Source organism: Ahaetulla prasina, chromosome 4 (genome assembly GCF_028640845.1).
Source record: "Ahaetulla prasina isolate Xishuangbanna chromosome 4, ASM2864084v1, whole genome shotgun sequence".
NCBI lineage: Eukaryota > Metazoa > Chordata > Lepidosauria > Squamata > Colubridae > Ahaetulla > Ahaetulla prasina.
In genome coordinates this window covers 52,407,088-52,650,880 of record NC_080542.1, presented here as the reverse complement: position 1 = coordinate 52,650,880, position 243,793 = coordinate 52,407,088, and the positions used below count along the sequence as shown (strand labels likewise).

General features: G+C 38.7%; 5 protein-coding genes and 1 long non-coding RNA gene across 26 annotated transcripts; 3 read left to right on the top strand and 3 right to left on the bottom strand.

The window, feature by feature from the left end:
- Positions 1 to 345: 345 nt before the first annotated feature.
- IMMT (inner membrane mitochondrial protein) lies at positions 346 to 37,070 on the bottom strand. 6 transcript variants are annotated; one of them, XM_058183401.1, is made up of 15 exons: positions 36,692 to 37,068; positions 28,418 to 28,491; positions 27,385 to 27,574; positions 26,821 to 26,944; positions 23,599 to 23,718; positions 20,177 to 20,281; positions 19,456 to 19,592; positions 17,802 to 17,905; positions 16,019 to 16,154; positions 14,502 to 14,631; positions 9,727 to 9,741; positions 8,123 to 8,346; positions 4,556 to 4,687; positions 2,670 to 2,799; positions 346 to 1,511 (listed from the first exon to the last, which is right to left on the bottom strand). In XM_058183401.1, exons 1-15 carry the CDS (start codon positions 36,731 to 36,733, stop codon positions 904 to 906), a joined length of 2,271 nt encoding a protein of 756 aa, XP_058039384.1. In that variant the 5' UTR covers positions 36,734 to 37,068; the 3' UTR covers positions 346 to 903. The 6 variants fall into 6 exon arrangements, with proteins under 6 accessions (XP_058039384.1, XP_058039386.1, XP_058039385.1 ...); XM_058183403.1 differs by lacking the exon at positions 23,599 to 23,718 and having other exon boundaries at positions 36,692 to 37,070; XM_058183402.1 differs by lacking the exon at positions 9,727 to 9,741 and having other exon boundaries at positions 36,692 to 37,064.
- A 3,964-nt stretch (positions 37,071 to 41,034) lies between these two features.
- Positions 41,035 to 45,138, top strand: MRPL35 (mitochondrial ribosomal protein L35). The gene is made up of 4 exons (XM_058181649.1): positions 41,035 to 41,122; positions 42,798 to 42,981; positions 44,538 to 44,682; positions 44,867 to 45,138. Exons 1-4 carry the CDS (start codon positions 41,089 to 41,091, stop codon positions 45,053 to 45,055), a joined length of 552 nt encoding a protein of 183 aa, XP_058037632.1. The 5' UTR covers positions 41,035 to 41,088; the 3' UTR covers positions 45,056 to 45,138.
- Positions 45,139 to 45,410: 272 nt separating this feature from the next.
- REEP1 (receptor accessory protein 1) lies at positions 45,411 to 116,984 on the bottom strand. Of its 7 annotated transcripts, none has more exons than XM_058182910.1 (9): positions 116,711 to 116,982; positions 93,139 to 93,211; positions 92,150 to 92,226; positions 90,392 to 90,512; positions 88,865 to 88,978; positions 72,759 to 72,942; positions 56,449 to 56,484; positions 52,234 to 52,373; positions 45,411 to 50,797 (listed from the first exon to the last, which is right to left on the bottom strand). In XM_058182910.1, the coding sequence occupies exons 1-9, from the start codon at positions 116,740 to 116,742 to the stop codon at positions 50,720 to 50,722; spliced, it is 855 nt and encodes a 284-aa protein (XP_058038893.1). In that variant the 5' UTR covers positions 116,743 to 116,982; the 3' UTR covers positions 45,411 to 50,719. The 7 variants fall into 7 exon arrangements, 6 of the variants coding, with proteins under 6 accessions (XP_058038893.1, XP_058038894.1, XP_058038897.1 ...); XM_058182909.1 differs by having other exon boundaries at positions 45,412 to 50,797; positions 52,234 to 52,385; positions 116,711 to 116,980; XM_058182913.1 differs by lacking the exon at positions 116,711 to 116,982 and adding an exon at positions 92,872 to 92,963 and having other exon boundaries at positions 45,412 to 50,797; positions 52,234 to 52,385; positions 93,139 to 93,178.
- Positions 116,985 to 138,920: 21,936 nt separating this feature from the next.
- Positions 138,921 to 148,782, top strand: LOC131198687 (uncharacterized). Its single transcript, XR_009155138.1, has 6 exons — positions 138,921 to 139,057; positions 139,606 to 139,752; positions 146,037 to 146,117; positions 147,106 to 147,276; positions 147,804 to 147,950; positions 148,712 to 148,782. It is a non-coding gene; the product is annotated as an uncharacterized LOC131198687 (long non-coding RNA).
- A 14,086-nt stretch (positions 148,783 to 162,868) lies between these two features.
- On the bottom strand, positions 162,869 to 202,064 carry LOC131196612 (charged multivesicular body protein 3). Of its 8 annotated transcripts, XM_058179607.1 has the most exons (8): positions 201,883 to 202,064; positions 201,043 to 201,316; positions 190,460 to 190,599; positions 170,404 to 170,464; positions 169,352 to 169,531; positions 166,116 to 166,237; positions 165,688 to 165,802; positions 162,869 to 163,253 (listed from the first exon to the last, which is right to left on the bottom strand). In XM_058179607.1, the coding sequence occupies exons 2-8, from the start codon at positions 201,266 to 201,268 to the stop codon at positions 163,114 to 163,116; spliced, it is 984 nt and encodes a 327-aa protein (XP_058035590.1). In that variant the 5' UTR covers positions 201,269 to 201,316; positions 201,883 to 202,064; the 3' UTR covers positions 162,869 to 163,113. The 8 variants fall into 8 exon arrangements, with proteins under 8 accessions (XP_058035590.1, XP_058035585.1, XP_058035588.1 ...); XM_058179602.1 differs by lacking the exons at positions 190,460 to 190,599; positions 201,043 to 201,316; positions 201,883 to 202,064 and adding exons at positions 171,723 to 171,791; positions 171,979 to 172,058; XM_058179605.1 differs by lacking the exons at positions 190,460 to 190,599; positions 201,043 to 201,316; positions 201,883 to 202,064 and adding exons at positions 171,679 to 171,796; positions 171,979 to 172,052.
- A 118-nt stretch (positions 202,065 to 202,182) lies between these two features.
- RMND5A (required for meiotic nuclear division 5 homolog A) lies at positions 202,183 to 224,583 on the top strand. Of its 3 annotated transcripts, none has more exons than XM_058179609.1 (9): positions 202,183 to 202,310; positions 207,970 to 208,112; positions 210,626 to 210,760; positions 210,878 to 210,978; positions 213,734 to 213,900; positions 214,957 to 215,122; positions 217,468 to 217,570; positions 219,521 to 219,675; positions 222,850 to 224,583. In XM_058179609.1, exons 2-9 carry the CDS (start codon positions 208,008 to 208,010, stop codon positions 222,911 to 222,913), a joined length of 996 nt encoding a protein of 331 aa, XP_058035592.1. In that variant the 5' UTR covers positions 202,183 to 202,310; positions 207,970 to 208,007; the 3' UTR covers positions 222,914 to 224,583. The 3 variants fall into 3 exon arrangements, with proteins under 3 accessions (XP_058035592.1, XP_058035593.1, XP_058035591.1); XM_058179608.1 differs by lacking the exon at positions 202,183 to 202,310 and adding an exon at positions 205,757 to 206,098; XM_058179610.1 differs by lacking the exons at positions 202,183 to 202,310; positions 213,734 to 213,900; positions 214,957 to 215,122 and adding an exon at positions 205,691 to 206,098.
- Positions 224,584 to 243,793: the final 19,210 nt, after the last annotated feature.

The following is a 243,793-nucleotide window of genomic DNA, read 5'->3' as shown; positions in this document are numbered from 1 at the left end:
CACACATGTAAACAGAAATAGCAACATTTCTTCAGATCCATGGGATTCTCATGTGGTCTCAACTTATTTCAAAACAATGTAGTCTACCTTATAGATAGAACCACTTAGCTGATGACAGCATTTGTTCTCAATAGAAGGATATTATATATTTTTTCAACATAGGAATAAATGGAAAAACTTTCTCAATCAAAATTCATTCTGGAGAAAAAAAATTGATGTTGCCTTGAATGCTCAGGTAAATAGCTTTCAGGGCTTATGCAGAATTTGCTTGGGATAAATTTTTTGTACCAAAGTTTCTATAAAGAAAAATGTGTAAATGTACCATTGCTAAAAGCACGCCCTATGAAAATTTGATTTTGATTTTATTAGATTTTTATACCTTTTATATATATAAAATCTGTCAATACCAAATAGGAAATATTTATATTTCCACTTTGGAAACAGAAGGGAAACTAACAGATTGTTTGCACATAGTTTTATGCATTTTTCATCTGCTTCTTACACAATTTGTGTTTTTTTAAAAATCTACTTCATCCAAGCAGCAGTGAAAAATAAATCGTTTAAATATCATTTATTTAATTGAGCCAAATGGCAAATCAGTAAGAGGTTATAAATATTATTTTGGTGGGTTCACAAGCTCAATCAGTAATACCTGGAAACTGTGTTATGTGGATTAAAACAAAAACAAAAACACATTCCAGACATGATAAATGGCTGAAGGAAAAAAATGCAAATGCAACAGGTGCTAAGATTTATAAGAGTACTAGGAGATGGAACTTTTTTCCCCAATGACACTTGAGCTGCTTGCATGGTTTGGAACCACCAATTCCCAGTACTGTTGCAAATCTTGTATGTTGGTTGACTAATGTTAAAGATATAGGAGTCCTGCGTAGCTGGTTTATATTAGTCCACCTGAGTTGTTCCCATACCCACAGCACTAGCATAAGTGGTCAGGATATCCACCACTTGTTTTGTCTCCAAGGTCATCCGGGCTTCATTCAGCCAGTCCTGTGCCACCCTTCTGGGTTCTCCTTTCAGCTGATTGATGAATTTAGCTGCCAATTCTAAGTCTCCGTGTTCAATGCAGTAGGATGCATAAGAGAACAGCTTATATGTGTCCAGGTCTTCGGGGCCAAGCTCAGTCGGTGGCTTCAGCTGCTGAGGATAAAACAAGAGAAGGGACTGCAGATAAGACAGAAAATATTGATACAAACTGTTTCTTGTTTCATCTATCAATGCCACTCTTTTAGCCAGCTTCTGGACTGTGTGAAAGCGTGCCCTTAGTGCCTCTTGCGTGTATACCCCACGAGTGAGTGATTCTTGAGGAAGGGCAGCTGTTAAGGCCTGGGCGAATGCATCATCAGGACAGCTGAGTTGGATGGATTGTACTGCAACCTCCAAAGGTTCTGTGGGACTATCCCCAGCAGCAGTTTCCATGCTTTGCTTTAAAGCTTCAACTGAAAGCCACAACTGATGGGCTTTTCTGGCTTCTTCTGCAGCAACCACCTGGCCTGTAATATAAAACCCCATACATTTAGTGGAAGGAAAATCTAGATTGCATAAACATATTCATTTATAGCTTGAACACATTCTAAATCAACAGAAACAACCAAATTTATAATGCAGCTGATAGCACCTTACAGTAAAGCTAAGCCACTGACACGAAGAATGACATAAATAATTTATTTTCTTTTACTATCGCAAAATAGTGTTTTTGAGAGGCCAGGCTCCCTGAAAATTGCCTAGCGACTGGGCTGAAGCTACTCTGCCCCTTTAAGACCCCTCCCTAATCAGGCCAGCTGTCCAGCAAGGAGGAGCAGCAGGAAAGCAAGTGGTGGGAGTGAGTTGTTCTGGGAGTGAGAAAGGAGGTGGTTTCTTTTACTTGGTGGAAATGGAGCCACTGGAAGCAACCTAAGGCTAAGAAAATGAAAAAATCATCTTCAGCAGTAGGCCTTACCAACTTGTAAAATGCTCTTTAAAGTTAAAATAAAAATAAACAACTCAAGGTGGCCAACATAATATTACTTCCTCCTATTTTCCCCACAACACCCCTGTGAAGGGAATTGGGCTGAGGGAGTGACTGGTAGAAGATCACCTACCTGGCTTTCATGGTTAAAACAGCACTAGAAATTCCAAGTGCTCTGCTTTATAACCATATGTCTTAACATTAGGTGAGATGTTAAGTAACATCTGGCCTGATAGCAACAAGTATATTGGTGGGAGTGTCCTGCAGTCATGTGATTGCCATTTATGACTTTCAGCCAACTTCTGACAAGCAAGTTAAGCTGTATTTGCTTAACTGTGTGATTCACTTAATGTCAATGCAAAAGGAAAATCAGGTGTGAGTCACTTAATGACCATCTTGCTTAGCAAGAGAAATTACCAAATTGTAATTGTATGTTACAGATTACCTTTACTGATTTAGCATACAATTTTAATTCTTCGAGTTTGAACGCTTCCCATTAGAAATGAAAGAGCAATACAGAAATCCAGCCTGTTTATAAATACTGGATTATTTTACCTATTCTAACTCAGGATAAATTTTCTGGTACAGAACTAGATTGCTAGAATGGAATTACAATCTACAAAACAAGCAGATGAATAAATAAGCCACCAAAATTTTACTAAAGATAGCCCATTCCTGTTACAACTTAACATGCTGCACTCACTTTCAACTGCCTGTTCGATTCCCCTCAGCCTGGCATAGGCTGTATTGATATCCAGAGTGAAGTTGTCAATCTGTTCCTGATGAAGACGTTTATGTTGAAGTTCTTGTTCAGTGAGTTGTTCACATAAATTCTGAAAGAAAAACACATGGTGAAAATGTGTTCACATTATGAGGGGTGAAGTTGGTGCTCCCTGAGCTTGGTTATTTTCTTGCAGACATTTCATTACCCAGACTTGGTAACTTGAGTAGAGTTTACTCTCATTGTACATTCTAGTGGCTTGCCCTGTCAAGGACCCCTCATAAGATACAAGTATTTCCCTTACTGGGATTCTTATTGTATTATGTCCGTGTTTGCAAAACATCCTTAACCTTCATGCACTGAGTAGACAATCTTAAGGGAGAATCTTCTGACATTCAGCAGAATACATTTTCTATTCTCCATATATTCAAGAGCATTAAGAAGCTTAATGGCATGGAATTTCAACTTAAATTTCTATAAATACAATTCAGTATGGTCTTGCCATGTGGAGCAGAAGAGCAAATTAAGATAACAGACTGAAATTTTCATTTGAAAGTTGTCCACTTAGACCAATAATTTCAAAGTTCTGAGGCTGCAAAAGCAAGGTTACTACACCAAGATTTGCACAGAGATGATTTCCCCAATTTCCTAATTGTAAGTATTATTTTATAGCAATATTCATCTCAAATAACTATTCTCCAAAAGAAAAATAATGTTAAATTTATTATTCAATATTTTTGGGACTGTTTAAAAACAATTACAAAATATCATATTCTACCAAAAGATTTTTAAAAAGTTTACTCCATAGATTATCTGCCACTTTTCATTTTTTTCCTCATTTACCATCCATGAATATACCGGTACTCTGGATATTTAGAATTTCATCATGATAAAGGAAATTCCAAGAAATCCACAGATCTGAATAGAGGCATATATGAATCAGCAAATGTACACGAGTGGCATGGGAAACCTTTCCCTTCCCCACTTCGTCTCTCTCCACTTCCTCTGCATGGCAGTAGGCTGCACTACCCACTGAGTTTCCCAATGCTTTCCTTTCCTTTTAGTATCTTCTTAGCTGCTATGCTTGAATTCAAGCCCAGCGAGCCCAATTTATCTGTTTCTCTCCACTTCTTCCCAGCAGCTTGTTTTTCTTATCTCCTTTAGACACTGCCACTGTAGTATTCAAATCCAATAGAACCAAGTTTTCTCGTAATTTTCCTAGCCTCCTCCTTTCCCTTGTGCTCATTTTTCTGCTGCTATTGGTGTCTTTCCCCAGTCCTCAAAAGACCTCTACCTAGATTTAGGTACTTAAGATCCATGCCCAGACATGCTTCATGTCCATGACCAGGCAAAGCAGGTTTCTTTCATTATGGATACACACCATTCAAAACTTGTTATTCCACACAACTTGCTGTGTACCAAATGCATAGAATATTTTGCAATTCCTCAATTCTAAAGAATACTTGCACACAGGTGAGTTTACTTGGATTATGCAAAGCATTAAACAGTGGTACTTTACAATGAATTAGAAAGTATCTGAGAATCCTGGAAAAAGTGCTTTCATATTTTTCTTCTGTAAAAAAAAAAACCTGGAGAAAACATATTGCTGCATCTTTCAAAGACTCAGCATGGTTACTTCAGGGGTTTTCAAGATGTTCTTACAAACTGGTATTTCAGGATTTCTCCCTGAACTGCTACTAAACCAAAGCAGAGAAAGACCTAAAGGAAGCCATCCTTTCTTACAAAATATTCCTTCAAATGATTTCTGCAGCCCTAGTATTTTCTTATTTCATAACAAGAAAAATTTCTGAGTATGAGAAAAGCACTGCACTTAAAGGACCTTTCACTATAATAAAGCAAACTCCCACCTGGTCAAATTGTTGCTTCAATTCTTGTTCTTGAATTCTGATAACATCTTTTAGATGATCAGCATGTGCAGCAGCTTGTCGGCGTAACTGAGTTCGCATTTCACTTTCCATAATTGCTTGAGCTTCTTCAACCTGTTAGAAAAATCACTGGTATTTGCATCTTTAAAAATTACCTGTCCATCTGTAAACTACATCTTTAGTTTAATAATACTTTTATTAGGTAACTCAAAAGGGCACAAAACCATTCTCTATTTTACAGAATTCATCAAATTTGCAAAAAAACCAAAAAAGAAACCCAAAAAAACCAAACGAACAAACAAAAAACAAACAGAATAGTAAGAATCAACCCATTTAAAAACTAGATATGGTATTTCACAAGGTCTGAAATCATAATGTAAAACTTAGTCTCAGTGTTGAGAATGGAATACATAGTCCAAAGATACACATTTTTCACCGAGGCAATAGAAATTGAACAATAGAGTGGGGTACACTACAAATGGTCATTGTCAAATCTTCCATTCACACATCTGAAAACACACTAGTCTTCTATTTGGATGAAGCCAAAGTATAAAAATATTTCTTACATTTCTTGTTTGGAGGTACTTTTCAGAGTAACTCTGGACACATATTTATTCTTTAAACAAACTAGTACATAGAACAGCAGAGATGGAAGGGACCTTGGAGGTCTTGTAGTCCAACCCCCTGCTCAAGCTAGAAATCCAATACCATTTTAGACAAATGGCTGTTCAGTCTATTCTTAAAAAGTCTCAGTAATGGAGCACCCACAACTTCTGAAAGCAAGCTGTTCCACTAGTTGGTTGTTCCACTGTCAGGAAATTTCTTAGTTCTAGGTTGCTTCTCTCCTTAATTAGTTTCCATCTATTGCTTCTTGTCTTGCCTTCTGGTGCTTTGAAAAATAAGTTGACCCCCCCTCTTCTTTGTGGCATGAAATATTGAAACAGTGCTATCATGTCACCCCAGTCCTCCTTTTTACTAGACATACCCAATTCCTGCAACCATTCTACAGGGTTTAGCCTCCAGTCCCCTAATCTTCTTTGTTGCTTTTTTTCTGCACTCTTTCAGGAAGTCTCAACATCTTTTTCATATTGTGGTGACCAAAAATGGATGCAATATTCCAAATATGGCCTTACCAAGGCCTTGTAAAGTGGTACTAACACTTCATGTGAGCTTCTATCCTCTGTTAATGCAGCCTAGGATTGTATCAGCTTTTTTGGTGGCTGCAGCACACTGCTGGCTCATATTTAAGTGATCGTTCACTAGGAATCCAAGATCCCTCTCACAGTTACTGCTATTAAGCCAAGTTTCACATCATCTATACCTATCTTCGAGAGTGCTGGCTATTTCTGCCAGCTTGGTGGTTGTCTGAAAATTTGATGAGGTCCCTTCTATTCTCTCAATTAGATTGTTTATGAAGATACTGAAGAATACTGGGTCTAAAACAGATTCTTGGGGTAACTCACTGCTTATTTCTCTCTTGTAGTTCCAATAAGGCAGGGGTGTCAAACTCAAGGGCCAGCAGGATGCTTAGATCCGGTTTGCGGGGCAAGCCTGAAAATATCAAAGGACCTGCCCAAGTGCCTCTGGCAACCAAAATGGGATGGGGGGGCGGTGTGGCCAGCAAAAATGGGGCACAGGGGGGGCACGTGCGGTCACCACACCCTGTTTTGGCCAGCGGAGTGCTGCAAGAGGCCATCCAGGCCAAAAATGGAGTGCAGCAGAACCATGTGCAGCCTCCACGCACCCCACTTTGGCCAGCAGGTTGCTGCAGGAGACTGTCTGTACTGTCTCCCCCTCCCGGCCGGCCCGTGGAGAACGACAATGCTGACCCTGCCCTCGAAGAAATCCAGTTTGACACCCCTGCACTAAGGACTACATGCTTAGTGTGATTTGTCAACCAGTTACAAATCCATCTGGCGGTCATGCTATCTATTCCACATTTTTCTAGCTTACCAAGAAGCAGGTTGTGGTCTACTTTATCAAATGCCTTTCTGAAATCCAAATATACTACGTCTACAGCATTTTGTTGGTCCACTAATTTAGTCACTTTGTCAAAGAATGAAATAAGATTTGTTTGGCATGATCTGTATTGATATGTTAGCTTCTGGTTATAACTTTGCTTGCTTCTATGTGTTCACAGATCTGATTATCATCATCATCATCATCATCATCATCATCATCATCATCATCTTTTCCAGGAGCTGAAAAATGTCAGGCGACTGGTCTGTATTTTTCTGGATCTGTTTTTTCCCCTCCCCTATTTTGAAGATGGGAATCAGCTCTTTTCCAGTATTTTAGCAGTTCCCCATTGCTCAAGGATCTTTGAAAGAGATGTTTCAATGGTTCCAAGATAATGTCTGCCAGCTCCTCCAGAACTCTGGGATGTAAACCATCAAGTCCTGGTGATTTGAACTCGTCTAGAATGAACAGGTGTTCTCTTACCACTTTTTTTGCTTATTTTAATTCGTATTCCTAATCTGTCTTTTATAGTTCTGTTTTTGGTAGGTTGGACTAATTTTTCTTTTTACATGAAGACTGATGCAAAGAATGAACTAAGCTGCTCTGCTTTCTCTCTGCTGCCCATCACTTTCTTGCCATCATCTCCCATTAGTAATATTATATACATAAAAATATGAAAACTCAGTTGCCAGTTCTTTAGCTGGTATTGGCCTTCTTATGCAATGAGTTCTTCCCAAGAACCTAGGATGTAATGTTTTGATGTGCTATATGTACAGATTCAAGCAGTGTGGCCTTTGTAATTAACAGATGGAAAGTTTTGTCATTTTGTCAGGTGTGGCCGCATACGCTGCAGTTATTATTCTCTCTCCATGAAAATGTGAAATCATTAAAAATAATCTATGTAAGAAGGTAAGGTTTATGAAAACAAAATGATCACTTGAAATATAAAGCAAAGTTTTAACCAGATATATATAATCAAACTCTTCACATGTTTAGGAGAACAAGCCACTGTATTAAGAGCATAAAAGCTTTTAAGAGGAAATTAACTTTCCTGATTCTGTCAGTCTTGGTTTTAGGGGTTAATTCCTACAAGGTCTCCCAATTCTAAAAAGCCAAGCATCATGCAAAGAAAACTTCTATGGCTGCTGCTTTTGAATGTGTTTGTTAAATTGTGAAACGTACTTTTTTATTCTTGAGAAATCATCTAAATCTTTTCTTTCAAACAACTGCCTCATGAGAATGGAGGTGCACTTTTTTTTCCTGAGTGATCTGTAGCACAGTGCTTATTCTATCTCAGGTTTGTCAGACATTACTCCAGTTAATTCCACTAATTCACTGATTTGGCAATATATACTAGAAGCTGGACTTTGTGGTAAAGGTACATTCCAAATAGTGCAAACACTGTAGTCTGCTTGAAAATTTGTATTCAAAACTATCTTAACTAAATCACCACTGTCTAGAAGTCTACTTTAATGCAGTCTTAATAAGCAAATAAGCACTAAGTAACAATCCTTGCGCCAATTGCTCGCCAACATTGCACGGACAACTTAAAAGCATGGTATGTTAGAAAATTAAACACTCATTAGTTACCTTCTTCTCCTGTTCAATTTGGATTTCATTCTTATGATGTTCCAATGCCTTTGCTACTGCTGCCTCAAAAGCTTTTTTCTCTTCCAGTTTTTGTTTTTCCAGAGCTGTTTTAATATGTTGTTGCTCTCGGACTTTCATATCTACCAGCTCCTTATTCAGCTGGTCTATACGGCGGTGAGCATGAGCAATAAGAGAGTTCAAGTCATCTGTTGTCAGCCCGTCAGCTGGAGAAGACAGATGTTTAAACAGATAAAAATTGTTACATCTTCACATATTACTTAACTGCATAAACAAAGTGAGATTATTTCAATTTTTCTCAACCTAATGCCTCCAAACAATTTAGACTTTTCCCAATCCTTTTTAGCCAACTTGGCCACCATGTAACTGAGACCTGAAATTCAACATTACTAGGAAGAATCAAGAAAAGTCTGATTCAAAATTCTCTGTATTTCTTTTATTTATCAGAACCAAATAGTGTAAACTACTTGTAGCAAGAAGCAGTATAGAAATACAGAACAAAACAAAACAATTACTTTATGTTCTCATGTATTCTGGAAACAAAAGCATCAGTGAAATCTATTCATTCAAAAAGACTTTGGGTACAAAGAACAAGAGAAGTACAGTGATTTTGCAACAGTAAATAAAGTATTCATTAAATGAAGCTTTTCTCATCTGAGTGCCCCAATTAGAGGTAGGAAGAAGAACCGATTTATGCAATTTCTTAAACATTCAGGATCCTGAGAAATTATACATGAAATAAAAGAAAAAACACTAACTAGATTCTTTTACATAGTGATCTCTATAGTAGGGATAACTTAACAAATGCAGCACTATTACAAAAATAACACACTAAAATAAAAACATTAATATTTTAAAATATATTTAATTATATCATTGAGTAAGTTTATTGATTTAATTAACCCCCCCAAAAAACTTCAGTTATAATTATCTATATTCAATTAGTTTCGTGGCATCCTGTCTTTAAAGCAATTCAAGGAAGTTTTGTCTGTGTTCAGCTCCATAAAGGAACCTAATAGTTATTTTTAAATTTCAAGGCAACTTACTATCAAGAATTATATTTTAAATGTCATTAAGTCAAAAATCATTTGATGACTTAATAACAAATAAATTTCAAAAATGCATTTTACATTTTAACTTTAATATTTGGTTTTAATTTACTTATGTTTTAATGTATAGGTATATTTTTAACATTCTTAACATAAACAATGTAAAAAACAATATTTAAATGTAAAGAAAAAAAATGAACAGGTACAAAAGCAAAATGATTGCTTTCTTATAAATCCATACAAATTATTTATATGTACATAAACATACTAAACTTTATAAAATAATAATTTGTAAGCAACTCAAGAAAATGACTATTCATGTTGGAGCACAAATACATGTAACTTGGTTTAAGCTCGCAACTATGATTTGTAATATTGAACATTAGCACATTTTTTAAAAAAATATGTAAGTTTTAAGAAAGATAATTTTTTAAATGTAAATCAAATGTTTATGTATGTATGCCATTTTAGTCTCATGTTAAAATAAACAAGAGAACCGTGAAATTTATACAAAGCATAATTGTTTTAAGAACTCACCTACATCAGTTATTTCTGCAAGAGAAAATGAAGGTATGAAGAAGTTAAACAAGATTCACAGTAACAGATCAATGAGTTGTTATAAGTATTCCGAGCAAAGAATATAGATACATGTGCAAGGCTTGAGCATTAATAAAGAAGATAGTTAAAAATTCAAGGCTGATACTAGTATGCATTTAGAGCTGGATTTCATCCTTTCAAATATGCATATATAGGAAGGAATTCTCTGCCATACCAGAATGTTAGGTGCAATCATTGTTTATCAATTCATTCTTCCTACTAACTCAGATTAACTTTTGCTCTTTCTTTTAAAAATATTTCTGCTTCTCCCTTCAGTTTTAATTTTTGGATACTGCAGCATGATAAAGGGAAAGCCTGTATAATCTCCTTGACACTTTAGTTGCTCAGTCATGCCTTTTTCTTTCTACGGACTATATATTTATGTTTATTTGTCTAATATTTTACTTGATTCGTTTACTTGAGAATGGAGGAAAATAGTACACATCAAAGTAGAGAATGTATTATAATTGCTTTCTTAGAACATTAATCTGAAGTAATTATTTGATTATGTATCCTCAATACCTATCTGTATTTCCCAGTTAGATCACTTAGAAGGCAACTTTTCATTTCATATGTAGCTGCATGGTCTTAGTTGTGATTGAGTCATACAAGCTAAAATGTGCTGAAAATCACCAATGTTATATGCTTATCATAAACAGGTAATGCTACATATGTCATAGGTACCAAGCCTGGTAATTGAATGCACTCTACTCTGTCTTATTGAAAATCTCAATGGACAAAATCTATGAAAATATTTATGGGCGCTTCTGGGGATGCATTCTGGATATGGAAACTTGCAATTTGGAATATAAGGGGAGTAAATGATAAAGGAGACCTAGCTTGGTGTAGTGGTTAAGACATCAAGCTAGAAACCAAGAGACCCAGATTCCTAATCCCACCTTAGACACCGAACAAGCTAGATAACTTTGGGCCAATCATTTGTTCTAAGCTTTTTGTAAAGGGGCAATGGCCACTTCTGAAATCCTGCCAAGAAAAATGCAGGGAATAATTCAGGCAAACACTAGGAGTCAGCTTTGATTTGAAGGCACACATACATACACAAATGATGAAGAGCATGAACTAAAGAATGAAGAAAATTAGTAAATTGCTTATCTGTGAAAGTAAAGGGAATTGGAAGAAATAATAGATCTGAAAGAAGGTGGTCTGATCTTGTGGAAGATCAGAGATGAGATTGGGAGAAAAATGTGCAACATTACATTAATCCAATCCAGGAAAAAGTTAGATAGATAGGACAGGAGAGCAAAGAAAAAGTAACTGTGCAATGCAGAGACCTGAGGATAAATGAAAATGGTTATCATCTGAACAAATCTGCTTAGAAAAGTTTCATCTGTTTTAAATCATAATTTAATAAGTTGTATACACATAACAAATGAATAACTATAAAATTATAACACATTATGATGAAAGATTCAATTAGTGAGGTTCTGAATGTAGGAAAGATAATAGTTTTGGCAGCGAAAAAAGTGAATCCTGGGAACAGATATTGAAAAAAAAAAGAATAAAAGAAACTAGAGTGTAGTAAGTCAACTGCATGAAGAAAATGTATGATTCTTGTATGTGGAAACAAAGAACACAGATTAGTTCTCCAAAAAAATGAAGTTCTCAAGTAGATATAAAGAAGGTAGATGTGGAAACAGTTGGGAACATGGTGAAAATAATAACATTACAAGATACCACAGAAGTGTATGGAAATACACTAATATGACATATGAGAGGATTTGTTATGAAGTAAGAAAAAAGAAAGAAGGGCTTGCCTTCAGAAGTTATGGGTGCTCCATCACTGGAGGCTTTTAAGAAGAGATTGGACAGCTATTTGGTTAGAATGCCATAGAGTTTCCTGCTTTAGCAAGGGGCTGGACTAGAAGACCTCCAAGGTCCCTTCCAACTCTGTTATTCTGAACTAAGAATAAAAATGATTACATGATTTGGGTTGAAGCTGAGAGAATGCAGGACAGGGTCCTTTCAAGATTTGCATTCAAATGAGATTTGCATTCAAATGAACTGAAATGTGTAAGTGTAAAAATATGTAAGTAATAAACTCTATGAAAATACGAAAAAATGGTACCAGTAAATGATCTTGAAGGAAATAGGCAAGAACTATTACATAAGCATAGAGGGCTGAAATATTTCTTAAATCTGAGAAGCAAAATATTATTCAGAAGAGACACGGGCACACTCATCCATTATTTACTGAGTTATAAGAGAAGAGGGAAGTGAAGGCCAATCAGGGTTAGGTTGCAAGATTGTGTTATGCTAATCTATCTCTATAAAGTATATAGTTCTAATTTTACTAAGGAGTCAGTTTGCTGCTCTGGTCTATGCTGAAGTGCTGACAGGGGCTAATAACCGGAATGTAGTTCTCTTATACAAAAAGAAAAGTAACATTAAATGAATAGACATTTAAGTGGATAAACCTGTGAAATAGGAATAGGAAGGTATCTGGCAGAAATCTGATTGAAAGTGTATGAGAAATACAATGAAAAAGATTTGAGAACTGCAGTGTGGCTTTATGCTGGCAGGGAAGGTGCAGATAAGATTTTTGCTCTTTTGCAAATTTGTGAGAAATTATGGAAATTTCTTCATTTTGAGAAGGATACTATAAAGTGGAAGTTGCTTGAATTATGGAACATTTTGTGTGAATATGGAGTTGAAGGCTGGTTGCCAAATGCAATAATAATGGCATATGAAAAAAATAAAGCATGCACAAGATGAGTAAAATACTTGATATAATCTGATAAATATCTGATAATCTGATATCAAACAAGGAATAAGGAGAGTAGGATATGTATCAATGTATTGATAGAACAAATATTCAAGCAATTCTTGTGGGATATTCATATATGTTACTTGGGGTCCTGAATGAGTATATATAGTACTTTTGTGTTCAAGCAGTATGCCTGCCTGCCTGCCTGAGAACCCAAAGAAGTGCAGTAAATGTGAAATATACTGCATGATGCAACAAGGAGAACCAAAGTGAAAAATAAATACACTAAAAATCAAGCTAGCTGTATCTGTCAGGGAACTGGAGTGAATAATTTCAGATAGTATAGTATAGATAAGAAAAGACCAGACAAATGTTAAATGTGCAAATTTATATTCCATATCTGATTGGTTAGAAAAATGAGTATTTGTTGAAAGAACTGAAATGCTTTTGCCCACCTTGTTATATGGGAGAAAGAAAGGCATCTTAGAATGGGAAAAAAAATGAATGGAAAGAAAATGAGTTAAAAGTATACATCACAAAACAGGAAGAGCCAGATTAAGAATGAGCAAGGAAATTATAAGGATGCAATATAAAACCAACTAGTAGAAAAGAAGTAGACATAATTGGTCACCGAGACAGACTAGATGAAGAACGACATGCAAAGTAAGGATGGATAAGTTGAAAAAAGAGAAAAATGAGTAATAGGACATAGTTAAAAAAATCTTCAAAAAAAAAGAGAGAAGCTAGAAATTTAAATATTAAAAGGTATTTCATTAATCATTATATGGACATGATGGAAGAATATGGTATTTGTGCAAACTAGATGTATTTCCTTTTCTTTTATCTTTGATCTTTAATTTCTTTTGCTTACTGCTTTCTCTGGGTTTGAATAACAACGTTTACCTAAAAGACAATGTTATATATATGCATGGATGTACTGTATGTCAGCCATTTAGCACTGGAGGATTTGGTACCAGAGAACTTACAGCTAATTGCTGTTTTAGTGAACTACTTTGTTTATTTAATTTATATACTTCCTCATCCAAAGGGGAACAGCAACAAGTATATCTTTATTGATTTGTTTCAGTGAACTTTAATTTACTTATTGCTGAACTATTTACTTTACTGCTAATATTTGAGCATCATATTTTCTTTTAAAAATGTAATTTAATAGATGGTGAATAATATCTTCAACAACAATAGCTTGTTATTAGGAGTTTTTGTTGCTTAAAATAGCCCAGCCAATGGCTGAATTAAAAGACAGAAGAGTTAAACAGCAGAACAGTAGAAAATACACTATCGATCAGGGATGTTAAACTCACAGCCCACAGGCTGGATGCGTCACGCATTGGCCATGTCCTTAGTGAAGGGGGGAAAAGTCACGATGTCATGTGACGCCGCTATGACATGAATTTGACACCCATTATAGATGGTGTCAGGTTCAATCTCTGATATTCCTAGTAAGGTGGTTAAATAAGGTAAGGTAAATCAGAACTTTAAAAGAGGGATTAGTAAGAGGGATTACCTATGTTTAACTTTAGAACTGCTGTCTATCATAGGTGAAGATTTTCTATGCATCTAATTTTGTATAAATATCATTCTTAAAAGAGCCATGTGAAAGCAGGTAATTTCAATTTAATTGAGGAGCTTGCACATTGTTTAATTCTATATTTTAGTTCTCCAAATAAATTTTGGACGAATATGAGTTTGTTTGTTTGTTTATTAAGTGCAAGTGTGCACCTCAAATTTAAGATACATTTTATTTAGCTATGGGAGACTATTTTATTGCTGATGGAAAGGAAAATATACCCATATCAAGCCCAAAAGAAAGTATCCATAATTAAGAGTCCACAAAATTAAGAATGCATCAATTTAAGGAATTAACAAGGGGAAAGGGTTAATAAAGCTAAATCAGTCCCAAAAATCAAGCGTTCAAATGGAGATGTTGGCCATGACGTCAGCTATCTGTATTTTTTATGATCTTACTTACTCAGCCCCTTCCAACCAGTCTGAATGTCAGGAGTAACACTATCCAGCTCTCTCTGAAATTCTTCTCTTGCTTTGGTTACAAGCTCATGGTACTGTGTTACTATTTTAGCCTCTGACTGTGCTGCTTGTACCTACAGAATAAAAAGAAAAAGGCTTAAAATTTTAAGTAGGTGTTCGGTAATGCAGTATTACTATTAGAGGAAGCAGATATAAAATACTAAAAATGAAATAAAAGCAGAAGAGTCATATTTTAACATAAAACCTGTATTTGGACAGAAAATACTAATTGCTTTAAAAAAACACTCTATTGGGTATATAAGTATCTAAGGCGATAGTAACAATTTAATTACAAACCCCAGAAATTTAGAGAGGGAGGGAGAGAGGGAAGATAGATCAAATAGGGAGACAGATAGATGATGGAGATAGATAGAATAAATGAATGGATGGACAGACGAATAGATGGATACCAACTGTGTTACCACTGATCTCAACTTCTCAGACCTTGTCTGATCCCTACCACAGGTTCTACCAACTACAGCGTCATAGTCAAGCCTCTTCACCACTTTGATTTGATTTTCTAATCCCACATATAACAACCAATTTTCAGAAAAACATCATATGGGCAAATTGTCCATTTCAGAAGGTGAGCTACAGGATTCATTGAGAATGATGAAAATGATTCATTCTCAAATGATTTCTCTAATATTCCTATTGTCTGAATAGGACACCTGTCTCTACCCGAGGCATGGTAATTTAGCCCATTCCAGGACTACAGAGAATACGAAGAAAAAAGATTGACTATTTGTATCTATGGTTCTCAGAAGGGTAATGAACGCTTTCCCCCCACTGTTGTTATCTCTTAGCTTCCAACTGATGGTACTGAATGGAAGTTCCATAGAACAAATATGAAAGATTCAATCCCTCCCCAGGGAAGACATGAACATCCATTTTCTGTAGTTATGTGAACTTCTGAGGAGTTCTGTGTGCATAGAAACTACTATTCTGTGTGCATAGAAACTACTACTATAGAAACTTCTGAGGAGTTCTGTGTGCATAGAAACTACACAGGCAATCCTTCCAATAGTACCAGTTGTAGTTAAGGAATTTGACTTTTTAGCTTTTGAAGAAATAGCAATCTTTCATATGTTCCCAGCTCTTGTCTTAGGTTCTCTCTCTCTAACCTCTGACTATTTTAAAAGGATAATGTTAAAATCCCTTAGTTAGAAATATACAAAACAGAGATGAGATACTAATAGCATAGATAAATGCAAAGGCAACAGTAATTATCGAATCATTCATAAAAATGAAAGAAAATATTTCAAAAAAGGAAACTAACATTAGTTTCTGTTTCATGTACTTCTCAGCAAAATATTTATTAAATGTACTGTGGTTTATTATGGAAAAATATGTTAACATTTCTAAGATATTAAAAAATAAATTGATTTTCAGTATTGAAGTTCACTGAAATATCCATAACATCAATGAAAATCCATAAAACCCAATTTTGCATGAGTTTACCTTTTTGACCACATTGTCCAAATCAGTGATCATACGATGAAGGTTCTCTTCTGTGCCCTGTATGTGAGGTTTGACTCCAGGTATACGAGATTTCTTGGCATTATCAATCACACCTTTCATTTTTTCTATTTCTTCTCTAAATAAAACCAGAATCCATCAAATACACCATCATTCATTGTTTGTTCAAGAAATAACAACAACAACAAAAAAGATGGCAAGCAAATCTGTCACTCCTATGTGCATTATCTATAAAGCAGGAGTTATTAACTTTTTTAGGCAGCAGACACAAGTTCACACAATATCATAGATGCTAAAATGTAAAAATGCTTAATAAAATGAACATTATAACATTTACATATGTATATGCATTAGTTCCCCTGAAATGAGGTAAGCCTCATCTCTATCCACTTCTGGAAAGTCCTTAAAAATGTTTTTCCAGCAATCTTTGGGATCCCAAAAACACAGCCTGTGAGATAGCTATAATCCTCAGAATACTGCCAATTTCCCTGAAATCTTGGTTTTTATTTCTAATTGTTTTTTTTATAGTTATTTACATTTGTTTTTAATTGATTTTGCTGTATACTGCTCAGAATCACATGAAGGTGTGATAAGACGCCATATAAATTTGCTTCAATTAATATGTTTTTAGGCTGAATAAAATCTCTATAAATAAAATCTCCTATAGGAACAAAGATCTTGCCAAATAAGGTAGTTTGAACTTTAAAAAAATTAAATAATTTCTTTTTAATGAAATCATTGAGCATTATTGACAGGTAGTTCTCAGACCACTCTTTCAATGACCATTTGATGTTATGGTGGTTCTGAATGCATTTACTTACAACTGGTCTTTAAAGGACTAGTTGTCTATATACCTGCAGTCACATAATTATGATCTGGGTGCTTGCACAGTGACAGCTGCAGCATCCCACAGTTATGTGATTGCCATTTGTGACCCCCCCACCCGGGTGGCTTCTTATGAGTAAAGTCAAGGGGGAAGCCAACAGAAAAGGTAGTAAGTCGTTTCAGTAAATCTCCCCAACCCAGAAGCAGTCACACGTAACCTAGCCAATGCTTGTGTCATATGTCATCAGTCATTGTGCACCCTTCCCAGCCCAGCAGCAGTCATTCCCAGCCTGGCTATGCACTTGCAGCACATTGCCGGTCACTGGTCACACCTGATCCAAGAGCAGCCATTTACCTACCCATCAACCTATTTGAATTGCCTCAGATTTGCAACTTCCTGGTGGTTTCCCCATGGAATGTACTTTTTGGAAACCAGCAGCCAGGATGTCCTCCCCTAGTAACCTACAATCCTCACTTAATTATGGTAACAGATGGCTAATATTGCTGTCACTAAAGAATGCAACCAAGTGACATCTTGTCTTATAACTGCATTGTTTAGTGACAGAAATTCCAGTCCCAATAACTGTCATTAAGAGGTACTGCACTCCTAACCCTTATATAATTAAATTATATAATTTAAATGGAAAAAAAATAAACTATTGATTCTAGTTACTGATTAGAGTTACCTATAAGAGTTTGCTTACCCTTATTTTTTGTGGAAGCAAAAACTGTCTGGAGTAATCCTTTAAACTATAAATAGTTTAGAAACCAAAACAGCTGGAAAAGTAACACGCTAACTCCAATCCAAATAAACTATAGTACAGTTCATTGTATAAACTCGGTCACTGACTACTGAAACTAAAATCTAACACAAAAACTCTACAATTCTTATTTTTATAGTACAAATATTTTTAAAATCTTTTTTCATATAAAAACTCACTTGGCCTTTAACAGAATATCTGCAGCTTCATCCACAGCTTTTCTACGATCCTTCAATGCTTCCTCCAAAGTTCTCCACTGAACTGCCTTTTTCTCACTTGGAACCTAGCAGATATTCAAGATAGCCAATCATTTTCATTATTCATTATTGGACAAATTCCTTGTGTGTCCAATCATACTTGGCCAATAAACTATTCTATTCTATTCTGTTCTGTTCTGTTCTCCTAACTCTACTCTACTCTACCATATCAGTGGCACAGATTATCCAAACCTTTGTAGATGTTCTTCTCCTACCTTTTAGTAAGAGTATAAATGTGCTACCTAACTTTGAAAAAGTAGCTTTCATTCAGACGCATTCCCCCCTCCCCAAAGTGGGTGGAAATTCAGGGAACGTTGCCAAAGCCCTGCCCATCCTTCGGCTTCTGTCTCCCAGAAATTTGCGTCCTTGCAGCAAACAGCCTGGTCAGGTTCAGCACAGACTGATTTAACACAAGCAACTGATTGGCAGTTGGATCTGCTGCCTTGAATACCTCCAGTCAGATGTTCCAGGGGATTGGTGGGGATTGCCACCATCCATCACCACTACCACCTATTGCCATCTCTGCATGTCCCATTTTCTGCCTCCACGTGCCCCATTTTCTGCCTCCACACGCCCCATTTTAGGCCCGTTCCAGGTGGTAGGGATGCCCGCCGCCTGGAACAGCTGATCGGAGGTATTCTGGGAGGCAGATCCAAGCTGGGTCATTCCATGTCAAGTGGTCTAATTTCAGAAAAGTGCCGTGCTCGACCATCATGGATTTCGATGAAATTTTGTGTGAACATGTACACATGTTCCCAATTAACATTGGTAAAGTGTTACGTGTGCCGATGCAATACTTGTGGAGATATAGTCATTTGTGTGACCCCTTACCACAGCCTTCTACAGAATCCTAGAGCATGCTGATCCGATTCTTACAGTCCAATTAACTTGTAGTCCAAGTTAATTTTTTTCAATCAGAAGTTTGTGATGTTTTACATAAAAGATTCCCTTTTCCTTATTTAGTTATACACTTTGCGTTACTGTGAGCAATTATTGCAGTGCTACTGAATAGATTTTATTCATGTGTCTTTTTTTTTTAAACAAGGTTCCCCTAGTAATGTCATATATTCCAACAAAAAGCTATATCATCATCTAAGTTTGATAAGTGAATAATATTACAGGTAATCTTCATTTAATGTCCATGGATTCAGTCACCGTTCAAAGTTATAGTGGCGCTAAACAAGGGATACTTAAGACAGGTCACATCATTCCTGTATCTGTGATCACAATTTGGTTGCCTGGCAATCAGCTCGCAATTATAATGGTTGCAATGTCCAATGATCCTGTGATCACTATTGTGACATTCACTGCCAGCTTACAACCAATCAATAGCAAAGCCAACAGGAAGTCAAGTGATATTGTGTCTTACGACTGCACTGTTAGCAATGGAATTTCTGGTCCCAATTATTGTTAGTAAGTGAGGACTACTGTACTGTTGAATAACTTACATCCCACCTCTGTATTGGTTTTGGTCTCTAAAGATGTGTGACACATTTAGCAACTTTTCCTTAGTGATTAAAAACATCGAAAAAAACTTACAAAAATGTAACATATAATAAATATAAAACATGTGCACCTCACAGTTATCCATAGCTTCTTTCAGTTTTTGAGCATGAAGATTGACCGCCTGGACAGCAGCTTCCTGGAGAGTAACTGCTTGCAAAGTGATACGAGTAGTGCTATTCAAAGCACTTTCCAAGGATGCTGCAAGGGCTAGAAAGGGAAATGCGAAAATGATTGTATTGATCATTAACATTACATAATTAATTTAATCTTCCAGTTTAGTTTTTAATATATTTTTTCATGGTTCTCTTAAAATTAAAAAGAAAATCAAAGATCTGGCATTCGACTATATTTTTTTATGAAATGCAAAACCAGCAGTTTGGTTAAATATTTGCAGACAAGTCAAGACCAGAAACCAGATTTAAATATTTAAAATTGGCTGTCTATCCATTCTGACTTATGTTAAAGCACTAAAGTTCCAGATTCACTCATCATGGCTTTGTATTTATGGAGTACTTCTACATACTAGTCCATGGTCCCAAACTATATTTTGGAACACAACTTTGCCACTTCATAAGAAGCAATATGAATTAAACCAAATAAAATGTATATTAAAATAGTCCATGAATCTATTTTTAATCAGAATATTTTTAAATGTTGTAAAATGAATATGAACCACATAAACTAATTATCTTTTCAGGGGGTAAAGTAAATAAGGTTTACTTTAGAGCTACTGAAATTAAAACCATGTTTTTGAAATTGTATAAAAGTAGCCATAATATCTACCCACATACCCTTAATTTTCTCTTGTTCTTCTTTCTCTTGTTGTGCTAGACGAGCTGCAACCTCTTCAGGTGGCCTTTCTTTTACAACAGCATCACCATGACGATGTTCTTTACCTAGGTATAGATATTTTTAAGCACAATACTAAAAGGAAAACCAAGACTAAGCACACCTTATTTTTAAGAAAGTGACTTGTTAGATTTCTATAATGGCCTGTGTACTTAAAAAGGATTTTGCAGGTATATTAAATGTCCTCCTAATACCTTGTATTAAACCAATTAGGAATGAGTGTTTGATGACTGAATTATGTCTTCAGTCATTCTAATGGCATTAACGCACACATTAGACATATCCTTGAAATTACAGCGTGAACAACTGAGATCTACATTTCTGCTCACCCTCAAAATAGTATGAAGATACATTGCAGCTTTTAACACTACTCTGCATCTGGGAAGCCAGGGTAAAATCTATGTAGTGACACTGAGCTTTGGAGAATTTAGTACAAGTATGGAAATTTCCCATTTCTTGTAACGCCTGATTAAATAAAGAAACAGAAGTTTTTCTTTTGATGGTTTGCTAGTTCTAAAATAAAATTCAGGCCTGTGTTTTCATAGTGGGAATTTAAGTATCTTGATCAGTGCCAAAATGAACTCTGTTGGTACCTTCAACTCCAAAATTGAGAACACAGATGCACAATTTGAAAGTGGACATTAGTAGCAGCAACCACAAAAACCTTTATGAATACTACCATAATCTGTAAATGTATTCCTTTTTTGAACCTTGGACTAAAAAGTTGGTAAGGTTAGAGGAAATCAATGAAATAACTTCAGGTAAAGATCCTACCTACATACTATCTGCAATTGAACGATTGTTCATCTAGATAAAATAGTAAACAATATTCTTTCTAATTGGTATTGAAACTGATTTTCTTATCATCATCTTCTTTCAAAGAGGATGTTCGTTAAGTTAAAAAGTACACATCCAAGATGTAGGGGGAGAAATATACAAAAGTACATCTTAAATCTATTTTATTATGACATCTAAATACTGTGACAGATACCCTGAATTTTTACAAAATTACATAGAATTTCTTTCTCAATAAGATTTCACTAAAGAGGGATTTAAAAATAGTTACAAAAGTAGTGAGTAAGTAAAATTGTTTGTGTATGTGTGTGTATTTCAAGTCATATTCATGTTAAGTTCTTCTAAAGGAGAAAGCAAAAAGGATGAGGCAAACATTATCACGAAAAGTAAGCTATCAGAAATAAAAGAAAAAAGTTTATAAGAACAATATTTATAGTTTATATTTTCTGAACTTTGTATTTTATTGCTAAAGTTTAAAAAAAAAATCTAGGGTATTTTATTGAGAATTTTTTTAAAAATTTCAAGTTTAAACTGAACAATAAACCCAATAATGAGGTTCCTCTCCAAAATGGCTGCTGACCAGTAGACTGCAGTTCCCTGTAGTAGCAGCAGCCAGAAGATTACTAGTCTTTCAATTGTCTTTTCCTCTGAGTTCTTGTAAGCAAGCCTGGGTTTTAACTTTTAACTTTTGTATTTTGCTTTGATTTTTATCTTTAAAACTGGCCAGTTGAATGCTAATTTATTTCAACCCATGCTAGATTTTATCTGTTCTTTTTGCTTTTTTCCCTTGATTTATTCGGCTGTTTTCATTAATTTCTGATTTGTTTGTAGGAAAATCACAAGGTGTTCCTGGATAGTGAAAATGTTTTTACTTGATTTACATTTTTATTGGACATTCACTACAGGGATTGTGTATGTTACCAATTTGCATAATGTTTGAATTTATCTTTCTCAATCTTTCTTTTAATTTCAGATCAAAATATCCAGAAATTATCTTCCCAGCTCCTCTCTCTATTTCCTTATGAAGAACTCTCTTATCTACTACATAGAGCAACAACATATCATATTACAAACAAGGGAGTGACATCGACACTCGAAAAAAACAGTTTGATAACATGCAATTCCCAGCTAAAAGCTTTTTTAAAAGGTTTGATGAATCGGTAACGGTTTTGGAAAACATTCAGCGGCAAGTAAATGTAGATACATTAAACCCACCAAAGGAACGTGATTTGAAAGCGGTAGATTTGCTGGGAAGATATATGGACCCTACAATTTAGAACTAACTGAGTCAATTCCATATGCCGCCCTAAAGTTCAAGTCTGCATTCTTATACAACAGCACAAAACTGAGTGCATATGTGATAAATTGTTCTTTCTTAAGTGGACTGAAGGCGATTGGGGAATGGATTTATCACACTTAACTAGGAAACAATTTCATCTGGACTTTTTGGAGACAATATGCTGGTTTTGGAAATTGGACTAATTATATTTAATCAGACAATAATTGATAAAGAGATGGTTTTAAGAAGCAAACATGATATCTGATCCAGGACGAACCAGTGTTAATTTTTGGGACAATTTGGGATCATTAAGTAGCCAGGGTAAATTTTCTATGAGTTGATTACAAGATAGATTGTTAACAGAAGGTTTTGAAATTTTGATCTTGCCTTTTTTATTATTGTTGTTGTTCTTAACTATTTTGACATTAATATGCATATATTATATAGATGACAGGTTAATAGAATTACTAATTTAATAGTTTAAAATTCTTTGGGTCTGTTTTACAAGGGGTGGGAAACTAATATTGGTGTCATATATTAATCAGTATTCAACTGGTGTTTTGTATTTTAACTTATTTTGACTAATATAAAAATAGATTAAAAAACAATAAACCCAATAATGTATGAAGAATAGAAGATAATGTATGCCCATTTTTTGATTGATAGGTCCCAAAATCAAATATTACTGTAGAAATATGTAAAATTCCAACAAAGGAATATAGCAATAATAGAATTATAAAAATTCAGAAGGATGTTAGTTTTTGTTAACAAATAAAACATATCATTAATTGTTTCAGACTTTGAAATAAATTCGATTTGAACTAAAGAAAAAAGTTAACTTCATAACCAAAATAAATAAGTTTTTTATACCAAACTAATACTTTTATGACTTTTTTTGCCACATTGTAGCTGAAGATACATATATCTTCATATATGTCAACTGCTTTGGTTACTAAAAGCAGCAATTAGGCAGATGACAATGTGAAATTTTAAGTTACAGTCATAAAAATTAATCATTTTAAACCAATTGATATCTTGGATATAGGACAAAATTATTAATTTTCACATCACTAAGGATCCCAAAAAACTAAGCAAAATCAGTAACAAAATATTAGAAGTGGTTATACAAAACCTGCAGAATATTAAATAAGTCATATATTAATTAATTGAGGAATTCTTGCTCAAAGAGATGGCAAGAATCTTGATAGTTAACATCCATATATAATGGATCTAGCTCTGAATCTCCATAATTATATTTGTTTCAGAATTTTGCAGATAAACAAAAGATACCTAAATCAGGTTTTTGCTGAACGTGACTTTTGTTGCATTCCTCCTCCTGCTGCATTCCTGGAGCTGGTACTGACAATGCTTCCCCTGTTGCTGAGATTATGTGAGCGACTTCTGAGCCTGCTGTAAATATTGATGATACATAAACTTAAAGGGTTGGAAGCTGAATGACTAATCTATGTTCTCGGGGATGTGATCCAATAGTTAATAGCCAGATCACTATCTTTACAAATCTTTCTTTTCAATAGTACTGATTTTTATCTTAACTCTCTTTTCTTTTCTTCCTTCCTTCCTTCCTCTTCCTGTCTCTCTCTCTCTCTCTCTCTCTTTTGCCATCCATCCATTCATCCGTATCATTTTGTAAGTAACTCAAGGAGTTAAGTACCGTATATACTCGAATATAAGCCGATCCGAGTATAAGCCGAGGTCCCCAATTTTACCCCAAAAAACTGGGGTAAACTGGGGACTCGAGTATAAGCCGAGGGTGGGAAATGAGGCAGCTACCGGTCGGGGAAACCCTCCCTCCCTCAGCCGAGAAGGCTGGCGGCTCCCCCGCCCCGCCCTCTCACTGCACCGGCAGGGCTTCCCCGCGCTAATGCAAAAGCCCGCCAAGTTTGCGCCATCCGGTATAATGTGAAAAAAAGAAGAAAAAAAAAACTCGAGTATAAGCCGTATATACTCGAGTATAAGCCAAGGGGACGTTTTTCAGCACAAAAAACGTGCTGAAAAACTCGGCTTATACTCGAGTATATACGGTATACATAACACTCTTGCCTCTTCCTATTTTCTTGACAACAAAAATCCTATGAGGTGGTTCTCAAACTTAATTATTTTATACACTTGTGGGGGTTGTTGTTTTTTTTTCTTCTTATTTTTCTGATTTCATTTCTTTTGTATTCTATATCATGTTGTTACGACCTATGATCACAATTAACTAATTGAATGATTGATGCTGTAAATATGTACGCAAACTCCATTCATGCATTATTCTATGCCACTGCTACTGCCACTCCTCTCCTTCTTTGCTTTAAGAAAGACTTTTTGGAAGCTCTTCCAAAATCTTATTTGAGGCAGAGAAAAAGCTAACTTCTGTCAGTATGGAAAGCTTGAAACGAATTACTGAAATGCAAAGGCAGTATTTTTCTTAATATTCCAATTGCCATCTAAATAGTATATAAATAGAACAAACCAAGTGCTTTAAAGACCAATGTATGGTATTTCAGTCTTTTTTCCATATGGAACTAAAAAATAGACAAATCTTTACTTTGCGCATAAAGGATTCAAAAGTAATAATCAGATAGATATAGGTAGTACTTTTTTTCCAGCAGCAATTAAATTTTATAGAGGTATGATAATCTAATTGTACTCCATTCTGTGTTTATAAAAATATGATGGCCCATACTTATCAATTCATTTTTAATGTTTTATTTTAACTTAAACTAGAGATTCCTCTAATAACTGTTTTGTATGTGAAGCCACCACCTGAGATACTGACTGCAATTAAATTTTGGAAGCAGATCTCCAGTCCTACTTGTTCTTAGAGAAAAATTCAATTCTTCCTGTAAAAAGCCATAGGAAATTATATTTCCAATTATGGCCTACCAGCCTAATCACCAATGATAACTAGTTTAGAGAAAGCTATTTCTAAAATAAAGAAGCATGTTTTACATCTTGATTAAAAAATTGGCTGATCTAACGTTCCAAATTATCTTACAGAATTTTATCTCAATCCTTTTGCTATTCCTAATTATTTTAAGAAGCTTTCTGTCATGCTGAAAAGTATTCAGATTAGCAAGATTTAATGACCTTCTAACAAATATGCAGAAACGCCAGTTTAAAAATATTTCCCAATGAGATCATAACTGCTTATGCTCAGAGTTAGTTAAATCAGTAACTCATGTTCTCTTGTACTTTCCCTTATTTCAATATTGGAAACTGATTCTAATATATTCTCCCTTTCTTGGGGAGTATAAGGATTACTCCTAGTTTGAATGCCAAACTATACACTTTATATCAGCAGGTATCTCTATTGATATTTCTAAATTTTCATTTATGGCAGCTGCTGTAAGAATTGCCTAGATCTATGATGGTGAACCTATGGCCCAGGTGGCACTCATAGCCATTTCAGTGGGCATGTGAGCTCAGCTCTGGTGCACCTGCGTGCACTGGCCAGCTGATTTTCGGACCTTCTGGGCCCACCAGAAGTAGGGAAACAGGCTGTTTCCTGCCTCCAGAGGGCCTGGGTGGTGGTGGGGAAGGCCCGTTTTTCTCTCTTACCTAGCTCCAGAGCCTCTCTAGGAGTCTGGGGGGAGTGGAAACTGCCTTTCCCATCCCTCCCCAGGCCCTCCGGAGGCCAGAAACGACCCTTTACCAACTTCTGGTTGGACAGGAAGTGACTTTTTTTGCTGTCCCCAGCCCCCCCCAGAGCCTCTCTAGGAGTCTGGAGGCTGGGGAACAGCAAAAAATGTCACTTCCTTTCCAACCGGAAGTTGGTAAACGGGCTGTTTTTGGCCTCCGCAGGGCCTCCAGGGAAATGGGGAACGCCATTTTCCACCCTCCCAGACTCCTAGAGAGGCTCTGGAAACAAGTAAGAGAAAAAAATGGGCCTATCGGGCCATTGTGTGTCGGTGGGGGGGGGAGAGTCGCGTGCGCATGTGCAGGGGTGGGGCGCATAGAATTATGGGTGTGGGTACGCACACACGTGACTCCCCCCGCTCCCCCCTTTCTGGCACACGATGGCAAAAACGTTAGCCATCACTGGCCTAGATATTTGGGAATCCAAAAAGATTCCCAATGCTACTTTCTTTCTTACTCTTCATATATACATATAAAATACTTTATCTTATTTAATTAAATCTATTCAACCTATTACATATATTCCTTCTATTAATTTAATTAGTCTCAACAATTTCTAGATATTTTTCCTCTTAATTTGTTCTTTGATTATACATTCATCAATAATTTTCTGAACATTTGTGGTTTGTATATTTGTTACATAATACTGTTAACATTTTAATAATTTTATACGTAAAATATTTTAAAGTGTATTTCAACAACAGATGTTATCAGCAAGCACTTAATATAAAAGGACACGCAGGTGTTAATACTCTCAAAAGAAAAATAGATTAGAGCTAGTTTAAAATAACAGCTAGCTTCAAACATTGAATCTTTCATAAATACGACACTGCTGCCTATTGGGATTTTAGGGCAATAGTCTGTTTTTACCTTCTTTTTCTTCTGTAGTAGTTGAAATAGTGTCCGTTTTGCTCTTTGGAGATCTCACAACTGCTTGTTTAGATTCTTTCTTAATTTCTGCTACAGAAGATATATTTAGTGGCGCTGACTGTATCTGTGGAAAAAAATATTTAGTTCCATTAGTTAGGAGGTTTTCTTGCTATAATTTAATTTTTTTTATTTGTGCTTTATTCCCACTGAGAGAAAAAGAAAATTCTTATTGCTTTCTCAGTACTTAGTAACATGATATAACTTCATCATGAATTTCACCTTAGCTATGAAATAAATAAAGTTTACAAGAATTTCATTTTCAAAGATAAAAATATAGCCCTAAAGTTTAGACAAGCTAACATACTAAGAACAGTATCAGAACTTCAACCAGAACGTCATTGAAGGGGATTCTCAAAATCAAATAATCTTTTTGAGGTAACCTTTATACATTCTAGAAAAGAAATTATATCCTGAAGAAGCTTTTTGAATTACATATATATAATATATTCCAAATCCTAATTGGGGAAACAAAGCATATATCACTTCAGAAAAAAAAAACCTTACTGGTTTCTTTGGTGTTGAAATATTAGAAGGAAGAGGACCCAAAACTATTTCAAACAAATCTCTGGAATAAGGGATTGTCTTCTCTACATTTTCTCGGAAGCGTGGATCATAATTTGCATATAAAATAGTTCCACCTATTCCTCCACCAACAAACAAAACACTGGCACCAATTATTTTCCCTGCAGAGACACTGTTAAAACAAGGAAAAACCTTTTAGATATGTATTTTTTAAAAAATAACAAGAGAGAAGAGCATCAGATATATGTTAGAAATCTTTACTTTCTTCCTAGGCTAACTTATTGTTAACAATCAAAAAGCCTTAACTTTTTGTATGTAAGTATCAGCATCATATATCTTTGAATGCAAATGAGAGGAATTTCAAACTTCTGTAAATCATTATCATTACATAAACGCTATTCCCAATAACATATAAAATATAATCCAATGTATTATAACGAAGGCTGGATTTGAAGATAAAAAACTGCTTGGGAACATCTGTCAGAAACTTCTCAAAGCAGCTTCTTCTTCAGAACAGCACAATTGCTCTTTGCAACATTAATATAATTCAAGGTAAAGTGGGATTTTTCTCTTTCTCAACTTTAAACACATAACAGGCAAGCTATGAACAGAGTTTTCCCAAACATAATTTATGAGTACAACTGGCCCTTGATTTACGAACATTATCTTGCCATAGTAACTTCAAATGATTATAAAATGACCAGTTCTTAAGCAAAGACCATGTGTATATGAGATGTGAAGATTGCCTTTTCCAGAAGATATATAATAATGTCGGAAGCATGATAATATTTACTTTTAGTTAGTTTGGGATATCATTTGTTTTGTAACTGTTTTTATTTCTTGCATTCAATAAAGGAAGATTCAGAAAAATATGTATCCAAAGCATTGATCTATCAAGAAAAATACCTTAGATCTCCCAGTTAGCATAACAATTGTATACTATATTTAGAGGAAGGCTCCTTATATCATCTCTATTGATAATTAATTTAAAAAACTGTTTTACGAATCTACATACCCAGGTTCTCTAGATGAGGCATATCCACGAGACAGTCGTGAAGAACGGAGTGAACTTTTACTACAAAGACAATTCTAAAAAAAAATACAATACGTTATGAATAATGATTTAGTTCAAATTTATTTCATTTATCTCATGTTTTACTAATCTTTAATATTGTTATTACAGCAGCCTTGCAAATAACTATTTATTGGCTTCTGCCCACCTTAGTTTAACTTCAGTGATATTTTGATAGCATAAACCCACAAATAATACAGATTCCAACCTCCCTAGCCCCCCATGACCTTGAAAATATTTTTAGGATACCTAGGAACCATGGTAGCACAGCGATTATAATGCAGTACTGCAGGATATTTCTGCTGACTATCAGCTGCCTGCAATTTGGCAGTTCGAATCTCACCAGGCTCAAGTTGACTCATCCTTCTATAGAGATTGGTAAAATGAGGACCCAGATTATTGAAAGCAGTATGCTGATTCTGTAAACTGCTTAGAGAGGGCTGTAAAGCACTATGAAGTGGTATATAAATCTAAGTGCTATTGCTATTGCTATGAGAGCAAGAATTTAATCTGATTAATACATCAGATCAAGAACTGTAATTTCCATCCCAGATTCAGAAATCTCTTTGGGAGCTGGTTGTTATTAATTTATAATCTTTTTAATGCCTTGCTTACATTCAATTAAAGTACTACAACACAATCTATGTTAGGATATTCTAGTTTTCCCAAGCTTTTTCCAATGGTTCAAAATACAGCAACTAGGCTACTGTCAAGCATTATCATTTTTATAACATTATGATATTAAAAATCAAATTAGTTCTCAATTTTTAAGATCACTTTAAAGCAAAGTAATATAATTTAAATAACTGGGACCATTTTTTTTAATTTTCAAATTTAAGCACTTATCTTTTAAAAAATGAAAAAAGTTCATTCTTTTGTATAACAAAGCAAATTTATGTTAGGAAATTCTAGTCCAAGGGTGTCAGACTAACAGCCCGTGGGCCAGATGTGTCACACACAGGCCACACCCATCCCAACTACGCAAAGGGGGAAACTGTCGCAATACATCATGTGATGGCAACTTGACACTATGAATTTGACACCCATGCTCTAGTAGTATGATTAAATGTTCAGTCAACATTTTTATTTTTGAAGAAAATTAAATGCTAGGAAAGACTCTCACATGTATACATTGACAATGGCATTAGAAATCTGATAAATGTGAATATTCATTTCTAGAGTTCGAACAAAAATCTACTGATAGTACTTACAATGCTTTTAAGGTGGATAATGTTTATTTAATGAATCTCTTTCTAAAGCACTGAATTGTAACATTTCTTAATTGCAGCACCAACAATGAATTGGTTCTTAGCCACATTTTACTGGTAGCAATTGAAAAGAAAATAAAGAAAATATTCATTTAAGCTTTCAGATGGATCAAAAGATATTCTTTGATTGCTGCAGAAATTGCACCTGATATAGAAACTATATTTTTCTTGTAACTATGGCAAAGAAAAAAAATGAACTTTTTGCTAACATCAACTTTTTAATTCTTGATTTAACTTTTTATGAATTTAATTTTAGCACTGTTTACAGATAGTCTTCAACTTACAATCATTCATTTAGTGGTTACTTCAAGGTTACAACAGCATTGAAAGTAGTGACTTATGACCATTTTTGACATCAACAACCATTGCATCCCCGTGGTCACATTATCAAAATTTGGACATTTGGCAACTGATATGTATTTATGATGTTTGCAGTGTCCTAGAGTCCTGCGATCAACTTTCTGACAAGCAAAGTCAATAAGGAAGCCAGTTTCACTTAATAGCCATGTTACTAACTTAACATTTGCAGTGATTCACTTAATAACTTTGGCAATAAATGTAAAATAGAGCAAAATTCACTTAACAACTTAGCAACAAAAATTTGGACTTAATGCAGTCACAAGTTGAGGACTACCTGTACATTCAGATTTAACTCACTTAAAAGAAAAAAATTGCACTGCTTAAGTGAGTTATTTCTGTTAACTAGTCAAATGTTGTATTGGTATAAGTGACTCATGGATGAAAGGCTGGAGGTTTCACATTTTGAATGGCATAATGCATTATAATAGTATATAACAGGATAATATAACAATAGTATAATCACTGATAAGCTTACAATTTCTGACAATTACTCATTAGAAATTATTTTGATTGGACCTGTAAGAAGCCCCTCCTCCCCAGATTAAATATTATTTATTCTTAATATTAAGAGAGGCAGAATATTATGTTTCCCCAAAGGAAAAATGGAGAAACATGTTCTTAAAAGCAGAAAGCAGCCCCAGTCTTTCTTAATAGCCACCAGCAGATGCCTGAAGCCTTTAGAGATGGACATTTTGTGCCCATTAAGAAAGACTGGGCCAATCTATTCATAAGCAAATGCACAAAAGGTTGGAGTTGATTAAAATTTACATCCCCCATCCACATTCTAAGAACAGGACATGGCCTTTAGAACATAATACAATTTAACCACCACCATTAGAAAGCAGAAGACATAAGGCTCAATTGCACAATCCTCTAGAGCAGGGGTATCAAAATGGATTTCTTTGAGGACTGGATCAGCATTGTATTCTCCTCCACAATCTGGTTGGGGGAGTGACGGGATGGACGCCTCCTGCAGCACCCTGCCGACCAAAACAGGGTGTGGGGGACCCCTTGTGTCCACCCTGCATCCCATTTTTGTTGGCAGAGTGGTGCAGGCCGTCCAGGCTGAAAACGGGGTGCACGGGAGCTGCACGCAGCCCAACTGTGCCCTGCTTTTGCTAGCAGTGGCACCATGGGGGGGGGTCCTTTGCTATTTCCAGGTGCCCCCCCGGGCCAGATTTAAGCACCCCATGGGCCGGATTCTGCCTGAAGGCCTTGAGTTTGATACTCCTGCTCTAGAGCGTCTCAGAACCCTATAAAAATCCATCAATTCCTAAGCCAAGCTGTCCCAGAACTATATGCTGTTGTTGGTTCTGCTCATAAAGATACTTCTTTCTTTGCAGCCAGACAGCCTCCATTTTATTTCCAATGCCTTTCTTTCAGCTTGGAACCAGATCGGATTTTTCTTCTAACAGACCCTTCATAATCCTATCTAACAAATGCATCAAATGTGTTTGCTGTATCAGAACTTTCATCTACTTGTAATGAAAAAGATTATACTATTCTGCAAAAGGTGTCTAGAATAGTATTTAATCTCCCTGGCACTCTTAGACATATCTTCAGTTCTCAGCTAATTGAACTGTTGGATTAAAAACATTGTCCAATTTGATTATTTTCTTCCATAAAAGTAGAATGTAATAATGTTCAATGCAGAAAATAATCTGCATTACAAGTTATCAGACTGAAACTTCAGATTTATAACATTAACACACTTTTCACTGAAGAATACAGATGAAGTTTGCTTTTAAATTTTTTAAGAATATGAGGGACCAATATGCATATTCTGAATATCTGCATACAAAGTAGCATCTCAGTTGTGATGGTTACGTGTACTCGTTGGATAGATGAGTGCTACTGAGATGCTACTTGGTATGTAGATATCCAGAATATGTGTTATTGGTCCATTGATTTTTTTTCCTAAATAAAGAAAAACAAACTCATGTGAGGTTCATTCTGGTCCATTATAGCTTCTCAAGGGTAGCCCCATGTACAATATGTTCCATTAGTCCAAGCGCAAGATGACCAAGGCCTGAGTGACTGAACACAAAAATATGTAGCACACCTACTGTACATGATATTCCCAGAATATGCTATTCCATGGATCTTAAGAGATACTGTCCTACAGTTAACTGTAATTACTAAAATTAAACTGAAAGTCTAATGGCTGTATCACAAAACTAAAAATTGGGAAGCACTTAAACAAATGCCTATGTTCTATATATAATTTTTAACAAAAAGCCATGAAAATATTTCTAAACAGAATACTGGCACACTGAGGTGTCTGTCAATAAGGCACATGTAGAATCTTAGATGCAACTTCTGTTGGCCCAACTATTTTCACAGAACAGTGGTACAAAAATTGAAACTGGGAATAATATCTCTTAAGCTCCTTGAGAATGCCATACAGTATAATGAATAATAAACCAATATTAAATTTCAAAGGGTAGAGCGCTAAGGACAATAATGAACATGAATTAGAGGAAAAATGGATATGGCTACATTGATTACAGTTTTAAAACGGTTAACCTATTTAACTATAGTTATTTTATATTCTCCGCTTAGACAGAAACCATGCTGTCAAATTTCAGCAGCAATTAGATACTGTTTCAGAGATTAAAAAAAGAAAAGAAAATGAGAAGCAACAGATCTGCCTGTGGTCTAAGGAATAATTCTTTACATTTTGGATTGAGGATGTTGGTCTTTTTACTGACATTCAAGATTTATTAAATTTGAAAGATATTTAAATTATGTTAATATAGAAGTACAATATGTATCAAAAAGATTCTATGCCAACTACAATGTATGGAATCCATTTTAATTTTAGGTGAATTTTAAAATAATAGAACCACCCAATTCAATTGTACAAGCATTAAATAAAGACTGATATACAATAAATGTGCTAAAATATTGTAAATATTATGTTACAATTAGTATAATTATAAATAGTAAGCATCACTATGTTTAAAAAAATATCTATGGTACAAATAAATCTAGATGTAAACAAGGGTTTTTTTCAGTAATAATAGCCAAAGTCTTTTATTTGACCATGCTGTTGCTTACTTTTGAGGCGGAAGCTCAGGCTTCATTTCAAATAACTTTCTTCATGTTTAGCATTTCTTAAATGCTAAATACAACCTGATAACTGCCATTTTTTTAAAAAATGTACTGTTTAATATTTTTAACAGCATTACTGTAAACCAGCATTAACCATAGCATCTGTAACAAGCCATGATGTTAAAATGGCCACACATACAATGATTATGTAATGACATGTCACATAGTTTGTGCATCACATTTTTCACTTACCCCCTCATGAACTAAAAAACAGAATATAATTGTTAACAATTGAATTCCAAAGGAAAATCAAGATTATGGTTCATCCCAGTCAGTCAGATGTCTGGACTGGATTTGGCATTTTTATCCACCTATCCAATTCTTCCTTTGGATAGGCTATGTGAATGGTTGTAAACTGTTCTGAATTAAGCTGCTTTTTGCAATTGATTGAGGGTGATACCGATGGTGTTCAAGTGGTGCTCCAGTTGTTTTAGGATTGCACTCTAGATGACTATTACTATTGGGACTATCTCTGCTTACTTCTGCAACATTTTATTTCTATTTACAGGTTTGGTATTTTGTTATCGTCTCCAGTTGTTTCTCTTCTATTCCACTGTCTTCAGGTACTATCATGTCCACTACCCAGTCTTTTTTTACTTTCTTATTGACAATTGTTAAGTCTGGAATATCATGTAGCAAATGCCTGTCTGTTTGGATTCTAAAGTCCCAGAGCAATTTAGCTTCTTCGTTTTGTATGACCTTCTCTATTTTATGATCCCATCAGTTCTTGCTTGCAGGCAAATGATATTTCTTGCAGATTTTGAAATATCATTGTTGCTGCTTTGTCATGCCGTTGCTTGTAGTCAGTCAGTGTGATCTTGCAACAGCTCTTTCTTCACCTTTTTTGCAGAGGTGGCACTGCTATTTGTTGTTGTCTTCTCAAATCTGGCTTTGTATGCATTTGTCCTTTAAGGCTTGATTTTGTGTAGCCAGAATTAGCCCATTTCCTTTTCTTCCACTTTCTTGCTCTCAGGCATTGCCAGGTATTCTTATTATCTACTTCCTCTGCTATTTTTTTTTGTACTGCCATGTTTTGTCTTCCCATGCCTTCTTTCCGTTCTTCATTTGGTCCTTCCTGGAAGGCATTTTGATCTCTCCAGTATTCAGTAAGCCTTCCTGGTATAGTAGCTTCAGTGAATCATCTTCACTGTCCTTCAGATATTCTTCCAATGCCCTTTTTTTCTTTTCTTCAACTATCTGATTGCATTGCATGCCCACCCATATTCCTTGGTAAGTAAAGTCTATCAACATCACTGCATAGATCACTCAATTCATTGCCTTATTTTTCTGGTCTTCATATCCAGGACTCTTAGTTCTGCTTGAGTCAGTTGACTTTTCCAGAGGTGTATTTAATGACTGGAATTGCTCAGGTGTTGATTGCTTTGATGGTGTTTCTTCCACTGAACCCCTTGAGTTTTGATTTTAAGATCTTCTTCACTCTCTTGATGTATTCACTTTTAATCTTTTTTTTAACTTCAATGTGCTTGATATTGTCAACTTTTAAGGACGCTCAGGTATTTACAAGGCTGTCTTTATTCAGACTCTTAATAGCATTTCCATAGTGCTTTAGTTTTCACTATGTTTCCTCATTTGATGATAAGCATGGCACATTAATCCAGTTTAAACTCCATTGCAATATCTTAGCTATGTGGACAGTGTTGAACAGTGATTCTATTTGAGATGGTGTTTTTCCATAATAGCTTCAAATCATCCATGTAAATAGCCTGGCATATGTTTTTGTTTGCTGGCTATGGCCCGAGTTAGTATTGTTTACAGAGGAATCAGTGCAATGACAAACAAAAGTTAGTCTCCTTGGAAAATTCCTCTCTTGATATTAACCTCTCCCATTCTATCACCGACCAGCAACCATACCTTCCATTGTGTCATTGATCTTTGCACAAAACTTCTGAAGTTTCTACTGACTCCTGTTATTTCTAAGCACTTAATTATCCAAGCATGTGGGAAGGAGTCAAATGCCTATTTTCCGTCTCTGGTGCGATGGGGCTATTCTAGGGGGCTAGAGTATGTTCCATGTTTCCGCACTCCAAAGATACAATTGATTAGAATCCTAAGATACTTACGAGACCGCCTGCTGTTACCATATGCCTCCCATCGACTCGTACGCTCTCACAGAGAGGGCCTTCTCAGGGTGCCGTCCGCCAAACAATGTCGGCTGGCGGCTCCCAGGGGTAGGGCCTTCTCTGTGGGAGCACCGACGCTCTGGAACGAACTCCCCCCTGGCTTACGTCAAGTTCCTGATCTTCGGACCTTCCGTCGTGAGCTAAAAACATACTTATTTATTCAAGCAGGACTGGCATAAATTGTGATTTTAAATTGGGGTTTTAGAGATTTTAAACATTTGTAAATTTTTAAAATTTTTAAATTATCGGCCATTTATTAATAGTTTCTTTTAATTTCTTTTAATTGTTTATACTCTGTATTTTATTTTGGCTGTACACCGCCCTGAGTCCTTCGGGAGAAGGGCGGTATAAAAATTTAATAAAACTAAAACTAAACTAAAACTAAGATATCCTAATTTTAAAAAAAGTATGAAAAACAGTAATTCTATAAAGGCTTATTTTGCAACTAAACTTAATGGAATATTAGAATAAAGTAAACATACGCACTGGATGTTTTAAGTACTAGTAAGAAAGTTGTGGAATATGCTGAATCGAATTGTTTCTTCAAAAGTATGGGCTGAATCACCAAAATCACCTCTACCTGTTTCACACCTTTTCATGAGGGAACAGATCTTCCAGATTACATATTCTTTCTCTTCCTAAAAAGGAAATACTGAGAGCAATAGGTAATTTTAAGAAATTGCTTTCCAAGCAAGGTCATGTCTTTCTATGTTGTCACAAAGGCTGTGCCCACAAAGACTGTGACTAGCATGGATGGCTGGATGTCGCTCAGCTGCCTCTCACGACAACACGGTGGAGGAAGTCCTTGAAATACCAAGAGCTTCCAGAGTTACAGGCCCTGCTCCGCATTAGAGGTGACCCAAGGCGCCTGCCAACCCCAGAGGCCCTTCCCCACCACCTAGCAGGCAACGAGAGCGGCCATGCCCGGTCGGCATTTGAGGCTCTCATCTTTCTTATTAAGCCTGTCATAGAAGTAATAGTAACCGCAAGCCGAGGCGGCAAGAAATTTCGGAGCCGCCTCCCTTGGAAAAAGGGGCGCCAGCCCGCACTGCCTGATGGGAAAAGTAGGCTTAATTTAAACGCACGCCACGCGAGCGAGGGAGCCGTTTCCCACCGTATTTCCCCGCTCGCCCGATCTCCTGCAACTGGGAGGCGACTGAGTAGTTCCCGCATACTGCTTTTTCCTCACGGCTGCGGTTAAGCCGCGCTGGAATCAAGAGGCCTCTTCCATTTCTCCTGCCAATTCGTTACGGGGGAAGCGGGCGCCCGTGACAAAAAGGCTGCAACTGATATCGGAGCAGCGCCGGAGGCACCAGCTCTCTCGCGTTGCTCACCTGAGCCGCTGTGGTGGCCACGCGCTGACAGACCCGCAACATGATGATGCCGAGGACCGACCGCCGAAGCTTGGAAAAAAAAAAAAAAAGCTTCGCGAGCCACCGCCTGTCTGCCCCCGCAGTGACAAGAGCCCAGAGCACGTTAACGAGGAGGGAGGAGCTTGGGTTTACCAATCAAAATAGAGTAAACGGCGAATATGCAAATATGCCTCCCTCCATCATACAGAGACTGTCATGGCGGTCAATTGGAATACAAAACGTCATCAGCCACGCGTACTAAGAAGCGCAGAATGAATCGTTCTGAGGGCCTTGGGCTCGGAGAATAATTTTGGCGTCATGTCATATATATTTTTTTTGTCTGGAGAAAGATTTCCTGTGTTCTTTCAAATTAAAAAAAAGAATTATATAAATAAAACAGTTTTAATTTTTCATTTTTAAATCGTTCTAGTGAAAGTTATGATGTGTCGGTGTCAATAGCCTTGCAAAGTGTGCTGTTGGTAAAGGAGGGAAGGAAAAAATAAAACGTGAAACAATGTTGTATTGGAATGTTTATTTTAAACATATGCAGTACCACAGCGTTTTCGTGGAAGTTATAAAAAAGGATCAAATAATTAAAATGAATTATGTTCATGTTCAGACTTATCATAAAACACGAGCAGTATAATGTCAACCTCTTAATATTGTTAAAAGATATAAAAAGAAAGCACTGCATGTTTCAGACAGGAATGTGTTTTGTTCAATTTAAGCTGTCTGAACCCCATAAAATGCTATTGCTTACCCCCTCCCCTATTCATTTCCTGTATTTTATGTATATTTTTAAAAAAGCAGTATTAGGTGGCACTTGGATAACAATCTTCCTCTAAACTCCAGTCATTGCACCTCTATAACTGTCTGGTTCGGTTCTGCAGCCCAACAAGAAAGACACAGACTTCAGAGGATAATTAGAACTGCAGAAAAAATAACTGCTACCAACCTGCCTTCCATTGAGAACCTGTATACTGCAGGAATCAAGAAGACAGCCGTGAAAATATTTACGGATCCCTCACATCCAGGACATAAACTGTTTCAACTCCTACCCTCAAAACGACACTATAGAGCACTGCACACCAGAACAATTAGACACAAGAACAGTTTTTTCCTGAAGGCCATCACTCTGCTGAACAAATAATTCCCTCAACACTGTCAAACTATTTACTAAATCTGCACTACTATTAATCTTCTCATCGTTCCCATAACCAATCTCTTTCCACTTATGACTGTATGACTGTAACTTTGTTGCTGGCAATCCTTATGATATATATTGCTATATTGACCATCATTTGTGTTGTAAATGTTGTACCTTGATGAACGTATCTTTTCTTTTATGTACACTGAGAGCATATGCACCAAGACAAATTCCTTGTGTGTCCAATCACACTTGGCCAATAAAAATTCTATTCTATTCTATTCTATTCTATTCTATTCTATTCTATTCTATTCTATTCTATTCTATTCTATTCTATTCATTTACTCATTTTCCATATTTGTTGACACAGTGCTGCTAGCATTTCAACTATCCTGTGATTTTTAATTCTTCATAGAAAGAAGGATATAAATTAAAAAAGAATAGATTTGTTATCTGAAGTTTTCCTGTTTGTTTGATGTATGTTGTCTCTTGAATTTCGTTTTTAAGCATAGCTTATTCTTGGCTATAAATGCTTCCATCATTCAATAATCCCAATAATTTGTTAGGGTAGAAAAGCATGGCAAAGTACAGTAAATGACTTGGTGTAAACTATATTTATGGGTGGTTCACTCTTTTTCTTATAATTCCTTACTCCTTTTCTGCACTCTGCATAAATTTGCTTGTTTGAAAAAGGAATATGAGAGGGATATGAATGTACATATTGAATGCTGATATTTCAGTTTGAAATGATATAATAAGCCTGACCTGGATTAAGAACTTTGTATTGTAAAGTAGATGCCAGGGCATAAGGACTCACTAAATCAGAGCCAGTTTGGTCTAGTACAGTGGTAGTCAACCTGGTCCCTACCGCCCACTAGTGGGCATTCCAGCTTTCATGGTGGACGGTAGGGGTTTTGTCTGATACTGAAGCACTTTCCTTTTTAATTTAATTGACTTTTTGAAAAATTTTTATAGCATTATTTAAAAACATTTTCATTAGGTTTTCATAAAATTCCCCGTGACAATTCAAATTTCTGAAAATATACTATTTGTATCGCCCGCGCATAAGTTTAGTTCTTGTTACACAAGTGAAGCTAAATGGCGCTATTATGTGACCGCAAACAAAAAAGCCTTGTCCCAGAATAGCTAGCGCATCTCCCCCCACACCACCCAGCTGTAACAGACAAACAGAGCTGGTAGCCTGCACCCCCCCAAAACCCAATCCACGATGCGCAGACGACAATACACAGTGCATTACTGTGGAACCGGTGGGCTGTTAGAAAATTTTATTACTAACTGAGATACAAAAGTGGGCAGTAGGTATAAAAAGGTTGACTACCACTGGTCTAGTAGGTAAGGCACCAGACAAGAGGGAGACCATGAGTTCAAGTCCAGTCTTAGCCATGAAAGCCAGTTGGGTAACCTTGTGCCAATTATTGTCCCTCAGCCCAATCCTTCTTCTTGGTTGTTGGGGGAAAAGAAGCAAAATGTGTTTGGAATTGGATATGTTCGCTGTCTTGTTCACTATTTGTAAAGACAATAAAAGCAGGATACAAAATAAATAATAGAGACTATAATGTAGCAAATCGTGTTAATCAGTTGAATGATATTTAATGAGACTTTTTTTAAAAAAATGGCTGGGATTTCATTTCATATTGAGAAAACAGCATACTAAGTATGCATCAGATCTGGATGTGCAATAATTTTGAATGGAAGGCCAAGTAGAAATAGTCCAACGTGGTAAATAATTGCTTATACTATTGTTGGAAGAAATATCCATCTGGCTTCAGTTCCAAGTGGGAAGAAAGTCCCTGGAAATACAGAGACTTCTTGGAAAGATGGTTTAATGATGAACAGGACCACATGATTTGTGGTCCTGGCAAAAAGAGCACATGGGTAGGAGGGAGATTTAGAATAGAATAGAATTTTTTATTGGCCAAGTGTGATTGGACACACAAGGAATTTGTCTTGCTGCATATGCTCTCGGTGTACATAAAAGAAAAGATAAGTTCATCAAGAATCATAAAGTACAACACTTAAGGATAGTCATAGGGTACAAATAAGCAATCAGGAAACAATATCAATATAAACCGTAAGGATACAAGCAATAAAGTTACAGTCATACAGCCATAAGTAGAAGGAGATGGGTGATGGGAACAATGAGAAGATTAATAGTAGTGCAGATTTAGTAAATAGTTTGACAGTGTTGAGGAAATTATTTGTTTAGCAGAGTGATGGCGTTCGGGAAAAAACTCTTCTTGTGTCTAGCTGTTCTGATGTGCAGTTTTCTATAGCAGGGGTCACCAAACTTTCGGACCTCAGGGACCACTAAATTCCTAATTTTAAATTCCGCGGACCACTAATATGATTTTTTAAAAGATAAATAGCATTTAGTACAATATAAAAAATGCAAATAATTTTTCTGCAGACCACCAAAAAATTTTCACGGACCACTGTTGTTTTGAGGGTAGGAGTTGAATCCTGTTTATGTCCAGGATGTGAGGGTCTGTAAATATTTTCACAGCCCTCTTTTTGACTTGTGCAGTATTTATACCCTCTCTTGGGCCGTACCTTGGAGCGTCCTCTTCCTGTGTAAGAAATGTATTCTGATTGGTTGTCAGACTCCGATTGGGCCATGCAGAGGTAACTTTGTAGGTTGTCTGCTTGGTTGAATCTTGCTGAATGATAAAATCTCCCCAGGTGCCATGTGGTGAGTTCTATTGCTAGATGCATAAAGTGCTAATCCTATCATTTCATGAGAGCTATGTCTTAACCCTGGAGCTGAAGGGAAATATAATATTCTGCCTTTTTAATATTTCCTAAAATATTTCATTTTTCTAGGAGTGGGGTAGGTGTTAATTTTCTATAATACGTATTAAACCATGTTTTGCTTAATTGAGATTTAGTGAATAAGTCAGAATTAGCATTATATACAACATTTATACAACAACTCAGCCAAAATAAAAAAAAGTATTAGAGACTAGCATGATATCTGCAGCCCAATAAATCAGATAACTAAAACTAACAAGTAATATTCTTGGATTAATTTCCAAAAGAAATTTCCTGACACTTTTATAGGAAAAAGAATAGAAGAATAGAATTACACCCTCCTGATTTTTACAGGTAATGGATGAAAAGCTGCAGAATGTTGCGTAAATTCACTTTCGCTTTTGCTTAGTATTGACTCCCTACAGTTGCCGTAGCGAGGCAGAACGGAGAGGAGGGAAGAAAGATGGCTGCATTTGCTGCGGTGCGGCGATTTTCAGGTCAGTGAACAAGACGAGAATCCAAACGGAAATTTCTTGGGTCTGTTGGTTCATGACGAGTAGAGGAGCAAAAAAAGATAGCTTACTGCTGCGAAATCTTTGAGCTCATTATAAATGCCTCTAAATCTGGGTAATTGTATATTTGTATGCAGGGACGATACTACCTGGGATACTATATGGGGTGGAGAACTATGGCTCCACTATGACCTGTGGACTTCAACTCCCAGAATTCCTGAGCCCGCCATGCTTGCTCAGGAATTCTGGGAATTGAAGTCCACAGGTCATAAAGGGGCCATAGTATCCCATCTCTGCTGCACAGCTCAATTGTAATACTTACAGTTTTGGATTAATTGGGTTTAGTAGCAAAATGAAGATTTCAAGTGTATTTTTAAACATGAAAGAGTACCCTCTTCGCTTTTATAGTTGGGAATGCTGGTCAAAATAGTTGAGATGAGATGTGCATCTTAAAGGCGAAAGAAGATATTAATGAGAGATTGTGGTTGGATGGTGATGCAGATACAGCTTCTGACTAGCATTGCTGTCCAAATTGTGGTCAGCAAGTTGTTTCCCATCTCAGTTACTCTATTTTGTGCAAAAGAAAAGCTAGGCGAAGATGCTCCTCATAAGTTGATGTTGTAATGAAGGAGCGGAGATTTGCTGGTTTGCATACTTCCTGGTAAGTTACTGTTTTATTAGTCCATATTCATTTAGGGGGTATTTTATATTGCTATGAAATAACAGTATTGATTCATTTTATGAGCACTGCTGCTCTCTACACATCTTAATGTTTTGACACAATCTTGAAACTTATTGGATTTATTACTTAGGAGTTTATTGAATTTATTACTTAGGAGTAAAAAGTGCAAAGGAAATATGGGGAAATGAAATTATTGAAAATGGAGGGAGAGGAGAGAGAGAGGAAATCGAAGTCTTCGTATCTAGTCTATTCCCAACAATTAATATGCCAAAGCAGGTGAGAAACAAAGTGTGTATAAAGAAGCAATTTTATCGAAATGAAGTATAAACTCACAAGTGGCTTCACACAATGTTCTAGGATATAATTTGATCTCTTTGGTTTCGTTTATGGCGATGAAACCAGTCAAAATTAAGAAACTCATTGCTTAATATGATGTAAAAACATAAACAGATTATAGCTATAGAAAGCTATAGAATAAAATATTGCTGTTAAATATTTCAGAGTTTGGCTTAGTGTTAGGTAGTTCCAAATGGTATGTATTCTGATAAAATCGAAATTATATTTTGAATTATGATGTGAACCATCTTGATAATACTGTAGTTTTTTATTTTCCATGCATGGCCTTGCTAGCCATGAATACTAAAATGGCTAATTGCTTAATTTGGCTGTTTAAGCAGGGAATAAAAAACAAAAAAAATCCTGTCCTGAAGACTGAATGTGCATTATCATGACTATATATCTAATTGCTGTCTCTTGACAATCCACTCTTACTTCAAATCTGCTCCACTGTCAATAAAAAATTCTGCCACTGAATCCCATTCTGATTCCTAATCGAGATAGAATAATTTTTCCATGTCACCTCATAATTCCTAAATAGACAATAGTTATGAACGATAATCAGGAAGAAGTTTCTGCAACTTGTGCTGAGTTCTTTTACCATGTTACTCATATTCTGTTTTTTGTTTTGTTTTTTTGTAGGAATTTTACGATCTTTTTGCTCTTTGGTCCCTTCAGTCTACAGCAGCTCATGCACTGTAACTCCAATTTATCGACTGTCTTCATTTCATATTTCTCAGAGGCAAATATTCACAGATTCTATCAAAAAACCTTTTTCGTCTTTAGGCAGTACTTCATCTGGACTTTCCTTCTCTTTAACAAACAGGTAAGTGGTTTTTAACAGAGTTGAAATTTGGTAAATATGGATTTAGTTTCTTTCTTTATGATTATTTATTTATTTAAAAAGTATATAAGGTTTCTCATCTTGTGAACACAACTCTGGACAGCTAACAGCAATAATAAAAACACAGTGATAAAATAGTCCAACAAGCAAAAAGGAAAAGTGTAGCACCTAATCCAGCAACTTCCATCCAACTGTACAGTCCCCTAGGCTTTAACATTGCTTTCCCAATGCCACATTTCTGGAAAGCTAAGAGGGTAGAGACCTGCTGATCTTAAAAGAGACAGTGTTTTGTAATATCAGGGTTCGCAATATTACATATTCTACCATCTTTTTTCTTTTCACTATTTTCATAATTCAGTTTGTAAGATAATTTTTACCAGGAGATAATGATTTATCTATGGTTTAGCCACAAAATGTCTCTTTTAATTTCAAATGAGTAGATTTATAATAATGCCTACTCACCATGTCTTTTGTTTGGTTTTAGTTTATATGTTGAGCAAATCCAGCCAATTGTGGCTTATTCCATAAACAACAATTGCATAAAATATGGCTAATACAATGAATCAATACACTCTTTGTCTAATGAAGAAGTTCTTGATCACAAAAAAGAAAAGGGTACTCCAGTATTCTATTACAGGACTCCCCAGCTCCCTGGCCATGAACTGGTTCTTGGCCTCTTAGGAATTAGGCTGCATAGCTGGAGGTGAGCTGGGGGCAAGCGAGAAAAACCAAAAAAACCCACACAGCCCTGTTAGAGGAAAAATTGTCTTCCATGAAACCAGTCCCTAGTGCCAAAAAGGTTGGGGGCAGTGTTTTATTAGATATTTCATTATTGATACATTCCATACTATATTTAAGGATTGAAAATAGTTGTCCTTGGCAAAATATCAAGAACTCTTCTTAGATGGTTAAAGTAAATATCCCTATAGAGTAGTGATGGCCAACATTTTCCAGACCGCGTGCATGTCTGAACCCCCAAATGCAATGCATGTGTGTCCCCCGTGCATGCATCCTGTGCAAGTGCGTGCAGGACCCTGCATGTGCCCACCCCCCATGATGTGCGCATGGCCCCACGCTTGCGCCCTGCACATGCATATGCATATGTGGGCTTCCCACATATAGAACTTTCATGTAAGCCTTCCATCACTATAATGTATTATAGTGTTGACTCCATTTGTCAGGAAGTACTGCAGAAAGAATTTGAGGTACGCAGTCAGGTTCGATCATAAAAATTATTCCATTATGAAGAATTACTGTAAGAATCGGTAAAAGCAAACATAATTCTGAGATGCAAATGTGGGGGGATTGCTTTTTTATGGAATTCAGTTATATGCTTTGTCCAGTATAAACTAGATTGTTTTTCAGTAACATTTGTATGACAAAAGTAATTTTATAAATACATTTGAGAATAGAAGGCAATGTTTTGAAGAACTGATGGAATTGTTGATGTACATTTTCTGTGCTACTTGGGCAGGAATTAAATTTTATATTACATAATGAATTGGTTTTATATTTTCTTGATTTGATATAAATATTAGAGTGGCACCTCTGCTTCAGAATATCCTTCATCAGCAAGTAAGGACAGTCATCAGTTTCAGCTTGCGAAAAGGAAAAAGAAAAACTGTGAAACCAGTGGTTAAGAGATTCCTCCGATTGCACTGTGGCCTCTGGCTAAGAAGAAGGGTAAGAATGTTTTCTTCATTAAATACGGGATTTTCTTATGTGCATGAGTCACCTTTTCCCTGTTAATGAAGAAATACAAAATGATCAAAATGAAGTACATGCCTATAGTGATCTTAACAATTTGTCTTTTTATATATAGGCATCTGTTTTTTGAGATTTAAATCTTTTGCTCTTTGGTTGGTAGGCTGGCTACAAGAAAAAAGTGTGGAAAAAAAAGGCTAACCGGATGAAGCGCTTGCGGGAACATGTATTCTGCAACAAAACACAAAGTAAGATGCTTGATAAAATGACTACTTCCTTCTGGAAAAGAAGAACATGGTATGCCAATGATCCCTATCAGAAATATCATGATCGTACAAATCTTCACTTGTGAATTGTCAACCGCAATTAATCATTTTATCCTACTTTTTTAGCAACCATGTAGGAAACTTCTATTAAATTACTTATGCACAATAACAGATTGGTTTGTTTTATTTGCACAAACTGATTGATACACGGTAGTTTATATGACTTACCATGGTCTCAAGCATCACAATCCAAATATTGTGCATCTGAATGGTTTAGTATTAATTTAATTTAGTCCTTAAATCCTGCTTTTAAATAAGAATTGCAACTTTGTTCAGACATTATTTTTTTTATTTAGATAGTGATTTATGGGATTGTCCAACTCAAATTAGTAATTTTGGACCATTTTCCTACTTCTGACTAAGCATGTACAATTTAAAGAAGTGCTCTTGGAGAGTTATGCCTTCACTGTTTTTTTTAAATTATTAAAGAAAACAGATACATTTGTCAGGGTAAATATTGGGATAAATTTAACTTACTGCTATCTGAAAAAAATAAGGCACACTAATCTATTTTTTCAATTATTTATTATATGGAGTTCAGAAGGATATACTTCGATAATTATCTCCAAAAACAGGGTTTAGTTTTGAGTGAGAAAATAATTGATAGGTCACCAACTAAAGTTCAAACTGATGAGAAACTTGAATTTAACTTTTTATGGTCCTGGTTTGAAACTAACCAGAATGCCACTTTGATTCTCTAAGTAATTCTTTGGTATCTCTGAGAGCTCTTAAGAAGCCTTTCAATGACAACACAGAAAGTATTGAAGAGATAGAACATTTATAAGAAATAGAGCACTACAAAACCATACAATTAAGCATAATATTATTGAACAGAACAGCCATTTCTTTCAGAAAAGAAAAGTTTAAGACTTTATTTTCAGTGTTTATCAAGCATAATAAAACATTGACCTTTGGAATACTGTTGTAGTGTCTGATCACACAGTGCATTCTTTAGTGCTCTATGCAATTTGCTATAACTCAAAAGAGGAAAAACACCTTAGTTATCCAGATTAATCTGAGATGTTAGACATTAATGTAACTTTCCAAATACACATAGTGTGCCAAATATAAAATATGTTATTGCAAAAAAGAAAAATTACTTATGAAACATTTACCACAAATACACTTTCATACATTTAATACATATATCTTGCAGAGCACAGCTTGAAAGTAGTAGACCATGTACACTTGGCTAGGGACCATCCAATATTGTATTCAGGATTTGTCTTCTTTTTCTAAATAATATCTTATTTAATAAGAATTTTATTTCCTCTTTCCACATATATTCTTTTTAATTTTTGCTTGCAGATTTTGTCTTGAATATGGAGCAGTTTTTCTGCTTAACATTTATATTTATATTCCACCTTTATTATTTTTATAAATAACTCAAGATGGCTAACCTACCTAATATTCCTTCCTCCTATTTTCCCCATAACAACTATCTTGTGAGATGGATTGGGCTGAGAAAAGAGTGACTGATCTAGTCACCTAACTGGCTATCATATCTAAGTGGGATTAGAACTCACAGTCTCTTGGTTTCTAACATGATGCCTTAACCACTAATTGCATAAGAAGTTGCCTTTGAGTAGGTAAAAACTATTTCTCCATTTGCCCTCTTTAAGTTTTCTAATTGGTAGCAGCAATTCAAGTTCTTTGGTAGCCTTTTGAGCATCTGAATCTTCTAATTGGGGATGACAGCGTATCAATGATATCTATGCCTTTGGTAGGCAAAAAAGCAGACTCTCACTGAACATTGCTTCCTGTGTCTCAAGAGTAAAGGTTCAAAGACTAAGGCAAATATACCAACTTTAGGACCTAAACAACAGATACTGGTCTGATTATTAATTATCAAAAAAACAAAACTTAATGATCTATTCAAAAAGATCTGCTGAATATAAATATTCATGGCAAATTAATGGGAATGTTATAGAACAGGTTCAGTCTTTTCAATATTTCAGAACAGTTATTGGCAGGCACTTAAAGGCCTGAATTCAGTTTTTAAAAGAGAAGGTAAAAAGGAGTGCAGCAGCTATCTTAAGGCTTTTTTTTATGAAAGGAGGTAATCATATACTAGGCTGACTAAAAGTGTTTGTGATCAAAGCAATAATACAGCTAATTTACAGCTTTCAAATATGTGCCTAGAATATAGCGCTATTCAATTAGCTATTCTAAGAGCTACATTTTGGGTTTCATGATGCACTCCAGACATAGGCCAAGAATGAAATGGGTCAAGCATCTAGTTATTGGCTTAAATTAATTCTCAACCCAAGAGGTCTGGCAATTCTCTTAAAAAAATAAATTCTAGTCTTCTTGATGGAAATCATTTAAATTCCACCCCAAGGTACCGTGAACCTTCCCCTAATGCATTGATCTTAATAATTTTTAAAATGCCAATTAATTATTTAAGCAACATGCCAAAAAAAATTCCAGAATGATTTCATCCAGATCCACCTTACCTCATACCGATCAATCCCTAAAAACTATTGCACCTGCCTACTATGTTTATTATCATCTTTTGATATTAAAATGCCAAAAGAGGTTTTACACTGGTCTCTAAAATACCCTTCAATTTGCCTCTTGAAGGGAGATTTTGTAACCTAATATATATATTGTCATATATTATATATATGATATATCATCAAGTTACAAAGACTCCCTTCAAAAGGCAGGTGGAAGGGTGTGTGTGTATATATAATTTCCCATTATGACAATATTTAGCCAAGATTGAAGATGATTATGTCAACCTCCTATTAATTAATCAGGAGGCAAAGAATCTAGCATAGCCAGATTCAATATACTGGCTATGACAGAAATAAACAACTGCTTCAAAAAGGGTAAATCCAAATATACTATATATCATATTTAGTTGATATTGAGGTACTTATTTTTATGGTCTATGACCATAATAATAAACTAATTACAGATTATGGACCTAAACCACTGGCTTATTTCCTCATGAAAAAAAATCTGGATTGAGTATTTAGTAAATGCGAGGTATTGTAATACTGTGCTAGGTTTGCATTTACAAAGGGTGGCAGCAGGTAGCAAGCTTAGCTATTATGCAGCTAAAAAAGAGAGTCAGATCTATTTAGTACTTGGATGTACAATTCTAGGATGGTGGCTAGATTGAAAACTGGAAATACAGTTTGGCATGAAGACAAAGGCATTCCACTTTCACTATTATTTAAAAAGCAGCAGGGCAAAGGATCCTTTTTCCTTTATATATTGGAATTTTCTCTATAGTCTCAGTTCATTTTATCATACTAAAACTTCTGTAGCAGGAACACTGCTGATGGAACGCATTAGATATTCCTGATACGATCCATTGATGCCCCCACATCTGCAGTTCAACTCAGGCATTTCAGACTCAGTAATGTAGAAATTGGAGTTTTCTTGGATACACATTTCACTTCTGATATTGATCCAAAAAATATTGGAAAATGGAAACAACTATTCATTAAATGTGTACAGTAAAGCACATCATTATATGGAAATACAATAGTCCCAGTATTTTGGTAGAAAGTACGTGCCTTGAGTTTTCAAATCCCCAGCACTAATGGGTCTTGCTACATATATCTAACAGTTTACTATAGCAGCCAGGACCAATTTGTTTCCAACAATATTACAGATTAAAAATCCACCAGAATGTATTATTAAGTAGCCTTTCATGATTCTCACTGAGCTATATAGAGCATACAGTTCAGCTGCATTAGAACATTTGCTAGATAGAAATAATTTTACAATGAATTCATATAAGAGATAAGGCAATTTCAACAATGTCACTTCAGTATTTACAAAACGAAGCCCAGAACAGTCATATTTTTAGTAAACAACTGATCAAAAGGACATTGATTAGCTTTAAGTAAAATAAAGTGTCATAGAATTTGAGAAGAAACATATCTTTTTGGCATAAATGAATATAAATTTATCAACTTTTTTCTAAAAAATTCAATTACATATAATAACACAATGGCAAAACTCTTATGTCTTCTATTGTTTCATATAATAATGAAGTGGGTACATATGTATGAGCGAGACAGACAAAATATGCCTATAGAATCTTAATAAATATGCAAACTGATACATCAAAGATTTTGAGATACCTGTCCTTTAACTTAATATTTTCTAGCTGCCATTTAAATTGTTTATTTACTGATTGAAATGGCAACGGGTCCAAATTTGGTTTAAATTGGAGACAATTGTTTTATTATTTTTCATATACTGCTATTGATATGTTGCTGTTACAACAATAATTTTTTTTTGAATTTTAAGAGAGTTAGGAAGTCTCAATCTAATACCAAAGTATGCTAGGAAAAATCCTATATATTTACTTCAGATATCCACTTTATATTTGTGTGTCTAATTACACTTGGCCAATAAAGAATTCTATCTATCTATCTATACAGTAAGGTTGACCATGGAGACTGAAATACAGTCATTTCAAAATCTTGCCTGAAGGAGATTAGATTAGTGGTGTCATACACAATCTATTTATCCTCAGTGTCAACATGTTTATGTTCTACAGTACTTTTGTTTTTAATGAGATAGCTACAAAGGCAAACACAAATGTTTATACGTAGTTTAATCTTCAAGAGTTCATGCTTTACACGTATAGGAGACATCAATCCAAAGCTAAAATACATTAATCCTAATATGTTTTCCTTGTTTACAATTTTTCTATAATTACAACTGTACCATCTAACTACAGACTCTTGTAATCTATACCAGAAGCTATATTACTGCTGAAATCTGTGAACTTCTCTAAATTAAATGATAATGTGTGAGCTGGGAGAATGACAGGATTAAAATCATATGGGCAAAGGACTGATTTGCACCCAAAACTAATTACGATTTGCACTTTAGCATTCATTACTGCAACCGTAAACATGCCTCACACATGTCACACTATTGCCCATTAAAATGGTCAACATGTTAGATAATACTGTACCAATGTGTTTTTATACAGTGAATTTCTTAATAGCACAATTCTAGCTCTATTAGTGTGAATGCAATGTCTACCTGATTTCATAGTTAGTAACGACATCAGTCTTAAGAAAGTTATGGCATCAAACCAAAGATTCATCAGTGGTATAGTCCTATAAATATGTTTCTCATCTCTACATTTCTAAGACTCCAGTGGGTCCATTTTTTATACAGATTTAGAAACAGAATATACAATAATTAACCACATAAATGAATGCACAGAAGAAATAGTAACATATTTAGGTTTGTTTTTATATTTTCACTACTTTTACTGTCAAAACAATTAATCTTAATACATCATTCACAGTCTGAAAAAATCTGGCCCTTACTGATCCACAATATACTTATTAAGCCCCCAAATAAATACGATTTTGAAACATAAAAATTCATTTTCTAAGTTCAATAACAGAGGTAAAATCATGTAACTTAATGGTTACAAATACTGAACCCCATCACTGTAACGGGGGCAAAAAACCACTATTTTGCAAAGAAATCAAACGGGGGAGGAAGAAACATTACTTCTGCCAGTGAAAACTATAATGCAACACGAGTGGCAGCATAAGAAAAAGAGAACAAGAAAGTTCATTTCTAAAATGCTACAATATCATAAACACATCCCTCTCACCCCTCCCCCCCTCACATACAATAATGTAGATCTTTTAAGGCAGAAGAGAGGCATTCTGTGGATCTTGGTGCTGGATGGTTCATCACACACTCGTGGTTTTGGTGGTAGAAGATGAGGTACTTTTTTTCCTGAAACGAGGTCTAAGGCTCCTAGGCGGTGCCTGCCAAAAGCATAACACAAAAAATTATTATTCCATGCATACAATTTGAACAAAGCAACTTAATGTAAGTATTTAGCAAGTACGAATAAAAAGGTCTAAAAAGCAACCTTGATTTTCAGGAAAATAAACTAAGCAAATGTTACTCTTGGAACAATCCTCTGCTTTAATACAATGCAAAGCACCCAATAGGAATATAAGACCTATAAATCATTTTAGCCAATTTATTATTCTAACCAATATGGGCATTGGAAATTGCAATCCTGTGTGGTTGGCAAAAGCCTATGTTCAACATAACGTTGCATTGTTTTAATTTACCATGTATTTGTTGGTATGCGTTTTTATCCTGCATTTTCTCCAGGAGTTCTCAGAATCACAACCCTTTATTCCCACATAGCAACCTCAAAAAGTTTGAGTTGAGGGTAGGTGACTGGCCCAAACGTAGTTCTCATGGCTGATTTGAACCTGTGTCTCCCCAGGATTATGTTAGTTCCTTATCCATTATTCCACAATATTCCCATTGCAGTGCCTGTTTAGATTTTCAAAGATAGCTTGAAACAGTTTGGGATGAAACACACAATTCAAACTTAATAGGCTGGCAGTTTATAGCTACACAATGAAACATTTCAGTGGAAATAATGCAGCATGCTTTAGTACCAAACTGGATTTTGCCTCTGCCCAAATATTCTTTACAATCTGAATCAACATTCTTACATCTGGTCTGCTAGAGGACACAATCAATTGTAAGTCACATATTAAATATGCCTGTTGCTATGGTTCTGGTACAGTCAAAGCTGTGGAACAAATCTTTTTAGATCTCCACAACTCAACTATAGAATCTTCTCTCTCCATAAGTACATTCTTTTGGGACTTAAGCCTATTATGTTTCATTCAATATGTCAGGCTGATTATAGCCTCATCAAAGAGAAAAAAAATAGCCATCACTTCTTTCTAATGTTTAACATTATATTTTATTCTAACTAACACTGTAGTCTACAGTTTAAGGTATTGAAAAAGATTTGATTGTCAAGAGTTAAAAATATGGTATGTAAGAAAATAAGCTAACAAGTGCAGGACTGTCATAATGTCTGAATAGTATTGCTCATTTTAATTTTCAGCAGTATTAATAATTCACATGATTCAATGTGCTAGATTAAATATTAAATTAAAACAACATTTTCTGGCTTATAATGATGGTTTTCTAATTATACAGGTTTCATAAATAATATATACATAAATACACCTATTTTCTAATCCTTTCTCTTCCCTATCTAACTATGAGGACATGCTACTTTCATAACCAAAGGCAGACATTCCAGCTGTGGAGAGAATTGTCTGCCACTATCCAAAACTAAGAAACAAAGCACAGAAGTCCTACAAAAAGAACATGTTATTACAAGTAAGTGTGGCTTTAAAGCCTTTTTCCAATATGGAAGTACCTCAATGATTGGGTCCTTTGGGGGGGAACTTTTAGGCTTGGATGTGCTATCCAATGAGCCATTCTTTTCATCCTCTGACAACACAATGTCAGTTGGTTTAGAGTTTGCTCCAAGTGGCTTTTCATTCTTTGCCTCACCATCTAGTTGAACCACTTATAGCATCCATTTAACATCTAAATAATGAAGAGAAACAGGACATGGAAGATCACAGAAGGTGGTCAGCAAACTGACTTTCAGCAGCCATTGTCCAGGCCATGCTTTCTCCAGAGATAATATGGAGTAAAATTACATAACGTGATTTATCAATCATTTAAGCTGCCTGCTGTTTAGTGGTTAGTTGGTTTAGTTGTTAAAAGGATTTAACTTTCCTAAATTTTGTGTTTAACTCCAATTTACATAATCTCCAGAAAAAATTGTTTACTTATTGAATGGCAGGATTCTCCAACTTTTTTTGCCACTTGTTGGCACACTTGAAAATCAAATATCATGAGTTTAACTGCCACAATAAGCATGGCCAACAACAAAATATAAATTTAATAGAAAGCAAGTTGATGAGAATGTTCCCTCCTATCCTCTCTAGCCTTCCAGGCTATCTTTTTTTTCTGGAGAAGTGTGCATGTTTAAAAACAAAAAGTGGGCTGTAGCACTGAACCATTTCCAGACAATCTGTAGCAGCATGTTCCTTCCTTCCTTCCTTCCTCCCTCCCTCCCTCCCTCCCTCCCTCCCTCTCTCATTGAGCTCCTACCACTCTGCCTGAACTATGTTTGTTGAAGGCTGAAATCTGGAGATGGCCTGCAAGTCATCACTCTTCTCTCACTATTTGTACACTTCCTCAGGAACACACCAGAACACATAATGTCCTCTCTATTGATTAAATTTTGTTTTCCTTGCAACATATATGATAAACATGATTAAGAACGTTATAAAGAATTATGAACCACTTACAAAGCATTATAAAAAACATTGCTGTCTTCATAGCTATGCAAAGCAAGACCAATAAAAAGTCTCATACACTTTGTTATTTAATTAATTTACAATACATCTAGACAGATTTGGCACATCTCAATTAGTCAATAGTACGTATTAGATTTTATCAATGTTTTAATGCATGCCTTATAGAAACAGCATTGTAGACATCCTGATTAGAAGAAAAACTAAAGATGTGTATCTATCGTCATTTTACTGCTAATCAAATAAGACAACAAAGATTATTTATACCACACGCAATAATATATGTATGCATACAATATATTATGAGTTAGGAATAAGCATTTCTTAGTTATATAATGCATTCTTATGCATTCCTGTTTGAAAGTCACTCGTGCAATCAGTAGCACTTACATCGGAGTCCCAAAATAGGTATATAGAAAAGGAAAGAAAAACAATAAAAATAATGAACAAGAAAGCATTTGCTAGCATATATAGCCATATTCCTTGGCTGAGAAAGGTTTTTGAGCATAACATTTAACGTTTCAAAGGTATTATTTAGATACAGAAAATATATAGTGTGATAATTATCCTAAATAACTTTATATAAAATACCAAAGATTTATGAAGCAAATATTCAATGCAAGAATCATAGGAGCACAAAAATGTCACTTTTTAGAAAATAATAGAAAATAATTCTAAGTTGTAAAACCACCATAAGTATTCTGCTGATATTAAATACATAGATGCATAGTTGGATTTGTCCTTCTCAGACAACACAAGCAGATGCTGAAATGTTAAAGCAAAAAAAAAGCCTTAAGATATCAATAGATTCATGTTTGCTTTCCTACATACTATGTTGTAAAATAAAGTTCCCAAATATAAAGATATAAAATACAGATGCAGTACTTTTGGCGAGAGATACTTGGAACTATAATTCAACAACATTTTAAAGGCTGAAAATCCCCAATTTTCAGCCTCTATTTCTACCTCTAACATCCTACAACTCATTTTTGGCCCTCAATCTCCCTATATGATAACACCTATTGCTTGCATTGGGATAAGGATAAAAGTCTTACAAAGACTTACAACTCACTGCATTCCTTACAAAACTTGACCACCCCAAATCGAGCTGAATTTCTCCTAGGGAGGTTAAAGAGCAAATAGAAAGCTTCTGGCATTCTGATAATTAAAATCCCTTCCCCAGTTGCATGTCCCTTATTATACTGGACTAAAATGATACATCTTGCCTATTTTACTGATAACAAACAAAAGCACAAGGCTTTTATTCCAAAGGAAAATAAAACCACGGCACAAATTTGAAGCAAAGTCATTCAAAGAAGCAAACCAAACAGAGCAAAAAAAAAGATTTAATATTACTTGTGCTCTGTGGATGAGCTGAATATAGAAATAAATATAGAAACAGACTATGTATGGACAATTGCAATGAACTATCAGCCAGGGGGAAAATGGCAAAGATAGTTTCATGAAAAGCAGAGCCAAGGACAGCAGCAGAATGTAGAGCCAGTGAGGAGACCAGATGTTTGATAATTCCTGTCCAAAGAAGGAGAGAATTTGAGATTATCTGCAAGTGCTGCTTCTGACGAGGAATTGCAAGACAGTGGTATCTGGAGGGTTTAGAGCTCTGGAAGGTGAGGGAATAATTACTTTGCTGAAAATGCACTTAGCTACTTTGAAAGGACACAAGGTTCTTCCTGTTCTAAGGAAGTACTAAGCAAATACCGTATTTTTCAGAGTATAAGACACACTTCCCCCCCCCCAAGAGAGAAAATTTAGGTGCATCTTATACACTGAATGTAGCCCCACCCACCTACTGGCCCCCGCCCTTTGGCCTCTGCCTCCCAGCAATTTACCGCAAAAAACAAAAGCAACTGAAATTTGAACTCCATGCAAAGCAGAACTCCATAAAAAGAGCATAATCATTTTATAATAGGCATCATTTCCATTGAATTATACAAGTTACATTTATTATAAAAATAGAATAAGTGAATTACTTTGCAATTTTACATGTGTTACGTGTTACATATGTACCGGTGCGCGCGCACGCACATACACACACACACACGCACACACAGAAGCAAAGTTTCATTTGTTAGAATTGGTACAGCTCCCCACACCACAAGTTGGCATTGACCTCTGGCTGGTGTTTTTCTTCAATGCATTTGGAGAAGGGACCAAATGGAAGATATTATGGTATGAATATCAATGACAATATTTTATGACTAGAGAGTCATCTTTTTCATCTTTTTCCTCACTGAATAATTCTTCTAATCTTGAATGTCAACTTAAAAAAATGAACTGCTACCTAACAATAACTTTGGACATTCAGTTTTGCCCAGCGATTAGAAGGGGATACTCTTCCTTCATCAGAGTTTTCAGGAACCAATGCCATCCAGATCTGTTTATCTCATTTCCATCATATTCAGTTTGGGGCTGACATCATTCCTCCTATTATTTTCAACTGGAAAAGGTAAAAAAGGAGTCAACTGATTAAAGTGGTAGAGCCTTTGAGAAAGGGATTCATTCATACAATCTTATTTTGGTTCCACTGGCTGTCCTAATTTAGCCTATTAGCCAGTCAAGATTTTCCCATTCCTGTCCAAAATTATATTTCCTGAATATGAGTTCTTCAATATGCTGTTTCAGCAATGGCAGCACCTGGGTAAGATTGTCTGAGCTGATAAACTAAGTGGGGTCACTTATTTCTTGCTTTTGGCAAAATTTCACTCATAGCAAACAATGAGCTCAAATTTACGGCTGCCACATTCAACGATTACCACAAAAAATGTAAAATTGGGTTGATCATGTGACTGGACCCATTTTAAGAGCATTGCAAGTTTAGCCAGGCTCCCTTATGATCATAGCTCAAGGACTATCGGTATCAAGAGACAGCCTAGTAAGTCAGCTTGATTTAGGATTTCTTTGAAAAACATGCTATCGGATATTACATTTATTAACTAAAGTTACCCTTTCTTATTCAGTGAGAATCACATCAAAGCAAATCCTAAATTTCAATTTTAAATGTCTAAAGAACCTGACAGTGTTGTTCAAAACTTGTGTGCAAAAAGAACATTTCTCAGCCAGAATTGCAGACTGGTAGTGTAGCTCACAGGTACCTATCTAAATCACATCAACAACCATTTAAGACTGAATTGTGAATATTAGGATACAATATTACAAATATTGTAATTCAGATATAAATATAAACTGCAAGTATTAATGCTTATAAAAGTCATATAGATTGCATTAAAATAATCCACACTCACCTTGCACAATTTGACAAACTGAACAACATGTGTATTCTGGAAAAAAAAGCCACATATTTAAAAATGCTTTTTTAGAAAAAAAATTGTGGAGTCCTTGGTTCTTTCTGAGCTTTGATGTTTACTTGGAGACATTTCATTCTCCAACGGTTATACCATCAGTGCAAGTGAGTATGGGGTTTTCTTCCTATTTATATACAATAATTTGCCCTGCTAATTTTGGTGGGACTACAGTTTTATTCTTGGTAGTTTTTTGTTTTCTGCTTGATGTTTGTCTGATGTTGATTCCTATCTATCCACATATTGGCTACTACAGAAGATGTATTCTGGTCTTTTTTTTTCCTTTTTAGTTTTTTAATGTTTTTTGGTTTGTAAATATATGTAATGATATGTGGGAACGACGTTGAGAGACAGGGCAATGAGATACTGCCAAGAAAACAGTTACTTAACAGGCAATTTAGCGTGCAGCAAAAATATAGATGGGCAAGAGGTTCAGAAGAGACTCCCTCTAGTTTTGAGACTGTAAAGGGGATAGAAGGAGAGTGCTTTCAGACTTACAAGATTTTGGTAATGTAACTTTATGTTTTCTACTACATCTCCCAAGTAAGGTAAGTCTCAATCTTGTAAATCTCATAATGTCTTCTAAGGACAGGATTTTTTGGAATGTCCTCTGATCCCCAGGGGACTTTGCCATCCACCAAGACCTTGCAGCAGCATTGTTGCAACATCAGCAGCAGGTAAGTGCATGGGTGATCAATTTTCAAAATGTCACTATAAAAAATGTCGATAGCTTGGGCAGTATTTACTTCAAGCAGCAACAGCACATTGTATTGGTCATACAATTCATTGTGACAAAGTTCTAGAGTTGGACAATTACCAGGATTTCATGGACAAATTCAGAGGACACTTTGGAGATTCCATATAACACATCATTGCTTGAAAAATCCAAAAGCTGAAGTGGGGAGACAGAAGAGCAGAGCAGAGCAGGGCAGAGTAGAGTGGAGTGGGGGTAGGAGTGAGAAGAAGAGAAGAGAAGAGAAGAGAAGAGAAGAGTTAGAAGAGACCTTGAAGGACTTCTAATCCAATCCCGTTTAGGCAGGAAACCTTATACCATTTTAGAAAAAGATTGTTCAATCTTGTCTTTAAAATTTCCAGTATTGGAGCATTCACAACTTCTAGAGGCAAGTTGTTCCACTGATTAATTGTTCTATCTATCAGGAAATTTCTTCTTAGTTTTAGGTTGCTTCTCTCCTTGATTAGTTTCCATCCATTGCTTCTTTGTCCTGTCCTTAGGGGCTTTGACTCCCTCATTGTGGCAACCCTTGAGATATTGGAACACTACTATCATGTCACCCCTAGTCCTTCTTTTCATTTAATTAGACATACCCAATTTGAGTAACTGTTCTTTGTATGTTTTAGCCTCCAGTCCCCTAATCATCTCTGTTGCTCTTTTCTGCAGTTTTGCTAGAGTCTCAACATGTTTTTTATATCGTGGCGACCAAAACTGGATGCAGTATTCCAAGTGTGGCCTTACCAAGGCATTATAAAGTGGTATTAACACTTCATGTGATCTTGATTCTTGATTCTGTCCCTTAATGCAGCCTAGAATTGTGTTCGGTTGTTTTGGTAGCTGTAGTACATTGCTGGCTCACATTTAAGTGATTGTCCACTGGGACTCCAAGATCCCTTTTACAGTTACTACTGGCTCAGTAACGTCTACACTGTTTCTGTGCATTTGGTTTTTCTTGCCTAAAGGTAGAACCTTACTTTTTTCATCACTGAATTCCATTTTGTTAGATAAGCCTAGTGTTCAAATCTGTCAAGATCCTTCTGTATCTTAGGCCTATCTTGGCTATTCCTGCCAGCTTAGTGTCATCTGCAGATTTGATGAGTTCCCCATCTAACCCTTAATTCAAATCATTGATGAAGATGTTACAGAATAATGAGCTTAAAACAGAGCCTTAGGTACCCCACTGCATACTTCCCTCCATGTAGATGCAGTTCCATTGAGGACTACTGTTGAATGCAGATGGCCAGCCAGTTCTGAATCCATCTTATCAATTAGTAGGTTGTGGTCTACTTTATCAAATGCCTTACTGAAGTCCAAGTAAATTATATCCACAGCATTCCTCTGTACCACTAATTTTGTCACTTTGTCAAAGAATGCAGTAAGATTTGTCTGGCATGATCTGTTTTTGACAAACCTGCGTTGGCTTTTGATTATGACTTTGTTTGCCTCTAGGTATTCAATGATTCATTGCTTGATTATCTTTTCCAGTATCTTCCCTGGTATTGAGGTCAGGCTGATAGGTCTGTAACTTCCTGGATCTATTTTTTCCCCTTTTTTGAAGAAGGAAACTACATCAGCTCTTTACCAGTCCTCTGGTAGTTCCCTGGTGCTCCAGGATCTTCGAAAGATATATGTCTTTCCTACCTGGGCCTGGGTCACACCAATATAATTCAGTGATTCTGAGATCACGTCTACCAGTTCCTTCAGAACCTTGGAGTGTAATCCATCTGGTCCTGATGATCTGAACTTGTCTAGGATGGACATGTGCTCTCTTACCGTTTTCTTCCCTAATTTAACTAATTTAACTTGTGTTCCTAATCTGTGTTTTATGATACTGTTTTTGATAGATTGGACTGTTTTTTCCTTTTGTGTAAAGATGGATGCAAAAAACGAATTAAGTTCTGCTTTCTCCCAGTTGCTTGTCACTTTTTTGCCACCTTTTCCTTGACTGTTTTCTTTTTTTTTACATGTTGGAAGAAGCTTTGTTATTTTTGACTTTTATTGCAAGCCTTAGTTCATTATGAGTTTTAGCTTTCCTCACTTCATCTTTGCAGGCTCGGGCTATTTGCTGATATTCTGCCTTAGTTATGTGCCCCTCTTTCCACTTTTTATACTTATATATAATAGAAGTCTATATTTCAGACTTTTTTTTTCTAGTGCATAATGACTTGGCACTGACTGACCAGTGCAGAAAAGGGTTGCTGAAGAGCTGAGAGATGAGTTGGTGAGGCAAGGCACCCTAAATAACCTGAAAGAACTGTAATAATGTTGGGTAATAATAGATGCTTGATTGTGTAGGAAGTTAGCACCCACCCCTTTCCTAGAAGAATGAAATATTTTAGGAAATATTAAAAAGGCAGAATATATTTCCCTGGATGAGAAATGGAGAAACATGTTTTAAAGACAAAGCAGGTCTCACTTTTCTGCCTCCCCACCCCACCTTTGTCAATGCACCAGAGGCAGAAACCCACCCACCCACCCCTTTGTCAATGGATCATCATCTGCAACACAATAGGGCCCATCTAGCAACAGAAACTCCCCACATCGCACCTGGGAAGATTACATCAGCCAGCAAGGCTAGCTATGACCTCCAAAAGCAACCAATCAGGATACTTTTCATGTGCCCCAGGAAGTTCAAAGCCAGAGAAGATCTAAAACCCAGGGATTCTCAGGATCTCAGCCCTTTTTCTGCTCAGGAACTCAAACCATGTGATTCCATCCAGCATTAAACCATCTTTCCAAGCAGTCTCCGTGTTTCCAGTGTCTTTTTTCCCCACTTGGAACTGGACCCAGATGGACATTTCTTCCAACAATTGGAAAGGCATAGTTGCATAGTTGAAACCTTACAACCTGTCTTCTCCTATCCCCCCTTCTGAATATCTCCCTAGGCTCCAACAGAAGAGAACCCATGCAAATCAGAACAACTCAAAAATCAGCAAGTACCCAATTTGCATAGCAAACTCCATCCACACACACCTAGGAACTGTGAAGGAACGCTCTCAACCTAAAGGAGAAATCAGACAGCCAACTACAGACAAGTGTACCTAATTAATCCTGTAATTGTTATTCTATATGCCAGGCAGAATGTGGAACTCTCTGCTCTGGTAGGCTTGGGCACATTACTAGTTGCACAGGTACAGAAGCCATACAGAAATTAAAGTTGCCTCCTTGGGCTCTAGAAAGTCCAATGATAGTCACTGATGAACAAGCAGAGCTAATTTTGCAGCACATGCCTCCTTTGCAATTGATAATCAAAGATCACAGAGAGTTCAGAATGCTGTACATGACTGCTTCCTTCCAAGAGCCCATTATCTTGGAATAGAGTGGTTTCAACTACGATTCAAATGTAAGTTGGGCACAAGAGAAACTCTCATTCCCCTTTCCTAAATGCCAGCAGCATTGCTTATGCAGTGCAAACTTATTCCTCTCCCCCCCCAACACAAACAAAATGCAGAACAAGGGAGAATTGAAACTACCAAAAAATATTTAGACTTTGCAGCTGTGCTTGGAGAAAAAAAAGCAGACATATTATAACCTCCGCCACCTCCGAGAATGCAATGACATTATCAATTTAAAGCCAGGAGCCCAAATCTCAGCAAAGAGACAATACCCTATATCTATGTGCAAGTTAGACATCTTCAAGGAAAATTTGCATGTCAACATCAAAAAGGGTTCATCCATCCTTCCATTTCACCGGCATTGGCACCAACTTTTTTTTTTACCAAGGACATAACAATGCATGCAGCAGCTACACTGGAGGAAAAGAAGGGAGCCTCCTGCATTCTGCTCATGACTACAAAGACCTGAACAAAGGAACAATTAGGGATCATTATCCATTTAAAGTTATTTCAGATATAATAGAGCAACTGTAAAAGGTACTCATGTTTACAAAACTAAAATTTAGAAATGTTTGCAGCCTAATCAGAATGAAAGAGGGACATGAATATTTGTATAGCACTTAATACAAGATATGTTAGGTTTGAATACACAGTGATGCCCGTCAGCCAAGTTAACCATGAATGAAATATTTTCAGATGACTTAGACAAATACATTGTGGTATATTTAGGTGATACTTTGGTTTATTCTGAAGATCCTTCCTTGCATGTCAATCATGTCAGAAATATATTGCAAAAACTAAAAAATATTTGCCAAGTTAAAAAAAATGTGCATTTGACCTACCTCAATAAGACTATTTAGAATACATAATTTTAAGTAAAGGGATACAGATGGATCTGGCAAAAGCATAGAAACACCCAAAATGTGAAAGATGTGCAACAGTTTTGGTCTGTGCTAATTTCCACCAAAAATTCATCCCTAATTTTGTTGATCACGTAGAATTGCTGTTTCAGTTGTTAACAAAGAATCAGCAATCTCCTGGTCAACTTAAGAACAAATAGCATTTTAAGAATAAAAAGTAGTGTTTGCTTTTCTCTGCTATCCCAGCCCCTCTGTGGTACAGACAGAGGCTACAGAAGTGGTATTAGAAACAGTCCTGCTCTAAGTAGGAAAAGAAGGAGTGGCAGATTTATTGCCATGTATCTTTTAATCAAATCAGCAGAAATCAGCTGAAAATAACTATGATACTTTTTAATAAGGATTTGCTGGTGGTAAAAATTCCCTTTCAGCAATGTAGAAACTTGCTGGAAGGAATTGCCTACACAAATTCCCACAGATCATATGAATTTGATCAAACCTTGGCAAATCAGGCATATTTTTTTTCTTCCATTTGATTTTTACATCTTCTACATTACAGGCTCCCAAAACAAATGTCTAAACACCCTCTCAAATAAGTTGGAACTTAATGTGCCACAGTCACCTTCCTCACCAACAATGCCCCAGCCATGCAACTTTTAGCCAAACAATAAATCAGGCCAACCTGAAAAAGTGAATCAGGAAGAGAGATTGTTGATTTGGGATAAGTGCATAGCAATATTGAATATTGTTGGTTTGGGATAAGTGCATAGCAATATTGAATGCTTATGCCAGGGCCTTAATGGATTACCTCCAGGAACCAACAATTGTGTGCCTTTCATAGTAATAGGAGGGTAGCTGTTGCACAATGAAAACCACCAGAACTCGCTGAGATCTCTATGTTGGGTTTTAAACACCACCATCCCCGCAGTGTCCTGTTGTTTTGTTGTTATGGCGCAGCTGTAATACTACTCCCCTTAGGGGAAGAGGAATATACAGCAATAGCATTACTGCTTCACAGTCTTTACAACAGTAGTGGGTTCCTCTTACCTCTGCTACTGGTTCGGAACCAGGAGCACTCGCGCGCAGACCTTCTGCACATGTGCAGAACCTTCTGCGTATGTGCAGAGCATTCATGATGACATCCGGGTGGGTGGGCGGAGCCTCCTGCCACAGCCATTACTGGTTCGCCCAAACTGGGGAGAACCGGTAGAAACCTACCATTGCTTTACAGCCCTCTCAAAGTGGTTTGCAGAGTAAGCATATTGCCCCCAATTTGGTATATGAAGCAGTATATAAGTCTAAGTGTTATTGCTATACATTCCTCTTCCCCTAGGGGGAGCAGTATTACAGCTGCGCCATAACAACAAAACAACAGGATACTGCGGGGTGGGTGGGGTGTTTAAAACCCAATATAGAGATCTCAGTGAATTCTGGTGGTCTTGCCCCTGTGCAGACTTAATTAAGGATTGTACTTCCTCTTGTCATACCTGTCTTTCAGTAAATCAATTCTTGGTAAATGGGTTGGATTATTGCAGAAACTAGTGACTCTGTCACAGCCCTGGGACTATTTCTCCTAGATTTTATCACAAATCTTCCCCCAATGCAAAGATATATAAGCATACTGGTAGTAGTGGATTTATTTACCAAAGTAAGTCATTTTATGCCTTGAAAAGGATCTCCTAATGTCCTAGGAAATAGCTCGGCTTCTTTTGGACCACATGTTTGAAATTACATGATTGAAGATTTGACCAATCATATAATTTCAGACAAAGGAAGTCCACATTTCCAAATTTTGGAAGGCCCTCTTATACTTATTAAATATTTTTTTCTTGCAGACATTTCACTACCCAACTTGGTAACATCATCAGTGCTACTTCATTTCTTTTCCTTGTATCATTTGGCCACTAACAGAGAATCTGGGATGGTTAATCAGCTATGACAATATTTGAGATGTAATATTTCAAATCGACAAGGCAACTGAACTGATATTATAGCTTTTCCTTAACAACAATGCAGCACACACCACTACTGTTATGTCTTTGTTCCAAGCAACTTTCAGATTCCATTCTCAGGTCTTGCCAACAATGAGGCATAAAAGCACCATCCCTTATGTTTCACATTTTCTGCACAAGAGGCAAGCTGCCTAAAGCCTCTTAAAGAACAACTTGAACTAATAAAGGGCATATACAAAAAAGCAGCAGATGCATATAGACAAGAGAAGGCTAGAATTGCAGAAGGGGATTTGTCATGCCGTTCAACATTTTTTTTATTATTATTATTATTCCAAAAGGCCTTTCAAGAAATTGTATAAAAAATTTTTTGGTTCCTTCCCAGTAATTAAGCAAATAAACCCAGTTATACTCAAGTTGTAATTGCCAGCATCAATGAAAATTCACCCTGTATCATCACTCTTTATTGCTGAAAGAGGATTCCCCCTGAATTCTGCATGCACAAGTAGTACTCCCCTCTTATATGGTAAAAGAGGAGAAAAAATATAAATTGGAAGCAATTGTAGACACAGAGGAAAGTGGGTGGAATACTCCTGGACTCAGAACTGCTGCAGATGGTAGCCAAGACTAGAAGGGCTTTTGCCCAAATACATAATATGCTCTAATTGCACTAATTCCTAGATCAGGAGACACTGCTTATTGTCACTCAGTCACTTTCTGATTGCATTAGTGTATAAAGTACATAGATGCATTTTACATGGGGTTGTCCTTGAAGAGCATTTGGAAGTTTCAGCTTGTCAAGAATGTAGTGGCACTTGCAAAATACTGCTGCTTACGGGTGCAATTCAAATATTAGTTGTTCTGTTTAAAACCTATATGGCCTGTGGCCAAATTTCATGTAAGGAGAATGGACCTGCTCCAGGTCCCATTGGTGAAGCAGTGTCAAGTGCTGGACCTAGGCAGCATCAGTTCTTTCTCATGGCTCCTGTCTTGTGGAATAGCCTCCACCCTGAGATACAGACAAGCCCCTACCTTGCTGCCCTTCTAGAAGACTGTGAAGATCTGATTAGCAATAGCACTTAGACTTATATACCGCTTTACAGTGCTTTACAGCCCTCTCTAAGCAGTTTAAAGAGTCAGCATATTGCCCCCAACAATCTGGGTCCTCATTTTACCCACCTCGGAAGGATGGAAGGCTGAGTCAACCTTGAGCCTGGTGAGATTTTGAACTGCCAAACTGCAGGCAGCCGGCAGGCAGCAGAAGTAGCTTGAAGTACTGCACTCTAATCACTGTGACAATGCAGCTCATTGCTCGTTTATACTGTATCTCTGTTTGCCACCTAGAGATCCTTTAATAGAAGAGCAGCTTCATATATTTGTTTAATAAATCAATAAAAGAATATACATAACAATCTTTTTTTCTTTTGTTCATTAATTTATGCTTTTTACACGCCATCTTTAAATTTGAAACCATAGTAGCTTTTGTTAGATCATAATTACCTTCATATAGAGTATGGAAAAAGTATTCTCGTCTAGCACTTTCATGAAAGAAAATAAAAATTAGCTTTATTTAGGGAATAAAAAGTTACTTGAGTCTATCTACAGCTAACAGCCTGTGGAGTGATCTTTTCTAGCCTGAACTATCAGAAAGAAAACTGAACTGAATTGAGAGAGAAACTGACAGTCTCAGGAATATCCAACAAATGACATGTTATATAGAAATATATAACAGTAACAATAACAACAACAGAGTTGGAAGGGATCTTGGAGGCCTTCTAGTCCAACCCCCTGCCCAGGCAGGAAACCCTACACCATCTCAGACAGATGGTTATCCAACATTTTCTTAAAATTTCCAGTGTTGGAGCATTCACAACTTCTGCAGGCAAGTCGTTCCACTTATTAATTGTTCTAACTGTCAGGAAATTTCTCCTTAGTTCTAAGTTGCTTCTTTCTTTGATCAGTTTCCACCCATTGCTTCTTGTTCTACCCTCAGGTGCTTTGGAGAACAGCCCGACTCCCTCTTCTTTGTGGCAACGCCTGAGATATTGGAACACTGCTATCATGTCTCCCCTAGTCCTTCTTTTTATTAAACTAGACATACCCAGTTCCTGCAACCGTTCTTCATATGTTCTAGCCTCCAGTCCCCTAATCATCTTTGTTGCTCTTCTCTGCACTCCTTCTAGAGTCTCAGCATCTTTTTTACATCTTTTTTACATATGAAGTATATTTTGTCTTTTACACAAGGAAGAGAGAAAAAGTACAGAAATTCCCTATGCTAAATATTTTGGAACAATTTCCTTAACAATCAAGGGTGAAAAAACTTAGCCCATGCAAAGTTGAATTCCAGCAGCATTAACATATAATGTGACATTTTCATGCAGTTTTGTTTAACGTAAGTAACATTTCTTTTTTCCAAAGAAAGAAGAATTAATCTTATTACCATATTATCCTGGAAGGGAGTAATGGAGTTATGCAAAAGATGCTGCACAGGCAGTGGTGAAATCTAATTTTTTTTCCTACCGGTGCTGTGGGCGTGGCTTGGTGGGCATGGCCAAGTTGACGTCACTCACATCACTCACTGTTAGAGCCAGGAGCTGCACATTCTGAACCACATTCTGCCCTTCTGAAGCTGTCAATGCTTTGAATTTCGCTCTGGCTTGATTGCCCAAGCAAACCTCAGAGCCTTCTCTTGTCCTGCTCTCCATCCCAGAGGGCCGCGCATCCCACCCAATGCCATGGAGCGCTTTAAAGGTGGTCACCAAAACCTTGAAGCGCACCCGAAAGCCACAGGTAGCCAGTGCAGCCTGCGCAGGATGGGTGTTATACGGGAGCCACGAGGGCTCCATCTATCACCCGCAGCCGCATTCTGACTAACTGCAGCCTCCGGATGCCCTTCAAGGGAGCCCCATGTAGAGAGCATTGCAGTAATCCAGGCGAGACGTCACGAGTGCGTGAGTGACCGTGCATAGGGCATCCCGGTCCAGAAAGGCGCAACTGGCGTACCAGGCGAACCTGGTAGAACGCTCTCCTGGAGACGGCCGTCAAATGGTCTTCTAGAGACAGCCGCTCATCCAGGAGGCGCCTAAGTTGCGGACCCTTTCCATCGGGGCCAATGACTCGCCACCGATGGTCAGCCGCGGATTTAGCTGACTGTATCGGGATGCCGCATCCACAGCCACTCTGTCTTGGAGGATTGAGCTTGAGCCTATTTCTCCCCATCCAGACCCGTCGGCCTCCAGGCACCGGGACAGCACTTGATAACCGTTGGGGTGGTCCGTAGAAAAGTACAGCTGGGTGTCATCCGCATACAGCTGGTACTTCACACGAAACCACTGATGATCTCACCCAGCGGCTTCATGTAGATGTTAAACAGAAGGCGAGAGGATCGACCCTGCGGCACCCCACAAGTGAGGCGCCCGGGCCGACCTCTGCCCCCGTCAACACCGACTGCGACGGTCGGAGAGATAGGAGGAGAACCACCGATAAACGGTGCCTCCCACTCCCAATCCTCCAACCGCGCAGCAGGATACCATGGTCGATGGTATCGAAAGCCGCTGAGAGGTCTAATAGGACCAGGGCAGAGGAGCAACCCCTGTCCCTGGCCCTCCAGAGATCATCCACCAACGCGACCAAAGCCGTCTCCGTGCTGTAACCGGGCCGAAACCGGACTGGAACGGGTCTAGATAGACAGTTTCATCCAGGTGCAAGGGAAATTGATATGCCACCATACTCTCTACAACCTTCGCCGAAGGTTGGAGACCGGACGATAATTACCTAAAACAGCCGGGTCCAGGAAGGCTTTAAGGAGGGCCTCACCACCGCCTCTTTCAAGGCGGCCGGGAAGACACCCTCCACCAAAGAAGCAGTCGTAATCGCCTGGAGCCAGCCTCGTGTCACCTCTCGAGTGGCCAGCACCAGCCAAGAGGGGCACGGGTCCAGTAAACACGTGGTGGCATTCAACCTACCCAACAACCTGTCCATGTCCTCGGGAGCCACAGGGTCAAACTCATCCCACACAATGTCACCAAGACCACCCTCGTGCATCTCGCCCGTATCACTGCAATCTTGGTCCAGACCATCCCGAAGCTGAACGATTTTATCGTATAGATAACCGTTAAACTCCTCAGCACGTCCCTGCAACGGGTCATCCCGCTCCCCCTGGTGTAGGAGGGAGCGAGTCACCCGAAACAGGGCGGCTGGGCGGTTATCTGCCGATGCAATGAGGGAGGAGGCGTAGCTATTCCCTCAATGCCACTAGGTAAGTCCTAGTATAGGACTTCACTAGTGTCCGATCAGCTTCCGAACGGCTAGACCTCCAGAGACTCTCCAGGCGTCTTCTCCGGCGCTTCATCCCTCTCAGCTCCTCGGAGAACCAAGGAGCCGGTTGGGACCTGCGCCGGGTCAGAGGCCGCAAAGGCACGACACGGTCCAAGGCCCCCGCCGCGGCCTGTTCCCAGGCCGCAACAAGTTCCTCAGTCGAGCCGTGAGCCAGACCCTCAGGAAATGGCCCAAGCTCCGTCCGGAACCCATCCGGGTCCATCAGGCGCCTGGGACGGAACCAACGTGTCGGCTCCGTCTCCCTGCGGTGGTGAATGGCGGTCAGAAAGTCCAGGCGAAGAAGAGAGTGATCTGACCATGACAAAGGTTCAATGACTAATTCCTTTAAGTCCAGATCTCTCAACCACTGACCAGAGAGAAAAATCAGGTCCAGGGTGCCACCCCCAATGTGAGTAGGGCCATCAACTACTTGGGTCATGTCCAAGGCCGTCATGGAAGCCATGAACTCCCGAGCTGCCGTCGATGACGAGCCGGACGATGGCAAGTTAAAGTCCCCCATGACTAAAAGTCTGGGGGTCTCAACTGCCACCCCAGCCAGCACCTCCAGGAGCTCGGGCAGGGCAGCTGTCACGCAGCAAGGAGCCAGGTACGTGATCAGCATACCCATCTGACACCTATGACCCCATCTCACAAAGAGGGATTCGCACCCGCAATCTGAGGTACAGTGGTCTCCTCGGCTCTAGACTCTCTCTAATCACAACCGCCACCCCCACCCCTACCCTGGGCCTCGGCTGATGGAATGCACGGAAACCCGCGGGCACAACTCAACCAGGGCACGCCTTCAGTGCCCAACCAGGTCTCCGTAATGCCCATAAGGTCCGCGAACCCCCTGTATAAGGTCACAAACGAGGGGGGCTTTGTTCACCACGGACCGGGCATTGCACAACATCAGCCGGAGGCCCAAGCTCTGAGGATCCTGACCATCCGGGGAACGGGTGAAGTCCAAGGGGTCGGGGCGCGTGATCGCTTTCAAACATCGAGCACGCGCTCCCGAAACTTGGTATGACCCTCGCCCGCCATACCTGCCTCTCCCACTTACCGTGTCAATAGAACCACCCTCACAAATAGGAACACGCCCTCCCCCCATAACCTCTGGACCTAATAAAGAAAACCCGCCGCGAGCATGTGCAGGAACTGGCCCCCTACCCGACGGGTTACCCCCATTTCCCGCCCTTACCCTCCCACCCCTTAAAATTCCCTTTCTAAAAACCCCATAAACCCTTCTTTTAGCATGCCACCTCTGTGGGTCCCAAGACCCGTCATAGAGGCCGCCCTCGATAATGTGGTGGGCCATTCCTGCAGGCGGGGGCACTGCAGGCGCAAGAGTTCCTGTGGCGAATAACGCATAGAATCAACCATCAGCTGACTATGTCCCATTTGGCAGCCGAGATGTTATACTGGGATGTCATTCTGGAGTCCGGTAACGGATGGAAAAAAAGAGATGGAAAGAAGAGACAGGCAGTCCGTCCTAAAGAGATGTAAAATCCATTATATCCTGATGGATTAGCAGACAAAAGATCGTAAACCGTCTCAACCCATCCACCAGGTAGATGTTCCGCTGGACCGGAGTATGCCGTCTGCGGGAGAGATGTTCCAGCAGTCCAGGAAGGAGGTCCGGGGGTGGGGGTAAAGGGTAGCCACAGTGTCAGCTGGAGAATACACCTTCCTGCCCCACGCCTCAACATGGTCGTCATGTCCATCACTTGCCCCCACCCTCAGTGGGAGAGATGATCCAACAAGCTGGAAACCAGAAGCCCAAGGAGGCGTAGTCCAGGGGTGCAAACAAGGCGCAGCTGAATAAGCGCCATCTCAGCTGAAAAACATGCAGCCCCCTCCCCCCATCTCCACAAGGCCGCCTTCACCAGTCCGCCAAGCCTCCACCGCCGACGGAAAAGATGTTTTAAAGAAGCGAGGGTCGAAGTGCTGAGCCACACAACCCGGGCGTCGCGGCGAAGCTGGCATCCGCCGCCCCCCCCACACCTCCACATGGCCGTTCGTCTCCCACCGCTCACCCTGTAACCAACAGGGAGATGACAACAAGAGCGGGGGAGCCGAGTCCATGCGGCTTAGTCCAGGGTGGGTGTCGCCTGATGGAAGCGGTAGCGGCGCTAGAAACCCACGCCGCTTACCGCCAAACAGCTGAGAACAGCTGAGGGTCGGCCGGCCGCCCACGCACCTCCGCAGGGCCGCCATCTTCATCCGCCCCGTCTCCGGTTCCTCCGGCCTCCAGCGCAGCAACCGCGGGTTCAAGGAGGTCCAAAGACCCCACCCGCGATTGCTGAGATGTAATATTCACCGGGCCGAGGGGAGCCAGCGGCATAGGCAACAGCAAAACATCGCCATCAGCCAGGGATCCGCCAGCCGATGATCCGGCGTTTCAGTAAGCCGCCATCTTGCGCATGCGTAGAAAAGTCTCTAGACATACCCAGTTCCTGCAACTAGACATACCCAGTTCCTGCAACCGTTCTTCATATGTTCTAGCCTCCAGTCCCCTAATCATCTTTGTTGCTCTTCTCTGCACTCCTTCTAGAGTCTCAGCATCTTTTTTACATCTTTTTTACATATGAAGTATATTTTGTCTTTTACACAAGGAAGAGAGAAAAAGTACAGAAATTCCCTATGCTAAATATTTTGGAACAATTTCCTTAACAATCAAGGGTGAAAAAACTTAGCCCATGCAAAGTTGAATTCCAGTAGCATTAACATATAATGTGACATTTTCATGCAGTTTTGTTTAACGTAAGTAACATTTCTTTTTTCCAAAGAAAGAAGAATTAATCTTATTACCATATTATCCTGGAAGGGAGTAATGGAGTTATGCAAAAGATGCTGCACAGGCAGTGGTGAAATCTAATTTTTTTTCCTACCGGTGCTGTGGGCGTGGCTTGGTGGGCATGGCCAAGTTGACGCCACCACATCACTCACTGTTAGAGCCAGGAGCTGCACATTCTGAACCACATTCTGCCCTTCTGAAGCTGTCAATGCTTTGAATTTTGCTCTGGCTTGATTGCCCAAGCAAACCTCAGAGCCTTCTCTTGTCCTGCTCTCCATCCCAGAGGGCCGCGCATCCCACCCAATCCTCTGTACAAACTGCCTGCTGCATTTCTGCAAAGGCAGAGCCTCCCCCCTTGCAGGGATCCAAAGCGGGGAAAGGGATGCTGCAGAAAAAGCCACCTTCCACCCAAGCTTCCTCCTGCAGCCAAATGCGCCCAGCCATGCATGCCCTTTCCTCAAATGGTGTGCATGGGGCACTTGGAGAGCAAGCGAGCAAGAGAGTTCTCTAACCTCTGTTTTTTTCTGTGTGTGTGAGGGAGGGAGGGAGCGATATGAAGCCGAGGCACCCAAGCTTCTGGCAGCGGCTGGGGCAGCTTATGAGCAGTCCTGAGTCAGCCAGCTCCACCTGACCTACTCCCTGAGTCTCGCCGTTCTCCTCGCCACCTCACAAGCAGCAACAGGTTCTGCGGGACAACAGGGCCTCTCATTTTTCCCACGGCGTGGCTTATGCTTGCTATCTTTGCTTGCCTGCTTGCAAGCGGTGATCTTCTCTGCTTCTCTCGGGATGCTGGTTCAGGCACCAGTTGTCAGGGTTGAGCAGGGAAGCTGCTGTCATGCCACTCCCCCTCGCTTCCCCAAGCACAAAGCTGAGGCCATGCACTTCCTCACCGGGCTGGCTACCAGCAAAGAGTCACATGGCCACCAGCCATTCAATGACCCGTGCACAGCATCGCCCAGCCGCCAGTGGAGACGGAGCAGCCAGCCCAGGGACAGGAATGATTCCCGCGGACCCACCGCTGCTTGAGCAGGGAGGATGACACTGAGGACTAGGAGGAGAAAAATCACGAGGTTTTGTGCCAGGCGGCTAGCCCTGCAGTGGCAGCTTGAATGGCCCAAGTAAAGTTGTGCTTGCCGGTGAATGTTGGTGCGCGGGCCTCGGCTGCAGCGCTGCTCCAGCCAGCCAGCCAGCCCAAGCCCAACTTGGGCTGGCTGCTCCATTCCCACCGGCAACTGGGTGATGCTGCGCGCGGGTCATTGAACGGCTGTCGGTTGCATGGCTCTTTGCTGGTGGCCAGCCCTGTGAGGAAGTGCATAGCCTTGGCTCTGCGCTTGGGGAAGCAAGGGGAAGTGGTGTGAAAGCGTCTTCCCTATTTAACTGCTCAATGCCCCGCGCACAGCATCACACAGCCACTGGTGGGGATGGAGCAGGGCTGGCTGAGCGAGCGACCGGGGCCACCAGAGATGACTGCTACCAGTTTGGTGAACCAATGGCAACCATTGTTACCAGTTTGGCCGAAACGGTCCGAACCAGTAGCATTTTACCCCTGTGCACAGGTCAGGAAAGGTATGTGTTATGGTGCTGTACAGGTCAGGAAGGGTGCTTGGGGGTGTGCAAGAGCTGCCCCACAGATCAGAAAGGAGTAAGGGACTGTAACATACTGGAGGTCAGATATGGTGAGCAGACATGTGCAGTTTATTGGTAAGATGTAAGTGCAGGGGGTTTGGAGAGATAGCATGAATGGGGGAGATTTAACTGAGCAACTTGCAACCTTCCTTACTAACTTCCCTCCTACTGATGCTCCCTGCAAACCTGAAGCATGGGCAATCATGATCAAGTTTGTGCTTCTTGCCAGCTTCCTTACTGATTTGTAGGAAGCTATCAGGGTGCATTGGAAATGACAATCATATCACCCTGGCTGACCACAGCAGCATGGTAGTGCTGAATCTGCAGCAGCATAGCAGTGGCTCTAAAGTGGCCCCAAGTTTCCCAAATTTCATTCTGTAGGAGCAATGGGTCCCGGCATTGTGAAGGTTAATCTGTTTGAGGTACCTTACTTCAAAAATTGCTGCCTTGTGACTCACAATTTTGCCCAACTGAAGGTTACAAAATCATTCTAAAAATGTCCTTTTAAAGTATGTCTGAAATTGGAATTATATGGGCTTTGGGGGAATACAAAATTCAATGTTATTGTATCATATTGTGTTCATTTTTAATAATTGATGATAGGAAGAAATGTTATTAAGTCTGCAGGCAACTCCTACTAACCTGAACGTCCAATACTGTCTGATGCAATTTTGGAAGTTTTCGGCTGACTCTGCTTGCTACTTGCCCGTGCAGAAACTGATGGGGCGTGCGAAAGTGGAATTGCAGTGCTGCTGGTCTCTCCTCTAATTGTGGTAAGGTCTTGCATGCTAAAACTCCGGAGCCTCTCTGACAGCGCTCCTTGACCCTGTGAAAATCAATAGAGACACATAATAACTTTTTGATTCAGAATAATAGGTATTTGTGGGGGGGGGGGGAAGCATGCAAGCACATATTGAAAATCCATTATTTTAAGTGACAAATTGGACATTCTTCATCTCTCCTTCAATATTTTTTTTTAATTGTCATGTTTTTATGCATGTTAGTCAGTAGTGAGTTCCATTTACCTTTGCTACCGGTTCAAAACCGGGAACACGTGCGCGTGCTCGTTTGCTTTGCTCATGTGCAGTGCTTCTGCGTATGCACACAGTGTCCGTAATGACATCTGGGCAGGTGGGCGGAGCCTCCTGCCGCTGCCACTACTGGTTCGCCTGAACCGGGGCGAACTGGTAAAAACCCACTGCTGATATTAATATGTATGGACATTTTATTCATCTTCATACCCACATAAAATTCTTTCTAAAATCCCTTCTGAGAGGGAACTTGTATTGTAAAATTTTGAGAAATTTATAAATGTGAAAGAATACTCCCAGAAGAACTATTTTCTTGACAGAGAAAAAGCATTATCTCCCAAAGTTTCAACTCCCCTGTTTTGTAGCCACCAGGACTCTATTTTTTGAGCAATAATGCCATTTCTGGGATTCATCTTTCCTTACTAGCATTCTTGAGGACATCAAAAACAGGCTGCATTTTTACTCCCTTCTGATATATTATGACCCATAAACTAGTTGGGGGAGGAATTAAAAAAAGCTAATTAAATTATGGGTTCATTTTGTTCAGAACCTTCTATATCAGGGGTCTCCAACCTTGGCAACTTTAAGACTTGTGGACTTCAACTCCTCAATTCTGGGAGTTGAAGTACACAAGTCTTAAAGTTGCCAATGTTGGAGACCCCTGTTTATATAGTATTGATTCGTGATTTCAAACAGGAAACTGTCTCAATTCCTCTGGAGATGCTGGGGACTGATCAGTGATGAAATCTGAACCGGTTTTCTACTGGTTTGCTGGCTGTGAATGCACACTGCGTACCACGCACCAAATGTGAGGTGTGCATGCAGTGCATGCCAAAAGGAGGCATAGAGTAAGTAGAACTGCGTGCGGAGGGTGGGGTGATCAGCTATGGCGCATGATCTTTTTACATATGAAGTATATTTTGTCTTTTACACAAGGAAGAGAGAAAAAGTACAGAAATTCCCTATGCTAAATATTTTGGAACAATTTCCTTAACAATCAAGGGTGAAAAAACTTAGCCCATGCAAAGTTGAATTCCAGTAGCATTAACATATAATGTGACATTTTCATGCAGTTTTGTTTAACGTAAGTAACATTTCTTTTTTCCAAAGAAAGAAGAATTAATCTTATTACCATATTATCCTGGAAGGGAGTAATGGAGTTATGCAAAAGATGCTGCACAGGCAGTGGTGAAATCTAATTTTTTTCCTACCGGTGCTGTGGGCGTGGCTTGGTGGGCATGGCCAAGTTGACGTCACTCACATCACTCACTGTTAGAGCCAGGAGCTGCACATTCTGAACCACATTCTGCCCTTCTGAAGCTGTCAATGCTTTGAATTTCGCTCTGGCTTGATTGCCCAAGCAAACCTCAGAGCCTTCTCTTGTCCTGCTCTCCATCCCAGAGGGCCGCGCATCCCACCCAATCCTCTGTACAAACTGCCTGCTGCATTTCTGCAAAGGCAGAGCCTCCCCCCTTGCAGGGATCCAAAGCGGGGAGAGGGATGCTGCAGAAAAAGCCACCTTCCACCCAAGCTTCCTCCTGCAGCCAAATGCGCCCAGCCATGCATGCCCTTTCCTCAAATGGTGTGCATGGGGAACTTGGAGAGCAAGCGAGCAAGAGAGTTCTCTAACCTCTGTTTTTTTCTGTGTGTGTGAGGGAGGGAGGGAGCGATATGAAGCCGAGGCACCCAAGCTTCTGGCAGCGGCCGGGGCAGCTTATGAACAGTCCTGAGTCAGCCAGCTCCACCTGACCTACTCCCTGAGTCTCGCCGTTCTCCTCGCCACCTCACAAGCAGCAACAGGTTCTGCGGGACAACAGGGCCTCTCATTTTCCCACGCGTGGCTTATGCTTGCTATCTTTGCTTGTCTGCTTGCAAGCGGTGATCTTCTCTGCTTCTCTCGGGATGCTGGTTCAGGCACCAGTTGTCAGGGTTGAGCAGGGAAGCCGCTGTCATGCCACTCCCCCTCGCTTCCCCAAGCACAAAGCTGAGGCCATGCACTTCCTCACCGGGCTGGCCACCAGCAAAGAGTCACATGGCCACCAGCCATTCAATGACCCGTGCACAGCATCGCCCAGCCGCCAGTGGAGACGGAGCAGCCAGCCCAGGGACAGGAATGATTCCCGCGGACCCACCACTGCTTGACCAGGGAGGATGACACTGAGGACTAGGAGGAGAAAAATCACGAGGTTTTGTGCCAGGCGGCTAGCCCTGCAGTGGCAGCTTGAATGGCCCAAGTAAAGTTGTGCTTGCCGGTGAATGTTGGTGCGCAGGCCTCGGCTGCAGCGCTGCTCCAGCCAGCCAGCCAGCCCAAGCCCAACTTGGGCTGGCTGCTCCATTCCCACCGGCAGCTGGGTGATGCTGCGCGCGGGTCATTGAACGGCTGTCGGTTGCATGGCTCTTTGCTAGTGGCCAGCCCTGTGAGGAAGTGCACAGCCTTGGCTCTGCGCTTGGGGAAGCAAGGGGGAGTGGTGTGAAAGTGGCTTCCCTATTTAACTGCTCAATGCCCCGCGCACAGCATCACACAGCCACTGGTGGGGATGGAGCAGAGCTGGCTGAGCGAGCGACCGGGGCCACCAGAGATGACTGCTACCAGTTTGGTGAACCAATGGCAACCATTGTTACCAGTTTGGCTGAAACGGTCCGAACCAGTAGCATTTCACCCCTGTGCACAGGTCAGGAAAGGTATGTGTTATGGTGCTGTACAGGTCAGGAAGGGTGCTTGGGGGTGTGCAAGAGCTGCCCCACAGATCAGAAAGGAGTAAGGGATTGTAACATACTGGAGGTCAGATATGGTGAGCAGACATGTGCAGTTCTTTGGTAAGATGTAAGTGCAGGGGGTCTGGAGAGATAGCATGAATGGGGGAGATTTAACTGAGCAACTTGCAACCTTCCTTACTAACTTCCCTCCTACTGATGCTCCCTGCAAACCTGAAGCATGGGCAATCATGATCAAGTTTGTGCTTCCTGCCAGCTTCCTTACTGATTTGTAGGAAGCTATCAGGGTGCATTGGAAATGACAATCATATCATCCTGGCTGACCACAGCAGCATGGTAGTGCTGAATCTGCAGCAGCATAGCAGTGGCTCTAAAGTGGCCCCAAGTTTCCCAAATTTCATTCTGTAAGAGCAATGGGTCCCGGCATTGTGAAGGTTAATCTGTTTGAGGTACCTTATTTCAAAAATTGCTGCCTTGTGACTCACAATTTTGCCCAACTGAAGGTTACAAAATCATTCTAAAAATGTCCTTTTAAATTGTCTGAATGTCTGAAATTGGAATTATATGGGCTTTGGGGAAATACAAAATTCAATGTTATTGTATCATATTGTGTTCATTTTTAATAATTGATGATAGGAGGAAATGTTATTAAGTCTGCAGGCAACTCCTACTAACCTGAACGTCCAATACTGTCTGATGCAATTTTGGAAGTTTTCGGCTGACTCTGCTTGCTACTTGCCCGTGCAGAAACTGATGGGGCGCAAGGAAGTGGAATTGCAGTGCTGCTGGTCTCTCCTCTAATTGTGGTAAGGTCTTGCATGCTAAAACTCCGAGCCTCTCTGACAGCTCCTTGACCCTGTGAAAATCAATAGAGACACATAATAACTTTTTGATTCAGAATAATAGGTATTTGTGGGGGGGGGGGGAAGCATGCAAGCACATATTGAAAATCCATTATTTTAAGTGACAAATTGGACATTCTTCATCTCTCCTTCAATATTTTTTTTTAATTGTCATGTTTTTATGTATGTTAGTCAGTAGTGAGTTCCATTTACCTTTGCTACCGGTTCAAAACCGGGAACACATGCGCGTGCTCGTTTGCTTTGCTCATGTGCGGTGCTTCTGCGTATGCACAGAGTGTCCGTGATGACATCCGGGCAGGTGGGCGGAGCCTCCTGCCGCTGCCACTACTGGTTCGCCTGAACCGGGGCGAACTGGTAAAAACCCACCGCTGATATTAATATGTATGGACATTTTATTCATCTTCATACCCACATAAAATTCTTTCTAAAATCCCTTCTGAGAGGGAACTTGTAAAATTTTGAGAAATTTATAAATGTGAAAGAATACTCCCAGAAAAACTATTTTCTTGACAGAGAAAAAGCATTATCTCCCAAAGTTTCAACTCCCCTGTTTTGTAGCCACCAGGACTCTATTTTTTGAGCAATAATGCCATTTCTGGGATTCATCTTTCCTTACTAGCATTCTTGAGGACATCAAAAGCAGGCTGCATTTTTACTCCCTTCTGCTATATTATGACCCATAAACTAGTTGGGGGAGGAATTAAAAAAAGCTAATTAAATTATGGGTTCATTTTGTTCAGAACCTTCTGTATCAGGGGTCTCCAACCTTGGCAACTTTAAGACTTGTGGACTTCAACTCCTCAATTCTGGGAGTTGAATTACACAAGTCTTAAAGTTGCCAATGTTGGAGACCCCTGTTTATATAGTATTGATTCGTGATTTCAAACAGGAAACTGTCTCAATTCCTCTGGAGATGCTGGGGACTGATCAGTGATGAAATCTGAACCGGTTTTCTACTGGTTTGCTGGCTGTGAATGCACACTGCGTACCACGCACCAAATGTGAGGTGTGCATGCAGTGCATGCCAAAAGGAGGCATAGAGTAAGTAGAACTGCGTGCGGAGGGTGGGGTGATCAGCTATGGCGTATGATCTTTTTTTTTACTTTTAAAAGCATTTTTTACAACCTATTCAGCCGAATAGGTTGTAAAAAAATGCTTTTAAAAGTAAAAAAAGAAGGCTCTTACAATCAGGCAGCTCAGGTGGGATCATCAGAGCCTCTTTTTTACCTTTTAAAAGCATTTTTTACAACCTATTTGTCTGATACTTTAAACTTTACTTTAAAAGTAAAAAAAAAAGGCTCTGAAAATCCCAACTGAGCTGCCTGATTGGCAGAGCCTCTTTTTTTTATTATTTTTAAAAAAAATCAGTAGCTAATGATAAGGACAAGAGAAAAGATTTAAAAAATATAGTTTGTGCAGTAACAAAGCAGTGTGTTTGCTAATTAAAAGAGAATTTTATTTTCTTATTTATTTGACTGATCCCAGGGAGATCAAGACAGCATGCACAACATGACATAGACAATACAATGAACGATACTGAAAGCGAGTAGGGTTTCAGTTAAGTGAACTACAATCACAGCCCTTAGAATGATGTCCTTAAAACTATACAAATAACTATATATACCTATTTTTACATAATACAGAATAAAGCATGTGGAGGAGGCAGCAAGTTTTAGAACAGCCTTATTTTTTACCAGTTCCAAAACAGGAAGAAAAATGGCAGCTCCATGGGTATGGCCAAAGGTAATATCTGTAATTATTTAGCAATGAACAGAAATGGACTAATAATATTGATTAAGAATGTAAGCAGTGAGCAACTAGCTTTGGTGAAAAGTCTTACAAATGAGTTATTTTGCAAGGTAGTCCTTGATTTATAATCACAATTTTGAGTTCTGAATTTTGGTCATAGGTCACTGCAGTCATAAGTTGAAACAGCATGTGATTAGGCTCCATTTTATAGCTGTTTTTGCATCAATTGTTAAGCAAATCATATGGCCAAATCCAGCTAATCCAATGGGCATTTCTTGCCAGAAAATGGCAGCTCCATGGGTATGGCCAAAGGTAATATCTGTAATTATTTAGCAATGAACAGAAATGGACTAATAATATTGATTAAGAATGTAAGCAGTGAGCAACTAGCTTTGGTGAAAAGTCTTACAAATGAGTTATTTTGCAAGGTAGTCCTTGATTTATAATCACAATTTTGAGTTCTGAATTTTGGTCATAGGTCACTGCAGTCATAAGTTGAAACAGCATGTCATTAGGCTCCATTTTATAGCTGTTTTGCATCAATTGTTAAGCAAATCATATGGCCAAATCCAGCTAATCCAATGGGCATTTCTTGCCAGAAAATGGCAGCTCCATGGGTATGGCCAAAGGTAATATCTGTAATTATTTAGCAATGAACAGAAATGGACTAATAATATTGATTAAGAATGTAAGCAGTGAGCAACTAGCTTTGGTGAAAAGTCTTACAAATGAGTTATTTTGCAAGGTAGTCCTTGATTTATAATCACAATTTTGAGTTCTGAATTTTGGTCATAGGTCACTGCAGTCATAAGTTGAAACAGCATGTCATTAGGCTCCATTTTATAGCTGTTTTGCATCAATTGTTAAGCAAATCATATGGCCAAATCCAGCTAATCCAATGGGCATTTCTTGCCAGAAAATGGCAGCTCCATGGGTATGGCCAAAGGTAATATCTGTAATTATTTAGCAATGAACAGAAATGGACTAATAATATTGATTAAGAATGTAAGCAGTGAGCAACTAGCTTTGGTGAAAAGTCTTACAAATGAGTTATTTTGCAAGGTAGTCCTTGATTTATAATCACAATTTTGAGTTCTGAATTTTGGTCATAGGTCACTGCAGTCATAAGTTGAAACAGCATGTCATTAGGCTCCATTTTATAGCTGTTTTTGCATCAATTGTTAAGCAAATCATATGGCCAAATCCAGCTAATCCAATGGGCATTTCTTGCCAGAAAATGGCAAAGAAGTCACAAAACGCAATTCTAGAATGCTGCAACTGGTCATAAATGTGAGGCAGTTACCAAGCACCTGAAATGCATTCAAATGACTATGTGGTAGTGGCGTAGCAGTTATAAATTTGAGGATGGACTCTAAATCATGATTTTTGGACTCTTGTATCTGTAATCATTAGGCAACCAGTCCTAAGTTGAAGATTACCTATAGCTGAAACATTTGAACTGTCTCCCATCATAGCAGCTGCTGATATAATGCACTCCAGCCACTGAATAGGTTACCAATAGAAGGATAACCATGGCCTACTAAATATTTCAGTCTCAAAATTATCCTTTGCTCTGTTTATTTTACATAATACAGAATAAAGCATGTGGAGGAGGCAGCAAGTTTTAGAACAGCCTTATTTTTTACCAGTTCCAAAACAGGAAGAAAAATGGCAGCTCCATGGGTATGGCCAAAGGTAATATCTGTAATTATTTAGCAATGAACAGAAATGGACTAATAATATTGATTAAGAATGTAAGCAGTGAGCAACTAGCTTTGGTGAAAAGTCTTACAAATGAGTTATTTTGCAAGGTAGTCCTTGATTTATAATCACAATTTTGAGTTCTGAATTTTGGTCATAGGTCACTGCAGTCATAAGTTGAAACAGCATGTGATTAGGCTCCATTTTATAGCTGTTTTTGCATCAATTGTTAAGCAAATCATATGGCCAAATCCAGCTAATCCAATGGGCATTTCTTGCCAGAAAATGGCAAAGAAGTCACAAAACGCAATTCTAGAATGCTGCAACTGGTCATAAATGTGAGGCAGTTACCAAGCACCTGAAATGCATTCAAATGACTATGTGGTAGTGGCGTAGCAGTTATAAATTTGAGGATGGACTCTAAACCATGTTTTTTGGACTCTTGTATCTGTAATCATTAGGCAACCAGTCCTAAGTTGAAGATTACCTATAGCTGAAACATTTGAACTGTCTCCCATCATAGCAGCTGCTGATATAATGCACTCCAGCCACTGAATAGGTTACCAATAGAAGGATAACCATGGCCTACTAAATATTTCAGTCTCAAAATTATCCTTTGCTCTGTTTATTTTTACATCTTGAAACATCTTGAAACAAAGATATATGTATTTTTTGCATCCTGTGTTTCTTATTCACTATAAAATCTATAGTGAACTATGGAACAAAATACATGCAAATACACAAAAACATTATGGAAAGAATTAGCAAATGCTATCATCCCTGTTATTTTTAATGAGAAAGCAAAATGATGCCAGATATTATATGGAATTCTTAGGAGCCTATCAGTGGTGGGTTTCAAATTTTTTTACTATGGTTCTATGGGTGTGGCTTGGAGGGCATGGCATAGCTTGGTGGGCGTGGCATGGGAAGGATATTGTAAAATCTCCATTCCCACCCCACTCCAGGGAAGGATACTGTAAAATCTCCATTCCCACCTCACTCCAGGGAAGGACACTATAAAATCTCCATTCCCACCCCAATCCAGGGGAAGGTTACCGCAAAATCCCCATTTCCTCCAGATCAGCTGGAACTCAGGAGACAGATAAGAGATGGGATAGGCGCCAGTCAGAATTTTTACTACTGGTTCTCCGAACTACTCAAAATTTCTGCTACCGGTTCTCCAGAACTGGTCAGAACCTGCTGAAACCCACCTCTGGAGCCTATGTTTATCATGGTATCATCATGGTTGAATGCATTAGGGCTTGCATTTCAGTAAACATGCATAGGATTGTCATTTAAGTTGTTAAATATTACTTGGGAAAATATTACTTAAATGAAAAATATTTTCTTTTAAATCAAACACCAAACTGTTAGTATTATATTAGAAATAACTTTCAAGAAAATGTATTTTTCTTTGCTATATATAACCAAAAGTACATATTACATGAAATCAACTTAGTCTTTTTCTACAAGTATTTCATTAAATAAACACTTGAAATATCTCAAAATGTATTTATATTATCAGTCTGTATAAATATCTTGATATATTTTGGATGTATTTTGTCTTCATTTTTATAAATTTTTCAATAATGCCTCCTTTTTAAATGGCTAAATCAAAAGGTTTTTAAAACCTCTTTAAAGTGAACATATTTTAGAAGCTGTATTTTTAGATTTTTGTTTTAAATAGTAATATGAAGGATACTTATAAATAATTGGTTGCCACGATATAAAAAAGATGTTGAAACTCTAAAAAGAGCACAGAGAACAGCAACAAAGATGATTAGGGGAATGGAGGCTAAAACATATGAAGAATGGTTGCAGGAACTCGGTATGTCTAGTTTAATGAAAAGAAGGACTAGGGGAGACATGATAGCAGTGTTCCAATATCTCAAGAGTTGCCACAAAGAAGAGGGAGTCAAACTATTCTCCCAAGCACCTGAGGTTAGAACAAGAAGTAATGGGTGGAAACTAATCAAGGAAAGAAGCAATTTAGAACTAAGGAGAAATTTCCTGATAATTAGAACAATTAATCCAGAAATTGTGAATGTTGTGAATGCTCCAACACTGGAAGTTTTTAAGAAGAGATTAAATAATCATTTGTCTGAAGTTGTGTAGGGTTTCCTGCCTAAGCAGGGGGTCAGACTAGAAAACCTCCAAAACTTCCAACTCTGTTATTCTGTTCTGTTCTAAAAATACCAACAATATGTAAAATCTAAAGCTTAATAACGGAATTCACAGATTAAGCTTTATTATTTGATCTTAGTTTTATTTGAATTCAACAATTTTATTCAAATAAAAATAAAGCTTAATCAAAAGCTTAAAGCTTAATCTATGAATTCAGTTATTTACAGATTATTATAGTACCTGGTTTATAGGCTACTGAAAATTCACAGCATAGAACTTCAAAACCGCTTTGAAGTTCTTCAAGATTTACTACAAATGCTTAGACCTGAATAGTAAGCAATTTTTGGTGATATGATTTCCCCCCCATTTAGAAATAATATATAAACATAAATGCTTTTAACTTCTTCTATACCTAATGGACATATTTTGCTTTAACCCCAAAATGTTAAAACACTCTCCCAAGTGTATTGAACAATGCAAAACTGTTGCCTTGGGTGATGTCATCATATCATGTCACTGCTTGAGATTTTCAAAACCTGTGGGTCTGACCATGAAAAGGTCACCCACATTGGTTTAATGCATTGTTCAAGTCTAAACAGTTGTTATTTCTTCAAAAACTATGGTTAAATAAATTATAGCTTAGTGCAATGTGAAAACGAGGTCAAGAATAAACAATCTAGTTTACATATGTACATTTTCATCACAGTCTTTACACAGAAGACTCTTTAGAGATGTAGCTAAAATATTGTTTCAGGTGATTTTTTTTTAGTAGGAATTGATCACTAAGTTAAGTGGGCTGTAGTAGCACAAAGAAAAAACATCTTTTAGAGTGAATGGAGGCACATATATAACAACTTTAGAAGAGCATAGGACGGCCGTCGCCAGGGGAGCTTTTTATCAGGTTCACCTGATACGCCAGTTGCGTCCTTTACTAGACCGGGCTTCCCTCTGCACAGTCACTCATACCCTCGTCACGTCCCGCCTAGACTACTGCAATGCTCTCTACATGGGGCTCCCCTTGAAGGGCACCCGGAAGCTCCAACTGGTCCAGAATGCAGCTGCGCGGGTGATAGAGGGAGCACCTCGTGGCTCCCATGTGACACCTCTCCTGCGCGGTCTGCACTGGCTTCCGGTGGTCTTTCGGGTGCAATTCAAGCTGCTGGTTACAACCTTTAAAGCGCTCCATGGCATAGGACCAGGTTACTTACGGGACCGCTTACTGCCACCAGTAGCCTCCCATCAACCTGTGCGCTCCCACAGGGAGGGCCTCCTCAGGGTGCCGTCAGCCAAACAATGTCGGCTGGCGACCCCCAGGGGGAGGGCCTTCTCTGTGGGGGCTCCTGCCCTCTGGGATGAGCTGCCTCCGGGGCTGCGTCAACTCCCGAAACCTCCGGACCTTTCGCTGCGAGCTGAAGACTCTTCTGTTTCATCGCGCAGGGCTAGCTTAAAAGTAGTCTTTTAAACAGGGTTTTATTCTTATTTTAGTTTTTAGGCCATAAATTGAATCAGTTTTTTATATTGATCTTAACTTGTATGATATGTATTTTTTACTGGCTGTGAACCGCCCTGAGTCCTCTGGAGAAGGGCGGTATACAAATCAAATCAAATAAATAAATAAATAAATAAATAAATAAATAAATAAATAAACAAACAAACTTTCTACAACTTCATAAACCAGATGTAAATTTTCTTGGGAGTGCATAGCAGCTGCAAAAGGGGACATGATTCTGGAGAAAAAAAAAGCTGCTTTAAAGAATTGCAGATATGCTGTATTTGCACCGGCATGTGCTTCAAAGCATCTTAGCTGAAACTCTGCACAAGCTCTGTGTGTTAAAATCTACAGAAGTGAAATCATGTAGCCACTGAATGACTAAATAATCCTGTCATAACTAAGGTGAAACTGTAGCAGTAAAAGTTTACTAAAAATAGTAAACTACTCCTATGTTAAATGGCACCCCTGCAATTTTTGTTATTGCTGATAAAAGTCATAGTTTAAAGCTGAATGGATCAAAGAAAGCAGAATAACAATGTTCCACATTTTACTCTTGATAGTGCTTGTTTTAGTAAAAAAAAAGGCATTGGCAAGCATGCTGGTCTTGCTTGATAATATGTAGATTAGTTTAGAAGTTAATAGAAACCTTCACAAGGTTACCTGCCCATCTTTCAGATCCAAATGTAAGACAAAATTAAGGAGCTGGGTGATCTAGCAGGTAAAAAAAAATCCCACTGTGGCGACATATACAACAAACATTAAGATTGTTCTACAAGTATAAAGTCATAGGTGAACCTTGTTGCTGAAAAACTGTATATACCATATACTGTGCTATTCAAGGCCTTATTGTTGTCATCTATGTGTACATGTTGAGTACTGACCTCGCTTCTAGGATTTTTGTAGAATAATTAACAGCCAATTTCTCTATATCACGGGTGTCAAACTTGTTGCGTCATGTTGCCATCACATGACATTTTTCCCATTCATGGAGCTGGAGTGGGCATGGCCTGTGTGTGAAGTATACCAACCACAGGCCGTCATTTTGACACCCCTGCTCTATATGAAGTGAAATTATGCAATACAATGTATTGTAGATTCCACCACTTCTAAAGGCCATTCAAACACTAAATGGTATACAATTTAGACGTGAAATAGTCTTAGCTTCACAATAATAGGAAAACAAAAAGAATTTAAACAATATCCTAAAGGGTAAATTAGTTTTATATTTCATATCAATCTTATTTATCCTCTAATTCCAATTAATACTTTTCTTATAACTATTTATACAATTAACTTAATTAGGCAATTAAACCTCCTCTCCCTTTGAAAGCATAGTCTAGCAAACATATTCCTTTTGTCCAATGTTTAATGTTCAGGATCATCTGACATTTAATTGTGACAAGTTATTAAATCAATGCAATAAATCAACTGAAATAAACAAATAATATTGCTTTACTTGATTTCTTGATTTATCTTTGATTTATGACCATTCATTCAGCAACTGACTGAGTGGCTTTGGGTGCATGGAGCCTCAAGAATATTAGATTTTATCATCCCATTTTATTCAAACCCATTTCACATCTTAGGAGTTCTCTTGGATTCATGTCTGAGCATCACTAGGACAACTTTAGCAATCCATTTGATGGCTGACTCTACCTCCCATCCCTTTCTCTCTGATTTCCACCCATCCACTTTTTTGGTTTTCATATTGGTGTATTCTGATTGCTTTCTTCTTCGTTGTTTATTTTATTGTTCTATTATTTTACTTCAGTTTTGTTTACATTCTTATAATTTCTTCCTTTTTATTGTTATAAGAGGCCTTGAATAGTCCTGTGGTGAAATAGGTGGCAAATAAATGTAACAACAATCTGGCTGATTGTGCAACAAACCGGAACTATTCAAAATTACAACAGCACTAAACAAAGGGACATACAACTCCCTCCTGAAGTTCCAACTGTCAAAATCCTCCTGCTGTCATATGACAAAATTTGGGGCGCTTGGCAGTGTGCCTTCCCTCATGAACACAGGAGCACTGCAATTTCCCCCCATGGGCTGGGAAGCCTTGACCTGCTAGGCCCACCAGCACATCAGCCTTCCCCCTGCCCCACCACTTCCCAAGACCTAAATATTTTATTTATTTATTTTGTCACAACATCATACAAAAAGATTATATAGTATATACACATATTTTATTTTATTTATTTTATTATTTTATTTATCAAACTTATATACCGCACCATCTCCCGTAGGACTCAGGGCGGTTCACAGGCATATTAAAACAATATAAAACAATGTAATAAATAAACATTTAAAACCCAGATTAAAACTAAATATTATCAAAGCCTGATCACTAAAACAGTAAGAACCAATAAAACCCCCATTAAAATTTGGTTAAAACATTGTTCTTAGGCTAGTCCCGCACGCTGAAATAATAGAGTCTTCAGTTCACGTCTGAAGGTCCGGAGGTCAGGGAGTTGTAATCCTGGAGGAAGCTCATTCCACAGGGCTGGTGCCGCCACAGAGAAGGCCCTCCCCCTGGGGGTCGCCAACCTACATTGTTTGGTCGATGGCACCCTGAGGAGGGCCACTCTGTGGGAGCGCACCGGTCGTTGGGAGGCAATCGGTGGCAGAAGGCAGTCTCGAAGGTATCCCGGTCCTAAGCCATGGAGCGCTTTAAAGATGGTAACCAAAACCTTGAATTGCACCCGGAAGACTACCGGTAGCCAGTGCAGGCCGCGCAGGATAGGTGTTATATGGGAGCAACGCGGTGCTCCCTCTATCACCCGCGCGGCCGCATTCTGGACTAACTGAAGCCTCCGGGTGCTCTTCAAGGGGAGCTCCATGTAGAGAGCATTGCAATAGTCCAGGCGGGGAGTGACGAGGGCGTGAGTGACCGTGCGTAAGGCGTCCTGGTCAAGGAAGGGGCGCAACTGGCGAATCAGGTGGACCTGATAAAAAGCTCCCCTGGCGACGGCTGTCAAATGATCCTCTAAGGACAGCCGGTCGTCCAGGAGAACGCCTAAGTTGCGCACTCCCTCCCTGGGGGTCAGTACTTCCTCCCCCACAGTCAGCGATGGTGTAAGCTGACTGTACCGGGACGCCGGCACCCACAGCCACTCTGTCTTGGAAGGGTTGAGTCGAAGCCTGTTCCTCCCCATCCAGACCCGTACGGCCTCAAGACACCGGCCCATCACCTCAACGGCTTCATTGGGGTGGTTCGGGGTGGAAATGTACAGCTGGGTGTCATCAGCGTACAGATGATAGTCCACCCCGAAACCACGGATAACCTCACCCAGCGGCTTCATATAGATGTTGAACAGGAGAGGCGAGAGGACAGACCCCTGAGGCAACCCACAAGTGAGGCGCCTTGGGGTCGACCTCTGCCCCCCTGCCAACACCGTCTGCGAATGGTCAGAGAGATAGGAGGAGAACCACCGATACACGGTGCCTCCTACTCCCAATCCCCCCAACCGTCACAGCAGGATACCATGGTCGATGGTATCAAAAGCCGCCGAGAGATCTAATAGAACCAGGACAGAGGAACAACCCCTGTCCCGGGCTCTCCAGAGGTCATCCACCAACGCGACCAAAGCCGTCTCGGTGCTGTAATATAAACATATAGAGGAAGAAGAAAAGAAAAACAATAGGACAGGAACGGTAGGCACGTTTGTGCGCTTATGCACGCCCCTTATGGTCCTCTTAGGAATGGGGTGAGGTCGATAGTAGAAAGTTTTTGGTTAAAGCTTTTAGGATTATGGGAAGAGACCACAGAGTCAGGTAAAGTATTCCAAGCACTGATGATTCTGTTGCAGAAGTCATATTTTCTGCAATCTAGATTAAAGCGGTTTACATTAAGTTTAAATCTATTGGTTGCCCTTGTATTATTGCAATTAATTAAATTAAATTAAATTAAATTAAATTAAATTAAATTAAATTTTCTCTGCCCAGCTTCTTGCTCCACTTATCTTTGCTTTCTGTACAAGTGCACTCTGCCAATACAAGGTACAGTGACTGCAGAAAGCTAGCCAACATAATGTTTTCAGAGATAGAGGCTCAGAATATTGCAAGGGCTGGTGTTGGCTAGCTTTCTGCAGTAAATGCGCATTTCATTGGCTGGGCATGCTTGTCAGCAGCTACCTGAAAAGGGAAGGGAAGAGGACCTGCACAACTGGATGTTGAGAAGTCCTGATGTGCTGGTGAGATTGCTAACCAAGGGCTCCTAACCCACAGTAAACCTCCCTGTATCAGAAGGCATAGCCTCCTGGCCTGTGGCACGTTTCCGCATACTGGTGGATCTAGTTGGCTGAGGTCTTCTGGTCTGCAGCAGGTTTCTGCATGTGGCATGGGGGGTACTGGTCTCCCAGAGCCTTTCTCACCTCAGGGCACTCTGTGCAGTTGTTTAACAACTGCAGTAGGGGAAACTAGGACTGCTGTTGTTGAATGAGATGGTCACATGAGCACCCAGTTTAACAATTGGAATGTCTTATGACCCAAATTGTGGGCACAATTGTTCTTGTAAGTCTGTCTGTATCAGTTCATTCTCAATTATCATACAGAGATTGTAAATGTATATACAATTATTCTTACCTCTTTAAACAACCTTCATTTTTAGCACAAAATGTTCTGTTCAGTTTGTCGTATTATTTGGAATTTTGTATAAAATCAATTTAGAGTTTCTTTACTTTAATTCAATAAAAAAGAAATAGGCAAAGTGAAGATTCTACTTTTTTGAACTAGAAATCCCTGAAAAAGAAACTGTAATGATTCCAAAAACTGTTAGGTTTATACCTCACATCACTACATTTATGGATACATTTTGTTATTCGTGGAACTAGCTATAAGTTTTCTTATAGCTAATTTTTCTGTCAATCATCACCTTGGAAAGAATGTAATTCTTAGGACCTTGTGTCTATGTGAACTGAGACATTTATGGCCTTCCGCTATTAATGGCAAATGGCTTTTGAGCGTCTGATACTAAGTATTGCTCATAAGCCATTGTTTGAATGCTCTCACAGCCAAAGAAAATTGTAATATTAAAGTAATTCTCATATCCTGAATTGTCCTACTGGTTACCTTGGAAGCTGCCATTACAGCAGCTGTGGCAGCAACATTTAGCCCCCGTTTCCCAAAATGCACCAGGGCATCATAGCTGCGATCTTTTGCTTGGACTAAGCAATCATCTATTTCCTGTCAAAAAGAAAAAAAATCCACAATCAAACTCAAAAGAGTTCAAATAAATTTGTCTTTTTCTTACTTATCAAAAGGAAGATGTTTCCATGCCTGCCCTGTATTTCCATGCCTGCCCTGTATATAGATCAAAACAGTTTAAACTGGGCATGATTTACATAATTATCCACTTTTCTCATTGATATAACAATTATGAGAGGAGTTGTGATAATTTTATAATAAAAGAAATATGGAAATTTGGGAAACTGTAGTTTCTTCCACTCCACTTTCAGGATGATCTCTAAGTTATAATTTGTTAGGTTTGGGCTTAATATGTTAGATGATCCAAACCACTGTAATTTGGTGATCATACTTTACTGCTTAATATAATATATCTATCTACTTGGAGAAATAAAATTAATAAGTATTCAACTCTCCCTATTCACATGATCTTTTTAATAGAAAAGTAGGGATATAACCTTACAGTATAGATCCTAAGTAGAATGGTAATACGAGTAAAAACACCCTAAAACTATTTTAGGTCCTTAGGGAACATTTGACTCCAATATAGATACTCAGGAGATTGCTTAAAAGTCATTCTGAGGACGAATAATCCATAAATTATATCCCAGAGACAAGCACTGTATAGAAGTGCTGCTAGGTAAATTACTTTCCAAAAGGGTGGTTATATAAATCATGGCAAGTCACCACTTGTTTAATTATTGTCTGATAACTAAATCTAATTAGCTGAATTCACACAATACACTAAGCCAAAACAAAACCAGCAATTTATTTACCATCAACTTGCTAACTTTTGCAACCTCTATTTGCTGGTGACAAATGGGGAAAGACTATCATTGCTCTGTCAATGTGCAGATTGCTGAATTAAAAGGAATGAAGGATAATGAAGTGGTACATGAGCTCTTGGTAGTCTTTTCTATTTTGGTGTCATAGTGTATTGGATTGTAACTCCCATTATTCCCACCTTGATAGGAATTAAAGAAGCTGTAGCCCAATGTAATATAATTGAAAAATACCAGTTTGGAAAAATTTGCATTAAAAATCTATTTCTCATATGAGCTGTTCTTCAAGATTTCTAATGTGACTGCTCCAATCGCCTTTGAAACAATTGTAGTTTTTTTCTATAGAGCCAATAGCTTAAATCATTTATTACACTGACAGTCATCCCAGTGGGGAAATGCATTTTTTTAGTTCTTATCTGTAAAAACAAGTCAATAAGAAAAAAAGAGTAACACCTACTGAATTGAAACCCCTTTTCCTGAAAGGAATGCAAAAAGTGTAAGTAATATTATACAATCAGTAGTGCTATCCTACAACTGATTCAATAGTTGTTACTCAGTTTAATGGTGCCACAGGCTAAGGATATTCTTATTCATAAGCTCACCTTCCTTTATGAGAAATAATGCCACTGACCTTTTCTTTTGAAGATAAAGTTGGGTGTACGAATTTCCTATACAGAAGGCTGGAGCCCTTTGTGTATGGAGACAATAACCAAGCTACAAAGGCTATTTTGAGTTCATAATAAAATGGGAACCTACAGGAAAAAAAATATTTTGGTGTTCTTTTCAAATCAAATTCCTTGAGAATTTACCAAGAAAGTAAATTTATAAAAGTCTGAATGTGTGCATTGATGTTGGCATCTAAAAATATTTCCCCTTGCATTTTGGCTTTTGCTAATGTCTTTAAGCGCATCTTCATGAATAACAAAGTCACTCACAAACCCCTGTCCAATCCCTCCACCAATACAATGAAGAAGACCATAGCAGGTATCTATCCTCCCTTCTATTTGAGAATTCCATGTGAAGTTTCACTGCTCAATCATTCCTAAGTACAGTAGAACGATTTCCTATCAATGGTTGTTTCCATCCTATTTTATCCCTTGACAACTTGCACAAATATTCAGTCCAGACTAATACACTCAGCCTCTTTTACGGTAGCAATATTCAGTTCCACATTTCTTACAGGAAAAAAATTCTAGGAGAGCAAAAGCAAACAACAGAGTATCTCATATATCCTGATGTTCAGTTAAGCAAAGGCAATTGTGCAAGATTACAATGAGCTGAATCCTTGGCCCTCAAATGACACCTGAGTACTGATAACAAATGAGCAAGAAATTATAGGTTTGGTTTATTTAGTAGGCAGCTCGATGATACACCTTTCCCACAGTTCCACCAGTAAATGTACTGTTGTAGTTCTCATAAAGTTTGTTTGTTTGTTTGTTTATAATGTTTATTGGCCATCCATCTTACCATAGGGTAACTCTGTGGCTTAAATATGCAGATTAAAAAATGACATGCAAGATATTCATGCCTGAGAATTTCTTTTGCTATTTTCTCTAAGATTCCTGTCCTTATCTTTCTTCCTATAACCCCATTCTCGTCTTCATATTCTTCCTGTATTTTCTTTTATGCATCTATTTAGGACTTTCCCTGGCTCAATTTTAATATAGGAAATTAGCAGCCATTTTTAAATTCCTGGGAATTTAGAAACATTCTCTGTGCTCTAGTTATGTTTTAGTGTATCTGCATTCAAAGATATACGTCTATGTTGTGTTTATCAGCAGGAAAATTCAAGATTCAGCCATTTTGCAAACCCAGACATGCTTAATTTGAACAATGAGCCTACATCTACCATTTTCTTCCTTTGGGTCCTTCTCAGCCTCTCTCATCTACCTGCCCTTTTAAATTATGGAAGGATTTTTACTATCTCATATGCTTTTTACTATTGCATATGCTTTCATCCTTGAGAAGATATTTCTTCTTTCTTTGCTTTCCTATTGTAACACAAGTATCATTGTTGTCCAACCCCAAAAGATTTAATCTTTTCATAAAATCTTCATAACTTACATCCTCCCAAGACTTGTAATTTTTCCCAATAAATGAACTTTGGTTCACAAACTGTGGCAGTAGTTCTGTATAAACCACAAGTTTCTCAAGGATGCTAATGATTGTTACATTTACAATATTCCCCTTCAAAATGGGATTTTAAAGAGCAGCAATCAAAAAGACTAACATTCACACTTGGCATTCCTGAAAGAAAATGCCAAGCTTCTAGGACACGTATTCCACCCACCTAATATCATTGAGTGCCTAATACTAGGGTATGCCTGTTTGTTTCCATGCTCTGTTCTACTTTTCTTCTGAATAAGAATATATTTCAAAGGATACCAACCAGCATAGAAAAATGTCTGTGAATGTCTCTGCTGTTGTGAAGAGTGCAAATATGATCCAGTACATCATCCATTTCACCTGAAAAGAAAGTATAATTAAAAATTTACCTCAGATTTCCAAATTATACAGGTGCTATTTTCTTCCTTCCTAGTACTAAGGCCAGACTTACTGATAGACACAGTGAGATAGTACTACTTCAAATAATAGATTCGTACTCAATAGTAAAAGCAGAACCAAATTTATTTATTTATTAATTTTTCAACCGATGTTTGTGTGGAAGATAAAAATGACTTGGAAATTTTCTATTCAGGAAACAAATGGCTTATTTAAGGATCATGCAGCAGAAGTAATTCTGATACGGCATAAAAACAGTTATAAAAGTTATTCTGAATCTACTTTCTAACAGTTCTCACTATTTAAAATTACATTTTCCATTACAAGCTATCTTCTTATTTCATAAAAAACTACAAGTGTTATCAAGTTTGGTAAATCCCAAGTTACTTTAGGCTATTTCTCTGGCTTCATGATGAAAACAAATCTGGGATATTATTACAAAATAGTAATCACTACAATTATGGATGGAGATCTGTACAATTTCAAATAAAATGGGGCCCCATGCTTTGCTCCAGGTATAGTTGTATCTGCTATATGTGCTTCAGTGGCCCAACATTGTGTCCTTAAATTAATCAGTAATACATACTTTTAATTAGCCAGAATGCTTACTTTAGAAATAGGAAATATCAACCAAATACCAATCTTGTTTCTCCTGGCGTTGCGGCTAAAGTGGAAGATAAGGTTAAATCGTCTGCACCAAGCTAAAAAATGAAATTACCAATTAAAATGGAGGGGGGAACATAGTAATGATTTGGCAAACTGTAAGTACACAGAAAAAAAAATCACATCTGAAGTATGTAAGTTTGTTCTTCCTTCTAAAGAGCAGAGTAACAATTGCTAAAAGGGATGCAAGGTACTCCCAAAAATGCTACTTACATATTCTTTAATATCCTTTGATTTTACAGCTTTGTAAGAGTAATAGGCAGGATAAAGAGTGCCAAATATTAGCCTGAAAGAAAAAAAAAAAAGTCACAGAAAATACTATGGAGCCAGAGTATGATGATTACATTTGATTCTATAAAATTGGTAGCATTTATGATTAAAAAAACCTTGTTCTCTTGATTTTAATAGGATCTAATTCAAATAACTTTGAGTGATTTCTTCATTATTTGTTTATTTATTTTTTTAATGAAATTTCTTAGTTGCTCACCCATGAAAATTATAAATTTAAATAACACTTTTATTTAACATTTAAATAACCTTTAAAATCTGCCTTCCCAGTTAAAATAAAGATTTACAACAAGATCATGTCTCCCATCTGCCTGAAACCAACAGGGAATTTATTTCTTTTTTTTTTCATTTTTTAAATTTTATTTTTATAATTTAAATTTTATTTTTTAACATTTACCAAAAATTTACAAAAAAATGCAAAATAGAAAAACAGAAAAAGAAATATACGAAAAACAATAAAAATACAATAAAAATTGTTATCAATTTAGCGATAACAACAAAAGAAAAACAGATATGGTTGGACTCTTAGAATGACTTCTCACAACTGAAAAGATAAATTAAGAGCTTCAATACTCAATGAATTGAAATCTGATGTTGTACCCAACATAGGAATGAGTTACTTATGGATAAAGATCATATATTGATGGCTACAATAAAATATTGTAGAAAATTTTGGTGGTCTTCTAATCAATCCCCTGCTTAAGTAGGAAACCCTACACTATTTCGGACAAGCGGCTATCCAGTCTCTTCTTAAAAACCTCCAGTGTTGGAGTACCCACAAAGGCAAGTTGTTTCAATTGATTAATTGTTATGTCAGGAAATTTCTCCTTAGTTCTAGGTTGTTTCTCTCCTTGATTAGTTTCCATCCATTCCTTCTTGCCCTGACTTCTAATGCTTTGGAGAATAGAAAAACTCCCTCCCCTCTTCTTTGTGGTAGCCCTCAAATATTGGAACACTACTATCATGTCACCACCGTCCTTCTTTTCATTAAAATACCCAGTTCCTGCAACTATACTTGATATGTTTTAGCATTCAGTTCCCTAGCAATAATCCTTTACCTACAAACCTTTATATGTATGTAATACAATGGTGGGATTCAATCAGTTCATGCCACTTTGGATGAACTGCTTGTTAAATTGCCCCGCCCCTCACTCCTTATCTCACCCTGCCCACCTTGACCAATGCCTACAATCAAGCCTGTGGCATAGCTGCTGCTGCTACTCTCTGGTTCCTTCACTTGCCTTGACCGTGGCCCCCACAGCCCAGCTGATCTCTGCCTGGTGAGTCTTCCCCCCTTAGTTGCCTCCCACAAAGTGGTGGCTATGAGATCCAGCTGGTTCGGACCTTGTTAACTTTTTGCCTAGTTTGGCGATCCAGTGGATAGCACCACTGGCTGGCCCTGCCCTCACCCCACCTGGCCCCTCCCAGCCACTTCTTATCTTGCCTTGGCTGCTTGCCTAGAGTGATGCCTGCGGCCCAGCTGCTTTCTGGTTCCTTGCCCAGGCCCAGCCTTAGATCTGCAGTGCCACCTTGGCCCTGCCTCACCCCACCTGGCCCCTCCCAGCCACTTCTTATCTTGCCTTGGCTGCTTGCCTAGAGTGATGCCTGCGGCCCAGCTGCTTTCTGGTTCCTTGCCCAGGCTGCCTTCTTGGAGCCTGCTATGCACATGCCCAGGGGTCAGGGCCGAAGTGGCAGCATGGATCTAAGGCTGGCTGCGGGTGGCACTGGCGCCTCCTGTCCCTGCTTCCTGGCCTTTCCCTGGGATCACCCCACCCCCCACGTGGGAAAACCACATTCCTACCTGTGCATGGAGGAAGAAAGAGGTGGAAAGGAGAGGGCATGGGACCCAGGGCAGGGGCTTCTGCCTGCCAGCCACCATGGGTGGTAGGAGATCACAGGTGCTCTGGGGGCACGTGGTGGCGAAGGGAGCTGGCATGCAACTTCTGGCATTGGGGGGTGGTGGTGGAAGCACAGCTTTCCTTTTGGCATCAGGCATGGAGGCAACGGAGGGGAGAGTGGACAAAAAGGAAAGTTCTGTAGTTTTTTTTTTTAATTGGGCAGAGGCTTCCCAGTTTGATCCTCTTCCCTGTTGTTGCCTCTGTGCCTGTCGTGTCCCACTCCTCCGCTGACGACCGGGTCAGGGAAATCCGAATCAGGCGTGCCTCTGCAGCTCTGCCAAAGTCCTAGCAAAGTTCTCAAGGCAGGCAGGAGACCAGAAAGTGATTTCAGCAAGATAAAGTAGACTTTGCCTGACTCAGAGAATGCCAGAAAGCAGATCCTTTATATAGGCCATGGGGTGTGGCTCCATGACTCAGCACTTATCCCGGCCTGCCCCTCCCTTCCTTCTGTTGATGCCGCTTATCAATTCTCCTGAAGCGAGGGTCACTCCAGTCTGCTGCTGTTGGTAATTGACCTTCCTCAGGCTCACATGCTGTGGGGGAGGGGGAGGGGTCTAGTTGCTCCGTTTGCCTGGGCATGGAGCCAGGGCTGGGGGCTGGAGGCACTTCTTCTTCCTCAGCCTGTCTGGGCATGGAGCCAGGGCTGGGGCTGGGAGGCATGCTAGGACATTCCTCAGCGTTTGGAAGCAGATAAGAAGGCTCCGGCTGCGGGGAAAGCGGACGAGTCACAACAGTGCCTGACGGACCTCTGTGTAACTCTCAGCTCACCTCTCCAACCTGTGCACTTGTGTATGTGTGCATGTGCGTGCACACGGGCATGCACCTAAGGTCTCCCCCCTTGCAGCCTGCCATTGTGACAACGGGGAGGCAAACATCAGGAGAGGCTGGGGGAGGGGAGCTTTGAAAAAAAAGAGCTTTCCTTAGTTCGCACTTTGCAGCCTAGCATCACAGACATGTGTGTGTGTGTGTGTGTGTGTGTGTGTGTGTCATGCGGCTTCTGGCTTTGTGGGGGGAGGGGGCGGAAGCTGAGTCACATGGCCACCAAGCCACGCCCACCAAGCCACACCCACAGAACCAGTTGTTAAAAAATTTGAATCCCACCACTGATACATATGTGAGAAGAGTATATTATTTTTTGTTGTTTTTCTTTAAAAACTGTTTATTGATAGTTTTATTTTACAATTCCTTGGTTGGGATATTATTTGCTTCTTGATTATTGGTCTGATGTTAATCCTGGTGTTGATCTATGCTCATCAGTTTTGATTGCTGGTGGAGAGGTGTTTTGGACTTTTGTTCCTTTTTTGGCTTGTTGATTATCTCTTTTGAACAGTATGTAGACGTAGTTTATCTCTATATATCTATTGATGGGCAATTTATCAGAATGCCAAGCTTCCAGGAATTCTCTAGTGTTTTTGGACTTGCCTTGGTCAAGAATGGTCACACTTTCCCAGTTGAAACGATGGTTAAGTTTGTCCATATGTTGTGGAATTAAAGAGTCTATATCCTCTGACTGCTACTTGGTGTTCATTGATATGTTCTGCTCTCTTCTGCCAGTTTGTCCTACATAGTGGCTTTTCATTCTTTAAGTATGAGGACTCGGACTTTAAGAAACTACACCTCATGTCAGAGAAAAATGTTCATTGTCAGATCAATGAGACATTTCTTCATCATAACCATAGTGGGAAAAGAAATTAAGCTTTTATCCAAAAAATTTCTTTCCTCTATTCTCTTTCCCCTAGAGGCACACATTCAGAATTATTTAAGGCAAATTAATTATTTGTGTAGCCTCCTCCATTTGCAGCTTTCCTTTTCCATCTTTCATTTTTTAAGTTACTACAAAGATTTACAGCTATTCTCCCCCTTATCTTTCTCTGAGTTGCTTTAATGGAGTCGGGGAGATGGGAAGAGATTTCTGAAAATGTTAAATCAGAGTGCTGGGCAATAGGACTATAGATTCCAGCAGCTCAGAGAATGGGAGAGGCAGCCTCATGAAAGGAGATTGGAGGGGGGGTGTTTAAGTGACTGAAAGGAGATAAAAGGGACAATTCTGCTATAGGGAATGAGGCTTCAGAAAGAGAGATAGATTGCCATCCCAAGGAAGAGGGATCTCTGTATTTTGGGCTGATGACTCTCCTAGCTGCTATGAAAGTGTGACCATCTTATCCCAAGACAGGGTTCCAAAGTGGCTGTATCCTTGGTGCGGCAGAGCTTCTGGATCATTAGTTCCTGGCTAGAAAAGTAGTCCTCTCACTGAGTCTGCAGAGGATTGGTGAGGGGTCATTTGAACAAATGACAGTTTTTGATACCTATGTGCATGATTTACATGAAAGCTCCAATGGAAGCATGGACCTTTTATGTTGACCATTGTTGAACTGAGCCATGTGGGAGGTATTGGAACAATGTTTCTAGTTGAGCAATGTTGTTCACAATAAGGCTTAATGTTTTATGCTATTGTGGTATTTAATCTGATTTTATCTTTTTGTTGTTATTAGTTGAGAAGTTGTGTCCGATCCATTGTGATCCCATGGACAACATTCCTCCAGGTCTTCCTGTCCTCTACCATCCTCTGGAGTCCATTTAAGTTCACGCCTACTGCTTCAATAACTCCATCCAGCCACATCATTCTCTGTCATCCCTTCTTCTTTTGCTCTCAATCTTTCCCAGCATTAGGCACTTCTCCAGTGAGTCCTTCTCATTAGGTGGCCAAAGTATTTCAGTTTCATCTTCAGGATCTGGCCTTCTAAAGAGCAATCAGGGTTGATCTTCTCTAGGACTGACTGGTTTGATCGCCTTGCAGTCCAAGGGACTCGCAGGAGTCTTCTGCAGCACCAGAGTTCAAAGGCCCCAATTCTTCAGTGCTCAGCTTTTCTTATGGTCCAACTTTCACAGCCATACATTGCAACTGGGAAAACCATAGCCTTGACTATACGCACTTAAGGGCCACCATTTTAATGTTTTTCTTATGTTGTTGTTTGTAGTTGTGGTTTAATTTTATTTTATTTTAAGGACTATTTTACTGTGCACACTATATTACAGTCTAAATGTTTACTGCATTGATGCTTATTGCCATTATCTGTAGTTGTTGCTGGATTTTATTTTAAGAACCACCATTTATATCTGTGATGGCTAACCTTCGCATGCCAGGAAGGGGAGCGGGGTCACGCGCATGCGTGCCCACACCCATAATTCTATGCGCCCCAACCCTGCGCATACGCATGCGACTCTTCCTCCCCCAACATGCAATGGCCCAGTAGGCCCGTTTTTCTCTCTTACCTGTCTCCAGAGCCTGAGTCTGGGAGGGTGGAAAATGGCCTTCCCCATTTCCCTGGAGGCCCTCCAGACGCCAGAAACGGCCCGTTTACCAACTTCTGGTTGGACAGCAAGTGACCTTTTTTGCTGTTCCCAGCCTCCAGAGAGGCTCTGGGGGCTGGAGACAGCAAAAAACATCACTTCCTGTCCAACCAGAAGTTGGTAAACAGGCAATTTCTGGCCTCCGGAGGGCCTGGGGAGGGGTGGGAAAGGCAGTTTTCTACCACCCCCCGGACTCCTAGAGCGGCTCTGGAGCCAGGTAAGAGAGAAAAACGGGCCTTCCCCACCACCACCCAGGCCCTCTGGAGGCAAGAAACAGCCTGTTTCCCTATTTCTGGTGGGCCCAGAAGGCCCGAAAATCAGCTGGCCAGCATGCGCATATGCACCAGAACTGAGCTTGCGTGCCCACTAATATGGCTATGCATGCCACCTGTGGCACGCGTGCCATAGGTTCGCCATTTCAGGTCTATATGTTATTGTTTATATGTTTATTGCACTGGTGCGTGTTTTTACCTGTAATTGCTGTTTAATTTGATTTTGTCTTAACAGACATTATTTCAATTAAAGTCTTTGACTGCCTCTGAGATGTGTTGGAGTACCTAGGCCAGGGAGGCCGGTCATCTGGAGAAAGAGATAGAAGGGCTCAATTGCTAATAGCCCTTTCAGGGAAGCATTAAATTTGTTGCCATATTTTCAAACTACCCCTATTTTACAATTAATGAGGTACAAGTATGGAAAACAGATGGCAGTATATTATGCTAAGTATTGAGAAGACAGATGTTAATAAATATATAAAACAAAGGATATTTTTTCTTAAAATGATGCAGAAGATTTATGGTATGGTAGTAAACTATTAAATTCCAACTAAACTGAAAAATCAATTTAAAACATTTGTTTAAAATAAAAGACTTTTTATGTCAATCAGAATAGAGCTGGAAGGGACCTTGGAGGTCTTCTAGTCCAATCCCCTACTCAAGCAGTAGACCCTATACCAGTGATGGCTAAACTTTTTCTCCTTGTGTGCCAAAAGCACGTGTGTATGTGACCACACCCATAATACAATGTGTACAACATGACCCCCCACTGCATACGCATGCACCACCCCTGCGAGTGCTTACCCCACCCCACCCCACGCATGCGCATGCAAGCCCCCTGCCACCCCGTTTTGGGCCTAGCAGGCCTCCATGAAGCCTTCTGGGACCAAAAAAGGGGTGCAGGGGGCACGGGAGGGGGCGCATCACACACACCCATGCTCCTCTCCCCATGCATGCCTACGTTGTTATAGGTGTTATTTATGCCTTGTATGCTACTTTATTCCTCTCTAGCATTCATCTCCATTGTTCAGTGATGCATTTCCTGCTTCTCTAGGATGTACTTCTATCTGCTCCTGTGAGGCACTTCCTGTTTCTGTTGGATGTATATAATTATATTCTCGATGGCTTGTATAGTGTTTTAACTGCATTTTGATTAAACAATAGTGCTGCAGAGACCCGAAAATCAGGTGGCCAGCAGGAAGTGCATGCAGAGCTCAGCTGGGGCTTACGTATGCCACTTGTGACACGCGTGCCATAGGTTTGCCATCACGGCCCTATATCATTCCAGGCAAATAATTGTCCAGTCTCTTTTTAAAAACCTCTAGTGATGAAGCACCTACAACTTCTGAAGACAAACTGTTCCACTGGTTAATTGTTCTCACTGCTAGGAAGTCTCTCCTTAATTCCAGGTTTCTTCTCTCCTTGATTAGTTTCCATCCATTGTTTCTTGTCCTGCCCTCTGGTGCTTTGGAAAATAAGTTGATGCCCTCTTCTTTGTGGCAGCCCCTCAGAAATTGGAATACTGCTATCATGTCACTCTTTCTTTTCTCTAGACAAGCTATTCCCAATTCCTGCAATCGTTCTTCATGTGTTTTTGTCTCCAGGCCTTTAATTATCTTAGTTGCTTTTTCCAAAGCTTTAACATCTTTTTTGTAATGTGGTAATCAAAACTGGATGCAGTATTCTAGGTGTGGTCTTAGTAAGGATTTATAAAGCAGTACTAATACTTCATGTGATTTTGATTCTGTACCTCTGTTTATACAACCAAGGATTGTATTAGCTTTTTTGGCTAAAAGGTAAAAAAAGGCTCTGACGATCACAGCTGAGCCACGTGATCCTCAGAGCCTTTTTTTTTACTTTTAAAAGCATTTTTTTTATGTCAGAGCCTTTTTTAAGTTAAAAAAAGGCTCTGACGATCACAGCTGAGCCACATGATCATCAGAGCCATTTTTTTTACTTTTAAAAGCATTTTTTACAACAGGTTGTTAAAAATGCTTTTAAAAGTTAAAAAAAAAGATAGCGTGCCACAGCTGATAACCCCCCTGAGTGCCTTTCTACTTACCCCATGCCTCCTTTTGGCGTGCACACACTTTGCAATTAGTGTGTTGTGCTCAGTCTGCATATGCGCGCACAGCGCACATTCGGAGTGAGCAAACTGGTAGTAAACCAGTTCAGATTTCCCCACTGTTGCCTTCCCACTCTAGTGGGTCAGGTAGATGTGACTGGGAAGAGACAATCCCTCAGATAACCTGGTCCCATGAAGAGCTTTAAAGTTGACAGCTAGAACCTTGAATTGCACCCGGAAGCAAATTGGCAATGAATGCAGTTCCTGCAGGAGAGATGAAACATGTGCATACAGAAGTCTGCACAAAACTGTTGCATTTTCCACCAAATGAATCTTCCAGATGCTCTTGAGGGGCAGCCCCATGTAGAGCACATTGCAATAGTCACCATGAAAAGGGATTGTTGGTCCAGAAAGGACATAACTGGCACACAACCCATTGTTGCACAAAGGCCCTCCTGGTCACCACTGCCACTGCTCTTTAAGGAGGAGTTGTGAGTCCAGGAGAACCCCTAGATTACCCACAGGGTCTGTTTGGGGCAGTGCCACCCCATCCAAAGGTGGCAATTCCCCATGGGCCAAAAAACCCCAAACCCAGAGTCACTTGGTCTTTCCAGGATTCAGTTTCAACCTGTTGCTCCCAATTCAATCCTTAATAGCCTCCAGGCACTGTGAGAGGGAGGTCATGGTATCACTTAACTCACCACAGATTGAAATATACAGTTTAGTATCATCAGTATATTGGCCATAAATGGTTACATATGGCAATACCTTGAATTGTTTCACACTGGAGAAGCAGGAATAATATTTTCAATGTGTGTGCCTGACTACCAGGGCCTTGTGTATGTAGATGATTATTGCCTGGGAGAAATGCCCCAAGTTTATTTTGTACCATCAAAAAATATAAAACCAGACAAACTGCTATAGCATCTCACAGAAGGAAATGCTGTTTTAAAGATGTACAGATAAAATGAATCTGGCCTAAATGTAGTTGAGATGTAGAACAGTTTTTTTTTATTTCTGTCATTTGTGATCATTACAGCAAATGAGAACCTCAGACCAGGGGTTAAATCCAGCAGGTTCTGACAGGTTCTGGAGAACCGGTAGCAGAAATTTTGAGTAGTTCAGAGAATCCACAAAAACCATCTCTCGCTGGTCCCAGAGTGGGGTGGGAATGGAGATTTTGCAATATCCTTCCCCTGCAATGCCTACCAAGCAATGCCCACCATACCCACTAAGCCACGCCCACAGAATCAGTAGAAAAAAAATTGAATTTCACCACTGCCTCAGACATACTTTGGTGCATAATAGTATCAAGTATCATTGGAGAGAATGAGCATTTTTATGAATATAAATATTAATTCAAACTGCATGTTATAATACAAGTAATCAAGACATAAAAGCTTCAGAGGATTTTAAGATTTTTTGAGGTTATTTTCTCAGCTTTGCTTGGAACTATCCTGAGAATAAAATTCTAGTGACCAATTTTAGCCAGCAATCTTTCTCAGAATATTATAAATGAAAATTATTTAACTACTAATGCTGACCCCTTGGGGGGACTGGAAAAAAGAAAATCAAGTAAGTAGTTTAGCTTTATTTTTCCAATCTAAAGCATTATCACCTATCACTATCAGCCATAGTAAGTGCTTGAAGATCCTCCAGGTCTTCCAGTCAAAGACATGCAAAGATAACCTGAATGAAAAATTCTGTCCTATTTGAGGGAAAAGAGCAGATCATACACAGAAACAGAATACATGGCCAGTCCAAACAGGAAACAGGGACCAGAAAACAAAAGTAATCACAGAAAAATAATTCAGGACCATGGACAGATCACAATAAGACAAATGGAATGAAACCTATGCCTACTTGATCTAACTACACAATATATTCTCTGTAAAAAAAAAATATTCAGGTTTTTCTTTCTTATTGAGGAATGGAACATCTTAAGCATATACAGTAATCTAATGGCTTGTAGTTTATATGCACATAAATATAACTTCTTTCATTCCTCTGAAACACGCACACAGAATTTCAGCAGTATCCAACATTATTTTTCACATAAGCTTAATAAAAAGAAAGCAAGGCTATTATAATGCTGACAAAAGAGGGAGAGATGGCTTACAGTAGATAGTTGGAAACTCCAAACACTGTGCCATAAGAGGTCCATGTTTTTAATTTAGGTCTACACAGTTATAGTAATTAAAATATAAATTGATTTATTCATTTGAAATTTAACCTCATGTAATGATTATCCGAAACCATCTGAGTTTAAGTCCTGTGATTACTGCAAGTTAGAGTTAAAGTTAATTATTTTGTGCTTCTGTGAGTATTTGTACATTTGAAAAGTGCAGAATCATAGCACTAATGATATTATTAAGAATCTCTTACCGGGGAAAAAAGTTAAGGACATTACAGCAGAATCATTATGAAGAACCATGATTAGACATTCTTTTATTAAACAATTAGAAATACTGCTAGAGTTTTACCATTTCAATTTATGTTATACCACGATATTTCCCATTATTATTATTACCATATTAATGTGCATTTTCTCTTTCCTCGTATTATTTGCATTATTATAAATACAGCTTGCATTCTGGAGGCATAGTGTAACAAAACAACAATAGCTTATCAAATCCTTATCCAACCCAATCATTTTTATGGTTCTAAATGGGAATTAAAAACAGTCTTTTCCCTGCACATACATAATGTTCCTTGCTGCTACTAAATCAAAGCCATTTTCCTCCTCACTTTAGTGACTAGTTTGTCATCTGCAACTAGTCTGTTATATATACTGTAGTAGTATCATTTTGCTATTGGCTGCATTGTAAAAATGATTCAGTCTTAACCTGTTTATAGTTAAGTTTATAGTTTTCAAGGCAGTATCAACTAAAAATCACCTGAAAATAGATAAGAACAGTGGAAAAAGCATATGAGAAGCAAGATGCCATTTCAATGCAAATTAACTGATATCTCAAAGCAAATTCTGTGCACGATATTCTTTTTTAATGTATATATTTATTGTTATATCAACAGGAATAAAATACAAAACAGAAAAACAAAACAGAAAAAGTAAGAACAACAACAAAAAGAAAAAAGTGTACATAAAAGGAAAAAAAGGAAAAAAAATGATCCAAACATCCAATATTAAATATATATTAAAAAGTCCACCTCGCCTGGATGCTCAAAGAAAAGTCTGATAAATTCTCCTGTAAGGGTCTGTAAATAGTTATAATCTTTCTCATCCTTATTTTACCAGAAAAATATATAAACAAATATTGTCCCAACATCTAATATTAAAAAAATAAAAATAACAGTCAACAGGTTAGCCCAAATATTACCCTAGTCTTCAAAGCCCTTTGTTCTCTATTATTGTATTTAACACATAGAAAGTCCAGAAATGGCTTCCAGTCTCTTATAAAGCTGTCTAGTCCATTATCTCTAATCAAGCCATTAACTTCACCATCTCTGCTAATTCAGTTTTAAAATTCATTCTTCCATAGTCGACATTTCCTTTCCTTTGCAGTGCTTAACAAGTACAATACTCGCAAAAAATAGTGTCCCAAATTGTTTTTCGATCGATTATCCATAATACCTAAAAGAAAAGCTTCAGGTTTTATTAATATTTGCATTTTAAGTATTTTCCACATCATCATTATAATGTTTATCCAGAACATTTTCATCACTTGCAAAACTACAACATATGATAAAATGTACCTGGATTTTGATTTCAAACACTTGTTACAAGTCCCTCTATACATTTTTACTAATCTATTGATATTTGGGTCAAATACCAATGATACATCATTTTATTAAAAAATTCTTTCAAACTATAATTCAAAGTAAATTTTAGTCAATTAGTCCATACATTCTCCCATTTATTTAGCGTTCTACACACACACACAAAAGCCCATTTTACCCTGGAGTCTTTTACATATGCATCTTCCAGGTTCATGTTGAATAATATTTTATATACTTTAGCAATCAAGTAGTCATCTCCAGTACATAAACTGATATCCAATTCAGTTTTAACTTCTATGAAAACAAAACTTTTTTATCAAGTCTAAGTCTTTCAGCAATGCTATAATAATTAAATCAGTTCCAAACAAAACCTTCACTTAATAATTGTTCCCTTTTCTTTTTTGTAAGTCCTTCTTTTTCAAATGTCATAAGTCCTGATATATCATCTATTTACCTTCCAATAGGATCTCTGACTGTCCTATGTAGTGCTTCATGAGGTGATAAACAAAGTGGCACTTTTTCAGCCAGTCTTATATTTCCACCATACATGCCCAATTGATTGCCTAACAATGATTCTTAAATCTAGGGTTAGTTTTTACTTTATCCTACCACAAATGCGCATCCCACCCAAATCTCAAATCAGAACCTATGCACAACATACTGTATGTTTGGGTAATGCTACAAATTGTTCAAGAAATTGCCTTTCCATTAGCACCACAAAGTGCTGTGATCTGAACATGTTATAAGCAACATTCCTGACAGTACAAACCAAAAGAGTTCAAACAAAAGTCTGTTTCTAATTTAAGCAAACTTGACCCAATTAAGTCAAGGTCAAGAAGATACCAGTTATCAGACCTTGTAGAAAATGGAGAACAGGTGAAAGGATTGGCCATTGGGAGGTGATAGATGGTGATGAGACCTTAGATAACCCTGCCTTCTCAGTACATTTGAGAACTAGGGACTCATCTTAACATTTATCCAGTTTCTTCTTTCTATAATGACCACAGAATTGAATTACACTTACTAAAATTCAACCTAATTAAAATTGAGCTGATTAAGATTTTTTTTGACATTTATGACCAAAGTCCTCAGCACTACAAAAATAACCAATATGTTTAAAGACTGTACAAAGATAAGTTAAATATTTGAGAAACCTGTCAAAACAAAATAACAATACATGCAGACTTTCCTTTTTGATTTTTAAAATGCAGAATGTCTGTGAGAATTGAATAAATGGTATAGATTAGAATTATATTCATCCATGTATCCTAATGAGAAATTTGGAATAATTATTACTAACATGACATAGTTCTGCTGGACTCATATTCATCCTGATAAAAGCTAGGATTAGTAGCAGTTAGCATGGAATTTTGAGATGAAATCAAATTAAGTTCAGACATTTTAACATACACATTCTATTTCTTAAACTCTTGCTGCAGTAAAAGTCAGATATATTATTTAATCACTTCAAAAGAGAAAAATATAAATTTAAAAAGTAAGATTATACTATTTTTCTCCTATTTAAGTGGCAAGCAGTAGTTTGGTGAAAATAAAAGCTAATATATAAAAGAATCTGGAAAAGTGGACAAATGAGTGCAATGTCTTGGAAGAACCCTAATATTCTTCCAGATTCTGGTTCTTGATTGGCAGGAGAACTACACTGCTGATCCAGCCCTCAAAGAAATCCAGTTTGACACCCCTGATCTAATCTGTGTCCTTCTCAGAACACTGATATCATCACTGACATAATTTATTTTATTTATTTATTTATTTATCACATTTATATACCACCCTATCTCCCTAGGGACTCAGGGCGGTTCATAATAGTCACCCCCAAAAACAATGCATTGTTTTGGAGCCGCATTTTGAATGAAAATGGTGAGGTTATCAATGTTTGGCTGGCCTAAGCAAATGAATTTATCATAACTTATTTGGGGGAATTCTATTTAATATAGTAGGGGGACAGATGCTCTTATTCTCCCTTGGTAGAGCTTCTTTCTTGACTTCTTAATAAAAGAAAAATTTCTTATAAAGCAGATTGAGGAAGACTCTGGAACAATAAATGCCTCTGGAGAGTTTTCAAGCCAGGATTAAGATAATACTTCACTTAAGAATCAGTATTGTGCTAAATGCAAAGCGGATAAAATGCTATAATGAATGATCTTGTGAAGCAACCTGGTTTAAACACTGTCTAGCTATAAATTGGAGGGTTATTATTTAATTTAATAGCTGGATTAGTGAAAGGTTGGACAATGAGTAAGAACATAGGTATAGCTAATTGGCTGAAGACAGCTGACCACTGCATGACGCAATCTAAGCTGTGATTGGTTGCTGTGAGTGGAAAGGGGGAGTTTCCTTGTTTCCCGCCTTTATCCCCGTGTGATTTACCTCATGATGTTCTTGCTGTGTTGATATATCTGATGAGGCTCCTGTTTGCCTGGCTATTTAGTTTGCTATATATATAGTTGTAAAAATACACTTATTTACATAAAACTACAAGTACGTGTCAGCATCTATGGCTCCATTTGGACACCGGTGATAAGTTATGGGCTCAAAAGCACCCTGAAGCACCATTAGTAAGTTTCTCTGAGGTAAAAGTTTCTTCATGAGCCTGAGGAAGGTTGAGACTACCGGCCTGTAAAGACAGCACAATATTGTTTGTTACAGGAATGGGAGAAGGATTTCCTGTAGCTCCTCTTAATAAGTCGAATTATCTCTCATGGAGCTTAAGAATGGGGATGTTTCTGCAGAGGAAAGATTTGTGGAAGTTGTAAGCAATCCTCCAGCAGATCTCAATGAAGAACAGAAAAGACAAAATGAAAATGCAGTAGCCAGCAAAATTTTGTGCTTGGAAGATAGATTGGGCTTACATCTGACAACTATTTGGATTGTGCTAGTTGCAAAGAGGCCAAATCAAAAGTATACCCTGTCAGCAAAAGAAGTGAAAGAAAATCTGAAATAATTTTTCAGTTACCTGCATACTTCTATCATCATCAATGGGAAGAGCCAAATTTGCTTTGATAATTGTTGATGATTACGCAAGATATGGTTTTTGTTACTTATTAAAAAACGTAACAAGTGTTTAAACAATTTAAGTACTGGATAATGTTTGTAGAGAGGAGGAATAATCAAAGCGTATATCAGCTACAAATCGACAAAGGAATAGAGTTCATGTCCAATGTGCTTCAGTAGTTTTTTCAGTATGAAAAAGAAAGACATAAACTATAGAAAAGCAAATCCCTACACTCCAGTAGAGAATTGAGTTGTTGAACGCAGGAATGGAGTATTTCAAAATATGAAAGATGCATTACTAGTAGACTAGCAGGAATGAGTAAACTGTATTGAAATGAGGAAATTTTAACTGCCAATTAATTGGTCAATAGCAGTGGTGAAATCTAAATTTATTTCCTACTGGTTCTGTGGGCGTGGCTTGGTGGGTGTGGTTTGGTTTGGTGGGGGGTCATGTGATTGGGTGGGTGTGGCTATGTGACTGGGGGAATCAAAAGACAGAACCTCACTAACAATGTCCTGCTGGAGCAGGTTTGGACTAGATGACCTCCTGGTCCCTTCCAGCCCTGGATTATCCTCGGAAGCTGCGTCTAGTGCCACGTTTACAGTCCTTCCTTCCTCTCCTTTTTCGTCCCTCCCTCCCTCCCTCCTTTCTTTCTTTCTTTCTTTTTCTTCCTTTCTTTCTTCCTTCCTTCCTTTCTTTCCTTCCTTCCTCCCTCCCTCCCTCTCTCTCTCTCAAACAAACCTCCCACCCCCTCATTTTTTGCTTACACCCTCCATTTTTTGCCTAGCAGGCTTCAGCATTTTTACCTTTTATAAATGTTTTTAAAAGTAAAAAAAAAGCCTCTGACGATCAGGCATCTCAACAGAGCCTTGTTTTAACCCTTTAAAAGCATTTTTACAACCTCTTTGGCTGAAGAGGTTGTTAAAAATGCTTTTAAAAGTAAAAAAAAAGCCTCTGACGATCAGGCATCTCAACAGAGCCTTGTTTTAACCCTTTAAAAGCATTTTTACAACCTCTTTGGCTGAAGAGGTTGTTAAAAATGCTTTTAAAAGTAAAAAAGAAGCCTCTGACGATCACGTGGCTCAGCTGGGCATGGGGAGGGCAGGGATTTTTGCTATCGGTTCTCTGAACCACCTGCCACCATTGCTACCGGATCAGCTGATCCAGTCCAAACTGGGAGCATTTAATCCCTGGTCAATATACTATACAATTCAGCAATTACTCAAACTCCATATTGCATGTTGTATAAAAAACAACAATCTTTGACATATTTAGGTATCTTTGGTAGCAGTGCAGCCTGTGCAGAGCATCAGGATCACCTGTCTTCCCCTCATGCCTCTACCTCTGTTTGCTCTGTTTGCCTCCCACAGCCACTTGTCTGCTCTGGATCACCAACACTCAGCTTTTCCATGGCCCGCATGGCATGTCTGGATTGCCTGCCTCCACCCTCGCCTGATCTCTGCCTGATGCTTGGACAGGTAATGAACTCACCTATGCTATAAAGGCTGCGGCTGCTGTCAGGCTGATGATTATCACTTGGCTTATTTTGGGGGTTGGGCTTATATTAGGCACATGCTTAAAAATCAGGCTATGGCTTATTTTGGGGTAGGTCTTATTTTCAGGGAAATATAGTAAAGTGGTTGAAAAGAGCTGGCTACTGCATGAAGCAATCTAAGCTGTGATTGGTTGCTGTGAGTGGAAAGGGGAGTTTCCTTGTTTCCCACTTTTTTCCCTCTGTGTGATGGGTGTGCTCTGTCATTTACCTTATGATGTTCCTGCTATGTTGATTTATCTGATGATGCTCCTGTTTGCCTGACTGTTTATAGTTTGCTGTATGTATAGTTGTAAAATATATTTATTTAAATATAAAACTACAAGTACGTGTCAGCATCTATGGCTCCATTTGGACACCGGTGATAAGTTATGGGCTCAAAAGCACCCTGAAGCACCATTAGTAAGTTTCTCTGAGGTAAAAGTTTCTTCATCTGCCTGAGGAAGGTTGAACTGCCAATTAATTGGTCAATAGCAGTGGTGAAATCTAAATTTATTTCCTACTGGTTCTGTGGGCGTGGCTTGGTGGGTGTGGTTTGGTTTGGTGGGGGGGTCATGTGACTGGGTGGGTGTGGCTATGTGACTGGGGGATCAAAAGACAGAAACTCACTAACAATGTCCTGCTGGAGCAGGTTTGGACTAGATGACCTCCCGGTCCCTTCCAGCCTGGATTATCCTCTGAAGCTGCGTCTAGTGCCACGTTTACAGTCCTTCCTTCCTCTCCTTTTTCGTCCCTCCTCCTTCCTCCTCCTCCTTTCTTTCTTTCTTTCTTTCTTCCTTTCTTCCTTCCTTCCTTCCTCTTTCTTTCTTTCTTTCTTCCTTTCTTTCCTTCCTTCCTTCCTCCCTCCCTCCCTCTCTCTCTCTCAAACAAACCTCCCACCCCCTCATTTTTTGCTTACACCCCCCATTTTTTGCCTAGCAGGCTTCAGCATTTTTACCTTTTATAAATGTTTTTAAAAGTAAAAAAAAAAGCCTCTGACGATCAGGCATCTCAACAGAGCCTTGTTTTAACCCTTTAAAAGCATTTTTTACAACCTCTTTGGCTGAAGAGGTTGTTAAAAATGTTTTTAAAAGTAAAAAAGAAGCCTCTGACGATCAGGCATCTCAACAGAGCCTTGTTTTAACCCTTTAAAAGCATTTTTTACAACCTCTTTGGCTGAAGAGGTTGTTAAAAATGTTTTTAAAAGTAAAAAAGAAGCCTCTGACGATCACGTGGCTCAGCTGGGCATGGGGAGGGCAGGGATTTTTGCTATCGGTTCTCTGAACCACCTGCCACCATTGCTACCGGATCAGCTGATCCAGTCCAAACTGGGAGCATTTAATCCCTGGTCAATATACTATACAATTCAGCAATTACTCAAACTCCATATTGCATGTTGTATAAAAAACAACAATCTTTGACACATTTAGGTATCTTTGGTAGCAGTGCAGCCTGTGCAGAGCATCAGGATCACCTGTCTTCCCCTCATGCCTCTACCTCTGTTTGCTCTGTTTGCCTCCCACAGCCACCTGTCTGCTCTGGATCACCAACACTCAGCTTTTCCATGGCCCGCATGGCATGTCTGGATTGCCTGCCTCCACCCTCGCCTCTGTCTCTGCCTGATGCTTGGACAGGTAATGAACTCACCTATGCTATAAAGGCTGCGGCTGCTGTGAGAAATTGTTGGCCCCCAATCACCTCCGGTGCTGGCCACGCCCACCCCTATCCCCAGGCTGATGATTATCACTTGGCTTATTTTGGGGGTTGGGCTTATATTAGGCACATGCTTAAAAATCAGGCTATGGCTTATTTTGGGGTAGGTCTTATTTTCAGGGAAATATAGTAAAGTGGTTGAAAAGAGCTGGCTCCTGCATGAAGCAATCTAAGCTGTGATTGGTTGCTGTAACGGAGAAGTTTCCTTGTTTCCCACTTTTTTTCCTCTGTGTGATGGGTGTGCTCTGTCATTTACCTTATGATGTTCCTGCTATGTTGATTTATCTGATGATGCTCCTGTTTGCCTGACTGTTTATAGTTTGCTGTATGTATAGTTGTAAAATATATTTATTTAAATATAAAACTACATGTCAGCATCTCTGACTCCATTGGACACCAGCTGTGCAAATCTCTGACATACTTTATCTAAGAAGCAGTACATCCAAAGAGGATAAAATGCCATAAGAATTAATCTATTTATTTATTTACAAGGAGTAGAATCTGTATCGAACTAAGCAGTTTCAACAGGCACCATTTATACAATTGATAAGAGAATTTAAGTTTACTACCAACATCCTTAAAAAGAAATATATCTGCCTCATTTCTGCAGGTTTGAGCACAAGGAAATGATGAGATCAATCATCTTACTCTCAACCATTGGCAGACTTTTAGAGGACACTAAATTCACAAGCCTCACATTCTAACCACTTTCATAGCCTATTAACTATTCTAATGCTATTAGAAATCTCTAGAATGACAGGTTTGAAAAGTATTGCGTGAATTCAGTCTTCAACTGAACAAAAGAAAAATTAACTACAAGCTTAAGAGCGTAAAAATTTTGTAATAAACAGCAAAAAGATGTTGATTAAATACATTTTACAGTATACATTATTAAATAAGTTTTAAGCTAAAAATGTTATAAACACATAAGGGTCCAAGTAAGTTTGGAATATTATTTTTTACCATAAGATTTTGGGATTAAACAACTTCTCCTGGGAAACAGGGTTATTTTGGTTATAATGGCAATTGCAATACATAACAAAAAACAAGTGATGATTGTAGAAACTGGACTCTAGAGGGGAATAAAAATTATAAGCATAACAAAAGAAATACAAGTCTGATGTCAATTAATAAAGAGACAAAATGATACAAAAATGAGAAATATTAGAGGAAATATTTGAGGAATGGAGCCTGAAGAGATCAACAACACCGTCAGTAAGTATTTACTTCTATGGATAAACTGCATTTAAAAGATATTAATGAAGGAATGACAAATGTCAAATAAATTTTATCTGATGATTAAGAAGGTTTTTCTTTTCTTTTTTCCTGCACTTTTTATTCTTTCTCTTCCTCTATTTCTCTAAGTTTAGAAAAACCTAGAGAACTTCTCTAAGTTCATATTAATTTTAAGTATTGTAATTAAAATTCTTAATAAAAATTACATTTTAAAAAGATGAGAGCATCTGGCAATATTGTTCCTCTGCATAAAAACAAGGGCTTATGAATTTTAATTACCTCGAATTGATAAAATTTCATATATGTTCTTGTCTTAAAGCACATATACAGTATTTATTTGAACTGCTTTCTTTCAATTTTCCTAATAGCATAGGGGATTTTCCCTTTTCTTTTCCTATACTGCTTATGATATCTCAAAGTTGGGAGAAATTCAGAAAAACTTACTGTGGAATACTGTCCTCATCCATGTCTACTTAGAATCACCAAGAATAGAACCTGGGAGCTTTTACATACAAAGCTGAGGCTCTTTCATTGAAGCTAAATCAGGGGTAAAATGTAAAATTTGTTACTACCAGTTCTGTGGGCGTGGCTTTGGCCTCTTTGGCTGTAGAAAAAAATGCTTCTAAAGGGTTCTGACGATCCCAGCGGAGCCGCGCGATCATCAGAGGTTTTTGTTGTAAAACTTTTAAAAGCATTTTTTCAGTGGAAGAAAAAATGTTTTTAAAAGTAAAAAAAAAAACTTCTGCTGATCGCACGGCTCAACTGGGCATGGGCAGGGAGGGGGGGCATGCAGGGATTTTTGCTACCAGTTCTCCAAACCACCTGCTGTCATCGCTATCAGATTGGGCATTTCACCCCGAGCTAAATGTCTGTGGACATTCTCAGTCATCCAGATCATAGTTGTCGCAAAGGTGCTTTTTTCTACAAAAGGCAGCTGGACTGTTTTTTCCTTGAGGAAGAAGAAGAAAATGTTTTGCTTCTCATCCAAGAAATTTCATAAGTTCTCATGGCAAGGGAATGGAACTGAGAAATGAAACATTTTCTTTTTCTTCCTCAAGGAAAAAAAAGTCCAGTTGCCTTTTGTAGAAAAAGCTTCTTTGATATATTAATGAAGCTATTGTCTTTTCCCCAAATATAAAGTTTCTTTCAGAAAGAAGGTAATTGTCTGGACTGACATATTATCTTTATTTTTCCCACTCATTTCTGTAGCATAGCTCTGTTAAATAGGAGATACACTGTACATTCAAATGTTTCAGTCAGATAGTATATTTGAAATGGGCCTGCCCAATCCTGATGTTGTGAAGGCAACTATTTCAAAACAAATAATACCCCCTTTCCGTCTTTCACCCCCAAATTTAGAGTATTAGTTGAGAGAAAAATATTTGTACTACATTTTGAATGCAAAAGAAAGCTTCAACTCACTTCTTTCTCTTCCCACTATTTTAACCTCCATCTATCACTGAATGATACTGCAGGCAACTATGACACTAAAATGCATGGCCTGAACACACACATATCAACATTTAAAAAAAGAGACATAGAGAAAACATCTTTTAAATGTAGAAATACTAGCTAAATAGAGAATATTCTCTAAATAAAAATATTTTCTAAATAGAGAGCCAATTTGATCTAGCGGTTAAGGCACCAGGCTAAAAAGCAAGAGACTGTGAGTTCAAGTCCTGCCTTTAGCCAGCCAGGTGGGTGACTATGGGCCAGTCACTCTTTCTCAGCCCAACCCACCTCACAGGTTTGTTGCTGTGGGGAAAATAGGAGGAGGAAGATATGTCAGCTACAGTTACTGCCTTACAGCCATTCATTTTTTTTTAATTTTATTTTGTCACAACAGTATATGCAAACATCAACATAAAACAACAACATATCATATAAACATATATATAGGCAAAAGTATGCAACAGCTATATTAATTTGATATAATGAAAGGGAACAATAGGACAGGAATGGTAGGCACTTTTGTGCTCTTATGCACGCCCCTTACTCTTAGGAATGGGGTGAGGTCAATAGTAGACAGTTTTTGATTGAAGTTTTTGGGATTTTGAGAAGAGACCATAAAGTCAGGTAGTGCTTTCCAAGCGTTAACAACTCTGTTACAGAAGTCATATTTTCTGCAATCAAGATTGAAGCAGTTAACATTAAGTTTGAATCTATTGTTTGCTCTTGTATTATTGCGATAGAAGCTGAAGTAGTCTTTAACAGGAAGGACATTGTAATATATAATTCTGTATGTTAAACACAGGTCTTGTCGGAGTCGGCAAAGTTCTAAGTTTTCTAATCCCAGGATTTCAAGTCTGGTGGTATAAGGTATTTTGCTGTTTTCAGAGGAGCGGAGAACTCTTCTTGTAAAATATTTGTGGACGCGTTCAATTGTATTAATGTCAGAGATGTGGTATGGGTTCCAGACAGGTGAGCTGTATTCAAGAATAGGTCTAGCAAATGTTTTGTATGCTCTGGTTAGTATAGAGTTTTTGGAAAAGAAGCTGTGTAAAATTAGGTTTATAACTCTTAGAGCCTTTTTTGCTATGTGGTTTCAGTGGGCTTTGGCACTTAGATCATTTGATATGAAAATATTATCAACATTTGGGGAGTTGATGTCCACATAATGTGTAAGATGCTCAGGAGGAGGAAAGTAAATTTATGCAGTCGCACATTTAAGCAATGCTATATGCTCCTCCCGATTTGCAGGAACCTGATGAAAGACCTTTGAAGTAAAAAACAACTGATCTAGATTCCCCTGCGTTGTCCTTATACATTCGAGCTATTTTGCATAATCAAGAGAATGCCTCACATTTTTATTCTTTTAAGTCCTGATTTAACATCTCAAAACAAAGATACATTTTCTTTCAGTCAATTGTATCTAACAAAGAATGATAATGCACTTATAATACTCCTTCCCCCGTACACATAGAATTTGCAGAAAAGCTCTCATGATAACAATATTTCTTTGGTTTGCCTTTTTTTTTCTCAAAACTCCATTATCAACTTACAAGTTTTCAAACAATCTTCTTGTAAGGGGAAAAACAGCCTCACTAATGTACATCTTCCAGATGTTGTAAAGTGAGCCTGGGGTTTTTAAAAAAAATCAAACCAGAAAGTATATTAAACTATTAAAAAGATGTGTGAATAAATTTGTAATGTTAAGCAGCAGTACTATGCAAAATTTGGGGGAAAGGGAGGGAAACAGGGAAAAAACAACTTTGCAGCAACAACTGAAATGTCATCACATTGTTTAAATTAAAGATCAGCAAAACACTCCTATTGTTTAAAAACAGCTATATTTTTTAATATGGTTTACTCTAATAAAATGCACATTCAACCACAGAAAGTAGTAGCTGCAGATATATCAGTAGAACTTGCCAGCTTCCTTCCTGCAGCCTTTGGAATGCTTTGTCACTAAAATGAATGATCTGTCATTGAAAGGCTCTTGACTTTTTCAGAGAGGAAGTAAAAAATCAAACTCATCATCCTATTGCCTTTGAAACTGCTGGGCAGTGACTGGGTCTTATTGAAGAGAGCTAATTCCACTAATCTTCCCCAGGCCCTTTGGGTGAACTGGACTCCAACTCCCATCACCCTAGCTAGCTTTATGGCCCAGACACATTGGAAGGATATCAGGTTGAGGGAAGTGCTTAATCTATCTATTCCAAACAAGCAAACAAATAAAGGCATTGGACCTCCAGCATCAAAGAGTCCTCAGAATTTCAGGAAGCCCTCAAGAAGCCTTCCATTCCAAAAGAATGGAAAATTGGTGGGTGGGGGTTTTCTGTGTGCCTGTGTATGTTGTTGTTTTTTCTTTTCCTTTGTGGTGGGTCATTTTTTTTCCTGCTACCTGTCTCTCCTAAGAAAGCCTTAATTTTAGATGGAAATGGTTTCTATTGTTTGTGTTTCCCAGAGAGAATGCCCAAAATTCCTGTATCAGCAAATCTCCCACCTTCCGTGAAATAACAGCCCCCCCTCTCCAAACCAAAAGTCAACGCCCTTCAACTTTTCCTAGACTTAGGCGTCCTCGAGATCGGGTTGTTTTTGTTTTTTTGTTTTTGTTAAGAGAGAAAACCTCAAGCATTTTGTAAAGTGAGCACTAATTTACAAGAGAAAAATGCAGACTTTTCCCCCACTCCCATCGCTCAAGGACCGTTCCAGATAGCGCCCTCTGGCAGGTGAGACAGCAATAGTTAATGCTAATAACAAAGCGGCGATTTTCCCTGCCCTTTTTCATGAATCGCTTTTTTCTTCTTTCTCGTCTCCCTAGACCCGGTTGCATTTCCCAAAGGAAATACAAAAAGCCGCATTCTTCTGTTGCAGCTTCAAACGGGCCCCCTCTACCTCTTTCTGCGCATATAGCTAAATTTAAGGTAAGAACAGCCAGTCTCTATTTCAAACCATTATAGTACACATTTCGCTCGAATTAAAAAATCTGCTTTAAGTCGTACGCTGGTCTCGACTACTGCTCAACATACGAAAACCAGAGACGGGCGACAGCCCACGAACTGCTAAATTTAGATAGCTGGTGTGCCTGAGCAGATATTATTAGCCGTCGCATTCGATGAAAGCTACATGCGCAAACAAATGGGCAGACCCCAACGGCACCACCAAAGCTGTTTCACTGAGCAAAGACTGCTATTGGGGAAACCCAGAGGGCGAAGGCCACCCAAAGTTGGTACTCACACTACTAGCCTAGAGATGATCCAGGAAACCATAGCGCTGCAGGACTCCGGTGACAGCAAGATGAGGAAAGGATTTTCTCCGGGTTCGAGTCGGTCCGCCCGCAGTCCCTATAATGAGCAGAGCAGGCGTCTCAGCCATTCGGCATCCAGCGCGCAGCCTCACTAGGGAGCGGCCGGAAACAGTAGCAGGCATTCGCTGAGATGTGGGATCCTAACCTCGCCTGTAAGGCTGGGACAGCTTTAGCACCTGTTCTCGGGATCTCTGTCTGTCCCCCTGCTATGCCTCTTCCTTTGAGAAAAGGCGCGTCGCTCAAGTGGTCAGTCCTCAGATTACCAGCCTTTGCCCGAAATGGAGATGGGCAAGGAAAACAAGCAGCCCCTTCGCTTTCATGACTGCAGCACGTGGCCATTCCGAAGCAATTGATATGCTTGGCTGAGACACCCATCAACATTATACAAAGCTATACATTGTTTTAAGTTTGGTTTGTTGAACGAACTTTACCTTTTACCACCTAGACATTTTTCAGCTATACATGGAGGTTGCTATTACATGCTTCTTAGAGATAACTCCAGTACTACAATCTATAAGGGCACATGTTGGATTTTTATGCTAGGTCATAGTTTACCAAGCCATTGTAAAGTATGAGGGGCAAATAACATGGGTTTTGTTATTTGTTAACTAACATAGATATATATTTATTTTTATTTATTTATTTTTGTCACACTATATATAAGTGTAAGTATGAAATAATTATACAGTATATAAGCATATATATGAGTATGTAATAACTATATTAATTGGATATAGCAAAAGGAAACAATAGGACAGGAACGGTAGATTGTGCTCTTATCCACGCCTTGTATAAAAATACTTTGTATTTTAATTTGATTTATTTTCTCTTTTTTAAAACGATGTTCAGATTTATTAGCTTTTAACATTCCTAAATTGATAGACAAGCTGCATATATTAACCGTGGCAAGTTTAGCATTTGCTCAAAAATGGAAGTGTAAAGAAATATCCTCAGAAGAAGTAATAAGCAAAACTTCCAACTGTACAGAGATGGACAGACTTACTTTAGAACTCAGACAAAATCAAAAAAAGGCACTATGAGGTCTGGAGTAAATTCTATGACTGGCTTATAGGAGAAAGAATGCCAAAAACAAGAGATAATGAATGTCTGGAAATATATACATACATACATACATATATATATATATACAAATTGCAGCTGCGGTCTGGCTTCTGGTCCTTGGTCATGCTTCATGATCAGTGTGGGTTTGGGTCTGCTGCAACATTAGCCATTTCAAACCCCTCCAATCCATACATGCAGCAGACTGACACCCACTATGAAGATGTAGCACCACCACAAAGCCAAACAACAGCTATGCAGCTCACCAGCTCAAATCCCCCTGCAACACAGACTAAATTGAGCACAACCAAGCCCCCACCCAAACAGGACACATCCCCAGCCAATCAGAGCACAAAAAAACCCCCATCCAATCAGAGCACAGCCAAGCTCCCACCCAATCAGTTCAAACCCCCACTAGCAGTTAAAAGGAAGAAACAGCTGCGATCACACATTGCTCCCAGAAGCACGAAGCTGAAGCCTGAAGATGATGAATGAGATTTCGTCGAAACGTCGCCAAGACACTTCCAATTTTACACGGGAGAAAACCCGAACAACCAAAGACCTATATATATATATATATATATATATATATATGTATATGTATATGTATATGTATATGTATATGTATATGTATATGTATATGTATATGTATATGTATGTATATCAATGTATACTGTACTTGTGAGGACATAATAGATTTATTAAATATGTATATAGTTGTAGGGGTAGTAGTAAATAGTATATACTTGATATATAAGGAATTAGGAAATATGTAAATTTATATACAGACTGAGGAATATATGATATAGTAACTTGAACTTGACATAAATGTTAGAAACCAGAGACGTAGAGCAATGTCTATTGTTTATGTTTGTTTTTAAACCAATCATTTTTTTCTATTAAAAAAACATGTGGTGTTCTGGGATACAAATATGTGACATATTTGACTACATGTAACTGATTTCCTATGCAAAGGGGAGGTTACTTTTATTCTGTCCAATCAGCTTTCCTCTTGCATTTTCTTTTGTGTTAACTATGAAAAAAAAGGAACATGGGGCTCAAGGAGCTCTCCCCCTTTTTTCATAGGGAGATCCATTTTATCCGAGGGTACCCTAATAAAATGCTTTTAAATGATCTTCCGACTGTTGCTTATTGGAAAGGTAAATTGAGGCAGAACCTAGAGCCAGATTTGGCTTTCAAATGGCTACCCAAGTCATCTCTGTCAGTTCTTTCGTGGGCTACATCATTATCAAGGGAAAAGCGTGCTTCAAAAGAATTTCTTTTGACATTGATTTTTTTCTGAGGTATAGAGGACTGCTGTCAGAGATGCAAAAGATGTTTTTAAGGAAGATCCTGAATTATAAAGAAGCACTAAAAAATCGAGCAGGCATCCATCCAGATGAAGTTTATTCAAAAGAAGTTTGGTGAGTTGTTAACTTTTCTTTCAGTTTCTAGTGTGTGACACTAGTTGACTCTGAAGTTGACTCTGGTGGTTCAGACTGCTAAGACAGTCTGTTATTAACACAGCTGCTTGCAATTACTGCAGGTTCAAGTCCCACCAGGCCCAAGGTTGACTCAGCCTTCCATCCTTTATAAGGTAGGTAAAATGAGGACCCAGATTGTTGGGGGCAATAAGTGACTTTGTATATAATATACAAATGGATGAAGACTATTGCTTAACATAGTGTAAGCCGCCCTGAGTCTTCGGAGAAGGGCGGGATATAAATGCAAATTAAAAAAAAAAGAGAGAGAGGTAAATTTTCTGAGTTGTAAAACTAATTGAAGATCTAATGAACAAAGTAAGTTCATTAGTTGATCCTGGTGAGATAGAAATCTCTTGGATATAAAACAATTTGGGGTCCACGTGCCATGAGGAAAGAAAAGTGTTTTTTGTCCTTCCCATTAATGGTTCAGCAGGTAAGTGTCCTGTCTGAATGGGAAGTTGGAATAGTGAATACTCCAAATATTCATTGAACATTGAATAATTTGGATATGACTTCTGTTGATGGATCTCTATTTTCTTGAAGGTAGCAGGATTGGAATTGAATTAAATTGAATAGAAAAGAGACAGGACTTGTTAAAATTGTGTGCATATGTATGGGCATCCGAAGGTACCTTTTAATATGTTTTAAAGGGGGGGCTTCTCAACTTGGCTTAAAGCAGTGAGGAAAGATAGACAGTGGTTAGGTCCCTCGATAACATTTTTTATCGGAACCGCTTTCTGAATTTTCCTTACCGCCTAGAGAACAAACACGAGTTGCCTCATGAAAAAAATGTGGAAATTTAAAGGGACAAAAACCTCCACTGGTCTGGAAATGATGTTTAATGGTGTGTGTGTGTGTGTGATTTCTAAGACCTGGTGGGGGGTGGGGGTGATGAAGAAGGCTAGTTAGCATTTCCTTAGTACCGTATATACTCGAGTATAAGCCGACCCAAATATAAGCCGAGGTACCTAATTTTACCACAAAAAACTGGGAAAAACTATTGACTCGAGTATAAGCCTAGGGTGGGAAATGAGGCAGCTACTGGTCAATGTAAAAAATAAAGATAGAGCCAAGTAAAATAACATGAATATTTATTTGAATATTTATTTTTATACTTGATACTTAAATCTTGTTTGTTTGGATAATGCTTGCAGCTGCCTTCCAAAAGTAGGAAGAGGCTTCTATTAATTAAATACAGTTAATATACTCACCTGCTGTATTATAAATAGATTTCACCTTTTGTCATAGTAAAATAGAGTTTGGTGGCAACTTCTTCAGTAGTTTTTGAAAGCTTTCAGATACAAACAAATGTCTCCCAATGCAATGTACTTTATGTCTTGTAAGTAATTTAGACTTTGTACCTACCTACCAGGCATAATTCCTACGAGATATAATAAAAATAGTCGGTTTGGTCTAAAGGGTACCATGCTAGAAAGCCAGAGACCATGAGTTCTGACCTTGGGCTAATCATACTCCTTCAGCCATATTCGCCTCAGAGTGTGGTGGTTGTAAGGAGGAAAATGTCTGCTGGATACGTTTGCCATCATGAGTTATTTGTATAAGTAATTCAGATGGCAAAGCACAGGCATATTTTTTAACTTCTATTATTTGAGCAAATCAATTAGATGGCTCTATAAGTTGAATGTTATCTAATGTAAATTCAGAAGAAAACTGATATTAGGCTATTCCAGTAGGGAATAGTAATATTCAGGTCTTCAACCATTCACTTGTATCTTTTTTTCTAATTGGATGGCTCCTACTATCATCAATCTTGGTATCTTTCTGGCTTGCCCTCAAGGGTTGGGAGTGGGGAGCATTATATATTGTAGAGTTCTCCTTCTGCATCATGGCCTTGCTCCCCTCGGACGCCGCCTTCTTGAAAGCCTCCTGGCGTGGTGGTTGCTCCGCCGCTGCTACCGAGCATCTTCTTCCCGCCTGCCGCGAGGAAACCATTTAAAGCCCAGCTTCTGAAGCACGGAGGAGAAGAAAGAAAGCCCTGGCGGTGCAGTGAGAGGCGGGCGGGAGCCGCCAGCCTTCTCGGCCGACGCTTTCACCGCTCGGCTGGACTGGGACCGGCTTGGCTCGGGTCCGCAGTAACTCCGCCAGGCTGTGCAGCGAAACCATTTAAAGCCCAGCTTCTGAAGCACGGAGGAGAAGAAAGCCCTGGCGGTGCAGTGAGAGGCGGGCGGGAGCCGCCAGCCTTCTCGGCCGACGCCGGCATGTCGGGAAACCTCCTCCTCCTCAGCCGAGAAGGCTGGCGGCTCCCCGCCCGCGCGGACCGAGCCAAGCTGGTCCCAGTCCAGCCGAGCGGTGAAAGCGTCGGCCGAGAAGGCTGGCGGCTCCCCGCCCGCCTCTCACTGCACCGCCAGGCTTTCTTTCTTCTCCTCCGTGCTTCAGAAGCTGGGCTTTTAAATGGTTTCCTCGCGGCACAGCCTGGCGGAGTTACTGCGGACCCGAGCCAAGCGGTCCCAGTCCAGCCGAGCGGTGAAAGCGGAGCGGCGCTCGGCATGTCGGGAAACCCTCCTCCCTCAGCCGAAGGCTGGCGGCTCCCCGCCCAAGCGGTCCCAGTCCAGCCGAGCGGTGAAAGCGGAGCGGCGCTCGGCATGTCGCTTTCACCGCTCGGCTGGACTGGGACCGGCTTGGCTCGGTCCGCGCGCGGGCGGGAGCCGCCAGCCTTCTCGGCTGAGGGAGGGAGGGTTTCCCCGACATGCCGAGCGCCGCTCTGCTTTCACCGTTCGGCTGGACTGGAACCGGCTTGGCTCGGGTCCGCGCGGCGAACTGCTCAGCCTTGGGCAAATCCCGCCGGACGATCTCGCCGCCTCTTTGGCGTCTCCTGTGCGGGGTTCCCGAAGTACATCGAGACGTAGACTCGAGTATAAGCCGAGGGGGCGCTTTTCAGCACAAAAAACGTGCTGAAAAACTCGGCTTATACTCGAGTATATACGGTAATTAGAAGAACAATGGAATGTGTCAAGTTTCTTGAGTTACATTTTTCCACTTAACATGGCATCTAATCAGGGTGAAAGTGGGGAGGAGAAAGTAGCATTTCACAATCTTTGATAGAGCCTCCATGGATAAGTATAATCTATCTAACAAAGGACAAATGTTTTGTTTTTCTTTTGTCAATCTTTAGCTGTGGAAGCAATCCAGAAATGATGAATACATTCTCATTTAGCTTCCCAACTTTGTAGGACCTTATTCTGGGTATTATCAAGAATTTGGAAAGTATTAAATGTTTTTCCTTAATATTTAATATTTTAAATATTAAGTAATGGTGGGTCCCAGTCTTGCCTTTGGCTATAGGTGACTGCATATAGTCCTATCACAGTATGGGAGCATGCTCTGTAGTTATGCTGATATTCTGATCTCTCCTGATTTGTTTTTTTAAGAAGAGAGGACACGTCTGCCTAGCAGCTTTTTCTTACATTGCATGGTTATATACTTACAGCTATCAAGATTCAAGAGTTAACCATGGCTATTTAAGTTCAACTAAGTTTAGGTTTTCCCCCCATCCCTAACATTGTGAATTAATCTGTTTGGACTTTGACATTGAACTATTTAAAGGTATTTTATCAACAAGATCATAGGAGCATCAGGTTTGGTGAGCTGTGGTTTGCACTCACTGTGCCTTTGATTTCTCTGGCACCTGTGGCAAAAGGCTGATGTCTAGGTATCTTATCAGATTCCAAGGCTGAAAACAGCCTAAGTCAGTTATGACATTTATGACTTTTTGAAAGTTTTTTTTAACAGCTAATTTGTCTCCTGTTTGACCACGGGTCATTCAAGCAAGGGAAGCTGTATATCTCACCTAGTCTATCCAAGTGAACCCTCAGTGGAGAAAGTTTGCATATCCCAAGTGTGGAAGGAAGAACCATTTTTCCTGCTGGTGGATGTAACAGAGAGCTATAGCAACAGAATAGTAAATGCTCAATGACATTAATATGGGACTGAGTGGAAATATTACTAGATGAGTGGTAAATGCTAATAGAACCCTGGCTTCCTAAAACAAATGACTAGAGATAGTCTTTTGATTAATAGATTTTGATAGGCACCTTTGCAGAGAAACTACAGCCACTCTGGGAAGAATTCTTCACATTACTGAAAACTCTACAACAATGAACTTGGTTACACTTTTCCTGCTGATCACTAGATGCTGCACAAACTGATCACCATTTCAGTTACAACAAGATTGGCATTCCTGGGTTGCCATATGACTGATTGACTTTGTCCTAGGACTGATGCTATATTAGCTTAACAGAACATTGGGATGGTGTATTGGTTTGTATGTATGTAATTATTTGTATGCTTTCATTTATTATGTGTATTTCTTGTCCATGTTCTATATATTTGAAATGTATTTATAGGCTAACTACACCTTAGAGAAACCCATCTGGTGAATCTCAAGGGAATATTTGCAGAAGACTGGGTGTAGCAGATTGTAACTTATGGGGATAACTGACTTTGTATTTATATTTTCTTTCTACAAAAGAATTTCTTGCTCTATAGTGCAGAGAGACTGTATAGCTGTATAGCATGGAATATACCAAATAAGATGGTCAATATTACAACTAGATCACGTATTGAATTTGATGGCTATATTTTCTCTCTCTTCAAATGTCCTCTACCTTGCTGTATGTTTAGAGCTAGCAGATTTCTTGGAATGTATACCACCTATGGAGGGCATTCCTTTTTGTTGGGAGTTCTTTAATTCTTCATGGACCATTTTTTTCTAGATGCATCTTATTTCTTAGTCTCTAGGATGATACAGGATGATCTATATTTCCTCCATATATCGCACATCCCTCCAAACAATGGTCATTTTTGTTGGGAATATGATATACTGAATTTGGATTTTTAATGTCTCTATGGCATTGAAACACCACAATACCGCCAAAGGATGGTTAATTTTGGATATTTGGGCCTACTGTTTATACTGTGTTATCTTACACATGGTATTTGCCTGGTTTGGGGCTCTTTAATTGGGATTGCTCTCCTCCTTATTTCTGCATTACTTGTACTCTATGCCCGTATTAGTGTCAATGCCATTAAGATACTACCTACTGCACTGGAGTCTTCCCTGTGTCTCTGAGGCCTCTGTTTGGCCTCACACGGCCCTAACTTTTAATCAGCAAACATACAAGGTGTATGTGCATTCACTACTTCTGATTGTTATGCCTATTGTTCTGCACAGGGTTAGTTTTTTATGTATTTTAACTTTGGCTATGTTTTCTATTGTAGTATGTGTTGATGCCTAATTTTTTCTTCATTTTTTTCCAGAAATTTACTCCTTCCTGGCTATCTGTCTTGACATAATTTTTTGGTGTTTGTTATTGTGATTGATATATTACGGATTTTGCTTGCTTTCTTTTTCCTCAGGGTGCCTACCCAGTACAACGTGATTTCTGTGCTCTGGTTTCTACCAGGTTTCTATTCTCCCCACCCCCCGCCCCCATCCCCGGTTTTTGTTCTTCTGTGCATTTGGTGCCTGATCCTGTTGGTCAAAATTTCCTTCTTTTTAGTGATACTGAAAGGGCATCCTTTAATTGCCCTTTAGCATCGAAGTGGAGATTATGAAGGGCAAATAACATGGGTTTTGTTATTTGTTAACTTGTATTCTAATTTGATTTATTTTCTCTGTTTCAAAATGATATTCAGATTTATTAGCTTTTAACATTCCTAAAAAAAGCCTCTTTTTTTGGCAGGGCTACCTTTGGACTATAAGATGCACCCAGATTTTCACCCTCTTTTTGGGGGTATCTCATACTCCAAAAAATAGATATATAATGTAATGTCATGTCATATCATATATCATATATCTCATATCTCATCATATATCATATATCATATATCTCATATCTCATATCATATCATAGTAAAACAAAAAACCCAAGCTCAGTGGCAGACTTGGCCAATCAAAGAATAAAGTTGATCAGCCTTAATCTTGGTTAGGTTCTTTTGAGATCTAGCAAGTTGAAGGACACCATCCAATTGGGTCATTCTGTAGGAGACCTCTGGCTTTGCTCCCCATGATATCACAAATGTTATCAAGGGGATTATCAAAGGGCCCCTCCATATCCCATTCACATTATCTTGGGAAGTAAGAGGCCCCTTGGGTCATGACATCAGCTGTCCCCCATGAGAACATAAACAATGCTGTGATGTCATGGCCCCTGGGGGCAGAGATATAAAGGCAAAATGGAGAGGATGATAGCTGTAGAGAGTTGAAAGGAGAGTGGAGGAGAGGAGAGTTGAGTTGAGTGGAGCAGAGCAGGGTGGAGGAGATAAGAGCAAAGCCGACCAGAGAGGAGTGGAGTGGAGGAAATAAGAGTGGAGCGGAGTGGAGTGGAGAAGATAAGAGTGGAGCAGATTCGAGAGACGACTTCCGGTATCCAGCGGCAACGGACGTCTGGAAGGCTTCTCCTGCCTCCAGCGCCCGAATCCGGCCGCCGCCGAGGCCCCCAGGGGCCAGGTGTTCCGAAAAGGACACCTGCCGCACGGACGGCTCGCCAGGGGTCTCCCAGCCGACATACAGGACTGTGGGGACCGATGCTGGCGCGTCCTAGGCTCGGCGGGGTTCGGAGGCCACAGGCCGCGGCCATTATTTTGGTCGTCGCCTGGGCCGCTGTGCCCGGTGACACCGGGGCATTGGATTTATAACTGCAGCAGCCTGGTGGTGAACAGGGAACGGAGAAGAATTGAGGAGGAGAAGGAAGGGAATATCGGTGGCGTGGTGGACTGCTCCGGAGTGCGGGGGTTTTCTCCCCTGCGGTTGGAAGGAGCACGAGTTATTCTGGAGAGGAGAACTTAAAATAAGAAGATTACGGTTTTGTGGAGCTCTGGAGAGAGGAGAACTTAAAATAAGAAGATTACCGGTTTTGTGGAGCTCTGGAGAGAAGAGGTGATGGAGAAATTTAGGAGGGAAGGTTTGAGGCCCCCCCTCCTTCTGGGGAACAGTGGTGGCGTCCAGCTTCCGCCTTCACTATGAGAATTTTGATGGCATCACCTCCCCTTGACTTCCTGGTTGACTAACTGTACTCTGGACTCGTTGCTCCTGTGAGTGCCCCTGGTGGATCCGGAGGAAATTACAAGGATACTGTGCTTGCCTGAGGATTTTGATTCTTTTTTTCAAATGGCAAAAGGTCAGAAACCAACTGCTGGAGAGATGGAGAGAATTCTGGAAAAGTTATCCAACATGGACAAGAAACTGGATGATTTGCAAAGAGGCCAAACGGAAATAAGAGCAGAAATTGTGACTATCCAAAAGGATTTAAAGGATACTCAACAAGTCTCAGCAGAAAACAAGCAGAAAGTGGAAGGTCTGGAGGGAGAGATGCGGGCAGTGCAGAAAAGAGAGGAGACGACAGGCAATGCTGTGCTTGGACTACAGATGGATAAAATGTCTTATTTCCTTAGGTTTCAAAATTTGGAAGAAGTGGACCAAGAAGACTTGAGAGATGTTGTGACTAAATTGTTGGGAGAATTTCTTGGGAGAGGTGTTGATTTCATGAATTGGGATGTGGATCGAGTTTATAGAGTTAATTGCAATATGCACGCACGCATGCAGTTCCCAGAGAGGTTCATGTCAAATTTGTGAGAAGAGAGACGAGATGAAATTCTTAGAAAACATAGGAGTGGGGCACTGATTTACAGGGGCAGGAGATAGCCATTCTGAGGCAGATTCCCAGACAGGTACGTGAAAAAGAAAGAAATATTATTTTTGTCAAGCAAATTGTACCAGAAGGAGTGGGCTTCAGATGGCTGATGCCAGAGGATTGATGATTTTCCGGGAGGGCATTACGAAAAAATCAGTACAATTGGAGGCTACGGCCTATGTGGAGGAACACAAAGCCTTCCTGGAATCAGATGACCCAGGAATTGAAGAAGGGGAGGTTATAGATCATGGGGCTGAAGCGGCTGCCGCTGTTGCGGCCCTGGAGTTGGGTCAGGCTGAACCCAGAGTTCTGAGATCCAAAACTAGGAAGTGATAAAGATATTTGGGATTATGTTGGTTTTCCTTATTCTCTTTTGTACGATATTCTGTTTATTCTTGACTCTTCTTTATTACGTATTTAAAATTTGCAAACTTTGCTACTTCGTGTCACCTGCTTGCCTTATGGCTGTTGTATGTGTTAAAAAATTTGAGTAAAATTCTTATTTTAGATAAGAAAAATGAAAATTTACCATACCTGATATGTATTTGTATAAACCTTTTTTGACTAATAAAAACTTTTTGAACAGAAAAGAGTGGAGCAGATTCAAGGAGATAAGAGCGGAGCAGAGTGGAGTGGACAAGTAAGAGTGGAGTGGAGTGGAGGAGATCAGAAAGGAGCAGAGTGGAGTGGAGGAGATAAGAGCAAAGCAGAGTGAAGAGAAGTGGAGGAGATAAGAGCGGAGCAGAGCTGAGTGGAGGTGAAAGGAGTGAAGCAGAGCGAAGCAGAGGAGAGGAGAGGAATGGATCAGTGCAAATCAGAGTGGAGGAGATAAGAGCGGAGCTGAGTGGAGGAGATAAGAGCAGAGCGGAGTGGAGCAGAGAGGAGTGGAGCAAAGCAGAGTGGAATGGAGGAGATAAGAGCGGAGTAGGGCAGATTAGAGGAGATAAGAGCAGAGCAGAGTGGAGAAGATAAGAGCAGAGCAGAGCTGAGTGGAGGAGATAAGAGTGGAGCAGAGTGGAGTGGAGGAAAAGAGAGGAGGATCTTTTTTATGAGTTTGGAAATCCAACAAGCGAAGAGTAGACGCTTGCAAAATTTGAAATATTAGAATATTAGGTAAGACGGCATCTTGATTTTACAGTTTGGGATGGTATGGTATGAGATCGGGTGAAATGCTACTGGTTTGGACCATTTCGGGAAAACCAGTAATAAAAAATGCTACCAGTTTGGGCAAACTGGTATTTCCACCGATCAACTGGGCAACGATCATCTGTGACACGCGACTTATATTATCTAGAAGGATTTCCTGCTAATCCAAATCACATGGCACAGCAGATTTCCCACCCACCCTCGCTGTTCTACTTATCTTTGCAGACTAGGAAGGCCTCAAAATGTTCCTTTTTTAGTACTGTGTGCAAAGCACGTGCTCAGTAGCAGACTCATAGAACCGGTAGCAGACTTCAGATGATTTCACCGCTGGATGTGGTGGGTGGGGAGTGGAGTGGAGTGGAATGGAATGGAATTCTTTATTGGCCAAATGTGATTGGACACAGAAGGAATTTGTCTCCAGTGCATAAGCTTACAGTGTACATGCAAACAACAAGGTGATAGGTCGTAGTTCATAAATCATAGTTACAATCATTAATCATAAGATACAAACAATTGATAAATCATAAGATACCTAGGGTGTTGGCTATTCCTGCTAGCTTAGTATCAGCTGCAAATTAGATAAGTTACTCTTCTATTCCCTCATTGAAGTCATTTATGAAGAATAGTGGGCCTAAGATGGGAACCTTGTAGTACCTCACTGCTTACTTCCCCTCCATGTAGGTGTAGACCAGCTAAAGACTACTCATTGAGTACTGTTTATTAGCCAGTTACAAATTCAGCTGGTGTGATGCTATCTATCCCACTTGTTTCTAGCTTACCAAGAAGTAGGGTGTGGTCTACTTTGTCAAATGCCTTGCTGAAGTCTTAAGTATATTATGTCCACAGCATTTTGCTGGTCTACTAATTTAGTCACTTTATCGAAGAATGAAATAAGATTGCTTTGGCTTGATCTGTTTTTAACAAACCCTTGCTGGCTTCTAACTATAACTTTATTTATTTCTAGATGTTGGCACAACTGTTTTTTTTATTATCTTTTCCAGTACCTTCCCAGGTGCTGATATTAGGCTGATTGGTCTGTAGCTTCCTGGGTCTGATTCCCCCACCTGGTTTGTGTGTGTGTGTGTGTGTGTGTGTGTTTTGGAGATGGGAACCACATCAGCTCTTTTCCAATCTTCTGGTAGTTCCCTGGTCTCCAATATTTTTTTTAATTTATTTGTCAAACACAACATTATATATAAGCATGAAATAACCATACAAGTTGGGTACAATTAAAGGAACATTAGGACAGGAAGGGTAGGCACGCTGGTGCTCTTATGCACACCCTTACAGACCTCTCAGGAATGGGGTGAGGTCAATAGTAGATAGTCTTTGGTTAAAGCTTTGGGGATTTTGGGAAGAGACCACAGAGTCAGGTAGTGCATTCCAGGCATTAACAACTCTATTACTGAAGTCATATTTTCTACAATCAAGATTGGAGCGATTCACATTAGTTTAAATCTATTGTGTGCTCGTGTATTGTTGTGATTGAAGCTGAAATAGTCTTCGACAGGAAGGACATTGTAACAGATGATTCTATGAGTTATACTCAGGTCATGCTGAAGGCGGCGGAGTTCTAAATTTTCTAAACCCAGGATTTCAAGTCTGGTGGCATAAGGTATTTTGTTGTGATCAGAGGAGTGGAGAACTCTTCTTGTAAAATATTTCTGGACACGCTCAATTGTATTAATGTCTAAAATGAAGTATGTGTTCCAGACAGGCGAGCTGTATTCAAGAATTGATCTAGGAAATGTTTTGTATGCTCTGGTTAGTAGTGTAATCTTTCTGGAGAAGAAGCTACGCAAGATTAAGTTTACAACTCTTAAAGCCTTTTCAGCAATGTAGTTGCAGTGGTACAATGGTTCTGAGATAACAACTGCCAGCTCCTTCAAAACTCTGGGGCATAATCCATCAGGTCCTGGTGGTTTATATTTCTCAACATCAGACAGGCATTTTCTCTTTTTTTATTTTTTTGCTTATTTTAACTTTTATTTCTAGTCTGTCTTTTGCATTTATGTTTTTTGTAGATTGAGCTATAGCTCTGCTTTCTCTCTGCTGCTTGTTACTTCCTTACCATCTTCTCTCTTTAGTGGACTTTTAGTTTGGTTGCTATGCCAAACCAGACAGTTGTAAAGGTACAAATGGCAGACTCAATAATTCCTCTGTAGAACTGAATCAGCAGCTCCTTGGGCAGTCTCAGCTTTCTGAGTTGACGCAAAAAGAACATGTGATAAATAGATAGGTAGATAGATAGATGATAGATAGATAGATAGATAGATAGATAGATAGATAGATAGATAGATAGATAGATAGATGATAGACAGACAGACAGAGACAGACAGTCTAATAGACAGACAGACAGATGGGAGCACCAAGGACCCCTCATTTCAACCTGGAGTTACAAACCACCTCCTTTATTCATAGGATCACCTTCCAGTTCTAACACTCACTTTTCATGGCAGGATGTCTTGTATGCTGAAAAAGTTGCCCTTCATGAAGAACAGCAAGGAGTCAAAAGGACCCAAGGCAGTGGGACAACCAGGAAGTCCACTTCTCTGGCTCCCACCTGTCCAGTTCCTCAGCCTCTCAGCGAACCACGCAGGTTTTGCCTCTGCTTGTGAAGTCTTCCCCAGCTCCAGTGGAAGTCAGGAAAAAGACTCAGCCTCCAGCAGTGGTGCTGCCTGGCACAAGAACAACTATCAGGACCCTTCCGAGGGCTCCTCAGATGGAGATCAAGCATGGCCTGAACCAGCCCCCTCCCTTGCCAAGAGGACACAAGAGGGAAAGGTCTCAGGGGAGAAAACACTCTCCAGACATCGTCCTGCCTCTGTATCCAGGTATATATGTTCCAGGATTGGATTACCTATGGAACGAACCTTGTCCTATCACATCAGCCCATCCCACACAATCAATCAATCAATCAATCAATCAGAACCCAGCGGAAGGGATCTTGAAGGTCTTCTAGTCTAACCTCCTACTTAAGCAGGAGATGCCATACAATCCCAGACAAATGGCTATCCAGTCTCTTCTTAAAAGCCTCCAGTGATGAAACACCCACAACTTCTGGTGGCAAATCATTCCAATGGTTGATTGTCCTCACTGTTAAGAAGTTTCTCCTTAATTCCAGGCTGCTTTTCTCCTTGAGTAGCTTCTATCTGTTGTTTCTCTTCCGGCCTTCTGGTGGAAAATAAGCTGACCCCCTGCTCTTCATGGCAGCTCCTCAAATACTGGAACACTGCACTCATGTCACACACATACCCTTCCTTCTGTTGTCTAGACTAGCCAAACCCAAATCCTGCAACCGTCCATCAGGCAAGGGACAGTCAAAGAATTTTGACTGGTAGGGTCTAGGAAGAGGGTCTTCTCTACCACTGCCACTATGTTAGGGAACATCTTGCCCTCAGAGATGAGGAAAGAACCTTCTCTTTTAGCCTTTTTTAAAGGCTATATATAAATTATAAGATTACCACATTGTGAAATTTCTAAGCAATAAAAAAATCCAATTCCATATATACAGAGAGAAGAGAGAGGGAGAGAGAGGGAGAGAGAAAAGGGGGAGGGAGAGAGGAGAGGGAGAGAGAAGAGAGAGGGAGAGAGAGAGAGAGGAGAGAGGGAGAGAAGAGAGACAGGAGAGGGGGAGAGGGAGGGAGGCAGAGAGGCAGAGAGGACAGAAAGAGAGAAGACAGAGAGGCAGGGAGGGAGAGAGGAGAGTGATAGGGAGAGATGAATGAGGAGAGAAGAGGCGAGAGAAAGAGAAAAAGAGGGAGAGAGAAGATAGGGGGCAGAAAAGGGAGAGAAAGAGGGAGGCAGGGAGGGAAAGAGGAGAGAGGAGAGAGGGAGAAACGATTGAGAGAAAAGAGAAGAAAAAAGAGGAGAGAGAGAGGGGCAGGGAGGGAGAGAGAGGAGAGGGATAGGGAGAGATGAATGAGAGAGGAGAGAACGAGAAAAGATAGGAGAAAGGAAGAGAGAAGATGGGGGCAGAAGAGGGAGAGAGAAGAGAAGAGAGAGGGAGAGGGAAAGAGAGAGAGAAAAGGTGGGGGAGAGGGAGAGAGAAACCTTGCCAGGTTTAGCATTTTGTTTTGCAAATGTTTCTTTAGCAAAGCCATCAGAACACGCTAGGCAACACACACACACACACACACACACACACACACACACACACACAGAGGGCCTAATGATGGTGCCAGGTAATGCGAGTTGGGTGAGGTTCTTAGTGGTCTCTCTGAGCTTGGTTGATTGCTTGCAGATGTTTCATTACCTAGCTAGGTAACGTCATCAGTGTTAGGAACGAGTGGGGTTTTTTTTTTTATTTACATTTATATCCCGCCCTTCTCCGAAGACTCAGGGCGGCTTACAGTGTATAAGGCAATAGTCTCATTCTATTTGTATATTTTTTACAAAGTCAACTTATTGCCCCCTCAACAATCTGGGTCCTCATTTTACCTACCTTATAAAGGATGGAAGGCTGAGTCAACCTTGGGCCGGGCTTGAACCTGCAGTAATTGCAGGCTGCTGTGTTTTAATAACAGGCTTCTACAGCCTGAGCTACCACGGCCCCTACCACGGGTTTGCAGATAGGAGAGGAAGAGGAGGAAAGAGAGTGGGAGAGAGAAAGAGAGAGGGAGAGAGAGAGGAGAGAGAGGAGAGAGGAGAGAGGGAGAGAGAGAGGAGAGGAGAGAAGAGAGAGAAAGGTGGGGAGAGAGAGGGGGAGAGAGGGATGGAGAGGGAGGAGAAGGCGGGAGAGAAATAGGGAGGGAGAGAGGGAGCGACTGAGAATGAGGAGGAGGACTGTGGAATCTTTGGTGCTCTCTGAGCTTGGTGGTTTTCTTGTGAACGTTTCATGACCCAACTAGGTAATGTCATCAGTACTAGAAGAATAGCATAGCATAGCATAGCATAGCATAGCATAGCATAGCATAGCATAGCATAGCATAGCATAGCATAGCATAGCATAGCATAGCATAGCATGATTGGACACACAAGGAATTGTCTCAGTGCGTATGCTCTCAGTGTACATAAAAGAAAAGATACGTTCATCAAGAAACATAAGTTACAACACAATGATAGCCATAGGGCACAAGTAAGCAATCAGTATCAATATAAATCGTAAAGATACAGGCAACAAAGTTACAATCATAAGTCATAAGTGGAAGGAGATGGGTGATGGGAATGATAAGAAGATTAATAGTAGTGCAAACTTAGTAAATAGAAGGGAGGGAATATTTCTCTGTGTTTCTATACAAATAGAGAATAAATAGAAAATAAACAAATAAAGAACTATCTGACAAATTGAAAGACAAAAAGGACAAATATAAAAAGTGGAAAGAGGGGCAAATAACTAAGGCAGAATATCAGCAAATAGCCCGAGCCTGTAAAGATGAAGTGAGGAAAGCTAAGGCTCACAATGAACAAAGGCTAGCGACAAAAGTAAAAAATAATAAAAAAAGCTTCTTCCAACATGTTAAAAACAAGAAAAAAGTCAAGGAAACAATTGGCCCATTGCTGGGAGAAAGTGGCAAGAAGATGACAAGCAACAGGGAGAAAGCAGATCTACTTAACTCATATTTTGCATCTGTCTTTACACAAAAGGAAAAAACAATCCAACCTATCAAAAACAGCACTACAAAAACAGATTAGAAACACAAGTTAAAATAGGGAAGAAAATGGTAAGTGAACACCTGTCTACCCTAGACGAGTTCAAATCACCAGGACCGGATGGATTACACCCCAAGGTTCTGAAGGAACTGGCAGACGTGATCTCAGAACCACTGAACTATATCTTTCAAAGATCCTGGAGCACAGGGAGCTGCCAGAGGACTGGAAAAGAGCTGATGTAGTTCCCATCTTCAAAAAGGAAAAAACAGATCCAGGAAACTACAGACCTATCAGTCTGACCTCAATACCGGGAAGATTCTGGAAAAGATAATCAAGCAACGAATCACCGAACACCTAGAAGCAAACAAAGTAATAACCAAAAGCCAACATGGGTTTGTCAAAACAGATCATGCCAGACTAATCTTATCGCATTCTTTGACAAAATGACAAAATTAGTAGACCAGAGGAATGCTGTCGATATAATTTACTTGGACTTCAGTAAAGCATTTGATAAAGTAGACCATAACCTACTACTAGATAAAGTAGAAAATGTGGGTTAGACAGCACCACCACCAGATGGATTCGTAACTGGCTGACCAACCGCACTCAACGTGTAGTCCTCAACGGAACTACATCCACATGGAGGAAGTATGCAGTGAGTACCCCAAGGCTCTGTTTTAGGCCCAGTACTCTTCAACATCTTCATCAATGACTTGGACGAGGGATAGATGGGGAACTCATCAAATTTGCAGATGACACCAAGCTGGCAGGAATAGCCAACACTCCAGAAGATAGGCTCAAGTTACAGAAAGATCTTGACAGACTTGAACATTGGGCGCTATCTAACAAAATGAAATTCAACAGTGAAAAAGTAAGGTTCTACATTTAGGCCAAAAACAAAATGCACCAGTACCGTATATGTGGTACCTTGCTCAATAGTAGTACCTGTGAGAGGGATCTTGGAGTCCTAGTGGATAACCATCTAGATATGAGCCAGCAGTGTGCAGCAGCTGTTAAAAAAGCCAACACAGTTCTGGGCTGCATAAACAGAGGGATAGAATCAAGATCACGTGAAGTGCTAGTACCACTTTATAATGCCTTGGTAAGGCCACACTTGGAATATTGCATCCAGTTTTGGTCGCCACGATGTAAAAAAGATGTTGAGACTCTAGAAAGAGTGCAGAGAAGAGCAACAAAGATGATTAGGGACTGGAGGATAAAACATATGAAGAACGGTTGCAGGAACTGGGTATGTCTAGTTTAACAAAAAGAAGGACTAGGGGAGACATGATAGCAGTGTTCCAATATCTCAGGGGCTGCCACAGAGAAGTGGGAGTTGGGCTGTTCTCCAGAGCACCTGAGGGTAGAACAAGAAGCAATGGGTGGAAACTGATCAAGGAAAGAAGCAACTTAGAACTAAGGAGAAATTTCCTGACAGTTAGAACAATTAATAAGTGGAACGACTTGCCTTCAGAAGTTGTGAATGCTCCAACACTGGAAATTTTTAAGAAAATGTTGGATAACCATCTGACTGAGATGGTGTAGGGTTTCCTGCCTGGGCAGGGGGTTGGACTAGAAGGCCTCCAAGGTCCCTTCCAACTCTGATGTTATGTTATGTTATGTTATGTTATGTTAAATGCCCTGTCAGGTGTTTTTTTTTATTTCTTTTTGTCACAACAGTATACACAGTATACACAAGCCGCGGTGTGGCTCAGGCTGTAAGAAGCCGGTTATTAAAACACAGCTGCCTGCAATTACTGCAGGTTCTAGTCCCACCAGGTCCAAGGTTGACTCAGCCTTCCATCCTTTATAAGGTAGGTAAAATGAGGACCCAGATTGTTGGGGGGGCAATAAGTTGACTTTGTAAATATACAAATAGAATGAGACTATTGCCTTACACACTGTAAGCCGCCCTGAGTCTTCGGAGAAGGGCGGGATATAAATGTAAAACAAAAAAAACAAAAAACAAAAACAATTGTCATAGATAAAACAACATATTTTGAAGAAAATATACTTATATGTATAAAAATATGCATCAACTATATCAATTTGATATGATGAAGGGAACAATAGGATAGGAACGGTAGGCACTTTTGTGCTCTTATGCACGCCCCTTATAGCCCTCTTAGAAATACGCAGGGTTGCTATCACGTAGCAAGGAGCCAGGTACGTAATCAGCAGACCCACCTGCATCCCCAGACCCCACTTCATGAGGAGAGATTCACATCCGGCTATCTGCGGCACAGTGACCTCCCTCATTTGCTGTCTCCAAATCTGGATCAAAGTGTCTAGCTTGTCGAAAAAAAGGAGTCAAAACCCTGATGCATTTCTTCATGGTATCCTTTTCTTGTCTCTGATAGGCTTTTTTTTTTTAAATTGAAAAAGTTTTTACAAAAATTTTTACCCCCCTTTCCCCCCCTCCATCCCTCCCCTCTAAAACCACCCTCCTCCCTCCCCCTCCGACTTCCCAGAGCAAACACAAGGTATAGTTCAAAAAGAAAACAATCATACGCTAAATTTTCCTGAACACAAATTATAGTCCTCCCCTTCTTTTCAAATCCTAACTTCCCCCATACAAATCAGAGATAAATACATCCTATCATTCAAAGGCAGTCTGATATCTCTTAATCTGATATCTATTTTGCGTATATTCAATCCATTTTTTCCATTCAGTTAAATATTTTTCTTGCATAGTGTCTTTCAAAAAGGCTGAGATTTTGGCCATCTCAGCCAAATTAGTAACTTTCAATATCCATTCTTCTATAGTAGGTAACTCTTTTTTCTTCCAGTATTGTCCTATCAATAGTCTTGCCGCTGTTATTAAGTTTAAAATCAGCTTAGTCTCAGTTACTTACAGTCCGTAATAATTCCCAATAAGAAAAATTGCTGTAGGAACTTTATCTTCTTTTTCATCTCTGATAGGCTTTTGATGAGCATCTCAGCCCGTCACAAATAACAGACCTGATCTTGAAATCCCTCGAGGCTTTGACAACATGGACAAGAACTTTTCACAGGCTGCGGTATTGCTGCTCAATTCGTTCTTGTAGGAATGTGGGATGGATACAGAGGAGATAAGAAAATTGCAGGGTTTGGAGTAAAAGGGATATAGGAGATTTTGTAGAAAACGAAGACAAGAATAGGTGAGACCTATAGTAAGCAAGATCATAAAATGGATCAAAACTCACTGAAAGGCCGTCTCACTTAATAACAGCAATTTTGCATACAACTGTGGTCATAAGTCAAGGACTAATGGTATATGTTGGATAGTTCATTTTTGGGACCTGCAGTAAAAATTTGATGATGATATTTTGCCCCATTTATAGAGGGTGTCTGCATATCTACTATGACCACTGCAAATTCGGTTCGGTGTTGTGCATATCACACGGGCTGGACAAGTCAGATGTTTTTCAAAAATGTATGGCAGACTTTGACATTGTGAGAGTCAATTTCCCCCCCAAATGGGTGGGAGTTATCATCTCTACTGCATCTCTAATGGAGACCAACGCTGGATCTCATACCTCTGATCTCTCTTTTGCCATAGCTGCCATGATCCTCAAGGAGATCTACCAGCGTCTCCTGAATATCTTGGACCCTGCCACCAAACAACAAACTCTAAAGGCAGTGTGTCACCTGGCAAGTGAACAGATTCATGGACATTTTCCTCGAGTGCTCAGTGGCCTGCGATGGGTAAGAAGAACCTCAAGGAGATGTGCTTCCTGTTTTCTTATATTCTACAGAGATTTTCAATCTTTTGTAATAGGGGTGAATATCTGTAGCTTGGGTGGAGGATGAGGGTGGAGGTTGGTCTTCGAACTTGTGGGTTGGTTTCTTAATGTTTCATTAGTAGGTTAGGTAAATCTTAACAGCGGAGTTTAGGGAATACCAGTGTTGGTGTTCTTCTGCTTGTAAGGGCTTTGTGTGGTCAGTAAGTCTTGTGATGGAGAAGTCATGTCAGATGAGGGTCATGTCAGTTGAGGGTCTTGTGATGGGGAGGTCACATAAGGTGAGAGTTGCATCAGGGGAGAATCTCATGATAGGTCATCTGACGGATCAGGTGTGGGTTACATCAGGTGAGGGTCTTGTGGTGGGGAGGTCATACCAGATGAGGGTTGCATCAGGTGAGGGTCTTCTGATGGGTCTTTTGATGGATCTTCTGATGGGTCAGGTGTGTGTCATAGATGAAGATCTTGTGGTGGGTCTTGTGATGGGGAGGTAATGTGCTGATTAGGGGGAAGGTTCTGGTGGGTTGGTTGAGAGCCAGTGGTTGGCTGTGCAGTTAGTTTGAATTCTGAGGGGTTCCTAGGCTGGTTGGGTCATGATTGTCCCAAAGGTGCTTTCCCAAAAGGCAAATGGACTTCCTTTTTTTTTTTAACTTTCTTGGTCGCCACACTGTAGAAACAATATAGAGACTCTGAAAGAGTGCAGAGAAGAGCAACGAAGATGATTAGGGGACTGGAAGCTAAAATATATGAAGAAGAGTTGCGGGAATTGGGGCTCTCTACTTTAATGAAAGGAAGGATTGAGGAGGGACATGATAGCAGTTCTGATATCTGAGGGGCTGCCACAAAGAAGTGGGAGTCAACTTATTTTCCAAACCACCTGAAGGCAGGGCAAGAAGCAAAGGATGGAAACAAATCAAAAACTAGTTTTTGATTTTTTAACCAAAAACTATCTACTATTGATCTTACCCCATTCCTAAGAGGACTGTAACGGGCGTGCATAAGAGCACAAAAGTGTCTACCGTTCCCGTCCTATTGTTTCTTTTCATTATATCCAATTAATATAGTTATTACATACTTATGCTCATATATATGCTTATATATTATATAGTTATTTCATTTCATGTTAGTGCCTATATATACTGATATGACAAAAAAAAATTAAAAAAAAAATCAAAGAGAGAAGCAACCTACAACTAAGCAGAACTTTCCTAACTGTGTGAACAATTAACCAGTGGAATAACTTGTCTCCAGAAGTTGTGGGGTGCACCATCACTGTAGGTTTTCAAGAAGAGATTGGAACAACCATTTGTCTGAAATGGGATAGGATTTCCTACCTGAGAAATGGTTTGGACTAGAAGACATCCAAGGTCCCTTCCAACTCGGTTATTCTGTGAAAAGCAGCAACTCCAGTGATCATGTTTAACTGCCTGTTTCTTTTCCTGCTTCCTCCAGAAGAACATTTTAGAGCCAATGCCTGTGATAAACTGTGCTGGTCACCCAGACAAGAGTGTAGCTAAAAAAGCTCTCAGGACCTTCAGTTCCTCTTCCAACACCTCGATGTTGACACCTATGGATGCAAGGCTGTCAGTCTTATTCCGCTCCTGTTGAAATATTTTTCTGACGTAAGACAACCAAATCATGACAAACTGGTTTCCCCCATCTCTCTCCCTTCCTCCCACCCCTCTCTCTCTCTTTTCTCCCTCTCTCTTTCTCCCTCTCTCTCCCCCCTCCTCCCCTCTCTCCCTCCCTCCCTCCATCTCTCTCTCTCTCAATTGGACTTTGTTTTACCCTGAGGAGGTTTCACTTCTCATCCAATAAGCTTCCTCAGTTCTGATTAGATGACTTCAAGGAATGTAAATCTTTCCATCCTCCACCATTCAGCCAGAACTGAAGAAGCTTCTTGGATGAGAAGTGAAAGGTCTGGAAGGTAAAACAAAGTCCAGTTGCATTTTTCAAAAGTGAGTTTGTGGCAACCATGACCTGGATGATTGAACATCTCCATGGACATTGAACTGGGAATAGGTGTGCTCTGAACTTGTATGTTCTCCTGCAAACTTAAAGAAACTTCTGCATGGCAGCCACCAACCACCCCAAGGATCCAACAGTTCAGCATCGAGCTACATCGATTTTCTGCTATTGGAGGGATAAACCTGTTTCTCTTCCTTCGTAGGAAGACACTGAACTGTGAAATACCTCCATCACTATTTTTGGCAAGCTCTTGAAAGGGGTGAAGGAGACACGCAATAATGTGACCGAAAACATCCTGCACAGCCTTGTTCCCCTCATCCTACAGCTGGCAAATGGCCAGATCAAAGAGGTGAGTTGAAGGGCTGAGTAACCTGAGCTCCTGGTCTGTTCATGCTCCCTTCTCAATGACACCATTCTGTATCCCCATCTTCACTCTGAGCAACAGTGGTTGTATCATGTGGAGACACTGGAGAATGCAAAGAGATTCTGGACAATTCTGAAGTTGTGGGGTCCTTGGTGATCTCTGAACTTGGTTGTTTTCTTGCAGACCTTTAATGACTCAACAGGGTGACACCATCAGTAGGTGGGAGGGCAGGGTTTTATCTCTGCTTAATGCCCTATCGTTTTGTTGTAGGTGTAGGTTTTCTGCTTGGTCATTCTTTGATTAGGGTATTGTTTCTGCTTGATGGTTTGCCTAGTACCAATAGAAGAGAATCAGGGTTGAATTGTGGGGTACTTGGTGCTCTGAGCTTGGTTGTTTTCTTGCAGGTGTTTCCTTATTCAACTAGACAAGATCTTCAGTGCTAGAAGGAAGTTGGGTTTGTGATGATGAGGAGGAGGAGGAGGAGGAGGACTGTGGGGTCCTTTATTATCTCTGAGCTTGATTATTTTTCTTGCAGATGTTTCCTTATCCAACTAGGAAACCTTATCAATGGTAGAATGGAGTGGGGTTTATGTAGAGGAGGAGGGGGGGAGGGGGAGTTCCCTTGCTTGGAGGGACGACTTTTGCTATTCTAAAGGTGGTGGGTAAATCCTCTTAGGTCCTAAAGGTCCTGCCCTGTCCTTAGAATTTGAGTGGGAGGATGTAAATTCTTTTTTTTTTATAAATAATTTTTATTTCCATTTTCCAACATCATATTTATGTGCAAACTATTATCCATCATTAATCATTAATTTTCATTTATTACTGATTCAGGCCTGCCCGATTGCCACTTCCTTTCTTCACAACCTCCCTCTCTACCCTCTACTACTTTCACATCCTTCATCTCCTTCGCTTTACTACTTCCTCTCCTCCTTCTCCACTCCTCCCTTCTTACCCTATCTAACCTTCTTATTCCCCTCCTCCTTCTCTACTCTTTCCTACCTACTTTCTTCCCTCCTTCTACTTCTCTCTCCTTTTCTTTCTGAAATGGCAGTCGAGCATCCCCATTATCATTTTAAATTTTATTTTCATATCTTCAAAAATTACTGTACATTAATAATCAATCCATGTATCATTTCCCCCCCTTTCCCCCCCTCCTCCCCCTTCTCCCCCCCCAGACTTCCCAGAGCAAATACTGGGTATTATGACCAACAATCACAAGCTAAAATATACAAAATATACATAACCTCCCACCTTTAAAAATTTTAAACTTTAGATCCCCTCACAATAAAAATAGAGAGATAGGAAAGAATAATAAAAAGAAAAAAAGAAAAGAAGCAATACCAACTTCACATATTACTTCTTCTTACAGTCCATTTTTAAAATTAATCCATCTTCTCAAATTCAATTTTTTTCCCACTTGTATATTCCTTCAAATTTCATAAGTCCATTTCTCAAATTACAGTCCATCTTCTCGAACTCAAATTTTCATCACTTATATATTTCTTCCGTTGCCATAACATTTAATGTCCGTTCTTCTTAGAGTCCATTTTAAAAATTAGTCCATCTTCTAAAATTCAAATTTTTTTTCACCCACTTGTATATTCCTTCAAATTTCATAAGTCCATTTCTTAAATTACAATCCAACTTCTCAAATTCAAATTTTCATCACTTATATATTTCTTCAATTGTCATAACATTTAATATCCAATCTTCCAATACTACTCAATTAAAACAAATAATCATTTAAACTACATCCACAATATAACAGTAAACAGTTAAAATCATTACATCCACATTATCTAAATTCATAAATTTCACTTTCCATCCGTCACAATTAAATAATATCATCCCATAGATTTATACCATACAAATAGCAAATAATAAAAATCCTATAATTTATATCCTGAACAAATCAATTCCAAAAATTAACCATAATCATCATATTCACATCTTAAACATTCCTCCCCTCTCCCATTCTATTTTCCATCATTTCCAAACCAATTAACTTAGCTTCTAACAACAAAGGATTCCCACTCTTTAAAACATTAATATAAAAATGTCTCGCTTTCATAACTGAATTAAGAAAATACTTTCTGCCTCTAAAATTCACTGACAAACCCATTGGAACTTCCCATCTAAAATATATCTGATGTTTCTTAAACTCATCCACTAAAAAAGCAAATTCTCTTCTCTTTCTTAACATTTTAGGAGGAATTTCCTTCATCATTTTTATATCTTGTCCCAATCTTGTCCCAAGGCTTGCAAAATTTCATACCTAACCTTTTTAGTTGTAAAATAAATAACCACATCCCTCGGTACTCTATTTTGTCTTGCCCACCAAGAATTAACACGATAAATTCTTTCAATATTAATCTCAAAATCTTCCGGCTCCACACCCTTTATCTGAGCAAAGGCTTGCGTAAAAATCTTTTAAATTTTCCTTCCTATTTTGCTTCAAACCCCTCACCCTTATAGCATATTCCATTAATCTATATTGTAATATTACTCTTTCTTCATCTGCCCTATCTACCTTTGCCTGTTTATCTTCCATCTTATTATCTAAATTCCAATTGTTTTGATTTTTTTGAATTTCCTCTATTTTCCTTTGCAACTCTAAATTAGCTTTATTAATTTCTGCAAGATCATCCTCCATCTGAATACAAGAGCTTAATATTTGCGCAATTGCATCCTTTACCATTTTCATTTCCCTCTTCTGCTCTTCCACCACTTCCTTAAAATCCAACATCTCTTTCTCTACTTCATCAAATTTTTGATCTATTTCTAAAAAATGACTCTCCAAAAACTCCTGTGAAGAATTTCTTAATTCCTTTTTGATTTCTTCTTTTAATTTTTGAATCTGAACTGAAGAAATTTCAAAGTTTTTAATGACTTTTGGCACTATTTGCTTAAAATCCATTTTAAAATTAGTCCATCTTCTAAAATTCAAATTTTTTCACCCACTTGTATATTCCTTCAAATTTCATAAGTCCATTTCTTAAATTACAATCCAGCTTCTCAAATTCAAATTTTCATCACTTATATATTTCTTCAATTGTCATAACATTAATATCCAATCTTCCAATACTACTCAATTAAAACAAATAATCATTTAAACTACATCCACAATATAACAGTAAACAGTTAAAATCATTACATCCACATTATCTAAATTCATAAATTTCACTTTCCATCCTTCACAATTAAATAATATCATCCCATAGATTTATACCATACAAATAGCAAATAACAAAATCCTATAATTTATATCCTAAACAAATCAATTCCAAAATTAACCATAATCATCATATTCACATCTTAAACATTCCTCCCTCTCCCATTCTATTTTCCATCATTTCCAAACCAATTAACTTAGCTTCTAACAACAAAGGATTCCCACTCTTTAAAACATTAATATAAAAATGTCTCGCTTTCATAACTGAATTAAGAAAATACTTTCTGCCTCTAAAAGTCACTGACAAACCCATTGGAACTTCCCATCTAAAATATATCTAATGTTTCTTAAACTCATCCACTAAAAAAGCAAATTCTCTTCTCTTTCTTAACATTTTAGGAGGAATTTCCTTCATCATTTTTATATCTTGTCCCAATCTTGTCCCAAGGCTTGCAAAATTTCATACCTAACCTTTTTAGTTGTAAAATAAATAACCACATCTCTCAGTACTCTATTTTGTCTTGCCCACCAAGAATTAACACGATAAATTCTTTTAATATTAATCTCAAAATCTTCTGGCTTTACACCCTTTATCTGAGCAAAGGCTTGCGTAAAAATCTTTTAAATTTTCCTTCCTATTCTGCTTCAAACCCCTCACCCTTATAGCATATTCCATTAATCTATATTGTAATATTACTCTTTCTTCATCTGCCCTATCTACCTTTGCCTGTATATCTTCCATCTTATTATCTAAGTTCCAATTGTTTTGATTTTTTTGAATTTCCTCTATTTTCCTTTGCAACTCTAAATTAGCTTTATTAATTTCTGCAAGATCATCCTCCATCTGAATACAAGAGCTTAATATTTGCGCAATTGCATCCTTTACCATTTTCATTTCCCTCTTCTGCTCTTCCACCACTTCCTTAAAATCCAACATCTCTTTCTCTACTTCATCAAATTTTTGATCTATTTCTAAAAAATGACTCTCCAAAAACTCCTGTGAAGAATTTCTTAATTCCTTTTTGATTTCTTCTTTTAATTTTTGAATCTGAACTGAAGAAATTTCAAAGTTTTTAATGACTTTTGGCACTATTTGCTTAAAAGCCATTTTTTAAAAAAAAATATAACTTAATAACGGACCAAGAAAAAAAAATTAGAAAAGAAAAATTCAAAAAACTTTTCTTCTAAATCACTATAATCCCAAAGAAGAAGAAAAAATATAATTCATAAAATTCTCGTTTCTTCCATTTAGTCAGTATCTTCCTATATATCTTCTATTTCGACACTAGCTGTTAGTAAGCATTTCTTTAACTTTCGTTTTCAGTACACACATTCCACAAAACCGCCATTTGCTTTCTTCTCTCCTATCTTCGCAGCAAATATATCCTCAGGGGCTTGCAGTCTTCTTACAAACAAGTGCTAGAACTCCAGTTTCTGCTCCGTCCACTCCATCATAAATCAATTCCTGCCGTGGAAATTGGACACTTTGTTTGTCTGCCATAAAGGCAGATGCCTCCCCCAGCCAGGAGCTTATCAGGCTATGGAAGGAGAACTCCCCGCAAGCCTCAGAAGCTTCTGTGGCTAAATTTGGGTGTCTCAACTTCAGCCTGAATGCTCATCTCTCCCTCTTTGCCCAAGGGAGAGAATTCCAAGCTGTCGGACCAAGATTTACGATGTCCTGACAGCTCTACAGACTAGGGAGTTAGCAGCCTAATCAGAGCTGCTTCTCCATGAAGCAGAGCCATACCGGAAGTCCGGAGGATGTAAATTCTTAATCCCATCAGGTCGCATCCTGGGGGAGCTGTGGCTGAAGGCCAGGCTTTCTGTGAAAGGATACTGAATGAAATGCTCCAGTTTTCTCCATAGATGCAAAAGTATCTCATTCATAAAATTTAACTGTTGGAGGGACCACCTGGAGTGTTTTCCTGGTAGTGTAGAGAAGGGAATGAATTTATCCTAGGAAAGCCTCATTTACTCTCTGTCTCTGTCTCTCTCTCTCTCTCTCTGTGTGTGTGTGTGTGTGTGTCTGTGTGTGCTGACTTCCTACAAATTCTAAATTATGCTTCTTGATGATGCAGACCAAGGAAACTTGGAATTAACAAATCATCCTGAGCTCTAATAATCAATTCTTTTATTTAAGGGGGAAGAAAAAACGGGAGGCCAATTTGTTGTGGTGGTGGTTTGTTTTGCATTGTGTTTTGTGGTTGCTGCACAAGCCGCAAAGTGCTATCCTGAACAGCAGTGGGAGGCCGATTGGCGTCAGCACAAGCCTGGGCTTTGCAGGGGGGTATCGGCTGAATAATTGACACTAATTCTTGTTCCTTTGTTTGATTTAGCACCACACTGCAAGCAGTCAAAAACTTGATCATGTATACCGACTATCAGGAGGAATACAATGATTTGGGGATACTAGGATGCTGGGAGATGCTGCTGACCCCTGACAGTGTGTTTGAAGCCATTTCCCACCTGATCTGATAATTAAAAGTCAGAAGGGCTTGGCTACAAGTGACAGTGGATGAGAGAGGGAAGGGATGGGAGAGGGAGAGGAAGAAGAACAGGCAGAGAGAGAGAAAGAGAGGGAGAGGGGAAAGAATGAAGGAAGGGGAGAGGGAGAGAGAAAGTGGAAGGGTTAGAGAGTGGAAGAGAGAGGGAGGGAAAGAGAGAGAAGGAGAGAGGAAGGGAGAGAGGGAGAGGGAGAGAAAAAAGAAGAGGCAGAGAGTGAAAGAGAAAGGGAGAGGAAGGGTGAGGGGGAAGAGGGAGGAAAGGGGAGAGGGAGAGAGGGAGAGGGAGGGTGAGCGGGAGAGGGAGGGGGAAGGTGAGATAGAGGAGAGGAGAGAGAAAAGGGGAGACAGGGAGAAAAAGAGAGGGAGAGGGAGAGAGAGAGATGGAAAGGGAAAGAGAAGGAGAGAGAGAAAGAAGGGGAGAGGAAGGGGAGAGGGATGGAGGGAGAGAAAGTAAGAGAAAGAGAAAGAGAGGGAGGGTGAGAAATTCTCTAAATGGAGTAATTCATTGAATAATTCATTTATCGGTAATTCAGATAATGATTTCTCTAGTTTGGTGGTGTCTCTTCTACAAATTTCTGTTTTCTGTTCTCCAGGAATGGATGACACAACCATATCCTCTCATTCAAATATTCAGTGTTCGAGATCTGGGGTACCTTCTTCAGCACTCCTTCAAGGTAAGAGATGGGATGTAGGAAGTGAGTGGCTTTCAAGGTAGTAGCAGGCCTGACCTCCCTCTCTGGGAAGTCTACAAGGCTGGGAAGAATAGAAAAAGAAGAAGACAACCCCCAGAAAGAAGATGGACTTAGCTAGAGTGGTGTCTCTTCTACAAAGATGGGTGCACCCTGGAAGATCTGAAGGATCAAGTAGATCCTCTTGGAGGACATCTGAAAGCAGAATGAGAAGCAAAGGATGGAAACTAATCAAGGACAGAACCAACCTACACCTAAGGAGAAATTTCCTGATTGTGAGAACAATTAATATTGGAACGACTTGCCTCCAGAAGTTGCGGGTGTTCCATCACTGGAGGTTTTCAAGAAGAGAAACCTAAACATCCATTTGTCCAGAATAATCTAGGGCAGTGATGGCGAACCTTTTCGGTACTGAGTGCCCAAACTGGAACATGCATGCATGTCAGCGCACCGGAGCACTGGAAACCCAAAGACCAGCTGGCTGGCGTGCACATAATGGCCATTTTTGGGGCCATTTGCAGGCCATTTTGGGGCTGTTTTCAGGCTGTTTTTGGCCCGGAAAATTGTCCCAAAAACGGCCAGAAAATGGCCCGAAAAAGGCCTGAAGATGGTCCAAAAAATGGCCTAGTTTTTGGGCATTTTCCAGGGTGTTTTCCAGAGCTCTGGGGCCCACAAATACCAGCTGGCCGGCGCACATGTGCGAGCCAGAAACCATAAGAGCAGCTGGCGATGGCATGCATGCCCATAGAGAGGGCTCTGCGTGCCACCTCTGGCACGCGTGCCATAGGTTTGCCATCACAGGTCTAGGGTCTCCTGCTTGAGCAGAGGGCTGGACTAGAAGACCTCCAAGTTCCTTTTCAACCTTGTTATTCTATGTTCTGTGGGTTTCTATGTGTTTGTCATTATCACTACTAGACTCGGAGAACTCCAGTGATCATGTTTAACTGCCTGTTTCTTTTCCTGCTTCCTCCAGAAGAACATTTTAGAGCCAATGCCTGTGATAAACTGTGCTGGTCACCCAGACAAGAGTGTAGCTAAAAAAGCTCTCAGGACCCTTCAGTTCCTCTTCCAACACCTCGATGTTGACACCTATGGATGCAAGGCTGTCAATCTTATTCCGCTCCTGTTGAAATATTTTCCTGACGTAAGACAACCAAATCATGACAAACTGGTTTCCCCCATCTTTCTCCCTCCCTCCCCCTCCTCTCTCTCTTCTCCCTCTCTCTTTCTCCCTCTCTCTCTCCCTCCCTCCCTCCATCTCTCTCTCTCTCGATTGGACTTTGTTTTTCCCTGAGGAGGTTTCACTTCTCATCCAATAAGCTTCCTCAGTTCTGATTAGATGACTTCAAGGAATGTAAATCTTTCCATCCTCCACCATTCAGCCAGAACTGAAGAAGCTTCTTGGATGAGAAGTGATAGGTCTGGAAGGTAAAACAAAGTCCAGTTGCATTTTTCAAAAGTGAGTTTGTGGCAACCATGACCTGGATGATTGAACATCTCCATGGACATTGAACTGGGAATAGGTGTGCTCTGAACTTGTATGTTCTCCTGCAAACTTAAAGAAACTTCTGCATGGCAGCTACCAACCACCCCAAGGATCCAACAGTTCAGCATCGAGCTACATCGATTTTCTGCTATTGGAGGGACTAACCTGTTTCTCTTCCTTCGTAGGAAGACACTGAACTGTGAAATACCTCCATCACTATTTTTGGCAAGCTCTTGAAAGGGGTGAAGGAGACACGCAATAATGTGACCGAAAACATCCTGCACAGCCTTGTTCCCCTCATCCTACAGCTGGCAAATGGCCAGATCAAAGAGGTGAGTTGAAGGGCTGAGTAACCTGAGCTCCTGGTCTGTTCATGCTCCCTTCTCAATGACACCATTCTGTATCCCCATCTTCACTCCGAGCAACAGTGGTTGTATCATGTGGAGACACTGGAGAATGCAAAGAGATTCTGGACAATTCTGAAGTTGTGGGGTCCTTGGTGATCTCTGAACTTGGTTGTTTTCTTGCAGACCTTTAATGACTCAACAGGGTGACACCATCAGTAGGTGGGAGGGCAGGGTTTTATCTCTGCTTAATGCCCTATCGTTTTGTTGTAGGTGTAGGTTTTCTGCTTGGTCATTCTTTGATTAGGGTATTGTTTCTGCTTGATGGTTTGCCTAGTACCAATAGAAGAGAATCAGGGTTGAATTGTGGGGTACTTGGTGCTCTGAGCTTGGTTGTTTTCTTGCAGATGTTTCCTTATTCAACTAGACAAGATCTTCAGTGCTAGAAGGAAGTTGGGTTTGTGATGATGATGATGAGGAGGAGGAGGAGGAGGACTTTGGGGTCCTTTATTATCTCTGAGCTTGATTATTTTTCTTGCAGATGTTTCCTTATCCAACTAGGAAACCTTATCAATGGTAGAATGGAGTGGGATTTATGTGGAGGAGGAGGAGGAGGAGAAGGAGGAGGAGGGGGCGGGGAGTAGTAGTTCCCTTGCTCGGAGTGAGGACTTTTTCTCCAGAAGCTCTGTCACTGACCTTGGTTCTCAAGGTTGATCCCGGAAATCATTTGTTTACTGAATTTGTTTCAGGTCTCCAGGATCTGCAAAGCGATTGCAAAGCCTTGGTGGCTCAAGTTGCAGCCGACTCAATAGAAGAAATCTTTCGGCAGTGTGCCCAATGGATCAACCCGGATCTTATTAGTACTCAACTCCTCTCCAAGTCATTAGGTGCATCTCTGGGACCAAGCAATAATAGTTTAATAGTTTACTTTATTGTGATGGCACCTTGTAAAACGAAATTAAATGTATATTATACATTAAAAAAACTATAGAAATAAAAAAAATGCACCACATTCTGTACAATTAAATTGAAAACCCCTGATATTTCATTAGTGTTGCATTTCACAGTAGAATTCAATATAGTTACTGCTCTGGGATAGAAGCTGTTTTTCAGCCTATTTTTCCTGACAGTCTGCCAGATGGTAATAGTTAAAAAAAAAGGAGCCCCAGGATGAGTTGTGTCTTTAAGGATGTTTTGAACTTTCTTAAGGCAGCGGGAGCTATAAAGCACTTCCAAAGAGGGGAGAGGGCAACCAATGATCCTCTGGGCACCTCCCTTCCAGTTGGTCTTTGGGGAAAGCCAGCAAGTGTGAAGATAATTCTTACATCATGAAGGATACAAAGGAATGTCATGGAAGAAGGACCTGGCAGGGAGATTGTGGAAACAGGCCCTGGAGAAAGCCAGGGCAATTTAATTTCAGAGAGGAAGCCACGAGGAGGTCACAGAGCCACAGGTGCCAATGGAGAAGGGTGGTAGCAACCATCAACCATTCAATGATGTCTGGAACAACTCTGTGCTTGGTTGTCTTCCAGCAGAAATAGGAACACGTAGAGTAGGGCAGATGCAGAGAGCTGAACACTCCCCTGGGGGGAGATCTAATGCCCTCCAAAAAAGATGCTCATTATTATCCATATAGATAGAGCATTGAATAAAAGCCTTCATGAAAACTTCTGGATCCCAAATGCATCTACCCATGGGCCCTGATTGCGTTTGGAAAGCATGCGACGTTTGTCAACTTAGTTTATTAAGCCAGAAGGGGGCTGAGTACTGGTCCCCTCCTAATATCTGTTACAGGTAGTCGTTTCAACTTTCAGCCATGAATGAGCCTGGTGTTATAGGTTGTAAGTTGTGCCAGTCATAAACCAGATCACCATGGGTCCGTGATCGATGTTATGACCTTTCAATAGATTAAGGGAGTCGTTCAAAAATACAGATATTGTAAAAATCATATATTCATGTGCCACTCCTAGGGAAAATTGTTTTTAAGAATAGAAGATTAGAATAGAGCTGGAAGGGACCTTGGAGGCAGGGGTGAAATGCTACTGGATTGGACCGGATCGCACGATTCGGTAGTGATCATGGCCGGTAGTTTGGTGATCTGGTAGCGATGGCAGAACAAAGCTCCACCCACCCCCCTGGGTGTCATTACTTTCTGGTTTTAACCAAGAAATAATGTATTTTGTTTGTTTGTTTGTTTGTTTTATAAAAAAAGTTTTATTTCCATTTTCCATCAACATATTCAATGTACAGTCTCTTATTCAACATTAATCATTAACTTTCATTTGTTACTTATTCGGGCCTGCTCAGCTACCACTTCCTTCCTTAACACAACCTTTCCTCTTCCCTTCTCTACCCTCTTCTACTTTCTCCATCCTTCCTCTCTTTCACTTTTCTACTTCCTCTCCTCCTTCCCCACTCCTCTCTTCCCCCCTTTCTAACCCTCTCTCTTTCCCCTTCTTCCTCTCCTTTCCCCCTCTTCTACCTCTCTCTTTTCCTACCTACTTTCTTCCTTCACTGTCTTTACTCCTCTCTCCCTTTCCATTCTCTTCTGAAATGGCAGCTGAGCAGCCCCAATTTCATTTCAAATTGTTCAAATTATTTCTATTTTTTAATTACATATCTTCAATCATTCCTGTACATTAATAATCCTTCATCTTCCCCCCCCTCTCCCCCTCCCCCCCCCTCCCCCCCCCGAGACTTCCCAGAACCAAGTACAGGGTGTAAAGTTAACAATCATAAATTAAAATACAACATCAATCATAATCCATAGTCACTCCTCACCCTTTGTTTTCTCAACTCCTCTCCCAATTAAACATATAAACTAGTATAATACAATTCCTAAATTCACTCGTAAGCTATTTGATACTTTTTAGTCTGATACTTATTTTGAATATAATCAATCCACATTCTCCATTCCGATACATATTTCTCTTGTGTATAGTCTTTCAAGTACGCAGAGATTTTAGCCATCTCTGCCAAATTTGATACTTTAAATGTCCATTCTTCAATTGTAGGCAAATCTTCTTTCTTCCAATATTGTGCAATCAAAAGTCTTGCGGCTGTTACTAAATTTAAAATCAGTTTAGTCTCTATCACTGTACAGCCCATGATTATTCCCAGTAGAAACAACTGTGGAGTAAATTGAATCTTCTTTTTCAAAATATTCTGCATAACCCACCATACTTTAATCCAAAATGCTTTAACTTTTTTACAAGTCCACCATATATGATAATAAATTGCGTCGTCACAATCACATCTCCAACATTTAGCTTGCATATTCAAATACATACATGCCAACTTTTTAGGATCCAAATGCCATCTATAAAACATCTTATAAAAATTTTCTCTCAAGCTTTGTGCTTGTGTAAATTTAACATTCCTCACCCAAATTTTTCCCATGTTTTCAACATTATAGGTTGTTGTATATTTTGTGCCCATTTTATCATACAATCCTTAACTAATTCCGTTTCTGAATCTATTTCTACCAGTACATTATACAACCTCTTAATATGCTGTTGTCCTTGATCTCTGATTTGTTTTACCAAACTATCCTCATTTTGCCTAATACCCATTTTCTGGTCTATTTTCCATCTAGTTTGCAACTGCCCACACTGAAGCCATGTATAGTTTATCCCTTCTTTCCCCATTTTATCTCTAGATTTAATTGTAATTTCCCTTTTCCATAGAAAGAAGTTCTTTATAAATAATCACCTCCATTTTTTGATATATATTTATATTCTCTATCATATGTCTAGGGATTGCCCATATTGGTATTTTACCATCTAACTTATATTGATATTTCTTCCATACGCTCAACAATGCATTTCTGACTATATTACTTTTAAAAGTCTTATCAGCTTTCTTATCATATAATAAATAAGAATGCCATCCATATAACAACTCATAACCTTCTATATTCAGAATTCTTTCTTCTGTTAAGTTAAACCAATCACTAATTAATGAAAGAACAACAATTTCAAATTAGGCATTTTTAAACCCCCTCTTTTACCTATATCTTTCATTATTTTTAACTTTATTCTCGGTTTTTTACCCATCCAAATAAAATTACTAATCCCTTTTTGCCATTCTTACAAATTTGCATCCTTTTTAAGTATTGGTATCATTTGAAACAAAAATAAAAACCTCGGCAAAACATTCATCTTTATGGCTGCTATTCTTCCCAACAAAGACAATTGTATCTTTTTCCAGTTCTCCATTTCTTTCCGTACTTTCTACCACATTACCTCATCTTCGGGAGTGCACATGCACTCCCAAATCTGTAAGGAAGGTAAGTAGATTTCACCCCTGCTTAGAGGTCTTCTAGTCCAGGCCCCTGCTAAAGCGGAATAACGTATACCAGTGATGGCAAACCTATGGCATGTGTGCCGGATATGGCACGCAGAGCCATCTCTCCGACTACACGAGCCATCACCTGTTGCTCTTCTGGGTTCTGGCATAGGCGTGCACGCTGGCCAGCTGGTCTCCGCGCGTGCGGGAGTGCCGGAAACAGGAAAAGTAGCTCCCTGGCGTGTATGTGCATGCTGGGAAACTGAGCTTCTGTGCTTGCAGGCCAGCTGGTCTTTGTGCATGCATGCGTGCCAGAAACCAGGCGACCAGGTGACTGGCGCACATTCACATGCTGGAAACTGGAAGCTCAGCCTCCTGGTGCTGCCCCGATTTTTCTTCTTCGCATTGGTGCCAGGATGACCCCATGTGCCAGTTCCGACTACATCGCAGGCCACATCCATCCCAGGGGCCTTGAGCTTGATACCCCTGCTGTAGAGCATGCATTGAGTTAGCAGGTGAGCCCCACGATTTGGAAGGGTGAAGAATTTGCATGTTGGCAGTCTGGGCAGTGCAGATCTGGGAAACTAGGTGAGCATGCTTCTTTAGATGTGAGGGATCCTTTGTTTTCTCTCAGCATGGTGGTTTTCTTGCAGACATTTCATGACCCAACTAGGTAACATCATCAGGGCTAGAAGGAAGTGTGGTTTGCTCTCAATTTAAATTCAAATGGCTTGCCTTGCCATGTTGGTGGGAGTATTTCTGATGGTCTGGTCTAGTAGATTAGATAGATGAGAGATGAGAGAGAGAAATGGATGGATGGATTGGATAGATAGAGGGAGAGAGAGAGGGAGAGAGAGAGATGGATGGATAGATGAATGGATGGATAGAGTAGGAATAGATAAATAGATAGATAGATAGATAGATAGATAGATAGATAGATAGATAATGGGAGGGAGGGAGGGAGAAATGGATGGATGGAAACAATAGATAGATAAAGTTGGAGATAGATAGATAGATAGATAGATAGATAGATAGATAGATAGATAGATAGATAGATAGATAGATAAATAATGGGAAGGAGAGAGGGGGAGAGAGATACAGAGAGATTTCCTTTATCCAGTTTTGGTCACCACAATATAAAAAAGATGTTGAGACTCTAGAAAGAGTGCAGAGAAGAGCAACAAGATTGATTAGGTGACTAGAGGCTAAAACATATGAGGAACAGTTGCTGGAATTGGATAAGTCTAGTTTAATGAAAAGGACAACTAGGGGGGACATAATAGCAGAGTTCTGATATTTGAGGGGCTCTCACAAAGAGGAGGGGGGTCAAACTACTCTCCAAAGTACCTGAGAGCAAGATAAGAAGCAATGTATGGAAGCTTATCAAAGAGAGATCCAGGAGAAATTTCCTGCCACCGAGAACAATCAATCAGTGGAAAAGTTTGCCTCCAGAAGTTGCGGGGTGGGCCATCACGCGAGGTTTTCAAGAAAAGAGTGGACAATCATATGACTGGGATGGTTTAAGAACCATAAAGCAAGGGTTGGAGTAGAAGACCTCCAAAGTCTCTTTTATCCCATGAGTCTGTGATCTTCTCACCTCACCCCTCCTCTTTTCTTGTCTTTCATTAGCCTTATGAAGCCCCCCTTGAACTCCAAGGTGAGGTCTAAAGTGATGAGCAAAGCATCCAGAAGGTGTTTTCTTTGCCGGCTTTCAAGATGATCACACTGAAAGCAGATAGCCCACCCCAATCAAGTCCAACTGAGGTGAGCAGTCCAGATGGAGCAAAACAATATGAGATCCACCTGGACACAAGGGTGTGGTAAACATGATTCAAAATCTCCTCAAAAACTCTTGATCCATCCATCGAGCCCAATTTCACCTTGGCCTTTCCTTCATCTTAGTCCTGAAAGTATGCTTCCACTTCTCATTATACGTTTCTGGATCATAGGATTACTTATTTTTAAATCGTAAACATCTCCATATGGTTTTCCTCACCCTCTTTTCTCTCTTCCTCCACTTCTCTTTTTTTTATTCTGGTTGAAGTGCCCCCAAACAAAAGAAGGGCCATGGTGGGGCAGAACAATGTTCTGCATGCATTAGCTATGATTCCTAGATAGTCTCAGATAACCCTCAAAATTCAGAATTCAGATGCTTATCAACCAGTTCAGATTTACGATGGTCACAGCGTCCTGGGGTCACGTGACCCCTCCTTTTGTGATCTTCTAACCAGTCAATGGGGAAGCCAGATCCACTTAAGAACCATGTGACTAACTTAACAACTGCAGTGATTCACTTAATCGCGGTGGCAAGAAAGGTCGAAAAATGAGGGAAAAATTCACTTCACTAATGTCTCACTTAGCGATGGAAATTTTGGGCTCAATTGTGGTTATAAGTTGAGAACTGCCCGTATTTGAATATCCCAGAACTGTTAAGGAAGACATTCAACCTTTTAGTTATTTTCTGAATGATAACAGGAAGGAAGTCCTTTTGTTCCTCATGTTCAGCTGAAAAAGCATTTCCTCCAACTCTTGAAGAAAAATCAGCCCTGCTAGGTGGGCCACTTCCTTTACTGCAGACTTGTGGACTTCAACTCCCAGAACTCCATGGCTGGCTCAGGAATGTTGGGTGTTGCTATCCATTAGCATTATCCCTTTATCCAAAAGGGCCTTATGCTCCCTGCCCCTGGTTTTCTTCCTCTTTTAGGTGCTGTTCCTTCCTTTACGCTACTTCTTCCTTTGGATATTCTTTTTCTTCTTTTAGGATTTTTATCACCAGACAGCAACCGCCTGCAACACCATGCTCACTGGCTTGCTGTCTGAGGCTCCCAATTTGGATTCCCTGCAAGATATCATGATGGTAAAGAGTGATTTTTTCTTGGGGTTGGTCACACGATCAGCCAGATGTTTTGACTGGATTTGGTGATTCTGTCCACGTGTCCAAGTCCCTCCCAAGGACCTGTGTTAGGCAAAAGTGGCTGTTTGATGGGAAAGATATTGTCGCAGTTGCTGAATGCAACAACTCATCACAGCCACTGGAGAAGTTACCATCGGAGAATTCAACAACTCAATTTAATTAATTTAAATAGTTAAAAAATGATTTTAATTTTGTCATTTACATTTTGTTTTGTCCCTCCTCTGGCATTTTTTCATTAATGATTCTATTCCACTGATATTAGTGTAACTCTTTTCCCATGGTGAGGAGGAAGGAAGGAAGAAACAGAGGGAGGGAGGGAGGGAGGAAGTCCAGTTGCCTTTTGGAAAAAGTATCTTTGGGATTTGACCAGGATGATACAAGGAATCCTGCATGAGCAGGGGGTTGGAGGAGAAAACCTCCACAGTCTCTTCTAGCAACTGTGAGTCTGTGATTCTAATGTTCTGTGATTCAAAGATTCTCTGATTCAGAGATTCAAAGATTCTACAATTCAAAGAATTGAAGATCCTAAGATTATGATTCTAAGATTCTGTGATGCTATGATTCTATGATTTGAAGAATCAAAGATTCAAATATTCTGTTATTCAAAGATTCTATGATTATGATTCTATTATTCTAAGATGATTATCCGCTTCATGGATTACTGCCTTGTCATGGCAAAGGGGCTTGCGTAGCTCAATGAAGCTATGAGCTATGCCGTCCAAGGACACCCAAGATGGACAGGTCATAGCAGAGAGTTCTGACAAAACGTGATCCACTGGAGAAGGAAATGGCAACCCACTCCAATATCTTTGCCATGAAAACCCCATTGACAGTACAAAAAGGAAAAAAGATATGACGCCGGAAGATGAACCCCTCAGGATGGAAAGTGTCCAATATGCTACTGGGGAAGAGCGGAGGGCTAGTACTAGTAGCGCCAGAAAGGACGCTCAACTGTGGATGTATTTGGTGGTGAAAGGAAAGTCCGATGCTGTAAAGATTTTTTCTCCATAGGAAACTGGAATGTAAGATCCATGAATCAAGGTAAACTGGACGTGGTCAAACAAGAGATGACAAGACTGAACATCGACATCTTAGGAATCAGTGAACTAAAATGGACAGGAATGAGTGAATTTAATTCAGATGATCATCAGATATACTACTGCGGGCAAGAATCCCTCAGAGGAAGGAGTAGATTAGAATAGAATAGAATAGAATAGAATAGAATAGAATAGAATAGAATAGAATAGAATAGAATAGAATTTTTTATTGGCCAAGTGTGATTGGACACACAAGGAATTTGTCTTGGTGCCTATGCTCTCAGTGTACATAGAAGAAAAGATACGTTCATCAAGGTACAACATTTATAACACAAATGATGGTCAATATATCAATATAAATCATAAGGATTGCCAGCAACAAAGTCACAGTCATACAGTCATAAGTGGAAAGAGATTGGTGATGGGAATGATGAGAAGATTAATAGTAATGCAGATTTAGTAAATAGTTTGACAGTGTTGAGGGAATTATTTGTTTAGCAGAGTGATGGCCTCCGGGAAAAAACTGTTCTTGTGTCTAGTTGTTCTGGTGTGCAGTGCTCTATAGCGTCGTTTTGATGGAAGGAGTTGAAACAGTTTATGTCCTGGATGTGAGGGATCTGTAAATATTTTCACGGCCCTCTTCTTGATTTGTGCAGTATACAGGTCCTCAATGGAAGGCAGGTTGGTAGCAATTATTTTTTCTGCAGTTCTAATTATCCTCTGAAGTCTGTGTCTTTCTTGTTGGGTTGCGTTCATAATCGATAAAAGAATAGGAAAAGCAATACTGGGATACAATGAACTGTTCATAATCGATAAAAGAATAGGTAAAGCAATACTGGGATACAATCCCCAAAATGACAGAATGATCTCAGTTCAAATCCAAGGCAAACCGTTCAATATCACAGTAATCCAAGTCTATGCCCCAACCACTGGTGCTGAAGAGGATGAAATTGACTGGTTCTATGAAGCCCTACAGCACCTTATAGAATTAACACCAAAAAATGATGTCCTTATCATCATGGGGATTGGAATGCTAAAGTAGGAAGCCAAAAGATAACCGGAATAACAGGCAAGTTTGTCCTTGGAGCACAAAATGAAGCAGGGCACAAGCTGATAGAATTCTGTCAAGATAATATGATGGTCATAGCAAACACTCTTTTCCAACAACCCAAGAGACAACTCTACACACGGACATCACCAGATGGTCAACACAGAAATCAGATTGACTATGTGCTCTGCAGCCAAAGATGGAGAAGCTCTATACTGTCAGTAAAAACAAGACCAGGAGCTGACTATGGCTCAGATCATGAGCTTCTCCTTGCAAAATTTAGGCTTAAATTGAAGAAAGCAGGGAAAAGCTCCAGGCCACTCAGGTACGAACTAAATCATATCCCTGATGAATATACGGTAGAGGTGACAAATAGATTTAAGGAATTAGATCTGATAGACAGAGTGCCTGAAGAACTATGGACAGAGATTTGCAACATTGTACAAGAGGTAGCAACTAAAACCATCCCAAAGAAAAAGAAAGGCAAGAAAGCAAAATGGCTATCTGAAGAAGCTTTGCCAATAGCTGAGGAAAGAAGGGAAGCAAAAGGCAAGGGAGAAAGAGAAAAATACACCCAGTTGAATGCAGAATTCCAGAGAATAGCTAGAAGAGATAAGAATACCTTCTTAAATGAACAGTGCAAAGAACTAGAAGAAAAGAATAGGGAGGGCCAGAGATCTCTTCAAGAAAATTGGAGATATGAAGGGAATGTTTCATGCAAAGATGGACATAATAAAGGACCAAAGTGGCAGGGACCTAACAGAGGCAGAAGAGATTAAGAAGAGGTGGCAAAATTACACAGAAGAACTATATAAGAACGAGCTTAACATCCCTGGTAACCACGATGGGGTGGTCACTGACCTTGAGCCAGACATCCTAGAATCCTAGAATCCAAGCACATTCAAATGGGCCTTAGGAAATCTGAGCAACAACAAAGCTAGTGGAGGAGACAGTATTTCAGCTGAGCTATTCAAAATCTTAAAAGACGATGCAGTAAAAGTGCTACACTCAATTTGTCAGCAAATTTGGAAAACTCAGCAGTGGCCACAGGATTGGAAAAGGTCAGTTTATATTCCAATTCCAAAGAAAGGCAATGCCAAAGAATGTTCACATTATCATACCACTGCACTCATTTCAATGCTAGTAAGATTATGCTTAAAATCCTAAAAGCTAGGCTTCAGCAATATGTGGATCGAGAACTACCAGAAGTACAGGCAGGATTTTGAAGAGGCAGAGGAAATTGCCAACATACGCTGGATCATGGAGAAAGCTAGGGAGTTCCAGAAAAATTTCTGCTTCTACTTCATTGACTATGCTAAAGCCTTTGATTGTGTGGATCACAACAAATTGTGGCAAGTTCTTAAAGAGATGGGAGTACCAGACCATCTTATTTGTCTCTTGAGAAACATGTATGAGGGTTAAGAAGTAACAGTGAGAACTGGACATGGAACCACTGATTGGTTCAAAATTGGGAAAGGAGTCCAGCAAGGCTGTATACTATCGCCCTGCCTATTTTAACTTATATGCAGAGCACATCATGAGAAAGGCGGGACTGGATGAATCAAAAGTTGGGATTAAGATTGTTGATATTAAGATCAATATCAACAACCTCAGATACATAGATGATACCACTCTAATGGCAGAAAGCAAAGAGGAATTAAAAAGCCTTTTGATGCGGGTGAAGGATGAGAGTGCAAAAGTTGGCTTGAAACTCAACATTAAGAAAACTAATATCATGGCATCTGGGCCTCTCAATTCCTGGCAGATAGATGGGGAAGAAATGGAGGTAGTGACAGATTTTATTTTCCTGGGCTCCAAGATCACCGCAGATGGGGACTGCAGCCAAGAAATTAAAAGACGCTTGCTCCTGGGTAGGAAAGCTATGGCAAATCTAGATAGTGTACTAAAAAGCAGAGACATCACCCTGCCAACAAAAATATAGTTAAGGCTATGGTTTTCCCAGTTGCAATGTGAAAATTGGACCATAAGAAAGGCTGAGCGTCAAAGAATTGAGGCCTTTGAACTCTGGTGCTGGAGAAGACTCCTGCGAGTCCCTTGGACTGCAAGGCAAAGAAACAAGTCAGTCCTAGAAGAGATCAACCCTGACTGCTCTTCAGAAGGCCAGATCCTGAAGATGAAACCGAAATACTTTGGCCACCTAATGAGAAGGAAGAGCCTAATGCTGGGAAAGATTGAGGGCAAAAGAAGAAAGGGACGACAGAGAATGAGGTGGCTGGATGGAGTCACTGAAGCAGTAGGCGTGAGCTTAAATGGACTCCAGAGGATGGTAGAGGATAGGAAGACCTGGAGGAACATTGTCCATGGGGTCCCGATGGGTCGGAAATGACTTCGCAACTAACAACAAGATGATTCTATGATGCTATGGTTCTGAGATTCTATGATTCGAAGATTTTAGGATTCTAAGACTCAAATATAATTATACGATTCTAAAATTTTAAGATTCTTTTTCTAAGATGCAGTGATTCTATGATTCTAAAATGTACGATTCTAGGATTCTGTGGTGTTATAGTTCATATTCTCTGATTTCAGCTGGCTGAAAGCTTCATGAGCCCCCCTTCTCATCTTTCCCCTTCTTTTTTCTTCCTTTCATTAGACCACAGCTGACTTTTTTTTTGCTGGGACAGCTGGTGGCTTTGCTGGCCCTGCACATTGGTGACACCAGCAAAGAAGTTGGCTAGATGTCTGCAGAGGCTGCTTACTACCTCTACCACCTCATCATGAACAAGATGGGTGAGAAAGTTGGACTCCAGGGTTGCAAGGAGTCCAGGGATGTGCATTGCCCAGGAGAACACTTGGTGGCACAGCCTGTGGTGTGACCAAGACCCTGGTCATTGGGCTGGGCAGAGATACCTGAAACCCAGTGGCAACTTTAACATGTGTCTGCGGCAGAGGCAAGTATACTGGCAGGTATGTTGGCCAGCCCAGGGCTTTTTGCACTGGTTGCGGCTGAGTTAGCTAGGCAAGATCCCTTGCACTAGCTAGCTGGGCCGTGCATGCCATGTGCTCTGCGGCAGCAGCAGGTATGCATGCCGGCCCGGGGCTTTTTGTAGCAGTCGCAGTTGAGCTAGCTAGGTGCGACTGGGGATAGAGGGGGGCACTAGCAAGCTAGGCCGCACACGCCACATGCTCCACAGCATTGGCAGGTATGCCAGCCGGCCCAGGAGTCTCTTGACCGGGACTTTTCACAGCAGTGGTGGCTCAGCTACCTACACATGGCCGGGGACGTGGGGTGGAGGGGTAGCACAGTGGTGGTGGCCTAGGTCGGCCCAGAGTCAAATTGACCAAGTCTTGCAGGCTCACCTGGAGATCAGGGCCACAGGGCAAGGCAGGAAGCAATGGCAGGCGAAGTCACTCGATATCAGGCAGCAATGTTATGGCGGGTGAAATCAGGTTAGCAATGGCACAGTGGCGGGTGAGCTGGTGAGATGAGGACTGGGCGGGAAGGGCAGAGTCAGCCGGTGGTGCAATTTCTTATGAAGGCAGGCAGGCAGCAATGGCAGGCGAGATGAGGAGTGACTGGGCAGGAAGGGGCAGAGCCAGCCAATGGTGCGATTTCTCGCTAAGGCCATGTCTCGCTAAGGCAGGCAGGCAGCAATGGAGGGCATGCAGGCAAGCGGGAAGGGGTGGGGCCAGGCAGTAACCTGTTTTACCAGTTCAGTGAACTGCTCAGAATCGTAACAGTAGGTTCTCCTGAACTGGCTGAATCCCACCCCTGTACGTATCTCATGGGCTGCACAAATCACGAAGAAGTCCTAGACTGAATCTCAAAAAAATATCGGTAGAAGCCAAGATCGCCAAATGTTATTATTTAATTTGGCCATGTTATGCAAACTGTCAATCATGCTGGGAGTGATCAGAGGAAAAAGGAGAAGGGGCTGCCTAGTACCTGCTGGAATCCTGGATGGATGCTATAAAGATGACTCCAAGATGATCTGGGCAAATCTGAAGGAGGTGGTATGAGACAGAGGGGAATGGAGAATGCTGATTCATAGAATGATTGAAGGTTGGACAGAACTGAATGGCTGATGGCAATGAATCCATGCTATGCTTAATGCATTTATTTTCCACTGCACACTTTGGGAAGTTTTACATCAAAATATATAAAAAAAATATATAAAAAAATAAAAAATAAAAAATATTCTTTGTACTGTTTCCATCTTCCCTTAAAATATTAACAGAATCCACAATGGTCTGAGAATCAATGTCTCTTTTAGATAATTGTCAGTCAAGCTGAAACTAAGCTAATCAAGTAAAAATAGCAAACGAGGGAAAATCTTTTACTGAAACTTCCTCAAATAAGTGACCACAATCCACATATCAAAGGTTAAGGTCTGTAAATACAAATAAGAATTAATTAAAAACTCCCAGCAGAACTGCTTACAAGAATAATCATCATACACACACACACACACACACACACACACACACACATCACCCTAGAATCAGCATGTAGACATTTCCACCCCCAGGACAAGCTCCCCTATAAAAATTGTTGCTGTACCCCATTTTTCTGCAGCTGCCTCTAAAGGCAAACACTTTGCTTTTAGGAACAAATTATTTTCTTTCCTCACAGCTGTCTGGATCTTATTTTTATTTATTCTTGCACAACCCTGGCTCAAGTTGGAACCCCAAATTGTTTTTCTGACAACATCCTTCCTGGAATCATTCAATACTACACTGCCAGAAATGTGCCTCTCGCTCAACAGCAACTTTCTTACCCCACTGACTACTCTCCTATACATCAAAGGCCATTTTTAAAGGTGATCTGTAGTTTTTGGATATAAAACAGGCCCTTCCCTACTGAGTAAATTCATATAATATGCACAATTAAATCTAAACAGAACATGGCAAAAGGCAATGCGATAACTCAGTTAACAAATCCTTTCCCATTGACCTGCTCCAGGTTTCGGTTACTAGTGGAAATTGGGCACATGATTTTGCCACCTTTGCAAGATGGCTGCCTATAAGTTAAATGTTGCCTCTGCTAGTTTTTTTATAAATATTGGAAGGCTGATGAATAATCTGAAACTTTATGAAGGGGCTGATATGCTGGAGAGTCTGGGGACGCCTGTCATGCAAGATACTCCCAGGAGTCACCCATTTTTGTTTAGTAGTAAATATTGCCAATAACCAGGAAAGCCATCATTTTTATTTCTAGGAAAGCTTAAGGATCCACAGGTATGTTTGGAAATACAGATAATTAAAGTCTGAACCTTGCACTGTGCTTGCCTACTTTTAAAAATTAGAACCAAAATATTGATTCCATTCTAATGGCCTGATATAAAAATATAAAATGTTAATTGGGCCAAGAAAGTCGGCAGATGCAAAGAAAAATATCAATGGGATATTGGCCCTCCTAAGCACCATATTGGGGACTGTAAGCCTAGGCGGTTTCCTCTTTTTAGTTCTTTTTAGAAAGGTAATTTTTTCCTTGAAATGCAACCTTTGCACTGTTTATTTGGAATGAACTACTACCACTTTTCTTACTCTCATCTTAGATTGTAATAAAGTATTAAAAGCTATTAAAATCCAGTTAGTGCTTTTAAAATCTGTATCATGCTATTGTGATATGTGCAATGCAAAAATGTATTTGAGGAAATCATAGGTAAATCATACATATTTTATTTTGTTTGACAATATACTAGATTCTCTTTATTATGCCAGAGATGTTTTGACCTGACATACATTGATGTGGCAAAAAGGGTTAAAAAAAATATTTCTGAACATAAGCGCACAAAAAAATAGAATATATACAGGAAAAACTTCTTCAGGAAGATTTACATTATAAAGGCATGACAGAATTTCCTATGGCGAGATGAATCCAGCTGTGCAACTGCTTTCCTTTTAGCTACGAAGTGTAGCTAATCTTGACTGCATAGCTTCAATATCTTCCTCTTCATCATCTACAACAGCTGCTGTGGCTCCTTCAGGCTCCTGCTCTGGGAGGGCATCTGTAACCTTACTAGGTGCTTTGCCCAAGGCTCCTGCAGAAATAAATCAAAGCAAGCAACTGAGCAACAAAAAGAAACATTGAAATATACAAAAATAATCTTAAAACCAGTTTGGTCTAAAGGTTAAGTCACCAGGTTACAAATCAGAAGACAGTGATTTCCAGTCCTGCCTTTAGACATGGAAAACTGACTGGATGTATTTGGGGCAGTCATTCACTTTCAGTCCAACCCACCTCACAAGATTGTTGTGGGGAAAGGAGGAAGAAGTATGAGAGATATGTCCATTACTTTGTGTTATTTATAAAAACAATAAAGGTGGGATAAAAAATCTGGAAAAAACCCTTTCCAGTATAGTTCTTGTTTAATATTGTTCAAGGGGTAACATCAACCTCATTCTGTTAATGGACTAATTTCAATTAAGTGTTGCTCTCCGCTGCAGAAGATACATTTGGGAGTTATAAGCAACTCAAAGAAAGTAGGGGCCTTAGATGTCCAGGTAAAACAACCTAAGGACTTTAGGAGCTATAATAGTTAAAATTAAGCATGCAATGCTTGTAAAACTGTCAGAACTGTTTTATTGGAAGCTGTCATTCTCACACACACACCCGCCATTAATATAATTTGTTCTGAGTACAACTCAGTTCATCAATTTTTATCTTTAGAACTATAGCCTGCCATTATCAACATCTTAAAGCTTTGGAAGTTGAGAATAAATTTCAAATAAATTAATATATATATGTGGATACGATTCAGTGGAAGAAGCTTGCTGCCCAATGTGCTTCGTTTGAAAGGAACCAATAATTATGATGAATTCATTCTAAAAACACTGTCTATGAGTCTTCAAAATTAAAATTTAAAGGTATCTTGGGATGAATCCAACTATCCAAATAACCAAATGGCATAAAGAGGGCATGAGTATTTGAGCAAAGAAGCTTGAAAAAATTTAGTAGAAAAACATGTCCACGGGTTCCCTAAATAGGCACCTTATATCCCAACAACTGGAAAGGACTTATTATGTGTGAATCAAATATTATCAAGACAAAGAACATTATGAAGCCAGAAAAGAACATCTGAAAACCAGGACAAATAGAAGAGAATATATGTATGTAGCTGAGAGTAAATTCAATGGTCCTCTCTGAGCTTAGTTGTTTTCTTGCCTGATTGTTGTTCTGATAGTTGATTGCGATCATCCCGATGAGTTAACATCAGGGTTAATAGTAGACTAACAATCATACAATAAACAATAGCCTAATCAAAGAACTACCAAGAAGAAAACAGCACTCCTATCAACGTAAACAAAACAAGCCATCGCATATAAACCAAGAGCAAACCCCATTCCTTTCTACCACTGAAGACGTTACGTTGTTGAGTAATGAAATGTCTACAAGAAAACAACCAAACACAGAGAGCAACAAGGATTCCACAACCAGGACAGAGCTAGACCATGACTGAATTAAGAAACCAAGAATTTTCACAAGGAAAATGCTTCATTGGCAAAAAAAATCTAGAAAAATAACTTTGTTTGCTTAAAAATATTTAGCAACATTAAAAGCATATATTCATACAACTCAGCTATCAAGATGAGTGAACATTATTTTCTATGTATTTTGCTTGTATAAATTATATAAACTTTTATGATTATGTTATAAAATACTTCTCATAACCCATTGTTTAAAGAAACTTCTAGATCAGTGTTTCTCAACCATGACTATCTTAAGATATGCAAACTTCAGTTCCCAAAATTTTCCAACAAACACAGGAGTTCTTAAAAGAGGACTTGAGAAATACTAGGAAAAGTATGATTCTTATTAAAATGACTCGATTAATTTAAACAGTTGTTTTTGCCTATTATTATTTGTTACATAAACATAGACATGTTACATAGACATTTTACAATAAAAATGTCTTGTTTGGCATATATTTTCCTATCCTTTGTTTTTTTACTATTAAATATACTACAGCCTATCAAAAAGAATGCAAAACGTCTGTAGGGGATAAATTCATATTAGAACGTAATATTATGTCAAAATGAAATTGGAATTGGATATGTACTTTAAAGGAATTGGATATGCAATTTTAAAATCTCAATATTATGAAATTTTGACAATTTCACCACCTCTGTTAGAAAAAACACAGCATGATAATTGATAATTGGAGACAGTGAACAACTTCTTCCCTCACAAAACAGTTTCTGATATTCATAAAATCACAATTGTAAGAAATCGTGATTTTATGATTGTAAGAATGTAAATGCTGAGAGAATGATTAAAATCAATACAAGCAGAGGATGTTTTAAATCATATATGTATATTAGTATTTAATTTAAATTTAGAATTTAGTTCAGCTAACAAACAATGAAATTTTAAATTAATCAAAGTATTGGTATAACAAAGAAAAAAGAGCTATATATCCAATAATAAAATGTGATTCATAGTAAAGCTGTATGGACATTTATGTCCCAACTCACCAGCAGTAATTTCAAACAAAATTTTGTCAATTTCTAGTTCTGCTTCCTCTTCCATTTCTTCTTGGTCTTCCATACTTTCAAAAGTGTCCTCTAGCATTTCTTCTATGATACCTGCCTAAAGGGTATGCAGAAATTAGATCATAAAGTTATTTGTATGTACACAACAATAAGAAACCAATCCTCCCAATCACACCTTTAAAAGATCTAACTATATCAAACTAACTTCACCAATTCAATGGACTGGAATGTATGGCAAGCATTTGCTCTGAGCTGATCTTAAATCTACAAAGGAAAAGGGCAGGTGAGAGACCATGAAATCAGGAGACACAAAAGAGAATCTATATTCTAAATCTATTTGCATCTCTCATATAGTTTGTTACATTTTAAATGTGTAAACCTATTATATTTTAATAAATTTTTAATCTCACCTTCATCATTTCTTTGGACAGCTCTCTCATTGTAGCCTGAATTTCAGGGATTTTTACTAGGTTTTGCATAGCTTTCATGACTTCTGTGCTCTTTTGCAGGGAACCAGCTACTCTCAGGACAGCTGCCAAGAGAAAGCATGGAAGGTTTTAAATCAAACTGAGATCAATGGAAGAGCACCTTTGGCATCAAGATTGTCATGGCCACCCATATAAAGCTTCCTATTTAATTCAGAGGGGAGTGAGGATACTCAAGATTACAAAATAGTAATATTTTTCCTCATAGCTTAACTTTATAAAGATCCAAAAGAATGAATACATCTCCAAAATTCCAGCCTTTTTCCAATTGTTCTATAATACTTTAAATTGTACAATCAAGGAAAAAGAATATTCCATAAATACAATAATGCAAAACAACTATAAAGTGCTAAACGTGGTTTATTTTGCCCTTCCAGTAATGTTTTCAACAACTAAGATAGTTAATAAATGAGCAATGTTAACATTATTTATTATATCAGTATAATCCTTAACAAGGATTGTTAAGCAAGAAGTAGAATTTGTAATTTCCAGAAATACTACATGCTATTTGGCAACCTAGAATTACCATTTTTGACAGAAAATACTATTTTTCAGAATTCAATTGAATCTATTTTTTGACACCAACTTGCCTGAGGTATTAATTGGGCTGCTCCTGAAACTTTCCCCCCTCTTGAACCTTTCCCCCCTCCCCTCACCTGTGGAGTGTATTAAAGTTTCTAGTACACATTTCAGCTAAGCACATTGTAAGAAAGAATGCAGGTGGAAGAAAATTATGAGTCCTTAGTGTTCTCTGAGCTTGGTTGTTTTTATGCAGATGTTTCATTAATCAAACTAACTGACAGGAAATCTCACTCCTTGCTAGCATTGATGGTGTTACCTAGTTTGGATAACAAAATGTCTGCATAAAAACAACCAAGCTCAGAGAGTACCAAGGATTAATTTCAATTCTGAGCTACAAATATTCTTTATCGGAGGAAAATCATCTCATAATAGAATACCAGTACAAGTTCATTATTGAGCCTACTCTGTGTAGATAAGAAAATTTTCTTTTCCTTTACCACCACATTCTCTCTGTTTCACTCAAAAGAATTTCTCCAAGGGATCTGGAGTCTTCTAGGTGTGGTCAAAGTAGAAATGATACCAAACAGCTCACAAATAACCAAATTCACATTACTAAGACTTTCTTAATTGGACAGCAATAATCTACAAGTAGCCCTTGACTTACCATCAAAATTGATACTGGAATTTCAGTTGTTGAGCAAAACAGCAGTCAGTGGTCATTACCTGATCATTTCATTCAATGTCTGCAATCCCACTTCTCTCACTTGTGGTTGCTAAGTGTCTGGATAGGTAATTCAGCAGATGGAACAAAAGACCTGCCTACCAAAGGAGAGTAGTAGACAGATACTCTCTTATAAAGTTAGGGAGTAGGCCTTTTCAGTGATAATCCTGTACAGTGATGAAATCTAAATTTCTTTCCTACCAGTTCTGTGGGGGTAGCTTGGTGCCAAGTTTGTAGTCCTTCCTTCCTCTCCTTTTTCCTCCCTCCCTCCCTCCCTCTTTCTTTCCTCTCTCTCTCTCTCAAATTCCCCCCCCCCATTTTTTGCCTACACCCCTCATTTTTTGCCTAGCAGGCTTCAGCTTTTTTACCTTTTAAAAAATGCTTTTAAAAGTTGAAAAAAACCCCTGATGATCAGGCATCTCAACTGGGATCATCATAGCCTTGTTTTAACCCTTTAAAAGCAACCTCTTCAGCTGAAGAGGTTGTTAAAAAATGCTTTTAAAAGCAAAAAAAAAAAAAAAGATTAAATTTAATAAATTTAATAAATAAATAAATAAATATCAGAAAATAAACAAAATGTAAACCAAGCCATTAAGTTAAAAGTAACAACAAGATGAACATACTCTTGAAACAGATGGGAGAATGAAAATGTCTTTAGTATTGAAAAGACAGTAAAGGTGGTACTAAATTTAAATTTATTAAATTTAATCTTGCTGATTAAATTTTATCTTGCTGATTTTATTTTGCATTTTCCAACTGTAGTATAAAATGTTGTGTTAAATTTTTAACTTATTCTCTTGAATTGTAAAGCTGATTTTTAATTTTTTTAAATGGGAAATTTTTAATGGAAGGTGATATAAGTGTATTAAATTAAAAAAACACGTCACATTATGAACTAGAAGTTCTGTCTTTCTGATTGGTGCTAATCTAATTTACTTTACTTTCCAAATTGTAAAATCTATGACGACAAAAATGTACAGCCCAATTTAGTAGAAAACAAACCCCTTCTGAATTCCAGTATGACAAATTAACATTAAAACTTTTGGAAAAACATCTTTTAAAAAGAGAACATGGATAACTTGCAAATGGAAAAAATGAACTTCCATTTGAATAATTTTTAAAATGCTATTCAACTTCCTTCCTGCCCAACCAAAAGAAAAATCATTGCTCTGAGTTTATTAATCCCTAGAGTTTAACAAATTTTATTTTTTTCACATTGTAATCCACAATCTTTATTCTTTGCTGCTTAATTAAGGTCAAAGGCTTCTTTCAGAAGCGTTATTCTGATTATATAAACAAAGAACTAATACGCAGATCATACCACTGCATTCCAGCATAGATAACTTGAAACTGATTAGTACCTCTAAATGTGTGTCCCTTTTCAAATATCCAGTTAATAATGTGAAACCTGGATCTCTATATTTATTTATTAAATTTATATGCTGCCCATCACTCCAATAAGGCAACTTTGATAAAGGATAGCACATGTGCACATAATTTAGAAGGACTATTTTTTATTCAAAACACTATTATTGGTTTTGTGATTATTTTTTTATTTATTTACATTTATATCCCGCCCTTCTCCGAAGACTCAGGGCAGCTTACAGTGTATAAAGCAATAGTCTCATTCTATTTGTATATTTTACAAAGTCAACTTATTGCCCCCCCCAACAATCTGGGTCCTCATTTTACCTACCTTATAAAGGATGGAAGACTGAGTCAACCTTGGGCCGGGCTTGAACCTGCAGTAATTGCAGGCTGCTGTGTTCTAATAACAGGCTTCTTACCAGCCTGAGCTACCACGGCCCAGTGTATTTAGTGTATTAACCTTATTACATTTTAATGAATGTATTTTATTAATAATTATATTAATATCTATATCCGAGGGCCTGGTTTTTGACCTCAAAAATAACCTTACCTAGTTGGTTCTTCATCCCCATCAGGACTGAATTCATGTGGGCCCTGGAAGCATAGAGTTTACTCACAGCCTTACGTGAACGGATCATTTCCTTGGCCAGGACAATACACACATCTTTTTGGCCTTTTTTTGCAGCATCTTTAATTGATCTTTTTACCTTTTCTTCTTCTCTCTGAATATCTGAATTCAAGAAAAATGTAAGTAGAGTTTAAAAGACTTTATTTCAGGATTTTAAAGAGGAATATTTCCTGACATCACATTAACATGGGAAAAACAAGTGATATTTTCTTGTCACCAAGCTGTACTCCAGCAACAAGATTTACCATTAATACTGAACTTCCTTATATTCTTTCACCTCATCGAAAATGCCCTTTAATCTTTTTAAGAATATAAAGTGGGATTTAGAAGCAATGTTTTCTGGCTTGTTAAGAGATATATTCTATCTTTTTCCAGAAGTTCAAGATAGCTTACATGGGGATTTCTCTTTATTTCATCCTCTTAATAATGAATCAGTTAAGTACTTAGGCTTAAATAAAATGACTTTATATGGCTAAAGTAGGCTTGAAACTGGGTCTCCCAAGTCCTAATCCAATCTTAACCATCATTTCTCATGGCCTCTTAGATCTTAATATACAACTGTGAAGTCTAATCCGAATTTTTCAAAAAATATTTTCCAAGAATATATTGGCACATATATTTTAGCTTATTTTGGAAGAACTTAATGGCCACCAATAACTACCATAAGTCTTGAAGAATTTAACAATTTAACACCTGAGTGCAAGTTGTGCTTAGTTCCAGTTACCCTTTAATCAGGGAAGTATATAAAAAAAGGCAGCTACGTGAAATAATCTAACTACTCTAGGATAAAACATATGGAAGCTAAAATCACAACAGATAAACCTAAAATTAATTACTTATGGCAGAAATGTGAGTCTAAAATTAATTACTTATGGCAGAAATGTGAGCAACAATTTTATACCACTAACCAAATTAGAAGGAGGTTATTAACATGTTACCACTTTCATTCTGAGAAAAAGTGTGTCAATACAGACCTCTAATTTGTCTATCAATCACCCTCATTTCTTTCCGTATTTTCAGTGACCAATCATTGACCTGAAGATATAAATATTAGAAATAAGTTTAAGAGATTAGCTCAAAATTAATGAAATTTTGTTATTCAGGGAACTTTCTCCACTCAGGGTAGCCTTCTCCAAACCTGGTCCTTCCCCATGTTTTTATTACAATCATTTGAGGAATAAGGGGAATTATAGGCTAAATGTCTGGAGAGACAGATATAACTTTATAGAAAGCAGCAATAAAGCTCTATGAGGCTTCTAGATGAAATCCAACAACTCTCTAAGGCAGGGGTAGTCAACCTTTTTATACCTACCACCCACTTTTGTATCTCTGTTAGTAGTAAAATTTTCTAACTGCCTACTGGTTCCACAGTAATGCGCCATGTATCGTCGTCTGCGCATGCCTCTCGCGCATTGTGGATTGGGTTTGGGGGGGGGCGCTGGCTACCAGCTCTGCTTGTCTGTTACAGCTGGGTGGTGTGGGGGGAGGTGCGCGAGCTATTTTGGGATGAGGCTTTTTTGTTTGCAGTCGCACTATAGCGCCATTTACTTTCACTTACATAATTTGAACTAATCTTACGTGCGGGCGATACAAATAGTATATTTTCAGAAATTTAAATTGTCATGAGGAATTTTATGAAAACCTAATGATGTTTTTAAATAATGCTATGAAATTTTTTTAAAAAGTCAATTAAATTTAAAAAAAAGAAAGTGCTTCAGTATCAGACAAAATCCTACCGCTCACCATGAAAGCTGGAATGACCACTAGTGGGCGGTAGGGACCAGGTTGACTACCACTGCTCTAAGGGACCAATTTTTGACTCTGAGGTCATAAAACACTGAGAGGCTATTCTTTGAGGCATAATCACATAAATAACAATGCCACTTTATTACGGAATTCTCTCTCAGTATAGCTTACACATTTGCATTTGTTTATCAAATGAGAAGGATTATTTTTTAGACGTATCTTCCAAGTATATATATATATATATATGCGAGGTAGAATAATCACTTGGGGCTTTGCTTTACAAATTTTGACGCCGAGTCAGGATTTGTTGGATTCCATGAACTCAATACACCAAAAATAACCATAATAAAAGCATTCAGTGTTGCACGAGCCTAGCCAATTGCTTGGTTTGCACGTAGTCACTTACCAAAGAGAGGATATGAAGGAAGCACACGGAAACGAGAAGGTTTCCCCCCCCCGCCCCCGCCCAGTAAACAATGCAAGCAATCCGGGTTCCAAATTACCTTTCAACAAACGTACAAGAACTACGCTGTGTGGGAGGATGTACCTGGGCAGTCGCCCCTTCCTGTCCAACTTCACTAAGGCTCACACGGGGAAATGTGGGGAAATGACTCCGCTGCTCTTAATAGAGAAGTGGATTAAAAACAGGCGACAGGTTTGCCCGGCAGCGGCAATCACAGCCAGACACCTTCCTTCGCCAGGTCCGGCTGCCTGCCCTCCAGACCTTCCCGCTGTTCATCCTCCACCTTCGGCCCATCCAGTCCCACCTTTGGTCCCCTGAACTTCTCTCCCACGACCATTACCAGTTCTTTGGGCGGCTTTTCTGGCGTCTTCCCAAACAAGCCCATCTCCAACAGTTCTAACTCGATTTTTCCGGCTTCCGGTCCCGGCAGCCTCTTTCTCCGGAACAAACAGGAAGTGGGGTAAACTATAGAGAGAGAAAAGGGTAGAGCGATGGTCCTCGATAGCGAGGCTTCTTTCTTCCAATAGAATAGAACAGAACAGAATTTTTTATTGGGCAAGTGTGATTGGACACACAAGTAATTCCTCTTGGTGCATATGCTCGCAGTGTACATAAAAGAAAAGATACGTTCATCAAGCGTCATTAGGTACAACACTTAATGATAGTCATAGGCTACAAATAAGCAATTAGGAAACAATATCAGTATAAATCGTAAGGATACAAGCAACAAATGATTCATATTGATGTATTTAAATCATAAATACTTTTAATCATTTAATATTTAATATATAAATATTATAAATTAATAAATTAAATATATTTAATCATAAACTTATGATTTATATTGATATATTGACCATCATTTGTGTTGTAAATGTTGTACCTTGATGAACGTATCTTTTCTTTTATGTACACTTAGGCACCAAGACAAATTCTTTGTGTGTCCAATCAGACTTGGCCAATAAAAAATTCCATTCTATTCTATTCTATTCAAAGTTACAGTCATAAGTGGAAGGGGATGGGTGATGGGAAAGATGAGAAGATTAACAGTAGTGCAGACTTAGTAAACAGTTTGACAGTGTTGAGGGAATTATTTCTTTAGCAGAGTGAAGGCATTCGGTGTGGGGGGAACTGTTCTTGTGTCTAGCTGTTCTGATGTGCAATGCTCTATAAGCATCGTTTTGAGGTTAGGAGCTGAAACAATATATGTCCAGGATGTGAGGGGTATGTAAATATTTTCACAGCCCTCTTTTTGATTCATGCAGTATACAGGTCCTCAGTGGAAACAGAAGATCTCAGGGATGGAGGCGTCTTTTAATGTTATCAACAGCAGGGTACCCCTCCCTCCCTTTTTTCCCTGGGAGAAAAGCGGAAGACAAATGTTTTATTGAGGAAAAAACTTGTTTGTGTTAATCTTCCAAACTGTAGGCGGTTCAGGATGTTGTAGTCAACGAGACGAGTTAATACAGCAATTTAGTGGTGGGAAGGGCTCGCCTGGCAGGGTTTTCAGTCCCTATGAAATGCTAAATTTATTTATTTATTTATTTATTTATTCCCTATGAAATGCTAAATTGGACACACAAATTCCTTGTGTGTCCAATCACACTTGGCCAATAAAAATTCTATTCTATTCTATTCTATTTTAATCGCAACAATCGATAGACGACAGCAAAAAAAGTTTCCGCAGCTCTGAGGTAGAAGAAATGGAAGAGTATTGCCTCTGAAAAACCTGTATAATGGCGTGTAAACAGGAGGCTCTGTGTAATGAAGCACATAGCCAGAGAAAGTTTGTAAGACTTTCCAGAAGATACGATTTCAGCAACAGAGTTCCCTTCCCAAACTTTGGTCACTAGCCACAGTCATCCCAATCTTCAAAAAAGGAGACCCCAGCTTAGTCGAAAATTACAGATCAATCTCTCTGTGCTGCGTCACCTGCAAAGTCATGGAATCAATCATCAACCAATCCATTACCTCATACTTAGAAACAACCAACCTACTCTCTAATAAACAATTTGGTTTCAGGAAAAAATTATCATGCAACCTACAACTTCTCCACTGTAAAAACATATGGACTACAAATCTTGATCAAGGCAAATCAATAGATGCAATCTACATAGACTTCTACAAAGCTTTTGACTCAGTAGTACTCCTAAAACTAAAATCCTATAGCATTTCAGGACCCCTTCACAAATGGATATCTGCTTTTCTGTCTAACAGACAACAAGTGGTCAAAATTGGCAATGCTCTATCAAATCCTGTTCCTGTCAAGAGTGGCGTTCCTTAAGGCAGCATTCTTGGACCAACACTTCATACTATACATTAATGATCTTTGTGACCATATCTCAAGTAATTGTGTTCTCTTTGCAGACGATGTCAAACTATTTGACACCACAGACAATACATCTACCATTCAAAAAGACCTTGATCATCTAACCGCTTGGTCTAAAACTTGGCAACTCCAAATCTCAACCAGCAAATGCTCAGTCTTACATATTGGAAAAAAGAATCCAAACACTAAGTACATACTTGATGGACATTACCTTACAGATGACCCCCACCCTGTTAAAGACCTTGGAGTTTTCATATCAAATGATCTAAGTGCCAAAGCCCGCTGCAACTACATAGCAAAAAATAAAATAACAAATAATTTTATTTGACAAATAAAATAAAAGTCTTTGCTGAATAGGCATGGGGCAGCTATGGGCCAAATAAGACATTGTGAGATTTGCGGACTACAGAGAATGGAATTAGCAAAGCCTCTCCCCTCTACCTCAGAAGGTAATTAATTATTTTACTTTCTACCTCAAGGTGGGGTGTGGTGGCTTAGTGGGTAAGACGTTGAGCTTGTTGATCGAAAGGTTGGCAATTCAGCGGTTCGAATCCCTAGTGCTGCGTAATGGGGTGAACTCCTGTTACTTGTCCCAGCTTCTGCCAACCTAGCAGTTCGAAAGCACATAAAAAATGCAAGTAGAAAAATAGGGACCACCTTTGGTGGGAAGATAACAGTGTTCTGTGCACCTTTGGCATTGAGTCATGCTGGCCACATGACCACGGAGATGTCTTCTGACAGCGCTGGCTCTTCAGTTTTGAAATGGAGATGAGCACTGCCCCCTAGAATCAGGATGACTGACTAGCACGTATGTGCGAGGAGAACCTTTACCTTTACCCTACCTCAAGGTGCAGTTGATCAGTGCCTTGTTGGAGATTCCTCTATTGGGAAGGGCAACCCTTTGCTGTTGTGCAACAATAAAGGTGCCCAAGTGAAGGAGATTTCTCCCGTCCAATGATATATACACATACATACATACATACATATAAATTGGTATCCAAGTTCACTCGGTAAGACTCCAGCATTTAGTTCTTTAGCTTTATGCTTCCATAACCTATATGGATTTTTTTAAAAAAAAATTAAAACCAAATATATTTACAAGGAATAAAAGCTGAATGAGCAGTCAGCAGTGTAGTGATGAAGATGCTGGCCTCCCACTCAGAAAGTTGAGAGTTCGATTCAGATATCAGAGGATGTTTCATAGGGCCCAGAGGAAAAAATATGCTGTGAACTCCACATAGGCGTTAGGAAGGGTATCTGGCCATAAATGCTCAGCTCCATCCAATCATCCTGATTCTACCCAAAGCAAGGGGTTACAGGGTTTTAAAATAAGGGGCGGGGGAAGGAATCTGAATGGCCAATGTAAATTTAAAATAAAATTGATGAGAAAAGAACCATACGATATCTTAGCTGTATTCAAAAATGGTGTTTTTATTCTTTAAGTAATTTTATTAAAGATAATTACAGTAGTAAAAACCAATACAAACTAAAAGAAAGAAAATATAGAAAAGTCAAAGATGCAAAGGGGAAAAAAATAGGAAAGAATAAAATAAATAAATAAATAAAAATATATAAAGAAGTGACTTCCAGACTTCATCACAATATAAACAATTTTAGTGATTTTTCACCTCCTTTTAAATTATAACAAATGATCTCTTCTTCCTGTATTCCATCTCTTCTCTATAAATAAATTTAAAAGCATCATTATTTCAGTCCTAGTTTAACCATCAGATAAACTAATCTTATATTCATTCCTTTTACTTCTAGGAATCTTAATGTTTAATATTTTGAAATAATGTCATTTCTTTTTTGCCTTCTCATAAGATTCTTCAATGCTTTAATAATTCCCCTTTGTAAACCCAGTATATAAAAATTATTTGGGTTATTCTCTTGGTTTATTGTCTGTATATCCCTTTTAATTATTAAAATATCCGACAGTTTCTTTATTATGTCCAGTATATATTTTTTTTCATTTTTGTATCCTGTCATTGTTAAATCTATTTTCCAGTAAGTGTTTCTTATTCATCTTCCATAACATCATTTAGACAGTCTATCTATAAAGGCAATATCACTGTTGACATTATTGATGTCAATTTCTGTTTTTTCTAAAGTATCCTTCAATATTGAATGTTATACTAATATATACTATATACTAAAATATACTAATCAATGTTAGTATATTTTGTGCCATTTATGTAGCTGTTAATCAAGATTGCGTGTTTTGTTTTAATCAAAATCTTTGGTTTCTTCTAGTGTCCAGTTTTTAAAATCTTATTTATTAATTCAAAACCACAGCATTTTCCATCAGAAAGGATTCTTTATAATTGTAAAAACTTATTTCTTAGTTTGACACTTTCTAAAATCAAAATTTTAATCAATCTTTTGCTTTCCCCCCCCAAGTTCTTAAGCTTGTAGTTTTTTTTTTTCATTAGGAATTGAAAGCAACTCACCTGGTGTTTTCAGATTTCTTGTTCCAAAGGTTCCTTAATAGCTGAAAAGTAGTAATAAGCAATTTTTGAATTACTAGAAAAAGCAATATGTGACCATAGTGGGTGGGTCACCTTTAAAGGGTGTTGATCAGAGTTTGAGGAAGATGACTATTCCCTCATCTCCCAGTGCCGAAAACTTTCCAGAGACTTCTGTTTTGCAAGGAGCGGCTATCTGGAGCATTTGCAGCAGATCTCTGGTGCTCTGCTTTATCTGGAAAGCCAATTGACTCACTGGTTCTTCATTCTTCATGGCAGTTGTCAGGTCTACCTTTTGCAGAGCCCTCTTCAGTTCCATTGCTTCCTCTGGAAATCTGTATTTTTATTAATTTTTTTATCACCCAGAAGCCATATGGAATAGGGCAGGACTGTCTGGATCATCAAATTCCCATTCAATCAAATCAACCACATTCCACTATATAGTATCAGAAGACATTGATCTAAAACATCCTAAAATGTCTGGTAGAATAGATAAATACAGTGGTGAATTTCTCTTTAGATGACACAATAAATCATATAAATCTTGGTTAAAATTCATATCATGAAAGTGCAGTTTTTCAGCTTAGCTTGTTCTTCAACTGCAGCCAGTATTTCAGTTCTCTTTGATTTCCAACATTTTATATTCAAAATAACTGAACACTTTCTTCTAGCCCAGGGGTCTCCAACCTTGGTCCCTTTTAAGACTTGTGGACTTCAACTCCCAGAGTTCCTCAGCCAGCAAAGCTCTGGGAATTGAAGTCCACAAGTCTTAAAGGGACCAAGGTTGGAGACCCCTGTTCTAGCCGGTGGACCTTGGAGGGTGAGGTTTGGGGATAATAGATTGAATTTGTACTAACTGGAAGATTTTGCAAGAGTTTAGCAGCTTTAAATTATTGCAAACTGACAATAGCAGCAATATTTGTTTCTTTTGTTGTCCTGTACCTCTGCATAACTTCAGGGTGGTTCGTTTCTCTACTGGAGGAAAATCTTGTATTACTCTACCTCTGTTTCTCTACTTTCCTTTTATTGCCTATTATTTCACAAGACTTTCAAAAGAAAAGGTGACTTGTTGGTTTTGCAGATTCTGCTCATAGCAACAACTAACAATCAGATATATTAAGAACATGGATTTTGAGGCATGACACTAGCACTTTGTTTTCTCTTTTTCATTTTGGAGAAGAGAGACTTTTGTTCTACCATATCCAGAATAGTTTAGAGCTTGATCACCACAAAATGACATTTTTTCATTCTCCTTCAGCTGTTCCCGGTCAAGGATAAAGGGGTTCCCGGTAAAGGGGTTGAAGAATGGAAATCATGGTACAATGAAAGTTCTTTTCATCAAAAACAAGAGATTTTTCAGGAATCTGCGTTACAGACTATCCTCCAATCCTTGAGTAAACAGAAAAATATGCTGGCATAAATTATGCAATCCCCTTTGTCAATTCTTACTCTGCCATAATAAAAAGCTACTGTTCTTATGGATTTGAGGGTTTTGTTTTGTTATTTGTCAATGAGGAAAACAAGTACAATTCTCACTGTGGGATAGGTTGGATAATAGTGGGAAAGTTTAAGGAATGGTGGGCTTAAGTACCTGCAAGTGACTGAATTTACAGGTAACTACTAACTAAGCAGGGGAATATGAAGCGAAGCAGGAGCTATCTTGATGTTTGTACTAGTAGCCCCTGCTCTGCACCTGTGATTTCTTAGGCAATTCTGAACACATATTTAACATTCTTCCAAATGAAAACTACACCTGCTTTCAAAATAGTTTGATAGATCATTAACATTTGTATAGGGAAGAACCAAATTTGGTAGATGTTTTGAGAGATTTGGGGCTGTCTAGGTCCAACAGTTTTGAAGGCCACAAACATCTGTGCAGCTTTACTTTGTATACCTGCAGCTTAGCCTACCAAGCCATCCTATTTGTGATTTATTCAGGAATGTTGATCAAAGATTATAATAAAATATCAATTTATTCAGCAAACCATGCTTAAGCCCTAATACCTTTAAATGGTCTGTGAACTCAGTACTTCTTTCCATGATAAAAGCCTCTTGTACATAATATCTATACTTTAAATGTACACCACCTTTAAAGACATGTTTTGTTCATTTTCAGCTATAATGGAGAAGAAAAAGAATACAACCTGCCAGCTATTAACAATAAAATACAAACATATAGAAGTCAGCTTTTATCTGGCCAATAACATGTTAAATTTGATGCTTGATGATAATGCTGGGGAAGAAAATGCTAGAAATGAGACATAAGAAATAGGTGACTTCTGAATAACAATTTCTATCAATTACGGCAAGAGATTTGCTCATCTGACTTCCCGTTTTTCAGGAGTCAACTTCAGATAAAACATTTAAATAAAAATGGTGGAATAAGCTTTATTTGGTATACATGAGATGAACATGACAGTTTAAAGAATAATAAGAGACAGATTGGAAATGTCTAGGAGACTGAAGGTTTGTCTGAGAAGTGGAGTTTGATTTTTTTTTTTGCAGAAAGATTAGCATATAAAGATAGAGAATTAACACAAAAATGTTAAAATGATTAATATTGCAAATTATTGCTCTTTCAAAATAATTTATTTTTGTGAATTTGTTTTTAAATGTATGCTCACAAATAATACATTATTCAACAGAGGTATGCTGAAAAAACCCCCAAAAGAAACATACATAAAACAATTATTTTTTGTGGAAATTTCTGTGTTCCCCCAAATCTTATTATGTTAAACATTTGCAGAAGTATACTTTTGTTGACAAACATCTGGTTTTTGTGCTTGCAATGAATGCAAACAAAAAATATTAATTTAAATGTTCAAATGTTGTAAGAAAGCTATAACTTTACTAACACGTATTCATTATTTCAACATACAAGGCAACCAAATGATTCTGTCATCAACATTAGCATCATGTTTATTTTACTTCACTGCACTAACATTTAAACTAAATTTCAAACCACACCGTCTGTTTGTGACTAACATTTAAATGGCAAGCAGTAATACATAAGAAGTTACAAAGGAACATTATTAGTATACAGTTAAGACAGGCTGTGATTCGATATAAGCTGATGATGTACATATGGCTTCTTTTTCTTGTAAGATACCCATCTGCAGACAGGGCAGCAATGTCGCCCCCCTACTAGCCACACCACAATGCAATTCTGGTGAAAGACATGGCCACATGGTAAGCCCATTAACAGACACCCATTTATGAAATTCTCTAGACATACAACACATTCGGTACAGTGCAACATGCCAACTGGCCAATCTGACCAGTCAGGCTCCAAATCATCTCTAGTACTGTATGATTCATACGATTTGGCTTTGGCACATGAACAGGTCTCAGCATTGCAAAAAATTTCTCCTTCACAAGGATTTAGAAGGGTTCTTCTCTCATCCTCAAATAGCTTTTTATCATTGTTTGGAACATCTTTGCATTCACTATCTGAGTCATTTTCACTTTGGGAGAGTTCCATCATTTCCTCTTCTGAATGTCCATCAAAACATTTAAATCGCCATATAGGTAAATTTTTGATATAATCAGTTGGTATCAGAGGATGAAGCCACAAATCAGGGAAAGCTAAGCGATCAAGAAAGAGATCTGGGTCTTCATCCCAGTCAGATTCAAAGGGGAAATGCTGAAAAGATGTGATTGGATGGAATAGATAATTGGTGTACCAGTCCCAAAGGCTTGACAGCCACTCTAAGTTATTGGCATTTATTTCATCACTGTTATTATGTCGTCTTTTTTTCTCAAAATAATCAATTAATAAACCATGTCCCAGATATGTGCTGAGGAACAAGGCAGGGTGTGATGAGTAGAACATCCAGTCAGCTCTTACCCAGGAAGCGAGAGTTGTTGTATTAGAGTAACGGAACAGTTTTAAACTATATTCATAGAAACTATCTAAATAAGGTAATTGCAAAAACCCCAGAACTGGTAGCCAGGAAATGATTAAAAGAGAATTGTAAGTCCCTAGAGTGCTTATAAGAACAACAAAGCGCTTTATAGTAGCACCTTGGGTGATAAATAAGTCCATCCATGCCATCAAATTAACTAAAACTAAACTTAACACAAATAAATCATTAACTTCAGGTTGCAAAGATCGCAAGAAGGAGTCCATAGCATAAAGAGATATAAATTCACCAGTGTTGTTTCCATACCTGTAAATACCTTCAGGAGTTCTAAGAATATAAGATGGTGTCTTATAGATGCCCATTTCCGTAATGTGACTTTTGTTGTCCCAGTTTTCTACATTCACAAAAATAAACTCAACTCTGCCAGTAAATTTCACACTTAGTGCAGAAAAGAAAGCTGGAGGTTGATCTAATTTAGCAAACAAATATATTTTCACTCTATACTGGTAACTTTTATTCCATTCTTCTTTCAAGTGTTCTGATTTGAATATTGTTTTGATTCGAGAAGCAGCATGGGCTGTTATCCATTTGAAAATATGTTCCGTTTCAATTTTACGTCCACTATATTCTTTAAGCATTACCTTCCCTTTGGATGTACTTGTTTGTGGAACTGACATAATTAACGTAGACCTTATCCAACCTCTTCTTCTGCAATATCTACAAAGAAAACATTCAGTTAAACTAAATAGTAGTTTAAAAATACTTTTTATAGATTAATGGTAGATTAATCTGTATTAATCTGGAGATTTCACATTTCTAATATATGTAGGCCCCCATTGATAGTCATTTCAACAGAACTGGAAAAAATGGGAAGGAGTAGAACTATTGTCCATGACAACTTGACAAATGCCTATTTTCAAAAACAAAATTACCTTATTAGAGCTGTTTTAAAAAGTGAAATAAGTATAGAGACATGGCAACAAGGATTCAGAACAAAGCATTAAGGAGGAGTTGACAAAGACAACAGGAAGAAGAGAAGAGAAGAGAGGAGAAGAGAAGAGAAGAGAAGAGAAGGGAAGGGAAGGGAAGGGAAGGGAAGGAGAAATGAAAGGTGCACAGCAAAAAATAGGAATACTGGAAGAAATGTTACAGTGAAGTACAGCAAAGTGAGTACAGTAATGGAGGAAGGGAAGGCAGCAGCAGGCATCAAAACCAAGAGGTCTGAATGAAAAAGGATATTTTGGTAGGTAGATTCCTGAAAAGAAATTGAAGATGAATATAATTGCTGGACTCGCTTAAATTTTATATTATCAAATTGATTTATAGGTTTTAAATTTTTTGTGAATTTTAGAGGGTAATATTTTATCTATAAATAGCCATATCAAATAGGTTTTTTAAGGATTGGTTTTAGTTTTGTATTGTTGTTTTCTTTCTGTATTTTATTCGTGGCTGTACACCGCCCTGAGTCCTTTGGAAGAAGGGCGGTCTATAAATAAAAATATTCTATTCTATTCTATTCTATTCTATTTTATTCTATTCTATTCTATTCTATTCTATAATCAACCAACCCCAAACATACCCAGCTATAGAAGTGTATGAATAGAGACACTGAAGAAATGATGTGAGCCATAATTGGGATGAGAGCAACATTTTGGAAGAGCAGAGAAAATACATTATGGGACTTGAATTGGGTAAAAAACTGTTGTACATTCAAAGTTTTTCAAGGGAAAATGAATTGGAGAAAGTGGATTAACTGATCAAAGAAGGCTGAATGAGGGAACAATGGTCCATGAGCTATGAAGTAATTTTATTTTCTTCTAAGAGTTGATTAATGCTGAACTAAATTAGTGGCATGCTGATAGATAAACACTGCTTTTTTTACAATTCAGAATTGCAATTGATAATATCCCATAATTATAAATAACTCTTCCCCTCTAGTATTCCAAAATCTAATAACACTGCATGTTTCCATCCAAAACATAAAAAATAGCAAGGATCTCTTCATCCGTTCTTGCTATTTTGGATTTCTTCCACCATCTCTTAGAACAGTGATGGGTAACCTTTTTGCCGTTGTGTGCCAAAAGCAGGGGGAGTGTGGGGGGGTCATGTGCATGCATGCCCACACCCATATATCAATGTGCCCCGTCCCCCGCCCATGTGCGCGTAACCCCCCACGCTTTCCCTGCTTTTGGCACGCAATGGCACAATGGGCCTGGTAGGCCTGTTTTTCGCTCTCCCCAGGCTCCAGAGGCTTTCTTGGAGCCTGAGGAGGGTGAAAACGGCTTTCCCAAACCCCCAGAGGCCCTCTGGAGGCCTGAAAGGGCCCATTTCCTGACTTCCGGTGGGCCAGGAAGGCCCGAAATTTAGCTGGTTGGCACATGCGTGGACCTGAGCTAGGGCAACGCTCACGTGCCCACTGATATGGCTCCGCATGCCACCTGTGGCGCCATGTCACCATCAGGGTCTTAGATGATCATACTTTTAATCCTGGCACATCTTCATGTCTGGAATAATGATGTAATACGCAGATAAAGGACAATATGCCAAATAATCCTTATTGTATTTCGCTTTGGAAAGAATTAGAATCTTGTTGAAAGCCACGTTACATAGTCAATATTTTGAAGCACAGAATATTTCAAAGATAAATGGTAGTTTGCTTAATTCATAATAAAAATTAATATTGCAACCTAGAGAAATTTAATTTCCAAAATCTGATACCGGTAAAGTGTAGATACCTATTAATCATCAACAATCTCTTCCCCATTAATTTTTCTTCTAGTTGGCTACAATATTTCAGAGAACATACCTGGGGTCACTGGAACAATTAAAAGTGCCCGTACGTATACCAAACCTTGATACTTTCTTCACCATTTTCTCCCAGTGGACTTTTCCCATTAAAGGACTCCTGTCATTTGCTATGACCTATATTAAAAAAAAGAAAACTTAAATATATAAATGTCAAAGATTCTACATATTTTGTAATAGTCTCTCTTAAAAAAGCATTTTTATCTATTTAGTTTCACCTTTCAACTAATCTGTTTACCAAATACAAAGTTTATGTTAATCAGAAATCTGAATTATATCAGTGTTTTCCACTGCATACAGTTATATAGATAATATATAATTGAATTCTGATGGTGAATAGAAAGCTTTTAAAAATATAGTGAAATACCAAAAAAAGTTATACATCCACTAAAAAAATGAAGATTTATATGCCAATGGGGGGAAAAAACCTGTTAAGAATACCATAGTGATTAAGGTAAGCATAATAACCATCCAATTAACAGGAAAAAAATCCATATAACTATAAGAATATGTACAAAATGATTTAAAATTATGTTTGTCATTAAATCTATAGAAGAACATACTGTCATCTTCTCATTTTTAGAACATGAAGCTTTAAAAAAATGATAAACTCATATCCAGGTTCCAATCCTAAAAATTAAGAGAATAACTTTCTTCTAATTATGTAAAATTATCTTCTATGGCCTATGCCATATCCCAAGCTTTACGGATCCAGAGCTCTTTATGAGATGACAATTCCATATTTTTAGGAATATAGTTCAATATCATACTGATGTTCTATAATTGTATTCCTCCTAAAATTATATTATATATAGTCAAAGCTAAACTATAACAGAAAAGGATCATAACAGATAAGTTAAAGAATTTTTAATTTCTTACTACACTCACATTAAAAAAACTAAGTCAATGAATTTTTAAACAAACTTTGAAATATCCAATAAACAAAAATATTTGGATGAACTTATTTCATATTTAAAATACTAGTATACTTCACATATTTCAATATCTGGACCCTATTGCTCCATTGAATTTGAATATGGCAATATTTAATTCCACATTTGGAATATATAATTAGTACTTTCATATTTTAATACCATAGAGAATTGAATTATTGATTTTTGTTACATTGCTGCATCACTTTAAGAAGTTAAATTAGCATGCATCTTAGAGATTGCTAAAGCATCCATGCTTTACTCCCTAGTTAAAGTTTCAATTTTACAAACTGTTAAGTGGTAAATAAAGCTCAAAATAAGATGTCTCAAAATTGTTAAAACAACCATTAGAAATCAATTGATATAAAGTATATAAAGTATAAAGTTTAGCCCAAATATCCTGACAGAGTAAGAATACAAATTTCAAAATTTGAAGTATCCGACAAAACCAATTTTGCATGTGATTCAGAATCAAAATCTCACCTATTAATAATCAAATACATTAGCACTTTTAAAACAAGAAATGAAGATTCCTTTATTGGTTTATTTTAAAAAAAATGAAAGAAAAAAGGAAGATCCATAGAAATTGCAAAATGCAAATAATTTAAGAAAAATTAAAATGAAGTAGATATTTAGGTTGTGAAATAGGGCAAAATTCAGTTAACTGTCTTGCTTAGCAAAAAAAATTTGGGCTCAGTTGTAGTCATAGGCTGAGAACTACATGTATGTGAAAGCTGATATATTTGACTATTATTAAAATCAAATTTTAGATTAGTTGTGATAACTATATAACAAAAATAATTACAGTTAAAAACTTTAGGTCCTTTTTTTTTATGATAACCCAAACCTCGAGTGTGGAAATACCGTAAGTTATGCACTAACTTCATGTATGAAGTTATTTTACGTATTGGCATATATTATCATAGTTAATCTGTCATTCCTGCAATGAAAGAATTAAATTTGAATCCCAGTACAATCTATAAAGTGCTATAAAGATTATATAAAATGCCATCTTAGTGTATTTGGGAAGTTTGTCAGATTTAGTAATGTTTAATGGAAAAAAAATCACAATTTAGCATATCTGCCTCTAAAATTCGCCAAGATATTGAAAATTTTATGCATTTTTGTTTTCTAAAAATATTATGCACAACCAATTAACAAAATAATCTAAACAAAAACCTTTAAAACATTAGAAAATACAGATAATCCTCGAGGTACAATAAATCATTTAGTGACCATTCAAAGTTACAACAGATTTTCCAAAAGCCATGTATGACTATGATTCAAAGATAAGAATTGTACAAAAGTTATCCGGTCATTTGCACTTCAAATGACTGAGCAGCTCCATAACTTGCAGAGTTATGCAAAGTTATGCAGTAACTGCAGTAATGCAAAAACGCTGAAGCATGCCAACCTATCTATTCCCCCCCTCCGATCCTTGCCTTGCCAGGTCCCTGGGAGTCAGAGCCTGCTCCCCCCCCATTCCCCCCCCCCCAAATGATTTGTTTGCCTTCTGGGGATCTGCAGTATTATAGGCCACTAATGAGCCACATGAAGTAGCTGTTTGCAAACTGACCTCGGCAAAGCAACATTCCCCCCATCTTCTGCCTTTCTACATGGCCTGTGTACCTCAAAACAGGATAAAGAGCCACAGTTTGTGCTTTGCAGTTTCTATATTTCCTCATGAAAAAAGTTTTAAAAGGAAGGGGGAGAAACGAGTAGTGAGATGGAGAACAGACAACGAAAGGTTAAATATTAAAAGCATATATTTTACAGAAGTCCAGATAATGAGTCTAGGACTCCCACTATAATCAGGCTGTAAAGAAGCCTGTTATTAAAACACAGCAGCCTGCAATTACTGCAGGTTCAAGCCCCACAGCCCAAGGTTGACTCAGCCTTCCATCCTTTATAAGGTAGGTAAAATGAGGACCCAGATTGTTGGTGGGGGGGCAATAAGTTGACTTTGTAAATATACAAATAGAATGAGACTATTGCCTTACACACTGTAAGCCGCCCTGAGTCTTCGGAGAAGGGCAGGATATAAATGTAAATTAAAAAAAAATCAAATTATATAACAGATCCTAAAAGCAACAAGTTAACAATATAACCAAAGTATTTTCTTTGAAAACTCTAATTAAGATGGATCAGAGGTTATGACTATGCTTCAAATATTTTGGCGCATCTGGATTTATGTTTCCATTTTTTATCCAATTTTAAATAAATATTTATCAAGATAGTTTTCTCTCTCTCTCTCACACACACACACACGCACACACGGGGGGGGGGGGAGAGGAAGAGAGAGAGAAAGAGAGAGCTAAACACACATCAGGGTATACCTATGTGGAGAGTATTGGGTTTGGGTAATGCAAGGAAGAGTTCCAAACACCTAATTTGTATATATAAAATGACTGCTGCAGTGAATACTGAAGCATGCAAATAAGCATCTTAACAGAAACGAAAACTCAAGTTTCCTTAAAAGTGGTGATGCAGGTTTTCATAAGAAAACAAGAGATCAGCTGGATCAGAACACAGGCGCACCTAGACCAGCACCAAGTCAGAAAGTGGTCAAATATGTATATCTGGAAAGCTCACTAGCTTGGATAGTTGGTTCTCAGTAGTCCACTAAGGAAGCAGGAAACAGCCATCAAATTTACTGGCCACTTAAAACATAATCCTGCTGTTGTGTTTCATAGCACTTAGTGGAGGCCCCATCAATCCATCTGCGCTCCATAAGACGGGCCTGTGGCCCTTGCACGCTCTGTTCCACCTGCCTACAATATCCTCTGCATTCCATCCTGCTGTCTGCAATACCCGCATACTTCTCTCCACTCCTTGTGTGGGACTCCTGTCTCTTCCTACTTAATGATCCATATAATCTTGGGGTTATGACTGTAGTAGGACTGCTGTCGCTACATGATGTGGTCACATGACATTATGTTTTATGACTTTAGCAATGGAAATCCAGTCCTAATTGCCACTGTAACCTGAGGACTACCTTTACCACCTGGAGCAGCAAATTCCACAATATGCTATATTCAGAAGTATTCCTTTCATCAGCCCTGAATTTTCCTGCATTTGGTTACAATGGATGACCCTGTATTCTCTGTATGAGATAAAACCTGCCCTCTCTTTCTATCTTACACTCAAGTACATAGAAACTTTCTTCATTTTATTTAATTTTCAAATTTATAGAGGTGCCCATCTCATCAAACAAGTGACTCTGATCTGCATGCTTTATAACAATATAGCCAGACTGCAGTTCAAGCAGCCCCTTTAAATACCAAAAACGCCTCAAGTTTATATCTCTGAAATCTGACATTCTGATTGTTAAGTTTCAGTTATACCATTTTTTATTTCTTTAAAAGCATACATATGGCAAGACTGCAAAATCATCCCCGCCTTAAAATCACTGAAGTCCAATTCAAGGAGGGCAAATCAAGGAGAACTTGGCCAAACAAAAATGAAGAATATGTATTACTATAGGATACAACCAAACAGATGGTCAAAAACTGCAACATTCACATTTTCGGAAGAAAGTTGCATGGCTTGTACGAGAATACTACACAATTTTTAAATAAAAAACTAAATATTTGTCTTTTTCTACCTCCATTCTAATGGATACTTAAGGGTACCAATTGACAGTCCAACTGATTGCCATTATCTGAATGAAGCATAACACTTCACTTTGACCATTTGCACTGAGTGAAATTTTCCAAAAGAAACCTATTATTTATTAAATGGCAAGAGCACTTTGCTACTTTAAAGCATGAGCTCTTTGGTTACAGTATTCCTGTTATATATGTTAAAAAGTGAAGCTCTTCTGGACTTTCACCTAAATTACTTGTAGCCCGAAGATTTAGAAAAAATTGTTGGCTTTAAGATGTTGATAATCAGTAATAGTTTAATTTCTAAAATATTCTATTGACAATATCTTACAAAAATTATAAACTGTTAGTCATTTGTCTGGCCTTTTTTAACTTCTACAATTACTTTTTAAAGATATAGTTACTGGAATTGCATAGTTTTTTTGTACCCTGTCACTGATGTTTTTCCTGAACCATCGATTATAACCACAATATCCTATTTTCCTGGTCAGGACATTTTTGTCCTAGACAAAACATGCTATGAATCCCTAGGACTTTTAAAATTCTATTTATAAAATATTAAATTACTTTTCATGTCAATACTATTATTTTAAAATATAACTATCCATAAATATCACTATGGTATAGTTTGTAAAAATTATATGGGATCATACAGGATTATATGAATGATAAGACAAGATTAGTTTTATAGATTCATTTTCATATATGTAAAGGCAGCTAGATTTTAGTTTTGAATATTGCAAAAAATGATCAGCTTTAATATTTTTAAGAGAAATGTTAATTCATCTTAATTTTTCACATGCTTTATACAGTCTTAATATATATAATTTAGTTAAAGAATGAACAATTACAATACAGTATTTTCAAATTAAAGGCAAAACATGTTTTCTTTTATATGAAAACTGATTGCCAGTCATAAAGAATGCCATTATAATTAACAGTATCAGGACATGTAACCTATTTTGGAATTTTGATGGGGAACATCAGATTTCATCTCAATTCTGGCAAGACAGAATGATTTTGGGTCCATTTAGGATTTGGAAATATATTTCCTTCAGTTCTGGATATGCTGCCACTGCCTCAGACGGACCCTATCACTTGATGAAGGTGTTGAAGGGCTTCTGGAATGTCAAAAGGGATGGAGCTAATTTAGTTTAATGGGAAATGAATATTCTGTAAGGCGGGCACCATCGTAGAAAAAGCACATCTCTTAGGACCCACCAAATATAGATCCACTGTTGAGGGTACCTGCAAACATGCCTTCTCTGCCCTATTGCTCAAATTAATACTGTGTTTCCCTAAAAATAAGACCTGGTCTTATTTTCTTTGGGTTCCCAAAATAAGCACTAGGGCTTATTTTCAGGGAAACATGATTTCTGGGTGATCAGCCTGGCTGGGCTCCTTGCCCTCCGGCATGCACATGGGGATTGACATTATCCGGCAGCAGCTGCAAGTCTGCCAGTCCCTTGGTTGGTGTACTCTGGAGCTGCGCAGAATGGAAGGTTCAGAGCAGAAGGCAGGCGATCCTGACACGTGTAGTGGAAGACAGGCGATCCCAGTGTGTAGCACAGGCTGTAGGCAAGCCAAGAGATGTGAAGATGAGCCTTCGGCTGCCGGCCGCTGATCCAGCCCACTGCCACTCAGCTATCCCATGACCTGCGTGTTCGGATTGCCTGCCTCCACCCACACCTCTACCTGTTGCTGTGTGAAGACGAGCCTCCCATGGATGGCCATCACTCTGGGCCACTGCCATCAGCTTTCCTGTGGCCCACGCGGTGCATCTGGATCACCTGCCCATCCCCTGCACCTCTGCCTCTGTCTGCTGGTGGTGTCACTATGTAAAGACGAGTCTCCTGCTGCTGGCTGCCACTCCAACCCACTGCCGCTTGGCTTTCCTGCAGCCCATGCAGCACATCCGGATAGCCCGCCTTCCCCCCACACCTCTGCCTCTGTCTGCTTCTTGCACAGATACTCAACTCACCTGTGCTGCGTAGGCTGTGGCTGCTACTAGACACCGTCAGCCTCGCCACCTCCTATGCTTGCCATACCCACCCCCCCTTCACCAGGGCTTACTTTTGGTGGAGGGCTTATATTAGGTGCACACATAAAAACAGGTTGGGGCTTATTTTCAGGGTGGGTGGTAGTTTCGAGGAAACACGGTAAGCTAAAAACTATAGATTCCAATTCAAATATTTTGGAAAAGCTCTTGTTTTTTTAAGCAGAATAATCTGGGTGTCAACATTGGGAAGGATTAACTGTCAACTGGAATCTTTTATGAATACCATACCACTGCTTGTAGTAGAGTAAGTTTTTTTCTAAGAAAGTTTAAAACACTTTAAATTTTTCTGACTAGAACCTGGGCTATTGCTGTATCTTCTCTCCATACTTAAAATTTTCTATTAATCTCGCTTTTAAAATCAAGCTTAAGTCCTAGTGATTAAATGAACATGTCACTGTTGCTCCGTTGGCAATAATTTATAACTGATTTCTCATTCTTACATAATTCTTTTTTCAACTTCATAGTCTAGCCAAGAGGGTTGGGATTTTCTGGCTTGCCACTGCTTTTTTCCCCCAACACCAGTAAAGAATTAGTAAGTAGTTTTATGGAATCCAATTGGGTTCACATTCTTCATAACTTGAATGTTTTTAATACTGTCAACATTTGTGCAAACTAACATCTTTACAAAAAAGACTCGACTTAAATGGAATAATGGGAAACATTATCTCAATACCTTGAATCAGTATCAATTTACAAAACATTGAGATATAATCGACCATTTTCAGAGCACTATAAACTTACTCAAAATGAACCTATGTAATACCTGTACTAGCCAGATGCCATCTTTTGTGTCCTCTACCAACTCATAAAAGTGCATTTCACCACTAAAGTTTGTACTGGAAACAGATTCAGAGGCTTCCTCTTCCTTGAGAGCAGAATAAAGTTCACCTTCCATAAGATCTCCTGAAAAATGAAACAAAAAGAAACACCAATAAAGTAACTCTAAAGGTCATATTAGTCAAAAGGCCAATGTCACAAAAGTAGACCAAGATATTTTTAAAAGAGCTGGGGAAAAGCTAACCAATGTATTTGTACACATCTTATTTGGTAATTATAGTGGATCTAATGATCTGCAGATACCCGATGACTCTTATTTTATTACTCTATAAAATTAATTATAAGGAATGTGGTGGCTCAGTGGCTAAGATGCTGAGCTTGTCGATTGAAAGTTTGACAGTTCAGCAGTTTGAATACCTAGTGCCGTGTAATGACAAGCTTGTCCCAGCTTCTGCCAACCTAGCAGTTCGAAAGTACATAAAAAATTCAAGTAGAAAAATAGGGACTACCTTTGGTGGGAAGCTAACAGCATTCCGTGCATCTTTGGCATTTAGTCATGCCGGCCACATGACCATGGAGACGTCTTTGGACAGCACTGGCTCTTTGGCTTTGAAACAGAAATGAGCACTGCCCCCTAGATTCAGGAACAACTAGCACATTTGTGCAAGGGGAACCTTTATCTTTTATAAAATTAATGTCTTCCAACATAAGGCAGGGCAATGAGATTCAGGTTGGGAGAGGGACTTATACATGTCTTTCCCCCTAAGCTGGGTAGGTTGCATTTATTGATTTAGTAAATTTATATAATTTCATCCTGGGGAAAGGGATAGTTCTGTTTCATTCATTCAGATTGCAAATTATTATTATTATTATTATTAATTATATTTGTATACCGCCCATCTCCTGAAGGAGGTTCAGGGCGGTTCACAGCCAATAAAACAACAGAAAACATATAATACATATAAAACAGCAAAAAAGAATAGAAAATTAAATTCAATTGATGCCCTAAAACTTTTAAATACAAATTTAAAACCCCATTTAAAACCCCTGATTTAAAAACCCCAATTTAAAACTACGTTCAGCTCGCGGTGGAAGGACCTGAGATCGGGGAGTTGACGAAGCCCCAGAGGGAGCTCGTTCCAGAGGGTAGAGGCCCCTACAGAGAAGGCCCTCCCCCTGGAGGTCGCCAGCCGACATTGTTTAGCTGACGGTATCCGGAGGAGGCCCTCTCTGTGAGAGCGCACTGGTTGGTGAGAGGCTAATGGTGGCAGTAGGCGGTCCCGTAAATATCCCGGCCCTAAGCCATGGAGCGTTTTAAAGGTGATAACAAGTACCTTGAAGTCAACCCGGAAGACCACCGGGAGCCAGTGCAGATTATGCAGGAGGGGTGTTACACGGGAGCCACAAGGTGCTCCCTCTATCACCCGCGCAGCCGCATTCTGGACCAGTTGGAGTCTCCGGGTACCCTTCAAGGGGAGCCCCATGTAGAGAGCATTACAGTAGTCCAGGCAGGATGTAACAAGGGCATGAGCGACCGTGCATAAGGAAGCCCGATCCAGAAAGGGGCGTAACTGGCGTATCAGGCGAACCTGATGAAAAGCTCCCCTGGCGAGGGCAAATGAAGTGAGCATACCTATAGTTTAAAGAACACTGGTCTTAACGTATCTATCTAATCCAGATAGAACCTTACCCCTCAAAGCAATTACACCTAGATACCTTGAACCTTAGGTGGAAAGGATGGACATTTCAGGAAGGGATTGAGAAAGTTATGGGTTTGTGAGAAACACCTGAAGGAGAAAATAAATAATGAAACAGCTTGGCCTAACAAAATGGCTTAGAGATGCTTAAATGTTTAGCCAAATGTTTGAAGCTATAAAAATTCAAGTAGCTTAACTAAGGGCTGAAACTGCAAACTCCAGGAACCAAGTATTACTGGAAGGGAGTACTGGCTTCCTCTATAGGGAAAGGGAATGAGTGCTACTGACTCCCTCAATAGTACTGGCTAGGCATCAAGCTTGCTGACAAAATAAATCAAAGACTAAAAATATAAGTTTGCTATGAGTATGGGTTTGGGTAAATCTGTTGCTAAGGAATGCTATCTTTTTCCTGTAAAACAAGATCACTATATAAACTTTGCCTAATCCTTCTCTTAGTGGGCAGAACTTTGTATTATCTCCCATATACAGCTGAAAAAACTTGGCTCAAGAAGATTGTGTGTCTCCACTGGTCAATTGGGTAGGGGGATACCACCCATAACATCTTGCTACAATAAGGGAATTCTAGTGAATGAAATTAGTACCTTTTAATATGCTACTTCTTTTTATGTTTCCCAGATGATAATTACTTCAAACATCAACAATAATTTATATTAATCTGTAAAGTAGAATTTTAATAAACAAAAATCCAAAACTTTATGGGCAGTAAGGCTAAAATCAATATTTCAGAAAATATTAATCTATGTTTAGCCCTTCACAGAAGCAGAGGCCAAGTCTCAGGAATATCATTTTTAATAATACATGGTTTAGTTCTTTCTATCCTGAGTCCTTTTCTGTGAACTTTTCCTCACTGAACAATGCTGGAGATGAAACAGGATATGATCTGGAGGCAGAGATTTCTGTGATGAACCCCACTGTTAAAACAGTCTTTCCCCAAAGACTATGGTACCATTATATGTAATTGCTGCCTATATTTTTACAGTATTACATTTAAAAAGTTTTATTGTATTGTAATTCTTGATTCTATTCCATCGTAAATTGTACCAAGATGTTTAAATTTGGCAATATATAAGCTAAATAATAAATAAATAAATAAACTTTCATTTTATTTTCCATGAAATAATCCAAAATTTTAGGTGGTAGCATGGCACAGTAGCAAAATATGAGAATTCCATATTCAAATGTCAATCTAGACATGAATTTTGTGGGTAGATTAAGCTACCTTCTCTTGGCCTTAATCCCACCCATCTCTAGTACAGTATAAAATGAAAATATTTTACTGTTATCTATTAATTTGATTTCAATTTACAGAGATTCAAAATATTCATATATAACAAAAATGCTAAAGCAAGTATGCCAAGGAAGAAAACATTTAAAACACCAATACTCCAGTGGATTTTTAAAGCCTTCCTAAAGACAGCACAAATGACGTAGATGAACTGCATTAGGTAACAGATCACGTGACTATAAATATTAAATTTCAAGTAAGAAAAAGCCTCACAGCAGCTCTTTGCTCATTAAGAAGATTGTCATGCCTTGTCATTCCCCTATTTGTTAAATGAACATGTCAGTTACATGATCATTTGACCTATGAGTTTTTCCAGATAGAGGGCTTCTAATTTCATCTATCATAATGCATTATGCAGCTATTCCATCTTTCTCTGGACAAGAGGTTTATAGAGGACAGCATCTGGAGAAACAGTCCCCAGTTTGTAGTCTATGGACTACTGGTGATCCATGAGAGTACTGCAGATGATCCATGGCTTGGCAGTACAAGTAATGTATTGTTATCATTTCTACTGGGAGGCCTACAATAGATAAGTGTATTGCATCTCTGAGTAAGCAGATTACAAATGTAATTTCTACTAATTTAAATAAATTTTAAATGTACATTAAACTCCTATTAGATAGGCTATATTAAGAATTTTGCTTACTTGATGGTCTGCAAAAGCTTTAGATGATAATACAGTGGTGATGGTGGTGGTGGTGAGAACAGATTATGAATTACATATCTTGACCTTTTTTAATTATTTAAAGAAATTTAAAATTAAATAAGGCATGGTAATTTTATAGTAAAGCTCTCATCTAGAAGTAATCTATATTCTCTCAGAGTGTGCAAAGTAATAAAATTATTAAACAAGCCCAAGAATTTTAACATTCTGCATCATTGAAGCATCCCTTAAAATCTGCATTCCTGTTTCACCGTGTGAAAAATCATATATTAGCTTGAACTTTATATTGATGGAAGGGACAAAATAAAGCAATCTACATGGAATTTCTTGGGAGTAATGCTGTGGAGCAGGGGTGTCAAACTGGATTTCTTTGAGGGCCAGATCAGTATTGTAGTTCTCCTCTGCAGGCCGGTGGGGAAGGGGGCGGTGGGCCCCCGAGACAGATGCCTCCTGCAGCAACCTGCTTGTTTTCGCTTCCATGGCCTCCTGCAGCACTCTGCCAGCTGAAAACGGACTGCACGGCCTGTTTTCAGCCCATTTTTTAGCCGTTTTCGGTTAGCAGAGTGCTGCAGGTGGCCATGGAGGGTGAAAATGGGGCTCAGGGGGTGAGGTGGAGTGGCCACATGCATTCTGTTTTAGCTGCCCAAGGCACCAGTGGGCCAGTCCTTTGATATTTCCAGGCTGGCTCCATGGGCCGGATTTAAGTACCCACAGACCGGATCCAGCCCGCGGGCCTTGAGTTTGACACCCCTGCTATAGAGCAAGAAAACAGTAAACTGAGCTTTAACACTATGTATTATTTCATGAACGCGAATGTCTACAAACATACTTTCCTTCCTCATTTAAATATAAACAAGGAATTATCCAATACAGGGGTATCAAACTGAAGTCCTGGGGGCCAGATCTGGCCACAGGGCTGCTCTGGAAACCACAAAGTCCACAGTGCCTCTGCCAGCAAAAACGGAGCTCAGGAAGGCCATGCACGACCTCGCAAGTTCTGTGTGCAACCCTCCATTTTCGTTGGGAGAGGGTTGCAGGAGGCCATTGCAGCCAAAAACAGAGCTCAGGAGCCTGTTTTCACTGGCACTGGTGTCCCTAACACAAGTGATATTGAGCTGGCCCTGTCCACCTCCACCCCGGTCCCCTGAGTTAAACACAATCATTATGTGCCCTTCAGTGAAATCAAGTTTGACACCCCTGATCTAATAAATTAAATATTAGATAAATTATACTTGGTAAATTTGTGGATAAGGCAGTAATTATAGTAAATTATAGTAAATATGTTATCTGTAATAATTACACCAGCAGCTCACCTTTTAAAAGTGCCACCTGGATATTTTAGAAAAGAGGAAACCTCCCATATGTATCTCAGAAATATTCAAAGGAAATCATTAGATTTAAGGCTATTCTAGTGCCAGGGAAGAGTTATACTTTCCTTCTGTGTAATTAAAAGGTTGAGTAACATGCTTGTATTTTCTACAATTTAAGACTTTTTAATATTCTTTATAATAGTAAATAGAAACAAAGGACACTGGAAATCAAAATTTAGTCTGTGAACAAAAGAAGTGTTCTAAATTCTATCCACTCTGTCCTCTCTCATAAGTGCCTCTCAGCCATTCAGCATTCCACAGCCTCTGATAATGCTGAGTGTCCATTAGATTGTTTTGGGATTTTCTATTGGGATTTTTTCCCCAATCCTTTGTAGAATTTTGTTCTTCTGATCACTTCTTCATCTGGATATATACTAAATCAGGGGTCACCAACCTTCTGGACCACAGGGACCACTAAATTAATAATTTTAAATCACACGGACCACAAATACAAATCCAGTGCGCCACTCGTTGAAGTGCCTGGATTCCCAGCGATGGGATGGGGTCCTTCAGGAACTTAGTTTGGCCGCCTGTTTCTGCAACCTTAAACATTCAAAGAGCCATTTGGACCTGTTTCCCACAGAAAACAAAACACTGGAATCGCTCATCTCTCTTTCTCCCCTCCCGCTCTTTGTTTGTCTGTCTGTCTGTCTGTCTCTCTCTCTCATTCTGAACCTCCAGTGCTCTCTGGGTCTCACGGGCGCTTCTTTGGCCTTTGTTGGTACTGGACGTACCTCAGTCACTTGGGGAGACGCATGACCTGCTTTCCACCTCGAGATACTTGCTTGATCTGGCTGCAACTAATGCTCTGCATTGTAATGGGCTCCAGGAGGAGAACGGGACGCCGTCTCCCCCATTGTGAAATATAATTAAAAATCTTGGTTGAAATATCTGATCTGGCCTATTTCATTATTTTTATTTATTCATTCATATCATATTTATAAGGCCATCTGACTCCAGATGAATCTGGGTATAATCAACAATAAAAATTAAATATTAGTTTTTATTATTAGGCTATTAGTCATAGGAAACATAATGATTAAGATGGAACAATCCATTTCTAACTTTACATATACAGAATTATCCAATCTTATTGTTAATTGGACGCGAGACATCTACTAGTCTTATTTGTATATTAGGAAATATATTTAAGGTGGATAGCATATTATGGCAATATAAGAATATCTGGTCATAGAGTCTACTTGTATCTGCTTTCAAATACTAATGTTAATTCTCTCTCTAGGATACCACTTTTCACACCTAAAAGTTATTTAAAGTATCTATTTTTTATTACTGTCCTAACCAATATCTTAACAATTCCAGCAAAGGTGTTTTAATTTTCAAATTATAAACTCGATTCAATTTCCAAATTTCTCTATAAACTTTGATCAGTTTCATGCAGCTGTGCATTTATTTTACTATTGCTTTTCATTTTCAAGCAAATAAATACATTACTATCATGTTGCATTCAAAAGTCCCACTAAATTCAAGAAATCTTATTTTAAAGTAAATGTGTTATGAGTTGCAGCCCAACTTTTTGCTAATCTTAGAATATCTATACAATAGTTTAATTCTCTTCAAAAAATTCTATCTTTGCATGTTCAGAGATCAGAATGGAGAGAATGGTGGCAAGGCACTACTCGTATTTTTTCGAGTATAAGACGCACCTTTTCCCCCCAAAAAAGAGGGTGAAAATCTGGGTGCATCTTATACTCCGAATTTAGCCCCACTCAGCTTCTCAAACAGAGGTTTGAGAGGCTAAAAAAAGCATCAGAAATGGAGCTTAGAAAAAAAGCCCAAAGGGAACTTCAAGGAGCTTAGGAAAAAAGCTCCAAACGCAGCTTCAGAAAAGAAGCCCCAAACAGAGCTTCAGAAAAAAAGGCCCCCAAACAGAGCTTCAGAGGCTTTTTTTCTAAAGTTCTGTTTTTGAGGCTTTCAGAGGCAGAAAAAAGTTTTTTCTGAAATGGAGTTTCAGAGGCAGGAAAAAAAAAAGCCAAAAAAAGCAAGGCACAGAGCTCACAACCAAGGAACCTGTTGCTAAAATTTACCTCTGGGAACAGCTGATTGGGAGTATTTTGGGAGGCCAATCTACCTGCCAATCAGCTTTTTTATTTTCCTCCCCAAAAACTAAGGTGCGTTTTATACTCCAGTAAATATGGTATTTTACAGAGAAATACAGACAGCATGGAAGTAGTGAGCCAACGAATAAAGATGAGACATTAGATTTTCTTTATTCTTAATTCCTTTTTCAAAGAAGCATAACTATAGTCTTAATAAGAACCCTTGAGTATTGCTTCTAAATTAGAAGCCGCTAAATATGAAGTCTAATTGTGTATCACAGAAATCTGAATGAACAAAGGAAATGGACTTTGTACACCAAGTATGATATGCTACAATCTATTGGGACTTTATTTCACTTTTCAATGGTTCTTCAATTTGAAGCTATGTATCAGATCACTGACTCTTGAAATAACAGAATATACATGGTAAATAACAGAACTTTTAGTCTGTAGTCTATGCAAATTTTCTTGCTGATTTGGGGCCTAGGTTCCAAAATGCTACTGTCCTAGAAAGGAGTCACTATCTGTGCCAGATTGTTTTTATGTTTTCATGACAACCATCAAAGACAATGATATCTAGACTTTCACATTAGATAGTGATGATTTTATGCAGCGTAAGAATATGGTAAAGAGTGGATGGGTGTGCATTTAGGCCAATTTTATTTTCATGTATACATAATTATCAAATGGATTACAATTATAGAAAATCTAGATTCAATTTCTCCTTTTAGCAGATTTAGGTGAAAAACTGAACAGAATGAACTTCACTATAGTCAAGCTGGAGATACTGGTACTCAATTGACAGGAAAATGGTCTCTGACTTGTGATCAGTGGTGCATTATCGCATTTTCAAGTGTTTCTCTTTAGACTTCCACTATACTATCCATGTACCATTACTTAAAATGTCCTTTTATCTGCTTTGCCTGTTTTAGCCCACAAGGTCATAGTCATATAAAATACATTTGAGAATAATTAGGCTGATTATAAGGCTTTTTGTTCCTTAATAATATATATCTAACCTGAATTCCAATTATAGCTGAAAAGCATATAATACATGTACATATAATAAACAAAAATATTTCATGCACAAAATTGCATAAACATGTGTTGCCATTAAAATACCATGCTAGAAAATATATGTTTACATAAAGTACTGGTTACGTAGTCTTGACATATTTACAAATATGAACTCTTTAGAAGTATGAGATATGACAGATATAACCAAAATTATTAATATATATTAAAATAATAATTAAGAGCTATGGTGGTGCAGTGGTTAGAATGCAGTATTGTAGGCTAATTCTACTGATTGCCAGACGTTTGGCAGCTCAATTCTCACCCGCTCAAAGTTGACTCAGCCTTCCATCTGTCCAAGATTGGTAAAATGAGGACACAGATTGTTGGAGGCAATATAACTGACTCTGTAAACTGCTTAGAGAGGGCTGTGAAACACTGTGAAGTGGTATATAACTCTAAGTGCTATTGCTATAATCAGAATTAAAATATAAAACATGGATTGAAAACATATCTCAATAAGTGATAGAATACATAGATATAAGAGGGCCAAAGTTCAACCATGCATATTTTCAAGTAAGAATATGACAGAAATCTCTTCCCTCAGTGTGTTATTATTTCATCACTGACAACTCACTGTAGCTCTTAATTACATGCCAAAATGTACAGTAATAAAAATATGGTCAGATATAAATAATTGCTCAACTCTGAGCTAGATGGGACAAAGGCTGTTCCTCATAATTGTGTTCTTGTAAATTATTTTTTTCTAGTTCTGAGGAAATAAATCTTATTCTTAGTTAGGGAGTGGTACTAGCTTTAATGTAAACAAGTTAAAAAAAGCGACTGAAGGATTTCCCTGAAAGATTCATATGCCCTGCTATCACACATCTTGAGAAAAATATGCACTAGTCAAGTTCTTTAACAAGGAATGAAACTGGGGAAGAAATGGTTAGGGGCAGATGGCTGAGTGACCATCCATCAAAGCTTAGTCTGCTTTTGTAGAAACATTTTTGCACAAGTTTATTCACAGATAATTTTGACTTTTTGTGTGCCTCTCCAGTAGCTCAAATCAAAGGAGACATGAAACAACCAGAGGGAAATGATGTACCTGCTACAGCCTAAATGATCAGTGTGTGAACTGGGAAGATGCTATCCCCAACTGTATCATCTCCAGCATCATGAATGAAGTGTTGCACACCATTTATACAGCAAGACTTGTAAGGAGAGGACCAAAAACACTGCTTTAGATCTAGAACTAAAGATAAATTTGGCTGCCTCCAGAGAAGACTGGGTATAAAATCAATGCAATTACCTTTAACAACAGTTATTAACCACTTTGTGTTGCTGTTGGTGGGGCATGAAGAGCTTTATTATAAGGAGGAAGCTTCTAATATTGTTGAATGAAGCACTAAATACCAGGCAGTCAAAACAGTAATCTATGCAGCTCAAAGAGATATATATGTAACTTCTGTGAAAACCTCTTATAAGATTTCCTGATCTATTGAAATGATACATAAGGTTATGTTACCCACAAAATATTAACTAATTTATGCTATCATATTTACAGCTGCATAACAAATGTGAAGTTTGAAAATATGCTTGGAAGGAAAAGGTATTTGTTTTAAAGTGTTTACTGGCAGTTCTCAACCTAATGACCACAACTGAGTCCAAAATTTTGGTTGCTAAGTCAGATAGCTTTAAGTGAATTTTGCCCCATTTATGACATTTTTTTGCCACAGTTGTTAAATGAATCATGGTAGTTGTTACGTTAGTCACATGCTCGTTAAGTGAATCTGGCTTCCGCAATGACTTTGCTTGGCAGAAGGTTGCAAAAGGTGATCACATAACCCTGGGACACCCTGTCATAAATATGAGTCAGTTGCTAAGCGTCTGAATTTTGATCATGTGATCATGGGGATGCTGCAATGGTCATAAGTCACTTTTTTCAGTGCCGCTGTAACTTTGAACGGTCACTAAATGAACTGTTGTAAGTCAAGAACTATCTGTACATTATAATAGTTTGGTTTTTTGAGAAAAGCCTTGTAATTTAATTAATTGCAGAACTTAGTAATACATTTAAACACATTTTCTGAATATCAGTTAACTTAAATTTGAACAGTTTGTTTGCAATGAGAACTTGAGTATTTATTTGCAAGGGATTGTAGCAGTTTCTATTGGGTATTTTCACCTACATTCAGAAAGCATTTCTGTCCTTTATACTTCTGGCAGTATGTGTTTTCCCATCCTGCTTCTCTCTTGCACTCAGAGACACACTTAAATAATTCCTATTGAGTGACAATGCATTTCAACCCTGAAGTTATTACTAATTTTATTGAATATCTTCCATTCACATCATAAAATGTCTGTAAATATATTCAATGATGGAAAAAATGTTTGGGAGGGGGAGAAGAGACAGCAATATTGAAAAGTAAACCTTCATGGAAGATACTCTCCTTACCTGATTTCTCAACCAGCTCTCTGACATCTTTTTTTTCCAGGAGCCCCGAGTACCCAAGTCCCCTGCATTCCAAAATGGTCTTCAGCTTTTTAAAGCTCAGTGCCACTGGGTCGACCAACTGAGTGGCAAAGAAGCCAGTTTCATACCATACAACGGCTTCAAAAAACCGGGCCAGAATAAACAAGACCAAAAAATAAAGAAGCAGGAAAAACAGTTTCAGCCACATCTTTCCTGTGTGTGGATTTTCGACTCTCAGAAGAGAGTCCCTCAAGTCCTACAAGAGAGAGAGAAAGAGGAATGTCCTGATGGAGGAAGCAAAGGGAGCCAGGCATTCTGTGAACACTTTGGGGCTTGTCCCTAATGTCAGGGTCTTTCCCTTTTTCTCCCCCTTTGGAACTATATAAACCGGTTGGATGGATAGTGAACTGAAGACCTTGTCTGGAGGCACCTGGGAGGAAACACTGGCACTGGCTTAAGGCAGCCAGGGAGTCACCTCTCCTTTCAGACCAGCTGATGATAAAGCAGAAATACAAACGGGTGGTGGTGCAATAGAACTTTACCGTGAAAAGGTGCTTGAGGAGCGGCGCCCGTAGGAAGAGGAGGGCTGGAGCTTTTCAGGGATGAGAAAGGACGGCCGCTTGAAGGGGGAGGGAATTCTGGACGGCGGCAGCGAAGGGGGTGATTTTGCGTCAACTGGGTTATGGGGGGGACGGGGGGTCCGCTCGAAAGGGAAGAGAAGACCCGAAAGTGGGATGGGGGGCACTCCTCGGTGGGGGTAGGGGGCAGAGCGGAGGAAAAGGGCACCGGGACTGGGCAGGGCGAGGCGCCTCGTTTTATTACCCCTTCACGGGCAGACGGCGGTCCTACTTCTGCGGGGACCGCTGGCGGTGACTTGGCTGGGCTTCCGCGTGCCCTGTCGTCGTCGTCGCCTCCCCGCGGCGGAGCAGAGCCCGAGCCGGAGGAGACATAACAAGTGACGTCTACAGCCGCGGACGGCCGCAAAGGGAGGGGGAATGGGAGGGATGTGGATCCGGAAAGCCGGAAAGGAAGAAGAGAGCTAATGCCAGCCAAGCAGTTCTTCCTTCCTGGGCGACCAATTACGGCGCTCACCCCCGTGACTAACCTGGGCGTTGCTCCCCACGGGTTTGTTTACCTAGGAAATCTGCCGCTCGGTCAAGTTGAGATGCCTTATCCGTCGTGCGTTTAGTGCAGGTCAGGAAGTTGGCTATTTGCCTCTTAATCTGGCCGCGGCGATTGCTACAGACAAGGTATTATCATTTTAACACCCACTTTTTCTACCGGTAGAGAAAACAGCGGGAGCAAAAAGGGCCGATGGAGCAGTCAGCCCTCTCTTTCGGTTCTGCAGTCCCCACTGGAAAGTCGGTTTAGTCGGAAGTGGTACTCTACTAAATGCGTTTACATTCCGAGCTCTAGTTCATTCTCAAACGAAAATCTGCAAGACAATTTCGGGGCTAATGTTAATTAACATTAAAATCATGTTTCCTAAGAAGAAGTGTATATTATACCGATCCTTTTCTCCCCTCCCCGGAGATCTAAAGAAATATTCTTGTAAGTCAGAATTCACCAAAGTATCCATTATTTAAATTCTATATCACAACCTCATTGAACTATTTTAAACATATAGTTCAATGTCTTACTGGGACATTGCTCCAGTGCAGCTTCAAGATATATAAAATCTGTTAGTTATTGTCAACTATTACTTAAGAGGAAAGCCAGATGATAGGCAACTGAACTGGTGATGGTACTAAATGAATAATATTTACAACTGGTTCTCAGAGTTCTGACCATTGCAGCACCCTGTAATCGCAATTTGGACATCTAGCCCAGGTTTCCAATTATTGAAACATCTGTGGTTATGTAACCGAGTCAGAATTTTCTCTGCTAGCTTCCCACAAAGTCAGTGATATGTGAGGTCCTTGTTTAACAACCCACACGGTTAATTAAATATAGACTGCTGAGTAGATATTTGGATAAGATCATATTATAAAGTTGCAAAAACCTTATGCTGAAGTAAACAAGACCTTAGAAAAATGAGTTTTAGAATTGTAGTCCTAAACTAATAGCAACCTAGTAAGTCATAATAACCTTTATATAAAAAAGGTAGGATACAAATAAATATATCGGTTTGCCTTCAGAAATTGTGGGTGCTTCATCACTGGAGGTTTTTAAAAGACTGGACAGTTACTTGTCTGAAATGTTATAGGGAGCTGAACTAGAAGATCTCCAAGGTCCATTCAGCTCTATTTTGATTGATTGAATAATGAATCATTGCACAATCACTTCAACTTTGCAGCCATGGTGTGCTCCCAGTTCATTTTATTAAATAATATAGTATATCTTCAGCTGTGATGGTGAACCTATGGTGGCACGCAGCGCCCTCTCTGTGGGCATATGAGCCATCACTCCAGTTCAGTTCTGTCACACATGTGCGTGCCTCCCGCCGGCCAGCTGGTTGTCAGGTCTCTGCTGTACATGCGTGGGGGGCAGGGCACGTGGGGGGCCATGCACACATGCATGGGGGAGTGGGGCATGTGCAGGGGCCGCACATGCATGCTTGGGAGAGAGGGGCGTGTGCAAGGGGCTGCATGTGCATGCTTGGGGGTGGGGCGCAGGGGCCAGGCGCACACTGCATTTTGAGGGTTCGGGTGCACTTTGGGCACTCAATCCAGAAAAGGTTAGCCATCACTGATCTGGGGAGTCCCTTTTCAGTAGTAGCACCTGCCTTTTAAAACCTGGATGGTTCCCACTCTGCTATTATTCAGAAGGGCAATGAAAACCTGGCTCTTCACTCCATACTGGAACGTGACCCATACTTTCTCTGCTCTGTTGTGCTTCCCATCTTCTATCAATTTTATACTAATTTGATTGTTGTGAGCCACCTGGTATTGTTGGCAGTTGAGCAACATACAAATTTAATAAATTATACTACAGGCCAAGGTCACATATTGCAATAAGGCACACTGCAGTTGACTAGTAGTATCCAATAACTCAGCCATTGGTGGTTTACACTCAGCATGTAAACCTGACCAGCTGGGAGTTAAAGACATGGTTAAAAGCAAAAATTTATTTCAATGCACACTTATCTAGTTTATTTTATTTATTTATTTAGTCGAGTATATATTAGATAATATATATGTATAAACATGGATTGGATACATAAAATAGATTCAAATCGAGGAAAGATTAGGACAGGGACAGTAGGCACGTTGGTGCTCTTATGCATGCCTGTTACAGACCTCTTAGGAATAGGGCGAGGTCAACAGTAGACAGTCTTAGGTTAAAATTTTTGGGGTTTGGGGATGAAACCTCAGTCCGGTAATGCATTCCAGGCATTAACAACTCTGTTACTGAAGTTGTATTTTCTGCAATTGAGTTTGGAGCGGTTCACTTTAAGTTTGTATCTGTTGTGTGCTTGTATATTATTGTGGTTGAAGTCCCTACTGAGGACTCTTATTTTCTCATTTTGTAAAACTGCAGCATATGGCCTACACCAGGGGTCTCCAACCTTAGCAACTTTAAGACTTGTGGACTTCAGTTCCCAGAGTTCCTTAGCCAGCTTTGCTGGGAGTTGAAGTCCACAAGCCTTAAAGTTGCTAAGGTTGGAGACCCCTGGTGTACACTTGTGGATTTCAACTCCCAGAGTCCCTCAGCCAGCAAAGCTGGCTGAGGAACTCTGGGAGTTGAAGTCCACAAGTCTTAAAGGGACCAAGGTTGGAAACCCCTGCACTAAAGTATGGTCAAAGAATTTTTTTACAAAAATGAATTAAGTAACAGCCATTACAACCACTAATGCTTGGCGGGAAAGCAAAGATAAGATAACCAAATACAGTTAAGAAAAATGCAACGATGAGGATGAGAAGAACATGATTTCCTGAATCCACGCTATGAAACGATTAGATTAGATTTTATTTTATTTTTAAAAAGGAGGCTCCCAACAATAGCTCAGTTCGACGAATCCACTATCGAAGGTTTCATATACCCAGCTCAGGAGAAAAACAAACACAGTCCCACCGTGTGGCCGGGAGATAATAATCAGTTCGCGACGGAAGTTTAAAAGGGGGGAGAAAGACCTTAAAAAAAATTCGCTTCCGTTTTGTTAGGGGCATCTCGTAAACGGATCCAACTCCGTTAAAGAGCCATATTGAGGGGAAACCCCCTTTCTTGAGGAAACCCTTCAGAAACAGCCCGTCAAAACCACGAGATCCTGTAGGAGCAGCCGTTTCTTCAGGAGTCTCGGAGAGACCATCGAGCGCTCTCCTTGAGCGAGATCAGTCTTAGCTGTCTAAACTGTTGCCTGGCTTGAATGTGGAACAGCTGCGTGAAAAATAGAGACGGCATCCTAGATAGACACAAGAACTTCACTTAATTTGAAATTTAATTTAAAAAAAAAAATTAAATTCAAATATCACTTGGTGAGGGAAAAAATCCTGTCATTTTATTGGTACTAGGACTGCTTTGACTTTGTTGGTAGCTATTATTTACGCAGACCGGCAGCATTTCTTGTAAGATTTTTCAAGTATCTCGTGAGCAAGACGTCTTAGGGGTGGGCGGGACACCATGAATATCTAAAGGTCCCGCAACGGTCATCTCACAGCCTCTTCAAGGGTGCTGAAGAGTTGTTCGGATCATTTTCTATTTTTAGTCCTAAACTCCCAGGTTCCCCTTGAAGGACCTCCAGGCTGTTTACAGCACTGCCTGTGACGCATCTCCAATATTTAGCCGGTGGACCTCAGCTGTCCTCCGCGCTGCCTGCAAAAACAACAACTCGCCAACCTGCTCCGCTTTGCTCCTTCGTTCTCTTTCGCGGAGGTCCTCCGTTGAGTGTCCTCTAGCCGAGCCGTACTGTCTTGCTTGGTCGGCGGGAGGACAAGCCGGGCGCCGGAGGGAAAGACAATGGACCAATGCGTGACGGTGGAGCGCGAGCTAGAGAAGGTGCTTCAGAAGTTCTCCGGCTACGGGCAGCTGTGCGAGCGGAGTTTAGAGGAGCTGATCCAGTACGTGGCGGGGCTGCGCCGAGAGATCCTCCAGAGCGAAAGTATGTGCTGCTCGCTCCCTTTTTCTCTTCAGAACCAGGGTTCCGAAGTGCTCTTTCTCCCGGGAGTTGTGCGGTAGAAATTCAGCCCGACCAGCTTGCTTTGAAAAGTCGGCTGTTTCACAAACCGCACACCGGCGTTATCTACTAGAATTGCCACTGAGCCTGTGCTGGGCAGGGAACTGTAACTAATCCCAGCTTTTTAATAAACGTGTCCATATTATATATAAAGTGTTCGTAAGATATTGGTGTGTCGGGGTGTATACCTTATTGGAAGTACTCTGAAAAAGCTTGTGGACGAAAGAGAAACCCTTATCACCAATGTTTCCATAATTTTTTCTTTATCGGGACTGCTGTAAAAGAAATAGGATCAGGGTTCATTAGGCAAGATGGCAAGTCCCTATACAAGTCCTATTAGGGCTGCTTTTAATTGTTTTGTCCCACTGGTCTAGTATGTATTGTTGTATTTCCTCATCTTCTCAAGCTTTATGAATGTGTCATCTCTTCCTTTAAATTTGCTTTTAGTCATATGATCTGTGCTTTCAGTGTAACAATTCCGTCCATTTCTTTTTCATTTTGTTTGATCAGGTTCATTCTCAGAACATTTTATATGTAAAAATAAACCCTCTTTTGCTTTAGTTATACTTCCTTATAGTTGGCTTTAATTTTGTATAAGATCCCTCTTTCAAGTCCACTGCAGTCTGCCCCTCCCAATGTTGTTGCTTTACTTTTCCATTAGTTTAGAACTGTCTGAAATATGTTAGAAACATTTAGTACTAAAAGAATACAATTGTATCTTCCATTTCTGCCTACCCACAAAAAGCAGGAAAAAATTCTCAAAATATATATGACTGATGATGTAAAATTAATTGGGCAGGATATGATTCATATATCTTCTGACAAATTCCACATCCCTACACAAATTTTCCTGAAAGGCCATTTTGAGAATAAGGAAGATGGTAGCGGGGTCATCATTTATTCATAACATTGTTGGTTAATAAATAGAGTTTGTTACTCCTTCAAGTGTGTGTGATGGTGTGTGGCCTTTAAACTATCAGAGGGTTACTTCATATTTCTCACTAGCAGGATTGGGTCCTGGAGCACTTAATTGCTAATTACCAGGTCTACTCCATAAATCTATTGATTAGGATAAATTTGGAACAGTTTTAAGACGGCTTTTTTTCTCAGGCCACTAGTCCATTTAAAGAGACAGTATAGAGAAAACAAAAACTCAACTTGTGTATTTGTGGATATGAAGCATTGGCATACAATGTTGAATACTTTCTGGCAAAGCAGATAGATATGCCTTATGTATTTGAGGTTATTGAACTAACTAACAAACTAAACCAAAATTGCAAGTGTTTAGAAAAAATATCTCTGCATTGATTATAAGAACACATAGAGAAAACTAAAATAACATGGTTTTTGTTTCCCTAACTGCTGTTCTAATAGAACTAAGATGAATTGTTTACAGGATTGATCCACACCACCCATTCTAGTTGATAATTCTGATTAATGATTTGAAGTGCATTTAGGAAAACTGAGATCTGCTTAAACAAAGCTTGTTGTTTATTAACACTAAGATAGTTTGTAAATATTTGTAGTACTAATGGCTAATATACTTAATATATTAGATACAGTACATTTAATCTCAGATTATAGGTTTGACCTGATTTTTCTCTGTAATAAGTAATTTTATCTGTAAGCTTCAAAAACTAACTACATTACCTCTATAGCAATAAAATGTCTTTGTATTCATATTCTGTAATCCATTGTTCTATTGTATTGGTCTTTGAAATTAAGGTATGAAGCCTGGGCTTTTGAGAAGGTTCTCATAATGCAATTAATTTTTAGTTTTTCTTTCTTCTATTTAGATCCAGATGAAGATCTATCAGGTACAATATCACTTGTTATGACCCAATGTTGTAAACGAATAAAGGACACAGTTCAAAAATTGGCTTCGGATCATAAGGATATCCACAGTAGTGTTTCTCGTGTTGGGAAAGCAATTGATAAGGTATTAGTATTAATTTTAAGCATCAATTTCAATTTATTGCAGTCCTAAACCAGTACAGATAATAAAATAAAATATAAGACAGAATTAAAGTATATATTTAAAACAACCTAACATCTATAAGTGAGATCCAGAATATAACTTATATAAAATTATAATATGAATACTAAAATTATATTAAATATGATAAATAATAAAAGTATCATGTTAATAATATCCACAAAGTAATATTTAAAGTTTAAATGAATTATAGTTACAAAAATGCATTTCAAGATATTGACCTATCAGGGTTCAACAGATCTTCTGTGTTGCTGCATAAAACCTAGGTATATGTGCGGCAGCCAGGGGTACTTTGTCTATGAGCAACATCAGGGCGTAGACCAAATATGGGCTATCAGAATATGTACTAATCAAAGGTAGTATGAATCTGGTTCAGATGTCTCCATAAAAGAGGCAATGAAGGAGAACATAGAATATTTGTAGCTCAAGTTGAACTATGAGGCCCTTGATGCTCTCTCAGCTTGATTGTTTCCTTGCAGAAGTTTCATTACCCAACTATGTGATATCATCATTGCTAATGTGAGTGGGGTTTGCTCTGTGTTTATATCAAAGTGGCTTGTATGTTAGTGTTGGTGGGAATGATCTTGGTGGTTCCTGGGCTAGACTTTGTTTATTGGTACTGTAATGCTGTGATCCTTCATTGCTTGCTTGTTGGTCTAGTATTAAGCTTGGGGTTAATTTCTGCTTATCTGAGTGTTGATTACTGGCAAGGAGGTGTTTTGGTCTTTTAGCTTTTTGATTGTCCTTTTTGAATAGTATGTAGATGTTTATCTCTACATGTCTGTTGATGGCTGATTGGTCTGAATGCCAGGCTTCTAGGAATTCACTAATATTTTTGAACTTTGCTTGGTCTCAGATGCTCAGTTTCCCAAATGAAACTATAGTGGAAGTCTGTCCATGTATTGTGAAATTAAGGAATTTTCATCATATTTTCTGATTGCTATTTGATGTTCATGGATGCTAGTCTTCTGCTTGTTTGTTCTATATGGTGGTTAGTACAGTCCTTACACTGTATGCTATAAATCAGGTGTCAAACCCACAGTCCAGATTCATCACATGCTGGCCACACCCACACTTGGTTTGGCGAAGGGGGAAAAAGTTACAATACATCACATGACAACAATGTGATACTGTGAGTCTGACACCCCTGCTATAAATGATTCCTATTTTTTTTCTTTTGGTGCTACTGGGTCTTTTGGTTTACTTAAGATGTTTTAAATTGCTTAAGTTGGTTTGTGTGTAAGGTTGATGCCATTTAGTTGTAACTGTTAATTGTTTCTGAAATGTTTTTGATGTATGGCAATGTTATCCTTTCAACAACTTGTTTTGGTTGTGGTGTAGTGGATTGAACGATCAGGCACTTTTTTATAAAGTTGTGTGGATATCCATTTCCCTTCCAATAATTTAATTCTTATATTTTACGGTTTGATTGAAACTAATCAGAATATTAAAAATACCATATCAGCCACAGCTCACATAACCTCTGCCCCCATTCCAAATCTTAAATGATTTAGTTTCGTTTCTGTTTTATTTAATATTGTCAGACTGTAACAGATTTTAACAAATTCCAACTGAAAAATTGAAGAAAATTATGCACAGATCTACTATTATTCAAGCTCATCATGGTAAATTATTATTTGTCTCAGTGTGATATTTGAACATGGATGCAGTAGCTGGACTGGTGCTCTCCATATTGGTTCACCCTCACAATGGAATTAGCAACCCTAAATAAGGTGCAACCATGCTTACTAATACAGTAAGCAAGCTAACAATGTTTTGCCTCTCTTACTGCCATTGTTACTTTAAATCAAGGATAGATGTCCTTGATAACAGTAGTTGTTTGGAAGTAATTTCATCAAGAGCCCATCTTACCTTTCATTGCCTATGGCCATCAAGGATTTATTTAGATGAGTTTACCTACTAAAGTTTTGGAAAACTCTTCAACTCATCTCAGAAACTATTTGATCCATAATATGCTGGAGGGCAGAGCAATTGAATAATATAATCTCATTTGTGATCTGACCAAGTCAAAGGAGTGGTAGAAATTCCTTGTATAACCAGATCACATGTTGTGAGATAAATAGCACTAATATTTTCCTACAAGATCAAGTTAAAAAAAGTACAAAGATCCAAAAAGCATTTTTATATAAAAGAGAATATTTGGAAGCAAGTTCAGTTGTGTCCTGTGATGAAAACTAGTATCTCCTGCTGCAGTTCGACCTCTTCCACAATGCCTTACATAAATTAAATGTGAATATAGGAGTTCTTCAACTCCTATATTTATATGGATAGGGAAAATGAGTTGGAATCTCTGCAGCTTTAAAATATGGTTTGAATATAGAAGATACAGTAGTTTAGTAATGGATGAAGTAGTTTTAAAGTTCTGATATTGGCATCTGAATAAAATGAGAAAAAGTATTTTCTTCAAGACTTAATTATCATTTTTTAATTCACAGAATTTTGACTCTGACATTAGCAGTGTTGGAATAGATGGATGTTGGCAGGCTGATAGCCAGAGGATTCTGAATGAAGTTATGGTTGAACACTTTTTCCGGCAAGGAATGTTAGATGTAGCTGAGGAGCTTTGTCAGGTAATTGCAGCCAGAATGTGGAGGCAAAAAATAAATTATTTATTTAATAATCATAGATGATATTAATGTGAAAAATACTCTGATAACTAATAGATATGGACTATAACTTTTTTTCAGGAGTCTGGACTTTCTATAGACCAAAGTCAAAAGCAACCATTTGTGGAGCTGAACCGAATATTGGAAGCACTTAAAGTTAGAGTTTTGAGACCTGCATTGGAGTGAGTTATTCAGCTCTTTGGAAACTCTTTAGTTAATATCTAAGAGATACTGAAATCTTTTCCTTTAATAAATGTGTGTTTGTTGGGGTTTAGAGCTAAATAAATGTGTACAAAATCTCATATATCCTGCCTCAACTAAAAGACACAGCTTGGATAATTCTAATAAGTAGCAGGAACTGTCTTTCTTCCATAGAATATGGCATTTTCTGAGTAAGTAATCAGTATCAGCCAAATAGTACAGCACGCTCATGCAGTATTAAGCTGAAGCCTGCAACTGAGAACTGACTAACTAAAGATAAAATGATAGCATGCCCTTTTAGTATTTAGTGCTCTTTTAGTATTCCGAGTGCCATATATGGTTTCAGTATTTGCCCATTGACTTTGCTTGTTGGAAGCCAGCAGGAAATTATGAGGAGGTCCATGCTTAAGGACTCACAGTCTTTGCTTAAAAACAGCAAGGGGGACTGTCAGGATTGCTGGGAAGCAGCCACATGATGTATTGCTTAGCAATGAAAATTCTGGTCTCAATTACCATCATTAGTCAAGGACCACCTGTATAAACGAAGGTCTCTAAAAGGTTATAGAATCTGTTACATCTGTTCTTAAATTTTTAAAAAAGTTGGTCCGCATGGAAGCCTGATATTAGGCTACTCTTTACTGCAAATTATTACTTTTCATATTATTCCCTAAATTATGAATTATGCCATTCCAAATTACTTTTTGTATGGTGGGGTATAATAAGCAGATACATAGAGAAAGAAAAGAGAAGTGTTTTTGTCTTTTTCTGTTTTTCAATTTTTCTCTGCTTTGGCAGACTTATAACCACAATTGAGCCCCAAATTTCTGTTGTTATATGAGACATTTGTTAAGTGAATTTTGCCCCATTTTATGACCTTTAGTGCCTCAGTTGTTAAGTGAATCACTGCAGTTGATAAGTTAAGTAACCTGGTTGTTAAGTGAATCTGATTTCCTCATTGACGTTGCTTGTCAGAAGATCATAAAAGGGGATCACAACGGTCATAAATATGAACCCACTTGCCAAGCATCTGAATTTTGATCACATCATGGGAATGCTGAAAGGACGAAACTGTGAAAAATGGCCATGTCACTTTTTTCAATCCTGTGGTAACTTTGAACAGTCACTAAATGAATTGTTGAGGACTACCTTTAAATGCCATCACTTTACAAATAACTGTATTTTCTAAGAAAACATACTCACATTTTTTTTTAATTTACATTTATATCCCGCCCTTCTCCGAAGACTCAGGGCGGCTTACAGTGTATAAGGCAATTACAGTGTATAAGGCAATATAATTACTATATCCTTATGATATAGTAATTATTTAGCATCTCCACTATATTTCATGTGCCTGAGAGAGTAAAAAAAATCACACTTGAGCAAATGTTTAAGAAAACATGAGAATTATACAGCTTCTTCTCTGTTTATTTGATATTGTTAGAAATACATTTGGAACCTTATAGGTTGTATTCCTACAATATTTGTGCTACTCTCAGTTTTTTACAATGCTCCTTAGTAACTTCAAGGATTCCAAGGATTTCTTAAGTTCTACTATACTACATAAACTCTTCTGCTCTGGAATGGCAAGAATCGTGCAAATGTTGCTTAGAATTAAATAAATAATTGGCATGGGCAGAGAAATCCATGTTCCTCTCAGCCTTGGAGAAAGAGTTGTGCTTGTTATTCTGCTTCTGAATTGCTAGTACAATTCTTCCATAGGGACAGGATGAAGCAATTCCCTGATCTCCAAATTTGTTTTTAATACATTTTCCAGACTTTCCCAGAGAGAGGGTTTCAACATATGTGGAAAAGAAACTTTTGTTTTGATATTCTTGGGACACTCCTATTAGAAGATATCCAGTAGAACTTCAGCAACTTTCATTTAAGCTGAGATGTATCAAACCACAACTGATCCTTGTTTTAATTACAGTTTTGGAATTGATGAGCAAGGCTGTAATGAGATTAGGACAACAGATTAATAGAAATTAAGGTCTCTGAAATTTATAATGATTACCATTCCAAATCTGTATTGGAATCAGTCCTGCAGGACTCCTGCATTTAAGCATTGCTCCAAATAACAGTGTTTTTTGGAAGTCTGCTGTAGAAGCTTAATGTTTATTATACATTATCTAAGCCAAGATACTAATTGTTTGTTATTGCGTAGTTTTTATAAATAAAAGTGATAAAGGGCCTTTTAGCAGCCTTGCAGATAAAACAGCTATTTGTTTAGAAAACATTTGTCAACTCCTTCGGTCATGGGGAGGTCAGCCTGGCACAGTATGACCCAGTGGGGGAAATGTCAGCTTCTTGCTGTTAATAAAATACCTCTATCTAGTTTCCTAGAGACCATTCATATTTGGCAGAGGACTGTAAGTAAATAGTTGTGTTTTTTTTACAAAACAAAGACATTTTTCTGGAACTGTGACCTGGCTCTAACTGGATGGCAGCTACTGGGAACTGTTAATCACAGTTTCTATGAAATGCTTTTTGAATTGCAAGCTGCATTGCAAAATATTGGACATTAATTTTGAAATTTCATTTTACAGTCTAACTCCAAGATACCTACATTTGTAAAAAGCAGTATTACTTACTGCTAGTGACATAAAAAACACAGTAAATAACATTATTTTAGTTTTTAGTGACCTCAGGCAAATGTCAAATAGGTAAACCATTTTCCTAACTACTAATTTTCCTGTTTTTTCTTTTCTTAAAATTAATTATCCCATTATTTCTTAGGTGGGCTGTTTCGAACAGAGAAATGCTTATGACACAGAATAGTTCCTTAGAGTTTAAGCTACATAGATTATATTTTATTAGTTTATTAATGGGTGGAACTGCAAATCAGAGAGAAGCATTGCAGTATGCAAAAAACTTTCAACCATTTGCTCTCAATCATCAGAAAGGTAAGCAATATGAAATACTATATGCTAGCTACCAAACATTATTTCAAGTTAAAAGCTGCATGTATTGAATTCTCTACAAATATTGTACTGCCCTAAATAGATTTTTTGCCTGTTTACAGTTTTTTTAATTTATTAAAATTAATAAATGACAAATATTAGTACTTTTGTATAAAACTTTAGAGACAGAACACATCTAATTATGAAAGCTTTTTTTAGAATGCTTTCTCCCAAGGATATTTTTTTTTTGGTTTCTGAATCTGAGAGCTGGTTTAGCCAACCAAGGGTTCAAACAGTGGTGGTTTTACTGGCTCATTCATTTTCTTTTTGGAATAAATCTTTTCTTGCTGCCAAATTATAATACTATTTTTTGATTCCTGCCTATTCTTGAAAATATTTTGTTTTCCAGCAAAAAAAGAGGGGCTGCTCTTGATGAAACAAATGCAAAACCCCACTTGTGCATCACTTAGGTTCATTTAAGAATTAAACAACTGTTCATATATATCACTAAATAGAACTGCTTGTTTTTAAAATGACTTTTTTATGTAACTAAAAACCTCTGTTCCCAGCGTTTTTGAACAGCCAGACCCTGTCTGAGAAATATTGTTGCACTTGTTCACTTTCAGATTGTGCATCAGAACTAAAAAATAATAGTGTTAAAAAAAATAACAGAGCTTCTCGAAATGTTTTAATTGTCTGCCTAATGCCTGATATAGGTATAAGTGAAAATAGAGTCCAATAACATTTTATTTGGGTTACCTAGAGAGTTCTAAAGGTACAAAACTTGATTGTAATTATAAAGATAATTAAGCTACATAAAAGCACACTTTTATGTTTTTTCTTTCTAAAGTGCCATGTGGGGGAGATTAAAAAAATAACTCAAGAACTTTGAGTGCAAATTAAAAAGAATACACATTCAAAAATTCATTATCAATGAATTTGCTAGTGAAGTTTCCATTTTTATGTGTTCAATATATATTAAAAATTTTAGAATAAAGACAATATAATTGTATGTGTCCATTACAAAAAAATTAAATTACATTTTTTAACCTTTTTCAGATATTCAAATTTTGATGGGAAGTCTTGTATACCTGAGGCAAGGAATTGAAAATTCTCCATATGTCCATTTACTAGATGCAAATCAATGGGCAGACATCTGTGACATTTTTACAAGGGATGCTTGTGCATTATTGGGACTCTCAATTGAATCACCTCTTAGTGTTAGGTATGGCTTTTCATGTTACATGTATCTACTTATTTTACTTTTTAGCAAAATTCTATGACATCCAATTCCAAATATATTACCAAAAATAAAATCCAATCCTCTACTACAAATCAGCATAAACAGAATAACAATCTTAAAGTCCTAACTAAAAAAAAAAACTATTTTGAACCCTTTCTAAATTAAATAAAAGGTAGGATTAATCTCATCTTCAAGTACAGATAATTCCATAAAAGAATTAAAGCTAGTAGGCAATTGTATTTTTGACAGAATCAGAAAAAAATATTTCTTGCTATGTGGATGCTGAGTATAAAAATCCTTCAAAGTTTATTTGATTCTAGTTAACCGCACCATTTCTAACAATATGGAATATGTGGCTTTCTAACAGGTAAATGCTAGGTTGATCAAAAATTGTGAAATCAGTTGATATATGTATTTTTTTTAATCAAGTGGTTGCTTTTCTGCCTGCTGCTTTAGAGAGCTGTTTATGGTTTGAAATAGTTGCAAGCTGTTTGTTCCAGAAACTGCCTGGAAAAGACTACATTTTGCTTGGATTTGTGAGGTTTCATAAACAGGCTGCATTTTGTGAAACTGAAAGAGTCAAAGAGTTGGGTACTGTTGCCATCAAGTGTTGTTTTGATACTCTTCTGTCCCATCCTAGAGAACTGTGGTATGATGTGCCTTAAGCAAGTTTTGTAATGTGAAAAAGTTGTGACTATTAGGCTGTATTCTAAGTTATACTTTGCCATTTTATTTTCAGTTTTGACTTAATTTGGCCGATCATGAAAATGAAGTTGTATATTATTTAGACCAGCTATTTGTACATTTTCCAAAGCTATTTCTATAAAATGCATTCTGCTTTTAAAACAAATTTGATTTTGCACCACATTTGAGTATTGTTGTTCTACAATGGTAATTTATAGAAAAACGATAGCATGATGAATGCATATTATTTTCATTCTGTTTTAAATGAGTATCTGAAAAATAACCTTTGTTATAGTAAGGTTCTTATATTATTTGGTAATGCTGATAACATTCTTAATATAATCTAGAATATATTATCACACTTACTCAAAAAGAAGGTTATTGCAAATATAGGATTGTTCTTACCAAAAAAAAGAAAAGTACATTGAAAAAAAAAAAGTATAGGTAATCCTCAACTTACAACAGTTTGTTTTGTGACTGTTCAAAGTTACAATGGCATTGAAAAAAAAATGACCATTTTTCGCACTTATGACCATTGTAGCATCCCCATGGTCCGGTGATTTACATTTGGATGCTTGACAACTGACTCACATTTTTTATGGTTGCAATATCCCGAGATCATGTGATCCTCTTTTGCGACTTCTGACAAGCAAAGTCAATGGGGAAACCAGCTTCACTTAACAACCATGTAATAATTTAACAACTGCTGTTGTTTACTTAACAAATGTGCAAAAAAAGTTGTAAAATGGGGCAAAACTAACTTAACAAATTTTTCACTTAACAACATAAACGTTGGGCTCAATTATGGTCATAAGTTGAGGACTACCTGTACAGGCAACGGTGTACTGATAAACAATTCTATTCTATTGTTATTAAGTCAGACTTGCCAAATCCTGATGAAAATAAGCTTGAAGATTATCTTTCCCCAAGCAATAAATGCATGCGTATCATATATTTGTTTTAACAATTATCAGTAGTCACACTCCTGAAGCAAGGAAGGGGCCAAATAGTGATGATAAACAACAATAATAGAATTAAATTTACCTGCCTATATACAAAGATACACCAGTTATAAAACTCATCAAACCACAACCATTTTATACCAACGATCGCCTCCCACACAGACTGTTTTTTCACATTGTACTCACAAATACATAAGCACAGATTCCCTTCCCTCCTTTTATAGAAATAAAAAACAAAACTTTGGAAAAGAGATAAGAGGAAAGAATAGTTGCCCTAATAGGAGAAGAAGGAAAAAGAGGGGAGGCAAACTGAATGGAACTGAGGTAAAGGAAAGAAGAACCTGTACAGAAAAGAAAGAAAAATAAAATAAAAATGCATGTTATAAAATAATTACATTCATCTTGCAAACCACCCCTTTCAAGCAACTGCTGATCCTCAGCTTATTCTCAAACTCATTCAAACTCCTTAACACTAATGTCTGCATAATTTATTCTTCCATTCATTATTGTCAGCATCTTTCTCAGCAAATGTAAGATAACACGCAATTCATGGCTAATAATGGGGGACAGGGTGGGGTGGGGAGAAGGGAATATTTCTTTTGGGTAAATACATGCTTTAGTAAATGTACTATTGCAAGGGAAGTTTCACAATATTAAACTTCAATATTTTGCTTTCTTCAGCTTTTCGGCAGGTTGTGTAGCATTGCCAGCTCTGATTAATATAAAAGCTGTGATAGAACAAAGACAGTGCACTGGTGTTTGGAATCAAAAAGATGAATTACCAGTGAGTAATTTTTTGTATCCCAATAGATAATTTTTTATCTGGAGTAGGAGTTATTTCCATAATGTAAATATTTGGATTAGAGTTTTGCACAAATCATGTTGTAACTTGAATTTTATTTCTCTTAAGAATGCACCCAAATCGGGATATTTTAGCAAAATATACTTTAGAATAATGAATGTTTTATTTTATTTTTATTATGTAATGTGATCAATTTAATTTACAGGCAAACAACATCTGTAGTTGTTTGATGCTAGTGATAAGTGGTTCTAATATATTGGTTCTGTTGGAAGAAATGTCCATCTGGTTCAGTTCCAAGTGGGGAGAAAGACACTGGAAACATGAAAGCTGATTTGAAAGATGGTTTAATGAAGCAGAACCATCAAGCACCTGGTCATGGTGCAGCTGACCACATGGAGTGGAGAGTGAGGGTTATTTATATCCTCTCTGGCCTTTGAACTTGAGCTTGCTGTTCCTGTGGCAAAAGCATGTATTCTATTGGTTGCTGTCAGAGTCCCATGGGGCTATGCTGGAGTCATAGCTGAGGTTGTCTGAGTTAAGTTTGGTTGAAACTTGGAGGGTGATGATGTAATGAAGAGGCTTGTGTTCTGTGGGCAATTTCTATTGTGTCTTAAAGGCTTTGTCCTGGTTTCGATCTTGAGTGAGCCCTAATCCCATCACCCTGTGGCTGAAGATAGATTGTAGATAGATTGGCCCAGTCCTCTTTAATGAGCATCAAATATCTGCTGGGGGCAGGGAGCTGGGGCTGAGTTTCTGTCTCCCTTAAGATTTCCATTTCTCTTTTAGGGGAAATATAATATTCTATCTTTTTAAATATTTCTCAAAATATTTCGTTCTTCTAGAAGGGGTAGCTGCTAACTTTCTACAGTACAATTATACTTATAAGAAAACACACATGGGAGAAGATCACAGATGTTAGTCATTTACTAGGAAAACCCATATTGCTGGAACACCTTGTTCAAAAGGCATCTTGATTAGTTATTTTAGATTTATTTGTAAATTACTTAAAGAAGTTCAGTGATTAAGAATTAAATGTTTTATAGCCCAGAAATTATGTTTGATATTTATTTTATGGATATTAAAATAAATGAAGGTATTTGTTTGGTTAGTATTTGTTTAGATTTTGTTTTATTATTTAGCTCTATTAATAAATCTTGTGAATGGCAGTTTAGTGTACAGTTAAAGACACCAGGCTGGAACAAGAAGATTATGAATTCTACTCCTACATTAGATATGAAACCAGTTAGGTGACTTTGAACCGATCACTTTCTCTCAACCCTGAGAAGAAGGAAATGGCAAACCATGTCCCAAAAATTTTGGCCAATAAAAAAGGTTTGCACTTACTCATGTAGTCATCAGGGATCAAGTCTGACTCAAAAGTGCATAAATACATACAAAAGAACACAAGGTGGCATCCTAAATTGTAAGCAATAGTTTAAATTTCTGGTGATTTTAAATAATAGAGGAAAGACAAAAAGAGGAATCCGGGTAAACCAAATAGATATATGCAGTTGCTTCCATTATTGAATGGTAGTCTCTGTTTAGAGCCATTGAGGTATTAGGTTATAGAAGTGAGGTGATAGAAAGTTAAAGTGTCTTTCCTTATATTAATCTTGTGAAGAGATAACGAATACAGTCATTGCCTTTTTTCAAACAGTTATATATGTATCTTTACTCTACATTACTTGGAAAATGCCATTTTGTGGCAAGGAGAAAACAAGGGATGCTATCCATGTCAATCATCATGAGGCCTTTTAACTTTCCTATGAATTGCCTGAAACACCTATGGGAAGTGGAAAGCACTTGAGGCATTTCCAGTCAATTATGATCCTTTCCAATCAGTTATGATGCTTTCCAATCAATATGCCTGGGGGGATATGATATAAATCATTGATCTGAAACAGTTAGTGATTGCATCTTTGTTTTGCACAGATTGAAGTGGACCTTGGCAAAAAATGCTGGTATCATTCAATATTTGCTTGCCCCATTCTTCGTCAACAAACAACAGATAACAACCCACCCATGAAGCTAGTTTGTGGTCATATTATATCAAGAGATGCTCTGAATAAAATGTTTAATGGCAGCAAGTAAGTCAAAATTCAATTCACAGAGAAAATTAAATTAGTTTTTAATTTAACATATATTTGGAAATGAATGTGAATTATAACAAATATTGGCAAGAAGAATTTTTTTGGAAACCATCTATCTATTATACCAGCATGTCAGAAGATTGAATTGCTATTTGATTTTATAGGAACTTGTCTAGTGTTCTGTAAATACCTGGTGTTTTAAATCAATCTTCCCTAATCTAGTCTTCTCCTTCATATTAATTATAGCATCTGATAATGTACATCTCTGATACTGTACACCTAACATTTCAACATCTGAAAAATTCCTAGTTGGAAATGATGTTACAAGTGACATAAAATAAAGTACAAAGTATCCAAGTGAATTATGATTTCTGTCCTTAAATGTAGGAAGAACATGTGACACAGCAGAAGTGGAATTGCTTGCAGCACATTCTCAGAGTGCAAAGAAGCAGTAAATAAAATCTATTTTTCTTGGAGGGATTCAGCCATCTAGATACTCTTTACTAAATAGTTGGCTTGGAAATATTAATGACAAGGATGGAATAGCAACTGTGGTAAATGAAGAGAGAAATGGAGGACCTTCTCTTTTGGACTCCTGTTTCTTTTTTAAGTCACATCATCTTTATATTGTAGTGCAGAAAAAGTAGCTGGAATATTCTTTTTTTTAAGTTGAAATTTTTGAAAAAGTATATTTCCTTTTAAGGAACCAGATCATTTGCCCATTGAGCTTAGTATTATCTACAGTATATCACAGATGTCAAACTCGTAATGTTATGTGGTGTATCATGACAACTGGGGGTGGGCGTGGCCAGTGTAGGACACATCCGGCCCACACAGCGCAAGTTTGACACCCCTGATCTATATTGACTGATAAGTATGTAATGGTTTAGGATAGTTATATAATATAACAGGGCACATTATGTTTTATAAGCTCTTAAGGCAACCCAATATAAAAATCTCACTTCCACATCCTTCTTTCACATAATGAAGCTGTATCTAGACCCATTCCAGTCCGGCTTCCGACCCGGATACAGTACGGAGACAGCTTTGGTCGCGTTGGTGGATGATCTCTGGAGGGCCAGGGCCAGGGGTTATTCCTCTGCCCTGGTCCTATTAGACCTCTCAGCGGCTTTTGATACCATCGACCATGGTATCTTGCTGCGCCGGTTGGGGGGATTGGGAGTGGGAGGCACCATTTATCGGTGGTTCTCCTCCTATCTTTCCGACCGGTCGCAGACGGTGTTGACAGGGGGGTAGAGGTTGGCCGCGAGGTGCCTCACTTGTGGGGTGCCACAGGGGTCGATCCTCTCACCCCTTCTGTTCAACATCTATATGAAGCCGTTGGGTGAGATCATTAGTGGCTTTGGGGTGAGATACCAGCTGTACGCTGATGACACTCAGCTGTACTTTTCCACCCCAGACCACCCCAACGAAGCTGTTGAAGTGCTGTCCTGGTGTTTGGAAGCCGTACGGGTCTGGATGGGGAGAAACAGGCTCAAGCTTAATCCCTCCAGGACGGAGTGGCTGTGGATGCCGGCACCCCGATTCAGTCAGCTGCAGCCGCAGCTGACTGTTGGAGGCGAGTTATTGGCCCCAAAGGATAGGGTGCGCAACTTAGGTGTGCTCCTGGATGAACGGCTGTCGTTTGAAGATCATTTGACGGCCGTCTCCAGAAGGGTCTTCCACCAGGTTCGCCTGGTTCGGCAGTTGCGCCCCTTCCTTGATCGGGATGCCTTGTGCACAGTCACTCATGCGCTCGTTACCTCCCGCTTGGATTATTGTAATGCTCTCTACATGGGGCTCCCCTTGAGGTGCACCCGGAGGCTTCAATTAGTCCAGAATGCAGCTGCGCGGGTGATAGAGGGAGCTTCGCGTTGCTCCCGCGTAACACCGCTCCTGCGCAGACTGCACTGGCTATCTGTGGCCTTTCGGGTGCACTTTAAGGTTTTGGTCACTACCTTTAAAGTGCTCCATGGCTTAGGGCCTGGGTACTTACGGGACCGCCTGCTGTTACCTCATGCCTCCCACCGACCCGTACGCTCTCACAGAGAGGGACTTCTCACGGTGCCGTCCGCCAAGCAATGTCGGCTGGCGGCCCCCAGGGGAAGATCCTTCTCTGTGGGGGCTCCCACCCTCTGGAACGAACTTTCCCCGGGTTTACGCCAAATACCTGACCTTCGGACCTTCTGCGGCGAATTGAAAACACATTTATTTATTCGCGCGGGGCTGGCTTAAATTTTATTGGTTTTAAATTTTCTATTATTAATTTTAAGGGTTTTTTTAGTTTTATATATTTTAAAGTTTTTAGGCCAACTATATAATAAGTTTTTTAATCTGTATTTTAACTGTATATTGTACCGTTTGTTTTACCTTGGCTGTACACCGCCCTGAGTCCTTCGGGAGAAGGGCGGTATAAAAATCGAATAAATAATAATAATAATAATAATAATGAGTTAAATAGCTTTCTCATCACTGCAGCAGGAAAGGAAAGCAAAATCATTTTTTAAATTATTTTGATAATTTCTAGGGCATAATTGTTTTCACAGAGGACTTGAGAGTGGCTTAGTCTTAGTCATTTCTTACAATAGTACAGACTATTAGTATCATGGAACTGATTTAAAGGGAGAGTAACTCTTCCCTACAAAAAAAAATCAGGAGCCCGAAGTTTAAAAGTCTTTTAGAATGTGCTAAAGTTGATAGCTTGTATTTGTAATGGTCTAGGAAATGTACCAATAGGTGTCACATGATCCTGACAGTTGATTCTAATCAAGATTTTAGTGCTACTTTTTGGCCAGAAGATGTCTCTGTATACTTCTCAAAGTCTCATTTTGTCATTTTTACAGCAATCCTAAATTCTTCATTCTACCTAATTATTGGTTTGGGTATATGGTTTTCCATCCACTTCAGAGATCTACTTAAAATATCTTAAACAGTCATGGTAGAAGTTGTATTTGATGGTTTTCTTCTTTCTCGGTTTTAACCTTGATTTTATATTGTAAATCTTGGTCTCTAGTTGTTCTTTGACTATTTGTTTCAGTATTGTTGAATCACAAACCAAATATTGAAGTGAGATAAGAAATGTCAAGTATTAGTTATTTAAATGTTTTATCTTCAAATGTAGCTATTTACATGCATTTTTTGGGCTAACTTTAATATTTTCTTTATTCTTAGATTAAAATGTCCTTATTGTCCTATGGAGCAGAGTCCTGGAGATGCCAAACAGATATTCTTCTGAGGACACAAATTATTATATGTGTGTGATCTGGAAAACTAAAACAGGCAAATGTTCCATTTTGTGCTGTACATACAAAGGAGAATTCTTGTGTTTTATATGAGTCTGATGCTCCAGAAATTTTTGCCAACATTTATTGCAGATGTACAGATTGGAAAAGCTCCAGATGTAATATCTGTTATAGGGCTTTTACTGTAATCTTGGTCATCATATCTGATCAAGATACTACACCAGCAGTCATTCAATGCAGATTTTTTTGTACTTAATTCTATGGCAACTTTGCTTTATAAAGTATACCAGTCACCATATAATTCTAATATTTGTCCTGCTGTTATCATTCTGATTGATTATTGTCACCATAAAGAATGTGAAGGAATTTTTTTCATTAGCATGTAAATAATTAAGAGAGGATTTCAGGAAAAAAGTTTAAACATTGGAATAGTGGATATACTTGTATTTCTCTTATTATTTTTCTAAGTCAGAACTCTGACATTTTCAGAGAGTTTTTTCCTCCTGTTGGAACATTTTTTTCTCAGCTTTTAAATTCCACCTAAATTCTACCTAAATGTGCTTATATATAAATTGCATAATATTTACATAAGCATAACAGATTTCCAAACATTTCTGATTTAGAAAAATAGCAAGTGAATAAGGTTTCCTACACTTATGAATTTGTTTCAGTTATTTTCATAACCAAGAGTTCTTTGGGTAGCTGAGAGAATTCAATACCGCAGAGCTCTAGAATGGAAAGTTTTTCCAGGTAATATTTGTTTTTCAGGGTTTTTTTTAGTTTATACTTTAATTTAAGGTTTGATTTCAAGATCAGTGTCTTGTTGCTGTACAGTTTACTAGACATGATTGTTACATTATTTATAAAGTTATCAGAACCAAATACACTGTTGCTAATGTTCATTGTTAAGAAGAGGAATAGAAGGTGTTTCACTAGTCTTTTTATCCCAGGCTTGGACCTCCATCTTAATAGAAATAAATATATCTTCTCTTGTTAAGAGCGTTGTGCCAGTGACCATGTCCCCTTAAATATCATGATAATATCATTTTATTCTTAAATTTATTATACTGGTTTAACATTATTATGAATATTAATATTATACTGGTGACAAAGCAGATATCTAGATTAGAAACTTTAAACTGGATTTGATCACCATTCTCCTTACCTGGAGAATCTTGAGTATCATAGGAAGAAGAAACATTAGTAGATTTTAATATCCAAAGTCTTGCCAATTTCTAGTGGCCTGGATTCTCTGGGAAAAGCTAGGATAGGTAAAGGATTATGCATTTGTACTATAAATAATATCCAAAGTGAATATATACTTATAAATTTGATGCGCGTTATAGCAAATGTCATGTGAGCATTCATTGCATTGTCCTACAATAAAGCAGGGGAGCTATTTGATATTTATTGCTACCAAGATTCCATGTTTGTAAGGCTGGATACTAAAATAATTAAATCCACTGGCCCAGCGCATTACACAGAAAAATGTTCATAAAAGTTTTACATGTTCTGATAATTTGTCATAGTCCCAAAGAATATACCAATGCAACCTGGCACTATTGTTCACATAGGAAAAAAGAAGTAAAACTGTACACTGTATTCTCTGAGTTACTTCTATAACGTGCTTCTATAGAAATTTAATAAAGATAATGAGAAACAAGTAGAAGTGTTTTCTGTTCAGGTTCAAATCTCAGTGAAGTTGCTTTTATAGTAATAAGGGAACTGCACATATGTGAGTTAAATATATTCTATTCAGCGACTTAAGAAAATGTTGAAAATGTAGCAGTATAATACACAACTATATTCAAGGGGAACATTTATATTGCAAGGATATTTTGCAGACATATAAATCAGTCTCAATAAGTATTGGAGTTTTGTAAATGTTTGACAGAAAACTCTGTTTTCTTTTTTAATCCAAGAAACTATGCTAGTTTGCTTATTTTATACATAAGGATTGATATCTTCATACTGAAATATAAGGACTGATATCATTTTAGTGAACTCTAAAACAAAAGTGGAGTTTATCATTCCTCAGACCACTGGGGAATGTTCGTTCCTAGGCATTTCATTCTGGGAGGGATGGCTGCACTGTTTTTAAATCCAGAGATTGGAGTTATACCCCATCAGTTGTATGATGGAATGGCATGGTAAATATGAACTATGATGTTCTACATTTTTTTAGAATTCATGGTTATGTATGAATTATTTTTGAGCCTTTTCATTAATCTTACAGTTTGAAAATGTTTGGCTTTTGCTTTTCTTGAAAACAATACACTATAAACAGATATAGTTTATTTTAGCAAACATTTCCCAATTACTTTGATCCAAAGCACAGCCCATTTTGCCCTTGAGACCGTCATTGATATGACTGACATGTGAGGAAATCACTGTCACTCTGGGAGAGTGACAATAAAAACAAGGCATACAAGCATATTTCAATATTTCTCTATCTCAGCAAGTTGTGTGGACTTCAACTTCCAGAATTCTGTAGCTAGTATATTAGTTGGGGAATTTAGTAGTTGATGTCCATACATCTTAATGTTGTTGAGGTTGAGAAACACTGTGCTAATTATCATATTGCAAATACATTTATTCTCTTTGCAGTACATATGAGCTGAGGCTCGGTTTTGATAGCTTTCTGCTGGTACAAAAAAGATACAATGCACACTTGAATCCATGAATATGGATGGTCAATAGGTAGAGCTCTACTGGGCTTATTATGCTGACAAATAATGTATTATGTTACATGGTTACTGTAATGAGTATAAAATGTTTACTAAATGTATTTTGCTTGATTTTATTGCCTCAATAAAAATTTCTATGAAAATAACAGTAGATGCTTGGAACTGATAGCATCTGATTTGGAAAGTCATTACAGACCTTATATTTAGGTATCAAACAATTTCATGTGAACTATTGAAGTTGACTAGCAAAATGAGCTCTCAATATGAAAATTGTCCTGATACCTTGCTTCTGTCTGTGTGCCTGCTTTTCATTTCTGGCTTATTCTTTCAGGTAATCAAGCATACAAATATCAGTTTTTTGTTTTTTTTAATTCTACATGTACCTACTTTCATAGGTTCCTTCCACACTATTTAGTCTGGAATTACTTTGCTATTTTCACTTTTCTGAGAGTATTATCTAAACCAGTGTTTTTTAACCTTGCCAACATTAAGATGTGTGTATTTCATATACTGGCTGGGGAATTCTGAGAGTTGAAATCCACACATCTTAAACTTGCCAAGGTTGAGAAACATTGATTTAAACTATATTCTCATCCAGTGATATACATGTATATCCTTCATTTTCCTTGTGGTTCTGTGGTTTTATTTGTTTTGGGGGTTGTTTTTTTTGGTAGATTACAATAAATTTATTTGTTGGATCACTGCAGGGTGGCAGTGGCATTGGCAACATGAGCTCGTGTCAATCAAGCAAATCTGTAACAGCTCAATGCACATTCTGTAAATCCTTGCAGAATTTTTTCATTCCCATATTTTTTAATTAGTGATTTGATTTTTTGATTCTATTGTTCATGGAATGGCATAGTGTTATAATATTAAGATTAATAAAATATACTTTTAACACCAACATTGCATAATGTTAATTTAAAAATAGTATTTAACAACATTTTTAAAAAAACATTCATTACTGAACAGGTTTTTCTGTTGGTTTCCAGAATTTTTCATTTGCATGTGGGAATGAATGTTCAACTGTTTTAAAAGCTTTTTTCATATATAGACCTATTTGCACAAATAGCAGGAATGTTATGTTTCTCCTCCAGTTATCTGCAACATTTCTTGCATACAGGAAAATAATGTGCTGTGGAGGAAAATGGATGCCATTCTCAAAAGATGGAAGAGACAGTTATTTGTGATGGAGACCATAACCATAGCAATCTTCCCCTCTATGATTTGGAACTTCTAGTTGTGCTAAAGAAATTATCATTTCAAAGCCTTCCACCAGGGGTGAAATCCAGCAGGTTCTGACAGATTCTGGAGAACTGGTAATGGAAATTTTGAGTAGTTGAGAGAACTGGCAAATACCACGTCTGGCTGTCCCCAGAGTGGTGTGGGAATGGAGATTTTGCAGTATCCTTCCCCTGGAGTGGGGTGGGAATAGAGATTTTGCAGTATCCTTCTCCTGCCACACCCACCAAGCCATGCTCACCAAGTCACGGCCACAGAACTGGTAGTAAAAAAAAATTGGATTTCACCACTGCCTTCCACATATAGAATTTCTCATTTACAGTATTGGCAATACCAACCATAACAACGAAGAAGTACAAAAGAAAGTAAAAAAAGATGAGCCTCTCTGATAATTGCAGTTTCTAAGAAATCTTCCCCTTGCACATAATTGTTACTTGGCAACAAACAAGATAATTAAGATCAGTCTATATTGATTTCTTGGATTTAAACACATAAATCAGCTACCTTTATTTCTTCCTTGCCTTTCAGTTTAAGTGACTTAAATGTTTATTTTCAAATTAATTTCTGTCTGTGTAAGTTGGCTATAAATCTTGTGAGTGATTTTGATGAGAATAGGAGCTCCTGGTAGGATCACCTTTTCCTGTAAGGGTGAAAGGGCTTTTTAAGATATGGGAAAGTAAATGCTTTAATAACTCTATGGCATTCATTATAGTAATGACTATTGTCCTACTAAGCACCATTTTTTTTGTCACACAGTATATGTAAGCATAAGCATGAAATAACTATACAATATATAAGCATATATATGAGTATGTAATAATTATATTAATTGGATATAACGAAAGGAAACAATAGGACAGGAACAGTAGGCATACTTGTGCTCTTATACACGCCCTTTACAGACCTCTTAGAAATGGGGTGAGGTCAATAGTAGACAGTTTTTGGTTGAAGCTTTGGGGATTTTGGGAAGAGACCACAGAGTCAGGTAGTGTATTCCAGGCATTAACAACTCTGTTACTGAAGTCATATTTTCTGCAATCAAGATTGGAGCGGTTAACATTAAGCTTAAACCTGTTGTGTGCTCATGTATTGTTGCAATTGAAGCTGAAGTAGTCTTCGACAGGAAGGACATTGTAATAGATGATTCTATGAGTTAGGGTTGTTTGAATGTTTTACTTAGCTTATTTGAATATTTTTAAGACTATGGATCAGATAGTCATGGCTAGAAATTTTAATCAAATGTTAGCTTTCTGTTAGACAATTTTTCTAACTAAATATATCTCTTGTAAAGTCCTACAGGCATATGTGTTGAAATTTAATTTAAGGTGATAATTGCTTCACAGTAAGAATGCACAACAGGTTTGTTTCTACCTTAGTTTTTTTATTATCTTGATTTTTATTTGGATAGAGAAATGAAATATCAACTTTATTATAATAGGCAAGCATGCTCCAGTAGCCTCACTATTACAAGAAAAATATTCTTTTTTTAAGAAAAAGATGTTTGAATACATTACTATTGAAAGATTGACTTTGTGTAAAAAGATGAAACAAGAATTTTAAGATTTTTTAAAACATAAACCTGTGAAATTAAAGGTTGTTTTACTATACTTCATGGAAAAAAAATATATACAAGAATATTTGGAAACTAAAGTGAATATACAAGACAACCTATACCAGAATTATCTTTTTGTCTGCTAAATTGGAACTTAATTTCTCTTATGCATTTGATACAGAATACTGATTAATTGCACAAAGATATTCGAACAGAAGGAAAGTCCTAGTAAATTATTGGCCTCTTACTTGTACAACAATAGCAAATCAATATTTATGTTGTTAAGAATGCTTATAGCCATGTATGTAATAGCTTTGATTCAATAAATAAACATTTTTATTTTATAATAAAGTAAAAATTAGCAGGAAGAAATTAAAAAAAATACGACTCTTCCAAACATTTGTGGCTAATCTGTTTATTTGGTTGCATCTTACTTTTAAATCAATACAAACCGAAAGAACTCCCTATCTTGATTACTAACCTACTGATTGGCATAAGCATGTACTGATTTTTTTCTCACCTGATTATGTCTGGAAGTTTCTAAAGATTCTTTTTTGGATAATATTTTTTTTCTAACATCCTTTAAATATCATGATTTAACTTGAGTATGAATCCTTGTAAAAGTTCAGCTGATTCTGCCAGGAGTTATCTGACTTTCTTGTTAAATGTCGATGTAACATTTCGACAGTCTCAAGTCCATGCATTGTAAATGATACCACCTTCATGGTCTATCCTGTGCATTTCCTTTTATAATGTAGAACAAAGTGATCCATAAGTTATACTCTCAACAGATAATGTAAGTTATTCATTCAGAAAACTGGAATTGATGATAGTTTCATTGGATATGAAAAAGGCTGGTAATTGGTGTAGTTCCAATTTTAGAACAAGTTTTGGCCAGATGTGAATTTCTTTTTCCTATTATCTGGATTACAGTGTTGTTATATGTTGACTACTGTAAAAATGTTTTGTGAACCATCAAGATGCCTTTTATCTCTTATATTTTTTACTACAGGTAATCAGGCATTCTGGCTTGAATTAAAATAAGTTATGTCGTGATAGATGTTTGATTGATAATTATGAATTATAAAATACATTAATAAAGTAAATAATTTTATAAATTATCAGATTATTGAATTAATTGAAATAAATATGTAGCCTTAAATGTATCTAAGTACACCTGTCATAACTGGAGCGTTAGTTGGCATTTGGGGAGTATAGATGGTGATGAGGAAACACCTCCCCTAAGGAGCTCTCTTAGGGAGGCAGCTTCTTTTATCCTTTATCCCCATATATCTTTTCTATTTTCTGTTATGTTTTATTCCAACTTACTACTTTTATTCTGCTCCTATATACATTTTTTAAAATCTTAAAAACTACCTCCTTCAACCTTCTGATACACAGAGCAATCAGATTCAGAGAAGAGGAATGGTGTCATCACTGGAAGGAGGAAGAAAAGGCAGTCCTCACATTCTGCAGCACGGGCTTCATTTAACCTCCTGGAAAAGATGAAAGTTGCTAGATATATTACAGCCAAACAGGTTTGATCTGTATTCTGTAGGTAATATAAGCCCTCTGCCTGATATTTTAGAATGGGAACTCTTATCAAGAGATTGAAAGCCAGTATCTTGTAGGTCTCTTACCAGGGGTGAATTCCAGCAGGTTCTAACAGGTTCTGGGGAATTTTGAGTAGTTTGGAGAACCGGCAAGTACCACCTCTGGCTGTCCTCAGGAGCGGGGTGGGAATGGAGATTTTTGCAATATCCTTCCCCTGCCATGCCCACCAAGCCACACCCACCAAGCCACACCACACCCACCAAGCCACGCCCACAGAACTGGTAGTAAAAAAAATTGAATTTCACCGCTGTCTCACCATCTCTAAGAGGATATATCCCCTTCCCCACAGACTGCTGCCATCTGCTCAGCAGCACGGCTTACTTCAAGTGAACCTGAGACTCTAGATCTAAAATATTTTTTAAAAATGGCAGTCTAGCAGATTTTGTAGGCAGATATAGTGAAGGAAGAAAGCAGGATACAGCTTTGGTCAATAACTATCCCAACTTGATCTGTTAGAAAAGAAAGACTGAGGCCCATGACTAGCCAAAGGTATACTTTACTAAAGCCAAGTGGTTATAGATGAAGTGAAGTTGGATCTGAGGTTTTCCTACCCAAAGTATATGGTTAACTTTGTCATGTCTAACTTTGCACCCTCTGGTTATCAAGAGGTGTTGATTTAGAGGCTAACAAATCATTTTAGGGACAAGACCTGGTGGTCTAGAGGTGGAGCTCTTGCCTCACAATCAGGAGGTTGTGAGTTTGATCCTAGGTAGAGGCAGATGTAGGGTCTCCTGCTTGGGCAGGGGGTTTGACTCAATGACCTGCAAGATCCCTTCCAATTCTATTAATCTGTTAAATCAGTCCCTGTCTGACATTCCTTTTTTGACCTTGAAGTAGTCAGTGTATCTCATGGGATGGTACCAGGCTTGGTTTCATTTTCTCATGGTATCCCCTGGCAACACTCTCACTCATTTCACCGCAGTCTCCTCCCTCCTTTTCTGTGGCAGGCTGCCAGCGGCAAGGAGGCTGCAACGTAGGTTAACAGCTGACAGCTTTTTAAAAAATTGATTGAAATTTTTCTTCAGAAATTTGGTCTTAGTTTTCTAAATTGCCCGTTTCCTCCTACTATAACCAGAGGTGGGTTTCAGCAGGTTCTGACCAGTTCTGGAGAACCGGTGGCAGAAATTTTGAGTAGTTTGGAGAACCGGTAAATACCACGCCTGACTGGCCCCGCCCCCATCTATTCTCTGCTTCCCAAGTCCTAGCTGATCGGGAGGAAATGGATTTTGCAGTAAACTTCCCCTGGAGTGGGGAGGGAATGGAGATTTTACAGTATCCTTCCCCTGCCACGCCCACCAAGCCATGCCACACCCACAGAACTTGTGGTAAAAAAATTTGAAACCCACCACTGACTATAACATACTGTACCTAACTCTAATTCCATGTAACAAATTGTATAGAGGAACTCTCTTAGGCAGAGCCATTTTTCCTTTTAACATTCATTACTTAAAACAAACCATATGCTACCCTCTATCTTTCTATCAGCATACTGTATATGGATCTTAAAATTCATTCATTTCCCTATCTTTAGCAATCATTCTTCAAAAACATACACATTTAATTGCTTACTTGGTTTTTCCCATGAATACATAATTGACAATTGATCATCCATTGTCTCTGTAAAATACAACCACATTGGTTTTGACACAATTATGTTCATTGTATAAAACAGGTAGTCCTTGAGTTGCCACCATAATGGAGCTGCCAATTAGTCATAAGTCATAACAGTTATAAAATGAGTTGCTCATATGACCAACAGAATTTTATAATATTTTTTGCAATGAATGAGTGACTGCAGTTAAATGAACATAAGTCCCTAAGCGAACCCATTGTTCACTATGGTGTGGTTTAGCAAAAAATCAAAAGTGCCGATTTTTTGGCAAAACTTACTAAAATGCGGTCATATTACTCTGGGATGCAGCAAACGGCAGTAAAAAGGCTGTGTTAGAATAGAATAGAATAGAATAGAATAGAATAGAATAGAATAGAATAGAATAGAATAGAATTTTTATTGGCCAAGTGTGATTGGACACACAAGGAATTTGTCTTGGTGCATATGCTCTCAGTGTACATAAAAGAAAAGATACGTTCATCAAAGTACAACATTTACAACACAATTGATGGTCAGTATATCAATATAAATCATAAGGATTGCCAGCAACAAGTTACAGTCATACAGTCATAAGTGGAAAGAGATTGGTGATAGGAACTATGAGAAGATTAATAGTAGTGCAGATTCAGTAAATAGTTTGACAATGTTGATGGAATTATTTGTTTAGCAGAGTGATGGCCTTCGGGAAAAAACTGTTCTTGTGTCTAGTTGTTCTAGTGTGCAGTGCTCTATAGCGTCGTTTTGAGGGTAGGAGTTGAAACAGTTTATATCCAGGATGCGAGGGGTCTGTAAATATTTTCATGGCCCTCTTATTGATTCGTGCAGTATACAGGTCCTCAATACCCAAGTGTAATCATATGACCGTCAAGGAGGCGACCATTGAAATTTAGGTTCCAGATCATAAGTTCCTTTTTTCAGGTAAGTCACTAAATGACTGATTGTAAATCGAGAACTATCTGTACATATATCCATAAATATATAATGTCACACTGTCTTTGTCTTGCTCCATGCCCAGTGCTAAGCATTCTATTTATTCTCATGCATTCATTTATTAACCTATTTTCTCTTCCATAGAAAAACTACAATAATTCAGATTTATTCGGTTTATTATTCCTTATGTTTAAATCAGTGGTCTGAAACTGTTATAAATGCCACCTGAGGGCTCAACACTGAAGCATGTTTACACATAGTCACAAAAGTCTCTAGCAATTATAATCAAATTATAATCAAAAAATTCTTTCATCTGCTTTTTACATTGATTTACATTATCCTGATATCTAAACAAATTTTCATTTAATCTCCAAGTTCTTCTACCCTCTTTTCCATATTGCAATTCCATCCAAACAGGACTATGATCAGACAAACATCTTGGAAATATCTTAGTTTTCTTCACCCTAAAAAGCAAATCATTAGAAATTAAAATAAAATCAATACGTGAGAAGGATTGATGCCTATCAGAAAAAAAAGTATAGTCTCTTTCCTCCAAATTCCGCAGTCTCCATACATCTCTTAACTCAAAATCTTCTATCATATCAAAAAAGGATTTAGGCAGCTTTGCATGTGCAGGTATCTTCTTGGAAGAAATTCTCTTGAATTTTCTCAAATGAGAAAAAAACCTTGACCTGTATACGTCCAATATACGGTTCTGTTCGAGGTGTTGGTTTTGACCTTTAAAGCCCTACATGGCATGGGGCCAGGCTACCCAGGAACCATTTTTACCCCATCACATCAGCCCATTCCACCCCATCAGACCCCATCAGTTAAAGAATTCCAACTGGTGGGGTCCAGAAGGAGAAACTTCCCTGCTGTTTCTCTCCTCCACCCGCCTGCTTTAGAACATTCTTTCACCAGAGAAGAATGGACCTCCATTTTTCCGGCCTTTGTGTCTCTCCCATCTCGCTTGGAGCCATTGAGCTGGTTACTGCTCTAGAAGCCTACTATTCTTTTAATTATCTTTTAATGTCAAATTTTAACATTGCCTCCACCTTAATTTTTTAACATTTTATTTGTACATCACTCAGAGTCTCTCTGTGAAGAAGATGGGCAGTTCCTAGATTAATAAATAAATAAAAACATGTGTCCACAAATATTGTTAATATCCTCATGGAAGCAGTGGATAATTTGCAAGATCTTTTGCAGATAACACAAAACATGTAGAAAGCTTGACTTCTAACATCACATATTTCTGCTTCAGAATTTCAGGAGACCCAGCCCAAGCAGAAGACCCTACACCATTTCTGACAGATGGCAGTCCAGTCTCTTCTTGAAAGCTTCCGGTGATGAAGCTCCCACAACTTCCAAAGGGGATGTCTGTTCCATTGGTTGATTGTTCTCACTGTCAGAAAATTTCTCTTTATTTCTAGATTGAATCTTTCCCTGATCAGTTTCCATCCATTATTCCTTGTCTGACCTTAAGGTGCTTTGGAAAATAGTTTTACCCCCTCCTCTCTGTAGCAGCCCCTCAAATATTGGAACACTGCTATCATGTCACCCCTAGTCCTTCTCTTCACTAGATTAGCCATGCTGAGTACTTGCAACAGTTCATCATATATTTTAGCCTCTAGACCGCTAATCATCTTGGTTGCTCTTCTCTGCACTTTTTCTAGAGTCTCAACATCTTTTTATAGTGTGGTGGCCAAAACTGGATGCAGTATTCTAAGTGTGGTCTTACTAAGGCTTTATAGAGTAGTATTAGTATTTCACTTGATCTTGATTTTAACCCGTTATTAATGCATAGGATTTCACCGTCTTTTTTGGCTACTGCCGCACACTGTTGGCTCATATTTAATTGGTTGTCCACTAGGACTCCAAGATTCCTCTCTCAGTTACTGCTATTAAGCCTAGTTTCACCCAGTCTGTATGTGTACTTTTGGTTTTTCTTGCCTAAGCGTAAGACTTTATTATGTGTACATTGAATTTCATTTTGTTAGATAAGGCCCAGTGCAGTTCAAGTCTGTCAAGATCCAGCTGGATCTTGAGCTTATCATCTAGGGTATTGGCTATTCCTGCTAGCTTAGTATCATCTACAAATTTGATAAGTTCCCCTTCTATTTCCTCATCTAAGTCGTTTATGAAGATGTTGAAGAGTAGTGGGCCCCACTGCTTATATCTTTCCATGTAACCTTGGAACCATTAAAGACTACTCGTTGAGTATGGTTTGTCAGCCAATTAAAAATCCATCTGATGGTGATACTATTTATCCCACTTTTTTCTAGCTTACTAAGAAGTAGGTTTACTTTGTCAACTATATTATGTCCATAGTATTTTGCCAGTCTACTAATTTACTCACTCTGTTGAAGAATGAAATAAGACTTTGGCGTGATCTGTTTTTAACAAACCCTTGCTGGCTTCTAGTTATTACTTTACTTGTTTTTAGATGTTGGCAGATCTATTTTCTTTTTATATATTCCAGTATCTTCCTGGGTATTAATGTTAGGCTGGTTGGTCTGTAGTTTCAGTGTCTGGGTTTTTCCCTCTTTTTTAAAGATGGGAACCACACCAGCTCTTTTCCAGTCCTCTGGTAGTTCTCCAGTGCTCGATGATTTTTGAAAGATGAGATGACATCTGCCAGCTCCTTTAGAACTCTGGGATGTAATCTGTCATGTCCCGGTAATTTCTATTCATCAAGATCAAACAACTGTTCTCTTACCAATTTTTTGCTTATTTTAACTTTTATTTCTAGTCTATCTATTACAGTTATTTTTTTGGTAGGTTGAGCTATGGTTTATTTTTGTGTGAAGACTGATACAAAGAATGAGTTAAGCAGCTCTACTTTTTCTCTGCTGCCTGTTACTTCTTGCCATCTTCTCTCTTTAGTGAACTGACTGTTTCCTTGATTTTTTTTTTTTGTTATTTATATGTTGGAAGAAACTTTTTAAAATTATCTTTAACTTTTGTTGCAAGTCTTTGTTTATTCTGAGCCTTTGCTTTCCTGACTTTGTGTCTATCTACTGATATTCTGCCTTAGTTATATGGCTCTCTTTCCATTTTTTGTACTTGTCCTTTTTGTCTTTCAATTTGTCAGAGAGATCTTTGTGCAGCCATGCTGATTACTTCTTGGATTTCTTGTTTTTCTTTTTCAGTATTATTCTTTTATGACCATATTTTTCAGTTTCCCAAGCTTCTTGAGTTGTTTTCCCCTTTAGGATTTTCATCCAAGGAATCTTTCTCAAGTTCTTTCTGAGTTCGTTAAAATCAACTCTTAAAATCTAAAACTCTGATATCATTATGTTCTATTGTTTGTGTTTGTGTCATTTTGAATTCTAATATGACATGGACACTCTCACCCAAGGTTCCTGCAGTTTCAATTCCGTCTGTCACTTCTTCTCTGTTTGTAAGGATTAAGTCCATTATGGCAGTCCCTCGAATTCTCTCCTCTATCATTTGGACAACAAAGTTGTCAGCTAGGTTGGTCAGAAACTTATTTGCTTTCTCACTTGGTGCAGAATTAGTCTTCCAATTGATATCAGAGAATTATTTATTATTATTATTATTTATTTATTTATTCACATTTTTATACCGCCCTTCTCCGAAGACTCAGGGCGGTGTACAGCAAGTAAAACGACAATAATACAAAAACCATTTAAAATACCATAACAAAATTAAAAATCTAATTAAACTGCTGTATACTTAAAACTATTTAGGTAAAAATACAAAAGATAAAAACCCCTGTTAAAAACCTGCTAAAATCCCCAAATATTAAAATCAATCAATCAGGCCAGCCCCGCTTGGTGAAAAAAGAAAGTCTTGAGCTCGCGTTTAAAGGTCCGAAGATCAGAGAGAAGACGGAGTCCCACTGGCAGCTCGTTCCACAGAGCCGGGCCCCCCACAGAGAACGCTCTTCCCCTGGGGGTCGCCAGCCGACATTGGTTGGCTGACAGCACCCTAAGGAGGCCCTCCCTGTGAGAGCGCACTGGACGCACCGGATAATGGGAGGGAACTGGTGGCAGCAGGCGGTCCCGTAAATATCCCGGTCCGATGCCATGGAGCGCTTTAAAGATGATAACCAACACTTGAAGCGCACCCAGAAGACCACCGGCAACCAATGCAGCCCGCGCAGGAGAGGTGTTACATGGGAGCTACGAGGCGCTCCCTCAATCCCCCGTGTGGCCGCATTCTGTACCAGTTGGAGCCTCTAGATGCTCTTCAAGGGGAGCCCCATATAGAGAGCATTGCAGTAATCCAGGCGGGAAGTGACGAGGGCATGAGTGACTGTGCATAACAAGTCCCGGTCCAGGAAAGGGTGCAATTGGCGAATCAGGCGGACCTGATAAAAAGCTCCCCTGGCAACGGCCATCAAATGATCTTCTAAAGACAGCCGTGCGTCCAGGAGAACGTCTAAATTGCGCACCGATTCCCTGGGGGCCAACGATTCGCCCCCCACAGTCAGCAATGGGGTAAGCTGACTGTGCCTGGATGCCGGCATCCAGAGCCACTCCGTCTTGGATGGGTTGAGTTGGAGCCTGTTCGTCCTCATCCAGACCCGAACGGCTTCAAGACACCGAGTCATCACATCGACGGCTTCGTTGGGGTGATTCGGGGTAGAAATGTACAGCTGAGTGTCGTCGGCATACAGCTGACAACTCACCCCAAAACCACGAATGATCTCTCCCAGTGGCTTCATATAAATGTTGAACAGGAGGGGTGAGAGAATTGACCCCTGCGGCACCCCACACGTGAGTTGCCTAGCGGTTGATCTCTGCCCTCCTGTCAACACCGTCTGCGAACGGTCGGAGAGGTAGGAGGAGAACCATCGTAAAACGGTGCCTCCCACTCCCAAACCCCCCAACCGTTGCAGCAAGATACCATGGTCGATGGTATCGAACGCCGCTGACAAATCTAACAGGACAACAACAGAGGAGCAACCTCTGTCCCATGCCCTCCAGAGATCATCAACCAATGCGACCAAAGCCATCTCTGTGCTGTATCCAGGCCTGAAGCTGGACTGGCACGGGTCTAGATAAACAGTTTCCTCCATGTACCGGGGGAGCTGCCAAGCCACCACACTCTCAACAACCTTCGCCAAAAAGCGGAGGTTGGAGACTGGACGATAATTAGCCAAAATAGCTGGGTCCAGGGAAGGCTTCTTGAGGAGGGGCCTCACCACCGCCTCTTTCAAGGCGGCTGGGAAGACTCGTTCCATCAGAGAAGCGCTGGTAATTCCCTGGAGGCAGCCTCGTGTAACCTCCTGGGTGGCCAGTACCAGCCAGGAGGGACACGGGTCCAATAAACATGTGGTGGCATTCAGCCTCCCCAGTATCCTGTCCATGTCATCAGGAGTCAGAGAATCAAACTCAGCCCAAACAATGTTCTTAAGACCTGCCTGCGTCATCCCGCCTAGATCCACCCAATCAGTATCCAGCCCATCCCATATCTGAGCGATTTTATCATGCAGATAACTTCCAAATTCCTCAGCTCGCCCCTGTAAGGGGTCCTCCCGAGCCCCCTGAAACAGAAGGGAGCGCGGCACCCTAAACAAGGTGGCTGGGCAGTTATCTGCCAATGCTATAAGGGCGGAAAAGTATTCATGCTTTGCCGTCCCTATTGCCACAAGATAGGCCTGAATATGTGACCATACTAGTGTTTGGTCAGATTCGGAACGGCTGGCTCTCCAATCGCTCTCTGGGCATCTTTTCCGGCGCTTCATCTCTCTCAGCTCCTCAGTAAACCAAGGGGCCGGTCGAGGTCAGCGCCGGGTCAGAGGCCGCATAGGCACGACGCGGTCCAAAGCCCCCGCCCTTTCCCAGGCAGCAATGAGTTCTTCAGCCGAGCCGTGGGCCAGATCCTCAGGAATCAGCCCAAGCTCCGTCAGGAACCTACTTGGGTCCATCAGGCGCCTGGGACGGAACCACCGGACTGGCTCCATCTCCCTACGGTGAGGGTTTGCGGTCTGAAAGTCCAGGCGAAGAAGAGAATGATCTGTCCACGACAGGGGAGTGATGAATAAGTCCCCCACATCCAGATCATTCAGCCACTGTCTCGAGACAAAAATCAAGTCCAGCGTGTGTCCCCCAGTGTGTGTGGGCCCATTCACTAACTGGGTCAGGTCCAAGGCTGCCATGGAGGCCATGAACTCCCGAGCTGTTGATGATGTCTCGCCTACCGACGGCAGATTGAAATCCCCCAAGACCATAAGCCTGGGGGTATCAACTGCCGACTCGGCTATCACATCGAGCAGCTCGGGCAGGGCTGCTGTCACGTGGCAGGGAGCCAGGTACGTGATCAGTAAGCCCACCTGTACCCCTCGGCCCCACCGCACAAAGAGAGACTCACAGCCGGCTGTCTGCGGGACAGTGACCTCCCTCGGCTCCAAACTCTCATTAATAATAACCACAACCCCCCCACCCCTGCCTTGAACCCTCGGCTGATGAAATGCACGGAAAGCCGGTGGACACATTTCAACGAGGGGCACACCCCCTTCTGTGCCCAACCAGGTCTCCGTAATGCCCATCAGGTCCGCTCCCCCCTCTTGTATCAGATCTGCAATGAGGGGGGGGGCTTATTAACGACGGACCTGGCATTGCATAACATCAGCCGAAGGTCGCGGCCCTGACCACTCGGGGAATGGGAAAAGGCAGCGGGACTGGAGCACGCGATTGCTTGTAAATAACATGGGCGCGCTCCCCGAACATGATATGGTCCCCGCCTTCCGCCATATCTGCCCCTCCCATAAACCGTGCCGATAGAATAGTGCTCTTCCAATTGATGTCAGGGTAATTAAAGTCTCCTCTTACTATTGTAGTGTATTTCCTACATATATTTGTTAATTGGTTAGCAAAAAGTACAACTATTTTTTCTGCTTGGTTGGGTGGCCTGTAGTATACACCTATGGCAAAGTCATTCTTTTTTTCTTTTATATTGATCCATATGTGCTCTAGGAGGTTTTCATCTTTGGTTTTGTGCATTTCTGTAACAATATAGTGATCCTTTATATATAGTGCAACTCCACCTCCTCTTTTATGGAATCTGGTTTTTTTGAACACTTTGTATTCTTCTATGAGTATGTTCCAGTCATGGATTTTATCCCACCAAGTTTCCAACTATATCTTATCTACCTTCATGTATTAATAGTTCAAGTTGGGGACAGAGATCGACCTTACGGCACCTCATATGTGGGGTGCTGCAGGGGTTGGTTCTCTCACCTCTCCTGTTCAACATCTATATGAAGCCGCTGGGCGAGGTTATCCGTGGTTTTGGGGTGGAATATCATCTGTACGTTTATGATACCCAGCTATACATCTCCACCCCTAACCACCCCAATGAAGCCGTCGAAGTGATGTCCTGGTGTCTGGAGGCCGTGCGGGTCTGGATGGGGAAGAACAAGCTTCAGCTCAACCCGTCCAAGACAGAGTGGCTGTGGATGCTGGCTTCCCGGTACAGCCAGCTTACTCCATCGCTGACTGTTGGAGGCAAATCACTGGACCCCAGGGGGATGATATGCAACTTAGGCGTGCTCCTGGATGATCGGCTGTCTTTAGAAGAACATATGACAGCCGTCGCCAGGGGAGCTTTTTATCAGGTGCGCCTGATTCGCCAGTTGCGTCCCTTCCTTGACTGGGATTCCCTTCTCACGGTCACTCACGCCCTTGTCACTTCCCACCTGGACTACTGCAATGCTCTCTACATGGGGCTCCCCTTGAAGAGCACCAGGAGACTCCAACTGGTCCAGAATGCGGCTGCACGATGCTCCCATATAACATCTCTCCTGCGCAGTCTGCACTGGTTGCCGGTGGTCTTCCGGGTGCAATTCAAGATGTTGGTTATCACCTTTAAAGCACTCCATGGCACAGGACCGGGTTACTTACAGGACTGCCTACTGCCACCTATAGCCTCCCATCGGCCTGTGCGCTCCCATAGGGAGGGCCTCCTCAGAGTGCCGTCAGCCAAACAATGTAGACTGGCGGCCCCCAGGGGGAGGGCCTTCTCTGTGGGGGCTCCTGCCCTTTGGAACGAGTTGCCTCCTGGGTTGCGCCAACTTCCCAACCTCCGGTCTTTTAAACGCGAGCTCAAGACTTTTTTATTTCACCGAACGGGACGAGCCTGATGGAAAAAATTTAAGTGGGGGTTTTATGGTGGTTTTGTATTAGTTTTAACTTTATTAGACCATTTTATAATCAGTTTTTTAATTATGTTTTTAACTTTTATTCTGTGTATGTTTTTATTGGCTGTAAACCGCCCTGAGTCCTTCGGGAGAAGGGCAGTATAAAAGTTTAATAAATAAATAAATAAATAAATAAAAGTTCACCCAGTTTGTTCCCCAAACTTTGTGCATTTCTATATGCTGTGTAGTAGTGTTATTTTCCACAGTGAAAAAAGAAAAACTGGAACTGTGGCTCAAAAAAAAAAAAAAATCAAAGGGTTTTTGTGAGTTTAAAATGATATTGGCAAACTCTTTGAAACATTTGGGTTCAACTTTACTTACAGAATTGACAGTTGGGAAATAGTCAAACAACCAGCAGCCAGCTGTTTCCTCCCACAAAGTAAGCTTTACTTTGAATGATTTAACACTTACACATCTGTGTTATCTTGTTTTCTTCACTGAAGTTTTAGTGAGCCCTTACATCTGTTCACAAGAAGACAGTTAAATGTTGAATAGCAAGCTGAAGAACCTCACTATTTTCCATGTTCATGAAATAAATAATATCCTCTGTGCTCTCTTTCTCTCTCTGTCCCTCTGTCCTTCTCTCTCTCTCTCTCTCTCTCTCTCTCTCTCTCTCTCTCTCTCTCTCTCTCTCTCTCTCTCTCTCTTACACACACACACACAGCCCTTTGGTGTGTGTTAGCCATTCTGATTATTTATATATGCTAAAAAGTAATTGCTTATGATTCAGCCTCTTGCTTGTTTTAATCCACAACTTCCTTAATTACATAGAACTCTATGTTTATTACATAGGGTTCTTCATAAAAATGTAACATTTATAAATGACATTGATTCCTATTACAGTGATGGTGTAAAGTTTTTTTTCAGCATACCAAACAAACAATGTTTACAGAACAGAATGAAAATGTGCTTTTTGAAGCCATAGATACGTTTCTTCCATGTCAAAGGAGTTTGTTTGTTCTGGTCTTTGAAATAAATCTTGAGTTGTGATATCTTTCAGTTTAATTCTTTATTTTCAAATTACAATCTACACCTCAACTGAATGCTACATATGGTGAAGTATTTCAAACATCTGTAAAAGACGATTGTCTTTTGCTGTTGAAATCAATTGTTTCTTTATATTATCCGCTAAATTATAGAGGCAACTGTATTAGCTGACATGCTTTTGGCTTCAGAAACTTAACCAGAAGATAAAACTCTGTTGGCCTTTATAAAATATCATTTTGTAAAAAATGATGGTGATTTATCTATGATTTCATTTATCTCAGAAACTATTTTTAATGAATCTTCTCTATATACGTTTGGTGGCATGGTTTGGAACCTATCGCAGAAATTTTTCTTCATGTCATTTTCTACTCAGGACTGATGATATGTTGATGTTATGTACATGATGAAGATGTTATATTCCATGGGAACCAGAATTGCTGAGAAATAAGGCACTGAACTTTGCCTTTTATTTCTATGAAAAAATATGCATATTTGTCTTAGAAAAACATTTTTCTTTCCACAATTCTGTTTAATGTAAACATACTGAATCAGCTGATGCCTTCAAATATCAATGGTACAATACATAAGAGTGAATTGCCTGAATAGGCTTTAACATTTGCTTCATGCATGTTGGTGATATGCATCAAAAAGAATAATGTATAGAACTGCACAAACATTATTCTTCCTATGTTGTACACTTTTGTTACTGCTAACAAATGCAGCCTTCACATGTATTAAACAAATCGCACATTAGCAATTCCCATCCATAGTTTAATATTTCTCCACGTAGGCAACTGACAATAGTTCTTCAGAGCAGAGTGTGGCAAGTAGCACCTTACAGGTGTCCTCATACTGATCTGAGTCATAATGATCTATCTGCTACTTTAGTTCATAAATTTCTTAAATTAGGCTTTTAACTGTACAATAAATGTACTTAATCAGAAATTAATTGCAGAATCAACATTTGGAGGAAGAGTGACTGGCTCAAGAAGAAGAGAAGACTAATAAAATTATGATTAGATGGAGTTAATGAGAGAGCAGGATGGGTGGGTGGGGAGGAGAATTTAAAGAACAAAAGGCATTGTGTGAATTGGTGCCTAAATATGATAAAAGCAAGGATAAAAAGCTGTCCTAAGGACATAATGAGTAATATTGGTGTGAAGTAGATTACATTTTCTTTTACCTCTACTCTCCATTCTTCTTTGTATGTAACTTCATATACATTTTGTTTACTTTTGTCATGTTGATTAACCAGAAAAAGACTAATATGATGAATATGATTAAAAGTCTGCAACGGCCATTCAGTGTATTGTTGGTATTCTTCACAAATTTCAGCTAATTCTGAGCCTTTGCTTTCCTGACATAAGCTTAATCGTTCCACGCTACCTCTGCATACTCTTCTTTGTAGCGTATATGATGTGCATGTTTATTTTTTATTTTATTTATTTTTTTATTTTATTTATTTTTTTATTTGTCATAACATCATACATAAGCATAAGCATGAAGCAACAGTAGGACAGGAATGAGGCACATTTGTGCTCTTATGCATGCCCCTTATAGACCTCTTAGGAAAGGGGTGAGGTCAATAGTAGACAGTTTTTGGTTGAAGCTTTGGGGACTTTGAAAAGAGACCAAAGAGTCAGGTAGTGTATTCCAAGCATTAACAACTCTGTTCTGAAGTCATATTTTCTGCAATCAAGATTGGAGCAGTTAACATTAAGTTTAAATCTATTGTTTGCTCTTGTATTGTTGTGATTGAAGCTAGAGTAGTCTTCAACAGGAAGGACATTTATTTATTTATTTATTTATTTATTATTCGTACTTTTATACCATCCTATCTCCCTAGGGACTCAGGGCGGTGTACAGCCATATTAAAAAACATATATATATACAAAATAAAACATTAATTTAAAAAACTTATTACATAGGCCGAATATTTAAAATAAAGATATAAATAATAAAACCCCATTTAAAACCCAATTTAAAATTTAAACATTTAAAAATTTTAAACCCAATTTAAAATTTAAACATTTAAAAATTAAAAAAAATCTAGTCCAGTCCTGCGCAGATAAATAGATG

Bases quoted from the DNA above. Each gene is read 5' to 3' on its own strand.
- IMMT (XM_058183401.1), bottom strand. From the start codon at position 36,733: ATGTTGCGGGTCTGTCAGCGCGTGGCCACCACAGCGGCTCAG. The intron at 17,906-19,455 runs GTGCACATGTTT...AATATCTGCTAG, and splicing joins AAGCTATGGATAACTGTGAG to GTTCCAAGTGAGAAAAAGGC. The intron at 16,155-17,801 runs GTGAGTTTTTAT...GGTTTTATTTAG, and splicing joins GATATTCTGTTAAAGGCCAA to AGAAGAAATAGAAAAAATGA.
- LOC131196612 (XM_058179600.1), bottom strand. From the start codon at position 201,268: ATGTGGCTGAAACTGTTTTTCCTGCTTCTTTATTTTTTGGTCTTGTTT. The intron at 190,600-201,042 runs GTAAGGAGAGTA...TTCATTTTTCAG, and splicing joins AGAGCTGGTTGAGAAATCAG to GAGATCTTATGGAAGGTGAA. The intron at 183,218-190,459 runs GTATTACATAGG...TTTTTAATATAG, and splicing joins ATGGCATCTGGCTAGTACAG to GTCATAGCAAATGACAGGAG.
- MRPL35 (XM_058181649.1), top strand. From the start codon at position 41,089: ATGGCTGCATTTGCTGCGGTGCGGCGATTTTCAG. The intron at 41,123-42,797 runs GTCAGTGAACAA...GTTTTTTTGTAG, and splicing joins TGCGGTGCGGCGATTTTCAG to GAATTTTACGATCTTTTTGC. The intron at 42,982-44,537 runs GTAAGTGGTTTT...TATAAATATTAG, and splicing joins TCCTTCTCTTTAACAAACAG to AGTGGCACCTCTGCTTCAGA.
- REEP1 (XM_058182909.1), bottom strand. From the start codon at position 116,742: ATGGTTTCCTGGATCATCTCTAGGCTAGTAGT. The intron at 56,485-72,758 runs GTTAGTAGGAGT...TTTTTTTTCCAG, and splicing joins AGACAGTATTGGACGTTCAG to AATACACATGTTGTTCAGTT. The intron at 50,798-52,233 runs GTACTTCCATAT...TGCTTTTGGCAG, and splicing joins CAAAGGACCCAATCATTGAG to GCACCGCCTAGGAGCCTTAG.
- RMND5A (XM_058179608.1), top strand. From the start codon at position 205,957: ATGGACCAATGCGTGACGGTGGAGCGCGAGCTAGAGAAGGTGCTTCAG. The intron at 210,979-213,733 runs GTGAGTTATTCA...ATTATTTCTTAG, and splicing joins GTTTTGAGACCTGCATTGGA to GTGGGCTGTTTCGAACAGAG. The intron at 215,123-217,467 runs GTATGGCTTTTC...TGCTTTCTTCAG, and splicing joins GAATCACCTCTTAGTGTTAG to CTTTTCGGCAGGTTGTGTAG.